Source organism: Hylobates moloch, unplaced genomic scaffold, assembly GCF_009828535.3.
Source record: "Hylobates moloch isolate HMO894 unplaced genomic scaffold, HMol_V3 SCAFFOLD_2, whole genome shotgun sequence".
Lineage (NCBI taxonomy): Eukaryota > Metazoa > Chordata > Mammalia > Primates > Hylobatidae > Hylobates > Hylobates moloch.
Genome location: NW_026652277.1, coordinates 133,636,424 through 133,880,216, shown reverse-complemented (window position 1 = coordinate 133,880,216; position 243,793 = coordinate 133,636,424). Strand labels below are relative to the sequence as shown.

The 243,793-nt window shown below is 37.5% G+C and overlaps 1 protein-coding gene and 1 pseudogene across 2 annotated transcripts; one reads left to right on the top strand and one right to left on the bottom strand.

Moving 5' to 3' along the window:
- Window positions 1–16,871: 16,871 nt before the first annotated feature.
- FRK (fyn related Src family tyrosine kinase) lies at window positions 16,872–131,140 on the top strand. 2 transcript variants are annotated; one of them, XM_032157180.2, is made up of 8 exons: window positions 16,872–17,215; window positions 74,437–74,558; window positions 110,220–110,383; window positions 111,221–111,389; window positions 116,136–116,294; window positions 128,989–129,170; window positions 130,224–130,389; window positions 130,783–131,140. In XM_032157180.2, the coding sequence occupies exons 1-8, from the start codon at window positions 16,872–16,874 to the stop codon at window positions 130,992–130,994; spliced, it is 1,518 nt and encodes a 505-aa protein (XP_032013071.1). In that variant the 3' UTR covers window positions 130,995–131,140. The 2 variants fall into 2 exon arrangements, with proteins under 2 accessions (XP_032013071.1, XP_058286482.1); XM_058430499.1 differs by lacking the exon at window positions 16,872–17,215 and adding an exon at window positions 72,847–73,288.
- Window positions 38,460–38,859, bottom strand: LOC116471173 (triosephosphate isomerase-like; annotated as a pseudogene).
- Window positions 131,141–243,793: the final 112,653 nt, after the last annotated feature.

Genomic DNA, 243,793 nt, shown 5'->3' with positions numbered 1-243,793 from the left:
CAGGTAAAAATATGTAAAATGGAGTTTGTAATATACCTCTATTTCTATATGAATTACTTCATTAATCTAAATGTGGTAGGAACTTACAACTTTTTGATTTTCATTTCTTTCATCTTTTGGATAGTCAATCTGATATATGAATACTTTGGAATTATCTGGGTAAATGAAAATGTTTATGAATTGGGAGATGGATTTTTCAAGCTAGTGCAGATAGAGTACAATAAAAATAATCTGTAACATTATCACCCTTCTTTCCTTGATCTGGTAAACACCCTTCTTAGACAAGTTCGGATTCAAACTGATAGCAAAGTGAAAGGCATTGTTACTGTTATTATTTTAACTTAGAGAATCAGTGCATAGGGCACTCATGGAACAACAGAAGTATAAACACCACCTGGGTCTGCATGGCCATTTGTGCAGCCAGCTCACTGCACCACCTTAGTCAAAGAAAAACACAAGAGAATTGGTTGGAAATGTGTGACCTTTGAGCAGTTAAGCTCACTTATCAGCTTTCATCCTCAAAACAAGTGCAACAAATATTAGACATGTCTGTCATTGACCAATCAGGAACGATTCAGCATGGTGTTTACAAGCTATTTCATAAACTTTGCTTCCTTTTCATTGCTATACTTTCACAAGGGCTGAAATGGATGAAAAAAATAATAATTTCTCATTTGTTATAAAAAGATAGCAAAAATCTAATGGTGAAATCATTTTTAAAATCAAGAAAATGACACAATAGTTGAAATTAAAATATGTGAAATACAAAAGGAAGTGTGGTCCAATAGAACAGGATACTTTCAAATAATTTAAAGAAAATAAATCATTTTGAACTTTGCTGTTTAGTATTTTATATTTGCATAAATAAATTTGACATACAACGTTGCATATATGTGACATCCATCATAACATACTGAAGAAAAAAGTGAATAATTTCCTTTAAATAATTTCAGAAAAATCTTTTATCATCTGGCAATCATCATATAAACTTTTGGTGAGAGTTTTCGTAACAGAAACAGATATGCAAGACACTTAGAAAATGGACATTTATAAATGAAGTGACTCAATTTAAAATACTTAAAACAAGAAGAGCACTAAGAAAACAATAATGAGAAATTCTGTGTTGCAGAAGGAATTTCCAGGAAGAAGTCAATGTCAAGGAATGTCAAGGAATCAATGTTAAGGAAGAGTTGATATGTGCCAAAATTTTACATTTATTATCTCATTAAATTTTTGCATTCTACAGTCTACAGGCCCTGCAGATCTCATTCCTCTATCTTTCATTGTCACCTCTTGTCACTCTCCTCACTTTGTTCAGTCCAGCCTTAACAGCCTTCTTTGAGCACCTGTAAAGTGTAGGGCTCAGAATTTATGCCACTTGCCAAGGTCACAGAGCTAGCAAAGAACAGTAATATCATCCTGGTATTATTTCATCCCTTTACTCCTTAATTGTGGGTGGTGGGGGAGCACTTTTTTATTGTTAAAAACAGAGCCAAAGACTGAGGTCTAGGTCTCTGGGGAAAGGAGGACACAAAAGAACCCCAATGAAGAGCGTTAATTTCTCACCTGATTTTCAAAGTGGGCCTTTGAGGCTTTGACTGAAACAATCATCTTAAAAAGAAAAGTCTTTATACCAACTTCTGGGAGGAAAAAAGTTCCAGGTTTTTTTTTTTTTTCCAGCTCTAAAGCTTACATTTGAATAATCACACCAAAATCAAAAATACTATTAGCTTTTTTGGGGGCTTACTTTGTGTCAAAATTTTCGTAAGCCTTTTATACCTATTAAGTCATATAATCTTCACAATGATCCATATGGTGTACATACTATAATTATCCCTATTTTTGCAGATGAGGACTTGGGCATAAGAAGATTAAAAAGAAATACTTACTCACAGTCACATAAATAGAAAGTAATTATAGAGAAGCCAAAGCCTGGGACCTAGCATAGAATCTGTTCATGATTCACCATGGAGAAAGAGTGGATGGTGACATGTAAGAACTGGTTTCTCTTCCAAAAGGAGAGAAGAGTTCAACAAGCAAGTGGGAAAAAGAGAATCAGAGGGGCCTTGGTGAGAGCTGAAAACCCCCTTGGATGATCGAAATGACCCTAATCTCTGCCCTTCTCCTTCTCTCTGAGCACTCACAAGGTAGGGGGAATCGGGTAGGTCCCAGAGCAGTATATATTGCTGCCTGGCTTCCCAGATTGTACCTTAGGAGGCCACAATGTCAAGGCGTAAAGTCAAAGGGAACACAGCATGGCACAACAGAGGGACAGGCGTGACATAGAAAACTAAGGGCAGCCCCTCAGATTCTCTTGTGCCCTGGTATGGCACTGGAGAGCATTAGGAAGTTTTTCACATCCCTTCATAGGGCTGTGATGTAGGTTGGCTGAGGGCCACAGATGAGAAGTGGACCTGGGATGGTACAAAGGGAATTAGACTCCTCCCGTCTGACTTCTATGCAAGGAAATAACCTCAAAACAAGTTTTTGGTATAGGCTTTGATATATATGGATGGTCCTACCTCATGGCAGTTTCAATATTGTTAGTGAAATCTTGCTATCTATGAAAATGTGGCCATAACTCACTAAAATATATTTTAAATAAATAATTTAAAAGTGTTCGCTCAAATTTAATTTTGCCCCATGTATATCTGATTACTCGAAGAAATAAGACAACTGATTACATTAGTTTCATCAGTTACATAAAATGAAGAAGCATGGCATATTTCATTACCCAGAAGAAGGGTGACCAACCATTTGGGTTTGCCTGGGACTTCCTCAGTTTTGAAACTGAAAGTCCAGCAGAGCTGGAGACTCTCAGTCCCTGGTAACCAGTATGTCATGTACAAATCTCAAGCTTCCTAACATTAAAAGCATGTAAACAAACGTGTTAGTCATTATGAAGACAGATGAGTCACCCCCAGTCTCCTGGTTTTAGCTTTAGGATATAACAGTATTATTTCTTAAGCTCTAAGTCAGACCTGTGGAGGACTTCTTGACCCAGGTCACTGAATTGTGGATTTGAAGATTTTCTTAATCTTTTCTAAGTGAAATACCTAACTCTGCGAGACCCCAAGAGCTAAGATAGAAAGAGCATCTGCAGTAGCTTTGCTGATCATGCAGGAGTAATCTAGAAGCAGGTGCTCTTGGCTCCTTTGTGTCAATGTGGTGGGCAGAGGACAGGATAAGTTAACTTGCTGACAGCTTCCTTCACCCTGGCAGCAGCCAGGAGCCAGAATTTGGAACTGTCATGTCAGCTCTTATTAATTCCCCCAGCAGTCTTTGGCATTATAGTCAAACATCATTTCAAGCTCTCAGTCTGTCAACTCTGGATAATTCTTAGCTATCTCCGTACTGTTATGGGAATTGATTAATACTTATGAGCACATGTTAATGGAAAAATGGAGTATAAGTATTATTGCATGAACTGAAAAATAGTTTCCTACATAATATGTACAAGAAAAATAAGTCATGGGCTGTAGTGGCTTCTTGGGAGAGTTTTAAGTGGTGATCACTTATCTGCTGCTTCCCTATTCATTTTTAATACGTTTAGTGCTTTTGTTATTTAATGTTCTCAACAATAATTTCTGCTAAATTAATTTTATTATTGTTGTTACATATTGATGCATTTTATTTGCTGTTAAGTTCAAAACATTTCTTTGTTTCCAGTTAGAATTTGTAAATCACTGACTATGATTTTCCTCCACTGAAATTTTTCTGGTGTACTGGGGAGATGTTTCATTACTTAATAATTGCTGAAACTCATCACTTACGAAAATAAATATTTTTCCAGTCAAGGTCATTGCACGTCAAATTTCTGTTACATGAATTAGTGCTCCATTCTTGAATTTCTAAGTATAAAATTGGAAGAATACTTGGCAGAGCTGATAAGACACATTTCAAAGTCCAAGACAGAGAAAATAAAGTTACTTACAGCATATAGAATCTGAATAAAGAAATTGGGTGTACCAAGCAGATGATCTCCTCACCTTGATATACCAGTGTGACCCTTTCTTCTTCTTATCAAAATTCTGCAATACTAACTCATAATTAAATCAGGGTACAGTGGAGACATATTGATACATTCTTCTGGTGCCAGTCTTCTCTTTCAATATTTTAAATGTCACACATACACATAAAAAATTTTTAAAATTACATAACAAACTTCCTCATGGCAAACACATTACATTTTCTAGCATCCATTTCAGAGGGGTATTTTATTTTCCAGGGAGCACCCCAAGCCTTTTGCTAATCTTACCAGCAGTTTACTTACTATTTCTTTGGATGTTTTTCTTCCGTTATACTTTCCACAGATATCTCACCTTATCTAGGTTATCAGTTAGAATGGGTTAGGTTAAATTCCTACAAGATAACAACCCTTAACTCTCTGAGGCCTAAAACAACAAAGGTTATTTTTCAATTAGGTTATATGTACCTATCAGGTCAGTGGAAGCTCTTCCATGTTTTGCTTAGCCAGCAATGCGGGCTAATAGATCACCCCTCATCTGGAACACTGTCATCATGGTAGGGGAAGGAAACACGTATAACTGCACATTTGCTCTGAAAGGTATCTTTTGTGTGTGTGTGTGTGTGTGTGTGTGTGTGTGTGTGTGTGTGTGTGTGTTTAACCTGGAAGTGATGTAATCAGTTCTAACATTTCATCAGTCAAAGCAAATCATATGTCTTTGCTTATCTTCAAAGGGATAGGAAAGTACAATTCTGCCATATTTTAGAAGATGAGAACTGGAAATATCTTTGAACAGCAACAATGAATACCATATCAAGTCATTTTTATTAATATTTTTATTTATAAAGAGTGACATTTTTTACCCTATCCTCAGATTCAGGACTCAATCACTCAACATATATTTATTTAAGCATCAATTTTTTCAGTGTTCTTTTCCAAGCTCTGTGGGTAATACAAAGATGAAACAAGTATAGATCTAAAGACTGTTGTGTATAATAGAGTGCAATAGTCCTCTTATAGTACCTGATACTTCTGCTACATAGCTCTTAGGATGGTTATAATTATTTCTACAACTATTTGTCTAATGCTATCTAATGCTCTACTAGTTTTACAAATTCTATTTAGGTTACAGGCTGTACCTCTTTTCATGACTACATCCTCAACAGCAAATACCCTGCCTGATACCTAGCAGGAGATGTTCAACAATTATGTGTTGAATAAATTATAAAAGAAGAAAACTACTGTGGTAGTCAGAGAGGGAGACAATCTTTCCAAACAAATGTATGTTTCTTTAGATTTGTACCTCCTTTTGCACTGACAATATTTATCTGGTCACATTTTTGTTTGCAGTGTGAGAGACTCTCCTTGTGTAGGAGAGACTATGCTTATTTTATTTAATTTTATATCCCCAAGCACTAGCCTAGTGCCTGACACATAGTAGGAGCTCAATAAATATTTGTTGAATCAGTGAAGCAAAGGAGGTAAGCCTCAAGGACTACTGAAATAAATAATTTTTAATAGGCAGGCACACCAGAATGTGCTTCCTTTAATTGGTCTATTAATGACATGTGGTTTAATCTTTTTTTAAAGCACTGACAGACTAGCCGATAAGTGTTTTTGTCATCAAACAAATTCTGATTGCATCTGATATGAACTGGGCAATGAAGTTTCAGCAGATGACTCCAGTGGCTGAAGATGGCACATTTGCTGGAGGCAAAAGTGGAGAATGATGAGGTTTTTCACATTCTATAAATGTAGGGCTAGGTTTGTTGAGTGGATTTGTAACTCAATTCATGTATTTTCTTTTAAAGTTGATATTCTGAAATTTCTATTGACCGTGAAGGTGTGAAAATGTGTACAGTCAACCAGTAGCGAATACCTTTCTTTGTGAAGATGAGTAGAGCACATATTACAGACTTTCTGTGCTAAAGTGAACCAAATGCATACATATCATTATGTACATAGTCGACAAGGTATGACTTGTGGTTTAACTTTGAGGAAAAGCAAACTGCCTTGTAATAGGCTTTTACTATACTGACCATGTTTACTTTGATGATTCACCAAGAAATAATAAGCCCCTAAGACTCAGTTACTTTTCCAAAATGAGCTACTCTTATCTTCCAAGGCCCAGGACACCAATTACTTGTGTGCCATAGATGACAATATGCGTTATAAGTTTAACAGATTTTCAATAAAAACATCGTTAAAACATCATTATTATGAACTTAATTATTAAAATACCAGGTATTAAAAATGTCCAATATCAAAATAAAAAATGCCAAGTATACTTCTTATGTATCAAGAGACAAAAAAAGGCCTGGCTGCACAAGAAATTCTTGAAGCTCTGTCCAATTACTTGGCATGGACATAGGAAAAATCTGAATCTGGAAACTTTGGCATAAGAATTTTTTTCTTTGTTTCTATAAAAAAAACCATGTATATATAAGTAAGAAAAGGTACATTTGTTGTTGCTGTTGTTGCTAATGACTAAAAGTTTTACAACATGGGTGATAGAAATTAACCTATTACATATCTCTTTTAACTGGAAAATACTGATTGGATGTATGATTTTTTTTCTTCTTCTTGCATTAGGATTTTGTTAATACTATTCAGATTTTGCAAAAGCTCCATCATAAATGCAGCATTCTGAGAAAGGAAAGCCCATGGTTCAGGTTATATGATTCGTGGACATCATAATTCAAAGGATGCAAAATAAATTGTTGTTAGCACAAGATAAACCTAGACTGAGAATCAGGAGCCTGGAGTCCCAGTCCTGGAATCTTGTATGGGACACATTCTATGTAAAAATGTTCTTTGGCCACATACTTTTCTTCTTCCATTCCCTGAGTTCTTTACCCATGCAGCCCCCCAACCCTGCCACCTATGCTAGCCAAGAATTGTCCAGAATCTGCTTTTGACTGGAGTTTTTGAGAAGCAGCAGCTGTGTGGTAAAGAGAAGATTCTCTTGTACAGGGTTGGTTATTTCTGATTTTATCTTCACTAATAGCTGTGACCTAAAGCAAGTCACTTTAGCAGGTTTTTTTTTTTTTTTTTTTTAATAATGGGCTGTTTCCTTCATTCTAAAATGAGATAATTAGATAAATTGGTCTTTAAAATATTTTTTCAGACTGAAAAATCCAAGAGATTAGATGATCATGCTTTCAAAGGTGGGTGATAGTGAGGATTTGCTGATGTCTCTCACTCAGAGAACCAAGCTATAAATTGAGTCACTAAATTCCTGCCACACAAACTGTGGTCCTAAGATCAGCAGTATGGACATCACCTGGGAGCTTGTTAAAAAGGCAGACTGTCAGACTTCACTCCAGATCTACTGAATTAGAATCCAAGTTTTTACAGGATCCCTGGGTGGTTTGTGATGCTTTGTGTCAAAGGTGAGAGAGACAGGAGGACGCTCAAATCCCCAAGGAATTTCCCCTGACCATCTGCAGGTCTCACCAGTATGAATCATTTTTGTTTTCCCCTGCTCTAGTGCAGAATGACATTCATATTCATCCTTTTTTGTTTGATCTATGAAACTAAGCAGAATTAATCCACTTTTATAACTGGATAAGACCTTCTAGGAAAACCAAGTGAGATTGATTTTTAGTTTTTAAACTGGTTAGAAATCTTGGCCTCAAGTGATCCTCCCACCTCAGCTTCCCCAAGTATTGGGATTACAGGTGTGAGCCACCATGCCTGGCCAAATGCAAGTTTTAAAAATATTTTTTTCACGGTAATATTGAATAATATAAATCTTTTAATAGGAGTTAACTGCAAGAGAGGCATGACTCTGCTCATCTTACTTTGCACAAGAGTTTGGAATTAGCCAAGAAACTTGAAGATGAACAGTAAGAACTATGCCATCATACTACATATCCTCATGTTCAGTCAGCCCAGCCACAAATTTTGTATCCCAAACTTGGTGAAATATCAAAAGAGAAGTTCTTGAGAAAAAAATCCCCAGAGACTTCAGGTGCTTCTATTTTCTATTATTTTGGGGAACTTTGATAGTGTCTAACAGATTAGAGAGGCTCTGTGGCATTGCTAAAATAACGTTGCTGCTAGGTAGATGTGAATCTTGATTGATGAATTATCTGCTTAATAGGCAAGAACAAATCAGCTGGGTAAACCATGGATAACTATATTTTAGGAAAGGCTTATCAGCTGCTTCTGGGAGATTGTATACACAAGAATATTCAGTCTTTTTGGAAAGCAAGTTCTCTAATCCCATGTGCAGATATTGCTAGATCTTTTTTTCAGTATCTTACTGAAATCTAGATATACTATGCCTATTTTGTGTCTTTGACAGTGCCAAAGAATGAAACAAAAAGCTTTAAAAAGTTTTTTTTTTTTAAAACCTGAATTGATATACTTGCAAGTAAGGGAACTCAGATCAGTAAAGAAATTCACTGAGTATCTGTAGTTTATTGAGGGTAAAATTCATGGGTTTTCAAATATAGAAATAGGGTTTCATGATTATGCTCATTAAGTATTGAAAACACACCTTCTGTGTAGGAGAGAATGAGTCCAGCATCCCATGTTGGCTGGATGTTTAATGTAGTCCGTCATCATTGGTCTGGAAAACTGCTACAGTTATGGATATTAAGGACATGGCATGCCAACATACCTCAAAATTCATGTTCTTCAATGGTTTCAGCTGGTTGGATAGAACCAGTTGTAAAATACAGCATTTGGTTTTGATGTCTTCTAAGTTCTGAAGTAATTAAATAATTTTTTATTTACAATAGTAATTCTATATGAAAAAGGAAATCGAGGTTAATTCGGCATCTTTTTTTTCTTTTTAAGCCCATATTGGTTTCTAATAGTCATTGCTTTTCTTTAAATTCCAAGAGTCACTCACATATGTCTGGTCTTCTTTTTCCAGTGTGAGGATTATACTCTTTGGCCAAGAAAACTAGAATAAATTCAGAATTAAGTTGTTACCATCTGCTGCAAATATTGAAGGCCATCTTTTCATCATCATCATGATCATCATCATTGTTTTCCTCTGATTATAACTTAAGAGCTCCATATTTCATTTCCTTTCATTTTAACAGATTCTTATCATTTCCCCTAGTGTCAGGCTAGTGTTTGGTCCTACAAGAGATGACTAAAAGAGGAATTGGTGAAGGTTAAGATGAAAGAGATGGAGGATCCCAAGGTACCAAGCTGTATTATAGCCAAAGGAAGTATCTAAATTTTGTCTGGAAGAGAAAAAAAGATTAAGCTGATGCCACGACTCAAGTCCAAGGGTTAAGATGAAATTGTTTGGGGTCTGCTTATTTAATGGCATCATGGAAGATAGCTGAAGCCTGAAAAAGTTTCCATTAAACCTCAGAATAACATAAATTCCATCATCAGCCTCTCAGCAGTAGTAGCCAGACATTATCATTCAGCCTTTGGTATAGAATAACCTTTAGAGATATTTCACTTTGTTCTATTATAGAAAACAACAACAACAAGACTCTTACAATTAGTATAAGTGGCCCCAACTTTCCTTCTAGAAATAGGAATTTTCCACTGAAATAGCAGTGTCTTTGTATCTACTGCATTTGTAGTGATATTACTTTATCAATAAAAATATGTTTTTTGGTATTTTTACCATTATATAATGATTATTAGTTGATTGCCTATAACAGGTTAAGCTCTAGGGACATAGCAGTGAAGAGGGTAGATGAAGCCCCCATCTCACTGGAACATTTTCTAGTAGAGGAGACTGTACTCAGTAGGCAAATAAATAGAAGATGTAAGTACAGGGTGTGATGAGTGCTGCAAAAATAAATAAATAAATAAATAAAAATAAAAATAGTGACATGCTGTAATAATTCCTTTGGGCTGCTGTAATAAAGTACCAAAGACTGAGTGGCCTAAAACAACAGTACTCTATTGTTCCATAGTTCTGGAGGCTAGAAGTCTGAAATCAAGCTGTCAGCAGTGCCATGCTCTATAGCTAGCATCTTCTAGCTGCTAGTGTTTGCTGGTATTCCTTGGCCTGCAGATGCATTACTGTGTTCACATGGCTGGCTTCTCTCTGTGTATCTTTGCATGGTGTTGTTTCTGTGCCTGTCTGTGTCCAAATTTTCCCTTTTTATGAGGACCCCTGTCATACTGGATTAGGGCTCACCCTGATGAATTCATTTTAACTTGATTACCTCTGTAAAGACCGTATTTCCAAATAAGGTCACGTTCTGAAGTGCTGAGGGTTAGGATTTCAACATATCCTTTTGGAGGACACAATTCAACCCATGAGACATGCTAAGAGAGAAGCTAGGTTGGGCAGTTTTGCTACTTTAGACAGAGTGGTTGGGGTAACCTTTTTAATGATACATTATTTAGGTTGAGAACAGAAAGATCCATCCAAATGAAGAATCTGGACAAGAATGTTGTTGATTAGAAGAATAGTGAGAAAGAATCCATGGTCAGAAAAACGGGCTTGGCTGTTGCCTTGGTGAACAGAAAGGTGGCCACTGTGGCTGGACCACAGAGAGCCAGAAGAGTGGTGCCAGATGGAGGGAAGGGACAGGCTGGAGACAGCCCCAGTAGAGCCTTGTTCCCGAAGATAAGAAATTTGGAATTCATAAGTGCGATGGGAAGCTATTGAAAAACACAGATCTGATTGATATTTTACAAAGATTATTTTGGCTGCCATTTAGAGAATAGGTTGCTGTATTATTCAGGGTTCTCTAGAGGGACAGAACTAATAGGATACACACACACACACACACACACACACACACACACACACACACATATATAAAGGGGAGTTTATTATTAACTTACATGATCAGAAGTTCCCACAATAGGCTGCCTGCAAGCTTGAGGAACAAGGAGAGCCAGTCCGAGTCTCAAAACTGAAGAAGCTGGAGTCCAATGTTTGAGGCAGGAAGCATCCAGCACAGGAGAAAGATGTAGGTTGGGAGGTGGGGCCAGTCTCGCTTTTTCACATTTTTCTCCCTGCTTTTTACTTGCTGGCAGCCGATTAGGTGATGCCCAACAGATTCAGGGTGGGTCTGCCTTCCCCAGCCCACTGATTCAAATGTTAATCTTTGGCAACACCCTCATAGACATACCCAGGATCAATACTTTGCATCCTTCAATCCAATCAAGTTGACACTCAGTATTAAACATCACAATTGCATCGAACAAGAGTGAAAGTAGGGAGACTTCCTATGCATAGGACAGATTCTAGATTTTCCTTGTGATACAGAGAAATATAAGACATAAACGTCTTCAAAGACAGGGCAATATGCTTGGGGAAACAATTACATATAAGCAGATATTAGACTACATAAGATATAATAAACTGTGTTCTAGGTGAATGATATTCATTAGATTTCACTCAACATATATTTATTGAGTGTCCATTAAGTGTTAGGCATTGTGTCAATATAGGAACAAAATAACACTACATTAAGTACATAAAGAGATTAGAATCAATTGGTAAGACACACATGGAATAAACGACAAAAATGGGTATAGGTTATGCTGGGAGGGCACAAATGAGAGAGTGGTCAATTCTGTCTAATGAAGTGGTTGGGAAAGAATTAATAAAGACAGAGACATTTTATTCAATTCTTAAAAGATAGACAAGAACTCATATTTATCTGGCAAATAAGTTGGAAGATGGTTAATGTAGGAAAAGGGAGAGAAGTTGGGGTTATCACATCAGGCAAAAGAAGGGGATTGAGCAAAGGTCAACAGGTATGCAGAAGTGAACGTTTGCAGATTATATGGGTTCACAGCAAGAGTTTGGAGGAAGACTGTGTGGTGGAGAGTTTTGTTTTTATTTTTTATGGCTCCCTAGGATATAATCCTCTTTTCTATGTGTGGGGGAATATGTCACTGTGTGAGCTGGGGAGACAGAGTCCAATTTTCCCTTATGATAGCTCTCTCCAAGCCCTAGTGCTGAGGCCTAGCAGGGGTTGGGGATCATTAATTTGTCCTAGTATAAAACTGAATAGCTGTTGGATTTTCTGTAGCAGTATTCGGCATACCAGGTATAGTAGCATGGTTCAATTCATTTAATATTGTGTATATTAGGAGTGGGGATTGTGGGAGCTAGAAAATTCAAGGAAGACAGAAGTGATTTTTTTGGCTGGAATGGTTAAAGAAGGTCTAAGGAGGTGACGGATTTTTATTCAGACCTTGAAATGCAGGCAGGAGTAAGTAGACTTACTGGGAGGGGAAGTTAGCAGTGGAAGGAATATTGAGTAAAAGAATGGCAAAGGATACAGGATCAGATGTGGGAACAGATGAGGCATATGGGAGATCTAATAAACCAGCCTGGCTATCATAAAGCCATAATGGAGGGGGTGTTGAAAGGGTACATCTGATAAAGTTTGGATAAAGTACAAATTCCTTAGCCTTGAATTCCAAGTCATATCTTCCAGGCAATGAGGATCTGTTGAAGGTTATTGCATAGGAGAGTGATTAAGATTAATGTGGTGGCAATTTGCTATAAGGATGAGAAGAAAATTGACTCCAGGCAGGAAAACTGGTTTAGGAGGCTGGCAAAGGAATCTAACATTCAGGGAACAATAAGAGAGGAAAGGAAGGGACTGAGAAGCAATAGACAGAATGTATTCTCTCCTCTGTGCTCCTGGCTCTTTTCACACTATGGAACTTTCACTCTCAATCATGAAAATTCACATAAATGTTTATCTCTCCCCAATGGCTTCTTCCTGCCTTCCTCTATTTCCTCCCCGTTGTCTCTCTCACGCGGTTTCTTTTTTATTTCTGTGTTAATTATTTAATTCATTAAATACTTATTATTTACATAATGGACATTGTACAAGACACTAAAGGTTCAGAGAAGGGAATTCTATTCTCCTTGGAAAACCAAAGAGGGGCTCAACCATAAACCAAGTAGAAGTTTCTGCCAGAATTTAGGGGTGCATAGACGCCTTTCATCTATTATGGCAGAGAAGGCGATGCATGAACCCAACCTAGAAAAATGACAAGGAAGTCATCAGGGGAGCAGGTAGAGGAGGATGCAGAGGTGCAGCAGGGAAGAGGGCCTCAGGAACTGCTGGTCATTTGGCGAACTATGTCACAGGACCTGCGTGCAGGAGTGATGAACCGTGATTGGAGAAGTTAGGGCCTTGTGTATCATGCTGAAGAACTAAGGTTTATTCCAAATGTGTTGGAGGTTCTTCCAGAATTTTACATAGAAGAATAATATCAGATATTTTTAGAGTCAGCGAAACTGAGGATTTATACTCTCAGGCTCTGGAGTCAGATTGAGAACAGAGTGTTACTCATGGTTAGCCACTTGGTGGCCGTGTGACCTTGGACAAATTACCTAGCCTCTTAGCCTCAGTTTCTTCTCTAAAATACTTTTTTTTTTTTTTTAAAATACTACCTTCTTTGTAGGCATTGTTTTTTATTTGGTGAGAATTAAATGATCTATTATTTGTAACATTCTCTTATTTTTACCTGATATTGACAAATTATTATTGTATATTTTAGGGGGTACAAAGTAATGCTGTGATACATGTATACAGTGTAGAATGATTGACTCAAGCTAATTAACATATCCATGGTCTCGAATGGAATACTTATCATTTATTCCTCCTGTCTAACTGAAACATTGTACCCCTCAACCAACATCTCCCCATTCCCCTGATTCCCCAGCTTCCGGTAACCACCATTCTGCTCTCTGCTTCTATGTGTTGGATTTTTTTTTTTAGCTTCCACATATAAGTCAGAACATGCAGTATTTGCCTCCATGTCTGGTTTATTTCATCAGCATAAAGTCCTTCAGGTTCATTCATGTTGTCACAAATGACAGGATTTCCTTCTTCTTTGAGGCTGAATAGGATTCTAATGTGAATATATACCGTATTTTCTTGTCCATTCATCAATTGATGAACACTTAGATTGATTCCATAACTTGACTATTGTGAATAGTGCTGCAATAAACATAGGAGTTCAATGTCTCTCAGACTTCCTGATTTCAAATCTTTTGGATACATACCCTGGAGTAGAATTCCTGGATCTTATTTCTAACATTCTTAGTACAGTGCCCGGCACATAGAAAGCTTTCCAAACAGATAGCTACTCTTACTAGTAATGACTAGGAATGGCTTATCACCTCAGTCATTGTTACTATTATAAAAACTCCTCTAGAAACTATTATGAACACCACTCATCTTGGTGTGCAAGAGCAGCCAGAGATGGGAATAAGCTGGAGGAAGGGAGATCAGTTAGGAGGCCTCTGGAATAATCTAGGAAAGAGTATTCTGTTTTCTGTCTGGTGCCCAGCTGTCACTCAGAAGGAGCTTAAAAAAAAGTTTGTGGAATAAATGAAAAGGAAGACTGAGCAGAATTCAGTGATTGATTAGCTCAAAGAAACCAGGGAGCAAATAAAAGATGACTGCAAGACTTTGAGATTGGGTGACTGGAGAATTCTGGTACTATCGACGCAAAGAAACCTTCTCTCTTTCCACCCCTCGGCTCTGCGTTCTGAGGCCATTGCTCACCTGACATCTTTGGATGGTTGGCTGCTTTTTGAATTTCACTCACTTGCTCAATGACTGTGGTGTGCAGGTCTGCTGCTTTGTCTTTTTCCAGAATGCCTTGTCATAACTATAGTAAAGACATATCTGAATTTAGAACCCCAACAATTCAAAAATCTAAAACCCCACTTACAAATTGGGTTTAAATACATCTCTCAGGTTGCTTCCAAATCTTTCTATTTTTTTTTTTTTTTTCATTTTTAGATCATGTAGATGTCTCAGGGAAGACTTCAGCACTGGTGCCTTTGTTACGGGCATTATTGTATTTGGAACAAAATATCCTTTATGGTCATTTGATATTATATTTGATATTATATATTATATATGTATATAATATGAAATTACATATACATTCTATTTTAGGTCTCATATCATTAAAAAACAAAACAACAACAGCAACAACAAAAATTTGGCTCAGCTTTTGGCTTTTCTACTTCTGTCAACTTGTTATTGGTACTCTGACTCCAAAGACAATTGGAGAAACTTGGGAGCATAACACAAGATTTTATTTTAACCAATTGATCTGTCCACTGCTGTGGACTGATTTTTGCCCAAAGTAATAGCAGGTTGGGCTGATGCCATGGTTCTCTGATTTTCTTTCTTTTCTTTTCTTTCTCTTCCTTCCTTCCTTCCTTCCTTCCTTCCTTCCTTCCTTCCTTCCTTCTTCCTTCCTTCCTTCCTTCCTTCCTTCCTTCCTTCCTTCCTTCCTTCCTTTTCTTTCTTTTTCTTTCTTTCTTTCTTTTCTTTTTTCTTTCTTTCTTTCTTCCTTTTTCTTGAGTTTGATTATTCTGATTACTAAATGCCTTGCAATTTGACAAAGAATAGAAGTTATGAGCTTGTACTAGGAATAGGTTAGCCAGGTTCAAGGGTCTCACAACATTTAGAAAGATTGTTTTTAAGAAAGAAAGAAAAAAGTCTTATAGAGATATCAGTGACACATCATAAACAATTTTGCAATGCTGTCTACTAGTATAAATGACAGTATGTTGATCTGCCAGACTCATTGTCCAGCTGTTTTTGTGATCCAGGGCACATATTTGTGAGACAGCTGCTCTGAACTAGGGAAGGTCAAGCAAAAACCACTGCCTGTCTAGAGATGGCTGTCCTGATGTCAGTCTCATTAGTTCCTGAGTTCTTGCCAAGTAAGTTAGTAAGAACTAGCATAGATCTGAAGGTCAAAGTTTAGCAGAAAGAGCCCACAAAGCAGTGTGCAAAGAGTTCTTTTCTATTCTACTGTTTTTTTCTCTACTGGTCACCTAGTTGGTGTGTAACGTGTGTGTGTGTGTGTGTGTGTGTGTGTATGTTTCCAAAATAGTACTTGAAGGACAGGAAATTAAATGTCTGTGGGAAAAAGCAACATTTTGGGTTCTCAGCGTTTTAGTCAGCTGCTTTCTTACTTTTCCAGACTGTGACTATTCTTTGAAGCTATTAAAATCTATTCTTGGTAATGAGAAAAGGGAATGACTTGATGGTTCTTTTCCAATTGCTCTGTTTCTGACAAGAAATACCTAAATAATTTGCCTTTTTAAATTTCCCCTAGTGGTGGCAAAACAATTCTACTCCTATTTGTGGGGGAAAGAAATCTCTGCTGTGAATTTCAGTGTTGGGAACATAGCAAGACAAAAAGCTACCCGGGGTAGCCTGTTTCTCCAGGATGAGACAAAAGGAATATAGATTTTAGCGGCTGCTTTAACAGTTTGGTAAAGGATCTGGTCTATCTTGGGTGTGGGAGATGGGAGGGGTAAAGAGGTCAGAATCCCATTTAGATCGTAGACAGAAAGAAACCAGGAAGTAAGGGGAAATTATTACAGTCTGTTCATAGCTCAGAATGTTAAAGGCAACAGCCTCTGCTGGTTGGTTATTCATTAGCAAAAAGGAGAGAGCCGTCCAGATCCGGACTGGTCGAAAGACAGGAATAGACTTGAAACAGGGGGAGAGCTCCTGGTGAAAGCAAGGCGTGGAGGTTTTACCAGGGGTTAGTAGCTTCCTCTTGCTAACTTTTTATTGGGACAAAAGGCAAGATAGCACCATTCTGTTCTCAGATATTTGTCTAAATAAAGCCCTTTTAATTTTATTTTATTTTTGTTGTGGGATTCTTAAGCAGATAAGAAGAAAAGACACCTTCCTAGTGAGCAGCTGCCCAGCTCCTGCTCAGTTTTGCTTCGGGGTAGCACCTCCAGCCACAGAAAGCAAGCCGGTAAGTCTCTCCAGGTAGGACTTGCTGCAACCCAACTGCTGGACTGATCTGAAACGGGACTTTGCATATTCTCCGAAGTATGGTGAGTTGGTGCTGACTTCAGAGTTGCCTGGTGAAGAAAGAGAAGGTGGATCGCAGAGACTAAGGGGAGAGGGAGAAGCCCTGCTCCTCTTCTCCCCACCGAGGCACAATGAGCAACATCTGTCAGAGGCTCTGGGATTACCTAGAACACTATCTCCCCTGTTTGTCCACGGAGGCAGACAAGTCAACCGTGATTGAAAATCCAGGGGCCCATTGCTCTCCCCAGTCACAGAGGCATGGCCGCTACTTTGTGGCTTTGTTTGATTACCAGGCTCGGACTGCTGAGGACTTGAGCTTCCGGGCAGGTGACAAACTTCAAGTTCTGGACACTTCGCATGAGGGCTGGTGGTTTGCCAGACACTTGGAGAAAAGACGAGATGGCTCCAGTCAGCAACTACAGGGCTATATTCCTTCTAACTACGTGGCTGAGGACAGAAGCCTACAGGCAGAGCCGTGAGTAGTACAAACTTATACTTAATTTCTGAACTCTCTGAGGGCTGGGTAATGAGTTTTCCTTTCTACTTCTCTACAACCCCCTAATGTCCAAAGAGTTGCCTAAAAAGTATGAGGAAGTACTGGCAAGAAACCACTAATTGAAACACACCTCCCCCGCTAAATGAGAGTGAAACTGGCCAGTAATTGTTATTGAGATGACTTCAATTACAGTATGTACACCCACAGGCCCAGGGTGTATTTTCAACATAAACAAATGATGTGTTTAATACTCTACCTTCTCTTTGGCTGTAAAATAACTCATGCGTCACTTTAACAACAAAATTGCATTTTGTTTGAAGGTAAATTATAGGACTTCCCTTAATGATACCCTCAAATCTAAACTTTAGATCCTTTTTTTTTAAAAAAACTTTTGAAACATTCCAGGGTAATATATCAACTGTATCCTTAGCTCTAACCCTAATCCCTTTCATTCTGATGGGAATATACAGGGCTAACATAGAAGACAACACTTAGAAGATACCAATGTTCTCAGTGAAATCATGATATAGGCTTTTTTTTTTTAATTCCCAGATCCTGAGATATGCTACCCAAATTATCATATCTTTTGGTTTTTATTATGATTAGAAACTGGCCAGCTACAGACATTTAGTAAGTTTTGATAGGAAAAATGACAACATCTCCTTGAAGAGGAGATAAAGACTTTATCCTGGTATTTGAATGAAATATGAATTATAGTGGAACAAAAGAGGAAAGTTTTTATGTACTTATTCAGCCATCCATCCATCCATCCGACCATCCATCCATCCATCCATCCATCCACCTACCACCCCTCCAAGTGCCAGGCATAGACAGTAGTGGGCCTGGTGAGTTGGGGAGGGTAAAGGAGATTATTCTAGTGGTGACTGAATACAGAGTGGATAAAGCATAGTCTTGACAATGGATACTTGGGGTCTGGTGGGTTGGGAAGCAAATGGAGACTGTCATTGGCCCTGATCTCATTGCTGCCTGAATCCAGTAAAACCTTAGACTGGGAATGTCTCTCAGAAAATAGACTCATTTTATAGAATGGTTTCTTAATAGGGAAACCATTGGAGATTCTCTTATGTTCTCATGTAAGTGTTTCTTATTTTTATGTGAGCATCCCTTACTGGTCCAGGGAATAAAATAATAATAAATAGCCATAGAGCATTGTTTCTGCTTTCCAAACTCATACATAACATATGAAGGGAGGTTTGATGATTTTTGACTTTTGAGATTCTTTTCAACACCAAGAACCTATAAATGTTTAGAAGGGTCTTAATTTATGCTTAAATAGAAATGAATTGAAATATACTTTTGATGAATGGAATTATCAGTTATCAAGTGGGAAAATCACCTGTGTGAACATTTGCTTTCTGTGATAATCTACAGGAAATATCTTTATATATTGGATACACTTATGTGCATTTATCTGTTTTCACTACTATATGATTTCTATGTCCTGTATGGCATTATGTATATTTTATATTTGGCATAACATGTATATTATAATAATAATATATTAATGTTTCATGCCTTGAATTCATAATCTGTTAGTTTTAAATATATTCAACTCATATAACTACTTAGGACCTCAATTTCCTCATCTGCAACTCTCTGGGGTTGCCATGACCAATGGATTTCCTGACTATCTGGGAACAGGAGCTCTTATGTTCATATGTAGTGGTCTGGTTACATTCATGCTTGACTGTATTAGAAATGCTGAAGAAAGCAAATTGACTGAAACAAGTCAAGCAATCCGAAGGTATCATATTCTGGGTAAAAGGCTTGAGAGCAGTGTTCTTATTAATTTAGATTTTTTTTTTGCCTACAAACACAAAATAAGGCAACTAAATTATTATGGCTATTTTTGATTCTCAGGGCCATTTGTAGCCAATAATATTTTTTCCCTCTGCACATTACCTTGACCTTTCTTCTTGGAATTGGTTCGCAGCATCATTCCTACCTGTCAGTACCATTCTAGATCTCTGTAGTTAGCTTTCCTTGGGATCTTCACATCCACTGGAATAAAAAACATGATGCCCAGAAGATGCTGACACTCTGCCTCCTGGCTGGAACAGGCTACTTATTTTCTTTTAAGTGCACACCATGATCTTCACCTGTGAACCCAGCTTACTTCTGAAGTTTCTTGTCACCGTAAGACAAAATTGCTTCAATACTCTTAGTGCAAGTAGCTGTAGCTTCTAGAATTCCCCTCCATCTCAAATAGAAGCAATTTTTACTGAACAGCCTTCTGCGTGAGTGTGTCCAAGTGGCTCACACAGCACTTTAACACTTGAAGAATTATACAAAAACAACTTATTTTAATATTTTTTCTTCAGTGAGTTTTTTCAAAAGTCTATTTTTTTCTCATAAATGCTGTGAAAATTAATGTAATTTTTAAAAATCGTGAGCTCAGTAAATAGACTTCAGGAAAGATTATTGTTTATATCCACATGTATGGGATGAGTAGGCAATGGGAAACCAATGAAAGCTGTCATCTAATTCCTAATTAGACCAGTTTAATGCAACATATGTTAGGATTTGTGTTTTTATGTCTTTACTCTTGACTTGCATCTGTAAGAAAAAACTGCAAATACTTCTGGAGTTATTGGTACCAGGGAAAATTAGTTTAGGGCTTTAGTTTGCAGTTTGTTTGTTTTCTTTTATACTTGGAAGTAGAGATGTTGAAAAACAAACTATTGTTTAAGAAGCCCAATTTACTAATTCTTATTCCACTTAGAAATGCTTTTCACCTTTACTGAATATCTTACACTAAGTGATATAATAAACCAATTCTTGAAGATTTATTTTGTCTTTATGAAGAATCATTAGATTTATCTTATCTTCGACTTGAATTTATTCCTAGCTCATTTCAGAGATGAGTCTTTTTCTTCAACATCTTCAATGTGAAATCCCTCGAAAACCTTACCCTTAGGGTCTTATTAATCAGAACTTTCTTTAATATTTTATTTATGGTGTTTTTAAAGATATAAAGTTCACATAAAAAATAATGATGTAGAAATAACATATAAATATTAGAACCAAAAGTAATGGCTTTAAATTTCATTGCTTTAATTGTAAAAAATTCAAGTATTGCAAAATATTGATAAAAAGCAAAATGATCAGCAATAATATTACACGCAGCATCATTTATCTGCAAAGAGTTTAAAAAGTTTTTTTGCCTAGGGAGGATCACCTGTGTCCAGGAGTTCAAGACCAGGCTAAGCAACATAGTGAGACCCAGTCTGTACAAAAAATTAAAAAATTAGCTAGGCATGGTTGCACAAACCTGTAGTCCCAGCTACTCGAGAGAGTGAGGCTGGGGCAGGAAGACTGCTTGAACCTGGGAGGTTGAGGCTGCAGTGAGCTATGGTTGTGCCACTGCACTCCAGGCTGGGTGACAGAGCCAGACCCTATCTCGAATCCCCACCAACCAAAAAAAAAAAGAACAATTGTTTGCTTAATTATTAAAGTGTACCTTAGGTGTTGTCTAACATACTTTTGTGTTAAATTGGACTAGGATCAGAGATGAGATCAGTTTAATCTCCCAGAAAGGGGATTGGTAGGAGGGGAATGGGTTGGACATAATCACATAAGCCAGCCACTGATGATTTCTGCTTCGCCAACTTGACCACGCAAGCCAAGGGCAGCTGTTGAGATAACTGATTTGACTCCCCTTTGCATGTCAAGTTTAAGTTCTGATAACAACAATGAAATGTGCTGCTGAACTTCTGACTCTATGTGCTTCTCCAAGACATAAATGTGAAGGTTCTATTAAGAAAATTAGATGACTAGAATCATCTCTAAAGTTTATTGTTTATTAAGCTCCACATTTTTCTAGGTCATATTCTTGTGTATATTCTTACTTGTGAATCAATAATAATTTTTTCTTAAGTCCATTCTATAGGCCTGGTATGGTGCTAAGTGAATGACTCAGCAAAGTCAGAGGAATTAGTATTTGCTTTGTTTTACATATATATAATTTGGCTTTATGTTAAGAAATATTTCCACACTTATGTGTGAAACAATAAAGGCCATAAAATTTATTTCTGTCTCCTAAATTTGAGCATGGCACACCTTTGTGGGTAGGAGGGCTAGAGGAGCCACCCATACTGACCTACAACGGTGTCTTTGTATCTCTTGTTAGCACTTTAGCAGGGGAAGAAGCAAAGTACTGGATTTTGTAGGAAGTTTTTCTTCTCCTCTTATTACTGCGAAAGGTAGATAATTTCCAATTCCTCATCTATTCATCATTTCAGTGGCTTCCTTGAAAAAGAAAGCAAGAATAAATATTTGTAACTTGTAGTTTTGTTGGTAGTTTATGATTATGGGATGAAAATGTTAGAATATTCTGAAGTATAAAAGTAATGGGATTTTTCTCCATGTATTTAGGCCATATTTTCCTACTTGTGCCCCTCTTTAGTGTGTCAGACTAGAGTTCTGTGAAGATTTTATCTAACCTATGATGATTGCCATTGCTGGGCTTGAAGAAAGCAGCATGGCGAAATAAAGTGGTATATTCTTGGAAAGATTCTTATATCACCATTTTAAAATAGAGTGAGGCTTTGCTATTTTGTCATTTGAATACTGTAGAATTTAATAATTATTGACTACAAATTGTACATAGTGTGCCTAATCATTTTCAACTTAAATGTCAGCAGATTTCTTTCTTAGCTGGGATATGAGACCAGCTTTTGAATCTTAATTATAGGTATAGAAACAACGCGGTTTAAAAATTAACATTACCCTTAATACATTTGAAAAGTCATCAGAATATTCATAATCCACTCTGACATAATAGATGTTATCTACTTTGAGAAGTTTGAATCATTAAAAATCACCTGTGTGCAGTCAGTTCCACAATTGTTCTTTATCTAGATCATTTATTTTGTTCCCTTTGTGCAAGTTTTCAAGGAAGACTAAATGCCCATGTGTCAGAATGAAAATAATACCTAGTAATAAATGCCTGAAAATAATGCCTGGCATTTCTGGGTTCTCTCCTCTAAGACAAAGTATACTTACTATAATTTTAGAAACTAAATAAGAAGAGATTTATATATATAAAAAGTAAAATACGTTATAAATATACATATGGTTGTCTATCAAGTGTTTTGGATTAATCAAGATAAAAATTTTAGCACAAATCATTTAAGTCAACCAAAAGCATATTTAAATGCCATCAGATTAATTAGCATTACTGTCCCCATCTTTTGAGTTATTTTTCATCATATGTTATTTATGATGATGTAAAATAAGAATATGACAAATATGTTTTTAAAATAATTTATCAAAAAATTTCATCTCAGGTATAATATTATATGACTTTTCATGTTAATATAATTGTACTGTTTATGTTAATATAACTCTAACTCAATTTGTTATATAATAAATTTTTACATAAATTGCCACTATTTTTAAGAAAAATAATTAACTACTAAATTAGAATATATTTTATAAAAATAATAGCAAAATCATAGATGTGAAGGAAAGAGCAAACAATTCAACTATGTTAAAATCCCAGCTGAAGTTTAATTAATAGCTGTGTAAAGTAATTAATAGCAGTAAAGCTTGATTACATGCATCTCAAAGTATCTTTGAGAACCAATAAAGTGACATAGTATGGCATCATTAAAATGAGTTAGGAGTCTTTTCTAGGAAAAGTAGCAACATTGATAATACTTTAAAATTTCCAATTGCAGTATGTCATTCAGAATCACTCTTTAGTAAAAGTATTGATTATTTTCGCTTTTCAGGTTTTCTACAAATTACTAACAATGGAAAAAATCTTATGTGAGTGAAATAAATCATTAACTACTGAGCTCCAGTCTTAAAGATTAGAACCCAAATTTTAACTTGATCAAATTTATTCTTTGAAAAGAAAATGTTCTATTGGATTCAAATTGGTTTACTTTTGTTCAAACAAATTAATTTAAATCCATGGTTTGTCTCTGCAGATACATCCTAGTGTTGCTTTTTGATGAATAGAAGTCAAGAATCTCACCAAACTGAGATTGTCAAAGTAGACACAACCTTCTATACAGTAAAGCAGGACTAAATTCTGTTAGCAGCTACTATGTGCTGTGCACGTTCATTGCTCTTGAGGTTACCAAAAGAGGAAAAACAAACAAAACTTTGCCTCAATTAATTCTTGTTGCAGCTCAGAAAATTCCCTTCAGATTTTCTAACTACCAATACAATAGTGAGAATCTATATGGACAATATAAATAAGAGCAGCCTTTGGGTTTTTCTGGTGAATGTTTCCACTAGATCCAAACATTAGTGGTATAGAGTTTTACTGAAATATAATGCTGGTTACCCTTTTTGACCTAGCCTATGGTATGCCTAAGAACATAAAATATAGGCTCAGATGATCTAGATTTGAATTTGACTCTGTAATGTCTTAGCTGTGTGAGCCTGAGCAAATTACTTGACCCCTCTGCCTCAGTTTCTCATCTGTTAAATAGGAATCACAGTGATACCTATCTTATAGGACCATTATGTGACATAAATGAGACTGTGCAGAAAGGGTGCACTGTAGAGAACCTGACACATAGTAAGGTTTAATAAATATTATGTTTCGTTTAGTTGGCAGCTCCTCTTTTACTTCTGTTTAAATGGATCATACTTTACACCCCCACTCTAGCCTGAGCTCACAATATTCTTTCCCTGTAACAGGTGTCCTGCACATTGAGTGTCTTTCAGTCTTCGACCGTTCTGCACTCTCCCTCACCTGCAGCCTTGGTCTTCAGATGGGCTATTCTCTCTGCCTATAACCCTCTCCTTCCTCTTTTTTTCCTGACCAGCTTAACTTATCCTTCAAGTCTCACCCGATTTGTTCCTCCTTCCCCAAGCCTTTCCTGACATACTAGACTACATTAGGTGTTCCTGCCTAGAGTTGTTAGCACCCTTTGTCTTTACTGCTAATTTATTTTCTGCAGTGCTATAAACTATGGATGTGGCTAGTGGAAAGGTGAGCCATTGCTCCTCCCAGAGCTTAGTGTGATACCTATGAATAACAAGCACTGATTGGGTAGATGAATAACTAAACGAATGATTGCTTATCTACAAATCTCAGGTCTTTTAAAGAGCAGCCCACAGAGCCACCTCTTCTTTAACTGTTCCTCTCCGAATTGCATTTTTACCTACCAGAAAATTCTACATTAAAGGCATAAGCTATTTTTTACTCATTTCTCAATGAAATTGCTCACGCCTTAATTTTTGGTTAGACTCACAGTCATAAAAGCGTAATTCCCAGGTTCTCAGAAATTAGTTGCTCTAATCCACCCCGGGGAGAAAACACTTAAGAGTCGTAGACCAATTCAAATATTCTTTGTAATGTAGACTGAATATCAAGTCAGGAACAGACTGTAAATCTCATTGAAATGGTGTCTAAAAATCACATATACACATATTAAACCATACTATGGTTATATTTAAAGTAGTGGATTTACTGGCCAGAGCTTTTAAATGGACAGCAAATCTAAATCCAATTTACAAAATTAATGTTGTGGGGCCAGACTTGTAATTTCAGTTTTTATGCTCAATATACATAATTTCTAATTATTATGTGTATGAAATATTTTTCAGCTTACATAAGCTGAAAGTCTGACTCTTTACTGAATATTAATAGATTTTTATTGTACATTCTAACATTACCAAAAAATAATTTTATCTTCTTTTTTACTAGTTTTCTCACTAATTAACTACTAATTTCTCTGCAGCATTCTCTGACTCCCATTTTAAATATGGGTTCTTAGCTCTTCTTAGCATTGAAAGGATTAAGCCAGTTTCCCTAGGGAAGGTAGTTATATAGATTAATAGCAGTTTTAACGATATTGCAGGGTTCCTTACAGCTATTTTCCGAAAGCCTGCAACTTTAGTATTAGTTTATATGGCTGTTCCCTTGAAGATTAATGTAACAGAAGAAATTTGCTAAAATGCATAGATGCAAATGTAGATCATATATTCTGGATCACCTACTTTATTGCTTATTTGGCTAAATTCAGATACTGTCGTAGACTGTCCCTTGTGTAATATCTTTCTGTCATGATGCCATTTTTTTCTACAAAGTTTTTTAGTTGAATATTTTTCTATTTACCAATTGAGTCAATTGAATGTCAGATTCTTTAATGTTTTTATTAGTGTCTTTTTAATATTCAGATGGTACATTTTATAGTGTCTTTAAATTCAGACTAAATTCTCAATCAAATACTTTTTTCATGATTTCTGTGCCTTTTTATGGGTAAAATAAAAATGCAATTCAGTAAATTAATAGGAACTTTTGAACTTTATACTAGGTATCTTACTTGAAAGACATTTAGAATACTATTTCACAGTAAATATTCCTGTTAACACAAATGTTGCATACCACATTGGCAGCAGGATTTGGATGATTCAGAGGATCCCACTTTAAGGTTCCTCTGAAAGGCCAGTATTGTTGATAGCTATAAGATAACTGTAACGCTATTTTGATCTCATATATATCTTTTTACCATTTCTGAATAATAAGTAATTCTGACATACCAAGACACCACCCTGCAACTTCCAGCATTGTGCTGCCTGCAAAGTCACTGCTAGAGAATAATTTCTGGATACTCCCAGTTGCACTTCTGAGAAGCAGGATTCAGGACACTTTCTCCAATGTCTTTTCACCATTTCTGGTCATTGAAGAAAATAGTTTCTATGAGATTCAGTTATCCATTCAACAAACTTTTTGTATGTATTTACTCTATTAAAGACACCGTTTTTGTATAGTGGGAGATATGAAAATTAATAAGGCAATGCTCTTCTCTAGAGAATTTTACAGTTTCAGGAGGTAAGATTAGTAAACCAAGAATGTTGTGACAATGCCCTTTGTCAAAAGTACACCAGGAACACATCTGTAGTGTTTTATTATTCATTGCAGGGAAAGAGAACACACATGGTGAAGAGTAGAGCACTTCAGTAAGAGGGTGTTAGGTAGGGCCCACTATTAGATCTAGGGATGTGACTTTGGGGAGATTTTAAGGAAGCAGGCATTGCTCTGTTTTGGATACTGTTAAGAAATGGGAATAACTATATAATTAGGTATTTAATAAATCTTATTGAGAAAGATGGAAGACTAGTTTGGGAATAAAGCTAGAATTGGTTAAGAAACATCAGTCACTCAGGTTAGCCAAGATAAGTAGATGTTTGGTCATTTTTAAGGATGGATAATATCCATGTTTTTGTGGGTGTTGAGACTTGATTATGGAGTGATCTGATCTTGTTTTTGTCTTGATCCATCATAGTCACAGTGTGGCCTTGTCTGAAGTTGATGTTTTGTGAGATTGTTTATGTTCAACAGAAGACAGCAAGGTCTAGCCATAAGTGCCAGTCAGGTCCAGGATGTCAAGAGTTAATTTTCATTTCCTCAGTTAGCATAGACAGATGCTGATAAATGCCATAAGAGAATCACAAACTGTCTGCCATGTAGTGTGCATGTAAAAAACAATGTTCAACTCATGAATGAAGACACAAATAGTTAGAAGAATGAGTGCAGAGATAGAAGAGATCAGTCCTGATTTAGGGGAAATCATACCTTCCTTTCAGGGTTCAGCTCATATGACCCTTTTCCTAAAAGTTTTCTAACCTTCATAGAAAGAATTCTTAATTTATTTTGTTTTCCCATGATTTTGTATTTATTGTTAGTAGAGCAATGGTCAGTGATAACTGACATTTACTGAGAGCATACCATTATGTTACTTACCATACAAATAACTTCACTTGTCTTATATTATTATCCTGTGAGACAGATGCTTTTATTACCCCCATTTGCAGATGAGGAGACTGAAGCTGAAAGAGTTTCAGTAAACTGCTTACATCCACACAACTAGTAAATGATGGAAGTGAGATTTATCTGCCTCCAGCTTGCTCTCAGAGCCTGTACTTTTATCATATAACAGCTGGCTATAAAACTTTTGTCTTATGAGGCTGTAAAGTCTTTGATTGCCTGGAAAACTGTGCAAGACTGTTTCTGCCCCAGAGAATTTATAATCTCAGAAAGTGAGACTATCTATTTTCTCCTAAGATTGTAAATTTCCTGGACCAGAAAGACTGTCTTATTTAGTTTCACTCAATGCTTACCGAGCTGAATTTCTAAAAGCCTAGAGAGATGAACAATTCAGTACAATTCCTTGAATAATATACAGGAGGGAAAGTAAAAGTGTATTCAGGGAATGGCAAGTTGTAGAGTTTAGCTGAAGCATTCATGGAGAAGAGCAATGGGAAATAAATCTGGAAAAGTAGCCAGGAACAAGTTTTGGAAAAGAGCATGTATGATAGTTTAAAGAGTGGGTTTTATCTAATGGGAAATAGAAATAGATAGAAAGCAGGTCTTTGAAAAGACAATGAGGAGGTAGGAATGGATTAGAGAAGAGATCAGCTAGTTACAGAGAAGTATAATGAAATTATATTTCAAAGGTCCGTGGCTTGAGGTTATAAGGACTTAATTTTAATTTGTGGTACTGTTAAAAAAAAAAAAAAAAAGAAGTGCAGGGATGTGAACAATCCCAAGAATAAGAATCAAGAAAACTTAAGGGGAAGGAAAATAACATTTTTGAATACATTCAATGCGCTAAGCATACAAAACTAATTTAATCCTTCTAATAGCTCTGCAAGGCAAATTTTCTTATCACTATTTTTAGGGTAAGGAAATTAAAGCTAAAATTTAAGTAAATTCATATATTCTTATTTGGTAAATGGTAGAAGTAAAACTGCAAATTAGATGTAGAAGAGGAGAGGAGAAAGAGACTGACACAAAAAATATGTAATCTGGGGGCTCAGCACAGTGGCTCATGCTTGTGATCCCAGTACTTTTGGAGGTTGAGGTGGGAAGATCACTTGAGCCCAGGAGTTGGAGACCAGCCTGGGCGACATGGCGAGACCCCATCTCTACAAAAAATACAAAAATTACCTGGGCCTGGTGGCGCTCGCCTGTAATCCCAGCTACTCAGGAGGCTGAGGTGGGAGGATTGCTTTAGCTAGGAGGTCAAGGTTACCGTGAGCTGGCATCTCACCACTGCACTACAGCCTAGGCGAAAGAGCAAGACCCTGTCTCAAAACAACAAAAAATGTAACTTGGGACCAGATGAAACATTAAGATAAATACATGTGTCATATGGTAATTTTTATTGAAGCAGACAAGGAAGGAATGGTTGAAACAGAGAGGAAGATAGTGCATTCAATTTTAGTTCATGTTGAATTTGAAGCCCTAGTAGAACATCTCAGTGAAAATGTCCAAAGGAAATTTAGAAACACAAAAGTCAAGGCAAAGAGCCAACTCTATTCTGTAAAAATGGATTTTGAAGCATTCACACCAAGGTATTATAGATGTCACAGTAATATAAGAACTGCAGAATATTTTAAACTTCACAAGGATTTTAAGAACCAAACAGTGAGAGTCTAACAGGAGCAATGAGGCAAAGATGAAGTCTTTAGATTTAAATAGCTGTAGTTTAGGTGAATAAATGGTGTGTAAGTTGTAGTAACTGTCCCATCTTTTTGTGCTTCCTTGCATCTGCATTCTTGGGGTAGTCTCCTCCCACACTCCTTCTTGGCTTTGCCAAATCACTTGCTTTGGCCAATGGGACAGTTGCAAATATGACAAAAGTGGAGACTTAAAAAGCACTTGCACATTGGAGTTTTCTTTCTTAGTTCTCTTGGAGTCCTGCAACTGCCATAAAAATCCTAAGCTAACCTCCAGGAGGATGTGAGACTATGTGAAGAGATGTCCTACTGGCCCAGCTGACTCACCAGCTAACTGAGCAAACCCAGCTAAGATCAGTAGATACTATCCCAAAGTGGTAACCTTTAGACTCATGAGCTAATTAAATAGTTGTGACGGAACAAAGCCTAACTAATAGAGGGAAGAAAAAGGGCCACTGAAGAAAACAATGATGAAAAATTCATCAAAGTGGAAGCAAATCAAAGCATCTTTTTGAAAGCAAGGAGATAGAATGTCAATAAAGAAATTTTGAGTTAAATGCTAAAGAAAGGTCTAGGTACTGAGGAAGAGGGAAAGACCATTAGGTTTGCTGGATAATTATTTAGTGACACTAAAAGCAGTTTCATAAAGTAATGATGGGTGATAGCCTGTAGAAAAGAGAGTTATAAAGGGCAACTGCCTGCTCTGTCTGGAACTCTTCAGTGACACGTTTAGGCTGGGTTGAACCATAGGAAAAGAATTGTATGGGAGAGCTTCACATGTGGAACTTAGGTCCATTCTGATAATCAAAGCTGAGAGAAAACAAAAGCAAAAGAGGCAGTGGATCCCGGCACTTTGGGAGGCTGAGGTGGGTGAATCACTTGAGGTCAGGAGTTCGAGACCAGCCTGGTCAACATGTTGAAACCGCATCTCTACTAAAAATTAGCTACAAAATTAGCCAGGCATGGTGGCACATGCTTGTAATCCCAGCTACTTGGGAGACTGAGGCAGGAGAATCACTTGAATCCGGAAGGTGGATTAGCCAGGCATGGTGGCATGTGGTTGTAATCCCAGCTACTTGGGAGACTGAGGAAGGAGAATCACTTGAATCTGGAAGGTGGCGATGGAGCCACTGCACTCCAGCCTGAGCAACAGAACGAGACTCCATCTCAATTAAAAAAAAAAAAAAAAAAAGAGGAAGTGGAACACAGCTGCTTCCATCTCTGGGTAGAGTCTGCAGGTTCCTAAAAAAGCTACAGATGTCTGGTTGTGATTTATCAAAGGCTTGACCCTTTCTACAGCATCAGATTTGGTAGGTATTCAGTATCCCCTGGTGGGTTAGATATTTGGAGGCTGGAGTAGAGTGAGGCTAGTTTGAAGGTTCATCTTTAGCTCCATGGATTTGGCCTCCCCAAATTTATTAGAAAAATTCATCAGTTTTTGTCATGGGTGACCTCTCACATTTTGAGGTCATGTTGTGGGAAGAATGAGTTCAGTCCTAGGTCTTAAAGTAGAGGCAGCAAATATATATATATATATATATATATTATATATGTTTATATATATATGTTTTTATATATATATATACACACACACACACATATATATGTAACTCATGAAGAAGTTTGTGAAGGAAACTTCACAATACAGATACAGGCAGTAGATTATGGGGGCATCAGGACCACAACTTGGAAATACTGAGTCAGGGGTACTTGAATATTTAATTATAAACCTTGAATCTACATTTTTAATACCTTTCCCTCCCTCTGGTATACTAGTACTATTTTATAAAAGAAAAAGAATGTACTCAGATCTATCTATTCAAGGAATGTTTATTATTATTATTATTATTATTATTATTATTATTTAAGTTCTGGGATACATGTGCAGAACGTGCAGGTTTGTTTCACAGGTATACACGTGCCATGGTTGTTTGCTGCACCCATCAACCCATCACCTACCTTAGGTATTTCTCTTAATGCTATCCCTCCCCTAGTCTCCTACCCCCCTACAGGCCCTGGTGTGTGATGTTCCCCTCACTGTGTCCACGTGTTCTCATTGTTCAATTCCCACTTACGAGTGAGAACATGCAGTGTTTGGTTTTCTGCTCTTGTGTTAGTTTGCTGAGAAAGATGGTTTCCAGCTTCATCCATGTCCCTGCAAAGGACATGAACTCATCCTTTTTTATGGCTGCATAGTATTCCATGGTGTATATGTGCCACGTTTTCTTTATCCAGTCTATCACTGATGGGCATTTGGGCTGGTTCCAAGTCTTTGCTATTGTGAACACTGCTGCAATAAACAAACGTGTGCATGTGTCTTTATAGTAGAATGATTTATAATCCTTTGGGGATATACCCAGTAATGGGATTGCTGGGTCAAATGGTATTTCTGGATCTAGATCCTTGAGGAATCACCACATTGTCTTCCACAATGGTTGAACTAATGTAGACTCCCACCAACAGTGTAAAGCATTCCTATTTCTCCATATCCTCTCCAGCATCTGTTGTTTCCTGACTTTTTAATGATCGCCATTCTAACTGGCATGAGATGGTATCTCATCGTGGTTTTGATTTGCATTTCTCTAATGACCAGTGATGATGAGCTTTTCTTCATATGTTTGTTGGTCGCATAAATGTCTTCTTTTGAGAAGTGTCTGTTCATATCCTTCACCCACTTTTTGATGGGGTTGTTTGTTTTTTTCTTGTAAATTTGTTTAAGTTCCTTGTAGATTCTGGATATTAGCCCTTTGTCAGATGGATAGATTGCAAACATTTTCTCCCATTCTCTAGGTTGCCTGTTAATTCTGATGATAGTTTCTTTTGCTGTGCAGAAGCTCTTTAGTTTAATTAGATCCCATTTGTCAATTTTGACTTTTGTTGCCATTGCTTTTGGTGTTTTAGTTATGAAGTCTTTGCCCATGCCTATGTCCTGAATGGTATTGCCTAGGTTTTCTTTTAGTCTTGAAGTCTTTGCCCATGCCTATGTCCTGAATGGTATTGCGTAGGTTTTCTTCTAGGGTTTTTATGGTTTTAGGTCTTACATTTAAGTCTTTAATGCACCTTGAGTTAATTTTTGTATAAGGTGTAAGAAGGGGTCCATTTCAGTTTTCTGCATATGGCTAGCCAGTTTTCCCAACACCATTTATTCAATAGGGAATCCTTTCCCCCATTTCTTGTTTTTGTCAAGTTTGTCAAAGATCAGTTGGTTGTAGATGTGTGGCATTATTTTTGAGGCCTCTGTTCTGTTCCATTGGTCTATATATCTGTTTTGGTACCAGTACCATGCTGTTTTGGTTACTGTTGCCTTGTAGTATAGTTTGAAGTCAGGTGGCATGATGCCTCCAGCTTTGTTCTTTTTGCTTAGGATTGTCTTCGCTATGCGGGCTTTTTTTTTGTTCCATATGAAATTTCAAGTAGTTTTTTTCTAATTCTGAGAAGAAAGTCAATGGTAGCTTGATGTGGATAGCACTGAATCTATAAATTACTTTGGGCAGTATGGCCATTTTCACAATATTGATTCTTTCTATCCATGAGCATGGAATGTTTTTCCATTTGTTTGTGTCCTCTCTTATTTCCTTGAGCAGTGGTTTGTATTTCTCCTTGAAGAGGTCCTTCACATCCCTTGTAAGTTTTATTCCTAGATATTTTATTCTCTTTGTAGCAATTGTGAATGAGAGTTCACTCATGATTTGGCTCTCTGTTATTTGTGTATAGGAATGCTTGTGAATTTTGCACATTGATTTTGTATTGACACTTTGCTGAAGTTGCTTATCAGCTTAAGGAAATTTTGGGCTGAGACAATGGGGTTTTCTAAATACTCAATCATGTCATCTGCAAACAGAGACAATTTGACTTCCTCTCTTCCTATTTGAATACTCTTTATTTCTTTCTCTTGCCTGATTGCCCTGGCCAGAACTTTCAATACCATGTTGAATAGGATTGGTGAGAGAGGGCATCCTTGTCTTGTGCCAATTTTCAAAGAGAATGCTTCCAACTTTTGCCCATTCAGTATGATATTGGCTGTGGGTTTGTCATGAATCTCTCTTATTATTTTGAGATACATTCCATCAATACCTAGTTTATTGAGATTTTTTAACATGAAGGGGTGTTGAATTTTATTGAAGGCCTTTTCTGCATATATTGAGATAATCATGTAGTTTTTGTCATTGGTTCTATTTATGTGATGGATTATGTTTATTGTTTTGCATATGTTGAGTCAGCCTTGCATCCCAAGGATGAAACCGACTTGATTATGTTGGATAACTTTTTATATGTTGCTGGATTCAGTTTGCCAGTATTTTATTGAGGATTTTCGCATCAATGTTAATCAGGGATATTGGCCTGAAATTTTCTTTTTTTATTGTGTCTTTGCCAGGTTTTGGTCTCAGGATGATGCTGGCCTCATAAAATGAGTTAGGGAGCAGTGCCTCTTTTTCCATTGTTTGGAATAGTTTCAGAAGGAATGGTACCAGCTTCTCTTTGTACCTCTGGTAGAATTCAGCTGTGAATCCGTCTCCTGGGTGTTTTTTGGTTGGAAGGCTGTTAATTACTGCCTCAATTTCGGAACTTGTTATTGGTCTATTTAGGGATTCAACTTCTTTCTGGATTAGACTTGGGAGGGTGTATGTTTCCAGGAATTTATCCATTTCTTCTGGATTTTCTAGTTTATTTGTGTAAAGTTGTCTATAGTATTGTCTGAGGGCATTTTGTATTTCTGTGGGATCAGTGGTGATATCCCCTTTATCACTTTTTGTGTCTATTTGATTCTTCTCTCTTTTCTTTGTTAGTCTGTCTAGCGGTCTATCTATTTTGTTAATCTTTTCAATAAACCAGTTCCTGAATTCATTGATTTTTTGAAGGGTTTTTCATGTCTCTATCTCCTTCAGTTCTACTCTGATCTCAGTTATTTCTTGTCTTCTGCTAGCTTTTGAATTTGTTTGCTCTTGCTTCTCTAGTACTTTTAATTGTGATGTTAGGGTGTCGATTTTAGATCTTTCCCGCTTCCTTCTGTGGGCATTTAGTGCTATAAATTTCCCTCTAAACACTGTTTTAGCTGTGTCCCAGAGATTCTGGTACGTTATGTCTTTGTTCTCATTGGTTTCAAAGAACTTATTTATTTCTGCCTTAATTTCATTATTTACTCAGTAGTCATTCAGGAGCAGGTTGTTCAGTTTCCATGTAGTTGTGAGGTTTTGAGTAAGCTTCTTAATCCTGAGTTCTAATTTGATTGCACTTTGGTCTGATAGACTGTTTGTTATGATTTCCATTCTTTTGTATTTGTTAAGGAGTGTTTTACTTCCAATTATGTGATCACTTTTAGAATAAGTGCAATGTGGTGCTGAGAAGAATGTATATTCTATTGATTCAGGGTGGAGAGTTGTGTAGATGTTTATTAGGTCCACTTGGTCAAGAGATGAGTTCAAGTCCTGAATAACCTTATTAATTTTCTGTCTCATTTTGGTCTGTCTAATATTAACAGTGGGTGTTAAAGTCTCCCACTATTATTGTGTGAAAGTCTAAGTCTGTTTGTAGGTCTCTAAGAACTTGCTTTATGAATCTGGGTGCTCTTATATTGGGTGCATACATATTTAGGATTGTTAACTTTTCTTGTTGTATTGATCCCTTTACCATTATGTAATGCCCTTCTTTGTCTTATTTGATTTTTATTGGTTTAAAGTCTGTCTTATCAGAGACTAGGATTGCAACCCTGCTTTTTTTTGCTTTCCATTTGCTTGGTAAATATTCCTCCATTCCTTTGTTTTGAGCCTATATGTGTCTTTGCACATGAGATGGATCTCCTGAATACAGCACATCTATGAGTCTACTCTTTATCCAATTTGCCAGTCTGTGTCTTTTAGTTGCAGCATTTAGCCCATTTACTTTTAAGGTTAATATTGTTGTGTGTGAATTTAATCCTGTCATTATGATGCTAGCTGGTTATTTTGCCCGTTAGTTGATGTAATTTCTTCACAGTGTCGATGGTCTTTACAATTTGGTATGTTTTTGCAGTGTCTGAAACCTGTTTTTCCTGTCCATATTTAGTACTTCCTTCAGGAGCTCTTGTAAGGCAGGCCTGGTGGTGACAAAATCTCTCAGCATTTGCTTGTCTGTAAAGGATTTTATTTCTCCTTTGTGTATGAAGCTTAGTTTGTCTGGATATAAAATTTTGGGTTGAAAATTATTTTCTTTAGGGATGTTGAATATTGGCCCCCACTCTATTCTGGCCTGTGGGGTTTTTGCAGAGAGATCTGCTGCTAGTCTATTGGGCTTCCCTTTGCTGGCAGGCAGGAATGTATAAGTCTGCCCAAGCTGCACCCATAGCTGCCCCTTCCCCCAGGTGTTCTGTCCCAGGGAGATGGGAGTTTTATCTATAAGCCCCTGATTGGGGCTGCTGCCTTTGTTTCAGAGATGCCCTGCCCAGAGAGGAGGAAGCTACAGAGGTCGTCTGGCTACAGCAGCTTTGCAGAGCTGTGGTGGGCTCTGCCCAGTTCGAACTTCCTGGTGGCTTTGTTTACACTGTGAGGGAAAAACCGCCTACTCAAGCCTCAGTAATGGTGGATGCCCCTTCCCTGACCAAGCTCTAGTGTCTCAGGTAGACTTCAGACTGCTGTGCTGGCAGTAAGAATTTCAAGCCAGTGGATCTTAGCTTGCTGGGCTCCGTGGGGGTGCGATTCACTGAGCTAGACCACTGGGATTCCTGGCGTTCAGCCCCCTTTCCAGGGGAGTGAACGGTTCTGTCTCGCTGGTGATCCAGGCACCACTGGGGTATGAAAAAGACTCCTACAGCTAGCTTGGTGTCTGCCCAAACGGCTGCCCAGTTTTGTGCTTGAAACCCAGGGCCCTGGTGGCATTGGCACCCAAGGGAATCTCCTCATCTGTGGGTTGCAAAGACTGTGGGAAAAGAGTCGTGTCTGGGCTGGAGTGCACCGTTCCTCACGGCATAGTCCCTTACAGCTTCCCTTGGCTAGGGTAAGGAGTTCCCTGACCCCTTGAGCTTCCTGGGTGAGGCGACGCCTCATGCTTCTGCTTGCCCTCTGTGGGCTGCACCGACTGTCTAAACAGTCCCAGTGAGATGATCTGGATACCTCAGTTGGAAATGCAGAAATCACCCACCTTCTGTGTTGATCTTGCTGGGAGCTGCAGACCGGAGCTGTTCCTATTCAGCCATCTTGCGCACGACTTAATCCAAGATGCTTCAAGGAATCTTTTATACACAAGAACAACACATGATCCTCTTTGCACTTTCCTAGAAGACAGATAGGGAATGAATTAAGAAGCCCAGGTTTTCTTTTCTGGTATACAGTGGTTATACAGTATTCCTCTGTTTAGCCTTAGGCTGTTATAATCCAGAGAATACAGTGACATTTCAGATAAAAACAATAAAAAAGCAACTCAATACCTTGCATTTGTGTTATGCAATAGTTTATAGCAAAACAGACAGGTACTGGTTTTGATGCTGAATCACTTTGAACTCTGTGCTATCTCTTATCAAAGTCTAACTCAGGGAAGTGGTAGTTGAGGAAAATGGAAAGACATGCTATTGATTTAGTAGGTCCTGGGAAAATGATAGAAAACAAAATTATTACATAGTAATTAGTGGAGACCAAAGAATCCCAATAGATAATTTTTCACTTTTGAAAATTTTGGTGCTTAAAGAAATTTCTACCATCTTTTAAAGCGTGAATCTCCATTATCCAAAATTTTTAGTATTATAAAATATTCTAGTTTATCAATTTTATCTTAAAATATATTTTATAAATACAAAATAATATATGTAACTTTCAGGTAGTTTCTAAAGCCATAATAATTAATGAACATCCATATAACCAGCTAGCCCAAGACTTAGACAATTACTAGTAATGAGCCTATGAGTTCTTCCCCTGTTTCCATTGTCAGAGTAAATCTTTTTTCCCAGAAGATGTTGATACCACCTAAATTTCTAATAGCAAATGCTGGAATCAATTCAAACGTCTATTAATGGGTGAGGAATAATTTATGGCTTATTTATTGAATAAAATATAGAAGATTAAAATAATGAACTGAGTAATGTATAATAATGGGTGCAATTTGGTAGCATAATATTGCGTGAAAAAAGTTTCAAGAGACTACATGTAACATAGTTCTATTTTTATAAAGCCCACAAATAAGGACAACCAAATAATATATTGTTTGCAAATGTATGTTAGTAAACTATAAAATATAGTAAGAGAATTATAAATGGATTGCTATTAGATTTACTTGAGTATTATAGATTCTATACTTCCATAGGGTATTATTAGAAGAAATTATTAGAAGTCATTTATGCCATGAAAAATAAAGGTAGCTAGTATACTGGCCATAAGGTCAAATATAGACATTGTGATTGCACATATGTAGTTTACCTTTTATACATAAAGTCATTTACATATGACTTTACCTTCTTTACACAATTATTTTCACTAAATTATCTCTTAATATTATGCTCTTAAATAAGAAAGACATTAAAACAGATTTTGCAGTTTCTGCTGTCATTATTCACTATGACTTTTAAGACTTCCCCCATGTCCATTCTAATGACAAGAATCCTTAATACATAGATCATGGACTCCTAGAGGTTCCAAGGATAGGCTTGAAACAGTTCATGAATCTCTGAAAATGTCTATAAAATTTCTTTGATTTTCTTTTTCCTTTTTTTTTTTTTTTTAGTGCCAGGTGTTTATTCCCTCACATGTGGGTGGTTCACATACACAGCACACACAGGCACGGGCACCGTGGGAGAGGGCAGCACTCATGGCTTCTGAGAGGAGGATCTTGGCCTTAGGGTGTAAGAAGGAAAAGGATGGTTTCTCTCCTGCCCTCACTAGGGCCTAGGGGACCCAGCAGCAAATTCCACCCCTTCCACCTCTCAGCCAAGGAGAAGCCACCTTGGTGAGGTCTAGTTCCAACGATTATACTAAGTGGAGAAGGGAGTGGCCTGATCCCAACCATTACAGGGTGAAGATATAAACAGTAAAGGAAGGTACAGTTTGGATGAGGCCACAAGAGGGGGCAGATGACATCATCAGAAACATGCGCAGGGGAGGGGCAGTTACTGGGCTTCTGGGCTGCTTAGTCCCTGGCTTGGCAGGAAGGGTAGGGAAGATGGATGGGGCTCATTGTTTGGCATTGATGATGTCCACGAATTCGGGCTTGAGGGAAGCATCACCCACGAGGAAGCCATCCACTTCAGGCTGGCTGGCCAGCTCTTTGCATGTTGCCCCCGTCACAGAGCCTCCATAAATGATACGGATGCTCTGAGCCACCACATCAGAGACGTTGGACTTAAGCCATTCTCAGAGCTTCTTGTGTACTTCCTGGGCCTTCTGGGGTGTTGCAGTCTTGCTGGTACCAATGGCCCACACAGGCTCACAGGCCAGCATGACCTTGCTTCAGTCCTTCATGTTATCTGCGATGACTTCTTTTTTTTTTTTTTTTGAGACGGAGTCTCGCTCTGTCGCCCAGGCTGGAGTGCAGTAGCGCAATCTCGGCTCACTGCAAGCTCCGCCTCCTGGGTTCATGCCATTCTCCTGCCTCAGCCTCTCCGAGTAGCTGGGACTACAGGCACCCGCCATCACGCCCGGCTAATTTTTTTGTATTTTTAGTAGAGACGGGGTTTCACCGTGGTCTCGATCTCCTGACCTCGTGATCCGCCCACCTCGGCCTCCCAAAGTGCTGGGATTACAAGCGTGAGCCACCGCGCCCGGCCGCGATGACCTCTTTCTTCTCGAAAACAAACTTCTCAGTGATGCCACTTCCCTTTCAGCTAGCTTCTCCCCAATGCAAGCGATTACTCTGAATCCCTCTGCCAGAGCATGGGCCACTTTCTGCCCCATCAGCTTATCTGACTCCCCAAAGACATGCCTACTCTCTGAGTGCCCCAGGACCCTTGACTGGCTTCGCAGTCTTTGATCATGCCAGGGCTGATCTCCCCAGTAAAGGCCCCGTTAGTTACTTTGTAGCAGTTCTGCGCAGCCACAGCAATCTTGGGCTCTAGTTTCTGGGGCAAAGTTGATATAGGCAGGGGGGAGAGCGCAAACCACCTCAGTGTCGGCCGGCACCTTGGCCGCGTTCAGAGTGCGGATGAGCTTCCCCAGACTCTTCTTCCGTACGTTCATCTTCCAGTTCCCCCCAACGAAGAACTTCCTGGAGGTCGCCATGGCGCTGGAGCTGAGGCGCTGAAGGTCAGTGTCAGCCTTCTGTGATTTTCTAGTTTGGGGATTATAGGTTTTATGATATTCTAAAAGGTATCATGTTAAAAAAATGTAAGAACCTGTGTTGTAAGATTAATATGGGCAAAAGCTTAAGGTTCATTTCTCTTGAAAAATTGAATTGCTTCCTCAAAGCAGATACTAAAAATTTATTACACATCATGGTTTTCTTTATTCTTAGCCACTAGGAAGCTCAGAGTCCAGCTAATGCTTATTCATAATAACCATATTTGTCTTTAAGTATGGCTTATTTCCTTCCTTCTCACACTCTCTTTTTTTGAATTCTTTTAAATTGTTATTCTATAGAACATATGTGGGGTTTTATAGGCATCTGCTATTTTAACCTACTCTAATACATGAATAATAATGATCAGTCTTGACATGTTTTACATTTTAGAACCTTAAATTGTAAAGAAAAAAATTTTTATATCTTAATCTATATACTAATTAAAAAATATATTTTTAAATTGCCTTTCTGAGCTTGGTTGGAAGACTCATTGTAAACCAAATATGATAGGCTGTTTGATAAATTGTAATTAGTGAATGTTGGCCAGAAACCTCCTCTAGCTACTTCCTTACCTGGCTCCCATTTTGCTTCTCTGGCTCTCATGCTGGTTGGTACTGTCTCCCCTGCCTCTTACCTTGTTTATCTCATTGCTTTTCAATTCTAACTGTGCACATCTTTGCTGGATAATTTGACACAAGCTCCCTGTGCTTTCCCCTCATTTGCGGGTTTGTACACATGTGTAGGATTCATTCTGTTTTCCTCCAAATCTGCAAAGCGAGGCAGGAAAGTACCTTCAGTTGGGCCTTTCTTCACTCTACCTGAATGAGACCCAGGTGCAGTAGAGGAGAAATATGAGGTGTAGAGAAAACAATCAAGACAAAGAAAAAGAGGAGACACATTAGTTTAAAATGTGGGTAAAAAAGGCAGGTGAATTTTTAATACACATCAGAAAAGAAGATGTTTATTAAACAAATGAACCCAAAGGCAAAAATAAAAGAAATAAGCTAATGTTTAAGGAAAACAAGTGAGAATGTGTGAGAAACTATAGAGAATAAGAAGAGATTTACGAGTAGACAGATAATAGTATGCAGTAGCTGAGGGAAGACTGGATGTGGGTATTGTGCTCAGTATGGAAATAAGTCAGACAAATATGGGCATGCCAGAAAGTTCATGATTCTGTGCTTATATTATTTTAATTATATTTTTAAAATCCCTGGACCTTTTGCTCCTTTACCATTGGGTCTGTAGTGTAGAAAATGAAATTCTAATAATTGTCATTGAAAGTGAATTAAGCCCATTTCTTCCCTCATTCTACTTTCTTTATATCAACCAAATTATCTATTACACTTTGGTGTTGTTTATCTTAATGTAAAAAGAAAGCAATGCACAAAAATACGAACACCTGTTGTACAGGCAGCGGAACCAAGTAAGAGACTTCAGGGACCTAAAATTGAATTTGCTAAAGCAACTTAATAGTAATATAAAAAATCTTTTATATTTGCTAATGGGAAATTGGCTGTACAGGCATTTTGGTAAAACCAAAGGCTTCTGTAGAGTATTAGAGTAAGTTAATAGCTTTTCTTGGCTGATCGATTCAGAAAGTCTACAAAGAAAGCACTGATACATTTGGGTGTGCCTGACATTCTCCATTAGGACAAACCTGAAATATGTGTTATTTGCTGACTTAATATTCAAAGAAATACTATGTTAATAATACTAAAAGTAACTTTTTTTCTCTTGGCATGCTCACATGTAGAATATGAAATTGCTTTTTGAGGAGTTAAAGGAATACATAATTGAACTTGGATTAGGGAAGGTTCATATGTTTCTGCACAGCTCCAATGTTGACATAGGACAGTGCTCATTTAATTCGCTCAACATATCTGTACATTTAATTTACAGTTAAGTACATTGATATCTATGTTGTAACGTTATTTTACTTATTTAATGAATAAAGTATTATTTTTTTCCTTTTCAAAAGAATATTACCGCCTTGTTTGACTTTGAAAATCACTTCCCAGAAACTAATTTTCTCAAAAGCAAGGGAAGTCTATCTCAGGAATCTTTGCTCAACAGTTTTGGGATGATATAAAGGATTTTGTTTTACCATTTCTATTGCATCATTGTACACTGACAGGTCATTGAGCACACTTGGGTGATTCAATTTTATACAGAGAGTATTATGAGAAAAATGATCCCAAATTATTTTTCAAACTGATGTTTTTTGTTATCAATGTAACATTATATTTTACCAACTTTTGTTTGCTGTAATTTTGTACGATGGTACAGAAATAGGGGTATAAATAATGAATGTTTTAGTCTGATCCAGCAGTAAGTAAGTATATTTGCTGAGGGCAACCCAAGTAATTGGCTCACTGCATTCCTGAAGCTTATCTTATCAAACAGATATCAGACACTGCTGAAAGATGGAGGTGGAGGGAACTATCCCTGTTACTCGAAGATTTGTCATAGAAAGAGGCTTTGTCTAAGCAAAGAAGGAAACTCTGTCATGTCTTCTTAAGTTGCTGATCTAGTTTAAGAAACAAAGTGTATTTGCTCAAACTTATTATTAAAAAAAGTGCAGGCAGCTCTCCCACTGCTTGTTCCTTTTCTGTCCAGACATTTTTCCTAGAATGGAAAACTGAAATTAAATCACTTTTAATGGAACTTAGAGGTAATGGTGATTGAGAAAGAGAGCCAGATGAAGAGAAAGAAAATAGATAGCATTACAGGATGGAGGAGAAGAAGGATAAGAATAGAGAGAAGGCAATACTTAAATTTCGATTATAAAAGGAAAGTATCAAGTGTCAAACAATCTCTCTCTACTGTAAATAGAAACCATAGAAACAGACATTCACCTGCTCTCTATTTATTTATGGGTAGTTGTTGCAACAACTGAGTACTTGTTAGTCAGCAATATTGAAAAAAAAAGTGAGTACAGTAGTGATTAAGGAAAACGTTTAAGAATTAATTCTACTAATAAGCCAATGAGTTGATAGTTTGATTTTAAGGAATAGCTACATGAAGTGTTTGAAAATTTTCCTTGCTTCTTCATTTTTTGATTTGGGCAGTGGTTATATTTAATCCAAAGTTACTAGCTGTCATGTGCTAATACTTTGCTAGTGAGTTATATTAGCAGATTATAACTTTGAAACAGAATTTTCGTTCAATGTTATTATGTAGAGAGTTTCTGAATGTGTGTTTTTGGTGGATATGTGGATGTGAGTAATGGTTGTAGTTATATTGGAAAAGAATAAGACTGTTAGAAATGTTATGATGTGGATGATCCTTAAGCATCCTGTGAGGTCAACTGAAATTGGATATTTGTATATTGATTTCTTAAAACAATTTTTGACTTCTCTTGAGGTCACCACTATAACTTAAATTCTGATTAGTAAAGAATTAAATTATTTGTCAGAACTAAGTTCTTCTTGGAAGGCCAAGCAGCAGCAAACAAAATCAGTATTCTTAACTCTTAAAAACAATGCTCGACTCTGCTTCCTCTCTGATTACTGCACACGAATCTCTACTATATAGCAAAACTCTGAAAAAGTTGCCTATACTCAGGGTCCTATTTTTTTCTTCTCTCTCTGATCTCCCACACTACAATTTTAAACTTTTTATTATAAAAAAGTTCAAACATATAAAAAGGATAGAGAATAGTACCACTAGGTACCATTACTCAACTTCAACAATTCTCAACATATGGCAATCTTATCTCATCCTTATATTAATATTTCTTCTTCCCACCCAATTTCCATCCACTATCGTGTTATTTTGAAGCAAATCCTAGGCATCATATAATTCTATCTGTAAATAATTTTGTAAGTATATCTAAAATACATGAAATACTCTTAATAAACAAACATAATTATAAAATAATCTCCCCTAAAAAATAAAATAGCCCTAATATTACCAAGTATCCAGGGTAAAACTTCTCACAGTTTTATAGTTTGTTTTTTATGATTTATTTGAATCCAAATTTTTGTGGGTATGTCTTGTGGTTGCTTGTGAGAACACATAAAGTCCATTTTTTATAATTGATTTGTCTCTTTTAATCTCGTTTAAAATGGATCTTCTCTCTGCGTTAATTTCCTTGCAATTTACTTCCTTTGCCTGTGGAATTTCCCACAATCTGAATTTTGCTGACTCATTCTCTCTTGAACACACTGCAGTTAGATTATTCTTCTTACTACTCTGGGAAGCTGCTCTTATCAAAAGTCACCAAGGAAATTCCACATCGTAATACTTGTTGGTCAGCTCTTAGTCCTCATTTTAGTTATCTACATTATTTTTGATACATAATAATTATACATATTTATGGTGTACCTGTGATATTTTGATTCATGCATACAATATATAATGATCAAGTCAGGGTAATTGGGATATCCATCACCTCAAACACTGATCAATTCTCTGTGTTGGGAGCATTCCAAATTCTCTCTTCTAGGTATTTTGAGATTGGGAGCATTCCAAATTCTCTCTTCTAGATATTTTGAAATATGCAATTACTGTTAAGTATAGACATCATGCTGTACTATTAAATATTATAACTTATTCCTTCTGTCTAACTGTATGTTTTTACCCAATAAACAACCTCTGTTCATCCCCTTCCCCACTACTCTTCCCAGTCTCTGGTAACCACTGCCAATATTATTTAACACTTGATAACTCATCGTCTTTAATAAACTTTCTTTAATTGATCTTCAGTACAGCTGATCTCCAGGTTTCCTTCTATACCACTGGCTGAGACATTTTTTGCTGATTCTTTCTGTTTTACTACAAAATGTCAGAGTGCCCCAGAGCTCTAACTCTGGTTCTCCCCTCTCTGTCCTCACTTTCTTGGTCATCTCGTTCAATTTGAGACGTGTATACTCAATGATCTACTTGACATTGCCATTTGCAAATGGAAGTTTTCAAATTCCAGACATTTCCAATAGCTCTCAAACCGAGCTCCTGCATTCATCCCATGATCAGGCCCCACAAAGTTTCCCCCAGCTCTGTCAACAGCAAGTATCCTCCATTTGCTCAAGCCAAATACCTTGGAATCACTCTGATTTCCATTTTCTTTTCATACCTCATTCCCAGACACATTGCTTTGCCTCTTCCTTCAGCAGTATCCACAAATGAACCATCTCTCATCAGCTCCTGTTCCCATCTGGTCCAACCCACCTTGAACTTTCAATCTGGCTTAGAGTGATAGTTTCCTAACTGGCCTCTGTGATGTAACCCTTACCTTAAATACCATCTATGCTCAACCCAGCAGGCAGAGTGACCCCATTAAAATGCCAAAAAATTAAAATTACGTCTCTGTTCAAAATCCTCCAGCGGTTTTCTGTCTGACTTAAAGTTGACTTCTGAGTCTCCTTGCAGGGACTTTCAAGGCCCTAATTATCTCTCATTTACACCATCACTTCCCTGACTTAATTCCTCATTTCTTTTTCCTTGGCTTCTTCCACTTCTGCCACAGGACTTTTATGGGGCAGAAAACTAGACATCTAGTTGAAAAATGATTTTATAAAATTTGTTTAGAGCCTAGATTTTAAACTTTATTGTTCAATAAATTTGTACAAAATAAAGAGAAAAGTAACTGGCTCAATTAGGATTTAAAAGCTGAAGAACCGGTCTCATAGATGTAATACCTTGCTCTATCCTGAACCACTGATCTATGGGCTTAGGCCAAATTATCCCTAAGTAATTTATTTTTATATTAAAGGGAAAGTGTCTTTCTTGGTCCATGGATATGTACATTTATCCTGAGGATATTGGTGAACATAGCCAGTTTCAAAGTCTATTGATATTGTGGGAATGACTATTATTCTTACTTAGATATTTTAATTGAAATGTAACCTTTTAATTAGCTTGTGCTGATGTTTCATCTCTGCCTGGCAGTTCAAATTGATCTTATTAATAACTGGCTGCCTGTGTTCCATCATACAGTCTGGAGAACACAGTCTTTCTTGCTCAAGGATGCTGAGTGCAAGAAGGGACAATCTGAGAGGTGAAAATAGTCTCTAGTGTTTCTAAAAATGACAACAAAAGGCTATGTTATTAATGAACAGATTTCTAGATTTCAGTCCTAGGCATTTCACAACCCTTGATTGCATTTGCTTTTCTGTTATTTCCATAATTTAAAAATTTTTATTTTTATTTTTTGCTTGTCACAGGCATGAATTCCATTATTTATGTCTGCAAAGAAGAATTTTTTCAATGAATTGAATGAAATATATACACACCCCAAAAAAGCTGTAAACAATGGAAAAACAATGTGAATCAATTCTGTGGTGCTATTACATAAAATTACTCTCTGCATCTCAAAGATGTTTCTCCCTCCCTCAAGAAATTAAACATGGCCATGAAATATAAATGAATATGTGTTTGCAGTAATGCTACTTGACATTTTAGTTGTAATTAACAGAAATTCCAATATTAACCAACATTAATTAACAATGTAAAATGTTTAAACATGGATCCTAAGAACAATGCTGAGTGGATTATGCACATTCATCAATACACCACGTTTATTAAAGATTTCTCTTCAAATTCTGTATTATTAAGCAAACCTATTAAACCTGCCATGTGAATCCTGATTTTTTTTTCTATACTTACTCTGTAATGATCACTCCTTCCTCAGGATATCGTGGTGTTGGGGAAAGGCTGCATGTTTGCCCGTTTTTCTCTTAAATGTCAATCTTTTCTCATTTACATGTAAGAGAACATTGTAAGAAAAGTATCTCTTTTTTCTCATGTGTTGCAGATGTTTTTCAGTTTTAGCTTGACTTTTGACTTTTATTATGTTTTTTTGCTACACAAAATTTTAAAAATATTTCTATAATATTGTCTGTTAGTCTTTCACTTTATGATTTTTACTTGTGTTGATTTTCTCAGAAAAAATTTATTGTCTTCCATGTGCTTCATATGTGGATGAATCTGAGAAATGATACACAGTTCCTGACCCTGTAGGCCTTAAAATACAATGAGGGATTCATTTTATTAGGAAGGAACCTTATGTTGGAAATTTTTCTACAGCTTCCTCTTGTGTATATTTTGAATATGAATTTAGTTATAATGTCAGAATTATGGTGACGGTCTGTTAGAATGAAGTAATGAGAAATAATTGTAAGTCTGAGAAAATCTTTTAGGAATTTAAAAATATCTGAGAGTTTGGGACAGTTTTCATGTGAATGATCATATTGTTTCTCAAAATAAATTTTATTCCTAATCTGTTGTTTCATATTTCATAGATAAATTGGTTAAAGATAACCAAGTCATGGTGTATTTTTATAACACTTTCATCTTTTAAGAAACAAATTGAAAGAAACCTAACCGAATCTATTTCTAGCTGATCTTGATGTAATTTTGACGTCAGACTTGGAGGTCACACGGCTTTGTGGGAGTCCATGGACTCTAATTCTGATTGGCTTAGACGTACACAGATCCATTGAGTTGATTTCTTACTCCAAATTGGGGTGATGTGGAGTTTGGAACATAAATTAAAAGTATTGTTGTGAATGTGTACTCATTTCTCTGCCATCCAAATTGTTCAATATCCACTTTAAATCTAACTTCCTGCATTACATCTCTTCTCAACCATTGGAGCTAAGTGTGATTTTCCTCCTCTCTGAAATTCACTGAAGTATTTTTGGCACAAAGTAATATGTTGTGTTATAATGACATTTTTGAATGTTACTAAAATATATTTTTCAGGTGATATATGTATAACAAATTTATTATACAAAAGTAAAATATCTTAGTTTTCACGTGCATATGTTTTCTGCACGAAAGTAATCAGTGTACATATTCCACTTTTTTACTTCTGTACATTTTAAGGTGCTACCCAGTCTTCAGCTTAGTTTTTCTAATTTTCATATTTCTGTCAGTGAATTAATCATAATTTAACCCTCATCTTAACAGTTAGCATTTGGACTTTCTTACACTTTTTATTTTTCTAATGTTTTGAATAGCATAGCAACAAATTTCTTTCCATATAAAGATTTTTCCATGTTTTGCACGATTTTTTTAAGGATAGAGTCCAAGAATCTGAATTACTGAGCCGAACAATGAATGATTTAAGGCTCTTACTGCTTATTGCCAAATATGTTTGTAAAGGATCCTACTGACTGCACAGCTTAAGGGCTTAGTCCCACAAGAGTGTCCCCTACTGCAGATACCAGCTACAATCCCCAGGTTGTGACCTATGCTTCTGACCAACTAGCTATAAATTGGGTGCTTCCCATGACCCACTCTTGGGGTTTGATTAGTTTGCTCGAGTGGCTCACAGAACTCAGGGAAACACGTTTACCAATGTATTCCAAAGGACATTGTAAAGGATACAGATGAACAGCCTGATCAAAGAGATTCACAGGGTGAGGTATGGGGAAAGCAATGAAGGGTTTCCACACCCTCCCCAAATGCACTACCCTCCAGACACATCCACATGTTCAGGGCTTTTTTTATGGAGGGTTTATCACGTGGGTATGATCAATTATTAGATCTCCAGCTCTTCCTTCCTCATGGCTTTTTCTTTCTGGTGACCAGCCCCGATTCAGAAGCCCACCGTGTGTTACCCCATTAGAACAAAAGATGCTCCTATCACCCAGGAAATTCCAAAGGATTAGGAGCTTTGTGTCAGGAGTTGGGGTCAAAGACCAAATATTAAAACAAAATATACACCTAGCGCTCCTATCACTCAGAAAATGATAAGAGTTTTAGGAGCTCTCTGCCAGGAACTGGGCCAGAGACCAAAGATGTATTTCTTATTACGTCACAATATCACAGTTTCCAAGGCAGGGACTATGCAACATAATATGAGAAGATTGTCTGCTAAGGTACAAAGACATTCAAGCCACAAGTTACTTGAATACAAATTAATGGTACAGATATTGTGAGTGAACAGAATCCATAAACAGCACCACTTGGGAAATGATTTGGGCTGAGTTCTCGAATTCCCCAAAGTAAGTTCGCAAAACCATGAGTGGTCAGGCACACTGGACCAAGGGAAATAGCATTTTATGGGACACCTGAGGGATCATCCTCTCTCCCTTACCCCTGTCCCTGACTAAGGATCAAAAAGAAATTGAGAGGGTCTGAACTGTGGAGTGGCTGGCTCATTATAATCTCAAACTCTGTTCTACTATGAGGCCAGGAAAACACCTGTTTCAGATACCAACTCTATACCACACAAATATGAATTATACCTTCTTCCGAGGGGTCTGTGGTTCATAAATAAAAACTGATTATTGTAGGCCATGACGAAATTCAATTTCAAAGAGTAAGAATTTATACAGTACTTTCTGAGATGGCTAGAAAATAAATAGGATCTGGAATTAATAAAGTTAAACTAAAACAAACAAAAATACAAAATAATTGGAAAAAAATTTTCCTTAAAAATCAGATTACAAAAGGAATTAAGGGCACAATATCAGAGTATTTTGATTTTTAGATAGATGATGATGAATGAAAGAACCTTCAGATGGAAAAGGGGTGACTGATAAATCTGGATTTGCATTCTAGCCCTCTGGCTTGCTACTTTGACCTCAGAAAAGGCTTAAAACATCTCAGTTTCCTTGTGTAGGAAGTGATTGTAAGAGTGCTTCCCTTATAGGGTTGTTTTGTAGAATAGATGAATAATTAATATAAATAATTTGCACAGTGCCTGGCCCTTACTTTATGCAATAAAACAATACTGAATTAAATTGATGATTTAGGAAGCTTTTATTCTGAAGAGCAAAGAGAGAATAAAAAAAAGAAAGTGGGCTGGGCGCGGTGGCTCACGCCTGTAATCCCAGCACTTTGGGAGGCAGAGGTGGGCGGATCACGAGGTTAGGAGATCAAGACCATCCTGGCTAACACGGTGAAACCCCGTCTCTACTAAAAATACAAAAAATTAGCCCGGCGTGGTGGTGGGCGCCTGTAGTCCCAGCTACTTAGGAGGCTGAGGCAGGAGAATGGCGTGAACCCAGGAGGCGGAGCTTGCAGTGAGCCGAGATTGCGCCACGGCACTCCAGCCTGGGCGACTGAGCGAGACTCCGTCTCAAAAAAAAAAAAAAAAAAAAAAGAAAGTGAATTTGGTATGACTCACTACTACACAAGCAGTACCTAAATAGGTGCTCAATAAATGTGTATAAAATAAATAAGAGAATATTGAACTTCAACCTTAAGGCTGTAGTATCTCTCATAGCACTTAATCCATTGCATCATCATTATCTGAGCATGATTTTAGGCCCTGGGGTTACAGCAGTGTACAAAACAGACAAAAATCCCTGTTCTCAAGTTGTTTAATTCTAGTGGGGAGGCAGACAATAAACAAAACAAAGAAGTAAGTTATAGACTATGTTAGAAGATGAGAAGCATTTTTGAGAAAATTAGAAGGAGAAATAAGCAGTGTGAGATGAGTGGTGTCACTATTTTAAATGGGATAGTTAGGGAAGATCTCACAGAGGTGGTGAATTGAAGGATCTAGTGAAGAGCGTTCCAGGCAGAGGAAAGAGAAGGTGCAAAGTCCCTGAGGAAGGAGCTTGCTAACTGTGCCCAGGAACATGGAGGAGCTTGGTGTGGCTGGAGCAGAGTGAGCAAAACAGAGTGGCAGGTCCCACATCTCAACTGTCTGTTCTTTCCTTCCAATGACAGCATAAGGCTAAGCATTGTAGGATTTATGACATAAATGTTCTCTGCCTAAATATATTGATAAGTGAATTACTGAATGCTATGAGTTGAAGTATGTCCCCCCAAAGTCTTTATGTGGAAGTCCCCAACCGCCTTTACCCTCAGAATGTGACCTGATTTGGAATAGAGACATTGCAGATCTAGTTAGTTAGGAGGAGACCATACGGGCATAGGATGGAGCCCTAATATGTACTTATATAAAGGGGAAATTTGGAGACTCAGACATACACAAAGGAAGAATGCCATGTGAATGTGAGGCAGAGACTGGAGTGATGCATCTACAAATTAAGGGATGCCAAAGACTGCCAACAAAACACCAGAAGCTAGGAGAGAGCCGTGGAACAGATTTTCCCTCACTGACCGCAGAAGGAGCTAACATGCTGACATGTTGGCCTCAGACTTGTAAACTTGAGAGCTGTAGGAAGAAGATACATTCCTGATAAGCTAACCCATTTGTAGTGCTTTGTTACAGCAGTGCTAACTAACTACCACATTGAATGAATGTTTTCTTTTGATGGAGTCCACACCTTATGATAAGAAAAAAAAATCCAGTTTTTAAATAATCAAGACTGAAATTTTATTAGATAAAAATGCAATTAGTCAAGGAACATATGTAGAAAATTTAAATTTGTTAGTATAGGAAATTTAAAAAAATAAATCGTGATTTCCTGTCAGAAAAAATAATGATGGTACTGAGTAGTGACAAGGGTTTTGTGACAATATAACCAGTTAACATCAAAACTGTGTTAAATTGTAGAAAACGCAGCTGATGTCTGCTGGTGAATTGCTTGGTGTATGGGGAAAACCTCCTACACATCTGGTATCAGAAGTGGTGTATTTTATTGAGTGTTGACTGTGCAGTAAAAGGAGTCAGATTCTACCTACCATATAGGCACTTATTATGAGCATTTTAATGACTCAGTTTTCTTTTCCTGTAGATACTGGATAGCTTCTCCTCTGAACCCTGACTTTGTCTCTGAACAGTTCCTCACTTCCCTTTGGCTAGCATCTCTAACTGTCCTGTCCACTCCTATAAATCAGCTTTTTTTTTTTTTAACTCAAAGCTCATGTTTCATTTTGCATTTTTCTTTTAATGTCTTTTATCATAATTTTTCTAGTCATATTATTTTTTCTTCTTTAAGCCCTTTTATAATTTTTGTTTATTGAATCTGTTGTAGACCTATAGGACTGGATTACAAATGTTCTGCTTTCCCTTTTACTTTCGAATAGTTCTTACTTTATGCTATTTTTATTTATCCTATTTTGCATATATTAACATATTTGTGAATTATGAATTATCAATTATAATGACCTTTTATAATCTGATGCTTTTAGAAAAACTCCAAACTCCAATTTTTCTAAATTTACATTGTTGTGCCTAGTTTTTAAAAAGTTAAATCGATAAAAATTTATCTGACACTGTACTTTGATAATTTCTGTATCTTTTCACCTTTGGTGACTTGATAAGAAATATACACTCAGATTCGATTTTCTAAACCAATCTTAAATTCTATGACTTGATGGGAGCATTTAGGCCACTTATATTCACTATTATAAGTATTTTCATCTGTCAACCTATTTGACAGTTTAAAAAATTATGCTGTCTTGTCTCTTTTCTGTTAAGGCTGTTTATTTGCGACTGTCTTTTTGTTTTGTTCTAGTAGTATGATGGGAGGAAGTTATTTTATGTTAAAGAATAGCAGTTTGAACATTGTTGGATGATTTAAATATGCTCTCTCATTAGCCCTCAAAATCACTTTGTGAAGTAATTAGTAACAATTACTTTCAACTCATCTAACAGTTTTCCAACACATCTAACACACCTTTCCTAATGCATTGAACAGTTTAGGATGGCCCACAGGCAACTCTTTAAGACCTGATTCTATTCCTGCGAGAACATGACAAGTTATACATAAAGCAATAGCCAATACTTCAGAGATTTATTATAAATTCCTTATCATCTCTTCCCTACTTTATACCTTATTCCATGCCCAATTTTGACACATATTTCTCCACTCTTCAGTTTGCCCCGTTTTGGTATTCAGCTGATGATTTCTTCAGGTGCTGGTTACTGGCATTATTCACTGATGCTACATTTCCTTCCTTCTGGTAAATTCTTTGTAGAATTAATAAGTCACCTTTTGGCTTCTCAAAGCCTTTCCTTGTGGACAAAGCAACCAGCTCTCTCTAACTTGGATCCCAAAGAATTTGGCTCCTTGAAAGACATCTTATCCACATCCCTGACATTTTATCATCAGTTAAAAAAACCAAAACCTAATGGTGGGTGGGCGGGTGGGTGTGTTACACGTGTCTTTCCTTCCTTCCTTCCTTCCTTCCTTCCTTCCTTCCTTCCTTCCTTCCTTCCTTCCTTCCTTCCTCCTTTCCTTCCTTCCTTCCTCCTTTCCTTCCTTCCTTCCTCCTTTCCTTCCTTCCTTCCTCCTTTCCTTCCTTCCTTCCTCCCTCCCCCCCTCCCCCCCCCCCCCCTCCCTCCCCCCCTCCCCCTCCCTCCCTCCCTCCCTCCTTCCTTCCTTCCTTCCTTCCTTCCTTCCTTCCTGGTTTAACTTATGTTTTTCTATTATGAATCATACTTTTGGTGTCACGTCTAGGAACTCTTTGCCTAGCCGGAGATCCTGAAGGGTTTTGCCTTGCGTTTTACATTAGTACAATTTGATTAGAGAATTATTTGCTGCACATTTCTCAACTGAAATCAGAAGTCTTGATTCTAAAGTTCAAAACTATGTAAATGAATAAATGGATGACAGACTTAGCCATAGTCTATACAGCTAGAGTCTTTCCTTTTAAAAAATATTTTTATGGCTTTTAGCATTATAGAAACACAAAGTTCCTCTTCTGTGGGTACTGTCATGAAGGAGGAAGGAGCATGGAAAGATAAGTCCCCTGTACTCTGTGCTTTATTGAGTTATTGGTAGATTACTCTAGAGTTATTGGTAGATTACTTTTATAGAGTTATTGGTAGAATCCAATTGAAATGTCAAGGAGATATTAAGGTGCTGAATTTTTTTCCATTCAATTCTACTTTACTCTTTGCAATAACCCTGTGAAGAATGTACTATTATTACCCCCTTTTTAACAGATGAGGAAACTGAGGCCAGAGGCTATGCAACATATGGAATATACTCCTTTACAGTGAGTAAATGGCAAACTTTGGATTCAACATAAACAGATAACAATAGCTTGTTTTCCTAACAGTATTTATCATTCTGTATTATGGAACCAATGACAGATAACTCATATTATTAACAGAGGATTATAACACACAAATATTAGTAATAGGAAGGACATTGGTAAGAAATAGGCTATAACAAATAAAGATATAACCACATATGTTGGGTGCTTTTAGGTCTTCTAATAAGTCTAGTTTTGTAAAAAGTCAAAATGACAAGAGTGTGGTTTCAAGCTTTATCGTATCTAGAAAAGAGTTGTTTAATTTGAAAACATATTTATGGTCTAGGTATAAGTTCATGATGATTTCACCATCAGTGGCAGGAATTTCCTTTTACTGCTGAAATTCAATAGAATATTTCATAGTCAAATACAGAGTAGATTCCATGTATAGATTTTAAGATAAAGTTTTAGTCATTTTTTGAATACAGTGAAAGCAAATGATACATTTTTGTTTACTTTTCAATCTGAATATATCTTTTCCAAAAACCTCAGCTAATTGGGAGCATAACTTTTCCTAACAAATATTGCCAATTAGATATTTACTTTCTTGATTCCAGAATTAGAGCTTCATCCAGCTGGTCCTCTGCAATGTGTGGCTATGTCTACACCTTTCTAAACAAAGAAGCAATGGCAGTCTATGTTATCTCTTTTGACAGATCTTCTGGGGCCTCACTAATTCTAATTTCTTCCTTTCATGGGGCCTGCAATTCTTTCTATTCTTTGCTTTAAAGCCTTCTTTCCAGAGCTCATTTTTTTAAAAAGGTAAGTATCTTATCAGGAAAGCAGATATTCTCCCCAAGCAACTCACGTCATTTCCATACCCTCCTTGATGGTAAGGAAGCAGGAGCCAGGAAAGTTATATTCACATGGGTCAGTCTAATATGTGTGTGTGTGTGTGTGTGTGTGTGTGTGTGTGTGTGTGTGTGTAGGTTCTCAGGATTCTATAGCAGCAGACACAAACTTTTTGAAAAGATTTCTGTGATCAAACTTTTCAGTGGAATATTTTTGTCTCAAAAGCCAACCTAGTTACTTTCAAGTGTAACTAAGAAAATGTTAGGGCTATAAAATTAAATGTAGCTTTGAAAAATTATTCTTTCTTTTTTTTTTTTTTTTTTTTTTTTTTGAGACGGAGTCTCGCTCTGTCGCCCAGGCTGGAGTGCAGTGGTGCAATCTCGGCTCACTGCAAGCTCCGCCTCCCAGGTTCACGCCATTCTCCTGCCTCAGCCTCTCCGAGTAGCTGGGACTACAGGCGCCCGCCACCACGCCCGGCTAATTTTTTGTATTTTTAGTAGAGACGGGGTTTCACCGTGGTCTCGATCTCCTGACCTCGTGATCCGCCCGCCTCGGCCTCCCAAAGTGCTGGGATTACAAGCGTGAGCCACCGTGCCCGGCTGGAAAATTATTCTTAAGTACAGTTTACACACAGTAAAATAACAGATTTTAAGCTTACATTTCAATGGAATTTGATAAATGTATATCAAATAACACAACAATAACGATGTAGAACATTTCTTGGTTATATAGATGAGAGGTTTCTATGTTGCCCAGGCTGGCTTCGAACGCCTAAGCCTCGCCTCCTTATGCACTAGGACAACAGGTCTGAGTCACCGCGGCTCCCAATGTAGAACATTTCTATTACCTCAGGAAATTCCATATCCCTTTCCAGATACTCTCCCTTTCCCTGCCCCTGTGATTCCATCACCACAGCTTAGTTTTGCCTATGCTGGCACTTCATATAAATGCAATCATATATCTACTTTTCTGTGTCTTGCTTCTTTGGCTTGACATAATGGTTTTGAGGCTCAATCATATTGTATGTATCATTAGTTTGCTGATTTTTTATTCTGAGTACGAGTTGACTATATTGTAATTTGTTTCTTCATTCTCCTGTTGATGAACATTTTGGCTGCTTCTCATTTTTGTCTATTACAAATAAAACTCATATTAACATTTTTGTGCAAGTCTACTTGTGGACATATGCTTTCATTTTTCTTAAGTAAATACCCAAGAGTGGAATTGCTGCATCATAGGGTCAATGTATGTTTAACTTTATAAGATATTGCCAAATATTTCTCCAAAGGCCTTGTACTATTTTGACTTTACATATGAGAGATGCTCCACATCTTTGCCAATATTTGGTATTGTTAGTCTTTTTGTTAGCTATTCTATTTGTTATGAAATGCCATCTCACGTTGGTTTTAATTTGCATTTCCTTGATGACTAATGATGTTGAGCACATTTTCCTGTGCTTATTGGCCAACTTCATATTTCCTTTTATGAAGTTGACTATATTGTAATTTGTTTCTTCATTCTCCCATTTAAATTCATCCCAGTTAAGTCTTCTGCCCATTTAAAAATTCAACATCTGGACATACTTGGAGTTCGTTTTTGTTGACTGGTTTTTTGCCTGAGTATGGGTTACTCTTCAGTTTCTTTGCTATGCTGCTATTTTTGTGATTGGATATAGGACATTGTTGTAGCTACTCTAGATTCTGTCACATTCTTTGAAAATTATTGTCTTTTTTGTTTTATTAGATAATTAAGTTGCCTGAATCTAACTGCAGACTTTGTCTGCATCAGTGTATATAAAACTGCTTGTAGCTCTTGTCTGTTCTTAGTTTACCACTGAGTATGATGTTAGGTGAAGGGTTTATATTGTTGCCCCTTTTCAGAATGAGGAAGTTTTCTTCTATTTCAACTTTGCTAAGTGTTTTTGTTTTTAAATCATGAATAGATGTTGAATTTTTCAAAAAGATTTTTCTGCATCTATTGAGTGGCTGATTATATAGTTTTTCTTTTTTAATTCATCAATATGGTCAATTACAACTGATTTTCAAATAACCTTCTAAATGGGATAAATCCCATTTGGTTGTGATATATTTTTGATGAATTTGATTTACCAGTATATTCTAAGGAGTTTCAAATCAGTGTTCATAAGAGATATTCATCTGTAGTTTCATTTTCTTGGAAAAAGATGATTGTCTATGATTTTGCTATCAGGGTAACTCTGTGTCATAAAACAAACTGGAAAACATTTTTTATTTCTGTATTTTCTGAAAGAGTTTATGTGTAAAACTGATATTATTTCTTCCTTAAATTTTGGTAGAATTCACTTGTGAAGCCCTGAGGGCATGGAGTTTTCTCTGTGCGAAGGTTTTAAATTATGAATGTAATTTCTTTAAAAAATATAGGGTTATTAATATTTTCTGTTTCTTCTTGTGTTATTTTGGGTACTTTATATTTATTGAGGAACCTGTCGATTTCATCTTAGTTGTCAAATTTATTTTCATATAGTTAACAGTATTTCTTTATTATTAATTTAATGTATGTGAGAATCCGTGATGGTCTCCTCTTTAATTGCTGATATTGATAAATTATTTTTGATTTTTTTCTTGAACAATCTTGTTAGAGCCTTATGACTTTTATTAATCTTCCCAAAAATATCAATTTTTGTCTTTGTGCATTCTTCCCATTGTTTGGTTTTCCTTTGACCATTTTTTACTGTTGTCTTTACTATTTCCTTCCTTCTATGTCTTCTAGGTTTAATTTGTTCTTTTTTCAAAACATGAATTGAAAGGGAATATATGGCTTTGAAAAAGCAATAGAAAGATTTGCATTAGGGCATGCTAAGAAAATTTATGTTGAACAGATTTCTTAATCATCTTATTTTTGTTATCAAGAGATTTTAAAGTGACATGACCTTTGCTGTAAATTTAATTTTAGTTAATTACATACAATGGGTATGAAGACTGCAGGCAGCATAAAGAAATCATAAGGCAGAAAATTCTTGTTCTCTACTTGTCAAGTCAAACTCCTACTAATAGCACTGTAATTTGAAGGTGGAAGTATAGTTATGTATTCCAGGCAATTATACTGTATCGCTCTTTTTACTCATAACCTTTGAATGATCAGCCATTATAGGTGAAATTTTGTCTGCACCATTTGACATATTGATCATATATGTCAATTATGAAACATTTCCTCATGATACATTTCTCTTAAAATATATTTCTCCAATTATCTGACATCAAAATGATGTATGGCATGCTTAGGAAGCTTGTATTTTGTGACTCTCCTTTTCTTTTTATACTGGTCTACGTTTGTGTTTTTCCAACTGCAATGTAAACTTGTAAGCAAGCATGGTCTTTTTTTTTTATTCCTTCAGCGCATAATAGGCCTCCATAAATATTTATTTTTTAATATATTTTTAAAATGTTTCTCAGCATTTAAAACATTTATAATTCATCTTTTTAGTTTCTAAAGAACAGAAAGAATTTGATTTTAAATGCTAATGGATCATAAAAATATTACATTTAAAAACAAACATGAAACCACTGAAATTTTATTAGTCCTTTTTTTCACTTCAATTTCCCCACTAAGGTTTAGAAACCAACCACAGTTTAGAAATCTGTATTCATTTCAAAAGTAAACCACAAGAAATACAATTAGAAAAATTATAATTGTTGCAGCTGGATGTTGGGTAAAGTGGTTATACTATTGTCTCCACTTTGGAATATATTTGAAAAGTTTTATGGGGCAAAGTTAAAAAATACCTATTATGAGCACATATGTGGAAACTCAAGGAGTTGGAAAAATTGTGTCTTGTCATTGCGATTTCCTGTTTACAAAAATATTTCTGAACACAGGTGAATCTAGAGGGCCTACAGAATATTTAATTTGGAGAGGTAGCTCTCTTAAGGAAAAATGATACAAAATGATGTTTGCAGAATTTGTTGAGAAAAGGAATATTGGCCCAGTGCAGTGGCTCACGTCCGTAATCCCAACACTTTGGGAAGCTGAGGTGGGTGGGTCATCTGAGGTCAGGAGTTCCAACCAGCCTGGCCAACATGGTGAAACCCCATCTCTACTAAAAATACAAAATTAGCTGGATGTAGTGGTGTGTGCCTGTAATCCTAGCTATTTGGGAGGCTGAGGCGGGAGAATCACTTGAACCCAGGAGGTGGAGGTTGCAGTGAGCCGAGATCGTGCTATTGCACTCCAGCCTGGGTGTCCGAGCAAAACTCCAAAAAAAAAAAAAAAAAAAACCATAAAAAAGGAATATTGATCTAGGACCAAAGAAGAGATCACTTTAAATTATTTAGAGAATAATAAAATATTAATGAGCTGTCTTTTATAAATTTTTTTATGGTGGTCTTTGACTTCATTCTCTTTGGCTCTTCATGTCACAATGATTTTGTAATACTATTTTCTATAGATGGAATAAATAATAATTTGGTTTTACTTTTGAAATGTTTGATCAATTTTTTTGTTGTTGATAGTTTAGAAAAGTTTCTTTAAGATCATAATTTATTATTGGTAATATCTGCACATTTAGGATTGCTTTACTTATTTAAATATTTATTTGAATCTCATTTTGCTTTCTGTTTTCAAATTTTAATCCTTATGCAACCAAGCCTACCTCTAAACAACAAATAGGAGTTAATGTTTAACTTCATAAACAGATATTTTGTTATTCTATGGGAACATTTTTAGAACCTGAAGTTTGGGTCTTAATAAGTCATAACTATTGGCTACTTCTGACCCACTCTGTAGAGTGGTATTATTATTTGAGGACAAGTCCATACTCCCCACTTTCTATTCTGCACAATTTTAGTGAAGTCACATGTAACTGCTTTGCACATCTGCCAACACACTGGCTCTGCTTATTATTTCTGCATGACAAATCATGTAATTTCTGTCATTTCTAGTTCCTTTCTCCACAAAGTGGGGATTTTGAAGCACTTGCTCTGACTATCCCCAGGAGTTACATGAGAATAAGTGCCATATTCTAGGTGATGGCACTTAATTATAAAGTGGAATCCAAATGTTATTCTTTTCATGATTGTTATAATTGTCATCGTCCTCATTGGATTGTGATCATCTGATTGGCTATGAGGTTATTCATTACTGGTAAAAGTGGACTAGTTCTTTTGCTCTCTGTACCAAACCTTCAATATATTCTTTCTATATTCTTGTCCCACATTTTGAAATTATTTGGTCAGCTTTTTAACTTTCAAGTGGAAGACTCACATCCTCAAATAATCATCTGTTTATTCATTCAACTGTATGAATGCAAGTTTATTTAATACCAGGTGTTGTGCTAGGCTCTTGGAATTTCAGTGATAAGTAAAAGATAAGGTTTCCACTCTCTTGAGCTTACATGTATAACGGGGAGTAGGAATTAATCGAATAATACCAAAAACAAAGTAAGCTAAGGAAAGAGCTATGAAGGAAAGAAACAAGGTGCTCAGACTCATTTGATCTGGAGAGGAAGGCTTTCCTACCACAAGCCCCTTGCCTTGCCATCCAAAGAATGCACTGGAGATAAGTCGGAGAGGAGCTGGCTTGTGTAATGAATCTATTATCACTCACCTTCAGAGAAATATGCTCCTCAAGCTTACTTGAGGCTCTAATTCTAAGGCTTTAGGATGTTCCTTTACTGTGCCCTCTTTCCAACAGCAGGTCTCTTCAAATCTATGAGATTTTAAAATCCTTTCCTGGGTCACAGTGAACAGGTCAGAGTTTATTATGCTCTGAGTATTTCAATGATTAAAAAAAAATTATCCCAGGCAAAGAGCATGGTGGAAATGTCTTTGTATCACTAAAATTCTGAAATAAAATTTTATTTAATTGCAATATGCCTACTAGTAAGGCAGTCATTGAGACAGGGAATATTTCAGTTTCTCAAAACACATATTTGTATATAAATAGTTTACATGCTATTTACAAATAATATTTCCATTGTGTATTACTAGAGTATATCCTCTTATGAAAACACTTTGTAAGAGAACAAACATTTTAGTCTAGTTCAAGACACTTATAATTTTAATAAACTGAATTATTTAAAACACAAATTTAACTGGAAGGACTCTGCCTTTCACCCTCACCCCAGGGTATAGGCTTGTTCTGGACAACGAGAGGATGCATAATTCTGTTGCTACCATCTGTTATGGATAATGGTGTGAGAGGAGCTTTGCCTAAGGATTTGATGTGCTAAAGAATATTCTATTTTCAAAGCTCTGGCTGTTTGTGCTGCTGAGAATAAAGGCATGGAATAGATGGGCCTTAATTGAGCAGAACAATTTAACAAGTGCTGGGGTATACAGAGGGAGATCCAGAATCTAGTTTGGAGTAAGGGTTGGGTAGGAAATCAAACTGCTTTGCATACAGAAACATGGAGAATTTTGTTGTAAAATCCCTGGCACAGAGGAAGAAGGAAGAGGAGTGGTTCTTCAGCAACCTATTAGGGGGCCCTAGACATAAGGGAAAAAGTTTTGGGAAATTCCCTCTTCAGAGGAAAGGACATTAAATTTCAATGGACAGAAATTTTTGGTATCTGTTTGAACTTGTTTTCTGCTCTGTATTGTACTTAAAGCTTTGCTCTTCACAAATTTTATACAGCATTTGGATTGAATTTGTAATGTTTTGTAAGAGTTGAAATAAAGGAGTGGGGTCCAGTGTGAGGCAGTGTGAGGCAGAGTGGACTGGAGAGAAAAAGGTGCAAGATGGGCTATGGCAGGATGACTCAGGATTTAGGAGAAGATGTTAAGAGAAAGTCGCCCTCTTCCAAAAACAGCTGTGTTTTTCAAATTGTAGTACCTTGGTTACCTGCCTCTGAATTGCCTGTGGCACTTGGGAATCTACAGCATCGTGAGCTGTACCTCCGACCTTCTCAGACTATTTGCCTTGTACACACTTCCTGGGACAGTCTTCAGAAACTGGAGTTTGAGAACTGAGAACCTAGAGAAGGTTAATCCTTAGGTAGTGATAAAAGAAAAACCTCGACAAATTAAACTTAGCAGAGTTTAACTGGGCAAAGAACTATTGGCAAATCAGGCAGTCTCCTGAGCCAGAGTGTGCTCAGACAGAATCCAGCTGGTGGAAAGGGACTTATGGAGAGAAAAAGAAAAGCGATGTAGAAAAATTGAAGAGAGGTACAGAAACAGCTGGCTTGGTTACAGCTCAGTGTTTGCCTTATTTTGAACAGGGTTTGAACAGTTGGCCACCTTTGATTGCTCAAAACTTGGTGATTGGCACAAGAGTAGGTTACAGTCTGTTTGCACATCCATTTAGGTTGCAGTTCACTGTGTACAGAGAAACCTTTAGGCTGAACTTAAAACGTGTAAGGAGACAGCTTTCTGCTTGATTTAACAGTAACACTGGTGTGTGTTGGGAGGTAGGGAGGTGGGGGCTCTTTCTTCTCTCAGTCTGCCTTTTTCCACAACAGTTCTGAGGAGTAAGCTTGTAATGTATTTGTGCAACTGCTTCTTCCTATAATTCTAAGCAGGAGCAAACAGTAAACTACTTTTCAGATTTCAGAAAAGTCCGTCAGTGCAGGCAGAGCCGTCCTTTTGTTTCCTGACAAATAGTTTGTTGACACTAAAAACAAAAGATGTGTTTTCTGGCACTGTTTCGGGCTTTCTTTTTGAGAACAAGCTGCTCTGTGGATGTGTTCAGTTTCTACTATTTCAAAGTCCAGTGGGTGGCATTTACATGGGCTTTAAACAATCTTTAGTTATTAACGTTGGTGTTATTATTGGTAATTATTCATGATAGTAATGCTTAGTGAGTATTTGGGTATACAGGGCTAAATTATTAAAAAGAAAGAAAGAAAGAAAGAGAAAGAAAGAAGAAAGGAAGGAAGGAAGGAAGAAAGAAAGAGAACGTGTGTGCTTGTTCTGACCTTTAGCAGACCAGGTCTCACATCTTGACTCCCTGGGGGCACCTGCTTCATTTTAATCCCCCCAAAGCAGTAAAACTAGTACATATCTGTACATCCATGTTGGTATCTGCAGCTACACACACACACAAACACACACACACATCCATCCACTCATTCACGTATATGTGGGTGTGTCTCTGTGTCATGTATGGATTAAGATTAGACAGTATAGTTTTTAAAATTATTTTTTATTGGTACATAAAAGATGTACATATTCTCTGGGTACGTGTGATAATTTGATACATTAATATAATCTGAAATGGAATTGGAATATCCATTACCTTAAATATTTCTCTTTTCTTCATGCTAGGAACATTCAAATTATTCTCTTCTAGCTATTTTGAAAGGAACAGTAGATTAATGTTAACTATAGTCAACCTACTATAGAGATTGTGCTTTGCTGTACTTTGGCCTCCTTTAGACACAGCTGGAGCTAGAGCAGCTGAGACATAGGGCACCAAGTCCAGAAGCTGCACAGAGCAGCAGGACCCTGGACCCAGCTCATGAGACCATTTTTCTCTTTTAGGCCTCTGGGCCTGTGAAGAGAGGGGCTGCCATGAGGATCTCTGGCATGCCTTGGAGACATTTTCTTCATCGTCTTGGCTATTAACATTTGGGCCCTGGTTACTTGAGCAAATTTCTGCAGCTGGGTTGAATTCCTCCACAGAAAATGGGCTTTTCTTTTCTACCACATGATCAGGCTGCAAATTTTCCAAACTTTTATGCTCTGCTTCCCTGATAAATAAAAGTTCCAGTTTCAGATAATCTCTTGGTGAATGCATATGACTGACTGCTTTCAGAATCAGCCAGGTTAAATCTTGGATGCTTTACTGCTTAGAAATCTCTTCTGCTAGATACCCTGAATCATCTCTGTCGAGTTCACAATTCCACCAATCACTAGGGCAGGGACGAAATGCCACCAATCTCTTTGCCAAAGCATAGCATGAGTGACCTTTACTCCAGTTCCCAATAACTTCCTCATTTCCATCTGAGACCAACTTAGCCTGGAATTCATTGTCCATATTACTATCAGCATTTTGATCAAAACTGTTCAACAAGTGTCTAGGAAGTTCCAAACTTTCCTACATATTCCTGTCTTCTTCTGAGCCCTCCAAATTGTCCAACATCTGCCTGTTACCTAGTTCCAAAGTTGCTTCCACATTTTCAGTTTTTCTTTATAGCAGTGCCCCACTCTACTGGTATCAATTTTCTGTATTAGTCCATTCTCACACAGCTATAAAGATATTACCTGAGACTGGATAATTTATGAAGAAAAGAGATTTAACTGTCTCAAAGTTCTGGATGGCTGGGGAAGACTCAGGAAACTTACAATCATGGTGGAAGGGGAAGCAAGGCACATCTTACATGGTGGCAGGAGAGAGAGTTCGGGGAAACTGCCACTTTTAAACCATCAGCTCTTGTGGGAACTCACTACCATGAGAACGGCATGGGAGGAACCACCCTCACGATCCAGTCATCTCCCAGCATGTCCCTTCCCCAACACATGGGGATTATAATTAGAGAGGGATTTGGGTGGGGACACAGAGCCAAACCATATCAATAAGTAAATGTTGAATAAAAAATGAATGATAAATGATTTTCAAGGTGGTAGGTTGTGGTTATGGCCTTGGCACCAGCTCGTGTAAATACAGAAGAAACACTTGGCCTTATTGAAGGAGTTGGTTAGTTTCTTTCACAGGCATTTCTGAGAATTTAATAAAACAATGGATTATCTCCCCAGAAAAAAATGCATGTACTCATTAAAACACCTTTGCCTGTAGATCCTTATGAAAATTTCTTTTCACCTCTAAAGTTTGGACCAAGTCTCTTTTTTGTTTCTAGTCATGGAAGAATTCCTCTTTGCTTTCACCCTCCACATCTCCATCTCATATTTGTTTGTGAAACAATTTTTAAAGAACAAGTCACATTTTTTCCCTCATATTGCTGGTGAGCTCAGGGCTTAAAACTCCTTTTTGTATTAAATATTAAATGGAGTATCTTAAAACCCTCCCTTGTAGTTTTCAAATTCACCAAAGATCTACTTCTTGCATGGAGTTAGTTTCCACATGGAATTATCTGTAAACATCAAAGGCCCATATTTCTCGTTTTTTTTTTTTTTTTTTTTTTTTTTTCCCTGACCACTGCTGTTCATTAAGCCAATCTGCTCACAAATACCTTTTTGGTTTCTTCACTTGTGCACATACCCTTGTCTTTCATTTTTTTAGATTTCTGTATTTCTTTCAAATCCTTTCAAAGTATATTTTTTAAAAGAACACTTCCATCCTCCCTATAGCCTACGGTTAATTTCCTACTACACAGAGTTGATGATTAAATGATTTTTAAATTTCTGTTTCATCACTTTCTTTTTTGATTTGTTACTTAGTTAAAGTGGTCTTTTATCTCTCCCTTGATACTCTAAGGTTTTCAAAGGAAAAGTTATATACCCTTCTTTTGCTTTATCTTTTCTCCATATTGTTAGTATAAAATTAATGTTTCTAATGTATTTCAGCACATAGAAAATGATATAATTATTACCTTGTAGGTAATGAGGTTAAGATACCTTCAAGATGTTTACAATATTTTATTTGAGATAAGAGATTTAATGAAGCTCAGTGACATCATAGTGCATCATTGAGTGTTAAAATGATAAGCCCCAGGGCTGAAGCTTAGACATAAGCCTCTAGTTTTGCTGCTGTCTTTTCTGATGGTGGGTGTGTGTGCTATATCAGTCATAAAATATTTTGAATATCACCTCTAGTATAGGAAAAGGGAAGAAAGATGCTCTCTCTTTTTTACTTTTTGCAAGAGAAACCTGGATCCAGGGAATACAGAGCAGGCAGCACTTGACATTATTGACCCTTCTTGAATGGTTTACACACAATGACTACTAGCTGACTAAACTCAAATTTGGTATTTGAGTTGGGACTTGAGTTTGGTCTTTGGTCTTTGGGACTGTCATTTCCGAAATTAGTGTCCTGTATAACCATATAGTGTCCCATGTAAGAAGTATAGTACTGCCCCAAAGCTTATTCGTATAGAGAATAGGAATGAACATTTGTGGTATTTTATAAAATAAGGCATTTTCCTAGGCATCATAAGATCAATTGCATTTAATTTCTTTGGATGTGACAAAGATAGAAATTAATAATTAATGCTTTCAATTCTAACCCATCCATATTCTTCTAATTTCTGGGACAAACATTATCACAAATGTTGTACAAAATCAAAGCAGATGCATTAAAATTTACATTTTTATTTCAGGCTTGATGATAGGAAATGTCATTATATAGGCACACATTTTGTTTTTTATTTTAAAAGAGAAATCAATATTAGCTGTCTTTTCCTCTTCCCCAAATAGAGGATAGTTTTGAAACAAAAAAAGTGCCCTGAGATTGAATATTTATATGAACTTTGTTGTATTCTTTGTAAACTTCTTCTGAGGAATTGCATACTTTTGATTACCACACTCAGGGAAATGGATTCAGACTATAACAAGATTCTTTTATAAATAGTCACCTCCCCCAGTGAAGAAAGCACAAATGAGTTCACCTTACTTCCCCTCTAAAGAAATTCCTTCAAAATTTCCCATTTATGATGACTATAAAGGTGAACAACAGCAACAAAAAAGCTTTATCAAATGACCCAAGCAAAGGATTTCTATGTGACTGCAAGTCCTACCTCTGATACTTAATTTGACATTGTCACTTTATCGCAAATTTTTTACCTGTGTACAGCCCTGATATGCTTGTATTTTAAAGGACAGAAAAGTCAATTTCATTTTTGATCTTTACATTCATATGAAAGTGTTCTCTTTGGGGGAAAAGAGAGAGGTCAGATTGAAATCTGTGATCTAAGGCCAATTAACATTAGAAACTGTGCTGCAACTGGTCCATAGCAGATAAGCCTTCTCCCGTAAACGCTTTATACTGCAAGCTATGTGGCAAGCTCAAATAAAAGATTACACAAAAACACAGGCATTATCTAAAGTTCAATGTTCAGTATAAACCAGAAGACTATATAAAATGTCCACATTGAAGTACAATGTATTAATGTTTCATCAACAAGTATTTATTTAACAGCTCCACAGGGCATGTGGCCAGTGCTTCATGCCACAGATATGTGAAGTTATCAGACTCTTTCCTTATGCTGGGGAGGTCTGTAGCTTCAAGTGTACACAAAGAATAATCTAAAAAAGAATTTAAAATGCATCACTAGCTTTTGTGTGCTACATATCAAAACAGAGGAGTAGTCACTGAATACTGTAGGACTTCTGAGCAGGCAAGTTTTAGTATTGCCAGTATAAGTAGTGATAGGAGTGTGAATTTAGCTCGAACACAGAGCTGATACAGGGAGGATAAAGTTGAAGAGGTGGCTTGTGTCCTGATGGTGGAAGGCCTGAATTTCCAGGTTAATAGGGGTTTTACTCCATAAGCAAAATACCCCTTATTTATGTGTATGTGGGGAGATGATAAATCTAGTGGTGATGGTATGAGCAAGGGGGAGAGTCTGAGATAAATGCATGTAAAGCTTGTAGCAACAGTGCCTGCCTCCTTTTATGTGATCAGTAAATATAAATTGTTAATGTTAAAGAGAACAGGCAGTAAAATATTTCCATAATCCAAGAGGCGATGTTGAATTAGACAAGGGTTATGGTGAGGGAAATGGAAAGGAAGGAATGAATAACAAAATAAGTGCGAGCATTATTTTTTTTCTTTGTCCTTATCATTCCATGTGAGTGGGAAAGAGTGGCAGGGCTAACTTCCTGGGAGCCAAGGGGGATATTGAGCCGAAGAAGGTTTTGTGGAAAAGAAGGGAAATGATTACCTTGACAGGAAGAACTCTCATAGAGATTTTCTTAATAGTGTTGTGGAAACACAGGTAGATGCAGGTGAGTCAGACAGAGCCATAATAGTTCAAGGGGCATGAATCAAGCCTTTCATTTAGATACCATAAATGACTAAATGTGGTCATGAGTGTGCCCTGCAAATTGAAGGTGTTTTGCCAATGTGGGTGACACCAATGCCTGCCAAGTCACATTCATGACAGTAGGTGGTTTTACCCATTATAACATGTGTAACTGTGATGAAAACATGAAAGACACTGCTAACCCTGAGCTCCCACAGGAAAATCATCCTAGCTTACTTTCCCCATGACTAGTTAGGCCAAGTTGATCGACCCAGTTTCCTTTCTACATTTTCTGGAAGGATTTTTTTTTTTTTTTCCTGGAACTAGTCTTAAGAGTTTATTTTTTCAGGAGCTGTCTCTAGTACTTGAAGGCTGACTGCCTTGGTCTTAAGGAGACATTATAAAAAGAAGTCATATGTTAACTTTTGTAAATCCTAGCCAGCAGTTGCTGGGCATGAGTTCTCTCTTTAAAAAGTGTAAGAGACAATTATCTTCATCTGATAAGAATTATGAGTTACCTAGGAACCTAGTTTGTACACGTCACTGAGGCACAATAAGATTCTATTAGATAAAATGAAAAAACCTTAATTGAAGTAACACATCTATTTACATGTTGATTTCCCTAAATTTTGATCAATATTTAAGATATTTATCTTATGTAAATGTTGATATTCATTTATACTGCAATTTTTTTTTTTAAGGCTCACTGCCTTTTTCATAAAATAAAGCGCGTCCAGTAAATCACAGGACAGCTCTCCTTTCCGTTTTTGGATTAGTAAAATGGCCTACTGCCACCTGGTGGCAGCATGTCCTAGTCAAGAACAGCAGGCAGGACAGAAGAGTCGCTTGGGATGAAACTGTTAATACAAATAAAGAAATAAGGTCATGCTCACGTATTCACTCGTGTCCCAGCATGACCTCAAATCCAACATGCCTAAAACAAAATTGATAATATCTGCCTTCAATTAATTATCTTAAAATCTCTACTATTTATTGAGCATGAATGTGTCGAGACATAAAGTACTTTACATGCAGCATTCTTCTTGATCTTGAAACAAGGCTATAAGGAAATTATTATTATTCTCACTTACAAATGAGGAGATTGAGGCATAGAGAGGTTAAATAACTTCCTAATGAGATGCTGTCACTCTTAACTGTTATTATACTCTGCCTTCTGACATGTTGCAGGACATATTGTCCTTTAGTCATTCAGATTTGAAATCCTGGCGTCACATCGTCTCTTCCATCTGTTTCACTGCTCATTCATAATCACTTGTTTCATATTCCTTTGGGATTTTTTCTGTATCTATCAATTCTAAGTGCCAAAGTTTCTAGTCCAGACCTTTACAACATGTAAATTTTTGTAGCATGTTCCTGATTGACCTTTTTAATTTTTTATATTTAAATACATTTTAAAGTAATCTACAACTACATGTTATGATAAACATCCAAATTATAGAGAAGAATGCAGAGTAAAAAGTGAAACTCCTCTGTCATTACTTTCATACTCTCTCACTAATCTCCAGGAAAGTAAGCACATGGAATTTTTACTTTGTGAATTTTTTTTTTCGAGACAGAGTCTCTCTCTGTTGCTCAGGCAATGGCGCGATCTTGGCTCACTGCAACCTCCGCCTCCTTGGTTCAAGCGATTCTCCTGCCTCAGCCTCCCGAGTAGCTGGGACTACAGGTGCCCACCATGCCTGGCTATTTTTGTATTTTTAGTAGAGATGGGGTTTCACCGTGTTAGCCAGGATGGTCTTGATCTCCTGACCTTGTGATCCACCCACCTCGGCCTCCCAAAGTGCTGGGATTACAGGAGTGAGTCACCATGCCCGGCAAGTTTGTTGATTTTTTAAAATATAAATAAACCTATAACACTCCTAATATTTGTAATTTACCCTTTTTTATACAACAATGTCCTACAGATCTTTCTGTGTTAATGTTACAGAATTTACATACAGTAGACACTTGATAATTTACATAATTAATTTTAGACTTAAATTACATACTCTTTTCATCTAAAACAGAAATTATATTTTTTGTTTGTTTTTATCGAATTGAAGCATTTGTTTCTTCCAGGATTTCTTTTCATATCATGAGTTTAATCTTCTTCTTGGTTATTGTTAATAAAGACATCTTTCACGGCATGGTATGTCAATAAAGATTTTTTTTTAAATATCAGTAAACTGTGTGTGTATGAGTATTTGTGGTATTATATTACTGGATACTTTTTTGCATGTAAGTGCCAAACTCAAACATTCTCAGCTGCCTTGTACAAATTTCTAATTGGTTTACTATTTTTATACATCAGTAGTTGTCAAAGTTTAATGTGCATTAGATTCAGCTGGGGGACTTAATAAACCCCAGATTGCTGGGCCCACCCCTAGAGTTTATGATTTGGTAGGTATGAAGTGAAACCCAAGAATTTCCGTTTCTAACAAGTATTAGCCTAAAGCTGTCTCCTTGCATATTTTAAGTTCAGCTTAAAGGTTTCTCTGTGCATAGTAAACTATAACCTTACTGGATGTATGAACAGACAGTAACCTACTCTTGTGCCAATCATTGAGTTTGGCCAATCAAAGGGGGCCAACTCTTCAAACCTTGTTCAAAATAAGGCAAGCATCAAGCTGTAACCAATCTGGCTGTTTCTGTCTCTCACTTCTGTTTTTTTTTGCTAGTCACTTTCCTTTTGCTGTCCATAAATCTTCCACCAAGTGGCTGCACTGGACTCTGAGCATACTCTGGCTTGGGAGGCTGCCTAATTCGTGAATCATTCTTTGCTCAATTAAATTCTGTTACGTTTAATTTGTCTAAGGTTTTTCTTTTAACACAAGTTTTCATGTGATGCGATGCTCCTGATCTAGGCACCACACTTGGAGGATCACTGATCCATATGACTCTCTTGTGATGCTTTATGCTCCTGGGATATCTTGATCCCTTCTCAGCACTCTCTGTTTACTGCACATAAGAATTGTAGCTTAAAGAGAGAGCTGAAAATGGCTGTGGTGGACATCCAGGCCTGGGGTGTGTGCCCTTCCAGAATGGGGCCAGCAGAGGCTCTAACAGGCAGACTTGACCAGAATGTCAGTCCTGCCAATGGTTCAAACCTCAAATTAAGAAACAGTTTTCATACATGCAAAGGGTGGAACAAGCTATTGTTTATCCATCAGTCTCCACAGCAGCACTTGCCCTAGAGACTGCAGTCCACAGCAATTGCATCACCTTTGAGTATGAAGGATGATGTTATAAATGCCACTACATGCAGAAAACATTTTTAAACTTGTATTCTTCACTTCCTGATCAGAGCTCAACTAAGTAAAATTCTAGGAATTAAGTGAATTGATGCATTCAGTCAAATATTATATTTATTTCATTGTTACTATGGATTCAATTCTAGTGTGATTTGCCTTGTAAAGTAATTGTACCAATCTATTATACAAAAGTCCAAAATTGTTGAAACAAAGAAGGATTAAAAAAATTTGCTATAGGGTTTTTCTACAAATATAGTAAAATTGCTTTATCTTTAACCATTTGATTTATAAAAACTGCCTGCTTATATATACATTGGACAGAGGAAACATATCATTTATAGACTTGATTAGCCAAAATACAAATGTAACATATGTACATAAAACTTACGTAATGGAGTATTTAGTTTTGAGAATGATATATAGGAGACATAATAATAATTCTGGAGAAATTAATCTGCTAGATACTTTGTAATTCTTGTAAAGGCTTACATATTTATATTTTGTTTAAACATTTTATTTTTATTTTTGCACCATCATCCCTTCATTTTTTTCAAATAAAAACATACTTAGAAGTAAATTATATATTTTCTAAATACACGCATTAAAATTTATGTACCCCAACTTTCAAATGCTGTATTATGTTTCTGAACATATATGCATTACTATCACCTCTAGAAACTTATCGAAACCAGGCCGGGCGCGGTGGCTCACGCTTGTAATCCCAGCACTTTGGGAGGCCGAGGCGGGCGGATCACGAGGTCAGGAGATCGAGACCACGGTGAAACCCCGTCTGTACTAAAAATACAAAAAAATTAGCCAGGCGTGGTGGCGGGCGCCTGTAGTCCCAGCTACTCGGAGAGGCTGAGGCAGGAGAATGGCGTGAACCCGGGGGGCGGAGCTTGCAGTGAGCCGAGATTGCACCACTGCACTCCAGCCTGGGCGACAGAGAAAAAAAAAAAAAAAAAAAAAAGAAAGTTATCGAAACCATTAAATTGCCTGGATGGTTGAAGATTAGAAACATTATAGTGTATTAATAGGACAATGCCATTTTGAGTGATCTTTGGAGTATGATACTTTATATACTAATTCAGCTTTACAACCTGAAGGTAGAAACCAATTATATGGGACAAAAACCGCTTTGATGTATTATTTCTTATCTAAGACACTGTTAAAATGCTCAAATCTTACTAGTTTAAAATAAGAAATGAGGACCAAAATACATGGTGTTCTTTATCCTAAATTCCCTTTGCCTGGTGCAAAAATAATGGTTCATATTTTATCTGAGTGTTCCCAACCCATCCTCTTCACATTACACTTCAAGGTACTGTGGCGTGCGAAAAAGAAGTTTGGCTCAATTTCAGACTCAACCATCACCTCTCCATGCGGTCTCAAGTTAATAAACTTCCCTGGGCCTGAGTTTCTTCATCTGTAAACTAAGAGCATGTGAGAGTGCTCGTAAAACATTATTTGAAAAGACTGGAGAGCAAGCATAAGTGAGTAGTGTCCGTTGAAGGGTTTGTCCCAATAACTCACTGGAGAGTGTTCATGCCTTTCAGTCTGTGAGCTAGCAAAGATGGAGGGCAATGAACTAATGAAAAAGATGTTTAGATGCATATGTTGTTTAAACATTTTAGTGTTGATGCATAATCAATGCACTTTGAATCAGGAAAATGCATTGAGTTGATTAAGATATTTCATCCATATGGCTTCTTTGCTTGAAATATTTCTGTGAAAAAGTATTGCCAGCTCTGGAAATAGAGTTAAAAGAATGCTTGAGTACTTTATTAGCTTTCACTAAACATGCATGTATTCATAAAAATTATGTGCAGTTTTCTAACGTGTTTTCTTAAACTTTATACAAATGCTATTACAATGGTATGTATCATTCTTTTCATTCTTTAACTTACTCTCATCCTTGAACAATTTATTTTTAAAAATTTAATTTATTTTATGAGAGATGGAATCTCTCTATGTCACCCAGGCTGAAGTGCAGTGGCTATTCACAGGTGCGATCATAGTGCACTAGAGCCTTGAACTTCTGGGCTCAAGTGATCCTCCTGCCTCAGTCTCCTGAGTTGCTGTGTCTATAGGTGCATACCACCATGCCCAGTTATTATTTTAATTTCTATATAGTATTCCATTTTATATCTATAACTGTTTGTTTATCTTTTCTCCTGTGATGGACATTTAGGTAGTTTCCAAATTTTCAATGCTAGGATTCTTTAGTGGATGTTCTTGTAGTGTATCTTCTTGAGCTCATACAGCATGTAGTCTAGAAGTGAAATTGAGTAGTACACAAATATTCAGCTTTACCAGATACTGCCAAATTGCTCTTAAATTAGTTGTACCAAATTGTACTACCACTAGTACTGTATAAAAGCTCAATTCACATTTTCCTCAATATCTAATAATGTGAGCATTTTAAATTGTAATGTGAAAGTATAAAATATTATTTCATTGTGGTTTTATATATAATATTCCTAATACCAGCACATATAGAGGCCATGTTCCTGTCATTTTTATTAATTATTTGGGGTTTCTTTTTATGTGAACTGCCCAATTATATCCAGGCATCATTATATCCTATGCCCATTTTTCTACTGTGTTGTCCTTCTCTTATCGATTATAGGTCTCAACATAATGTGAATACTAATCCTATTTTGGGTTATATACTTTGCAAATATTTTCTCCAGGTTTTTGGCTTATATTCAAATTTTATTTCATGGTGACCTTGTTGGTGTAGAAGATTTTAACTGTGGTGTAATAAATATTATCAGTCTTTTCCCTAAGATTTGTATGTCTTTTTGTTTTTGTCTTGCTAAAGAAAACTTCCCTAGTCCAATGTCCTCAGGAAGTTTTGAAGTTTGCCTTTTACAGTAGGCCTTTAAACTATGTGAAATTATTGTGTATGCTGTAGGTAGCATCAGTTTTTTTCCTGTATGGATTATTAGTGATTACAGTGTTATTTATTGAACTATCCATCCTTTCATCACTAATTTGTATATTTAGATCTCAGTTTTTTACTATGTTCAAGTATTCTATTGACTTGTTTCTGCAATAATCAAAAACATGCATTTCTGTTTTTCTGTGAATTCATTACATGGCCACTTTGGAATGTTTCCATGACTTCCATGGTTTCAGTTACATAAACAATAGTCCATGGACATCAATTTGCTCCTGATACTAACTCAATGCAGCAGTCATTAGTGTAGTCTACCAAATGTTTCCAATTTTCTACCTTCTGGGAAATGATGGGATTGGCTCTTTCTACTCTCTTTACGTTTAGACTTGACTATGAGACTTACTGCCAGTGGGTTCATTCCTGAGTAGAACCTTTAAATAGAAGCTCTAGGAACCAGCCTGTGATTCACCACATTTTCCAATCCTGGCTCAGTAATCATGGAAGCATGGAGATAGAAACTCCCTGAGTGAGATTGACATCGAGCAGAGCTCCAGATGACCTTGAGTACCTTAATAGACCTGGAGCTGAGTGAAACCAGTTGTCTTAAACCACTGAGATTTTTGGAGTTGTTCATTACTCCAAGATGACCTGGCATATCCTGACAGATACAGTTAATGTGCTGTAATTTACAATTTGATAATTGGGGAAATGATAAACGAACACCCTGCATTTGTTAGAAGGTAATATTTATATGTTAATGTCTCTCTTTTCAATTCCTTCCCCCAACTGCCTTTCAATTGTGTCATTGTTAGGGCACTCACATTCTCTAATACCCATTACCTGTCAATCAAATTCAAGTTAAATTTTGATAGCATACATTACTTTTTTTCTCCCAGCCTGTATTTCTTCCCTCAAGCCTGCATTTCTTCTCTTGGAGTGTTTACATTTTTAAAGAAGTTACCTGAAAAGATCAATGTTTTACCTAAAATCTTTAATGATGATGATCATCTTTATGGCCCTACAGTGAGGGGTCATTTGTGAAAAGCAGGTAATTCTCAGCTTCCTGTTATTAGAACACATTGGTTTCTACTAATGTGATATACATTTGACAGTGGCTTTGATATTAATGATCCATAATTCCTTGTTGATGATGATTGCATTCATGAACTTGTGTGTTCAGTATCTGACTCTTATATTTCTGGAATGGTAAAGATAAGAGGGGAAAAGATAAGAAGTGGAGGTATTACTAAAAGGATATTTCCTGGGCAGATGTATCTTTTTCAAATAATCTCTCCACTGCTTAAATGTTCCCTTATATTAATAAATTCCTCCTAGATATGCAAAATCATCTCATCTTATGGCAGGGTTGGACAGTGGTGGAGGTGGGAAAAGAAAGGAACTAATATCCAGAGAACTATATTTTTAATCCTTCATACTTTAACATAAAGTACATGGATCCTTTGATTAGAATATTTGCCTCCTAACAGCTAGGAGGTGTTAGGGGAAGCAGTGGACGGTTGGATGGAGACGATGAGTCATTTTAGAGCCTGGGACGTGGCAGACATACATGGCAGGCAGACACTGGGGCTTTGGCTTTGATAGAGGGAAGGCTCAGGACCTCTCAGACAGAACACAGCTGTGAAAAGGGATGTGATAATGGGCATAATCAAATTCCTGCTTTGTAGATTAAAAAAAATAAATGTTGGTGTAGGTTACAGGCATTCTGAAAAATCATCTCAAGTGTCAGAAGCTACCATTTATACTTGTAATAGTTTCACTAAAGAATACCAAACATTTTTGATATTAGAATACTATCTTGCCAGGCTTTTTCCTCCTTAAAAAATGAATGTTAATTGGTTAATTAACATTTACATATCTCTCTTTTTAGGTGGTTCTTTGGAGCAATTGGAAGATCAGATGCAGAGAAACAACTGTTATTTTCAGAAAACAAGACTGGTGCCTTTCTAATCAGAGAAAGTGAAAGCCAAAAAGGAGAATTCTCTCTTTCAGGTATGGGTGTTGTTTTGTGTCACTCAATATGAGCTTGAGGGTCTGCAGTCATGAGCTTTCTGTGTGAACATGGACATGATCATTTAAAATTTGCCTTATTTCCTATCTTTACAGTAGCACCAAAATTAATACTAAACTACTCAAGAGTAATATAAAAATTAGCCAAAAAGATACTGTCTATGGCTAGAAGTCTCTATAATCAGTTTCAAATATATATGCTCTAGATAGGAAATGGAGAACTTGGATCTGCTGACATTTTCTAACTTTTGCATTATCTAGGATTCTTTTAGGGAAATGATATGGAAGAAACAAAAACTATACTGTTGTCAAAATTATCTTGCTACAATATAATTTTTTTCTTCTTCTGGCATTTCAATTCTCTTTGCTGGTTAAACACAAAATGAATTGAAATGATTAATGCAAATATATGTGATTAACCCCATAATATGTAAAATTTGGTCAAATGTAGTTTTTCACTTAAGGATCAAGTACGTGTTTACACTGTCCCAGGAAAAAAGAAGCACAGGGGACCTGAAAATGTACTTAGTAGTTACAGGTACCTAAATATATGTCTTTGCTTTGAAAAAGCTATATTTTTAGGTATATTACCAGGTTGCAGAATATCTTTTCTTTAAGACCCTACACTAAGTCATCTCTAAATATGAGGCTTTCTCTCTTCTTGCCCCGTTCTGTTCTCTGTATTGTCAAGGCCTGTCATTTGTGTTATTATCCCCTGTAAATACGTATTATTCTGTTTCTCAAATTAGATGTGAACCTTGTGGAGGGAGAGGCTTTGCTTCCCTATATTCCTGTTGCCCTGCAATAAATGCTGATTAAACATGATGCCCATTTGCCTCATTGTGTCTGCCTGACTCACTGAGCTGGAAATCAGGGCAGCCGTCATGATGCCGCATGAAAGCAGGCCATAATTCCACGTATATTGGGAACTTTGATCTGACCTGAACTCCGGCCAGGCTGTGTGTATTTGGTACACATTATCCTTCTCCACACTTGGTAGTCCCAAATATCAGGGCAAATGTGTTGGAGCTGGAGAGAATCAAGGGCAGTGGTTTTGAGGCAGGTGTTGCCGAGGATCCATACTTCAGGTCCTGACTATGCTGACACTGAGTCATGTGGTACTCCAGAACCACCTGGGTTCAACTTCACTACTACCTAATCCATGGATAAGAGGTTAGAGAATGCTAGTTCTGACAGTTACTCTTGAAATGTGATTGTGTGTGATGTGTCAATTACCGTTTTTTTTTGGTTTTTTTGAGACGGAGTGTTGCTCTGTCGCCAGGCTGGAGTGCAGTGGCTCACTGCAACTTCCGCCTCCCGGGTTTAAGCGATTCTCCTGCATCAGGCTCCCAAGTAGCTGGGACTACAGACACACGCCACTACGCCCAGCTAGTTTTTATATTTTTGGTTGGGACGGGGTTTCACCATGTTAGCCAGGATGGTCTCGATCTCCTGACCTCGTGATCCACCCCCCTTGGCCTCCCAAAGTGCTGGGATTACAGGCATGAGTCACCATGCCTGGCCTGTCACTTACCTTAAATGTTGTTTATACCCAAGGTGATAATCAAAATATCTAATGACTGATATGGGATGGACATTGGCCACTCAGAACAGATGCTCCACCAGGCTGGGACTTCACACCAGTCCACATCTGTATATCCAAGTGATATAAGTGAATATTTCATATAGCAATGTTTTTTTCTCATTGTGAAAGAAACATGAAAAACTTTTCTACAAGCAAACAGCTTAAAGAAGAATAATCTAGAATAAGACTTTCTAAAGATTCATTTTAAATATCGAAATACTTTTCCCATCAGGATTTTTAAAAATTCTTGACCTATAAGTATAGTTTTTATGCACATATACATATACATATATACTCATACCCCCATACACAGAAAACACAATTTTTGTTTTGAAAAATTGTGTTCTGAAAATGAATTTTCAGAAGAGATTCTGCATCAAACATTAGCTTGTAAATAATGAAATACTTGTGTGTGTGTGTTTTGTAAACAAAATTCTCCAAAAAGGAATTCAAAAGAAAGAGACTTTATTCCAGTGAAGTTTGCAGACCCAGGAGATGCAGCCTTCTGTGTAAAACAAAGATACATTCCAGAGAACAAAGGGAGGGTTATGATTTCATAGAAAAATTACTACCCATGTTCCCAGTCAGTTTCATTTATGCAAATGAGGGATTCAAACTTGCTTAGTTCTGAGTGGTCAATACAGCTGAACCTTGATTGATTGTTAAAGTTGAGTCCTGATTGGTTGATACAGCTGAGTCCTGATTGGCCAAGGCAAGTAAGTTCTGAAAGTCCCGAAGTTAAAGAGGTGTGGATTTTCAGGAAACTCAGAGTATGTGCGTGACCTCTATCAGCAAATGTATCCTTGGTTCTATTTTAAATTTAGGACCAGTTAGCCACTTGGGATCCATCTTGAAGGACTGGCTCTTTCAGGTTAACTTTTGTTAATAGTGTATATATCTATAAATCTATCTCTATCTAGATAAATATACACAAATATGTGTACAGACATATGTATATACATATGTGTGTGCATGCATGTGTGCATGTATGTGTATAACATGGATCCAAGCTCCATTTTTCTTTTCTTTTTTTTTTTTTTCAGACAGAGTCTCACTCTGTTGACCAGGCTGGAGTGCAGTGGTGCCATGTCGGCTCACTGCAACCTCTGCCTCCTGGGTTCAAGCAATTCTCTTGCCTCAGCCTCCCCAGTAGCTGGGAATACAGGCACGTGCCACCACATCTGGCTAATTTTTGTATTTTTCGTAGGGATGGGGTTTCACCATGTTAGCCTGGATGGTCTCAATTTCCTGACCTCGTGATCCACCCTCCCTGGCCTCCCAAAGTGCTGGGATTACAGGCGTGAACCACTACGCCTGGCCCAAGCTCCGTATTTCTTATTTCTGTCTTGCAGTATCTTGTGAACATTTTTGCACGCCCTTTAATGTTCTTCTATTACTTTTAGAAGTTGCATGGGTATATCATCATTTATTTGACTTATTGTATATTTTGTACATTTTAATTATTTTGCTGCTATAAAATATGATACAGTGGACATCCTTACAGATAAACAGTTGAATATTTGAATATTTTCATGGTAATATATTCAGAGGAAGAAAAATCTTTTTGAAATCTTTATGCTTAGTAAGAAGAGTTATAAGATAATTCCTTGTTTAAATACATCCCTGTTTGTTTATTTGTCTTTGGCAATACGTATCAAATTAGGTGGCAGTTATTTAGTCAAAAGCTAGATCAAATGTTTTTAGATTAGCATTAAAAATATAGAAGAATGAGGCTGGGTGTGGTGGCTCATGCCTGTAAGTAATCCCAGCACTTTGGGAGGCCGAGGTGGGTGGATCACTTGGGGCCAGAAGTTCGAGACTAGCCTAGCTAACATGGTGAAACCCTGTCTCTACTAAAAATATAAAAATTAATGGGGCACGGTGGTGCACACTTGTAATCCCAGCTACTAGGGAGGCTGAGGCACGAGAATTGCTTGAACCTGGGAGGTGGAGATTGCAGTGAGCAGAGGTCATGCCATTGTACTCCATCCTGGGTGACAGAGTGAGATACTGTCAAAAAAAAAAAAAGAAGGAATTATATTTTCATGAGGAAAACAAACTTAAAGTGGAATTACCTGAATTATACCTTTGAATAATGGCCAGGCTACAGTGACTGTTCAGAATACTCTCTAAGTAGAATATTATGGAACAAAACAGCTTTACAGGCTTAGAACAAAATTACAAGGATATTGGCTGTTATGTGCTGTGAATACTCTAGAGCTTGCTTATGGATTTAGGAAGCTCTGCAGGCCTTGCTTAGAGACCAGCATATCATTATAGATTTCTTTTCAATGAAGTCAAACAATTTAGTCTTTTAAACAAATTATCTGATTGCTATGTATTCACTGGGGGACAAAGTAAATGCATACCATTATGTTCTACTGAAAGAAAATTTTTCTTATTAGCTAGAGGGAAGGCTATACAGGAGAAAAATGGAAAGAAAAAGGGCTTTCAATATATCCACATTAAAACAAACAACCCAATTGCTGACTGTTGATTATTGCTAAGGATCTTCAGATATACCACTCATAGATTTATTTCTTAGTGCAGTTGTCTTCTTAATCAGTCTGAATTGATGGTCTTCAGTTTTGCTGACTGCTGTGCTGCTAAAGGAAGGCAAAAAATATCCCTTTTCTATCTCTTTCTTTCCCACATGAGTTTCCTTAGAAGTATTATCTTTATTCCTTGAGCAACAATGGCTTGGAGCTGTCAGAGAAGAGCTTCATGAGGGTGCATGATTTATTGATGCTGAGTGGGCTGAGAAGTAGCAGCCCAAGGTTGGGTGGGTGCTAATTGGGTTGTTGTAATCTCTGCATGGCTGTCTGCTCTTGTGAGGTCTGAGTAGATCTGAAAAGAGAGTTAGGGCCACGACACCTCTCATAACGGCAAGACACTAATTAGCTGTGAATTACAGCAGCGCTTTTGGATATTACATATTATATGTGGTAGCCAGAGAATCTGTCTTCATTAGATGCATGACAGATAGTTTTAGTGACCTTACTCTTATTTGTCATTGGTAGTGAATTGTTTTTCTGATGAAAAATACCAAATTCTAACTGCATGTCAACTGGTTTGGGTATTTCTTGAGTTCAATCAATTACTTTAAAGGAAACTATTATTGTTATTACCATTAATATTAATTTGCTGGTTGGTGTTCTATAAGCATTAGTATTATTTATTGTTTAAAGTACACTTTAAAGAAAATGCACTTTAGGGTCTAAAATTGAGCTGCAGCTGAGTTTTTCAGAGGAGATTCTGCATTGAATACTGTGATTTTACTTGAGGCAACTCTGCACGTAAAAGCCTACAGAGTAGTAGAGCTTTCAGATTTTTCGTCATTGAAACCCGTTCAGCACCAAGCAATAATATATTGAAGATAATTGAAAAATGACTACATTGAGGCCATAAGGCAAAAGAGCTCATCAATAATATTCAGGGTGATGCATCTAGGAGTTGACATTTACTTATACGTTTGTTTATTTCTTCAACGGCATTCAGTATGCCCACTGTGTGCCAGACCCTCTAGTAGGTGAAAGGCAGCCAAGACCAGCAAGGCATAGTCCCTGAACTCCGTCTAGCGAAGAATTACAATACGGTTATTTTGTTGTGAGACAAGAGAGGGCAGGAGCCAAGTCTCTGAGGAGAGTCAGGGAAGGTATCAATTTGTGTTTTAAGGCGGCCGAAGGCGGCTGTGTGTAAATGATTATTTCTGGCAAAGACAAATGCACAGAGTTGTGAGTTTTTCTGGTGTTTTGTGGAGCGGTTGGAAGGGTGGAGGATAGTGCAGGTGTGTGGGTGCATGTGGGGAGTGGATGAAGGTGAGGAGGGTTGGTAGAAAATAAGTGTGGAAAGGAAAGTTGGAGCTAGACTATTCACGACCTTGTATATAACACTGAGGAATTTGGACCTTATTCTACAGAGCAAAGTTTCAGGCAGAAAGTAATTGGTGTAATCTGTCTGTTAGATGTTACCTTTGATGTTGAGAATGGATGAGAGATTTGTAGGCAACAGTCTGGGGGGAAATGAGAGGAACACACACGGTGGAATCACTAGTTGCTGTTTGAAATTATAGGTGCAAGATGAGCAGAGTCCGTCAGCATTCTGCAGAGAGAAGCAACGGATCCCAAGCTCAGCTGGCTGCACTGTCTCTGCTCTAGCAGAGGGCATCCCCGGAAGCAAAGGGCCCCTCTGTTTCTCGCTCTTTTTTATGAGCAAGTATGGGAGTCGCCCAAGGACTGGGGATAAAGACTGCTTTGGTGCCAAGCAGTCTGAGTTTAGTTATCAGTTATTTGCAAGGTTCTTTGGAAAGCCCAGCACCTGTGAGCTTCAAGTGCTGTGGGAAATGGCAGCTCCTTTTGCTCAGAAGAGGAAATCACTTGGCCTGTGGGAAGCTGAGTTCAGGTGCAGTCCCTATGGGGTGACAGTGGGACAGGCCTAGTGAACCCTTTGCTTTGCAATCCAGAAAGAGTTCCCAGGATTCTTTTCTACAGTCTCCTTTCTCCATAAATGAGAGCTTGAACCAGGACAGAGTTATGAGGAACGAAGAGAAAAGAATAGAGGTGAGAAATATCTAGAAGATAAAACTGACAGGAACTGGTGACTAATGAGAAATGGGGCAAAATAAGGGAGAATGAGATTCTAGGATGGATGTCAGATCTCTGACATGAGGGACTGGGGGATAGTGGTGGCTTTGGCTAAATGAGGTATTAAGGAGGAGATGATTTACAGAGAGATAGGAGGGAACCAAGGGAAATAATCTCAGAGGTGCTTGAGACACATATGAGTGAATATACAAGTAGCCATTCTCCTTTTTTTTTTTTGGTCAGGGAGACTTGTTTGTACTGATTTTGAGCAGAGTACTTTCTATGATAAAATTTCCTCACAGTGAATTTGGAGTTCCCATGGAGTATGCAGGACTTTTATAATAGTAGTTTGTGGTCACTGTGAAGTCACTTCTTGAGAATATAATAGGCCTCTCTAGTGGCATAATTTAATTGAAAAATAAGCATGTTAGAATTTTTAGAACCAAATAAATGTTTTGCTCTTCAAAGTAATTGACTACCATTGTACAAAGTATTGCACATATGGTAGAACTGCCTTTTTAGAAAGAATACTACTTTATGTGATAATTATTTTATGTCCCTCAGCTGGGGTAATTATGTGTTCATTAAGGGCAGCTTTGATACTTGGAAGTAGGCAGAATTATCCAAAGCAACTTTCTGAATAATATGGATGATTAACTTGAATGATACTCTGGACTTGTAACTTTGTAAATATTTCTGCATGCCTTGTAATTAATTCTAAAGGCCATTCAAAAAGTAATGAGAACAGTAACAGCTTCCTTAGGAAAGTTGTGTCTCCTTTCTTGTTGACCTTGTGTGTATCCTTCATGTTGAACTTAGAAATTAAAAGACTCATTTAAATTTGAGTGGCTTTTTCACTGTAGGTAAAAATATGCATCTCAAACTAGATTTTTAACTCCTTGAGTAGAAGAACATGTTTTTATTGCTTCTATTTCATGCTTCTTCTCTATCTTCATAGTTTACAGTAGAGTTTTGTAAAATTAGTAGCCACACAAACACCTCTTTACATTGTAGTCTACAAGGCACAGAGATAATCAAGGCCATTGTCACTGCCTTAAACCTTAGAAGTCTGGGCCATGTAGGATCACAAATAATCCTCCTATCTGCTGTGTTTCAGACTTATTTTAGAAAGACGATTTCACACCTTGACAGGTCAGTTTTTTCCAGGTAATAAGACTTTTGTAGAGGAAACACAATCAGAAAGACATATCACTTGTTAGTGTGACCCTCTATGTCTCTGTCAGGCACAGAGTTCAGTCCCAAACTCACTTTATACAGACCCTTCAGCTACCACGATTCTGTTGAAACTTTTGAGATCTTCAGAGTCATTCTAATGTGACTCAGTCCAATCACAAAATGTTCTAAGTTTTTTTTTTATTATTATTATACTTTAGGGTTTTAGGGTACATGTGCACAATGTGCAGGTTTGTTACATATGTATCCATGTGCCATGTTGGTTTGCTGCACCCATTAACTCGTCATTTAGCATTAGGTATATCTCCTAATGCTGTCCCTCCAATGTTCTAAGTTTCATCATCAGTCCCTTGAGCCATTCATTCATTCTTCATTTAAAATTAATGTGAACATTGTGGCCACTAGTGTTTGTCAGTAATTCTATTACCATTAACTACAGATGTAAAGACAATTGTATGTCCCAAGAAGAGACACATATTAAATGACTGGAAAAACAAAAAATATTGCTGCTTGAATTTATTATGTAATGAAACTTCTATGGATTCTGGGAGCATTTTGATATCGGTTAAAGATGTTTTGCTTTTTAAAAAGTGCACACGCTGCAAAAAGAGAATGTTATGTTAATAACTCCAGTATCTCATATAAAATGTATTAAATTTTAAACATGTTGGTGCCATCTTAGAAAATGCTTTTTAATTAAAGTCATAATTTAGTTGTGTTCAGCTTAATTGCAAATATCATTGCCTATAATTGCAAGTGACTTTTTCTGTGAGTTATGGTATGTACTGCCTTTTCTAAACATTACCAGTGATAAGTTATATTTCAAATGTTTTAAATACTCTATAAAGTTAAATTAACATTTTATTATGCGCACACATATCTGTGTTTGCATCGGTACACACACATATACACGCAGATGCACAGGCAAAGAACCTTTTCCTCCAGGGCACTGGTTCATGAAGAAATCTTGTATCTTACTGAAAATTCATAAGTAACATTTCTAGAAATATTCTTTACAAGGCTTGTTTTCTTTTTTTTTCCCTCTTTTGCTTGTCTGTGAACCCCTCATATTGACTTGTCTTAATTTTCTTTACTTCTTTTGCTTACCTTGTTTTTTTAAAAAGATTTTTTGTATTGATATTTTGAGCAATTTGGAGGAAAACATAACAAAGAAATAATGCCTATTATTACCCTTTGGATGCTGCTTTATAATAATCAATTTCAGATATTAAATAAATAAGTAGGAAGTTGATAAGTCATGTGAGAAATTGCTGTATTTTTGTAATTCATGATATATTCTACCCCCTTGATTTTTTCATTTTATTAACAGCTGAAGTGAATTGATGCTTTATTTACATTTTGCACTTTCAGATTAAGATAGTGGCTGGAGTTAGCATCCTCCTACTTCCTATTCAACTATTCAAAACATACATAAGAGATGCAGAATCATAGTAGCTCTATAAACTAAGTCTATCAACCAATGATTTCTTAGAATCTGGGTAGATATTCTCACACCTTCAGTGTGAATGTAGGTTGAGATGTTGTTAAGTGGCTGGAATAGACTTTGACCTATGCAACAGATCAGTGCTAGCCAAGTTGAAGATAGGAGGATGCTTTCACTCATGCTCAGTGTGTGCCCCTGTTTTAGAGAGGCAAGATGTGCAGTTAGTGGAAAACCAGGCAGCTTCTGCCCTCCTAAGTGGAACGAACTCAATGATCTGGCCCTTCCCTAGGCACCACATAGCTCCCTTCATTTCTATTTACAGGTTTGTTGTCTGGTGTGGGCTTTCTTCCTGGTTTGCACATGGCCACCTTGTTATTGTATCCTCACATGGCAGAGACAGAGAGAGGGCTTTGGTCTCTTTTTCTTCTTATAAGGGCATTAATCCCATTATGGAGGCTCCACTCCTCATGATCTAATTTAAATTTAATCACCTCCCAAACGCTTCACCTCCAAGCACCATCACATTGAGATTTAAAGCTTCAATATATAAATTTTGAGAAAGGGACACAATTGCAATTGCAGGTCATAACAATTGCAAAGTATTAAATTCTGTTTCTTATTGTCAGTGGCCATGCCAGTAAAGTAGGGGAAGATGCACTCCTTTTCTGGCAAAATCATAGGGATTGAATATTTGTTAGACATTGCTAATATGTTTAGAGACTTAATGCATTTGCAGCCCTGCTGTGTATGAGTTAACAGAAGAAAGTGTAGACTCATCCAAATGCATAGCGAGGAGGACAGGCACATGTTTTTCTAAGTACCAGGTTTCTTTTCATTCAAAGATGAGTATAATGACAAAAAAAAAAAAAAAGGGGGTTGTGAGATTCTGGATACCCAATAACAAAATTTCCCAACTTATCTTCTAGGACCCCAATTCTTTGATAAGCCAATAGTGTTTCACTGGAAAGAGGGTTCAGCAGTTAAGTGCACTTGAAAGTACCCCATGTTACATTATCTCTGCCTTGACTTGACAAAGCATATTAAAGTCTCTGATAAGTCTTATGGCAAAGAAATAGAACTTTTTCAACCCCGAATATCTCAAACTACTTGGTCAGAGAACCATTAAGTTTTCTATAAAACATGGTTTGGGAAAAAGAATACTGTAAGAGATGACAATAACGTGAAGATAGAAAACTCCTACATTTGAGACATAATTCGCTGAAAGGAACAGTAGATAAATTTTGAAATCACTTGATTTGAAATCTCAGAATACAAGAAAGCACAAATTCTATGAAATTAAGCATAAAAAGCAGCATGAAAAGGCAATTGATGAGAGACATCACTTAGTGATATAAAGAGCATACTTGAGATGCCCTTTGGGGAAAAAGAATAATAGATGAAAGTTTTTGAGGACAGATGATGCACGAAGAGGAGAAATTTCTTTGAAATTTATTAGAATAATTAAATGCAAGCAATAGCTAAATACGTAGCATAAGAAAGCTTTCCTGAGTTCTTTTTTATTTTTCGAGAAAGCATGCTTACATTTGCCCTTAATTTTTTTCATTTGTATAAATTTATGGGGTATAAGTATAGTTTTGTTATACGAATATACTGTGTAGTGGTGAAGTCAGGCTAAGCCCTTTTTTATATTAATGTTTAAATTCATGTTGGTAGATTGAAAATACAGTATTTCAAGCAAAATAAGTGAAAATATTTATACCTAGGGTATCTTTTCAAGATATTATAATATCAAGGAAAAATGAAAAAAATTCTGTGAACATCCAGGGAAAAAAATAAATTAATCCTCAAAGAATGAGAATTGAGTTGGCTTCAGAATTCTTCACAGCATTAAATATCAAAACTCAATAAAAACATATAAAATCTTTCTTATTTTTCTCATAACTTATTTAAAAAGTTAAGTATACATTTTGCCTGACTGTTGATAAAGTTGATAACTGCATACTTCCACCTAAAATTACTAAATGTTAACACCTTGTGACATTTACTTTCTCCCTCTCTCTCTCATTTGTATATCTACATACATCTGTGTATAGGTTGTAGATATTATGTCACCTCAACTTTAAAAACTTTAGCATTAGTATTTATGTTTTATAAATAAGGGCACTCTCCTACATTATTACATTACCATTATTAAATCTAGAAAATTGCAGGTGAATACAACAATATCATCTATTACAGAATTCATACTTGAATCTCTCCAAATGTCCTTTCTGGTTCTGTATTTATTTGCTTTTTGATATAATAGATAGAAGTTTATGCATTGCTTTGGTTATTGTATCTCATTCTCTTTTATTTAGAGGAGTCCAAAGCCTTCAATAGCTCTCCTTTACAAACCTCATACATTCCTATTTACCTTGACATTTAAGCCCTTCATAGCCTTGCTAAAAGCCATTTCTTGCCTAATTGTTTGTATTACTTTAAGTCAAACTATGCTATACTATGACATAAGCTATTGCATGATTAAGACTTGCACTTCCCATCTTCTAAACCTCTCTTTACTTTCTTTGAGCAAGGTACTCAAGACATAGCATGGTGTTTTGCATGTTGAAGTGTTTTTTTGATAACTGTTTTCTTATAAAGTTTGAATTGTTTTAATAAGAATGGTACTGTTTTTTTTTTCCTGGCCTCAATTTGTCTTTATATAGAAAAGAAATTTTCAAAAATATTTGGAGAAACACTTTGAACTATTTTTAACCATTCATTTAATCACTGATTCATACATTTACTCATTTATCATAGAACTTTCATTTGTGTTTCTATGTGATATAATTATGTAAGCAAATAAATAGGTCACACTATGACAAGCATAATAATCAAGTTATATGCAAAGTGATTTAAGACCCAGAAAAGAGAGCAATTACTTCTTTTGAAGGGATTTATAAGGGCGGGCATTACAGGAGATGAGACAACAAACACCACTCTACTTAGTAGAGAGTAAAAGCAAATGGAAAATAGTGGCACAGAATTTGTTTTCCTGTTAAGACAATGTTTATTATTAGGAACCTTTCTTACTTTGAAAGAGCAAAGGATGAATGAAATGAAAAAGCTATTTCTTTGAAAGGATAAAAACAAAATAGACTATTAGCTAGGTTAACTAAAAGAAAGAAACAAAAAGAGAGAGAGAGAAGATTCAAAGAAGCACAGTCAGAAATGATAAAGTGACATTACGACTGGGAAATAAAATTTTTGGGAAATAAAATTCCCAAAATAGACTAATAATGAATACTGAAACTGAATCAGTAATAAAAAAAATCTACCACCAACAACAAAAATCCCAGGACCAGACAGATTCACAGCTAAATTATACTAGACATACAAAGAAGAGCTAGCATCAATCTTACTGCAACTATTCAAAATAATTGAGGAGGAGGGATTCCTCTCTAACTCATTCTACAAAATCATTATCATCCTGATACCAAAATCTGGCAAGGATAACAAAAAAAGAAAACTGTAGGCTAATATCCCTGATGAACATGGATACAAAAATCCTCAAGAAAATACTAGCAAACTGAATTCAACAGTATACCAAAAAGATAATTCACCATGATCAAGTGGGTTTTATTTCAGGAATAAATGGAGGATGATTCAACATATGCAAATTGATCAATGCAACTCACCACATAAACAGAATTAAAAACAAAAATTATGCAACCATCTCAATAGATGCAGGAAAAACATTCAATAAAATCCAACATCCCTTCATAATAAAAACTCTGAACAAACTATGCATCAAAGGAACATAACTCAAAATAATTAGAACCTTAGATGATAAACCCACAGCCAACATCATACTGAATGGGAAAAAGTTGAAAGCATTCTTTCTAAGAACTGGAACAAAACAAGGATGTCCACTCTCACCACTCCTATTCAATATAGTACTGGAAATTGTAGCCAGAGCAATCAGACAAGAAAAAAATAAAAGTCATTTAAATTGGAAAAGTGGAATTCAAATTGTCTCTCTTCACCGATGACGTGATCTGACACCTAGAAAACCTGAAAGATTTCTCCAAAAGACTCCTAGACTTGATAAATAACTTCAGTACAGTTTCCAGATACAAAATTAACATATAAAAATCAGTCGCATTTTTATACACAAACAGCAGTCAACCTGAGAACCAATCAAGAACTCAATCTTATTTTCAATAGCCACAACAAAGGTAAAATAGTTAGGAATGCATTTAGCCAAGAGAGTGAAAGACCTCTACAAGGACAACTATAAAACACTGATGAAAGAAACTGTAGATGACACAAACAAATGGAAAAACATCCCATGCTCATGGATAGGAATAATAATATCATTAAAATGACTATACTGCCCAAGGCAATCTACAAATTCAATGCAGTTTCTATCAAATTACCAATGTCATATTTCACAGAATTAGAAAAAAAATTCTAAAATTCACATGGCACCAAAAAAGAGCACAAATAGCCAAAGCAATCCTAAGCAAAAGGAACAAAGTTGGAGGCATCACATTACCCAACTTCACGCTATATAACAAGGCTATAATAAGTACAACAGAAAGGTAATGGTACAAAAGTAGGCACATGGATCAATAGAACAGAATAGATAACCCAAGAATAAAGCCACATAGCCAAAACCAACTGAGCTTCAACAAAAGTTGACAAATTCAACAATAACGAAAGGACACCCTATGCAATATATTGTGCTGGGAAAATTGTGTGGCCATATGCAGAAGAATAAAACTGGACCCCTCTCTCTACTTACAAAAATTAATCCAAGATGGATTAAAGACTTAAATGTGATACTTGAACCTGTAAAAGTCCTAGAGGAAAACCTAGGAAAAACTCTTTCAGACATGACCTAGGTAAATAATTTATGATTAAGATCTCAAAAGCAAATGCAACAGAAACAAAAATAGACAAATGGGACTTAATTAAACTAAAGAGCTTCTGCACAGCAAAAGAAGCAATCAACAGAGTAAACAGGCAACCTACAGAATGGGAGAAAATATTTGCAAATTATGCATTCAACAAAGGACTAATGTCCAGAGTCTATAAAGAACTCAAAACAATCAACAAGAAAATAACAACTCCATTAAAAAGTAAGTCGAGGACAGGAACAGACATTCCTCAAAAGACACAGAAACAACCAACAAACATGAAAAAATACTCAACATTGCTAATCCTCAGAGAAATGAAAATTAAAACCATAATGAGATACCATCCCACACCATTCAGAATGGCTACTATTAAAATATCAAGAAATAACAGATATTGGTGAGGATGTGGAGAAAAGGGAACGCTAGTGCACTGGTAGTGGGAATGTAAATTAGTACAACTCCTATGGAAAACAGTGTGGACATTTCTCAAAGAACTTAAAATAGACCTACCATTTGACTGAGCAATCCCACTACTGGGTATTTACACAAAGTGAAAGAAATGGTTATCCCAAAAAGACACCTGCACCTGTATGTTTATTTGCAGCAGTATGCACAATAGCAATGTCATGTGGTATCAACATAAGTGTCAATCAATGGTTGATTGAATAAAGAAAATGTGGTATGTATATACCATGGAATACTATACTAAGAAAGAATGAAATCATGTTCTCTGCAGCAACATGGATGGAACTGGAGGGCATTATCCTTAGTGAAATAACTCAAAAACAGAAAACCGATTATCACATGTTCTCACAAGTGGAAGTCAAACAATGGGTATGTGAACATAAAAATGGACATAATAGACACTGGGGACTCAACAAAGGGGTAGCATGAGAAGGGAGTGAGAGTTTAAAAATGTATCTATTAGGTACAAAGCTTACTATCTGAGTGATGGGTTCGCTAGGAGCCCAAACTTCACCATTATGCAATATATCAACATAACAAACCTGCGTATGTACCCCCTGAATCTAAAATAAAATAGATAAATAAAAGAATTGGGAACTGTTTTCTGTGATGCACTTTTGAACTACTTAGGAAATAAAATGGAGATCTGTAAATTGTTAGTCTATTACCACCATTATGCTTGAATAACTAACAAAGGTACTGGATTGTATATATTATCAATGTGGCTATGATAAATCCAATATGGATAATATTTTTGGATAGCTAGAAAGTGCCAGAACTGAGATTGACTTGTCTCTCTGCTTCTCAGGTCTAGATATCATGTAGACATAATGATCTCAAACTGAAAAAAGGGGAAGAATTTTAAAAATTGAGCAGTGGAAGGCAGAGGGAGATGAAGAGATTCTTTGCCTCCTTCTGTCTGAAGAACATTTGAAAAGACCTGGTGCCGGGTTTTGGATTGAACAGGAAATTAAAGCTCTTTGGCCCTGGTGATGAAAGTCAGTCAGAAAGAGGGCATCCAGTTCCACTTTCTTTCCACTGGGCTTGAGAAATTAAGTCCAGTTTGTATTTCAGGTAAATAACAACTAAATAAATGTTTGAATCTTAAGGCTGCCAGATTCTTAAATCAAATAAGGTATGTAAGAAATTTATTTTTGTTATTCCAAGTGGCAAAAATGTGTTATTGAAAAAAGAATGTGAAATGAAGTCCAAGTAGTGTATTGCATATACAAACAGGGACACTGTGATGTTGAGTGCTGCTCAACTCTTCCTTCCATACTCTTAATTTACATCTGTGGGCCAACGGAGGGCTTTCACTCAAACATGTGCTCCCTCTTGTGGCATGTCAGAAATAACATGCCATCATGTACACAAAACATAGAAGGTTTTTGTAAACTTTGTTTGTTTTTAGTTTTTATGACCCATTAATTCATAAAAATAAGAATATCTGATTTTAGTTGAAAATAAATGTACAGTTTAAAAGCATTTTTAGTAATTTATGCTATAAATGAAACCACTTCCATACAGTAGCAGTTTTGCTTCATGAACGTCTAAAAATTGACCAAAGCTTAATTTTTCTTAATGGTTTAGGCATCTAGTTTTTATATGGTGATAGTTATACAAAATATGTTCATGATATAAAAATGAATGAAATAAACACAATCCAATTTAATAAGTTATTTCTAATTTTAAACCATGTATCTAAAATGATACATGCACATTAGCTGCTTCATAACTATTTATCAGCATCCTGTCAATCATGAAGTCATTTCTAATGCATTTTAGAAACATGCCTTGCATTATATTATTAGAAAATTTGGCACAAGAACTGCAATCTGAGAAACTATTTTGTTGTCTTAAAAGCCTATGCATTGCCGGAATTTTATTTTCCTATTTGTTTCAGCAGAGCAGGGACTTTCTTTCAATCCCCTTTCTCTGCAGAGCTATCTCTTTACCACCTGCAGATGTTTGTAAAAAAGGTTTTGTGAAAAGTAAAGTAAGTAGGAAGCATAAGCATAAAAGAAGGAAAAATAAGCAAAAATTATACTTTCATTTTTATGTAATTGTAGTGAACAGCACTTTCTATATATCTGTTGTGTGTATAGTCCCGAACAAAGAGATGATCTATGCCTTAAAGAACTTGTGATTCATTCACAAACCTACCCATTCATTCATCAAATATTTATTTAATGCCTACTAAGTGCCAGTAAGTATTCAGAGGGCTGGACTAAATGGCAAGCGATACAGTTCCTGTGTTGTGAAGCATATGTTCTAATTGGCAGTGGAGGGGAAATGCCAACTAAATGAAAAGAGACAATCATATAGGAAAGATATTAATTTGTTGCGTTACTCTGGTTTTTATAAGTTAAGCAAATGGTCAAAATCAAGGAAAACACTTAATTTTATGTATATAATAATAATGAGTTAGAATAGAAATGAGGATTGCTTTCTTATGTCTTCAATTTGTAAGAAATCTGAAAGCAGAATTTCATGCTAGGATTATCTTGGTTGGAAGGATAAGGTCATCAGAGCTCCAAATGGATTCTCCCATTAAGAGTGTTGCAGTTTATGATAATAAACTGCAGCCAAGGTGCTTGGGTTTGGATTCTTTCTATTACTAGAACTGTGGCTTTAGGCAAGTCACTTAGCCTCTCCATGCCTCAGTTTCCTTTTCAGTAAAATGGAGATAAAAAATAGTACCTACCTCTTAGTGGTGGTGTTTGGATTAAATGAGTTAATGCATGAAAACTGCTTAGAACATAGCCTGGCACATAGCGAGCAACATCAGTATTTGCTATTGTCCTTAGAACTCAAGCCTGAGCAATAAAGAGCCTTCATAGAGCTTGTCCCATGATTGTAGCTTGGCATCCATGGCCTATGAAGAGATTGAGATGATATGATAATTGCCTGTGGGAAGGAAGGAAGAAGATACTGTGTTTGTTCTTTTCTCTCTGAAATTTGTGATGTAGCTTCAGCATTTTGTTTTGTTTGTTTGGATAATTTAGTTTGCAAAAAAGTGAGAATTAGGCAAATTAATGGAGCTGCTATCAGGGGTAGAAGGGATGCCCACAGAGCAGAATCCCAGTGTCAACACACATTACTCCATGTATAATCCACCACATTTCCCTGGATGTGCCTTGTCACAATGATGAGTCTCTAGAATTTTCAGATTTCATCTAAATGTTTGTGGTTCAGTTTCTCTTTCAGAAAGTGGAGATCATAATTTTTCTCCACCACGTTTGAATGTTATGATAACTATTTCTGTAAACCTTCTTGCTAGAATCTTAGAAGTAGAGAACTTGAACTGGAGAGATCACCTCATTAAAACACTGTTTTCATAACTGAAGGAATTAAAGGCTAGAGTGTTACTCATCCATGCTAACATGACTAGATGTGAGCAGATAGCTCTAAAACAGGATCTGTTGATATTTTTTGAACATTATTCAGAAGTCACAGTGCTTTCTTTGAAATGTCCTGTATTAATCACTTTTGCCCATAAATCTCAGTGGTTTAATCAAGCTATATGATGGCTGCCAGTTTGGTCATGGCTCGACTGGGCTCTGTCTAAGGTAGACAGGCCTAGGGTAATCTCCATGTATCTTTCATTCTGGAACTCAGGCTAAAGGAGCTGCTGCTATGTGAGTCATGGGTTTCTCATGGCGGAGAGCAGAAGACTAAGAAGAAACAAACCAAATTATTTAAAGCTTCTGTGAAGACAGCCGTTTGTCACGGTTGCCCTTACTCAATTCACCAAAGCAAGTCATTTAGCCACATCCTGAGTAAGTGGGATGGAGAAGAATGTTGCATCTAATTGAGAGTCATGGCAAAGGCTAGGAGAGAATGAATGATTAACCCCATGTTTCACATAAGTAGTCCCAGACATAAATTTGTACACATATTAATGGTATAAAAATAGCCTCAAATAACTGTTCCCCCCCACCAAAATGCAACATCACTGTATTGAAAAGTTGTCTACTATAAAATATATGTATAATATAAGCACTTAGCATTCTAATCATAATGATTTTGCTGCTTGTTGGGAGAAAGTATTGATACTTTCCTCTTTATCTTTTTTCTTTATCTCAAAATCACTCCAGATTGGAAATCAGAAGCTCTGGGCATCCACTGTGTGAGCCTCAGATTCACCATCTATAAAATAGTTGTAGCATCAGTCCTGTCTACATTATTGGTTGATGACAATAATATCTACAGAGTGCTTCCCTTGTGCTAGACACTGTCCTGAACATTTCTACATGTCTTAGCATATTTATGTGAAGTAGGTACTATTATTACCACCAATTTACAGTGGAAGAAACTGCATCATGGAGTAGCTGTCCAAGGTCACACAGCTAGAAAGTAAAGAATCTGAGGTTTATAGCCAGGTTATCTGACTCAGAACTTATGTGGACATCCACCCCATTGTACAATAAAAAAGAGTATGTGAAAATTCTTTGCAAACTCTAGTAAAGAAATATAAGATTGTGATCTCATTCATCATTCTTTTAAAAAATAAACGTAGCATTTAAATATTTAAACACATTACTAAAAATTGTAGTTGCAGTGTTTTGCCCTCACCGTTGTCTCTATCCTTGTCTTATATCCTAGTCCCTGAAGGGAAAAGTAACCACCCAAAGAGAGCTCATGAAAGAGCTGGGCTTAGTAATGCCATTTGTGTGGGGTTTTGGAAACAAGTAATTGTAGTTACTATGCATTGAACGCTCACCGTGATTTAAGTGTATTTATTATAATCTTCACCATGATCCTGCAGGGAGTGTTCTTTTTGGCTTTACAGTGAGGAAACTGAGACTTAGAGAAGATGAATTAATTGATTTGCATGTAAGTAGCAGATCTCATTTCCAATCCAGCTCTCTGTGAGACCACACTCAGGCTCTTCCCCATCATGCTGCCTTTCAAGTACAAGGCTCAGGATGATGTCATTGTAATCGTCAGATGGTATTCCACCCACAAGGATGTGCTTATTGAAGCTTTCTTGAATTGTGATAGAAAAATGCTCTGTGAGGTCTCTAAATTAAGATCTCCAAATGAAGATCTCTAAATTATCACTGAATCGACACATCAAAACAAATTTGTTTCAAAAAGTAGATCAACTTCATTCATTGGGCTTTAGTAAGTTCACAACAGAAGTGGATACTGATCATGCGATTCAAAGTCTAATTCAGAAGCTATTGGAGTTTTTTTTTTTTTTAATCTCCCCTTAGACTTTGTGTGAATGGGAGAGGGAAACAGGTATAGGATATTTCAACTGAGATTTCAGGAAAAACAAAAACAAAAACAAAAAACAAGAGGAATAAACATCAAAACTCATGGAACAGGCCATGTTCTGCTTGGGACTTACTTCTGTAGATTCATTATTAGTGCATCCATTTGTCTATCTACCTATCCATCAAACATGTGCTGAGAACTCTTATTGAGCCAATAGGTTGCAGAGTACAGACATCAAACTATTTGGATTTCAGTCTCAGCTCCATCACTTAATAGTTAAGTGGTCTAGAACAAACTGTTTAAGCCATCTCAGCTCCACTTTCCCATATCAGGACTGATGTGAGAATTCACTGAGATAATGTGTGTGAAGGTCTTGGCACCATGTTTGACATACAATAAGAGCTCAATAAATATTAGTCATGATGATGATGAGAATGATAATGCTGATTTGAAAATTTCGTGCTAAGTACTAGGATAATAAAGAAGACGTGGCATCTACAATCAAAGGGCTCAAAGTCCAGTAGGAGAAGTACAGGGTAAATATATAAGCAATGATGTGGAATGAATTCAATAACAGAGGTAGATACACAATGGATGCTAAGGACAAAGTGAGCTACTCTGCTCGCTTACACCGGGCGGTTTAATAAAGGAGGAGATGCCTGAGCTGGGCCTTGAAAAATGAATTACCCTGTAATATGTAAATAGAATTATATTCTACTTTAACAGTTTGTGAAAATGCACAGAGATAGAAAACACCATAGTACATTCAGGGAGCAACAAATAAGCATTTAAACCTTGAGGATAAGATGCAGTGGAGAATTCTGTTACGGGGTGTGAACTTTAGGCAGTAGGGAAACACTTGCAGAGCTTTAAACGGGACAGTAACAAGGTCAGATTTGCATTTTAGAAAGATGATGTTGGTGACTGGAAGATGGACAGTGAGGCTGGAGACATGGAAAACAGACCATGAATTACTGAAACACTCTAGGCAGAGAAACAGCAAGGTGGTGGTAGTGCAGAGGACAGATTGATAGAGTATAATGCCCAGCCAGAGGTAAGAAGGCAGGAAGACAGGAATCCAGCTTTCATGTCTGGGTTTCAGAATAGCAGTGCCATTCATTGAGAGAGAGGAGTCAAGATGGGGAGGACACTTGGGGAATGAGATAATGTGAACTGAAATTTTGTTTTGTATCTGTAAGACTAAGGAAAATGGAGTCATGGTATTAGATGGAGAAAAATACTATAAGAAGGTAATGCGCAACCTAGTATTTCCCTTTAAGAGGTGTCAGTTGTAGAATAGACCTTATCCAAAGCATTATCATCATCTTGTTAAATAGTAGCTCCAAGTTTACTTGCTTTTGGAGCTGTGAGCAGTGCCTTATGATAGCTGCCTAAAAGTACTTGCTGGTTGACAATAGAGGGAGATATGTAGGGATTAAGAATGTGGGCTTCAGAATCTCATTTCCTGGTTTTGAACAATAGCACTCATAGTTATTTGCTCTGTATCCTGGGACAAATTACTTGATCTCTTCATAAACTAGTTTTCTCCACTGTAAACCCCATCAGATTGTTATGAGGATTAGACAAAATATTACATAAAAAAGCACTTAGCACAGTGCTGGCTTAGGTCGGGTGCTCAATACAAATTCAATAGATTTTTTTTTTTTTTGAGATAGAGTCTCACTCTATTGCCCAGGCTGGAGTGCAGTGGTGCAATCCTGGCTCATTGCAACCTTCCCCTCCGATGTTCAAGCAATTCTTGTGCCTCAGCCTCCCTAATAGCTGGGATTAGAGGTGCATGTCACCATGCCTGGCTAAATTTTGTATTTTTAGTAGAGATGGGGTTTCACCATATTGGCTAGACTGGTCTCAAACTCCTGACCTCAAGTGATCCACCCGCTTCAGCCTCCCAAAGTGCTGGGATTACAGGCATGAACCACCCCACCAAGCCTCAATAGCTTTTATTATTACTCATAAAGAATGCTATGTTTTGCACTGAAAGATGGAGCTGTTGGCCCACCTTTCATTGGAATGTGTACTTTGAGTTGTTTTTCTAGGAATAGTGATGGATAGGACTGAGTAATTCACAGTTGTTCACCCGGTTCACCCCTGAATGAGTAAGGGTCATTAGGAAGATGATTAGCCAGCCTTCAAAGTGCAGGCTGCAACTAAGGGGTGGTTTGTCTTTATGTGAAGTGTTTACTTGTATGTGACCTGACCTACATTTTCACCAAACAATGACAAATAAAAGTAAACAGAGTCTACCCTCTTTAATTGTATTACTCAGGGTTCTCTAGAGAAACAGAACTAGTAAAGTATATATATGTGGAAATTTATTTCCACAAAATTGTGGAGGCTGAGAGTTCCCATGATCTGCCATCTACAAGGTGGAAACCCAGGAAGCCTGGCAGTGGTGTAATTATTCAGTCAGAGGCCTCTGAAGGCCTGAGAACTGGGAGAGCCAGTGGTGTGAGTCTTAGAACTCAAAGGCTTGAGAACCAGGAGCTCTGATGTACAAGTGCAGGAAAAGATGGACGTCCAGGAGAGAGAGTGAAGTTGCCCATCCTACCTTTTTTGTTCTATTCAGGGCCTCAATGGATTGTAGGATGCTGGCCCACATTGATGAGGGAAGATCTTCTTTACTAATTCAAATGCTAATCTCTTCTGGAGACATCTTCACAGATACTCCCAGAAATAACACTTTACCAGCTATCAAGGCATTTCTTAGCTCAGTCAATTTGACACATAAAAGTAACCATCACAGTAACCTTTGTCTAATCCTTGTCTGAAATAAACAGCATGGGTCCTCATTAAATATGATGAAATTTCCAAGAAAGAGAGCTATCTGCTTGTAGAAATGAGAATTAATAATTATCAAATTACCAATAGTTTTCTTGCATATGTAGAAACAAGGTGAAAAAATGAAATACAATAATCTGCTATGAAAATAAATTAGCTAATACAAAAAATACTCCTTTGTATTTCCAAAGGAGATAAAAATTGATTTCAAGGTATTTTAATTACCGTTTGTTACCTTCCTATATGACTTTCATGTTTACCCTGTTCAACATGTCTACTAATTACTGAAATTGGGTGGGGAAAAAGAGAAGAGGAATTGTGCCCCGAGATTTTCCCTCATTATGGGGAAGGCTTTTTGAGAGTTTTTGGAGAGTTTTGAGAGAGAAGGGAAAGATTTCCCTCAGAAAGCTTTGGAACATATAACATACTATGAGAAAATAATAAGTTCTTACCTTTTTTTCTTTGATCAAGAAATAGGAAATTAGTGGTTAAAGGTTTCTATTGTTTCTACTATCACTCATATGGCTAGACTTAGATTCCAGCTCTGAAAACAACTAACAGTGTACTTCAGACCTCTAGACTTTGTTTTTCTCATCAGTAAAAGAAAAAAAATTAAACCATCTTTAAAATTTCTGATAGTTCACATATCATATTCTCTTTTCTCCATTTCTTTTCGTTAATAGAATAAGAGAAGTTGTGAAGAATGTCTAGTCTACTACTGTATTGTCTTTGCTGAGGAATCTCTGATAATTCGAAGCTTCAAACCTCCCATAAACAAAAATCCCGGAGAATCAGCCTATTTTATTATTGGCCAGTTCAGTTCATTAGAAATTCTTTCTTATGTTTAGTAAGTGCGCCGTGTCATTTGATTATCTTTTCATTTGTGCATGTATTTCCATATATCTCCAAAAGGTTTTAAGTCAGCATATAATGCTGAAACATAATATAAAATATAGCTAAACATAAAAAAGACAAAATCAATGAAAAAGAACAGAGAAATAGATCATGCTGAGTCTCTAATAGAAGATAATTATCACAGTTTAGAAATCAGTTTAGCCAGGGGTTCTCTGGCAGATAAGGCAAAAAGGGAAACACATCGTGCTTCTCACTGGCTTATATATAAGAGGAGACACATTATAATTTTAAGCATTAAGTTCAAAGAGAAATGAGTTCATGAGGTCTTTGTGGAAAGAATATCAAGTATCATACCAGACAATGTCTTCAGCAAAATGTGCAGACATTGTCTTTAAGTTGTTAATTCTCATACTGCTTTTCTAAAAAAGCTGGAAGCATTATGTGTATGTTTTTATTTTAAAGGCAGTATAACTTTATTACAGTTGGTTTGGAAAGCAGAGGGAGTAAAACATCCACAAATCTGCCAATCTAACACAATTATTTTCATGTTGGCAAATTTAATCATCTTTGCCCATATGCAATTATGGTTTACACAAGGAACCTCAGCTGGATTCCTTTAGCAGTAAAGGGCTCTAGGACATGTGAGCTGCCGGATGTATCCTCGTGTTTCCGTATGATATTCTCTTAATTTTGTATCCCACCATTTCACTTAATACATTTTACATGTTTTTCTTGCTGCTAGATAATTTTTACAATTATATAATTTTTAAAAACAACTCTGAATTTTCAGATTTACTACAATTTAACAGTCATTTAATCCTAGAAAAATGCTGCAGTGAACATTCTTGTGCAAATTGCTTTTCCTTTTCTGGGTGGTGAACTGTGTTGTTGTAGTTTCCCCTACAAATGCCTTTATTGAATTCCCTGTTGGTAACTGGTCCATATTAAGGGACATTATAAGAGTCAGTTCTTGGCAATTTATTGGTGTATTTACTATTAAGAATGTTAATGATGATATTGCTCATTGTATTTTCTGTGTTTTCCTTATGAAGACATAATGTGAGAAATTTCTCTCTCATTTTAATATCAGAAATATAGTCATGCATGACTTAACAACCAGGATATGTACTGAGAAATGTGTCATTAGGTGAGTCCATTGTGTGGACATCACCAAGTGTACTCACACAAACCTAGATGCTGTAGCCTACTACACACTTAAGCTCTGTGGTATAGCCTATTGCTCCTAGGCTACAAACCTGTACAGCATGTCCCTAAACTGAATACTGTAGGCAACTGTAACACAATAGTATTTATACCTAAACATATAAGAGACACAGTAACAACATGTTTTAAAATATTAGAAATGTTACACCTGTATAAGCAACTTACCATGAATGTAACTTGCAGGACTCAAGTTGCAGGACTCTGGGTGGGTCAGTGAAGGCCTGTGATGTCAGTGTGAAGGCCTGTGATGTTATTGTACTTTATGATAAATATTGCACAGTTAGACTACATTAGATTTATAAAAAATATTTTTCTTTTTTCAATGGTAAATGAACTTTAGCTTACTATAACTTTTTACGTTATACATTTTTTAATTTTAAAAAATATTTTGACTTGTAGTAGCAGAGTAAAACATAAACACATTTTACAGCTGTACAAAAATATTCTCTTTTGTTGTGTCTTTATAAGCTTTTTTCTATTTTAAAGTTCTTCTATCTTTTACTTTTTAAACTTTTTTGTCAAAAACAAAGGCATAAACACACACATGACCCTTGGACTAGACAGGGTCAGGATCATCAATATCACTATCTCCCATATCCACACCTTGTTCTACTGGGAGGTCTTTAGGGGCAATAACACCCATGGAGCTGTCATCTCCTATGATAACAGTGCTTTCTTCTGGAATGCTCCTGAAGAACCTGCCTGAGGCTGTTTTACAGTTAAATTTTTTTTTTAAGTAGAAAGAGTATACTCACTGTTTGTTTGTTTTGGGTGTATTTTTTTTTTTTTTCTGAGACAGAGTCTCGCTTTGTTGTCCAGGCTAGAGTACAGTGGTGTGATCATGGCTCACTGCAGTCTTGACCTCCCTGGGCTCAGAGGATCCTTCCACTTCATCCTCCCGAGTAGCTGGGACTACAGGCATGTGCCACCACACTCAGCTAATTTTATTCATTTTTTGTAAAGATAAGGTCTCACTGTGTTGCCCAGGCTGGTAGAGTACACTCTCAAATAATAACAAAAAATATAGCACAGTAAATTTATAAACCAGTAACATAGTTGTTAATTATCATTATCATATATTATGTACTGTACACAACAAACATGTAATAATGCATTGTGCTACAAGTGGTAGCACAACGAGGTCACTAAGCAATAGCATTTTTCAGCTCCACTATAATCTTACGGAACCACCGTCATTTATGCAGGCTGTTGTTGACTGAAACATCTTTATTTGGCACATGACTGTAGTTGTGTGTGTGTGTATGTGTTTTGATTAATAGTTTATTAATATTTTCTTCATGGAATTAGGTAACTGAATGTGTTTACTTCTTTACTGTGGGCACTAGGAAGGCACAGTGCCAAATCTGGCCCACATTGCTTGAACATGGATTGGCATCTGAAGATATCTATGTAAAGCATAATAGGCAAGTTCCTGGAGTCATCGTCCTTTTCTTTACCTTTTGTCTTATTTCCTTCATCTACTTATTTTAAATTTTATTATACTTTGAGGCATTTTATAATTTATGCAAACCTTCAGACATTTTTAGAACAAGGTAGGGTTATAACTAAATAAATGCATGTAAATATTTAGATTATTTCCTTAGAGTAAGTTTTGAAAAGTAGATACACTGAGTCTCATGTCTCATTATATCTTTACCCAGTGAAAGATTTTCTGTAGGAAACTGAGATAATATAATCCAAGTATGTTAATTCCTGGTGATTTATTGCAGATATAATACCAAGGGAGGAATTAGAGTCCCGAGAGGAATAAAGAATCAAGTTATTTCTTCGAGCATTTCTTTGCAATATCAGATGCTGTAAATGCTGTTTTCATGGGAAATTGTACTTTTCACGGGAAATTGTAATTTTCAATTAAATTAGCTGGCAAAATATTGAATGTTACAATTATATATTGTTAATTAAAGAGATGCTCATTTGCTTTACATACCGGATATATAAACAATAAAATTGACATTCTGTACTGAACACCTAATACCCAGTTTTGATAAGGAGTTGGTTTATTTTCATAAGGGATTGGATTATTGGGGTCTTTAGAATAAGACTAATTTTTCTCAAAAATGTGATCAGCATTTGATCCAATATATAGTTCAGGCTCACAATTTCTATGCTATGCCATATGGAAGAGATAGTGAATTTTTGCCTACAAAAGTTGTTGATTATTGTCTCTAACTATAAAGTAACCTCAGCTGGGCTTCTTGACCAGTAACAACCCTGACAGACCCTAGGACCTGGCAGCTATTAGATGTATCTTCCAAAAGCTTTTTTGGTAAGCTTTCTTGAGTCAACTAATATAGACACTTCCTTAATGGATCATGATCTAATTCAATCTACAGTTTAACAGTAAAACTTACTGACCAATGTCCGCAGCACACAGAATTTTCATGGTTGGGAGCCAAGTGCCCTTTGAGACCCACAGGTTGAGTTGTATGCATAAAATGAATCAGCTCTGTTTGTTCTTTTAGTCTTAGTGGATGTTTTTCCCCAGGAAAGGAGAGAACAACTCTTCTACATGATGCCACTTTAATAATTTAGACAGATGTACTTTCTTCTCTCAAAATAATTCATGCTGGAATCCTACTCTATTTGCTGTAGAAGAGAATTCAGTGTAAAATTAGCATGTGTCTTGAACTGTGTTTTAATGGGAGATACAACATAACAAATCAATTAATGTTATTCACTTATTGGTGTAGAGCTATCTTAGCATGATTTCTGACGCAGTGGTATAGGGAGAATCATCATGGTTGTCTTTGTAATGGTTTTGAAAAGTATAAACAAATCTTCAAAAAACAAACCAAATAAACAGGAGTTTACAAGTGCAGGAGTTTTTGCACACAGAATTAATAGCAATTTCTTAGCTTAATATGCTTGGTAGCCACTGTGTTAAGTTGCCGTTACTCTGTAAGGAGTAGAAAATGTTACTTTGGAACTGCCTTCTTTTGTTGACAATGCTATTTGACAATACTGATATTGTGATACAGTATTCACACATTGTACATTAGAAATATCTATCATCCTCTGTGAACAATGACACTCAAACTATCCCTGTGGGAGTATATAGATAAGATCATTATTCTCATTTTCTAGATAAGGAAAATGAAATGAAATTCCTTGCCTAAGGTCAGAGAACAAATCACTGGCAGAATAAGATTAGGGGAGTGAGTTCTTGATTTTCATTCCTTTGCTCAATCAACGAAGTCATATTGTTTTACTGAGTATGGAAAGAGATTATTATCAGTCAGTAGAAATAAGGTTATGCCCAGATGGTGCCAGAAGACCAGCTGAAAAACAAAAATCTGCACAATCAGCCATTTGTTTTTCTGTAAAACACCAAATTAATTGTTATACCAATGTTTTTCACTAAGCCGACTTGATGTCTTTGTGTCTTGCAGACACAGCCTCTGACTTTATGTTTATGTTTATGTTTATGTTATATTCCAAAGTTAGTTTCCGGAATTTCTGTCTTTTAAAAATCTAATTTTGGAATATCCCGAATTTCATAATTGTTTAATATGTTCTGAATAATATGTTACCCGTGTGGGGTAGAATTGGGGCAGAGTTCTTTGAAAGTGCTTTATGATAAAATCTCACAGTATTCTTTTATATAGTGGCAGAGAAACCCTTTTCTACCTTAAAAGATCCAAGGTGAGAATTACTTAAGTTTTGTGAAAGGACTGCAAAATAAGGCCTTACCATGTTAGAAGAAAGCTGGGCTTCTATATCTGTCACCAACTATATATTATATAAATGCACTTGGGTTTGGCAAATAGGACAGAAATCATCAGACCCCAGCTAGATCTCATAGATCCTCTCCCAAATCAGTTACTCTGGATGTGAGGGTTGCCAAATAATCAGGTGACCTGTGGTATAGTCCATATAGAAGTTAATGTGCAGAATAGCTGAGTTCTTTCAACGTGCAACCAACATTTATTGTACTCCTCATACATACTTACCTACGTCTCCGCAATATATCCTAATTCTTTGACATGTTCTGCTAGATTAATCAGTTGACAGGTGACACATTTCTCCCTAGGTCAAACAGCATGTAAACTCAGGATCTTTGATCTTTTAGCTAAGTTCAATCATAATGCCAGCAACTTTATTGATGGATGATTCCAGTTTATTTTAGTTAATCTTATATATTTTTTGCAGCTGAACTACTAAAATACTTAACTAGTATGAACTCATAGTATTTCACAAAAAGAATGGCACAAGCATTCACTTATAGTCTGTAGGAATTGGAATAGGCTCAGTTCAATAATAAAGATCACAAGCCAGAAAAGGAATAGAAAATTCATTTCTCTCTAGTTCTGAGACACCTGAATTCAACCTTCATTAAGAACGACAATTTGCAAGCATATGAACTCACCACTAAGAAATGAAAATACTTTTAAAAAACAGTTTGCATTCTGTATTCGATTATTTATGAATATATGCAATATTAAAAGTGCCTTCATCCTGACTACAATGTATTGAATTTCCCTGATGTAGCTTTTGTGGTCTTATTTTTAAATAATACATATCTTCCAGTTTTGTTCAGATTGAGACCTTGAAGGAACCATGTATAAATGCTCATGATGCCAGTAAGAGATGAAAAAAAAATTTCTGCATTGTATTTTAAAAATCAAGAAATTAGATATTGACTCGAATGACTATTCTCTAGTAGTGTTTATATCCTGAGGTTTTTTTTTTTTTGCCATTTTAAAATAAGATTGCAGGGAAGTCTTGTAAGTCCCGAAAGTATTGCTATAATTACCTATTTAATATTGCAGCAGACATCTCAGAAATTTATATTTCACTTAAAATACAAGAGTTAGTGATATCATTCATTCATTTAGTAGATGTTTATATTAGTGATTACTCTGAGCCAAGCTCTATTTATTGGATGAAGACAGCAGAGCCCCTGCCCTCACAGAGATAATTCTACTGTGATAAATACTATCACAATTAAGCAGGTTTATGTGATAGAAAGGAGGAGCTCGAGGGGATAGAGAAGGCTGGCTCTGAGGATTTAAATTGAGAGGAAAGGAAGGGGCCAGATTCTAGAAGATTCACAGGAAAAGCATTCAAATGGGGTTCAAAAGCTCCAAGGTAAGAATTACTAAAGTTTTATGAAAGGACTACACAAAGAGATCAGAATTTAGGGAGAGAAAGCAATGGTCATCAGAAATCTTTGAATGCTAAGATGGAAACATTTGGAAATTTGGAGATTTTTTAAAAAGCCTACTCTTTTATTTTAATAATAAATCAAGGCCCATGAGACTGACATGTTTTTGGTTATATACTAATTAAATTGTAACCTGGGTCTGCCATTTCTCAGTCTGTTGCTTTTTCTGTTAAACAAAATACCTCTCTTTGTGCTTGAAAACTCTAGGTGCTATTGCCAAACATTGGGTTTTACAGTTTAGAATTTAAATCTGCATCATAAAGATCTGGCAAATATTTATTTAGGCTTTCTTTATATAATTAGTAGCAATCTCCAAAGCCATATTTATCACTGTGATTTGCATCCCTTATTAAGAAAACCACAAAGCGCACTTTAACCCCTCTGCCATCTATTTACTTTAGTCTCTAGCTTGGAGACTATTAGATCTTTTGTGGTGCACTATGAAGGAATTTGTAAGTTTGTGTTTAATTTCCACGTAGTCCATTTCAATTTGGAGCTAGTAGATAGTTCATCTTGTTTATAAAAGGGGAATTCTTTTTATTGCTTCCCATCATTTCCAATTACAGACCTATTGGCTTGCTAGACATCTCAGCTTTAATTTATGGACTTCTCTTTTTGATAGATGTCAAGGCTTGAACATGTAGGCCAAGAATTTATATAAATAGCAAGTATATTTTATATTTAGATATCCTTCTACTTCTTATATTTTTATAACTTTGTGGAGAAATGAATTGGGACTAACATGATATTGTTTGACTTTTTATTGGCTTTTTATTTTTATTTTTTTCCTGAGACTGTGTCTCGCTCTGTTGCTCAGGCTGAATTGCAGTGGCACAATCTTGGCTCACTGCGACCTCTGCCTCCCGGTTTCAAGCAATCCTCCTGCTTCAGCCTCCCGAGTAGCTGGAATTACAGACACATGCCAACATACCCGGCTAATTTTTTGTGTTTTTAGTAGAGACAGGGTTTCGCCATATTGGCCAGGCTGGTCTTGAACTCCTGTCCTCAAGTGATCTGCCCGCCTTGGCCTCCCAAAGTGCTGGAATTACAGGCATGAGCCACGATGCCCGCTCCTTTGTTGGCTTTTTTTTAAAAAAATTTTTTAAAAATTATACTTTAAGTTCTGGGATACGTGTGCAGAATGTGCATATTTGTTACATAAGTATACGCGTGCCATGGTGGTTTGCTGCACCCATCAATCCATCATCTACATTTGGTATTTCTCCTAATGCTATCCCAGCCTTAATCCCCCATCCCCCAACAGGCTCCAGTGTGTGATGTTCCCCTCCCTGTGTCCATGTGTTCTCATTGTTCAACTCCCATTTATGAGTGAGAACATGCGGTGTTTGGTTTTCTGTTCTTGTGTTAATTTGCTGAGAATGATGGTTTCCAGCTTCAGGAATATATTATGAGCTAAGCTCTATATCCTGATAGAAGTCCTCTATTTGATGATTATTATATAGGGCAATTAACACTGGCCTAAGAGTCATAGCCAGTAGGAATGGTAGCTTGACATATCAGAGTGCAAGGATGTGTTCCAGAAACACAAAAAAGTTTAAGAAAATGATATTGCTCTTGAAGGAATTAAATGGATGCTTGGCTTTTGTATTTTAATGTAAAGGAAAACATTAAAATGAATGAATGATATTACTGCTGAAAGTAAAACATTTTCCTGAACACAGATGACATAATATTATTGTCATGAACTGGAGGTGTGTCTTATTAGACATTTAGATCTGCTATGTGAAATCTGCTAATCTGCTGGTTATAGAGCATCTTAGAGTCACAAGGCCCCAAGTTGAATCCTGGCAGTGCCATCTACTCACTTTTATGAATAATAAAATGGACCTAATAACTACCTTATGTAACTGTTATAAGATTACAATAAAATAATGTAAAACAGTGCTTAGCATGGTGTTTGGGTCAATACGTGTGAATATAACAATGTTAAAATGGAGTTTTTGATTGAGGTCATTAAGACACAATAGAAGTAAAATTTCAAAGTCAGATCTCCATACTCACAGTTGACGAAGGAATCGGTCAAAGATAGGTATGGCTGCTCTTGGATCTCTCAGCTTAGAGAAAGGATACAAGGAGTGGAATGGAGGAATAATTTGCTGATGGCATTTTGCCTTTGAAGAAAGTTGTTGGCACACTATGGGACCCCCTTTATTCCTGGGCTAATGAATGGGACCCCAAACCTAGTGAGAGGGCACTTCAGGAAGGCCACTCTGAGAGCTAACTTTCCACCCTCTGCAGTTGGGAGGATAGAACACAGGTGCCTGACTCAGGTTGAGAAGGCGAAAGAATCCTGTGGAAGTAGAATAGAGGTGACTTAGGGCACCAGCCTCTGTCTCCTCCTAATAATTGTCAGGGCAAGGGATGTGTAAATATTATCTCAGGACCATAAGTGGGTCTCCTAATAAGCAAAAGTGCCATGGCACTGTAGATGGACAGTCTGGAGGAGTTTTGGGTTTTGCCCAAGAAAGCTTCTGCTGGAGGATAAGAGGAGACCTATAAGGGAGAATGTGGTGGGAGAACTGCCCAGGAAACAGAAGCTGAGAGGAGATTGGGTGCAGGCATCGTAGAAATGTCTGCATCTTAGCAACTGCAGTGAGGGTTCCTTTAGAGATGGGGAAGCCCCAAAGGGCCTGCATGAGTGTCCCAGAGAGGAGTCGGCTTGAGTTTCTGCCCGCAGGCTCGGAGTGGGAAGTCGACTGAGTGTGGCCTTCTCATCGTTTACTCCCTCTTCTCTCTGCTCTTAGTCAAGATGCTCAGAACCCAGCTGGGACGGAAAAGTAGGGGAGCAGCTATAGTAGAGAAACAGAGAGGAAGCTGCCCATACCGTGTTTCCACTGCTGCCTTTTGCCTGAAGCGGGCCAGAGCTGGGGAAGGAGAGAAGATTTGACATCTGATCACGTAGCAGTAGAGTGTTTTGGTTATCATTTGGGACTGGGCATCTAGGCTTGAATTGAGACTGTGTTTGTGATTTTAATTGGAAGTCAGACTGTCTAATACCTAAAAGTGGGCAAGAAATCTTTGCTGGAGCTTTCATCTAGGGACAGGGGAGTGTTATTCTCACAGACTACAAATTAAAGACCACTGGGAAGAACATGAAAGGTGTATGCTTTAATTATTAGTTGTGCTTGTCTGCTGTATTGTTTGCATTATTGTGGTTGGTGCTGTGTTAGAAAGGTTACCTTCAAATTCAGTGTTGTACACCTAAAGTCTTGATTTTTGTTTGGTATTTCCCTGCACTTTTCTGGCTTATAGCAAATACTCCTATACTGCAAGTCAGCTCAGTTATTTAGGAGGGCATTTTGTAGCCAGGTTTCTCACAGTGCTTACTAGAAAACTTATTTGCTTAAAGTTAATATTCTACGTGTATGTTACTGAGAATTTTTATATCCAAGGTGAAAATTAGGTAACATTTACTTTAATAACCTTCTATACTGAAATAATACAGCATGAACCATAATATAGCAGTTTGGAGACTCCATGTCCCATTCGTTCATAAACAGAAGCAAAACACTGACATTTTAAAAGTATTCTTTTAAATTGAAGTGTGATACACATAATAAAAGTACACAATTCATAAGAGTTTAGTTTTGTGAGTACAAAGTGAATTCACCCAGGTAACCAGCACCAAGTTAAGAAAGAGAATTAGGTTAACATCCCAGTCACTGACCCCTCATATCAATAGTTTTGCTTGTTTTTGTTATTTATTTATTTATTTTAGAGACAGTCTTGTTCTGTTGCCCAGGCTGGACTGGAGTATGGTGGCACAATCGATCATAACTCTCTGCAGCCTTGACCTTCTGGGCTGAAGTGATCCTCCTGCCTCAGCCTCCCAACTAGCTGCGACTACAGGTGTGTGCCACCAATCCTGGCTAATTTAAAAACAATTATTATTAGTAGTATTATTTTTTGTTGAGACAGGGTCTACCACCATTGCCTAGACTGGCTTGCAGACCTGGCCTCAAGCAATTCTTCCATCTCACCTCCTAAAATGCTGTGACTAAAGGCGTGAGCCAACACGCCCAGCTCAGCCTTGCTTTTTAATAATGAGACTATATATTTGAATTTGCGAGATTCATTCACATTGTTATGTGTAGCTGCAGTTTTTGTTTATTTACAAATCTGCATTCCCCTAGATGACAGTTTTTTAGCTAGTTCAATTGTTTTTTAGTTGATAGACATTTGGATAGTTCTGTTTATTGGTTGATGAACATTTGGATTATTTCCAGGTTTAGACCCTTACAAATCAGGCAACTAAAAACTTTCTTTTTTTTTTTTTTTTGAGACGGAGTCTCGCTCTGTCACCCAGGCTGGAGTGCAGTGGCGCAATCTCGGCTCACTGCAAGCTCCGCCTCCCGGGTTCACGCCATTCTCCTGCCTCAGCCTCTCTGAGTAGCTGGGACTACAGGCGCCCGCCACCACGCCCGGCTAATTTTTTGTATTTTTAGTAGAGACGGGGTTTCACCGTGGTCTCGATCTCCTGACCTCGTGATCCGCCCGCCTCGGCCTCCCAAAGTGCTGGGATTACAAGCGTGAGCCACCGCGCCCGGCCTAAAAACATTCTTAAACACATGTTTTGGTGAATATATTTTGCACTTTTATTGATTTTATGCTTAGGAGTGGAATTACTGTATGACATGTATGACTATGTTCAACTCTAGTAGATAAGGAAAAACAGTTTTCCAGAGTGGTGGTAAAAATTACTCTTCCATCAACTGTGTGTAGGAAGTCACTCCACTTCCTTGTTAATACTGTCTTTTTTCATTTTAGCTTTTCTGGTGTGTGCCAATTCCTGTTTTTGAAAAAAAAAATTTGTCCTAGCTATTGGCATGCCCTCAGTAAACCTCCATATGGGAAGTGGGATGTCTTCTTTCCTTTCATAAGAGCATTGCACCAGCCTGACTAATCACTGAAGCATAAAGTTATATATTTAGCAAGGAATGCAGAATAGCATTCTGGTGGTAAATTCTGCCCAATACTTATCAATAACTTTGCTAAGTGAAAGCATAGGTATAAAGTGCATTAGTCAATATTTTGAATGTAAGTGCAGAAATCCCTATTCAAAATAGTTTAACCAAAAAGGTAATTAATTGACTCTTGTAGCTGAAAAGCCAGGCTTGGCTGGCTCCTGGGATTAAGCTTCACTTTCCAAATCAAGACTGCCTCCCACTGGGCTGCTTCTCTTCTCAGGCAAGCTTGCTTCCTGCCTGGAGGCCGGGATTGTGCCAATAGCTCCAAACTCCCATAAGTAAACCAAAACCAAAACAACAGCCACAGCAACAAAACTCTTCCTGTCTTTCTGGAACTATCAAGTCCCGGAATTGGGGTTCCTTGGCTCTTATTGCCCTAATTATGTCTTCTTCGGCTCCAGGTGGCTGCCAGGTCCCTCTGGACCACATGCTTTTAGAGAAGCAACAATTCTCTGAGGAAAATTGGGGGTGCTGTTACCAGAAGAAGGGTCAATGGTAGGTGGGCGGCAACAGTAACAAAATAGCCACTGCAAGCCAGACTAGGTAAAAATAACACAGTCTAGTTATTCCTGTAGGTCCTACAGGACTTACCCTTGCATGAAGCAATACTGCTGGAACGTTGCATATGTGGACTGCATCATTTTAGGCTCTGTGGAATTGCTTTTATTGAACTGTATTAGGACATTCTGTTACCAGCCTGCATTGAGGTACAATATAATGAACAGTCCTGTGGAATTCTATGCATTATTGTAAGACGGTATTGAGCACACCGTTTATTTCCAACGCCACATTATAGGATTTCATGGGAGAAATTTCTCCCTGGTCTCTGCACCAGGAAGAGTCAAACTGTTTCTAAAAACCTTTCATGATTTTATCTTATGGATACTGTGATTCCTCAAAATGGTAAGGTTTCCTTCTTTGCATTGCTAGAGTGATAGAGTCAATTTTATGGCTTGCTTTAATCAAGTATACTAGGCTTGGAAGCATGGATTCTTTTAGTGCTAGCCTCACCCCTTTATTTTTATATTTCTTTCAGTATTATTTCCCAGTTCTCACACTCTCTCTTTTGTTCTATATCCTTTGTAAACTTTCTTAAATCTTTTCTGAGACAAAGTTGAGAAATACGTATAATTTTATATAGATTTCATTTTATGCATTGAAAATGTCACCACAAAGTAAATAAATCTGCTTGGTTTTGGCAAGAAGTTTATTAACAGGAATTATTTTGGGTTCCAGTTTTAGATGGAGGAGTTGTAAAACACTACAGAATTAAAAGACTGGATGAAGGGGGCTTTTTTCTCACGCGGAGAAGAACCTTTTCAACACTGAACGAATTTGTGAGCCACTACACCAAGACAAGTGATGGCCTGTGTGTCAAGCTGGGGAAACCATGCTTAAAGGTGAAAATGCTTTCAAGCCGTATTTTTTTTTATTGAAGTTAACTTTTTTCCTTCAGATATCAGTTCAGGAAAAAAAATTGTCATTTTATTACCTGAGGCGGGTATAGGCAAACCATGACCCATGAACTCACACTGACGTATGCTTGTTTTGTAAATAAGTTTTATTTGCACAGATGCTCATTCATATGCGAGTTATCTTTGGATTCTTTGGTGCCATAACAGCAGAGTTTAGAAGCTGCAACAGAGACCATAGGGCAGGTGGTAAACTAGAATATGAGTTCTAGGAGGGCAGGGGTCTTGCTTGTTTTGTTTATAGAAAAGCACCTAGTCAATTCTTAAAACAATTTTACTTACCAAATGAATGAGTAAATAAATGAATGAACAGATAAAGAAATGAAAAAAATGAGTTTGAAAAATATAAAACATTTAATTATGCAAAAATAGATGATACATATAAAAAAACTATAGCCAAAGAGTTTGGGAAGGATTTGTGGGTGAGACAGAACTTCAGCTGGGCCTTGAAAATGAGAGGATTTAGCTAGGCGAAGAGGTAGACAGAAGTCATTCCAGACCTGAGTGAGGATGGCGTCAGGTATGGGATCAGACAGGTGGACAACGAGGTGCCTGACTTCCCAAGATCTGGAAGATCAATTTGAAGAGTTAACAAATGCAGATTCTCCCACCATACTTTTTGTTTTTGAAGTAATTATAATATGGTTTACAATATTTTGTTTTAAAAAGTTTTATTTAAAAGTACCTAGACTATTATTTTCAACAAAATAATATTAAATCTACTTTTTTTTTTTTAACAATTGCTTTTATTATTCTATGAAACAGATCCAGGTCCCAGCTCCATTTGATTTGTCGTATAAAACCGTGGACCAATGGGAGATAGACCGCAACTCCATACAGCTTCTGAAGCGATTGGGATCTGGTCAGTTTGGCGAAGTATGGGAAGGTCTGTGGAACAATACCACTCCAGTAGCAGTGAAAACATTAAAACCAGGTGCGAAAACAATAAAGGTTAAATGGCATATGTGGATTTTTATGAGCTCAATTTAACACTGTGAATATCTAAGAGGTCATAGGGTGGCTAATACTGGCAGCAAGCAGGTGTTGTGGTAATTCTCTCTAGCCCAGGTGACCCCAACCTATGGATAAGTCATTAAAATATAAAAACAAGAACACACTTCCTGGTTCAGCTGAGTCTTAAAATATCGCTGATTCTGAAGAGTCTGACAACTCATCTCTTATCTGGAGTTAGGATTCAGTCTTCCAATGTCCTTCTTCCCATTTTGTTCCTAACCTTAGTTAGCAGATACTGACTTAGCTGAAAATATTTAAAAAATCAGAAGGAATCTTGATACTATTCAGGGAACAACTATTTTTAAAAGTATTAATTTTTATGGTTAAAAGGCAAACTGGTCCATCTAAAGAAACTTGTATTTGAAAATGTAGGAACTTTTTTTCCCTTCCATCTTCCTTTTTCCTGTGATGGCAAGTAAAATCATACTGAAATCAGTATTTATTCAGCCAGGCTTTATTCCCTCCATTTTAAAGAGGGACTAAGTACCTTTCCAAATACTTTCTAGTCATATGATCTTGAGCAAATTTTTGAACTCTGTGCTTCAGTTTTGTCATTTGTAAAATAGAGATAATAATAAGGCCAACCAAGAAGATAAATTAGGTCATTAGTGGAAATGCTTTGTATAGTGCCTGGTTCATAGTAAGTGATGGATAAAAACTATTATTATAATAATGAAAATGTCAGCAAATGGCATAGCTGGGATTTGAACCCACATTTATTACTATTGCATCACGCCCCATGGAAGTGACAGTCTATAAAAGTGCAACATTGCTATAGTAGCCTCATGTATACCTTTATAACAGAGGTAAGAATAAGCAACATAGGCTAGATTGTAGTTTTCTGGGAGACCTGCATTATTTACCTAGCCCAGAATTCTTAGAGGTTTGGTAAACCTCCTGGTGGCAGAACCTGAGCACTTGGGATTTGTTGGCTAGCAGCATAGGGTAACACTGTGGTTCCCAAACTGTGTGGCAAGGCTCATGGGGACACCACGGTGAATTCACAAGAGTGCTGTGGAATACTTAAAAGTTTTGAAGTCAACATTCTGAATATTGTACAAACTGCTACCTTGAAGTAGTTCATGGTTTCAACTTTAGAACAGCATTCCTTTTGTTGACATCATATCTTTGTGAAGCTGGGTTTTTGATAGTTGCTATGGTCAAATGCAAAATCTACACAAAAATCAATATGGACCAGAAAATGGGGGTAGCAGTGCTTCATCTAATTCTAAGATTGGAGAAGTTGTGCAGTGTCCCAGGGATGCATATATCACTTTAGTAAGCACTTGTAGTTAAGAATTAAGTGAAGAATTATCTTTTCCTTTCAATTTACATGTGTTACTTTTTCAAATGGCTATTAAATTGTTAAGATAAATACTTCTTAACTTATTTGGATCTAACCCAGTAATCAAAATAACTGTTAGTTTTTTTTTTTATTTTCACTTAGAGTCATCATGAAAAAAGTTATGGAGACACTAAAGGTTCCATGAACTGAAAACGTTGGGATCCTCTGGTGTAACAAGAGAATAGTGTCAAATTTGATATAAGATAAATCTGTGTTTAAACCTGGCCCTGCCCTCTGTGACTTTGGACAACTTTTTAACCTTTTGGAATCTTCTCATCTGGAAGTGGGAATCATAATAGTTCCTAATTTATAGGGTTTTATGAGGACAAATGGAGTCAATGTACGTAAAGTATATGCAGCAAGTTCTTAATAAATGTTAGCCTCCATGGGGCTGCTGACAGATGTGTCCACTGAAGTGCAAATTTACTAGTGCAGGAATTCAGTTTCAGCATTTTCATCTGCCAGATGAAACAAGAGACAGGCATTTTAAAGTGGCCAGATGCTATATAAGTGCTCCAGGTGAGGACATTCTATTCTAGCACCTGAGATTTTCACAATCACTGTGTATATGCTTTTAAGCCCTAATCTTGTTAATTAATGGTGGCTAAACTTTATTGTCCAATCTAATAATTCTTTTCTAAGAAAAGGCAGCTAGCTAGCCTTCCTAACATTGTTCTCTAAGGAAGCCCTTTGGGAAGTCAAAAGACAACAAAAAAGTCAGATTTCTCATGTTAAAAAAAGAAACACGATAGCTTTCTCTCCAACAGGAATAATTATTATTGACTTACAGTGTAATAGCCACAAACAGCTTTAGTGATTGGTTAAATGTCTTCACTTCACTGGGGCCATTAATCAATCTTAGCAGCTATTTATTGCTGAGCAGGCTACTGCGAAATAAAGACGAGCCTGAAATGAACTCCCACAGTAGCTTTGACAGGCAAAAATTAATATTTAATGTTACATTACTAGCTGAGTTGAGATTGGGTCTCCTTTACTCTGCAGCTGGTGAGCTATAACCAGCATGGCCATGAAGGAGTGCTCTGAAACAGTCTTCACCTGCAGAGGCTTCTGACCTACTGTGATTTCAGTTCTTGTGCATAGTCTGATTTGGGAATGAGTTTGAGTGTCCTGCATTGCTTGAATCTGATGGCCACACAACACAGAAATTTCATTAACATAAATATATATTGTATATATAATTTTCTTTTTCTTTTCTCCTTCCTTCCTTCCTTCCTTCCTTCCTTCCTTCCTTCCTTCCTTCCTTCCTTCCTTCCTTCCTTCCTTTCTCTCTCTCTTTCTTTCTTTCTGACAGAGTCTCACTCTGTTTCCCAGGCTGGAGTGCAGTGGTGTCATCTCGGCTCACTGTAACCTCCACCTCCTGGGTTCAAGTGATTCTCCTGCCTCAGCCTCCTGAGTAGCTGGGATTACAGGCACCTGACACCACGCCCAGCTAATTTTTATATTTTTAGTAGAGACATGGTTTCACCATGTTGGCCAGGCTGGTCTCTTAACTCCTGACCTGAAGTGATCCACCTGCCTTGGCCTCCCAAAGTTCTGGGATCACAGGCATGAGCCACCATGCCCAGCCTAATTTTCTGTATGGTTATCATAATTACTGCTACCACTGGAAGCTTCTTTTTTGGGGGGTGGTAGTGGGGGGAGTCCCTACTATATTATATTTGACCATAGGCCAAACTAGTTGTAACAATTAAGAACAAAGTCCCTTATTATGGTTTAGGTGTCTCTTATTCTCAGCTCCATTTCGTGACTATGATTCCAAATTTTAATCCTGTTTGACTGTGTGGAGTAAACTAATGGTAGAGATGGAATTGATGGAGCTCAGAAACATGTAAGGGAAAAGAGAATCAGCCATTTTCGCCTATTCTCTCTCTTTAAGTCCTTGTCCCTTTTCTTCCTTAGCCTATGAAATATACCTATGGCTGGTCTGTTTGGTTTTTCCAAGACTGTGCATATCAATGATAATATAAATAATGATCAACAGTCACTGAATACATACGTGCAGGCATTGCTATTATCTTGGTAATGATCTTACAATGTCAGTAAAATTATTAGCCATGTTTTACAGATGAAGAAACTGAAGTTTAGAGAGGTTTGATAACTTGCTCAAGATCACACAGGGCACTAGTGGCAGAGAGTTGAGATTTGTCTAGAATGCAGAGTCTGATCAGTCTAGTTCTGAACTTCTGGGTTCTCAAAGGGGAGACTGCTCAAATGTTTTATGTGAAATGATGTGCAGGTCACATGTAACTAACTCAACTTCACATTAATAAACAAGTCACAGTGTTGCCTTAGAATGTCAAAGCTTATCCATGTCTGGGTTTAAATATCAGTTGTAAAGTCTTCAACATCGAGAGGATGATGAATGTAGTAGTCTTGCTGAGCATCAATGGAAACCATATTTGCATTATTCATAGTGAATACTAAGATGTGAAATGACAGTATTGCTTTAATTACAGTAATGCCTCTGAAACATCATATTCTAAAAGAAAATATTTAAAAATTACTGATGAAATGTAAACTCCAGATAATCTTCCTCCTCTTAAATTTTATTTGATGTCAACTACTTGACACCTTGCATGGTGAGTCAGAGTGGATCCATTAAAATACAATTTAATTGCAGACAAGTCTTCTAAATAGGCCTTAATATTGTCTCTCCTCCATTTGGCCACGCTATTAAGGCTCTGACTGTGGAAGCAGATAGTACAGGAGAAAATATTAAATATCAGTTTCGAGTTGAACACACAAAACGTGTGAAAAAAAAACCATTAACTTTTGAGGATGGTCTTGGATGTTTTCCACTTGGTCTACACACTATGTTCCTACAGAATTAAAGACAAAACTATGGCAGAATGTCACTGTTTTAGGACTTTTGTCCAGCTGTTCCCACAGTGGGCACCAAGGACAGGGCAGCTATCAGTCTCTGGTTGCAGTAATTAAATATTCAGTGACCTTCAGTGCTCATGTTCATAGAATGTTTTCCTTTTGTGTTAAGGTGCCTTGTTTTATCAGTTAGATTGTCAGTCTCTCCTTTTTCCTTCATTTTTCATGTAGACCTGAATCAACCTCTCTTCACCTACAGGTCATAACATATAAACCGTATACTCCTGATGCACCAACACATCCAGTTATTAGGTTGCTCTGGCTGAACTGATTCTCTTCTTGATAACTCTGAAGATTTGTGATACTGATGCTCTTGCTCCACTGAGAAGCAGGAGGCAATCTTGATGATTCCCACCAGGCTGCTGTGAGGATAGGAATGCCTCAATAACATAAAGTGATTTCTCCCTCTTCTTGTTTCAGGTTCGATGGATCCAGATGACTTCCTGAGGGAGGCACAGATAATGAAGAACCTAAGACATCCAAAGCTTATCCAGCTTTATGCTGTTTGCACTTTAGAAGATCCAATTTATATTATTACAGAGTTGATGAGACATGGAAGTCTGCAAGAATATCTCCAAAGTAAGCTAAAGACTTAATACAAGGAAAAAAAAAGAGGAATTTAGTTTAGCTAGTCCTAGAAATGTCAATTTAGCAAGCTTTCTGTAACCAAAAGGATATTTACTACGTGTATGTCTGTGAGAATTAATGTCTTAACATTGAATGGCTCAACTACTATTTAATAGGTTTTATATTGTATACTCAAAAGGTGGAAAATATTTATGCAGTGGAAGAGAAAATTATTCACAACAGATATATTAGGGTAATTGAATGTAACGTGGGAAATTAAAGAATGGATGTTTAGCATGATGCTTTGCATGATGCTTTATTTCCTACACTAATTGAACATTATCAGTTATGGACCAATATTTTCTATGGCATAGAATTCGGGGATATGGAATACATTCGGGGAAAAAGGGAGGGAAGTATCCTATGCTTATTTTATTTGCCGGTATTTGGCAGTATTATACTTGTTGCTGTTTAAAATACTTCCACTGCTAGACAACATAAGAATTGTCAGGCAAAAAGGCAGAAATATACTATTGCTTTATTTCTCTGTTTGCTTCCTGTAGTCAGAGAAGACTGAAGGGCATTGTGAAATTTTGATGTTTATTACAAATGGCTAATTTAGTAAACAACAATACAGTATAATGAGCATTAAAATGAGATGTTCAAAGAAGGTGAGATCAAGTACTGACAATAATTCGAGCTTGAAAAGGAGACTTCCATAATTTCTTGAAATGTCAGGGTGGGAATGATAGAATGTTTAGAGGTAAAGGGAGGTGAGAATGATGAAACAAAGATTTCAGAAAGATAAGAATATCCTCTGATTTCAGGATGACTTGTGAAGGTGGTAACATTAAACTACAAAACAAGATAAGAAGAACAAAGAACATAATAAGGCCTGTTGAATGCTGTTAAAAACAGAAATATACTCAGCTTCCTTCCAGAAAAATATTGAATTTAACAGCATCAGAATATGTTACCCACCATAGAAAGATTAAACTCAGCTATTAAATAACCCCTTTTGCCTTATTCCCAGGACAAAGTGCAAAATTGGTCTTGGATCATAGCTAACAAAAAATGCTTTATAAAGGTCTCTAATAATATTCACGTAATTACATCTAATGGCCTATTCCCCATCTTCAGATCTATCGACAGCATTTAATTCAATAGATGCTTTCTCCTCCTGGAAACATTTCCTTCATTTGGCTTTCTGGACACTTCACTCAGTGGCATTTCCTTCTTCCTTTCTTGGTGGTTCTTTTCAACCTATGGGATTTCCTTCATTCCCAGACCTCTCAATATCTTGGAGTTCTCCAAGACCCTCCACAACATCACTAGTTCCCTTATTAATTTCATCTAATCTCATTGTTTAATTTTTTATGTCCTGACAATTCTCCAAATTTTATTCCCCCTTTACTTGAGAATCATACCCAACTGTCTTCTTAACTTCTCCACTTGAATCTTGTATCAGTCTGCATAATGTAAATATGCTGCAATAACTAACAGTCTCCAAATCCCCGAGGGCTTAACACACGTTTATTTCTTATCCATGCTACATTGCAAAATAGATTGGTTGGTGGCTCAGTTCTTTTGATCACCCTGGCAGTGAAAGGGGATGAGACTAATCTCACCCTGATTCTTAAAGCTTCTGACCAGAAGTGACAGAGGTAATTCTGTTCCCTTTCCATTTGGACAAATCAAGTCAAAGAGGGTAGGGAAGTACAATTCTCTAAAGTGCTTGAAAGGAGGAAAAAAATCATTGTTTGTGAACAGCCCTAATTTCTACTATAGTAGAAATGTCTATTAGACATCTCAAGATGACATGCCCCAAACTGATCTCCCTGTATTCTCCCCAGTAATCTGCTACTCTTGCAGTCTTTCCTTCTTTGACCATATCAACTCAGGCCTAATACCTTGGCATCATCTCTACTTTTCATGTCCCATCTCTAACCTGCTAGCAAAATCTCATTGGCTGGCCTTCAAAATATATAGAGGATTTTACCTCTCCTCAATGCTCCTACCCTGATCCAGGCTGCCACCTGAATTCTGCAGTAGCTCCCAGCTGGTCTTCATCTTCTGGTTCTTGTCTCCTTCAGTTTCTTCTTAACATAACAGCTAGAGAGATACAGTTAAAATGTAAATGAGAGCATGTGTAACTCATAAAGTCCTGCATGGCCGGGCTGTCTATTCCCTCTCTGATCTCATCTTCTACAACTTCTCCTTGCTCAGTCTTCATCAGCCACACTAGCCCTCTTTGCTCTTCCTACCATCCGGGCATGCTTTTGCCTCACTCATTATTTCCTCTGCTTGAATTTTTTTTTGTTCTGATATTTATCCACATGCTCACTTCTCATTTCCTCAAAATCTCTACTTAGATGTTTCCATCTTGGTGAGTGCTTCACTGGTCACTCTCTGAATTTTAAAATTTAATCTCTTTCTACTGACTCTTAAAGTATTCCTCTTCCCTTTCTTTTTATTTTATCTTCTTGGCTGTTAAGCATCTTATACTGTGTATCTTATTTATTTGGCTTATTTTTAGTATCCTCTGAATATAACTCCACACAGGCAGATAGTGTTTTCTTTGTTTCAGAGTTAGAACAGTGTCTGGCACATAAGAAAGTATGTGCTAATTAGGTATTGAATAAATAGATTAAGTTGGGACAATCGTGAACCTAACAAGATTGGGACTTGGAGTCAAGCTTGTTTTGAGACTCTTGGTATCAGCTTGAAAAGATCTCCTTGGTACATGGCAACACCTTTGACACTAAGGATTTTTGTGGCTTGGTAATGTGGTTTACTCAGGGCTAAGTATGAACCCTATCAGCTTCAGGGTTAGGCCATTAGGGTCAAGTTTACCAGTGCCTTCATTTGTGAGGATGATGCTTAGCAGCCAGGAGGAGTAATAAACAAATGCTCACTGCAGACAGCTGCTTCCCTGATCAACAGGGTTCACATTCAATAAGGTGGCCTTAAAATGGATGTGCCACTCTTAAGCAGCCCATCATGATGAATATTATTAAGCTGAAAGATTCTCTAGTAATGGAATATAATTGAAAATATTTTCTTGCTGCAAATGTAAATCGTCATAGGTTTGTGAACTTTTACATCAGTTTTGACCTCTGTTGGTTGTATTAAAAGTATATGTTGATGTTTACTTAGGCAGTACTGAGGCTACTGCACCCTTCAAAGTAGGAAATGTATGTCACTCAGTTTCCTCCAGAATTATGCCTGTCAGTGCAAACCATCTTCTATCCACTGTAATAGGATTAGATGTCATATGTGATAGTTGAAATAACATACATATTTTTTCTGTATAACCATTTTGTAGTTTCTTAGCTTGGCTGGATAATTTTTGTAATACATTTCTCCAAAATGAGAGAGATCTGTAAAAAAACTTTAGTATTGAGGGTAATTAATGACAGATACATCTTATTACAATTTAAAGAGGATAAATATCTCCCTTTTTAAAAAGTTTAGTTTGGCTTGTTTTATCCCCAGTAAATACTTACAGAACATCTATTATAGGTCAGACAACTTGTTACCTATTCCTTTGAGTAACAGGAATTCCTATGAAATGGGGGAGAATAATTTCAATACTTACTTCATATAGTTGTTCAGAGTATTAAATTAGGTGATTGACTGGAAATGAACTATATGAGATAGCGATAGGAGAGGATCATATATATACTTTTTTCTTTAAAAAACACTGTAGTATCTTGTGACAGGCAATTTCTAAGTCTTTTATAAATATTAACTTCATTCATTTTTCTTTGTTTTCAATTTTTTTATTTTTTAAAATTATACTTAAATTCCGGGAAACAGGTGTAGAACATGCAGTTCTGTTACATAGGTATACATGTGCCATGGTGGTTTGCTGCTCCCATCAACCCGTCATCTACATTAGGTATTTCTCCTAATGCTATCTCTCCCTTTGCTCACCACCCACCGACGGGCCCTGGTGTGTGATGTTCCCCTCCCTGTGCCCATGTGTTCTTACTGTTCAACTCTCACTTATGAGTGAGAACATGCGGTGTTTGGTTTTCTGTTCTTGTGTTAGTTTGCTGAGAATGATGGTTTCCAGTTTCATCCATGTTCCTGCAAAGGAGATGAACTCATTCTTTTTTATGGCTCCATAGTATTCCACGGTGTATATGTGCCACATTTTCTTTATCCAGTCTAACATTGATGGGCATTTGGGTTGGTTCGAAGTCTTTGCTATTGTGAATAGTGCCGCAATAAACATGCGTGTGCATGTGTCTTTATAGTAGAATGATTTATAATCCTTTGAGTATATACCCAGCAATGGGATTGCTGGGTCAAATGGTATTTTCTAGTTCTAGATCCTCGAGGAATCACCACACTGTCCTCCACAATGGTCGAACTAATTTACACCCCCACCAACAGTGTAAAAGCATTCCTCTTTCTCCACATCCTCTCCGGCATCTGTTGTTTCCTGACTTTTTAATGATCCCATTCTAACTGATGTGACATGCTATCTCATTGTGGTTTTGATTTGGGTTTCTCTAGTGATGATGAGCTTTTTTTCATATATTTGTTGGCTGCATAAATGTCTTCTTTTGAAAAGTGTCTGTTCATATCCTTTGCCCACTTTTTGATGTTTTTTTTTCTTGTAAATTTGTTTAAATTCCCTGTAGATTCTTGGTATTAGCCTTTTGTCAGATGGATAGATTGCAAAAATTTTCTCCCATTCTGAAGGTTCCCTGTTCACTCTGATGATAGTTTCTTTTGCTGTGCAGAAGCTCTTTTGTTTAATCAGATCCCATTTCTCAATTTGGGCTTTTGTTCCTACTGCTTTTGGTGTTTTAGTCATGAAGTCTTTGCCCATGCCTATGTCCTGAATGGTATTGCCTAGGTTTTCTTCTAGGGTTTTTATGGTTTTAGGTCTTATGTTTTAATCTTTAATCCATCTTGAGTTAATTTTTGTATAAGATATAAGGAAGGGGTCCTATTTCAGTTTTCTGCATATGGCTAGCCAGTTTTCCTAACACCATTTATTAAATAGGGAATCCTTTCCCCGTTGGTTGTTTTTGTAAGGTTTGTCAAAGATCAGACGGTTGTAGATGTGTGGTGTTATTTCTGAGGCCTCTGTTCTGTTCCATTGGTCTAGATATCTGTTTTGGTACCACTACCATGCTGTTTTGTTTACTGTAGCGTTGTAGTATAGTTTGAAGTCAGGTAGCATGATACCTCCAGCTTTGTTCTTTTTGCTTAGGATTGTCTTGGCTATATGGGCTCTTTTTTGGTTCCATATGATATTTAAAGAAGTTTTTTCTAAATCATGAAGAAAGTCAATGGTAGCTTGATGAGAATAGCATTGAATCTTTAAATTACTTTGGGCAGTATGGCCATTTTCACAATATTGATTCTTTCTATCTGTGAGCATGGAATATTTTTCCATTTGTTTATGTCCCCTCTTATTTCCTTGAGCAGTGGTTTGTAGTTCTCTTTAAAGAGGTCCTTAACACTCAATAAACTAGGTATGGACAGAACACATGTCAAACTAAAAAGAGCTATTTATGACAAACCCACAGCCAATATCATACTGACTGGGCAAAAGCTGGAAGCATTCCCTTTGAAAACTGGCACAAGACAAGGATGCCCTCTCTCACCACTCCTATTCAACATAGTATTGGAAGTTCTGGCCAGGACAATCAGGCAAGAGAAAGAAATAAAGGGTATTCAAATAGGAAGAGAGGAAGTCATATTATCTCTATTTGTAGATGACATGATTGTATATTTAGAAAACCCCATTGTCTCAGCCCAAAAACTCCTTAAGTTGATAAACAACTTCAGCAAAGTTTCAGGATACAAAATCAATGTGCAAAAATCACAAGCATTCCTATACACCAATAATAGACAAACAGAGAGCCAAATCATGAGCAAACTCCCTTTCACAATTGCTACAAAGTGAATAAAATACCTAGGAATACAACACACAAGGAAACTTCCTTCATTTTTCTAACCACATTATGAGGTAAGTATTATTTGTCCCACTTCACAGTTGAAGAAACAGGTATGTAGAGATTAGGTAACTCATCCAAGGCAGAAGTTTGGCTTCATAGTTCATGTTTTTAACTATATTCATAGCACTGATATAACATCAATCTGTATTAGTTGTCTATTGCTGCACAAAAGATTACCGCAAAACTTAGTGGCTTAAAGCAGCAAATGTTTATTATCTCACAGTTTCTTTTTTTAATTTTTATTTATTTTATTTTATTTTATTATCAGGTTTTAGGGTACATGTGCACAATGTGCAGGTTTGTTACATATGTATCCATGTGCCATGTTGGCTTGCTGCACCCATTAACTCGTCATTTAGCATTAGGTATATCTCCTAATGCTGTCCCTCCCCCTTCCCCCCACCCCACAACAGTCTCCAGAGTGTGATGTTCCCCTTCCTGTGTCCATGAGTTCTCATTGTTCAATTCCCACCTATGAGTGAGAACATGCGGTGTTTGGTTTTTTGTCCTTGCGATAGTTTACTGAGAATGATGTTTTCCAGTTTCATCCATGTCCCTACAAAGGACATGAACTCATCATTTTTTATGGCTGCATAGTATTCCATGGTGTATATGTGCCACATTTTCTTAATCCAGTCTATCATTGTTGGACATTTGGGTTGGTTCCAAGTCTTTGCTATTGTGAATAGTGCCACAATAAACATACATGTGCATGTGTCTTTATAGCAGCATGATTTATAGTCCTTTGGGTATATACTCAGTAATGGGATGGCTGGGTCAAATGGTATTTCTAGTTCTAGATCCCTGAGGAATCGCCACACTGACTTCCACAATGGTTGAACTAGTTTACAGTCCCACCAACAGTGTAAAAGTGTTCCTATTTCTCCACATCCTCTCCAGCACCTGTTGTTTCCTGACTTTTTAATGATGGTCATTCTAACTGGTGTGAGATGGTATCTCACTGTGGTTTTGATTTGCACTTCTCTGATGGCCAGTGATGATGAGCATTTTTCCACGTGTTTTTTGGCTGCATAAATGTCTTCTTTTGAGAAGTGTCTGTTCATGTCCTTTGCCCACTTTTTGATGGGATTGTTTGTTTTTTTCTTGTAAATTTGTTTGAGTTCATTGTAGATTCTGGATATTAGCCCTTTGTCAGATGAGTAGGTTGCCAAAATTTTCTCCCATTTTGTAGGTTGCCTGTTCACTCTGATGGTAGTTTCTTTTGCTGTGCAGAAGCTCTTTAGTTTAATTAGATCCCATTTGTCAATTTTGGCTTTTGTTGCCATTGCTTTTGGTGTTTTAGACATGAAGTCCTTGCCCACGCCTATGTCCTGAATGGTATTGCCTAGGTTTTCTTCTAGGGTTTTTATGGTTTTAGGTCTAACATGTAAGTCTTCAATCCATCTTGAATTAATTTTTGTATAAGGTGTAAGGAAGGGATCCATTTTCAGCTTTCTACATATGGCTAGCCAGTTTTCCCAGTACCATTTATTAAATAGGGAATCGTTTCCCCATTGCTTGTTTTTGTCAGGTTTGTCAAAGATCAGATAGTTGTAGATATGCAGCGTTATTTCTGAGGGCTCTGTTCTGTTCCATTGATCTATGTCTCTGTTGTGGTACCAGTACCATGCTGTTTTGGTTACTATAGCCTTGTAGTATAGTTTGAAGTCAGGTAGCGTGATGCCTCCAGCTTTGTTCTTTTGGCTTAGGATTGACTTGGCGATATGGGCTCTTTTTTGGTTCCATATGAACTTTAAAGTAGTTTTTTCCAATTCTGTGAAGAAAGTCATTGGTAGCTTGATGGGGATGGCATTGAATCTATAAATTACCTTGGGCAGTATGGCCATTTTCACGATATTGATTCTTCCAACCCATGAGCATGGAATGTTCTTCCATTTGTTTGTATCCTCTTTGATTTCATTGAGCAGTGGTTTGTAGTTCTCCTTGAAGAGGTCCTTCACATCCCTTGTAAGTTGGATTCCTAGGTATTTTATTCTCTTTGAAACAATTGTGAATGGGAGTTCACTCATGATTTGGCTCTCTGTCTGTGATTGGTGTACAAGAATGCTTGTGATTTTTGTACATTGATTTTGTATCCTGAGACTTTGCTGAAGTTGCTAATCAGCTTAAGGAGATTTTGGGCTGAGACAGTGGGGTTTTCTAGATATACAATCATGTCATCTGCAAACAGGGACAATTTGACTTCCTCTTTTCCTAATTGAATACCCTTTATTTCCTTCTCCTGCCTGATTACCCTGGCCAGAACTTCCAACACTATGTTGAATAGGAGTGGTGAGAGAGGGCATCCCTGTCTTGTGCCCGTTTTCAAAGGGAATGCTTCCAGTTTTTGCCCATTCAGTATGATATTGGCTGTGGGTTTGTCATAGACAGCTCTTATGATTTTGAGATACGTCCCATCAATACCTAATTTATTGAGAGTTTTTAGCATGAAGGGTTGTTGAATTTTGTCAAAGGCCTTTTCTGCATCTATTGAGATAATCATGTGGTTTTTGTCTTTGGTTCTGTTTATATGCTGGATTACATTTATTGATTTGCATATGTTGAACCAGCCTTGCATCCCAGGGATGAAGCCCACTTGATCATGGTGTGCTGCTGGATTCGGTTTGCCAGTATTTTATTGAGGAATTTTGCATCAATGTTCATCAAGGATATTGGTCTGAAATTCTCTTTTTTGGTTATGTCTCTGCCAGGCTTTGGTATCAGGATGATGCTGGCCTCATAAAATGTGTTAGGGAGGTGTAGCTTAGCTGGGTCTCCTAGTTCAGGGCCTCTTATAAGGCTGCAGTCAGGGTGTTGGCAAGTACCCAGTCATCTGAAGGCTCTGATGGAGGTAGATCCACTTTTAAACTCATTCGTTTGACTCTTGGCAGGTGTGGCTTCCTCCTGGGCTGTTGGACTGAGGAACTCAGTTCCTTTATGGTTGTTGGCTGCAAGATGCCCTTTGCTCCTTGCTACAGGGACTTTTCCACTGGGCAGCTTGCAACATAGCAGCTTGCTTTATTAGAGTGAGCAAGCGAGAGAACAACAGGGTGGAGATTATCTGTAAGGCAAAGTCACAGCCTCTTATAATTTAATCTTGGAAGTGATATCCCACCTACTTCTGCCATATTCTGTTGTTAAACATGAGTCACTAGGTCCAGGCCACAATTAGTAGAAGAAGCTTTCACAAGAACTTGAATATGAGAAGGTACTGGTAACTGGGAGCCATTTTAGAAGATACCACATAGCTCACGGTTAGTAACCAGCTTGTCTTAATTTCCATACATTTCTTTTCTTTTTGAGTGAATTTGATATCAAAAGCCCTAGCTATTTTGGCTGTCATAGCAGCAATGTTTTGCCATTATGCTGCATACTATTTGTTTTCATGCTCACATCTTGTTTTAGACTGAATAATGTCAGCTGCTATAATATAGAATTCAAAACTCTTTATGACTTAATACAAAACAATAGACATTTTTTTTGATATGGGCCAGACTGCTCTGCTAGGTGGCTTTCTCTAAAGGGTAATACAGGGATTTAGACTCATGTGGCTCTACCATTTTGAAATGCATCCCTCTAGCCATAAAGATGTGGGAGATTTTAAGAGCCAGGCTTGTAAGTGATGTTCATCATTTCTGCACACATTCCATTGCCCAGAACTAGTGACAGGGCTCAACTTAACTCTAAGGGAAGATGGGAAATGTAATCTTCTGTGTGTGCTCAGGGAAAAAAGAAAGGACCAAAGGATTGGTAAGGAGTTAATTTCACCTCACATCTTATTGAGATATGCTACTTGCCTTAAAAAAGTAAATATATATGTACACACACACACACACACACACTGCTTAAGTCTTTCCCTTAAAAAATTCTTTTGACTCTGTTTATTTCATTTTTTATTGAAAACATCATGTATGTAGAAAACACATAATCATGCAATATCATTTAACATGTAATTATAAAGCAAACAAATAAGCAGCCATTCAGTCACTGCCCAGATCAAGCATTAGAATGTGGCCAGCACCCTAGAAACACCCTGAATACTTTATCAATTACAACCTCTCACTATCCCAAATTTTATGATAATTGCTTTCCCATTACTTTATGTTTACCTCTACCAGAACCTTCTTGTCTTCCTTCTTGATTAGGATTTTGGAATTTGCCACCTCCTCCTTCTGTCTCCATGTCCTCCACTCGTATTTAGCCCTCAAATCCTTATACCTGATCTGATCTCCAGTCAAACTTGCTCTTTCTATCCCCAAGATCACCAGAGACTCCCTTATTATATTCGACAAATGTCTTAGTCCTTTTCTTCATGGACTTACTTGTAGAATTTGACTATGATGGCATTTTCTCTTTCTCAAAACCTTTGACTTGTTACAAGTTTCTCCAGTGGTTTTTCTCATATTATTCTGGCTGATTCTTCACAGTTTTCTTGTAGGTTTATCTTCCTCTGCCCACCCTCAATATTGGTGTTTATCATTTCCTAGCAATCTCACCCACTTTTACTGTTTTAACTCCCACTTATAACTTATGATTGTTAAATCTATATCTCTTGCTGCATATTCTCTCCTGAGTTCCAGACCCATAGCTTTTCTTCCTTCAGTCATTTCCACATAGGTGATTCACATGTGTCTCTAACTTAGCAAGTTCCATGTTTATCTTGATTAGATAGGAGCAATGATAATAATAGATAGGGTCTGTTGAGTTCTTTCTAGGTGCCAGGCACTGCTTTAAGTGCTTTACATGAATTAATTCATTTTAATTCTCATTTTAACAACAAATACCATAAAGTAGTTAATATTATCATTGTACGGATGAGGAAACTGAGGCATAGGAATCTTAAGCTGCTTGCCCAAGGTCATAAAGAAATATCAGGCATATCCTTGATTTAAAGTCTGGCCCTCTAGCTTCAAACCAGGTTTCCTGACCCCTGTCGTGTATATAGCTGCCTCTGAAGTCAGGGCTTGTGTCTAAGCTTTTGACCATGAGTCTAATGGACTTTATGTAGTATTTAGCTTATTGAGACAGGGATATATGAGTAATATTAGTTTGAGTTGATGTGAGATTCTTTTAATTCTCCAGACATCTAAAAACATCTGTCAACAGTATGGCAGCTAAATCCTATCCAGGGATGACTCACCCCATTTCAAAGTAGAAGGAGTCAGTATTATTTTGTGTACAAATACAAAATAGGTAAGTCAAATACAAATACAAATGAGTCAGTCACCACAAAATAATGCTGACCCCCCTCTACTAATAACAATCAAACTGATTGTACTATATAAATTTTTTATACTTAGTTATAAAGAATTAGCAGTAGGAGAAACTTTGCCTATCGAAGGTATGTGCATGTCTGGAGAGATAGCAACCTATTCTAAGAATAACAGACTAAGGCAGAGAAATAAAATAATGTATCAAGCTTGGTGGTACAAATTTAATATACATACTTTATAACTATGGATAGACCTTTCATTTGTGTTAGTGAGCTAGTTTTTAAAAACAACATGATGGAAGAATGAGAATTTTTCATTGGCTCAGCCATAAAAGTTAGTATTGTTTTATAGGCTCAGTGACTAAAACAAATTATGCAGTGCTTGAAAGAAATTCAGTAGCAGTTGAGTAATAATTTCCATGAAGAAATTAGTCAGTGACATGTGGTATTGAAATCATGTGAAAAAAAAGCTCGACAGCACTTATCATTAGACAAATGCAAATCAAAACCACAACAAGATACCATCTCTCACCAGCCAGAATGGCCATTATTAAAAAGTCAAAAAATAACAGATGCTGGCAAGGTTGTGGAAAGAAAGGAACGCTTGTACACTGTTGGTAGGAGTGTACATTAGTTCAACCATTGTGGAAGACAGTGCAGCCATTCCTCAAATATCTCAAAGCAGACCTACCATTTGACCAGCAATCCCATTACTGGATATATAACCAAAGGAATATAAATTATTTTATTATAAAGACACATGCACATGTATGTTTCTTGCAGTACCATTCACAATAGCAAAGACATGGAATTAACCTAAATGCCCATCAATGGTAGAATGGATAAAGAAAATGTGGTATGTATACACCATGGAATACCATGCAGCCATAAAAAATGAAATCATGTCCTTTGCAGCAACGTGGATGGAGCTGGAGGCCATTATCCTTAGCAAACTAATGCAGGAACAGAAAAGCAAATACCACATGTTCTCACTTATAAGTGGGAGATATGTTCACCCACATAGAGGGGAACAACACATACTGGGTCCTATGAGAGGGTGAAGGTAGGGAGGAAGGAAAGGATCAGGAAAAATAACTAATGGGTACTAGGCTTAATACCTAGGAGATGAAATAATCTGTGCAATAACTCCCCCATGACACAAGTTTACCTATATAACAAACCTGGAAATGTACCCCTGAACTTAAAATAAAAGATAAATAATTTTTTTTAAAAAGAAAAAAGGCAAAATAGCCAGACTCTCAGATAATTGTAGCCACATTTGGATCATGTGATGACTTGTTACTTGTAATACTAATTCAAGGAAGAGAGGGCCTTGCCTTATTAATCTTTCACAGCAAATTGTGTTAATGATAAATATATACATTTTGCTCAACAGATCAGTGCCATTTTACTTAATCTCACTGATAGCTCATTCATTCAAAATTCTCAGAATTCACTTTAATAGTTCAAATGTTCTCTAAGTTAACTTTCTTACTTTTCTCTTATTGCTTAGATGACGCTGGATCAAAAATCCATCTGACTCAACAGGTAGACATGGCAGCACAGGTTGCCTCTGGAATGGCCTATCTGGAGTCTCGGAACTACATTCACAGAGATCTGGCTGCCAGAAATGTCCTCGTTGGTGAACATAATATCTACAAAGTAGCAGATTTTGGACTTGCCAGAGTTTTTAAGGTGGATTTAGTTTTGTTTTAATTAGTTTTTTAATAGGTCAAAAGTATAACAGTTAGTAGACCAATAGATATACTGTTATTCTTTAAAACAATGTTTCTCCAAGTTCTGTAGTCCATAAACTACTTTAGTAGTCCAAAACTTTACAGACAAACTACCTGCACATTCCTATTTCTTAATCAAGGAGAAACAAAATAGAGAAAACAATGACCAACCAGATTGGAAAGTATGTACTTAAGTTTATAGTTGAATTAATGATCAATTTTTCAGTTAGTATCAGTCACTTGTGTTTGCCTCTATTTCCTTTACAAAAGCAGTACACTTTGTGCAGTGTTAACCTAACCACCATTACTCACTGTATGCCAGATTAATTTGCATGCTGCCAGAATTCTTCAGCAATCATTGGCTTTTTGATTTCCCCATTTTTACCTCAGTCTGAAAGATACTATATAGGAGATATAATGTTAGGTGTTTTTCTCTTAAATTAATTTTAAATTTCCACATTGTACCCTAAAAATATGGATATAGGGCATAAAACAACAAATAAATTATTCCCTTTTAATCTTCATGAATTCATCATTTTTTCTTTTTGTAAATTGATTAGTATCCCAGTGAGTTTATATATTAATTTAAAACACTTGGATCCTACTTTTCATTATTAGCAAGTGGTTACATAGTAATTATCAAATTCAGTGGCTTTTCAATATCATCAGTAAATCAAACAACAGACTTTGCTTCCTTTTTTTTTTTTTTTGCTCAAGACCAGATGTGAAGGCAGAATCATCGTGTATTAATTCTCCAAATGCAGTAGAATGTTTCTTTCAGTGCTATTCTTGGCACATAGTAGGCTCTTAAATAATATTTTATTAATGACTTCCCACGTATTTTTCAGTCTTGTATGCAAGATTCAGAATTTGCTACTGTAATTGTCAATTGAACTAAGCTCATTTTGAATCTTTTCTCTCTAAATTTTGAAGTGAAGCAGATTAGAGATGAATAAGGGTAGCAAAAAAAAAAATTGCTTTAACTTGGCCTGATTCCTTAATGCATTAACAGGTAGATAATGAAGACATCTATGAATCTAAACACGAAATAAAGCTGCCGGTGAAGTGGACTGCGCCCGAAGCCATTCGTGCTAATAAATTCAGCATTAAGTCCGATGTGTGGTCATTTGGAATCCTTCTTTATGAAATCATTACTTATGGCAAAATGCCTTACAGTGGTGAGTAATTAATTCTGAAGTGGATCTTTCTGCTGCAGGTCACTTACTTAGGTGTGATTTTAACTGCTTCGCCCAGACTTAGAGGGCAGTTATGAGGCTGACCATACCATGTACCTGCGGGAGCTTGATAGATAAAATTTGATGATGATAATTTGCATTAATGAGGTGGTTTATTGCTTCCCTCTCCTTTGCTAGTGAATTACAGTCTTATAGACATCACCTGCTGTAGGATTTAGTTTAATCTGTGTAACCTGAGAAGGGGAAGGCAGACCTTAAAGCTTTGCCAAGGAAATTGACTTACTTAGTAACCTAGAGTATAAATGGCTGTAAGTTTAAGACTCTGACCTTTAACTTGTCTTTTTTTTGTTGTTGGTTCCGTTCTGTATTTTCTAGGTATGACAGGTGCCCAGGTAATCCAGATGTTGGCTCAAAACTATAGACTTCCGCAACCATCCAACTGTCCACAGCAGTTTTACAACATCATGTTGGAGTGCTGGAATGCAGAGCCTAAGGAACGACCTACATTTGAGACACTGCATTGGAAACTTGAAGACTATTTTGAAACAGACTCTTCATATTCAGATGCAAATAACTTCATAAGATGAACACTGGAGAAGAATATCAAATAATGAAGTAGCAAAACAAATTCAAATAATCCATTCCAAAGTACAATGTTATCAACCAACTGCACAATCAGTTTAACCTGACATATTCAAGTGATAGGATAAAGTTGGCCATGTATTATGAAAAAGATTATTTGTACATTTTATTGACTGGGCAACACTGCAGGACAGTCAAGGTGATATATAATTTCCTCACTGTCTGGTAAAATTAAGCACACTAAACGAAGTTATTTTTCCTTTTAAGAGATACTTACATTTCCATTTATTGTTTGAAATGCCGATCAAGACAATCAACAGATGATAGTCAATTTTGACTCAGTGACTGTTGTAGCATTTTCCCGTTTACTGATTAGAGTGGTTATTCATTATTCCTCAGATTGCTGAATCCCATCAGGCTGTTATTATGAAGGAATTTGATTGCTTTGCTGCACAGCAGGACCTGTGCTTTGAGATTTTTTTTTCTCTTTTAAAATATCCTGTAACTACAATGATGGTAAAGCCGTGTTAAATGACTTGATTGTACTTGGAGTAATTGCACATTTTTTTCTATGCATAAAAAAATGATGCAGCTGTTGAGAAAACGAATTAAAATCTTTTCCATTTTGCAGAAGGAAATGATGGAATTTTTCTATACCTCAGTATGTGTCAACTGAGAGTCATATACATTAGTTTTAATCTCTTAATATTGAGAATCAGGTTGCAAAATGGATGAGTTATTATCTATGGAAATGTGAGAAATGCCTGATAGCCCATAAAGTCTGAGAAATAGGTATCAAAATAGTTTAGGAAAATGAGAGGAGAACAGTAGGATTGCTGTGGCCTAGACTTCTGAGTAATTAATAAAGAAAAAGAAGTACCCTTTGGCCTACAGATCAGAGTTTTATTTTTATTTTTTTACTTTTTACTTTTTATTATAGTTTAAGTTCTGGGGTGCATGTGCAGAATGTGCAGTTTTGTTATATAGGTGTACAAGTGCCATGGTGGTTTGCTGCACCCATCAACCCGTCATCTACATTAGGTATTTCTCCTAGTGCTGTTCCTCCCCTAGCCCTCCATCCCCTGACACGCCCCAGTGTGTGATGTTCCCCTCCTTGTGTCCATGTGTTCTCATTGTGCAGCTCCCACTTATGAGTGAGAACATGCTGTGTTTGGTTTTTTGTTCTTGTGTTAGTTTGTTGAGAATGATGGTTTCCAGCTTTATCCATGTCCCTGCAAAGGACATGAACTCATCCTTTTTTATGGCTGCATAGTATTCCATAGTGTATATGTGCCACATTTTCTTTATCCAGTCTATTGTTGACGGGCATTTGGGTTGGTTCCAAGTCTTTGCTATTGTGAATAGTGCCACAATAAACATACATGTGCATGTGACTTTATAGCAGAATGATTTATAATCCTTTAGGTATATACCCAGTAATGGGATCACTGAGTCAAATGGTATTTCTAGTTCTAGATCCTTGAGGAATTGCTACACTGTCCTCCACGATGGTTGAACTAATTTATACTCCCACCAACAGAGTAAAAGTGTAAAAGTGTTCCTATTTCTCCACATCCTCTTCGGCATCCAAGACAGCATCCTGTTTTTTCCTGACTTTTTAATGATCGCCATTCTAACTGGTGTGAGATGGTATCTCATTGTGGTTTTGATTTGGATTTCTCTAATGATCAGATGATGAGCTTTTTTTCATATGTCTGTTGGCTGCATAGATGTCTTCTTTTGAAATGTGTCTGTTCAAATCCTTCACCCACTTTTTGATGGGGTTGTTTTTTTTCTTTTAAATTTGTTTATGTTCCTTGTAGATTCTTGGTATTAGCCCTTTGTCAGATGGATAGCGTGCAAAAATTTTCTCCCATTCTGTAGGTTGCCTGTTCACTCTGATGATAGTTTCTTTTGCTGTCTAGAAGCTCTTTAGTCTAATTAGATCCCATTTATCAATTTTGGCTTTTGTTGCCATTGGTTTTTGTGTTTTAGTCATGATGTCCCCATGCCTACGTCCTGAATGGTGTTGTCTAGGTTTTCTTCTAGGGTTTTTATGGTTTTAGGTCTTACATTTAAGTCTTTAATCCATCTTGAGTTAATTTTTGTATAAGGTATAAGGAAGGAGTCCAGTTTCAGTTTTCTGCATATGGCTAGCCAGTTTTCCCATTTATTAAATAGGGGTCCTTTCTCCATTGGTTGTTTTTGTAAGGTTTGTCAAAGATCAGATGGTTGTAGATGTGTGGTGTTATTTCTGAGGCCTCTGTTCTGTTCCATTGGTCTGGATATCTGTTTTGGTACCACTACCATGCTGTTTTGTTTACTGTAGCCTTGTAGCATAGTTTGAAGTCAGGTAGCGTGATGCCTACAACTTTGTTCTTTTTGCTTAGAATTGTCTTGGCTATGAGGGCTCTTTTTTGGTTCCATATGAAGTTTCAAGTAGTTTTTTCCAATTCTGTGAAGAAAGTCAATGGTAGTTTGATGGAGATAGCACTGAATATATAAATTGCCTTGGGCAGTATGGCCATTTTCACGATATTGATTCTTCCTGTCCATGAGCATGGAATGTTTTTCCATTTATTTGTGTCCTCTCTTATTTCTTTCAGCAGTGGTTTGTAGTTCTCTTTGAAGAGGTCCTTTGCATCCCTTGTAAGTTTTAATCCTAGATACTTCATTCTCTTTGTAGCAATTGTGAATGGGAGTTCACTCATGATTTGGCTGTTTGTTATTGGTGTATAGGAATGCGTGTGATTTTTGCACATTGATTTTGTATCCTGAGACTTTGCTGAAGTTGCTTATCAGCTTAAAGAGATTTTGGGCTGAGATGGTGGGGTTCCCTATATATACAATCATATCATCTGCAAACAGAGACAATTTTACTTCCTGTTTTCCTATTTGAATACCCTTTATTTCTTTCTCTTGCCTGATTGCCCTGGCCAGAACTTTCAATACTATTTTGAACAGGAGTGGTGAGAGGGGGCATCCTTGTCTTGTGCTAGCTTTCAAAGGGAATGCTTCCAGCTTTTACCCATTCAGTATGATATTGGCTGTGGTTTTGTCTTAAATCTGTCATATTATTTTGAGATACATTCCATCAATACCTAGTTTATTGAGTTTTTAATATGAAGGGATGTTGAATTTTATCAAAGGCCTTTTCTGCATCTATTGAGATCATCTTGTGGTTTTTGTCATTGGTTCTGTTTATGTGATGGATTGTGTTTATTGATTTGCGTATGTTGAACCAGCCTTGCATCCCAGGGATGAAGCCAACTTGATCATGGTGGATAAGCTTTTTGATGTGCTGCTGCATTCGGCTTGCCAGTATTTTATGGAGGATTTTTGCATGGATGTTCATCATGGATATTGGCCTGAAATTTTCTCTCTCTCTTTTTTTTTTTTTTGTGTCTCTGCCAGGTTTTGGTCTCAGGATGATGCTGGCCTCATAAAATGAGTTAGGGAGGAGTCCCTCTTTTCCTATTGTTTGGAACGGTTTCAGAAAGAATAGTACTAGCTTTGTACCTCTTTGTACCTCTGGTAGAATTCGGCTGTGAATCTATCTGGTCCTGGACTTTTTTTGGTTGGTAGGCTATTAATTACTGCCTCAATTTCAGAACTTGTTATTGGTCTTTTTAGGGATTCATCTTCTTCCTGGTTTAGACTTGGGAGGGTGTATGTTTGCAGGAATTTATCCATTTCTTCTAGATTTTCTAGTTTATTTGCTTAGAGGTATTTATAGTAATCTCTGATGGTATTTTGTATTTCTGTGGGATCAGTGGTGATCTCCCCTTTATCATTTTTTATTGTGTCTATTTGATTCTGCTCTCTTTTCTTCTTTATTAGTCTGGCTAGCATTCTATCTATTTTGTTGATCTTTTAAAAAAATCAGATCCTGGATTCATTGATTTTTTGAAGGGTTTTTCATGTCTCTATCACCTTCAGTTCTGCTCTGATCTTAGTTATTTCTTGTCTTCTGCTAGCTTTTGAATTTGTTTGCTCTTGCTTCTCTAGTACTTTTAATTGTGATATTAGGGTGTCGATTTTAGATCTTTCCTGATTCCTCTTGTGGGCAGTTAGTGCTGTAAATTTCCCTCTACACACTGCTTTAAATGTGTCCCAGAGATTCTAGTACATTGTGTCTTTGTTCTCATTGGTTTCAATGAACGTCTTTATTTCTGCTTTAATTTTGTTATTTACCCAGTAGTCATTCAGGAGCAGATTGTTCAGTTTCCAAGTAGTTGTTAGGTTTTGTGTCAGTTTTAATCCTGGGTTCTAATTTAATTGCACTGTGGTCTTAGAGACTGTTTGTTATGACTTCCATTCTTTTGCATTTGCTGAGGAGTGTTTTACTTCCAATTATGTGATCACTTTTAGAATAAGTGTGATGAGGTGCTGAGAAGAATGTATATTCTGTTGATTTGGGGTGGAGAATTCTGTAGATGTCTGTTAGGTCCACTTGGTCCAGAGCTGAGTTGAAGTCCTGAATATCTTTGTTAATTTTCTGTCTCGTTTATCTGTCTAATGTTGACAGCGGGCTGTTAAAATTTCCCACTATTATTGTGTGGGAGTCTAAGTCTCTTTGTAGTTCTCTAAGAACTTGCTTTATGAATCTGGGTGCTCCTGTATTGGGTATATATATATTTAGGATAGTTAGCTATTCTTGTTGCATTGATCCGTTTACCATTATGTAATGCCCTTCTTTGTCTCTTTTGATCTTTGTTGATTTAAAGTCTGTTTTATCAGAGACTAGGATTGCAACCCCTGCTTTTTTTTTTCTGCTTTCCATTTGCTTTGTAAATATTCCTCCATCCCTTTATCTTGAGCCTATGTGTCTCTTTGCATGTGAGATGGGTCTCCTGAATACAGCACACTGATGGGTCTTGAGTCTTTATCCAATTTGCCATTCTGTCTTTTACTTGGGGCATTCAGCCTGTTTACATTTAAGGTTAGTATTGTTATGTGTGAATTTGATCCTGTCATATGATGCTAGCTGGTTATTTTGCCCAAAAGTTGATGCAGTTTCTTCCTAGCCTCGATGATCTTTACAATTTGGTATATTTTTGCAGTGGCTGGTATTGATTGTTCCTTTCTATATTTAGTGCTTCCTTCAGGAGCTCTTTTAGGGCCGGCCTGGTGGTGACAAAATCTCTCAACATTTACTTGTCTGTAAAGGATTTTATTTCTCCTTCGCTTATGAAACTGAGTTTGGTTGGATATGAAATTCTGGTTTGAAAATTCTTTTCTTTAAGAACGTTGACTATTGGCCCCCACTCTCTTCTGGCTTGTAAGGTGTCTGCAGAGAGATCCTCTGTTAGTTTGATGGGCTTCCCTTTGTGGGTAACTCGACCTTTCTCTCTGGCTGCCCTTAACATTTTTTCCTTCATTTCAACCTTGGTGAATGTGACGATTATGTGTCTTGGGGTTGCTCTGCTCGAGGAGTATCTTTGTGGTGTTCTCTGTATTTCCTTAATTTGAATGTTGGCCTGTCTTGCTAGGTTGGGGATGTTCTCCTGGATAATATCCTGAGGAGTGTTTTCCAACTTGGTTCCATTCTCCCCGTCACTTTCAGGTACACCAATCAGACATAGACTTGGTGTTTTCACATAATCCCATATTTCTTGGAGGCTTTGTTCATTCCTTCTCATTCTTTTTTCTCTAATCTTGTCTTCTCCTTTATTTCATTAAGTTGATCTTCAATCTCTGATATCCTTTCTTGTGCTTTATTGATTTGGCTATTGATTATTGTGTATGCTTCATGAAGTTCTCATGCTGTGTTTTTCAGCTCCATCAGGTCATTTATGTGCTTCTCTATACTGGTTATTCTAGTTAGCAATTCCTTTAATCTTTTTACAATGTTCTTAGCTCCTTGCATTGGGTTAGAACATGCTCCTTTAGCTTGGAGGAGTTTGTTATTACCCACCTTCTGAGGCCTATTTCTGTCCATCTGTCAAATTCATTCTCCGTCCAGTTTTATTCCCTTGCTGGCGAGGAGTTGTGATCCTTTGGAAGAGAAGAGCCATTCTGTTTTTTTGAATTTTCAGCCTTTTTGCACTGGTTTCTCCTCATCTTCCTGGATTTATCTACTTTTGGTCTTTGATCCTGCTGACGTTCAGATGGGGTCTCTGAGTGGACATACTATTCCTTTCTGTTTGTTAGTTTTCCTTCTAAGAGTTAGTCCCCTCTGCTGCAGGTCTGCTGGAGTTTGCTGGAGGTCCACTCCAGACACTGTTTGCCTTGGTATCACCAACGGAGGCTGCAGAACAGCAAAGATTGCTGCCTGTTCTTTCCTCTGGAAGCTTCGTCCCAGAGGGGCACCCACCGGATGCCAGCCAGAGCTCTCCTGTATGAGGTGTCTGTTGGCCCCCACTGGGAGATATCTCCCAATCAGGATACACAGGGGTCAGGGACCCACTTGACGAAGCAGTCTGACCCTTACCAGAGCTCGAGCACTGTGCTGGGAAATCCACTGTTCTCTTCAGAGCTATCTGGCAGGGATGTTTAAGTCTGCTGAAGCTGCTCCCATAGTCACACCTTCCCCCAGGTGCTCTGTCCCTGGGAGATGGGGTTTTATCTATTAGCCCCTGACTGCCTTTTTTTCAGAGATGCCCTGCGCAGAGAGGAGGAATCTAGAGAGGCAGTCTGGCCACAGTGGCCTTGCTGAGCTGAGGTGGTGGGCTCTACCCAGTTCGACCTCCCAGGCAGCTTTGTTTAGACTGTGAGGGTAAAATGCCTACTCAAGCTTCAGCAATGGCAGACAGCCCTCCTTCCTCCAAGCTCGAGTGTCCCAGGTCAACCTCAGACAGTTGTGCTTGCAGTGAGGATTTCGAGCCAGCGAATCTTAGCTTGCTGGGCTCCGTGGGGGTGGGACCCGCCAAGCCAGACCACTTGGCTCCCTGGCTTCAGCCCCCCTTCCAGGGGAGTGAATGGTTCTGCCTTGCTGGCATTCCAGGCACCATTGGGGTATAGAAAATAAAACTCCTGCAGCTAGTTCAGTGTCTGCCCAAACAGCTGCCCAGTTTTGTGCTTGACACCCAGGGCCCCAGTGGCGTAGGCACCAGAGGGAATCTCCTGGTCTCCGGGATTTGAAGACCATGGGAAAAGTGCAGCATCTGGGCCAGAGTGCACCGTTCCTCAGGTATGGCTTCCCTTGGGTAGAGGAGGTAGTTCCCTGACCCCTTGTGCTTCCTGGGTGAGGTGACACCCCACCCTGCTTCGGCTGGCCCTCCATGGGCTGCTCCCACTGTCCAACCAGTCCCACTGAGATGAACTGGGTACCTCAGTTGGAAATGCAGAAACCACCCGCCTTCTGCGTCGATCTCGCTGGGAGCTGCAGACCAGAGCTGTTCCTATTCGGCCATCTTGCCAGCAATCAGACCAGAGTTTTAAATGGACTACAAAATAGGTCAAACTCTATTTCAGAACTAGAGGCTAGGAATAATGTCTAAACTTGGTTATGAAAGTTTTTTTTTTTTTTTTTGGTCTGGTAGGATAAGAGGGTTTTTACTCATCTTGAGTTTGAATTAACCTTTGTAACAAAGTTATTGTTTTTTTAAACAATGAATGTATCAAATTATCTGTCTCATTAGATAACTAGGTAGACTTTTCCAAGGTGGTTTCAAAATCAAATATATATTCAAAGATCTTCCAGTGTAAAGCAATAGGAATGAAACAAGCCATGAGAAAGCAGGATATTTTGAGTATATTCTCATGCCTTTCTTTAAAGGACAAGCGCCTATCTAAACAGTTACAGAAACCCAAATTCAAAGTAGATTAAATAAGAAGTAAATTTGTAAACTCTTAACTGGGAGACAGGAAGTAGGGAGGGCTCCAGGCACAAAATCATTAGCAGTTCAATGTGAATGAAGACCCATGTCCTTTCCAAGCCTCCCTCTGCCATCAGCATTGCTCTCCTTCCCAGGGTCACAGATGGCTATCAATGGCAAAACTGGGGTTCCACATTCTCTTCTCCTCATCTGGCAAGGGAAAATGGGAAATCTCCATCCCAAGCTTGGATTAAAAAATATTTTCATTTTTGTGTTCCAGCAAACTTGGGTCCTATGCCCAGCCATGGACCAAAAATAGGCTTAATGTGAATGTTATGTGCTGATTGGATTAAAATAAGTTCTGACTCTGAATCTGGGAATGTGGTCACCTTCCTCAGAGACAAGTTGAGAAGTTGGCTTATCTGAATAAAAGTAGAGAATATGAGATGCTGGAGAGGTGTTCATTAAGGAGAACATTCCCTGAGATGAATTAATGGTTAGAATTATCTATCTCTGTATCTATCCACCCATCTGTCATCATCACCTAATCTCCTTCCTTTCTCTCTCTCTAAATATATACATGTGGGTATGTGAGTGTGTATATATTTATTTTTTGTGTGTTTATGTGGTGTGTGTGTGTGTATTCCAGGCAGATGTGTGCATATATACCCAAACTTTCCTGAAGACCTTGGAATTAAATGGGTCATGTGAAGCTAAAGATTATAGAACCCCTTGATTCCTTTATAAACAGAAACTATTTCTAAGATAAGATCAACACTAATCTTTCAAATTAGTTGACTGTGTATAGAACAACTTGTTTACTTAAAGTCTTCTAGTCTAATGCAATCAAGGAGTAAATTATAAATAACCAGTTAGCATAAATGGAAAGAAAATAGTTCCTTTTCTTTGAATTTATTTCTTCATGTTTAATTTTTCTTGCACACATATAGAAATGAATAGAAATATTCCCATTTCAATGTGAAAATTCAGCTACTATATAGTTTGTTTCTTTTAGTAGCTAATAATAATAAAGTTTTAAGTAAGATCTGATTTTGAAATATGAAAAGAAGTTTATCCTTTCCTGTTTTAATACCAACTGAAACCCGTTTAACTTACTGTGTATGATTCTTGGGGACATTTATGTTCAAGGTTCTGCCAAAGCAATCTATTATTCTTGTTTTTACCTGATGGATCACGGAGAAAAATAATGGATTCAGTTATGAGAAACAGTAATAGATTTTTTTTTAACTGCCATAAATTTCTCTCCCTGTATTAAATAAAAGGATCAGGAAAAGATAAGTTGAATTTTCCTACAATGAGCCAGCTCTTCTTAAATTTACCTCCCATAAATTGTAGCAAAGCACTTTTCATATAATGTTTTATTTATGTAATTCAGTTATTTGGAGATGGTGGTGAGGGATGTGAGTACATCATTTCATGTTGTATTTCAAATCTCTTTTGACAGAAACCCTAAGAATTTGCAATAAAGAAAATTCAATGTTCCATTAAGTTTTTCTTTTTCTTTTTTTTAAAAAGAAGGTAAGGAAAGAAATAAGGGAATAGATTTAAGTTACCTAAGGTCAAAAGAGGCACAGGGTAGACTATGAATAGTTGTGGAACCTGAATATTTTGTCATCAAAAACAAAGTTAAAGTCAGAGTGACCAGGAATCTGCAAACTGGCTGTGGGAATGGGTTGACTTAAAAGACTAACAAAGAACTAGCCTGTGGGGTAACATCAGGCTAGGCTCACCCTCAGTTTCTATAGACCCACAATATCTGTCTGTATGATGACCGTGTGGATCTAATGAACCAGGAGGGGCCCAAACTCTTCTGACCCTGTGGAGGCCTAAAGGAAACTGTTGCCATTGGAAGGATGCCATACCACTACCCAGCTGGAGCTTCCTGAAGGAAGCAGAGCCCAGCTGGTGTTCCATGGCTTGTTAAGCATATGCCATACCTACAATCACTTTTTTCATGGTCTGGTTGAGCATATGATTTCTGAACGAAACAGCCTTTCTGGTATTGTGTCATTGGTGACTCATTATGATTCTTTACAAAGACACATTATGTGAGCTAGAATGGTGATGATTTGGGTACCTTATTCAAATTGCATCATTATTTAATTCAAGAGAAAGGCCATTCTTAAAGTAAATGAGGTTTGTACACCTGGGTATTGGAACTGCCAGTGGGCTGATCTGACAGTGTTTGATTCTTGTTTTTTCTGGAATTATTATGTAGATGATTCAGTCTATAATCTTCAACATGATGCAAATATTCAGTGTCATAGGATCAAAAAAAATGCTGGAAAGTATCTAAAATCTTTTAAATTCATATCTTAATTTTCAGTGTTATCCTTTTACTGCCTACGTTCCCCCACTAAACTCTTGTAGATTTTTCTCTGCTTTTGTGAAGAAAGTGATGTTAGTAGGCCTCCCAAGTTATTTATGAAATTTAGAAATATAATGGAGAACAAAATAGTATATAAACCCTTAATTTCAGAACTCTTAACAAGTTTAGCTTCAATCTGCATTCAGATGACACTATCTACAGAGATGTTATAAGATTAAATTACAAGAAAAGAGATGCCCAATTATTTCCATTTATTCTTCTTGCCTAGGTAGTTATCTATTATTCATTTGAAGCAACAGACGTCAATGTAACATCTTTTTCATTTTCATGGAGACTAATCAGCTCTTTCAGAAAAGGGTACTATATCACAAACACACCTCAAGTGTCCAGGTAGAAGTATTACCATGCAGAGGATTCAAGTCATATTACCTAATAACCATGAAATTCTATGTTGGGAAAAAGTGGTTAAAAGCAACTAAAACTGCCCTGTTTGGAAGAAACTAAATATTGCTTTATAATGATTTTCTGATATTTTAGAATAGAGGCTTCAATTACACTATTTGTGAAAAGGAAAACTGCTTGGTATTAACCAAGTTACATTTAATTTTTATGGTCCACAAAATTTCAGAGTAAATATTACATATGACTAATTTATATGTAGCAAAAGGGATTAAAGAAGACCTTTTTGAATTGTACCACTTGTTATAATGCTATTATTTACCCTGATTCAAATGTAACTACTTACAATTTTTAAACATTTTTATTTCTGTATTCTTTAAAATATTAAGGCAATGAATGGGTTTTTCTTTTTTTTTTTTTTTTTTTGAGACGGAGTCTCGCTCTGTCGCCCAGGCTGGAGTGCAGTGGCGCAATCTCGGCTCACTGCAAGCTCCGCCTCCTGGGTTCACGCCATTCTCCTGTCTCAGCCTCTCCGAGTAGCTGGGACTACAGGCACCTGCCACCACGCCCGGCTAATTTTTTGTATTTTTTAGTAGAGACTGGGTTTCACCGTGTTCTCGATCTTCTGACCTCGTGATCCGCCTGCCTCGGCCTCCCAAAATGCTGGGATTAGAAGCGTGAGCCACCGTGCCAGGCTGGTTTTTCTTGAAATTATATGTTGCCCTATGAATTCTATTTTTATTCACACTGGATTTATTATGATAGTTATATCAAAGTGATTATTTTTACCTTGACTTTTAAAAGTCCACTGTTTCAGAAGTCAAGTTTGTTGTGGATCTAAAATATAAATTCTATGTGTTCATAGCAAGTGAAATGTCTCCTCAGTTGACTATGTTAAGAGTTCGCATTTGTATGATGAAGAAAGGAAGTCTGTGAATCCAGAGGATATGATCTTGCTGATGCCATTTACTGCAGATCATCTGCTTCATGTCACCTTTCTCAGAGTCCCAGGCTAATGGAGAAACCTCCAGCTTAGACGTTGTTGGTTGCTGTGGCAGTAGGAATGAAAGCTCTAGCAGATCTCATGTTGGCAGTTCCATCCTTGGGCCCAAAAGATACACATGTCACTTTGGCTCCCACTCATTGGCCACAATTATGTGGCTTCACCCAGACACAAGGAATGATGGATATACAATCTTACCATGTACCCAGACATAGAGCTATCCAGAAATACTCACTAAGTAGCACTAAAGCCTGTTGCACTGTGATAAAACATCAAGTAAACTCTAAGTGAGGCTGAGTGGTGGAAGGTCACAAGTACTCAGTTATCCATTCTTTCTTTATTAATTATTATATTTATTCATTCAGCATATATTGATTGCTTACTAAGTAGAAGAATTGAACTAAATGTTTGGATATAATTGTTAACAGAGAAATACACCTTGTTTTTCTCTAAGCTTACTATCAGGGGAGACCGACTGGGCATGTGAATCTTAGCTCACAAACCTACATGCACACTTTTACCTTCTTGTTTTCCTCCTAAGAATTAAATTATCGTCTAAGGATCCATTCTCACTTTCCTCCTTAGTAGCAGAACCAGCTGAAAGATCACACTGCCCTCCCTCTTTTGCAGCTAGAGATTGTGAAAGATATGTAAGAGAAAGTTGGTTTGCAGGACTTCTAGGAAGACTTTGTATGGTAAACAGAGAGCTGGCATGGGTCGTTCTTTGTCTTTTTCTCCTTTGTTAAGTCTTAAGCCTTAACCCTGGCAGCCATCTTAGATCATGAGGAACACTTAGAGATGGAAGTCACTTCTTTTTTTTTTTTGAGATGAAGTCTCTCTCTGTCTCCCAGGCTGGAGTGCAATAGCAGGATCTTGGCTCGCTGCAACCTCCGCCTCCTGATTTCAAGCTATTCTCCTGCCTCAGCCTCCCAAGTAGTTGGGATTACAGGCGCACGCCGCCACACCTGGCTAATTTTTTTGTATTTTAGTAGAGACGGGGTTTCACCGTGTTGCCCAGGCTGATCTTGAACGCCTGAGCTCAGGCAATCCACCCGCCTCGGCCTCCCAAAGTGCTGGGATTACATGCATGAGACACTGCGCCCGACCCGGAAGTCACTTCTAAGTAGGGTGTGGGTCATTGATGAAACGGAAGTTGCCATGCCATCTTTGGATTGCTGACCTCAGGGATTCTAGTATAGTAGGGCTGAAATGCTATGCTATTTAAGCAACTGTGATGTCTAATCTCTATTTCTAGAGACTGGAACACCCAATTTCTGAATAACACATTATCTACTTAAAATCTTAATTCTGCCAGGTATTGGAAAATAAATGTTATTTCTAGGATTTTTCCCTAAGTGCTATGTGCCTTTAGCATGTTAGCATGTGCCTTTAGCTTTGGGGCAGGAGGAATTGTCTGGTGCCAGTATCAGGTCATTACCTGTCTATGTGGCTATCTGCTGAGATGTCTTCTCTCCCAGTTGAAGTGAATGTGGCCTCAACTCTTTCTAATTCATTTCTATATCCTTACGTGGTCGAAAGGAAGAATTCAACCCCTCTGCCTAAATGCTCCCACAACCAGGAGCTCTTCTCCCCTCTACCATGCCATATATGAGAAAGTACTTGGAAGCTTTCCTCCTCTCAGTCTCTACTTGGGAATGAACGTAGGTACCCTCTGTTTTCAGATTCCCCCAGCTCACCCGGAAGTCCTCCCATTCTTCCTCTTCACATTGTAGAGCAGGGCTTATCAAACTGTGAATGTTCCTATAACTCCGTTCTTCCCTTTGCACTTGAATCTTTAGTCTTTTATGTTGCTGAGCTTAGGGGGGTGGACCAGAAGACTGATAAATTCATTTCAAAAGCCTTGGATTTTAAAACTCTAACGACAAGAATTTGACTTGTGTTTTCCTATTTTTCAATTGTAATAATCCTCCCTTTAGATGATAGAGCCTCATAGTCTAGTAGTCCAAAGTGGGAGGACTAAAGCATAACAGAAAATACCTGGGAAAGATATTAGCTAATATCTTAAAATAGTATCCTGCAATATATGGAAGTTAAACAAAAGTCACACAAAAAGTGCTTAAGTAGGTTATGCTGAGTATTATAGAGGAGAAATGTGGGATGCTGTGGGAGTGAATAACAAATACTCCTAACTCGTCTTGGGGGTTGGGGAAAAATGAAGAAAGTGGTGTTTACCCGTGGTCTTAAGGATGAAAAGCTTATTAAGTACTTCTAGTCCAAAGATGGGCATGGCAAAGACATAGACCCAGTTTGATGGGAGTGTGGGAGTGAGGGGGAAAGGACTCACATTAAGGCTGGCCAGGCATGTGCAGTCCCAATCATAGAGGTTCGTACAGTTGATGTTAATAATCACAATCTTAATCCCCCTGGGCAGTCACTAAAAACCTTGAAGTTGTTAATATTGAGAGGTGACAGCAGGCTGGCAGCCCTCACAGCCCTCGCTTGCTCTCGGCGCCTCCTTGGCCTTGGTGCCCACTCTGGCCATGCTTGAGGAGCCCTTCAGCCCACCGCTGCCCTGTGGGAGCCCCTTCCTGGGCTGGCTGAGGCCAGAGCCCGCTCCCTCAGCTTGCGGGAAGGTGTGGAGGGAGAGGCATGGGCGGGAACTGGGGCTGTGAGCAGGGCTTGCGGGCCAATGCGAGTTCCGGGTGGGCGTGGGCTTGGCGGGCCCTGAACAGGGAGTGGCCAGCTGGCTCCCCGGCCCCGGGCAGTGAGGGGCTTAGCACCTGGGCCAGAAGCTGCTGTGCTCCACTTCTCACGGGGCCTTAGCTGCCTACCGGTGGGACAGGGCTGGGGACCTGCAGCCAGCCATGCCTGAGCCTCCCCACCCCTGCCGACGTGGGCTCCTGCGGCCCGAGCCTCCCCGAGGAGTGCCGCCCCATGTTCCATGGCGCCCAGTCCCATTGACCACCCAAGGGCTGAAGAGTGTGGGTGCAGGGCGTGGGACTGGCAGGCAGCTCCACCTGTGGCCCTGGTTTGGGATCCACTGGGTGAAGCCAGCTGGGCTGCTGAGTCTGGTGGGGACTTGGAAAACCTTTATGTCTAGCTAAGGGATTGTAAATACACCAATCAGCACTCTGTATCTAGCTCAAGGTTTGTAAACACACCAATCAGCACCCTGTGTCTAGCTCAGGGTTTGTGAATGCACCAATCCACACTCTGTATCTAGCTACTCTGGTGGGGACTTGGAAAACCTTTGTGTGGACACTCTGTATCTAGCTAATCTAGTGGGGATGTGGAGAACTTTTGTGTCTAGCTCAGGGATTGTAAACACACCAATCAGCACCCTGTCAAAACGGACCAATCAGCTCTCTGTAAAACAGACCAATTGGCTCTCTGTAAAATGGACCAATCGGCAGGATGTGGGTGGGGCCAGATAAGAGAATAAAAGCAGGCTGCTCCAACCCGTAGTGGCAACCTACTCTGGTCCCCTTCCACGCTGTGGAAGGTTTGTTCTTTTGCTATTTGCAGTAAATCTTGCTGCTGCTCACTCTTTGGGTCCGCACTGCGTTTACGAGCTGTAACACTCACCGTGAAAGTCTGCAGCTTCAGTTTTGAAGCCAGCCAGACCACAAATCCACCGGGAGAAAAAAACAACTCCAGACGCGCCACCTTAAGAGCTGTAACACTCACCGCGAAGGTCGGCAGCTTCACTCCTGAGCCAGCGAGACCACAAACCCACCAGAAGGAAGAAACTCCGAACACATCTGAACATCAGAAGGAACAAATCCCGGACATGCCGGCTTTAAGAACTGTAACACTCACCGCGGGGGTCCGCGGCTTCATTCTTGAAGTCAGATCAAGAACCTACCAAATCCGGACACAATATGACCTAATTTGGACCTTAAAATATTATTTTAAATAAAGTATGGTTTCGATGAGGATAAGAAAGGTTACGGAGAGATAATTTAGCAGGATGGATTGTCTGGGTGAGAGGTAATAGTGGGTCAGCTTAGTGGAAGACAGGAGATAATGAAAACAATGATGCACGTGAGACATTTGGAGGTGGAAATAGCAGAACTTGCCAACTGTTTGGCTATGTGGGCCAGAAAGAATTACGTATCAAGGATGTCTTCCAGGAGTAATTAAAATATGTGACTACGGAAAGGAAGCTGGTGGATAGCAGTGATCATAGGAGCTTGTTAGTTAATCAGTTTAAGATGTCATGAAACATTTAATTTGAGATGTTAACTAAAAACTGCTGTTGGCTTTTGGCAACGTGGAGGCCCTAAAGAAGAGCATTTTCACCTGAGAAGTGGGATCAACAGTAGACTGCAGTGGGTTGAGGCACAAGTGAGAGATACGAGGTTGGGGGGCAACATTTATTGGACTGACAGCTTTTTCCAACATGGAGCTGTGAAGGTGAGAGGAGACATAACAACTAACTGTGGATGTGAAATTCAGAGAATGTGTGTGTGGGTGTGTGCGTGTGTGTGTGTTTCTAAAAACGGGAGAGACTAGGTCTCGTTTGAATGCTCTATAAATGATTGCCAGAGGTTATTTCGGCCAAAGTAGAATACATAGAATAATGTAGAAACGTTTGGTGACTCAAATCTGAACGAATAACCAACTGCTATCTTGCTTATTGAATTTGTATGGATTGCATAATATAGGCCTTCTTTGTTAAAATTTCTTTGCCTTAGGGGAATTTAAGCCTGGAATATAGTAAAAACGTATTTTGAACGAATACATCTTCTATTCCAGGACTAACCATATACTGTTTTAATAAGAGTTTCATGGTGACATTTTCTTACCTGTTTCCCAAACATTGATCTAGTTTGTTAATATTCTGAGAGTAAGAAGTTTGCTTTTCTTATTTCTAGAGAAACAGGTAAAAAAAGAAAAATTTCAACTAAATCCAAGTAAAATATCTTTTCATTTTTCTTGAATATGGATGTTAGGTCTAAGTGAGACAATATGGCTTATTGCAGATGAAGTATGAAATCAATTTAAGACTATGTTAAAACAGTGTCAAAGAGGTAACAAGAAGCTGAAGTTTTAATGTGTCAAAGAGAAGATATCTGAATCATCCCAAATAATATAATTATAAGAAAAAATAAAAGGGAAAAGGAAGGAAAAAGAAAACAAAAGCAAGGCTATTTTAAGAAAACATATCATCAAAGTCTTTGGAGAAATGTTTCTTCTTTTATCTGGTTAATTGGCTTATGAATAATGCAGAAGTGTTCTTATTTGGCTTTAAAATATCTTTAGTTCAAACCCTGAGTTTTAGGGGCTGAGTCAGACAGAAGTGATTTTGCAATAAAATCTTCCTTGGGCATTATCTTCATCAATCTATTTTCATAGAACTGCAGAATTTTAGAACTGATAGGAACCTTGGAGATCATGTAGTCAGGCTATCAGAAGCTCTTTCCTCTTTTGGAATGAAACTCGGAAACAAAAATAATAACAAGCAAGGGATATTTAGTAATTCAAGAGACATTTTTCTTCAAATGAGTCTGCTTCATAGACTCTCTAAATCCTAAAGAAATGGCATAAATAAGGTTGTCTCGAGTTGTTTTTTCCCTGTATTTTAGAGATACTTATGGGGTCTAATTTAGAGAATTGCAAAGATAAAATTCAAGATTTGATTTTGTGGCTGCACATTACAAATATTATTGTAAAACATGTATGATGTGCAATGTTGTGCAAATGGGGGTGGGTACCAACATCAAGTAATAGCAAAAATTAAAGCAACAGATAAATTAATTTCAGGAGTTCTCAAGCTGACCAGCAGATGGGGGCCCAGTTTGCTGCCAAACACTTCATGATTAGAAGAAAAAAGAAAAGGACCTTAGAAATAATCTAAAATTCTGATATAATATTCAGTGCATAAAAAAATACTGAAAATGTGCTTCCTCAATTTTAAGTACCTATGCTCAGATCTGCAGTGAAGGCATTGATTATGGATTACAACACAGTGCTCTACATTTTAGAAAAAATGCAAAATTACACGGTTCATGACTCACCAAACTCTAATTATCAAAATAACTGAGTATTCCTCACCAAAACAGAGTTAATAGCATATAGCCCTCACGGATTTTCCTTTTTTACTATATAGATTCTAATATTTCAGTTCTTATTTTTATATGTGTTTTTATGATGCACATTGAATATCTTCCCACATGCCCAATTATATTTCAAATGTATCGAAATGCTCTTTATAGATCTTTGCTCTCTTTCTTTGCTTATTCACTCTTTTAACAAAGAAATATGAATAGACCTATGTGAAATTAATTTTTCAAAATTACAGGCATTTGAATTATTAACACAAAAAGTAAAACATTTTTAATACTAACTCAAAACTGACAACTGATCATAGTTCATTTTTTCAATCATAGGAGTCTTAAATTATTATTATACCAGTGAAAAACTGTACAATTTTTTTTCCCCACTGTGCTTTAGAACTTTTACATCAGGAAACAGTGAAAATGATACGTCGTTTGTGGCATTAATTCTACTTAATTTGGAACCTTAGAATAATTTTATTTTCTTCCATTAAACCCTTAATGCATTTCAGCATAAAATTTAAGCATATTAATATGTCAAATATTGATTTTGTGTTAACACTTTAAGGCTGTCTAAATTCCATAAATACTTTTTGGTGGATCTGAAAACTAGTTGATCTGTACTTTATTATCTGCTCAATATTAGGATTATAAGTCAATGTGTCCAATAAAGAAGAATTATGTCCTTCAGGTTCATTCTATCCTGATAAACAAATTTCTAATGAGATGAAGATGTATAAAGATTTCTTTACTTTTTCTGCACAAATGGTACAATTATATTTTCTCACATGTTTGACATTGCTTGGTTAAATTCTGGCAGTCTCATGTCCATGTGTCCTGATAGCAAGAAGATTTTAAGAAAGAAAAGTACTACTTGGTTAATGCTGGAGAACATGTCACTGGAAGGTTGACTTCATATCTTGTTTGTCTTATTTGTTCTGGGGGTAAAAATAGATACAAATATGTGGAATGTGAGAATCCCAATATGGTTCTGAGACACTGCTGGGCAAAGAAAGTTTTGGTTTGGGGCCTATTTAGGAGAACATTTGATTTACCTACAGAGTAAGCTTTCAGTAACACTTTTATAACTACTAAGTAGTTGGAGAGAAAATGAAGGTAGCAGAAAAGGAAAGGGTGAATGTTCTGTGAGGAATTGAGGAATTTTCTGCTTTCTGACTTCTGCAGGGATCGTTCCATTTTCTCTACTTCATTCTGTCCTAATGTTTGGCAGAGGGTAGAAATGGGATCTCTTGAAAAAAGAGAAGAAAGGGAACCTGGAAGAAGAAAAAAACATAGCTAAGCAGAGATGCTGAGGTCGTGGGAGAAAACTCATTCTTCCCTCTTGAGACTGCATAGTTAGATTTACAGCATCTATTTCAGTCTTAGCCAGAGATTTACTGACAGGCCTTTGTCAAATCATATCACTTAATTTTATAAGCATTTTTTTCTCTTGGTAAAATATTGTTGTTAGTATTTATGAATTGCAGTGAAGATTTCATGAACATAAAACTATGAATATTTCATGAAGGTCTTGAGATATTTGGATCTAAGTATGTGTTATCAAATATAGCCAACTCTCAAATACCACTTAGTGGGTTATGTGTGAGGAACTTAGTTCTGCACTGATATTCCCTTGCCACATAGCATATTTTTGAGCTGTCTCCTTTCACAAGTTCGTCAGTGTGTAGTTAAGAAAAGCAATGTAATTTAATTTTAGTCTGGGCAGTAAATCTCCTGCTGTGAAGGTTGAGATATAAGGAGGTGGGTGAGTGCTGGTGGTGGAAATGCTTTGGGCTTTCATTCACTCTTCAATCCAACACTTATTGAGCATCTGCTCTGTGCTAGGGACTGGGTAGCATTGGGAATAAAAATACGAATAACAGAGGAAGACAGTGTGGTTAAGTGGTTAAGCTTTGGAGCTAGATTTATTGGATTTAAATTCTAAGTTTGAATTAGGAGTTGTTGGTTTTGGTCATGTTACCTGATCTTGTTTACTTGTTTTTGTTTTGTTTTAACCTGCAAAATGGGGATATTACCTAGACCACAGAACTGTTTTGAGAATTCAGTAAGAAACGCACTTTGAGCAATGTCTGGCACAGGGTTATGTACTCAAAACATGTTAGCTCTAAACATTCAGTTTCTGTCCTCCAACACTATCATCTATGGGAACATGGATGAATAACCAATGACTATAATATAGTGTAAGTGCTATTACCCAGACATACGTGGACCACTATGAGGGCTCAGGAGACACAGTGAAATCAGATTGGAGGGTTGGTCCAAGTTGGAAGAAGAAATCACCACCAGATTTTGAAGGGAATTGAATTTTAAGCCGAGGACCTGTATTCTATCTAGCCTGAAAAATAATTGGCACACACATATAGGCTTCCAGTTTGAGTTTCAAGTTTATGGGACTTATCCTAGAAACTTTAATTAGGGTTTTCAACTGGACCCCTCCTTTAGGACGTGGAATAACTTGACCCTTTAAGTTCATCGGAGATTCTGTTTAGTTTGTAGGCATCTCTTTAAATTTAAAAAGTTAGTTTTCAATTAAGTCTATTTTTAATCTACCTTCATTTGCCATATTTCTCAAAATACTGTAACTATTCTTTGCATTTTATTCCTATTTTAAAATTTTAGTCTCTAGAGAATTTTGAAATGTCTTGGTTCTCATAAAATGCATTTATTTGCCTCACATTTTTCTTCAAGTTTGGCGTATATAACGGAAGAGAAAACACCAGTGTAGGGAAGACAACTCCGAGGTAGTAAACGTAGCACATAAAAGTGAGTTTTGGTAGAGAGAACTCAGTGTGTGAAGAAGGAGGCTTACTCCGTGACTCTGTTATCTGGAGGTGACTAATCAGGCTGTCTCATTTTTAAAAATTTATAAAATATTGGTATCGCAGGGAATAATTAATATAGGAATGCCCAGCACACAGAAGGTTTCGGAACAATCTGAGTTGAATTCCAGTTCATGCTCATACACAGAACTCACTTGTAGTTTAAAATGATCTCTTTCTCCTAGAGGTAGTTGGCCTCACATCACATAAGATCAACTCTTAGCAGAGTGTCTGGCATGATGTAGGCAACCAGTACATATTATTTTCTTGAATAAATAAAAAAGAGGACAGTGCAAACCTTCACAACTAAAAACACAGTTTCTGGCTTCTTGGCAGATGGCAAGAGAAACATTTTCTTAAAGGGATACTGGAAGTGGTGTGGTTTGCCTATATCCAGATCAGCTGGTGGCCAAGCGGCGAAACTTTCTGTCTCTGGACAAGACATCCATAGAGCTGGTGCCATGAATGAATGTGACGAATGCAACTTGAGAGCCAAGTCAAAAGACATTCTCCATTAGTCGTCTATTCACAACTCTGGTTCCATAGATAATCAAGTGGTGCTGAATCTTTCCTTGAAAGCTTTCTGCAGAGAAGCACATGAGAGAGCTCCCAATTCATTAATTAGAATACCCGTTTCCAGAATAAATAAAAACAAGTGGATTAAATTCATTTTCCTTTAGGGCTAAAGTTTATAAGGATTCTTTATCTTCACTTCTCTCTCTCAATGTGAAATCAAAGAAAAAATTATCTAGGGTCGGGATCATAAGAGACTGAATTTAGGATGAAGATGGGATCATCTCACTTACCTAACTAGATAAGAGAAGAACATTGTTGTCTCAATTTCCAATCATGTGAAGAACAAAAATTCACAAATTTTCCTAAAATACGCATGAAGCCTGATATAGTTAGTATCAGTTTTTAAGGCTTGTGACTTAAAAATGTGAGGAGGCTTGGATGTCAGGAGAGAATTGCTCTGTTAAATCTTAAACTGAGCAGGTTCCATGTTATAGGAAGGTTCTATAAGGAGGGCTTCCTGAACCATAAAGGAAAATTTTAGGTCAAACAAATTTATTATTATAATCGAAATTCAGCTATACTCAGGCTGTCTTCACTTAAGGTTCCAGGATGATTTGCTATTTACTAATTTTCTCCATTCTCGAGATGAGTGAGATCAAGTTAAAGTGATGATTCATTCATTCATTCATTCATTCATTCATTCATTTTTATTCAGCAGCTATTTATTGAGTGCATATTATGTGCCAGATATTACCTAGCCCCTGGGGTAATGGGACTAGAAAGATGGACTAAGTCTCGGCCCCACATTCTAAGGATGATTCACTCTGACCAAGTATTTCTGCCTGAATGCTGCAGTTTTTGTAACCAAAAGGGCAATATTATGGGGATATAAAGGTAAAATGGTGCTAAAGTTCTTCTCATTATGTGATTAATCTTCAGAGCACTAAAATACTCTCTAATTGTCTGCCAGCACTGCTGTATGGTTGAGGTTTTTCGTAAACCAAATTCCAAGGGCTTGATGATTCTTTGAAATCAGTCTCAATTTCCCTGGAACTGGAAAATAGAGAACTGACAAGCCTATTTCCTTGTTAAATAAAAATTATCAGATTTATTTTCATTCCAGAAAATTTCTAGAGACGTTTCAAATATAACTCATATGAAATAATCTGAGTGCCTAAGTTTAGATAGTTTTATAAAAAATGAAATGTTTTAGGCTTTAGTTATCACAGTTTATATTAGAGAGCTATGATGGGGCACTGTTGGCAATGTTAGGTCTTATAAAAGAGAAACTGTGAAAATATAAATCCTAGTAATGCCTGGACAAGCATTTCACTCAGTTCTGTGAGAGTCCACCTGATTTTTGTCAATTGCAGTGTTTCTGTATGTGTATCACCACCACCACCACCATTACCACCGCCACTAACAACAAAAACAACACAGTCTCTGTCCTCTTTGAAACATCTCATCAACAGACCACAGCTTCAAAGAGCCTAATGAGACCTGTTGTTTACCAAGAAACTTAGATTTTATCTTGGGTTGTAGATCGCCAAAGGTTTGCAAACATTCTGAGTAACTCTATATAGATATTATAGTTTCTGTAGGAAATGTACTCTATAAGTAAAATTTGCTTAGAATGGCTCAGTGTGTAGCCTACTCCATCTCCAAATATGGAAACTATCTCCTTAAAATCTGCAAGTTTGAAACTGACCTCCCTTTTTCATCTGTTACATTTTTCACTCTTCTGCTTTTCTGACTTATCTGTGAAGGCAGGACATTTTGGCATCTGCTTAGTTCACCTTTTCTAAATCTTATCTACTTCATCTTTTCTAAATTTGTCTTAAAGTTCCTGAGAGTAATTTGCTTAGAGATATGGTGACTGTAATCAATTGACAAATTTTATTTTAATTTTTTAAAGACAGTAGTAGAAATCAATTGACTTTTTCCTCTTTTTTATTAATCTTTTTTTTTCCTACCAATAGACTATCAAAGGCAGAACTCCACATTTTAAATAGGTCAAATGAACACCATAAGCCTCAAAAGGAATGGGAAATTTGTCTCAGTCAAAATGTGGGAAAGGACAATTGCTTATTAAAAATATTTACTATTAAAATTTTAGCCCATGGAAAATAGTGATGGAAAAGTGTAGTGACCCTCAAGAAATGTCATATTTTTCTCTTAAACTTCCATTTGTGCTCATTCCCTAGATAAGGGCATTTTAAAAATAGTTCTTGATTTCTTGTTCATATCTAATCACACTTTGGCTAGAGTTCTTGTCTATTCCTTCAGTGTTAACTCTCATGTATACATAGATTTAACAACCACAAGTATTCATTGAGTGCTGTGCTGGTCATTCTCTGCTTGCTACAAATCCTTCTTTGCCCTGCTTTGTGCCATGGGAGGATGACTTCTACAGCTGTATCACTCATCTCCCTTGTTCTCTGGTATTGGGTTAGACTTGGACAATAGAAGGATGGGAGGAAAGTGAGTTGGGGTAATTATTTCTCCTCACATCTCCTCATTGTTGAACTGAGATCCTGGTTTCAGCTCTTGTCGTTGGCCCCTTTTCTCCCACTCGAGAGCTCAGGTAACATCACTTCCTCCTCCTGCTATTTTTACCTACAGTCAATGACACCTTCCATCTGTCGCTTCTGTGTGTGGCTTTCTATCCCTTTTAAGTCCCTTATTCCTGCACACCCTTCTGATTTTAACAGAGGCAACTTCTCATTGGGTATCAGGAACCATATTAAGTGCCAGAGATTCAGTAGTGAACAAACTAGAGAAACTGTGAAAATATAAATCCTAGTAATGCCTGGGCAAGCATTTCACTCAGTTCTGTGAGGTTCTACCCGGGTTTTTGTCAATTGTAGTGTTTCTGTACGTGTATCACCACCACCACCACCATTAACACCACCACTAACAACAAAAGCTTTTTGTTGTTTTGGTGCTCACATCCTAGTATGGTATCCTAGTTTGTGGGAATAGTAAACTAATAAACTAAAAACAACAATTACCATTGGGGTAAGATTTCTAATAACAATCGGGTGGTATAAAGACAAACCGATGTGGGAATTTTGAATCTGAGCTAATTTAGACATGGAAATATTTCTGTTGGTGTAACAAGGGAGATAAGGCCTGAATAATGAAAAATAATCTAGCCATTTGAAGAACAGGAGAAAAAAATTAGCAAATACAAAGGGCTTGATCCAGGGAAGAGGTTGATGATACCCAAATCTATATTGGAGTTGAAAACCTCGTATTTAAATTATCTTCTTACACCTGAAACTGTCTATGATAATGTGTTTACACATTGGCAAGACTTAGGTGATGCTTAGGACATCCCAGATACTGTTCTTAGTAGTTTATATTATCTCATTTAATCTTCATTAAAATTTGAAAAACAGGTGCTATTTTCTCCACTCTATGAAGAAGGAAGCTACGTACAAAGAAGATATGTCCTTCTGCCATCTAAGACTAGGCAGATCCAGGGACAATTTGTTTCTAATATTTCTATCAATGGAATCTTCATTATCTCAATCATACAAAGTAGAAACTTTGATACTGCACTTGATCATTTTTCTTTCATTCTGTCAGGCATGAATCCTTATTACTTGCTTCTTCAGAACATCTATGTATGTGTCACTGTCTCCATTCTCACCAGTAATGCCCTAATGTAAACCCATTACCTCCCACCTGGATCATTGGATTACATAAGGTAGCACTGGTATGGTTTGGCTGTGTTACCACCCAAATCTCATCTTGAATTTCCACGTGTTGTGGGAGGGACTTGGTGGGAGATAATTGAATCATGGGGGCAAGTCTTTCCCTACTGTTTTCGTGTTAGTGAATAAGTCTCATGAGATCTAATAGTTTTAAAAAGAGGCATTCCCCTGCACAAGCTCTCATTTTTTGCCTGCTGCCATCCACGTAAGATGTGACTTGCTCCTCCTTGCCTTCTGCCATGATTGTGAGGTTTCCCCAGTCAACATGGAACTGTAAGTCCAATTAAACCTCTTTCTTTTGTAAATTGCTCAGTCTCAGATGTATCTTTATCAGCAGTGTGAAAATGGACTAATATAATTACTAAGGTAGCACCCTCTCATCAGCTCTTGTGCTTCAGAAGGGGAGAGTCTGAAGAAGCTGCCAAATTATTTTTATCTAGAAAACGAATTCATCACATTATTTCTCTTTGCAAAAATCACCAAAGTTTCACAGTTCCAACAAAAGGAAGCATCATAAGAATGCTTTGTAATTTAGCTTTGGGTTCTCTTTATCCTTTATCTCTTGTTTTTTCAATGTGAGTCTTCTGTCCCTGATTTCTGATTACTCTACAATTTTCTGCACATGGATGAGTTAGAAATTCTGTGTGTATCTTTGCCTTCAAGTATGAATTAGGTGAACACAATTGTGGAGGGAAAACATGCTAACTTAGGAGTCTATTAATACTTGGAAGATGTAATTAATATGCTTTGCAAAGTAATTATTCACCTGTGACTGAGAACACGTTAAGTTTGAGAATTGACTCCCTCTTCTCACCTTTGCCATGCTGATTAAATAACAGCAAGGTAGAGTGGTGTTTTAACCGGTGTGTGTGTGTGTGTGTGTGTGTGTGTGTGTGTGTGTGTGTGTGTGTAATTGCCCATCAAAATTTTATTTTCTTTACTCAGTGGCCCCTCAGCTAACATGACTGTTGAATTTAACTATGAGAAACATATTTAAGGAAATTAAATTCATTCATTTAGTGTATATTTGTTGAGCCATTGTTATGTGAAAATCCTACTTAAGAGCCATGGGGAGTAGAAGAATATGATATGCTTTTTTTCCCTAATGGTACTTTAGAACTTTGTTTTCCACCAGAGGGCAAAATGAAGCTTATATAAGTTTACCTGGGAGGTTACTGGTGAGTACTGGAAGGAAGTATTAGAGGATCCCAGGCATCTAGGTGGGTAGAAACCACTTGTTAATTTATACAGTACTTGGATTTCACTACTTTTGTAATGGAATTTGAATTTCTTTCTCTTTAGCCCAAAGTTGCTCTCTGGCTCAGCGTTTAATCTTCACTTATGCCTCTTAGCATTAAGGAACAGTCAATATTTGTCTGAAATTAATGATTGAGAAATCAATGTTTTTAAAAGTACATAGTAACCAGTGTCCTTGGGTATTTACTCACTTTCAGAATCACTTCTATTCCAATAATGCAAAAGCTGTAGAATTTATTGTTCTGCCTCAAGATCAAGCCCTCTTTCCCCAACACTACATGTTCCTGTGTCTGCATAATTCAGTCTAGAATAATGCCACAGGAGTTCCAGTAAGACAGTCTGTAGTGTCCTTTTGCCACTCTCTGCATCTCAGGGTAGCCAAGGTATAGGAAGAAGGGATCTTGGTATTTCAGATCCTTTAAAACTCATTAAGGTGGCTATGTGCACTTCGATTTCAGTTCCCCTTGAAGGACTCCCCATTATATAAGTTGTGTATATGTCTCTTTGTTTTTCTCATTGTCTCAAAGATAATAACTATAGGAACACACACACATTTACACATGCACAAACCTCTCAAAGACCAACATCAACTCTAATTAACAATACAGCTGCAACTGGGAGATGCCGGATTCAGATGTGTGCAGAGGCCAGTCAAGAAACTCAAGTGAGTGCAGGGCACAGTATCATAGAGCGGGGTGAGGACAGTGGCAACCTCTACCTTCTCCACCTTTTGGTTACTACATAGCAATGAGTCTCCCCTGCTGTAATATTTCAATTATGTCAAGAGGATCCAGAAATCCATATTTTAAAAATGAAAATAAATGAATTTTAAAAGCCTTAATGGTTAATTTCATGTGTCAACTTGACTGGGCCATGGAGTGCCCAGACATTTGGTCAAATATTATTCTGGGTGTGTCTTTGAGGGTATTTTTGGATGAGATTAGCATTTAAGTCAATAGATTGAGAAAAGCAGATCATCCACCTAATGTGGGTGGGCCTCATCCAATCAATTGAAGACTTGAACAAATAGGCTGAGTAAAAGGGAACTCCTCCTGCCTACTTGAGCTGGAACATTAATCTTCTTTTATTATATATATGTATGTAATAAAAAATATATACAACTATATATAGTTTTAATGTTCTTTGTTTTGGAACATTAATCTTTTTCTGCCTTTGAAATTAAAAAAAAAAATCCACTTTTGGGTTTTGAGCCTACTGGTTTTCAGACCGGAACTTATACCATCAGCTATTCTGACTCTCAGGCCTTCAGACCCATACTGAAACTATACCATTGGCTTTCCAGGGTCTCCTTCTTGCTGACTGCAGATGTTGGAACTTTTTAATCTTCCTAATTGAGCAAGGAAATTCCTTATAATAAGTATATGGTTCATTACTAGATCATATACTTGTCAGTGACTTCTCTCCTCACAACATGAAGGCTTACTGGAGCTAGTAAATTCTTAGACCAGGGGCCTCTTCCTCCCTGGCCCCCATTGAAGGTGGTATTGAGGAAACTGGGAATGGTGGGGATGGTAGTCTCATTATTCCAGTTAGGTAAGTAAAGAGACTCTATTTTTAAACAAACCAAATCAAATACATTCAAAGGGATGTTCACTTTTAAGGTAGTCTCCTTAAAAAAACTATACTTATTTTAATAAACATGCTGACATTATTCAGATAATATTTTTAATTTCTTTTTGCAGAATTGCCTTAAAACAGTTTCACAGGAAAATTAATCTACACTGCAAATTGCTCTCTGTTTTGTACTAAAAACATGATTAGTCAAATTAAACTTTTACTTTTTCAAATAACTTTTGGCTTAAATGTGAATTTAAATATACTCTTTAGCGAAAAAATATTTTCTACCACTAAGATTACATAAAAGGATGCATTAGAGACAGATTTTTTAAATATTTTGAGCAATGGCCATACTCTGGAATAAATGCATATTATGCAAAGACAATTGCTTTGAAGGGGTCATGTGGAGGTGGTTTTGGAGAATTTGTTTGGAACTCAGTCTTGTTTACCTTAAAGCAGGGGTCACAAAATCAAAAGCTCTCATTGAGTGTATTGGTTTGGGAGGAAGGCAACAGGAAGTATGCTAAGTCTTTCAAGATCAGGCATCCACTACTTAGCAACTATCAGAGGTTGTCTGCGAGGCATCTGGGCCTTGTGTTTCAAAATTGTTGATGTTTCAACATCCGTGGAGGAGCAGGGGAGACTTGGGAGTTGAGGGTGATTGGTACCATTGGTGGTCATGTGGTATCCAGAACAGGAGGGAAGGAAGTGGAAACCTTGAGTACAGACCTGCATTTGAGAAATTTTCCTGTGAAAGAAAGAAAATAAATTACGAAGTTAGCAGAGTCCAGTGGAATTTAAGGTGGATGTAAAAGGAAAGAGAAGTATTCTGAGCATAGCATATGAGTGATATGAATAGAGAGGGAAAGTGGAGGTATTGTGGAAAGCAGGACCAACTGAGGGAACATGCAACCAACAAACTTTGAAGGGATGAAATCAAGGGTATAAGAAGAAGGATCTCCTCCTCTGGGAAAGAAATTTATTCTGGCAGAAAAAGAAGATCAGTTATTTGGATAAAAATGGAAAACATACTTATCAAATTTGTATATGCCACCAATCTGTGAGGAGCAGCTAATATGATTGATAATAGAGTCAAGATTCAAGAAGTCATGTTAGAATGTGAGAATGATGAATTGGAACAAACAAAAATGAAGTTTAGTGGTGATACGTGCAAAATTTCTCCTTTATACCAAAATCAATCATTTAAAGTAAAAAATGGAGGAGAAATAACTTCATACTATTTCATGTGGAAAAGGGTAGCATTTTCTTATAAAAGCTTGCATATTAATGATGCCAGCAGGGTAACGCAATTGCTTTAAAGCTAATGCAACCCTACGTTTAATTGGGAGACTATAGGGCTGCAGCAATAGCCGAAAATTGGGATACTAATTTAATAAACTATGATACAACCTTATAATGAAATAACCTGCTGTTATTAAAAAATGAATGAGAAAGCTCTTTATGTACTAACTGGGAAAGATTTTCAAGCTATATTGTTAAGCACACAAAAAATGACGGTGCACAATAGTATATACAGAAAGTTACTTTTCATTTATTTAAAATGGGGGAAATAAAATATATACATTTGTTAATTATTTGCATAAAGAAATCCCAAAATAATAAAAATGAGTTTAAAATATTAGGTTACCCATAGCAGGCAGAGTGGAAATAATGTAGACAGGGTCAGGGAATGGAATAAGTTTTCTCAGTACATCCTGTTTAATTTTATTTTGACTATTTGAATGTATTATCAAATTTAATATTTGTTTAAATGGGATGGATGAGGTGAGGGGTTGGAATTTATAAGTGAGAAGGGAAAACCGAGGAAAACTATCCAAAATTATAAAATTTTGAATGGCAAGGTTTATTCTTTTCTATAGTATCTACAATTACACTTTTCATGTAGGAGACTATTAATCAAATATTTGCTGATCAAATGACAAATGAATGAATTACTACATGAGATATTTGTCCTCAAATGCATGAATGACTTGCCAAAGAGGAAGAGCCTTGTTTTTAGTTCTATGTGATCAAAGTTGTACCAATGAATGATAGTTACAGGTGGAAAAAAGTGAGTTTGTTCTTTCAGCAAGCATTTTTGAGGGACTGTTTTGTAGCAGGCACTGCGAATGTCAAGTGGAATAAGACATGGCTTACGCTTTCAAGAAGGTTACAGTTTAGAATCAGGGTGTCAGGTGCATAGATGATCACAACAAACTGAAATGGGAGAGTAAAACACTAGGGATAGGCACAGAAAGTTTGGGGAGTGCTGAGCAAACCTTAGATAAGGGTGTAGGAGTGGGTTTGGGGTGATGGGTTTGCTGGCTAATCTTTGATTACGCTTCTGAACTTTCACCTATGCTTACCTGTGGACTTCCTTGTAAAATGCAGGTTTGGCAAGGAACTCTGCTAAAGTAGTTTAGCAAGAACCTCCAACCCTTAATATCTGATCACCATCCATATCTGATTGAGTTCCTCATCCTCTACCATCCACCAGGTGATGTCTGAGCACCCTGTCTTAGTTTTAGAATGTGATTAAGTTGATTTAGCCAGAATCCCCCTTACCCTTGGTGTTTCCTCTTAGTAATTTTCTATTACTGACCCCATCCTGTTCCTTGGCTATGAATTCCCACTTACCCATGCTGTATTCGAAGTTGAGCCCAATCGCTCCCTCACTGCAAGACCCCTTTGCAGTGGTCTCTATACCTATAGCAGCGGCCCTGAGTAAAATCTTCCTTACTGTACTTTAACAAATACTGTTGAACAATTTTTTTTGGGGTGGTCATGGTTGGCTTCCTGGAGAGTCCCATGCCTGAGATCAATCTTAAAATAAGCAAGGAAGGAAAGGGGAGACAGGAGGGATAAGCCAGAGGGAGGGACAGCAAGAGCACAGTCTTGGGGAGAAAAGAGGAGAGTGGGTTGTGAGGGGCATCAGGAAATTTGTCTTGGTGGAGCATTAGCGGGATATGTGACAAGAAAGGCACAAAACCAACCTTGAGCTCAGTATAAGGAAGAGGTTTATAGCTGTCTGCCTGAGCTAAAGAGGGAATGGTGCTTAGTAGAAGTTTGCATGTTCAAGCCCAGGCGGGCTACATGACCACTTGTTAGTGAAAAAGAGAGCATGCCCTCAGAATTTTAAACAGAAATCGTCTTTTATAAGAACCATATTGTGGAAAAGAGAGCATGCCCTCAGAATTTTAAACAGAAACTGTCTTTTATAAGAACCATATTGCAGGAAGGAAGGAGGATGAGACCCTTACACCAGAGTTGTCTGACAGATGGAAATTGCAGGTTTTCTCTCTTGCAAGTGCTACTTGAGATGACCTCCCCTATTGCCTAGTGGTTGGCAGGGGAGGAGAGGCATTGTGACATTCAGGGAAAGGACAGGAGACCTCATGGTACTGAGCAGTGGTGGAAGCACTGAATTGAATAAACTTGAAAAAGACTATTTGAAAAGGGTGCTGATAACATATATTTGAAAAGGGCCTTGTAACCAGTAATGCATTAAGCAGTAATCCTTTTGTGGAAGCTTGAAGTTTCTCTAAGGATGGTCATTTTGAGCTATCTTACTATAGAGGGGGTTGATATTTTTTTCCTTTGGTAAGGGCAGTAAAGAGAAGGAACCTAAACAGTATAAAGAATTGCACCAGATGGTCATTTATGATACTCTGTAGCCCTACACTTAGTAATTGTGAAAGATTGTTGTCAAAACCTGCCTTAGGACTGTATAGTTTCATATCACCCCTAGAGAAAGAATTTCTTTGGGAAGAAGAAAGTTTTTTGTTTACCTTTTCTCCCTAGGATTAATACAGGGGCTTACTATCTAGTAGGCACATTCAATAAGTTCTTTTTATGAATGAATGTGGCAGAGGAGCACTCAGTTCTCCGGTGTGTGATCTGTGCACTCAGAGTTCTATGATTCAAGTACCTTCTATGAATCTTAATACACAACACACACACACACACACACACACACACACACACACACACACACACTTTTACAAATGCAAAAGCAGAGGAACAGCAAAGTTAGGTAACTTGCCTGAGATCACAGAGCTAGTCAGTGGTGAAACACACAAGTCTTTCTAACTCACAAATTCATGGTTTTAGACTACTGCATTGAGGGATTTGTATGGCTTGTTTTATTATTTGGTCTCTTTCTATGTAAAATATAAAGAGATATATAAATGAATTTAAAAATTTTCGTATGTCTATTATATGTGTATATATAACATAGATATATATATATTCATATATATATTCATATATATATTCATATTTATATGAATTAAAAAATTTCCAAAAGCTACCCAGAGAAAATAAGGTGGCATTTGTTTCTCTCCTTAAATTTAGCCACTAGGTCCTGATGCTTGTTAAGAAGAAATTTTAGGGTAGCAGCCTACATTTCCCATGGGAAGCCCATGTCTGCTTTAGAGATTTGTTCTATAATTTGGAGAACCAGTAGAGGCTGACAGTGTAGCGAGAAGGGTACAATCAGCTTCCTGACATGGGAAGAAAGCCCGTGAAGGGGTCATCTCCCTGGAGGCCCTGGGAGCCAACTATGACACAGAGCTAACAACTTCCGGAGGGAGTTGGGCCAGCCTTTCTTCTCCAGATGGCTCATTGCAGGATGGAAGGCCCCACAGTGGGGGGCCTGTGGAAGGGGCTGTCCTGGAGGCAGGAACAAGCGATAACAATGAGGAAGTCTTCTGATACCAACTGGGGCACGCTATCCCTGAAAAAGAAGGATCCAAACTACTGTCGCCTCACCATAGGGAGCTGCCTCTCACACTGCTCAGCTGGGCTCACCCTGGCACTCCTTTTGATGTGAATAATTATAAACACACTATGTACGATCTTGCATATGTTCCATTCTTTGGCAAAAGCCATTATACTAATTACCAGCATTTTGAGGGTGTGTCAAACACTTGAAGTGAATTTTTTTTTTTTTATCTCATAAGAGAAGCTGCAACACTGTACATATGGTTCTGTATTAATGAGTTACCAAGAATATAATTTAAAGTTTTTGGCTGTTTTCCTCTTATGTATGATATTTCCTCCCTACTTACCTGAGCATTTATGCTTGCAAATTCTGCAGTAAATGTAACCTCGTACCCATGATTTCTTCAACTTCTCTTGCAGACAAGCAAAAGCAAAGAACCACAAAGTTGATTTGCCATCACATAGCTATGATTTTCTTTTAAAATAATTATTTATCTATTTCAAATCAGTGTACTTGGGATATCCATCACCTTATATATTTGTCTTTATGCTAGAAACATTTGAACTACTCTCTTTTAGCTATTGAGATACACAATAAATTATTGTGAACTATGGTCACCCTATTGGTCTTCAAACACTAGGTCTTATTTTTTCTATCAAACTGTATATTTGTACCCATTAATCAACCTTTCCACACAATTTTCTGTTTTTCTCTCATGTATCTTCCTTATACCAAGAAAATGTACGAGAACATTACTTTTCAAGAACACTTATTGTAGTTTTTCTAAAATTGTGATATGACCGCATTCAGGTTTGTGTGTGTGTGTATGCCACTAACCTCAAAGGCCGTATGCAATTGCTAAGGCATTAAAGTTAACCACATTTGGAAACCGCTGTTTGACTCATCATTTCATTATTGCTAATTTGTTAAATTGCTATAACATTGCATACTTTTGAAACAGCTTTTAACACAGAAGTTATTTGTTCATTAAAATAATTAGTCCCCTTTTATAGCTAAATTTTACTTGAGGAGGTTAAGTGACTTGCAAGTGGGCAGGTGGTGGGTTAAGGATTATTAGCTGGCCTCTGATGTTTAGTCGAGGGTTTTGGCCGTTGTGTTAATTTGCCTCTCTAAAGGAAAAAAAAATTATCTCAGTTACTAGGCATCCCAACACAAGCCACCTTCCTCTCTCTCTACAGCTGCTTCATGTACTGCTGTTTAAAACAGCCAGGAGAAGAGCAATAGGTGCATCCAGTGGGGAGGAGGGGTACATGGGTACCTGGAGAGGTCAGTCCTTGACCAATATCTTTGCCCCCTAGTGTTTGGTCACTGCTGTTCAGTTGGAAGCATAATTTCCTTCAAATATTGTTCATTTGGTTATTGTAGAAGAAGTGACAAGGATAAAGGGAAGCTGAAAGTTCAAACAACCTACCTCCTAGATGAATTGGGGATGTGTCAAGACAAGTTTACTCAACTGTTCCGGAATTTTCTGGGCCTCATATACCATCTTTTACAATCTCTGCCTCCTCTCCACATTCTCTTCTCTTTTTCTCTTTCCCTTTAGTTCTATATACATTTCTCTCCTTCACCTGTTCAGTGAGTCTCACTTTTTCCCTTTCTTTTCAGTCTTTCTATGGTACTCAAGGTATATGTCATTTGTTCTTGGTAGAACAAAGAATCTGGGTCCTTGTTTAAAATGTAGTGAAGTAGCCAATAGCTTAGTGGCCACAATATGTCATATCATATTTGTCTGTGTCAAATCACGATGGCCATTAGTACCTCTTCCTTTTACCAACAGCCTGTTTAACTAGACTGGGCAATGTAGTCAACACTTATCTTATTTCTGTCTGCACTGGCCTCTCCACTTCTATTTCTGTATCTTCATCTCTGTGTCCGTATACCCATGTTTCTCTCTTTTTTTCTCCTTCAAAATGGAAAAGATAAAATTATCAGTTATATTTTGATTATACATATCCAAATAAAAGTTATTTTCTTAATTCTCCTAAGAGCTTGTAAAATAAGAGTCACACATAATGACACCAATAAGCAATACGTAAAAATTCAAAACATAATTTTAATAAGAAAATTGGAAACTGTTACAGCCAGGCTGGGGAGGCTGAGAGATGTCTGATTCGCATTAAAGAAAATTCATCTCAGGAGATCCTAATTACAAATGTCCAGATACCTGGTAGTCACTGAACTGGAAACTTTGCCCCCTTTTAACAAATTTCCTGTTCAAGTTTCTAGAAATTTTTCATAAAATATAAGTGATACTTGTTATTAAAATCAGTTATAAATTCTATAGATAGTAATATGACTTTTTCTTTTTTCCTGTAACACTGCTATGAACTAAATGTTTGTGTCCCCCCAAATTCATATGTAGAAGTTTAATCCCCAATGTGATGGTCCCACCTCCCATTAAGAGGTAATTAGGTCATGATGGTGGAGCATAAGTGGATTGAGTAAGGACTTGAAAAGTGCAGCTAAAGTGTGAGAGAGCTGGATGGCAAGGAGAACCTTGAAAAAATTAGAGTTGCTTAGTTTTGTCAGCCAAGCTGGAGGAGAAATAGTTAAAGGAAACATAAAGGAAAGAAATAAGCGTCATTCATGAAATTCCAATCCCAAGTACAAGGGACTGTCTATTTTAACCTGTTAGAGGTAAGTTTCATGTAAATGTAAGGATGTAATATAAAGATGTCAGTGGTATCTATTTAGAACTTATTGCCCCAATAAGCACATGGGTGCTAACACCAAATCTGAGAAGGCTAGGACTGAACAGAGGAATCCTCTTGGCACAGCATTAGGGTGGGGTTCAGCAGGAGCTACGAGGTGAAATTATGTTATAGATGAATGAGTCTCGCGTTACTTCAAGGAACTACTGGCAGAGACAATACAGAAAGAATGATGAGAACTAAGGTTGAGAAACAAGACTGTAGCACCAAGACAGAACTGGGAAGGAGTGAGGGGAAAAATGGAGAGACAGGGAGGCAAGGAAAGGATGCTGGGAGGCCTATCCCAGGACCTTGGGCCTAAGGCAGTTACTTAACTGCTGCTAGAATATGATGTAAGAATAAAAGGATTAGCTGTCGATTCAAATATTGGTTTAATAGATGATCATATTATTCCTGCACTGGAGTCAAATTATTCTTAAGGCTTGGACAAGGCTGAACACATAGGTATGCAGTATATGGCCCCAACTCTAGTTCTTGGAGTGCCATTGTGTCAGGAAACCAAATCCTGGAAATGACATAGAAAACTGACTCCAGCGTGAAACACATAGCCTATCTGCATCTATAATTTGTGAACACTTCTGGTTACTTATGCTTATTAAAGCAGTGAGAAGATATGAAATATAAATAACTCCACAGAAAGTCTAAATAAGTCATTTTTTGAACCATAATAAGTAATTTAAGGAAGCTTAGGCTATTTGAAGTATATCAGTTACATTTTTTTAGTTGATTTCTATGGAAAATCACATCTCCCATGAACCTATCTTGGTGTCACTCTCAGAAAAAGGTACAAAAATAGAGGAACCATGAATCTAATCTAGTTTATCAATTTTAGTTACACGCGCTTATAAAAATTGCAAGAAAAAATTTCACTGTAGGGTGTTAGCATTTAGAATCATAATAATTTCTAACCTACTTATTTGTAATTTGACTTTCTCCTTTGGCTTACTTTTTATATAAGGAGAATTTGAAGAACCGCATTGCCCTGCTGCCGATTTTTATACCAGTGTGGCAGAACATTTGTCTACAAAATTATCTCACCACATTTTGATGTTTATTTCTATGAATGCCCTGATTTTGCAAATTTTGTAGACAATATTCTAAAGAAAGATATTTTGACGTTAATAAAACTTTTCTTTGAGAAAGTATAACACGGCTGAGCTATATTTTAAAAATCCCAAATGCTGTGTATATATGTATAGATTGTGTGTATAGAAATGGGCCTAGGGGCCAATGGATTCACACTCAGAGCATTATGGTATGTTTACTGCAACAAATGTGTTCTCATTAAAGATGGGGACTTCTTGGAACTTCAGTGCCTACATCCAAAAAATGATTCCGGTTTCTGAATCTGGTGATTATTTGGTGGAGGACACATTCTGTGGCAGGTGGTCTTTTGTCAATATCTTTCATGATGGTCTACATGAAATTAAGGCTGGCCCTGCCTATAAACCAGTACTGAGAGAATTTTTTTTTTTTTTTTTTTTTTGCTAGCTAAGGAAACGAACACTTTTTATCCTGTATCCTCTCTAGTCACAATGAATAAACACATTAATTCATTGTGTACAAAGGACATGCAGCTCAATTATTTTCTAGGGGCATAAATTAAATGCTGAGCGCAGTTTAGGCGGCGGGGCATCTTTCTTGAAAGAATAAAGTAGAGAAAAGCCGTGGATGCTTCTCATCCTGCCTGTTCATAGTATAGTGAACAAATCAAGTTTAAACCATTTCAGTGTTGGGCTTTAAATTTTCATGTTTTCTTCCTGTTTTTCAGTGGAATCTGGCATGCAGACCAGCCATAGTGCTTGTTTGTTTTTATCTGAACAAATGTCTCCATTCCCACCAAAGGGCTTGTATATTTTTTACCCTTTCTTTTCCGAACGACCTGTCAAAACTCAGAAATGTCATGTTAATGTTTTATGGACAGGCCATCCCAGCTGCTTCAGGGAACGGCAGCACTACTTCAATAATTTACATTGCATTTCTGCTTCCCTTTTTCTGGTATCTGTAAAGTTTCAGCAGTGAGAAACCAAACAGCAATAGGGTTTCTAGGCAGCGTATCTGTCTCTAGAGCTTTGTCCACTGCTAATCCTGTTCCCTGCCCTCCTCCTTAAATGAAAGAGTCAAACAATTTCCATCTTCCAGTGCTAGTGGGAGCCATCAATCTATTCTCACACGGGACCTGTGTTTCATGTTGTGGTTGAACTTTCACATTTGTTTTTACCTGTTGTATTTATTGACTGTACTCCATAATTAGCAATCTATTTTATGTTTATTTGTTCACTAAGAATTCTGCTTATAAATGTCTTGGCTTCTTACCTCAATGAAAATATTCTGGCTAAGAATTGAATTCATACTTCTTTTGTGTCACTTTGATATATGAAATCTGGCATAGACTTTATAAAATCTGACAAGACTCTTAAGTTCTTGTCAAGTTTTAAAAATGTTATAATGAACAAAGTTTGCCTTTTGTTTAATATATGGTGTGGCGGAAAGAGAGGCTTGGCAGTCAGAAGGCCTAGAATTGAGGCTCAGTTTTCCCTTGGCCTTTTTTGGAATTATAGTCAAGGAATTCTTTTTTCTCATCTTGAGGCAGGATCTCTAGTACTTGTCTAGTACTTTATCTCACAGGGCCATTGTGAAGACAAAATGAGATATTGTATGCAGATGTTTCATCAACAGACAATCTTTAGCCTGATCCTCTCAGTCTTTTAAATGACTTCAACACATTTTGTTTGAGTTTTAACACATTTCACCTGTACATCAATGTTTTGAGGCTTTCGTGCTCTGAATCAGCAAAGGTCCAAGTGGCAGTGCCTACTCGAAGCAACCTCTTGTCTTCTGGAAGTGTTAAACAAAGGTGTTCAGCCAGGAAAAGTGCAGATTGGTGCAATTCTATGTCAGAGAATGTGAAAGGGGTTTGTGTAACAGAAAATCATTTCTGGGCCGGGCATAGTGGCTCACGCATATAATCCTAGCAGATTGGGAGGCCAAGGCAGGTGGATTGCCTGAGCTCAAGAGTTCGAGACCAGCCTGGGCAACTTGGTGAAACGCCATCTCTACTAAAATACAAAAGATTAGCTGGGCGTGGCAGTGTGCGCATGTAGTCCCAGCTACTCTGAGACGAATCACACCACTGCACTCCAGCCTGGGTAACAGAGCGAGACTCCATCTCAAAAAAAAAAAAAAGATTATTTCTGTACTTTGGTTGGTTCTCATCTAATAAAAAGATGCCCTAAACAAAGTCCTGGTGTTTTTCTAAACTCTCATTGTGAGAATGTAAAATATACATAATTTATCAAAGACCCTTAAGCTTACAGATATTTTCATAAAAATGTTTTAAATAAAAGAGCATTTACTTCCTTTAGGGATCAATTTCTAGGACAAGTCCACGTTATGCATAATCTAGCACCTTGGAATTTATAAAACAATTATCCAGCACTCATCAAGAGGGGTATATTTTTCACCTTGAAAGTGAATATTTAGAATGTATGTGTAAATTATTTTTAGATACTGTACTAAGTCCCTGTAACGGAAATTGTTGAAGAATTTGAATACAATATAATATCTTGAGTCATGTTTAATTGACCTGAATCTAAATGGCTTGTATATAATAGAATCTCAGAGATTTCCCAAATTTATATCCCATATTCTATTGTTTCCTTTATCAGATGGGTTATTGCCTTGATATAAGAATGCTAAGTAGTGAGTTTTAACTTACATACGTCTTGGGTTTATTGTCTGCCTTATATTATAGTTGTTTCCAGGCTTATCTCTCTTTTGATGCAAGGGACTCAATCATGTTTTCATAAGCAACATAATTACTTGAACATACTAGTTGCTCAAGAGATGCTAATAGAAGGAGTGAATAAGTATATTATATATTGTCTTGAGAGAACAATTTTTCCCAAATGATTTCATAAAGTTTTCATTTCAGCGATTGACTGTGACATAACTTAATGATCCAAACTCTTTGGCCTGTTCAGTGTGACTTCATGGAGCAACTGATGTTATGTCTGTGGGCATCAGTTTATCACCTGTGGAAAGTGAAGATGCTGACATGAACAACTCCCAAATTATCATAAGCTGATCTTTGTCCTTCTCATCACTCAACTCAATCCAAGCTCTCTGATTCTATATGCTTTTATTCCCACCTGGAATTTCTCATGTGCATCATCACACACACGCAATCATATGAAATTAATGACATTCTTATTCTGTGTCTAATTTCCCTAGAATTTCCTCTTTCTTTTGAAGCAGAAATTAGGTGGAAGCAAGTGTGTGTGTGTGTAAGTAGAAATGGAAAAAACATTTGTAAAAATAGACATTCTTTATCTGTATGTGGACTGATTTCTTCTTCTTTAACCAGAGAAAAGGAAATTTAGTTTATAGAACCAGAAATGGATGATTTGCAGAGCTCAGGACAATTCTCCTACTGTTTGCAAATTGGGACATTGGGAGAGGGAGACTCAAAGCATCTGAGAGAAGAGAATAGAAGGGAAACTATATACAATTTCGGGGAGGATATTCTTAAATACCACATTCTTTATTCCAAGAAAATGACTTTTATCAGCCTAACCTAAATAATGTTAGTAAGTAGAAGCAAGTGCCTTGACTTGACTTAACATGTTTGTGTGGAAACTGTAATTATATATGAAGTTTATTATTTTTCACTGATGGTTATTCTTTACCCATATAGCCATGGTGATGTTTTACAGCACCACCCTCCTTCCCACATTATGGTGGAGAGGGACGCATCCCTGGCAGGCAACACAAGGATGTTTACCCTACAGTGTGTGGGTGTCAAGCCTCTTGTGCTGCAGAGTTCCAACTGTTCACTATCAATTTTGATCTTGGCTTAAAGAAGGACCACCCTCCGTCTGCTACTTGCAGACAAAAATGAACCGCTTACCACTGCTGCACGTCATCAGCCGGCAGATGCTAACACTCTCTGTAACAGGATAACAGGAATGCATCATCAAAATAATTTAATGTATTAAGTAGCTTTAGAAAATAGCCGATTATTTGATTTTCTATATTGTAATTTATTAAAGAAACAAGCAAACAAGACAATTCTCCTTTCCAGAGGGAAGTAAAATGGATAGTTACCACATTGAGTATCTGTTATACTTAAAAAAATCAAATCTGAAAGAATAATATTAAAGGTCACAATTACATACAGTTGGACATAAATCTTAGGTATTGAGGGCTTCTTGAATGCTAAAATATGTGGTATGACATCCCTCTTTTGGAGGAAGCTGGGCACTAAGAAATGTGCTATGTTTTTGGCAGGAAGTCACTGGCTCCATCAATGAGTGGTTCTTTGGTCCCAGCTGCAGGTTGATTGATGGCATCACATCGAAGAGCACTCTGGGGGGAGCTGTTTATCCCCATCTTCCATCTGGAGCTGCTGGGATATAGTTCACTGTGATGATGGCTACTGAATGAGCTGCACTGGCAGGACCTCTGTGACAAGGAAGGATGTGGCTAGGGAGCCAGGCCCGAATCAAAGGATGTCAAGGAAATGAATGGAGCTAAGCAGAAAACAGCCAACTCTTCTCAAACATGATGGGGCAGCAATTCAAAAAGAAAGATTGTGCAGAGCTTTTAAAAGTAAAAATGGGAGAATATTATGTTCCTTTGTTCTTTCACTTACAGAGGTTACTTTATAGATATGTGTTTCAGATCAAATAAACATGCTACTAACAACTGAACTATAGTGACTCTGTTGACTGCTATGTATGGTTTAAAATATGTTTAACCACATTAGATTATAAGCCTCTTTTAGGGAAGGTATCCAATATTTATCTGGGCACATCAATAACCAGTACCAGAGAAGCATTCTTGATCCACAGGTCCTCTAGGAATCTGCAGTTACTATGTGTTTAGAAAGTGGCAGAACAGAAAAGTCACGCATACACGTGCAGACACACACACACACACACACACACACACACTCTCCCTTTTAATGGGGGATAGTACAGAAAAGTCCATAAACATAACACAGAAAAGCACCTGCAAAGAATGGACAAATGTAAGCACGCATCCCACCAACCACAGACATAGCTGGAATAAGTGCCAAGTACTGCAGGGGTGGGAGGCTTCAAGAGAAGTGAGGGCATGTCTGGGAACACAGCCAGTGAGAGAGTGTCTAGAAAACCTCTGTGGAAGAGAGCTGTAGGCAGATCTTGAAGGGAGACATGTAATTTTCTGGTATTTTTTTTTTTTTTTTTTTGGTTTTTACTCTGCTGCTTATGGTGACGAATTACCACTTTGGCAGTGTAGTTTTGTGCAATGTTATTGTAAAGCTTTTATTCTTTATAATAAAATCCATTTCAAAAACTATGCTAATAGTTACAGAGCATGAGATGCAAAATATCCCAGAGATACAAATGGAAGAGTTCTAAGAAGGGTGACTACTCAGGCTAGTTTCTGAGTTGGGTTAGAACTGGGGCCGTTCTGGCTGGTGGGTTAAAATTTGTGAGCATTATTTGTAATTTGACAGAAAGGATAACTGCAGTGATGAGATAAAAGGACCATTGAGGAAGGTGAAATTAGCTGTTTTATTGCTTCAGGAGGTTTGACGGAGGGAAAAGTGAAATAGAGAGAACACACATCAGGCATCTACACACCTTGTTTCTAACATAAGCAAGGAAAAGACCAACCTGAGAGAATATATTTATTAGTCAACATAATTCTTTCATGAACGTCTTGTTTATTTTGCTATGTGGAGTTCACAGATTGATTCTGTGACTCTCACTTTTCTGGTTATGGGTAGGTATTATTACTACGCTACCCTGTTTTTACACACAATGTAATGTTTTTATTTTTTGCAATTAAATCTATTTATTCAACTATGCTGACTAGATTAAAAGGGTGCTTTTTGGAATCAGAATTGCATTGTATATTCTTTTGCTTTATAGACAATATTTAAGGTCTGAGCTGATAGACACTGAGATTCTTATTAACTGAGGCAAGTACAAAAGGCTTGGAATGATTAACACTTGGATTCAGGAGAAAGCACTAACTAGGCACCTAATTTGTGCCCATTGCTTTATATTTGCTTTTTCTTTAATGTCCCCACAACAATAGGGATTAAAATGATATAAGGATAGAGGGACTAAAAAAGATTAAACAGCTTGCTCAAAGTTATATAGTTAATGAAAGAATGAACAGGGATTTGAACTCAGCTCTAAGTGGGATCCCACTGTCTTAGTTCATTTAGCATTGCTATAAATAAATATCTGAGGCTGAGTAATTTATAAAGAAAAGTGGTTTTTGTGGCTCATGGTTCTGCAGGCTATACATGAAGCATGGTGCTGACATCTGCTCAGCTTCTGGTGAGAACCTCAGGCTTCTTCTCCTCTTGGGGGAAAGCAAAGGGTGTGTGAAGATCACATGGCAAAAGAGGAATCAAGAGAGAGAGGTGAGGTGCCAGGCTTTTTTTTCACCAACTAGCTCTTGCAGCAACTAATAGAATGAAAGTCACTCTCCCGCCACACCTAGGGAGGACATTAATCTATTAATGAAGGATCTGCTTCCATGACCCAAACACCACCTATTAGGCCCCACCTCCAACATTAGGGATCCAATTTCAACATGAGATTTTGAACCGAAACAGTATCACTCATTCTTTCTTCATTACTCAGTTTTGCTTGGATTTTCATGGAGCTTGATGATCTAGATGTCAAGTTGCTCAATTTTTTGACATCCTATCAGCTTTGTGTTAGCAACACATCCCAGGGAAAATAAAAAAAATGTGAAGTATAAAATTTATCAATCTTGTTACTTAGTATAGCTCTTATAAAAAGTTTTTCTGAAGAGGAAATTGAATCAAATGCCAAAAATGAGAAGTCTCATTAATAAATATGATTTTATTTTATTTTATTTTATTTTTATTATTATTATACTTTAAGTTTTAGGGTACATGTGCACAATGTGCAGGTTTGTTACATATGTATCCATGTGCCATGTTGTTGTGCTGCACCCATTAACTTGTCATTTAGCATTAGGTATATCTCTTAATGCTGTCCCTCCCCCCTCCCCCCACCCCACAACAGTCCCTGGAGTGTGATGTTCCCCTTCCTGTGTCCATGAGTTCTCATTGTTCAGTTCCCACCTATGAGAACATGCGGTGTTTGGTTTTTTTGTCCTTGCAATAGTTTACTGAGAATGATAGTTTCCAGTTTCATCCATGTCCCTACAAAGGACATGAACCCATCATTTTTTATGGTTGCATAGTATTCCATGGTGTATATGTGCCACATTTTCTTAATCCAGTCTATCATTGTTGGACATTTGGGTTGGTTCCAAGTCTTTGCTATTGTGAATAGTGCCACAATAAGCATACGTGTGCATGTGTCTTTATAGCAGCATGATTTATAGTCCTTTGGGTATATACCCAGTAATGGGATGGCTGGGTCAAATGGTATTTCTAGTTCTAGATCCCTGAGGAATCGCCACACTGACTTCCACAATGGTTGAACTAGTTTACAGTCCCACCAACAGTGTAAAAGTGTTGCTATTTCTCCACATCCTCTCCAGCACCTGTTGTTTCCTGACTTTTTAATGATCGCCATTCTAACTGGTGTGAGATGGTATCTCATTGTGGTTTTGATTTGCATTTCTCTGATGGCCAGTGATGATGAGCATTTTTTCATGTGTTTTTTGGCTGCATAAATGTCTTCTTTTGAGAAGTGTCTGTTCATGTCCTTTGCCCACTTTTTGATGGGATTGTTTGTTTTTTTCTTGTAAATTTGTTTGAGTTCACTGTAGATTCTGGATATTAGCCCTTTGTCAGATGAGTAGGTTGCAAAAATTTTCTCCCATTTTGTAGGTTGCCTGTTCACTCTGATGGTAGTTTCTTTTGCTGTGCAGAAGCTGTTTAGTTTAATTAGATCCCATTTGTCAATTTTGGCTTTTGTTGCCATTGCTTTTGGTGTTTTAGACATGAAGTCCTTGCCCACGCCTATGTCCTGAATGGTATTGCCTAGGTTTTCTTCTAGGGTTTTTATGGTTTTAGGTCTAACATTTAAGTCTTTAATCCATCTTGAATTAATTTTTGTATAAGGTGTAAGGAAGGGATCCGGTTTCAGCTTTCTACATATGGCTAGCGAGTTTTCCCAGCACCATTTATTAAATAGGGAATCGTTTCCCCATTTCTTGTTTTTGTCAGATTTGTCAAAGATCAGATAGTTGTAGATATGTGGCATTATTTCTGAGGGCTCTGTTCTGTTCCATTGATCTATGTCTCTGTTGTGGTACCAGTACCATGCTGTTTTGTTTACTGTAGCCTTGTAGTATAGTTTGAAGTCAGGTAGCGTGATGCCTCCAGCTTTGTTCTTTTGGCTTAGGATTGACTTGGCAATGTGGCTCTTTTTTTGGTTCCATATGAACTTTAAAGTAGTTTTTTCCAATTCTGTGAAGAAAGTCATTGGTAGCTTGATAGGGATGGCATTGAATCTATAAATTACCTTGGGCAGTATGGCCATTTTCACGATATTGATTCTTCCAACCCATAAGCATGGAATGTTCTTCCATTTGTTTGTATCCTCTTTTATTTCACTGAGTAGTGGTTTGTAGTTCTCCTTGAAGAGGTCCTTCACGTCCCTTGTAAGCTGGATTCCTAGGTATTTTATTCTCTTTGCAGTAATTGTGAATGGGAGTTCACTCATGATTTGGCCCTCTGTTTGTCTGTTATTGGTGTACAAGAATGCTTGTGATTTTTGTACATTGATTTTGTATCCTGAGACTTTGCTGAAGTTGCTTTTCAGCTTGAGGAGATTTTGGGCTGAGCCAATGGGGTTTTCTAGATATACAATCATGTCATCTGCAAACAGGGACAATTTGCCTTCCTCTTTTCCTAATTGAATACCCTTTATTTCCGTCTCCTGCCTGATTGCCTTGGCCAGAACTTCCAGCACTATGTTGAATAGGAGCGGTGAGAGAGGGCATCCCTGTCTTGTGCCAGTTTTCAAATGAAATGCTTCCAGTTTTCGCCCATTCAGTATGATATTGGCTGTGGGTTTGTCATAGATAGCTCTTATTATTTTGAGATACGTCCCATCAATACCTAATTTATTGAGAGTTTTTAGCATGAAGCATTGTTGAGTTTTGTCAAAGGCCTTTTCTGCATCTATTGAGATAATCATGTGGTTTTTGTCTTTGGTTCTGTTTATATGCTGGATTATGTTTATTGATTTGCATATGTTGAACCAGCCTTGCATCCCAGGGATGAAGCCCACTTGATCATGGTGTATAAACTTTTTGATGTGCTGCTGGTTTCGGTTTGCTGTATTTTATTGAGGATTTTTGCATCAATGTTCATCAAGGATATTGGTCTGAGATTCTCTTTTTTGGTTGTGTCTCTGCCAGGCTTTGGTATCAGGATGATGCTGGCCTCATAAAATGTGTTAGGGAGGATTCCCTCTTTTTCTTTTGATTGGAATAGTTTCAGAAGGAATGGTACCAGTTCCTCCTTATACCTCTGATAGAATTCGGTTTTAAAATTATCTCTGATGTAGAGCATTGTGACTCAAAAGCAGGTGTCATTGTGTAAAACCTATGCATCAAAAGTCAACATATTAAGGGAATGGCATTTTAAAAATTATTTCTTATACCATTGTAAACTGTGATTGGCACAGTTTTATAAACTACTTATATTAATTTATTAAACATTCTAAAGTAGTTCACATTACAATGTTTTTTTAAAAAGAAATTTTCTTTATTAAATGAGCTGCTGTCTCAGTTAATGATTAACTTCTGGAAAATATTTTAAAATATCATTTTAAGTTGAGAAGACCACTGCCGTTAATGGATAAGTTTAATTTGGGGTCTGTGTAGTCTTGGGGGTCAGGAATTTTGGGCTGAATTGTCACACCTCAAAATACATGTTCATGTTCTCAGCCCTGGCACCTGCTCATGCCTTTATTTGGAAATAGGGTTTCTACACGTGTAATCAAATTAAGATGAGGCCACACTGGATCAGGGTGGGCCTTAATCTAATGACTGATGTTCTTATCAGGAAAGGGTAATTTGGACAAAGACACACGTAGAGGAGAATGCCATATGAAGATGATGACAGAAATTAGACGATGGGTCTACAGGCCAAGGGACGTCAAGAATTGACAGCAACCACCACAAGCTATAAGAGAAGCATGGAACAGATTCTTCCTGAAAGCTTCAAGTAGAAACCAATCCTGTTGATATCATGATTTAAGACTTCTAGCCCCAGAAATGTGAGACAATACATTTCTGTTATTTCATGCCACCTAGCATGTGATACTTTGTTCTGGCAGCCCTAGGAAGCAAATACTGATACAAAAAATAATCAACCACCGAAAGCGCATCCTTCTCTTCTAGTGGGAATTTCTTTTCTTCCAGGTTACAAGTTTTCCCTGTGGATACTGATAGACTCCTAATAGACAACAACTGAACAATATATGTATATTCCTTAAAAATTTTTTTTGAAGATAAAACATTTTCAAGTATAAAGTCACATCTAATTTCATGGTTCTGAGTCTAACTGGAATACATTTTTATTTAGTAATGGCAAAGAAAGATTTCTGGTTCAAGATCAAAGGATTTGAACAATTCCTATAGATTCTTGGGCTTCCAATGACATCTTCACAATAATATGCAGCAGATGCGCTGCTGTTATGAACCAATGTGTCATCATCCTATCTCTGAAAAAAAGAAAAAGAAAAACCACAGGACTGTGTTTGGGAAAGGGGGGATCGGCAAGGACTAGCAAGGAGACACACTCATTTTGAAAAGTTTCTGGGTGCCTGCACTAAACTAGCTTCACTCTCATTTTGTCACTAATAACTGGGAAAAAAACCCTTTCACTTTAATATTTGTTAAAGAAAAAACTACTAGATAAAACTCAAGATACCTATTAAAAAGGAGAAACTCATCAAACATTAAAAAAATACTAATTGGGTACTATATACTTGGCGCTTTTGCATAAGTAAGTGATCTTGTAAATCCTTTAGTACACTGAGGTATAACAATCATGGATTATTTCCCCTATATTTTTCAGCCAAGGAAACAGCATCAGGGATGATTTTTTTTACTCCATCAAGGCCCCACAACTTGTCATTTGCGGAGTTATGATCCAAACCTCTAAATCAAGTCTGACTCAAGAGGAATAACCAGTTGCCTCTCATGCTAAACTGCACTAACAGAACCTCTGCCCACTTATCTGGAATATGAAATATATTATGAAACACATCCAGGTTAAAATAAAACTCACTAAAAGAGATGCAAAAATTGTTTCTTTCTTGGGAACCAGAAAATTGATATTGAAGAGTCAAATCCGGTTTTTGTAATTCAGACATCTATTTGTATTAAGTTGACCAATTTACAAAAAAAGTTTTTGAAAGCCTGAACCTATATTCGCTAAGAAAAGTAGAAATGATAACAGACATTTAAAATGAACGGACATGCAGTGGGTTTTGATATTAATCTGCAGTTTTTACTTGAGAAGGGGTTGCCGATAATGCTGCATTCATGCTGACAGCTTTGTCTGTAGCTGGTCCTGTGGGATCCTGCACAGTGTGCCCCAGAGAAATCTCGTTCTGAGAGTGTGGTCTGCGCTGCTCCAGAATGCTTTGCTAAATCTCTGCGTTAAGTTTTTCAATGGCCCCGACTATAGACAATTAAGTTCTGGGTCTTAACCCATTGACTCCCACAATGGTGGCATAATATTGGACTTGCTCATGGATCATGTCCCAAATTGTATAGGAACATGTTCACAAATGGCCTTCAATCCTCTATCTGAGATAGAACTATTTATAGACCCTTATTTCTTTTTAGCTTGTTGGTGCATTCTCTAATCTACTGACCAAAGAAAACTCATCTGGAATTTTTGCTGCAGCAAAGATGTATTGACAAAGGAGAGATATCTTCCTTTTATTCTTTCTCTTTCTTATGCAGCCTTTTTGATTTAGTGGTGTTTATAACAAACTTTTCCTTGCTTTTACTTTAAATGTGTCTCTGCAGGAGGGATCCTTCTGGTCACAGCAGTCAAGTTGTATTGTCAAAACCATCTCTGGGGACTCTGAGTGGGTCATTAACAGCTGAGGAGGAGTCTTCTTTTGCCATTCTGAGGTCAGTTTGCTTTTGTATACTTTTTATGATTCTAAGTTCATCTTAGATACTCAATTTCTGTTTTTTAATTCAGTCTTCATTGAGAACATATTAACCATTAAGTCATGTTTTTCTTATGAAATGTGCAAATTCTCAAAATGCCATATATTATAACTGAGGATAAAGCGGAAACTAAGAGCAATTTTTTCCTCCTCAAAATTATAGCATGGAGACTACCCACTAGAGGGTGTCATTGAGCTATTATGGTATGAAATGACCTGCTCCCACAGAGGGTTTGTTTCCTGGCAATTTTGCATCTTGAGTGGATGATGTGGATTGTCTAGTGGGTAAGGAAGAAAGCAGTGATGCTTCACAGATTCCTAAGGTTCTATGTGTCCAAGTGGATAAAAAGAAAGAATATATATGTATATAAATTTGATAAACACAACATAAATCATTTCTCACAAACAGGCACACGCAAGTACACCTTAAAACAAAACTCCATAATGACCTAAAGATTACTGCCATTAGTAGAAATATTATTTTTTTCCAGCATTCAATAAACTGAAGACCTATAGTGCTGCTTTTGGTCACACAGATTAATGTGTTTTTTTAACTGGAAGATTAATGGGACAAAACATTTCCCTTAGCTTTACTGGGTTTTACTTGCCATTACCCCTGAATATGAGATTGGGCTAAACATTCCAATCTAGATGAACCACAGTGTAAAATCGGATCAATACCCACAGGACTCCAAGATACCTACAAGCATTACCATTTGCTCTTTAAATGTTCACATTTAAGTTGCTGGTTTGTTATTCTTTTGATCTCTGGGGGTTGTTAACTTTATAATATTTCAGCGTGTCAATACAATTTCGTAGTTGCTAGCCTGAGCCCTTTAAAATATTTTAGCATGCTTCCTTTCATTAGGTTTTCAAATAAAATCAAATCAGTGGTGTCCTTCTTAATGTTGAAAGACTGTCATTAAAAAATAATCCAAGTTCTTTTACCTTTGTTTATAAAGGTTATTTTCAAATTCTTTATCAATTAAATTTTCTAATGTTCCATTTCCATATTGTCCATTTCTTGGCTTGAGTTGTCATAGCAAATTAATTAATACCACAGTCTTTCTGATTGGTTATTGTACATTTTATTTAAGAAACTCAGAAGTATTTAATTGGCCTGGAATGTGGCCATTTGGATCAAGCCGTTCAGGTGCATGCCTTTGCTTGTTCCTACTTTGACCATGAAGAGACACCTATTAAATACCAAGTTTGACCTTAGAGAAAATAGTGAAATTGATGTCCCTCAATTATCCCTTCAGTTAGTTTCAAGTGTTTAGAATTTTCCTATCTTCCCTGGCTTTCAAGGAACTCTCTTTTATAATTCCTTTCTCTTAAATCCTCTTAACTATTACCACTCACAGGTTAGTAATAGTTTTAATTATCTTCTTATTGAAGATTACTTAAAATAATGTTATCTCTTGTCTATGGCTTTAGTTACCATATGTATTCTGATTAGTCTTATATATACCAGTTCGATATACCAGTTCAGTGGTTCTCAAATATTTTTTTCTTAGTAACTCTTTACACTTCTAGAAACTATTGAGAACACATCAAGAGTTTTTAATTATGTGGTCATATCTATTGATACTTATTGCATTAAATATAGAAAGGTTCTAGAACATTTACTAATTAATTTAAAAGATCCACTACTTCTCCATTAAAGTAATAGATCCATTACTTACCAATGTAAAAGTATTAATATTACCTACTAACATAAGTAATATATTTTTAATGAAAAATAACTATGTTCTCAAACTAAAAGAATTAGTGACAAAAATGACACTGTTTTGCATTTTTGCAACTCTCTTATGCCTGGCTTTATAGAAGACAGCTAGATTCTCATCTGCCTCTGCATTCAATCTGTTGTGATATTCTGTTTTGGTTGAAGTATATAAAGACAATTTGGCCTCACACAGATATATAGTTGGTAAAAGAGATGTATTAGTCTTTTCATGTGACTATGAATGTTCTTCTTTGATACTATACCAAATATCAATGAGGTAGTTTCAAAAAAAGCAATTGCAAGGTAGAATCCAAAACTGTAGTAAATAACTTCTCATACTTTATTGCATTAAAATCCACTGGTCTACCTTGCACTTTGAATGGATCTTTTGCCCAGGCATGATATTACAACATCATGTATTTGTTATTTGGAAAAATATTGATTTCTTGGGTTACACATTTTCCAAATGTTGACGGCTTTTATTATATAACATCAAAACAAACCGACCAATCACATTTGAAACATCATCGCCTATCTTCTCAGAAAAGCTGCCAGGCTCCCAGTGGTAGATGCTACTGCCTATACGTGTGCTAAGGCACCAGTATTATTATCCACCATTGTTTTCACATTATCAGTGCAAATACCAACACAAGGAAAAAGGCAAATATGTTCACATTTTAGTGATGTTATTTAAGTAGTTTTGACCTCATGAGTTTCTCAAAAGGGTATCAGGGAATATCCCCGGTCTGTGCACCACACTTTAAAAAGTCTGTACTAATTAAAAACCTTTCTTGAACCCTAGATCAATATATTCAGTGGTCTACTAGGTGTGCTGTAGGCACTGTCAACTCAAGAATCTTGACTGGATAATAGTCACATTTCTTCCCTTCCTCCAAGCTGCTTCTCTTTCGTATTTCATCTCAGACACCTTCATTTTCTAAGCCACTCAAGTCAGAAACCTGTGAGTCACTCTTGAGTTTTATTTACACTTGACCTCTTTTGACTAATTACTCACTAAGTTCAATCTCTTAAATACACTTCTTCCTGCCCAGCTTTGTCAAGATTGAGTTCAAGTTCAGTATCTCCAACAACTGCCTGTAACTAGTCTTTCCCATCACTCCCTTGCCCAAATCTCTCTCTTTTATTCACAATGCACATGCCTTCTAGATTTAGTTTATAAAGAGCAATTCTAGATAATGCAAAAGTAGAATTAGAGTCTCTATGTCATACAGCCCTGGCCTCATTTCCTTCCTCTGTCACTTCTCCAGCTGAGTGATCTTGGCAAGTCGCTCAGGCTGTCTGTGCTAGAGTATCTTCATTGTAAAATAATTTTTAATTAAAAAATATTTACTGCATTTGGCTGTAAATATAGATGGATCACGCAGCCTGGCATTTAGCAAGTTCTTAATATATGTTTATCATTGTTTTTGGTCAATTATCTCCCTGCAAACCCTCACCATTTTATTATAAGCATTAGCTGATGTGTTAGAATTATTGTCTTTAACTTATTCCTCATTTTATTCTCAGGGCATAGCACAATATCTGAAACATAGTTGATACTTAATGAAACATAGTTGAATACAGAAAAGATATAAATTATCTATAAATGCAGACTTTCTTAGTTTTATTACTGTTCACATTTCTAAGTCATGTGTCTTAATTCTTGAAGATTCCACTAATTATCAGGCAAAACTATGCTATAATAGTTTAACATATATTACCTTAAAAGAATTAGTTTGTGAACATGTTGCCCTCAGTTGGCAAAATATCTAAGACATTAGAAAAAAACACGTTTCTTCTGACGTCCTAAAAGAGCAGCACTTTTAACTTGCCTATGGGTAAAATGGATGAACAGTGAGGAAATTCCCCAAAATTCCTAAAAGTATTCACAATATTCTGTGAATGTCACCTGTGAATTTTTTTGGTGGTGGGCTTATGGAGAGGATCTATTTCTCTTATCAGATTCTCAAAAGAGGTCTGTGACCCAGACAGGCAATAACCACCGTTATAGAAGATGTCAGCGAACATAGGACAAGGTTCCAGATTGCCTAGGGAACATAGTACCATAATACCAGATTGTCAGGTTCCATGACAGACTCAGTCAGATGTATTTTCCAGTGGGGAAGATTTTTAGAACATGCCAAATCACACAATAAAGGCAATTGTCCCAGACTTAGGATTGAACTTTCAAAATAAATTATCTAAAGTCCATGACCTTAAACCCAAGTATCTGACCCCTGCACAAAAGCCAATAAATAACATCATTAACTCACAGTGCTGACTATATTCCTGTTTCTTCCATGTCCCTTGGGCCTGTTGCCTGCACTGCTGTGGCTTACACAGAGCCCGTGATGATCACAGCCCTGGGTTTAGTTTCTTTGGTGTAAATCTCCTGAATTTTTCTTTCATTTTTTACATGTTCTCAATGTGGTGTCTTTTATTTTTTATTTTTAGAATAGAAATCCAAATAGCTCTAAAAAGAGAACATCGTGGCTTCTCCTTTATACAAAGCCCGAGCAGAGAAAAAAGCCATTCTTTGACCTTATGACATCTTTTGAAAACATATTTGTTACTAGAATTTTTTATCATGCTCCCTTTGAACTTTAAATTGACTATACGGAGATTTTAACTAAAACTCAGTAAAATATTGGAAGATTCACTTGGATGAAATATAGTGTCTAAATATAAGATCATAGCCAGATAGTACAGGAATAGGTAAAGGAACAGGTAAAGAAAGGAAGTGAGGGGAATACCAGACCTATCCAGAAGAGAAGTTTTAACTGGCTTTTTTTGATCTGAAATTCCGCATGTTATTTTTGTAAGTATGAGACAATGTTAGGGTCTGGGATCCAGTCCCCTCTTTACAGGCCACCATACATCCCCAACTGTCCAGGAAAATCTCATTTTACACCCATTGCCCAAGAATCTTACTAGTTCCTCTTTCATTCTCAGAAGTATCTCAGTTTGGGCAACAAATTATATGGACCTGCTCTTTGCCACTAACAATGTTATACGTTGAGTCCATTAATGCCTCTAGAATTAGGTAAATACGCAGTACTGATTAAAATCAAAGAAGCAAAGTGAGCTATTCAGATGGCCAGGCATTATGCTCTTTTTTATAGAAGGATAAACTCATAGCCTATGGGAAAAGGCCACATACTGTGTTGCCGGAAAGATTCAATATTATATCCACAACATGAAGCATGCCTGTGTAGAATAATCTGACCTCATCATTCAGTGTATTCTTGGTGGACAGCCCTTAGCTCAGTGGTCTGTGCAAAGGATAATGATCAAGATTTTATCGGTAGAATATGGAGAAATGCCTCAAAGGATACTATGGTCATTTTTTCACCCTGTGGTATTTTTTTATTACTGCATGTGTGCAAGTTTGCCTAATTAACCCACAAGGGCTGAACCTGTGATAAGTGCGTGGGACCACAGATGACACCTGATGCTTGGGGCCATCTGATTGATAAGAAATGTGTTTTAATCTGAATTCCTGACTAACCATTTTTTCCATTTTTAGCTTTTGCAATACAAAGTAGAACTCTCTTTTTAAATATATCAAAATGGAAGTATAGCCAAACACTTTAAAGACAATGTGGCTTTGAATAATGCTGTGAGAGAGGTTAATGAAAACAGCAGTCTTTGTATAGTTTGATACCTTCTCTCCAACCCTTACTGGTCCTTAATGAATTCTGGTCCTCTCCCTCTTCTCCATTTACGGTTTCAAAGAGACACATGTTGGGCTTTTCTCTCCCTCAATTGCTTACTTACTAAAATCTTCTGGTGTATGCGTGACCTATATTTGTGAATGTCCTTAGATCATGTCTCACTCTGATGACACTCATCCTTCAGCCACATGAATCAGGCATATGGGTGGGTAAGAAGGTTGTGGTTACTGCTTTGCTGGAAACACTTTCTTAGACTCACTTTATTTTTTTGCCATGAAACTAGAAACAAAATTGATGCTTCATTTCAAAGAAACTCTACCTACCTCTCAGAAGTTTCACTGCAAGTTTTGTTTCTTTCTTCCTTTTTTGAAGAGAGAAATATCTTCCCACTCTTTATGTTTTCTTTTTTTCCTTCACTGTCTGTCGCTGGAGTTCACGTACATTGAAATTTAAGTTCTTTGCAATAATCTTAGTCACTGACTGTTTTCAGAAACAAACTGCTTTTTGACACAGAGCTTCTGGTTATAAGAACAAGATTTTTAAAATAAATAACTTTAAAAATTGCTTGACCTAAATGTGTGTTTTAAACAGATTTCATACTGTTTTCATGATAGATACTTTGTTTTCTTGAGTTATTCTGTCCATACTTCACATCTATGAATAGCTAGAATATATTCCTTTCCTTTCTTCTGCTTTTGTTCCACTTATTCATCTTAGTCCATAATGGCTATAAAACCTGTGATTTAGCATTTTTCACATATCCAAAAGTGTTTCAGGAATAGAAGGAGTAGAAGAAAAGAATAAATAAACGTGGGAAATATGGAGTGATACTAATTAACATGTGTTGCTTTAATGAAGGGCTGGCTAATGCACACTGAGAAACTCTAAGAAGTGGGGATTATTGCACAGTATTCTCTAGTATATTTGCTCGTGGGAATAGTATCCATTGGACATTTCTTTGGCTTTAAATATTTCATGGGAGCAGTGGCCCATGGAACAGATTTGGGGAAGTGCTATTCTTGTCCTATTGAATGAAGACAGGTGTGGTTGCACATGTATGAATACCTCTGCAAGTATCAATATGCAGCAATGTGTATCCATGAATGTGTATGTCTATCTGCGATTAAGGCCTGCCTGCGGGAGGCACTGTTCTATCAACACTCTATCTGTATGTATGGATTGATGCCTGCATGGGGGATGTGCTGTGTCCAGAATTGATGGGTTCTTGGTCTCACTGACTTCAAGAATGAAGCCGCGGACCCTCGCAGTGAGTGTTACAGTTCTTAAAGGCGACGTGTCCGGAGTTTGTTCCTTTTGATGCTCCGACGTGTTGGGATTTTCTTCCTTCTGGTGGGTTCATGGTCTTGCTGGCTCAGGAGTGAAGCTCCAGAGCTTCGCGGTGAGTGTTACAGCTCTTAAGGCGGTGTGTCTGGAGTTGTTTCTTCCTCCCCGTGGGTTCGTGGTCTCGCTGGCTTCAGGAGTGAAGCTGCAGACCTTCGCGGTGAGTGTTACTGAGAGGTGATAGCGTGCTGGCAGTCCTCACAGCCCTCGCTCGCTCTCTGCGCCTCCTCTGCCTGGGCTCCCACTTTGGTGGCACTTGAGGAGCCCTTCAGCCCACTGCTGCACTGTGGGAGCCCCTTTCTGGGCTGGCCAAGGCGGGAGCCGGCTCCTTCAGCTTGCAGGGAGGTATGGAGGGAGAGGTGCCAGTGGGAACCGGGCTGTGCCTGGTGCTTGCGGGCCAGCTGGAGTTCCGGGTGGGCGTGGGCTTGGTAGGCCCTGCACTCGGAGCAGCCGGCCGGCCCTGCCGGCCTGGGGCAATGAGGGACTTAGCACCTGGGCCAGCAGTTGCAGAGGGTATACTGGGTCCCCCAGCAGTGCCAGCCCACTGGCGCTGCGCTCGATTTCTCACTGCACCTTACCTGCCTTCCCGAGGGGCAGGGCTCGGGACCTGCAGCCCACCATGCCTGAGCCTCCCACCCCCTCCGTGGGCTCCCGTGCGGCCCGAGCCTCCCCGACGAGTGCCACCCCCTGCTCCATGGCACCCAGTCCCATCGACCACCCAAGGGCTGAGGAGTGTGAGCGCATGGCGCGGGATTGGCAGGCAGCTCCACCTGCAGCCCCGGTGCAAGATCCACTGGGTGAAGCCAGCTGGGCTTCTGAGTCTGGTGGAGATGTGGAGAACCTTTATGTCTAGCTCAGGGATTGTAAACACACCAATCGGCACTCTGTATCTAGCTCAAGGTTTGTAAACACACCAGTCAGCACCCTGTGTCTAGCTCGAGGTTTGTGAATGCACCAATTGACACTCTGTATCTAGCTGCTCTGGTGGGGCCTTGGAGAACCTTTATGTCCATACTCTGTATCTAACTGATCTGATGGGGACATGGAGAACCTTTATGTCTAGCTCAGGGATTCCAAACGCACCAATCAGCACCCTGTCAAAACAGACCACTCCGCTCTACCAATCAGCAGGACGTGGGTGGGGCCAGATAAGAGAATAAAAGGCTGCCCCAGCCAGCAGTGGCAACCCGCTCGGGTCCCCTTCCACACTGTGGAAGCTTTGTTCTTTTGCTCTTTGCAATAAATCTTGCTACTGCTCACTCTTTGGGTCCATGCTGCTTTTATGAGCTGTAACACTCACCGTGAAGGTCTGCAGCTTCACTCCTGAAGCCAGAGAGACCACGAGCCCACCGGGAGGAACGAACAACTCCAGATGCACCGCCTTAAGAGCTGTAACACTCACCGCGAAGGTCTGCAGCTTCACTCCTGAGCCAGCGAGACCACGAACCCACCAGAAGGAAGAAACTCCGAACACAACTGAACATCAGAAGGAACGAACAACTCCAGATGCGCCACCTTAAGAGCTGTAACATTCACCACGAGGGTCCGCGGCTTCATTCTTGAAGTTAGTGAGACCAAGAACCCACCAATTCCAGACACATTTCAGCTCATAAAGGCAGTGTGGACCCAAAGAGTGACCAGCAGCAAGATTTATTGCAAAGAGTGAAAGAACGAAGCTCCCACAGTGTGGAAGGGGAGGGGAGCAGGTTGCCACTGCTGGCTGGGGCAGCCTGCTTTTATTTTCTTATCTGGCGCACCCACATTCTGCTGATTGGTCCATTTTACAGAGAGCCGAGTGGTCTGTTTTGACAGGGCGCTGATTGGTGCATTTACAATCCCTGAGCTAAACACAAAAGTTCTTCACCTCCCCACTAGATTAGCTAGATGCAAAGAGTGTGGACACAAAGGTTCTCCAAGTCCCCACCAGAGTAGCTAGATACAGAGTGTCCATTGGTGCATTCATAAACCCTGAGCTAGACACAGGGTGCTGATTGGTGTGTTTACAAACCTTGAGCTAGATACAGAGTGCAGATTGGTGTATTTACAATCCCCTAGCTAGACATAAAGGTTCTCCAAGTCCCCACCAGAGTCAGGAACCCAGCTGGCTTCACTCAGTGGATCCCACACTGCGGCGGCAGGTGGAGCTGCCTGCCAGTCCGGCGCCGTGCGCCCGCAATCCTCAGCCCTTGGGTGGTCGATGGGACTGGGAGCAGAGGGCAGCGCTAGTTGGGGAGGCTCCGGCCACACAGGAGCCCACCCGGGGGAGGCTCAGGCATGGTGGGCTGCAGGTCCGGAGCCCTGCCCTGCGGGAAGGCAGCTAAGGCCCGGCGAGAAATTGAGCACAGCAGCTGCTGGCCCAGGTGCTAAGCCCCTCACTGCCTGGGCAGCGGGGCCTGCAGGCCGCTCGGAGTGCCGGCTGACCAAGCCCATGCCAACCCGGAACTCCAGCTGGCCCGCAAGCGCTGCGTGCATCCCCGGTTCCCAGTCGTGCCTCTCCCTCCACACCTCCCTGCAAGCTGAGGGAGCCAGCTCCGGCCTTGGCCAGCCCAGAAAGGGGCTACCACAGTGCAGCGGTGGGCTGAAGGGCTCCTCAAGTGCCGCCAAAGTGGGAGCCGAGGCAGAGGAGGTGCCGAGAGCGAGTGAGGGCTATGAGGACGGCCAGCACGCTGTCACCTCTCAGGGCCACTCCATGGATGAGTGTGCGGGTAGGTGTATATGAATATACTTTATGTCAGTAGTTCCTGTGTAAGACAAGGTGAGAATCAGTTTTCAGCATGATTGGTTTCAGGCCAGCACAAGATAGTGATTGGCTTTAAGCCAAGATTACTATATCCTTACCAAATTACATACACAGATCTGCTGGTATAAAGAACTTACATTTTAAAAATTGTGAAAAAGTTAACTGTGAGCTTGAAGTAAAAATTGGAGCCGCTGATGAATGAACCATGAGTAATTGAGGTGCCAGGGGCTCCAGTATCATGGGTAATTGTAGCTTCATTGCTTAATGTATGCGAAATTTGTGTAGAGTAGGACAGAATTATTTCTGTTTGTGTATTCTCTTTTGCTTGTATTGGGCAATGACACACCAATTATCATCGTTCAAATCACTTAGTGCTCCAATTACCATTTACTCCAAAGTGTGTGCTTTTGATTTCAGCACCTAAGATCAGAGGGGATAACTCGGAAAATTGTGTTTGGCTAATGGCTAAGAGCTCCCCTACTCTCTTTTGATAACAATGCCGCCCTCATGGTATGCTTTTGTCCATGAATAAAAATACAGAATTTCTTTTAATAGAGAAGCAAGGAAGTTATTTGACATAAGGGCTTCCAATGCCTTATCCCTGGTGAAATCTCAGTGTCCGCCTGTATTTATAACTCCTTCGGGTCTGTGACAGATTATATAATCACAACTGAATCTCAAGAGGACTGCTTCTTAGATTATCACCGTTTTAAAAGCAGATTCGTGTCACAAAGGAAGCAGAGTTAAAGTGACCTGAGTGGAAGCTGACAGGTCGTGAAGGTGAATTAGCCACTCCGGTGTCAGTGGGTGCAAATCACTGCAGGGGGCGGTGACCGTTGGCAGGAAAGGTCTCTTCTGGGTTAGCTCCTGGGCCAATTAGATATTAATGGCGGCAGAGAACTATTCTTTTGGTGGCCTAAGAGGCCCGCTGAGAACAGTGTCAGTAGAACTGCAAAGATGAGCATTTTGTCATGATATGGAAACAATAGTTACTTTATAAGCTTCTCCTTATACAGTACACTACAAAAGCACACATAAGCTAGCCCATTAGTGAAAGTTTTAGTTTCCTAAAGACTTTTGCCTTCATTAAATACAAAATGTTTCAGCTTTTTGTTGTATCTTTGTTTTCCTTCTTTTACCATTAGTGTATTCTGTAACATGCAATTCAGATATGCCCGTGAAAGAATGGCTTTATGGTAAGATTCTGGTTTTGAACTATATTTGTCCACTGAGCCACTCAGAAAATTGAAAATGCCTTCTTTTAGAAAATGAAGTGTGCTCAAACCATAAAGAAATAACGTAAATGTGATTGAAATGTACCTAATCCACTTAAAAATCATACATTTTAAAGGGAATAGCAATTATTTTATTTTAGTAAATTAATGTCTTATAGTATTATCCAACTAAAATAATAATTATGATAGCATAAACAAATTCCACAACAAAATACTATATTTAAATTAAAACTTGTGATATTTGCCATTCAGTAACATCAGTTAGAAACCCTTGGAAGTTTATTTGCAGGGACAGCAAGGGAGTAAATATTTTGATCTCTGATTTCCGTTGAGTATCTTTTACTTTCGCATCATCTTGGCACTAAGTGTCCCACAAAAGGAATATGACAAGCACATTAATCTGACAAGGAGTAAGTAGATCAATGTATAAAACTGAGATTATTTTGAATGTTAAATGGAACCAAAAAGAGGACGATGCTTAGGCCAGGGGAATGAGTCAACACAAACACTATTGGGTAAATATATTCAATCTTTTTAGTAAGCTTTGGATATATTGTTTAAAAGGCATCTCTAAATCTTTGAAATTAACTATCCATCAATATAGGCACTGTTTTCTAATACAACTCAATTGTAGTAGTCCCAGGAAAGCTCAAGTTATTAAAAACTGCATTATAAAAAATAATTATTTCAATGAGTAAAAGAGGAAAAAGGCTATGTTCTATAATGTGATAATATGAAGGTATTGTTTTCTGTTAGAAATGTCAATAAATTTCTGAAGCGTCTTTAAATAGTTGTAAGTGCAAAGCTTTGAGACTTAAACATCAAGGAGCAAATCCAGCTTTTGATCACATCAATTTCTGCTCAAGAGTTATAGTTAACTGCTATTCATTTTTAGTTCCTGTATCACTCATTGATGGGAGAAACAAAACATGTCACCTTAAATTCAGCAGCCCCATTGCAGCAGAACAATTTTTTAACTAGCCCCATTCTTAGTGGAATTGCATTCTAATATGTTCTGGTTAGTATAATGCAAAACATCCCTCATTAATATCTTCTGTTATAGTCAGTTCTTGTTAAGAAAATTTAAGCTGACAGAGACATTATTAATTTTTTTTTTTTTTGAGGGAGAAGCATTCATGATAGACAACATGTGGTAAGTCAGATCATTCCAGAAGGTACATCAGGACTTGGCAAAGACCATCAAAGAAATTCCCAGTTTGGGCTCAGAAAACTGAAAATTTATGTGTCCTGGAAGTGGGGTCACGATTTGTGTAAATTATACGATTATACTTCCTTTCACCTAGAAGCAGGAAAGGGAACAACAAAACTCCTTTTGTGTCTTCTAGCAAATGTTCTCATTGTGTTTTGTGCACTCATCTTATTCATTTCTGCTCTGGTTTGGTCTTTACCTTTGAGGGGAGGGCATGTGAACAGTCTACAGCTTGGTAAGAGGCATCCACAGACCATGAAGAGAAACATGAAAGCAAATACAGGAGAACTAAGACATTGAGAAGAGAAATAGAGAAGAATAGGTCTGGAAAGAGAGGAAACAAAAACAAAACACAACCAAGTTGTCATTTCCTTTACATATTGTGGTGAAGAAACTGGGGAACTCTTGTGTTGAATTCATTACTTGCTATGTATGAGTAACTATTCCTTTTTTTGTATGTTTGTCAATTTTATCCCGATCTTTCTGACTTATTTGTTGCTGGAGGCTGCCCAGCTCACTCTGTACTGGTCAGCACACAGCCTGCTGCTGCTGTCACTTGCTTGTCATCTTCATACACAGTGCCATGAGCATTCACATCTTGTCAGTCATGTCATTACTCTATACCTGTCAGCATTAAAGGTGTCACCTTCTTGGTAGACACTTTTAGAAACTGGTTAACATTTCACTTTTGCTTTAAACCAAATAAAAGCATCCCTTTGGACCAAGTAGAAAAAAATTAGTTAAGAGGAAACTGGGAACATGAAGATGGCTGGAAACAAAATTTTGCTATTACATGTTGAGAGTTATTGAAACCAAACTGGATAGATAAAAAGTGACTCCGACATAATGGACCCAAATTAAGTCTCTGAAAAGTATTCAAATATATTTCCATAAACATTACCATCTTGTGTATCTATATTCTACTCCATACAATCAGGTCATATGTTCCCTTAAAAAGCATTTATATTTTTTATTTATCCAGAATAAAAAGAATTAAGTATTAACAACCATTGCCTTGGGTTTGTAAAATTATGGGTAATTTTGTTGTTACTTTTATTTTCTTAAGTTTCTAATTTTCTACTCTATAAGTATTAAAAAAGTACTGTTCTATGATTATAGAAGTAATCTTTGTAGTCATAGGAAATTTTACTAAGAAATGAAAGTGACATAGCAGCATATATACAGTCCACTGTCAATGTCACATTCTTGTCATCCGCACATGCAGTACCATGGGCATTCATGTCTCCTCAGCAATGTCACTATCACTACTCTATGCTTTTGGCTGGGGTAGAGGGTGGCAGCAGTAAACTGTTTTGCAAATGGCTTGAATCTCTTGAATCTTTTTGTGAAAGATCGTGCATTATCCATCTCCATGATATTTGTAGAAGACTATCAGTTTTTCCACCTACATAATTTGCTATTCACTGGACTGTGATCTTCAGGCAATAATTATTTTATTTATCTTTATTTTCAATACCCTCAGCATCTAAGATATATGGAAAAATAGTTGTTAAATTATTGAATGAATGAGTTTAACGTGCTTGAATTACTTTGTAATTACAGTATAGGATTTTGGCAGTCTGGTGTACTTTTACAGAAAGAATCTGTACTCTTGAACTAATAGAATTCACAGATTTTATAATATTGCCACAAAATTTATCACCACCTGGATATTATATGTTTTTCTTACATATTTGTTATCTGTCTCTTTCTCTTCAACCCTCACTAGAAGTCAGCTTCTAAGAAGGCAGAAACATAATCTGTTTATGTGATAATTCTGTAGTTCCTATGCCTCAAATGACACCTAGCCCAGTGTAGGTACTTACTCACTATATATATATATATATATATATATATATATTTTTTTTTTTTTTTTTTTTTTTTGAGACAGTCTTTCTCTGTCACCCAGGCTGGAGTGCAGTGGCACGATCCTGGCTCACTGCAACCTCCGCCTCCTGGGCCCAAGCAATTTTCATGCCTCAGCCTCCTGAGTAGCTGGGACTACAGGTGCACGCTACCATGCCCAGCTAATTTTTTTTATATTTTAGTAGAGATGGGGTTTCACCGTGTTGCCCAGGCTGGTCGTGAACTCCTGAGCTCAGACAATCCGCCTGCCTCAGCCTCCCAAAGTGCTGGGATTACAGGCATGAGCCTAAATAATTGTTAGATGAATGAATACAATATCTTTTTATAAATTTATAAATGTAAGGAATGTTTATGTGAAAATAATTAGCATATACAAATCACCTACAATTATTCAGAGATAATCATTGTTAAACATTTATTATATTTTCTTCCAAGATGTTTCTATGCGTGCAATACAAAAATGCAATTATATGTATTTTAATGTAAGCTGATTTTCCCCATTTTTGGTGTGAGAAGAACATCATCAGTTGTAATGGCTTCTTAATATTTTTCTATTTTTTTTTCAAAATTTGTGACATAAGCTTGTACTTTGTGGAAAGAGCAGAGACTTTGGAATCAGCCTAGGTTTGAATTCTGGCTCTTCTATTTATCACCTGTGTAATCTTGGATATGTCCCCAATATGTCTGTGCTTTTGAAGCAGTGTAGGAGAAGAGATGAGAAAAGAATAGCAAAGAAACCAAGAAGGGAAAGAAGACAGAGTCCTAAAAAGGAGGCGGAAGGAACCCGCATGCCACCCGCTGGGTTCTGATGCTACATTCAGCTCTCTCAGTGCAGAATGTCTTCCTCCTTTGAATTGAGCTGCCAAAGGTACCACACCATCACAAGGGAGATGGGAATGTTTTATCCTGTCTGAAAACCTTTTCTGCCCCCAGCTCTCATGGCCAATAATAAACACATCACAGATAAAAATTTAAACACAATAATCTTTCTTGATGGAGTGGTGTGTGCAGAGGCTTCAGCATCAATATCTCACTACACGAGCCTCGTGCTGAGATGAAGAAGTGTCAGTGTCAGCCAAGAGTGATTTACAGTATCCGCCAAAATGCCATTTCATTTTATACCAGTTCGTTTTTTGTCTTAATTATTTAGGTTTTTAAAGTACTTTATAAGGTTATTATAAGTTATTTCATTTGTCAAGGGCTTAATCGCTTCCTACATATCTTCTCTTTTTCTCCTTTCTTTTATCATTTAGGACCCCTTATGTTTTTAGAATCTATTTTTCTGGGGCATTTTTAGTAGGTCATTTATTAAGAAACTTGTGCAAACTTCCTGGTAGGCATAGTTATAGTGGTGACCTTCATGGTGAAATTTTTCTTTTTTTAGAAGTTCAACCCTTCGCCCCTGCCCAATTCCCAAAATATCATTCTCCTACCTTTGCCATTCTGATTTATAGTCCTCTCTGAATTTTCATTCTTTGGGATAAACATTTTATTAATCAAATAAATAGTTGCTATTACCTACTTGGTGCCAGTATATATTTTAAGGCTAATATGTGCATGATTCATCAGGAAACAGGTTATTAAATTGGGGCCTCACTGAGGTTCTTTTGTGATTAAGGTGTTAGCTGATGACAGGTTCTCAAAATATTTTGTACAGAGGATCTTAGAGTAAAATCTCACTTGCCAATGTTTCGGAGAGATTCAAAGTTTTTTCCTTGAGAGAACCCTGGCTTTTCCCGGAGAGGCCAGGTGCTTAGGCCCAAAGAGATCACTATTTTATTTGAGAGAAAAAAGATCCAACTCTCAGACTTTCACAATGGAAACTTTCTCTCTCAGCCTCTTTGTTTTGGTTTTATTCTCAGGAAGGAAAGCTTCTTCCCAAGAGATGGCCAAATGGCAAATGGCCACCAGTAGCTCCTGGTTTATATCCTACCAGCTTGGTAATCTCAGTGGAAAGAAGACTTTTTCTCCAAAAGCTCTGAAAACAGTTTTGAACTTGAGTCCTTTTGGTCCAGCCTGAGTTACATTTCTATGGCATGAGTGGTGTGATACACACACACATATACACGTGCACATGCACACTCCTTACACACACACACACACACACACACACACACACACACACACACAGATTTTCCCTGGTCAAAGAGAAGGCTCATGACTCAAACTGGGCCAACCAGTTTCTTTCCTGGGAATTTATATCTTCTGTGGGGACACACAACACAAATGTGCAAAATGATTGGGGATGATTCATTCTGGATAACGGTACCCTAAAAATGGCCCTTTTGTTTCTGTGCTGCTAAGAGCCAAGGGCTGCTTGGTTACAGCCTTCTGCTATCCTCTGTGCAATTATACTAAGAGAAAACAGAGCATTTTCATATTTAGATACCTGGCAGCCTTCCTTCACAACAAAATAATTTGGAAAAATCAAACCATAGTACTTAAAGTGAGAGAGAAAAAGAGCTTCCTAAATTTCAGTAGACATGCTGACAGAATTTTTTCAAGCCTGATCGCTTTTAGGACTTCGGACCTAGACAGGATGGCCAGTATTACGTTTCAGGGTTGGATTTAGAACATTTGTTATCAAATTCAAACCAATATTTATTTGATTGAAAATTATGTAATTATTAAGAATTGTGAGAAAAAGCCCTATATTGATAAACTTAAAACATTTTCTCTGAAACTGAATTAAACCAATTATGTAAAAATAATGTGATAATGGGATATAGTATAATTCATTGCAATGTAATTGTATTTCTGAATCTCTCATTTCAAACCGACTGATATGGAAGATAAATACCAACTCAGTTTGCTATCATAATATTAACATACAACCAAACCCATCTGAGAGGTTTCTACAAAAAAGATGATGCATAAGAGAAAAATAGCCCTGAATGGGAGGTTGTTATATTCCTTGTTGCAGAAGAACAGTATGACACAAAATACAAAGTAAAGTCAAGACAACCAGTTCTCTTGCAAAGGAAATACCAAATTATTCTATGGCATTTCTAAATTTATTTTTCAGTTTGATTGCTTCTTTCTGGGTTATTCATGAACCATCAAACAGAGCACAGAAATCACTACATATACTAATTCAGGTATCTTATATTCTATTGTCAGCTAAGGAAGAGGGTTTGATATGCTTTCTCCAATGGCACTGGAAAAGGTGAAGCCAATCCCATGATCTTTTTGTAGTCTCTTATGTTTGACACACACAGATCTATTCAAACACTTTTATAAATTATTTCAATAACATAGCAAAAGTTACACATATAATAATATATTTATTATTCTGCATATAAAGCAGGACTGTGTTTTATTTTTAGTTTAGTTTAACATTATTTGAGCATCTTCTATGGGCTAGGCATTGTGCTAAAAGCTGGGATGGCAAGATATAGATGTCCCTGTATTTTGGTTCATAGTCTGGCAAGGAAGATAGACAAAGTAGGAGATAAATCTGGTGTAGTGGGATGAGGGTGGTAATGATAGTGGCAAAGTTTTTGAGTGCCTAGTGCCACAAAGCTGGTAGGTAATATGGCCAGGAGTCAAACGCAGTGTGACCAATTCTGCAGTCCATTCTCTTAGCTACTGTGATAATCAAGCAGGGAAGGTGCTATGGATATGTATGGGAGAACAGAGGAGTGGCATCTACCCAGCCTATGGGGTCAGGGAAGACTTTTTTGTACAGTTCCCCAAACTTAGGATAATTAGGAATTAGCCAAGCACAAGTGAGAGAAAGGCTTTTTAAGGCAGGTGAAAGAGCCTAAGGAGATAAAAAATATATGATGTGTCTGGTGTGAAGCACCAGCAAAAATTTAGTAAATTAGAAACCTAATATGTAATGGCCCTAATTTCTGCAAAAACAAAAAGCAATGCCCCCAAAACAAACCAAAGCCAAAACTTAAAATTTGTGGGAAACACTGTTATAGGTTAAGAGGAGTATTGATAGTTTTAGAGCAAGGGGGTAATGCTTTCAGATGCCTATTTTAGAAGGTGTAGTGAGACAAATGGGTTTGAGGTAAATTTGAGGCAAATAAACCATTTAGAAAATTCCTGCAGTAGTCTAGATAGGAAGTGATGGTATAAAAATGTTGATGAGGGAATGGAAGAAGGAATCAAGAGGTATTTCAGAGTTAGAACTGATAAGCTTTATAAAGGTGTCATATAATAGAGTCAGACAGGCCAGGTTTAAAAACTGATTCTGCCACTTGTTAGTAGGTGACCTTGGTCCAGTTGCTTAACCTCCCTGGTTTTCAGTATCTTAATCTGTCAAATGGGTGTAATAACAGACCCTACCTCATTGGGTTGCTGTGAGGATTAAATGCAAATGTGTGGAAAATATTTAGAAGAATGTCTGCCATGTATTATTATTTCTGATTAGATGTGAGTGATAGAGAGGTACTCATTGGAGATTTGGTGTATGGTGCTACAACCATTTGAGATAGAGAATACAGAAAAAGGAGCTGGCTGGGGAGGAAAATTTATGATTTTAGTATTATATTTATTGGACTTGATGCGCTTGACTTGCATTCTCAGGTTAAGATGTGTAGTAGGCAGTTGCAGGTATTGGTTGAGAACTCAGAAGTGGCTTGTGAGAAGCAGATGCAGATCTGGGAGTGGTTACTATTTCTACATAGATGCCACTGGAAGCCATAGATATTGATGAGATTGTCCATAGAGAGCACTGAAGTCAGAAGGAAGGAGAACGAAGAGAAAGACCTAAGAAAATCAGCAATTAAACTGTAGGAAGAAAAGCTGGTGGAAGAATGGAGGCAGGGCCAGGAGAGATTGGTGTCTTCGTGTAGAACTAGAGACACCTGATGACCCTTAGATCACCTAAATCTCACTTTTCCTCTAGAGGGAATGAGGGGAAAAAAGCGTATCTCTGAGCAGATGTGGCTGATAGGACAGAAACGTTTCATTTTCAGCAAGTTCTACAGACACGAGGGTGAGCAAAATTCCCATTTTTTTCATCTACCCCATGATTTAACCCCACTTTCTGTTTTCCATTCTCTGCCTTGCTTCTCTTCTTTCTGGTAGTTAGTCTCTAGTTTCACCATGTACTTTTTTCATAGCGGCATTAAGAACTAACAAAACTGTTTAGATATAGATGAATCGCAGCTTTGTGTGAAGAAAGATAATATTTTCTGTTTATTTCCAATGTTCAAGACTTTATCAACCTCATTTAATGCAAAGACACATGGTCATTCTGATTCTGTAAGAATCTAGCTTTCTGCAGTGACTCATGATTCCTTTACTAGGTGGTAAAAAAGCTCCCAACTCTTTATTTTATATGCCCTTTGCAGCATAGATAAAAAGCGAAAACAACAAACTTCTCCACTGCCTCTCAGGATAAATTCTTTCTCTTGCAGATCTTCCCTCCATGGTTTAGGATTGCAAACTTTCTTATCTATTTGAAAAGTTAGAACAATGACCAGTTTATCTCATCTTGATTTTTCATGTCTTGTGGATTACTTAGATAAAAGAACAAATGAAAGTGGTTTGCTCATGTACTCAAAATTATACATAAAACATATAATGGAATGGGACATATTCCTATTAGTAAATATTCTCTCTTCGATAGAGTTTGAGTTCATTGTTTTATTTGTGTCACTAAACTGAATCTTTTGACTTCAACTCAGAAACGTTTGATTTAGTTTTCATGTTGATTGAAATGCTATGAAAGCTGTCTGCAATCTCTGTGAAAAGAGCATTTTAATATAAGGTAAATGTCGTCTTTGAGTCTAAACTGTTTTTCTTCTTTGTGCGGTTTTATTTTTGAAAAGGAATAAGCCATAAAACAAGAAAATATCTGGGAAAAACTGTAACAGCACTTTCAGAAAAAGGATTCTTTTCACAATATAAAAACATTTTTCTTTTGTGAGAACTATTGAATCTCTGTGCTTTTCTCTTGATTATATATGCTTTCAACCTGTGATGTAAACTTCAAACTATAAGATTGTCAGATGATCTTTCTTGTTTACCATCACTGAGCAACTACCACAAATACTGCTTGTCATCTTTGAGAGACTAGTGTGTGTACTTACACTATAATTACTAAGAATTTGGCTCCTGCAGTTTTTCTAAAATGATGGTTTGTTTTTCCACAGTGAGAAAAATGAGCCCATAACAAAAGATTAAAGACTGAGCAATATTAAAAGTAGCTTCAACTTGTAAAATGCTGAAGTTGTCTATAACTTCAGATTCCTAAATGTTATGAAAAATCCATTATCTCAGATATCTATTTTTACTTTATTTCTTTCACTTAATATAGTTCAATTATATGCTTTATTTGATATTATAAATAAATGTTTAAAAATATAAATAAGAGCTTTTCCCCCGTAGCTTTTTAAAATTCAGAGTTTAGATTTTTTGGGGCTTATTTGGATAATTTCTTTCTTTGATGAAACAAATTTTTTGAGTTAGATAAATAATTATAATACTGCTAAAGAAACCAGTTGGTAATCATGGTATCATTATAGTCAAATTATCAATAAAAAAGAACCATTTATATGTTCACATATAAATAGAGAAAATTATTAAAAATTACATGCTTATTTCTAGTTCAGTGGTAAAAGCAGGCAGGGAGAGTGGAATACGTTTTATTCAAAGACAATAAATATCTTGCTACATCTTCTTTACATAAAGGAAAAGACAAGAGCAGCTTATTAACCAAGTGCTAATTTAATTCTTTTGATAAATAAGATTCTTAAAATTTTTTGAGAAACGAAGTTTCTAAAAAAGAACGTTTTGTGGTCTGTTGAGTTTAAAGTAACTGGTGATACTTGTAAGTACAGTGAGTGCAAAAGGGCAAATGAAAGAGTTTCTGTCATTTTAAATCTTATTCTATCTGAATATGCTGTTTATTGCAAAGAAAGAGTTTTGGTACTGCCATGTTTCGCCTGTAACAGTGAGTAAATAGATCATGCTGTAAATAAATTACCCATAGGACCCTTGGTCCAGGAACTAATCAAGATGCTAAGATATTGTGAAAGCTAGGCACGCAGAAGACTTTGGCTGCCTTAACAACAATCAAAGGCACCAACAATTCCAAACATGAGTTCAATTGTATTATGCAAGTCTCATTAACAGCAACTGTAGTCCGATATTTCATCCAGGTTTCATCCTCAAGTGTACTACTATTAACTGTGGCATATTTCACTTTAGTATTACCATTACCTACTGTCACTATAGATGAAAAGTTATTCTTTCTTGAACATTCATTTAATACTATGATTTACCAGTTTTACTATTCTCAATCCATCTTTAAATGGTTATTTCACAAATATTTCTGTTGATTAAGGTCACTTTCCCCATGGATACATACTATACATCATAACTTGATAAGATCTGTATTATGAAGTTCCCTCCACTTAACAGCTCTTCAAATTTATTGGCTAAATGTAATGACCATTTTTAGGGCTATAAAGTAATTTCAATTTAATGTTCCCCATCTTTGTGCACTATTTTTAGGGTTAGATATTATAGAGTTGCTCAGGAAAGAGCACAAGTTTAGAAAATGTAAAAGAAATATATTTACCAATTCCTTCATCTGAATAGCTTGGCATTAAGATTTTTCCAAAATCTCACTGGTAACAGCTCAATAATCATCACTGATGAATTGGGCAGTAATTCCACCCCAGGATCTAGTCTCATCAGCTGTCATAGGTTAAACAGAATGGAACTGGCCACAGTCAATAAGGCCGGCAAACACCCTCAAGGTCCTAACTAAAATGCTGTTATTGATTCTGTAGGTGGCTCATCTTTCTACAGTTCAATATCTTTAACTAGCATTCCAGTCTAATAGTTTAAGATAACACATCTTCTCTTGGCTATTTTACTCAAGGTAAAAAGACAACCTATTAACATTGTAATTTAATGTGGCTGCATTGGTACAATCCTGTAACAATTAGATGTAAAAGGAAATATCCTAACGGTTTATGTGCCGGTATGCTTGTTTGATTCCTTTCCTCTTTTTTATTCCCTTATAGTGTGACTATAACTGGCATGATCGTTTTCTTTTTGTTGACTTGACCATTTGATGGGATTCTCCTTCTCTTTGAATTTTGGCTGTACTTATGATCTCTAACATAAATGGAATTCTAGAGAAGGTAGGAAATTTTTAGTTCACTTAGTCTGCAACTCCACACCCTAAGCAAGAATTCCCTCTATAACATTTTGGAAAATGTTATTTAGACTCTATTTAATCCTTTCAGTAAGATGGTCTTCATTTCTTCACAGGGCAGCCAATTTGTATGTATGCATTCTTTCTTATTATGAGCCAAGTTCCTCTCCTGTATTCTCCCCCTCTCCTACTGCCAGCCCATTGCTCCTTGTTTGGTGCTCTACCACACATGTGAAATGTGTTTACTTCTTCTCCCATGTGACAGCTGTTTCAGTGATTTGGGATTAGCTTTATTGAAGACTCTTTTATAATCAAGACATCAACAAATCTTTTAACCATTCTTCTCACCTTCTGGTTATCAGTATTTAAGAATCCAGGTTATTTTCAAAATGACTACAGGGTAGCTCTCATACTTATTAATCTTGTTCATAAATAGTTTAAAAACACTCTACTTTTTAGTAAAGTTCTCAAGGGCAGTCTCCATGTCTTGTCTTTCTTGAAATTCGCCTGAGGGTCAGCACAGTTTATCTTTTACACAGAAGTAAGTTCAAAATAAATATTTTTTTTAAAAAAAGAAATGATGTAAACAATATTACTAAAATAGAACTGATAACTTTTAAAATCAATGAGTTGTCTAAAGCAGGGGTCCACACCTCCCAGGCCATGGACCGGTTAAGAACCAGGCTGCACCAGCAGAAGGTGAGCAGCAGGCAAGAGAGCAAAGCTTCATCTGTATTTACAGCTACTCCCCATCACTCACCTTACAGCCTGAGTTCCACCTCCTGTCAGATTAGCGACAGCATTAGATTCTCACTGGAGTACAAACCCTATTGTGAACTGTGCATGCAAGGGATCTAGGTTGCATGCTTCTTATGAGAATCTAATGCCTGATCATCTTTCACTGTTTCCCATCACCCCAGATGGGACCATCTAGTTGCAGGAAAACAAGGTCAGGGCTCCCACTGATTCTACATTGTGGTGAGTTGTATAATAATTTCATTACATGTTACAATGTAATAATATTGGAAATAAAGTGCACAATAAATGTAATACACTTGAACCATCCCAAAACCACCACCACCACCCCAAGGAAAAATTGTCTTTCACGAAATCAGTCCCTGATGCTAGAAAGGATGGGGATGGCTGGTCTAAAGCAACTGGTTGTTTTGACATCTACTCTAATGTATCCTCACGGTATATTCATAGCCTTAGAGAGTTGGAAGAGAACTTGGAAATGTATCTAGTCCAGGTCTGTTATAACTGGAACCTGACATTCACTGGAAGCCTTGTTTTCATAGAGGACCATTGAATCCCTATGGATTTAAGTGGATCTTTCTCTTTGCCCTTCTTCACTGGGTTTATAATTTTAGAAGAACAAGGATCAAACTGCATTGAAGTTGTTAAGATTCTGTATCTTCTTACTGTTATTTTTATAGCTTGAAGTAATTTGTTTATATTATCGTGCCTTATCCTCCTTTTCTGATGCAGAAACTGAGGCACATGCAGGGTTATACTAAGTACCCAAGTTCAAACAACTATTAAGGGGCAAAGATGGGTCACTCAGGATTTATTATCTTTGCATTCCTAGCATGACATAGCACTTGTCTCTCAATATATGTTTGTTATCTCATAAGGTAGTCTCCCAATAATTGAAGAAAAAATATATTTGTTTGTTTTTAAAATGAATTAAAGTTGTAGTTATATTACAGTTATTTATGTACTGAGCTTAAAGGCCAAATAGTTCTATAAAATATATAATGTAAAAGTAGTTTCTCACCCATTCTTCTGTATCCTTAATCTATAATTTACAAGGACAACATGCTTATTTTGTTATATTTGAATTTTTGGTTTGACTTCTTATGGAAGATAAGGATTTAGCTTTCTCACTTTCTTTTCACCACATATGTGTATTCACTTCCCCTACCTCATCTCCCTTGTATAGGTGTATCTCAACTTTTATTAAGTCATACTCAGTGGAATTACATAATAAATTCATTACTGTATTGTGGCAATGTAAACTTTTTTTTTTTTTTTTTTTACAATTGAGCCACATATTACCCTAGGGTTATATTTACTATCCTACACAACATTTTTGTTTTTCCAGAAGTCGGTAATTTCCTTCCACATAAAAAATGCTCAGCTTGGTTTTCTATGTACCACCATTTCATCCTCAAACTCTATGGTAGAACTGAAGGTCCCTACAAATACCACCAATTATCCAGATGATCATTTCTTTTTTTTCTAAGAAATATTCTGTCAGAGTCTTGTTTACTCTTGTTCCAGTTTGGACTGGTTTCTGTCGAGGCTTGCAACACAGATGCCATGTAGCAATGTCCGTCTGTCATCATGTGGGACTCTCATATCTTCTCTCTTGTGTTGAAACTCCTGATTCTTGCATCCCATGTTTTTTTTTTTTTTTTTTTTTTTTTTATTAGTTTACTCTTTCTTTTTGTTGGAGCAGTTCTTCCAGTAGATTCCTTAGAAAGGATGCATGGGAAGTACATTTTTCAAATTGATTATTTGAAAATTTTGTTCTCCCCTTTTCTACTTGATTATAGGTTATATATTACATTTTAAATTGGAAGAAATTTTAGAAATTAGATTTTTGAAGATATTCCTCTATTGCTTATTAGCTTCTACAGTTGTCATTGAGAAACAGTATCCTTGTCTTGTAAACTCATTTCCTTCTCTCTGGAAGTATTTAGAAGCTTCTTTTTGTCCCCATTGCTATGAAATTTTATGAAAATGTATTTTAGTGTTATCCCATTTCATCCATTATACTGGGAATTTGATAGGCATAGTACTCAATTCAGTAAAGTTAATTATTTGGATAATTTTCTTTATTAAGTTTTCTTTCATCTTTGTTTCTTGAACTCCTATTAATTGCGTGTTTGATTTCTTAACTTAATTCTCCAGTTTCTTATTTTTGTTCTTTCTTCTTTCTGTGAGATTTCCTTATCTTTAATTTATATAATTCATTTTAAAAAAATTGTTGTATTTTTAATTTTTAAGAGTTCTTTTGTGTCCTTTGAATGTTTATCTTTGATATACTTATGTTTTTGTTTTATGAATGAAATATTTTCTATTATCTCTGTGAGGATATTCTTATAGTTTTAAAAATAGTTTTATTTTCTTCCTTGGAATTTCTCCTATTTCTTTGAATTTTTTTCCTATTTTATTTATTTATTTTTTGAGATGGAGTCTTTCTCTTGTTGCCCGGGCTCTGTAGTGCAATGGCATGATCTCGTGATCACCGCAACCTCTGCCTCCCGCGTTCAAGCTATTCTCCTGCCTCAGCCTCCAGAATAGCTGGGATTACAGGCATGCTCCACCACACCCGGCTAATTCTGTACTTTTAGTAGAGAGGGGGTTTCTCCATGTTGGTCAGGCTGGTCTCGAACTCCCGACCTCAGGTGATCCACCCAACTTGGCCTCCCAAACTGCCACCACACTCAGCCCTTATGTGTTTTTTTTTTTTAAACTTGTTCAACCTTAAGTTTCTCCAAATTGCTGATGATCTTGGCTATCGCTTTATTTTGAAGATTATAGTGCTGAGAAGCTGATTTGTACAATTATGTGGGTAGGACTGCCCATTGGTAGACTTTCCTGTAAGATGAGTGATCCAAATGAGACTTTTTTGTGTGGTTTCCTAGAGGATCAGAATTTGTGTGACTTTTCTCCTGGGTTTGTTCTTTTCCTTAGAGAGAAATCCTCCATTCATCTGACAGGGTGTATGAGGCTTCTCACTGTTTGATGTCTCACTTTCCTTAATCCACCTGTGTTTAGTATAATATCTTCAGTATAGCTGAGGATGGTACCTTTAACACAAAAATCTCTCTCCAGAGAGAAAATGCAAATCATCAGGGAGGGTAGAAAGAGAGGCAGTCATGTAAACATGAAAAGTGGAGGATTCTTGTGGTCTAATTGCTTCTTATTGTCGACTTCCAGTCAATTTGGTCTAGAACCCATTTTACAACCACTGTCTGAGGTAACTGCTGCTTTTCACTTTATCCGTTCTGGAGCTCTGTGCTGTGAATCAAGTGGCCAGGTCACAATGCTTTGAGTGAGGAAAAATGGGGAGGAGTCTGTCTGAAGAATGTTCTAGGCCCAGAGAATTGCTTCTGTAATACAACGTCAAATATTCTTTTTATATATTTTATTGGCCTCATAATATTCTCTATTATATCATTTAAGCAGATACTTGTTATTGAGTATTTACTTGGCTTCAAGTTTTTCTTCATTATAAACAGTACTGTAATAAACATCTTTTTACATATAACTTTGAGCATTGTTTGATGATTTTTTGAGCATAAGTTCCTAGAAGTGGAAAATCTAGGTTAATGGCTACAAAACATTTTAAAGCCTGTGGTAATGAAATGAATGGGATGAAGTGAGTTTTTCTTCCTTCTAGGTGCCCTTTCACTTCTTATCTTGAACAGGGATCTGAGTTGTTCAGAGAGGAGAGAGAAAGTGAAGTAGGTAAAATTATATTCATAAATATTTTAAAGGGGACTTTTGGAAAATGGGAGTCTTCTTGCTGCGTCATTTCTTATGTTCCTCTAGAGAAGCTTTCAGGTGAGGCAAGAGTGAATTCTACTGAGGAATTTTGATACAACTAATGGTATCCTATTTTTTAATTGAAGTCTTTATTTGGAATTAGAAGCTCCGATAAATTTCTTTCAAATAACACAGATGAACCAGCACCAAAGTTTTTATTTCTTTAAAATTACTTGCTGATTTCAACCGAAAGTAGTGATAATTGTTGTTTATTGCCACAAGTGGTATTCTCAACTAAACTGACTTTTATGAAGTAAAATGTTATTTGAACAAGTTTAGTTTTAAAAACTGTATGGAAAAATTTTCCCTAATTTAAAAATATTTTTTAGGTATAAGTACCTGGACAATAACTGTACCTGGCCAAGTAGTCTTTGTACTGTTTGTGGAGGTATGTTCGAGTGATCAAGTCTTTGATATACAGCATACCTGGAGCTTCTGCCTAGATTCAGAAATCACTTACTTTCATGAAGGAATATTTTAAAAATTCCCTAGGGTCAAAAGGCTTAGATTTAAACTTGTGGTGAAAAAGAAAAAAAAATGAGTAGTTGCTGAGTTGGTAGAGATGGAGGTGTTTCATGTACATGAAAATATCATAACTGACTTCCTTGGTGAGGTTGAATTCTTGGAGACCTCTGGAAATTTACACCAAAAAAGATAACATGTGATAAAAAATACAATTAAATAAAACAATAAATGTGGATTGAGTGTGTGTTGTATCATATCATGAAGTAATGCTGCAACTTAAGCAAAGTGACTGTAGCAGCATCATTTACTTAGAATAAACTTGTTTAAAAGTGCATGTAGAGAATATGCTGGCATTTGTGATGCATAAATAGAATGTTCCCTACAACATCATAATATCACATATAAAAAATATTCTTTATCAGATGGCCTTCACTATTATAGACTTTGCCTGTATTTTTCCCCCTTTTTATTCTAAATTAGTTTTGACATTCTGCCTCTCAGGGACAACTCTGGGTAGCTGTCAAAGTAGACAGTTCCTTCTATGATAACCAAATCTAAATAGAGACAAAAACAAACCCTTCAATATCCTGATGGATTAATGCTTCTTGGAGATGGTTCCTTCAATAATTGATTATTTGCTACAGTTTGACCATATGTGTTGGGGACAGCATGTCTGTTGCCATAACAAACTAATTGAGCAATTCAGTTGACGTGGCTTCTGGTTCCTGCAGCGTGGTGAACTTCAGGCATGTCGGCTGAGCACAACTGTCCTCTTAGAACAATACATCTGGGAATTTTGAGACTTTTCCAATTCCCTTCACCTGTGACCCACTTTATGGATTTTAGACGTGGGTGAATCTAATCCCAGAAGGGACAGCTCACTTCAGTACCCTGTCCCGTAGGCAAAGGGAGTAGACCATCAATTACCCTCTCCTTCTCATTCTTAGGTTAATGACTACATTAAATATTAAACGGGTTTCCGTCTCCAGAGTGCCCATGTAAGTGATTTTACATTAGCTCATCCACTTTTGGCACTGTCCTTTCTTTGATTTCTGATAAAGCATGTTGCTTCTGTGTAACATAACTCAGAGGAAATCATGATTGATTTGACAACCATTAATGTGATGCTTAATATTAACCTTCATCTTTAGAAATGGAGTAGGATGGTGAAGGAGGAGCAGAGGGAAAAGAAAGAAGAGTCAGGGAGGAAAATGTGTCTTAGACGTTTTTAAGGTGACAGGGACCAAATTATCTCAATGACCTACTACAAAAAATTTAACACTTTTCCTCTCTTTTTTTCCCTTTTATTTTCTTTGAATCATCTCAGGATTTCTGATTGCTTAGATACTGGTTCTAACCTCCGTACCACAGCTCACAGAGCTGCACTGAGAGGAAAAGTTTCATTTCGAAGCAAAAATATCTTGGGAATAAAATCTGCTACAACTTTTCAAAAAGGGTTAGAGTTTCACCTTTAACTAGTTTATAGTTTAACATTTAAGGAGAACAGGTAATGCAGTGGAGGCTGCAAGAAGAGCAGAATTTAGATATAATCTCTAGCTATTGAGATTGTTACCACAGTAGACAAACAGACAAGACCCACAGAAGGCAGGGAGCGGAGGTGGAGGAAGCATCAAGGCAGGTGGTTCCCAATGCGACTGTAGCTGACGGAGTTTGAGGCATCTGTCAGCAGCTGTTTTCAGAGGCTTCAGCCAGTAAAAGAAAGGTTTCTCTGAGACTTTTATTCCAAGAGAAAGCTAATCTTAAAAAAAAATCTAGTTTCTTTTTTATATGTATGCAAGCATAGTCACCCATACTTCTTTTGGCTATTCTTTTAGGAATAGGACTAGATTTATATATATTTTTTATTTCCTCTGGTGGACAGAGAAGAAATCCCTGTGTTTTTTTGCAGCTCATTCTCTGCAATGAGGCAGAAGTCCATTCTCACTCTAAGTTGTTAAAAAGAGAGTAACAGTGATTTGGTTCTTTATGACAAATTTATCCTTTCTCATTTCTCAGAGACAGTCTGATACATCTTTTAACAGGGTTGGGAAGATGCAGCAGGGGTCCAACAACATTCCATGCTATCCTTTTCTTTATTAGGGCTTGATTATTCAATGAACTAGGTGTGGATATAAACTTTTCTTGCATTTGTATAAATATTACTCCCTAAAGAGACAATATATTAAAAATGTTACTTAAGTATTGTATATATATATGTAATATACATATATACGGACATATCACATATATGTATATTACATACATATATACATATTACATATGTATATATGTAATATACATATACATGTGATATATCCATATATTTGTATATATGTAATATACATATACATGTGATATATCCATATATATGTATATATGTAATATACATATACATGTGATACATACATATATGTATAGTACATAGCTTTTAACTAACTCAACTTCCCCCATTTGGCCCATGAGGAAAGTGATATCTTTATTGGTAAAGTGATCATCAAAGGCTTCCCAGCTGGTAGTAGACAATTGAGGAGGATCCAACCTCAAGACCCCAGTTATTGCAACACAGTCCTGGAGATGAACACAGGTGATTTAACATAGCAGGGAAGAGAAAATGCAGTCAAGGACCAGCTAGCCAACTTCCAGCTTGTTAAGGAAAATGTTATAGATATTCTAGTAGAACATATAGAACCAGACTGCATTTTGTAAAAAACTATATTATGAAAAATCTAGCATTTGGTGCACAGGCTGGGAAAATCAAGCAATAGGATTTAAAAAGAAAACATTTAACACACAGATCCCTAGCTGAAAATTCAAGGTATCTAATTTACTTCCTTCTCTTCCCAGGAGTTTTAATTGTTTGCATATCAACAAATAAGTCTGTAGTGAAACTCAAGTTTATCTGAATGAATTAATTAGAATTGTGTACAGAAATTAATGACTATGGGCAAGACCTTAACAATGTGATCACCATCAACAGCTTTAAATCTTAAGAAATCTTTCTGTGACCTGTAGTAGTTCAAAAGCTACAGAAAGCATCCAGCAGTGTGAAAATGTTGGGTTTTATATCATTAGATCAGTTTCTCCAAAACAGTATTATTGACACTCTGGGCTGGATAATTCTTTTTTTGTAGGAGGACTATCTTATTCATTTGTAGGGTGTTTAGCAGCAACCCTGGCCTCTACTCACTAGATGCCAGTAACACCTCCATCCCTCTTGTAACAATAAAAAATATCCCCACATATTGCCCCTAGAAGCAGGAGTGAGAAAAAATATTCCCCAGTTGAGAACAAACACATTGGATAATAAGTTCATTTCAGAATCAAACCACATGATCTATTTATTCTAGACCATAGGAATCTGAGTCTGTTTCTTTCAAACGGGAGATAGCACCTGAAGTGAATGAGTATGTACGTATGCATGAAATAAGGCAAGCTAATCAGGCACTTTCTAAATCAATCAAATGAAAGACAAGAAGATAAAGGGATAAAGAAGATCACTGGGCCAGTCAGGATCTGATTAGGAAATTAGAAACCACAGAGGAATAAGTGCAGTGAATTGCTACACTGGTGATGTGTTAAGCTGAGTTATATAAGAAACTTCAAGTAATCCCAGAAATTAGCAACAACTATTACTTATGCTAGAGTGACAAAGGAGGGGACATTATTACCTGGTATCCCAAGGCCAAGATCACTCCAAAAGAGGCTGGGAGTAGGATGGACCTCTCTGGTGGGAATTAGAACCATGTAGGAGGCATAAACATGCCCCAGGCAGAAGGAAGGGAAGAAATACCCTCGCTTTTCCCTTCAATTTGTTGCAGCATCTCTCCATTTCAAGAGCTAGTCTTCTACTTCCATGCCCCATGTTACATAGAGTTCTGCAAGGAAATTTGGAAATGGATCTATGTGCAAACAGTCCCAGGACTGGTAGTAGATGTGTTCTAACCTGTTCAGAAGAGTGTCCTATTTCCTAGAGAACTAGAACCTGGGGGCATAAAGTTATCTGGCTTTATGTCTAAAATGTGACACATTTTCTAGTTCTTCAATGATTTTCTCCTGTACACTCACAGTAAATGAAGCACAAATGCCTCAAGTGTCAGCTGGGTGACAGTGCTTATCTTAGGGCAATACCTAAGGACTTTTATACTGATACTGATTTAAGATCAAAAACCACAGTAGTGAATTGCTTACCACTCTGGAGCCCTTATCATGTGCCAGATTCTATGTTAATGTGTTAAAGCATAATTTAATTGTAACATTTCAAATAGTTTTATGATGCAAGCACCATTATTATTTCTATTATAGAGACAAGAAAACCAAAGTGGAGAAAAGTTAAGCAAACTGCTTAAGGTCATATAATTAGTAAGTGGAGGAGCATGATTTGAATTCAGGTCTCTCCAAATCTTGGCCCTGTGCTACACTGCCATTTTATGGGAAGAAGAATAAGAAGAAAAAGATGATGATGATAAATGACAATGACTATATCTACCCTTTGTTAGAAATCTACAGCATGCCTAGATATGTTTTTAGTGCCTTTACGTTTATTATTGTTAACTCATTGAATTCATTCAATGGCCCATTTTACAGATAAGGAAACACAGGCACAGAGGTTCACTAGTCCAGGATCACAGAGCTGTTAGGTGATAGAGCTGGGTTTTAAACCTAAGAAGTTTTGGCTTTAGTCCTGTGCTTTTGACCACCAAATGATACGTGGTATTGTGTGCACATGATTTATCTATCCATTATTCCATTTCGATCAGCTCCATTCAATGCCAGGCACTTTCCTAGGCCTTGAACCATGAAGATGACAATGACACAAATGGGAAACTTATCATTCAGTGGAACTTATGATTTAGTGGAATGCTTACAAATGCATAAACAACGGATGATGATTTCATGTGACAGGTACTGTAAGATAAGGTCACCCTTGAAAAAAATGAAGACAGAAAGGAAGATTGTGAATATTTCTCTGCATGAGATGGAAAATGGAAGCTCCATAAACAAGAGCTCCATAAGAAAGCCAACTCATAAGATATATTTTCACTGCAGAAACTGTACAGTTGTAAAGTAGGAGACAAGAAAGAAAGTGGAAATGGAAAGAATATTCATTGGCTAGAGGATGGGGGTCTAGCATACAGAGGAAGGAGGGCAGAATAGACAAGATCCAGATCAAGAAAGGTCTTACATGATCTGGTAGGGAGCTGGGAGACTTTCCTTTTATAGTGCCTTTAAAATTCTTTAGGGAATGTGCTGATTTATTCTACGTTCCCATCTTCTACCAGCTATTAAATTACATTCTCTGGAGTCTCTAAGTGCACTGCACATTGTTGGAGAAAATGAGTGAAGTCTTTCTCTGACCATACTTTGTTGTAGCTGTTTTGGAAGTGACATATGAAAGCTCAGAGCACAGTCCAGCTGGCACTTAGGAGGCTCTGGTGACCTGAATTTGGAGCAGGCCTGACCTACGGCAGTAAAAGCCCTTATGGAGAGATTGCCGCGAGTGAGCTGCTGAAATGTCACTCTAGCCTCACTCCCTACTTCATCGCTGTCCAGTTATTTCCCAAATGGCTTTCTTCGGTGATTGGTTTCAGATTGAATATTCAGGCCCAATAGACAAAGTGGAACCCTAAAATTTGTGATTGAAATGCATTGTTGGAATTTTAGCCTGAAGATGTCACAGTTTTCATTTTTAGAATATGCATAACATAGAAAGGTAATTAAATTCCCCCATCAGGAATGCTGCGCTTGGCTCAGCATTTGAGGAGGAGCTGCCCTGGGCAGTGTAGCCTCTGCTTCGTCCACTGGGCATTTGTGTGACTTCTCTAGCTTTCCAAGCCCTGTGGGGACTTGGATAGATGGGAAAGTGGGGGAGGCAACCTCTGCTTGAATGAGATTTTAACTGGATGTCATTGGCTCATTTTTGACAAGTAGAACAATCTAATGAGCACTATTACTTCTTTTGCAAACTGTAATCCTTTTGTTCCTTGGTGACCGGTAATAATATCATGAATTAGAGGGAAATATTATTATTAAAACAGTAGGGAGTACCAGCGGAAGTCAGTCAGAATAACGTGTATTTGAGTGTCTCAGCTCTCCTGCTTTTCTGTTGTATTACCACTGGAAAATCATTTAATCTGTAAAATCTGTACTTTTAGTTTTCTAATCTGCACAATAATTCCTGTTTCTTGCCATTGGTTTGAGGAGTAAATGATTTTATGCATATGACAATGATTTGTGAACTATGAAACGTGTGTTTCTATTAACAAATTGGCAAGATCAATAGTCCATTAGCAGTATTTTCATCACATTGTGACTTGTAAGCATAATATTTTGAAAGTAGCAAATGCATTCATTAGCAGTGGGTCCTTTTTCGTAAGAAAAATTTTTCTATTAGCCTGCCCTTTGTTCTTTTGTTTGTAACCATGATCCAGAGTTGGCCAAATCACAGAGAGTATAGAAACTGTTATTGAACTCCATTAATCTCACCCTGTCAGACAAATGATGTGGGAGTACCTTGTAAGACTCTGCATCTGAAAACGGATAATATCTACTGCAGGGTAGTTTTCAAAATTAAGGAAATTAATTCTTGCAAAACCTTTAGCATAATATATGAAACAAAGTATTCAATGAATGTTAGCATCTATTTTTATTATCATTATTACAATGCCCACAATCTGCAGGCTAATATAAGAAATGTTTAATTTCTTCCTGGGCATAGTGGTAAACCACTAAGGGATTTTAAGGCACTTTTGAGTGAGTAGTTTGTATCTTGAAAAATCACCTTTATTTTGCGCAGCACGGGGTACAATTACTATCTGAACACCATGTCTCAAAAAACTGCTATACTTCATTTTTTGTAGAAAATAATGTGACTTTGTAAATCTAGTGTAAAAAATAACTTCATGAAGATAATTCATATGTTAAATAATGAATAGAAGCTGACAATTTATAAAAGTCCTATGAGCAATTTTTAGAAGCTGTTCATAAATTTTTTGATAAATAATCTTCTGCCAACTTATTTGAGCATGTTGAGCTTTTTATTGCAAAATCAATCCATATTTAATATAGAAAGATTAGAAAGAAAAATTAGCAAAGAGAAGGAAATTTAAAATCTCTATCTCACCACTCAGAGACAATCATTGCTGATATTTCAGCGAATAAAATTTTTTGGTTCAAATTTTCAAAATTGCACTTACATGAATTGGGCATATGTCCTTAGCATTTAACTATGAGAAGATAAAAGGCATGCCATGAGAACTTTATTTCAATATCAAAAGAAATATGATTAGAATTTAAAAAATCTGAATTGAATCCAGAATTTCTTTTGTAGCCCTATTTAAGTATGTAATTCAGATAAGAATGTTAGAAATCTTTTTTGGATTGCTTTTCAAACCTGGAATAACAACTTTTCTGTTTTACCTTCTTTGCATCATAAGCAATAAATCTCAAATTGCCACCTCTGTATATAGGGCTTTCTAAATTATCCTGAAGGGAGAGCTATTCAAAGAGTGATTTAAAAGAGGATAGTGTATACGAGTTAAATACATTTCATAAAGTGATCCACAGAACACATATTTGGGAATTCTTGAATATTATTTTGAATATATTTTGTCTCTATCTTGTTTGTTGGTTTTGTACCTGAACTCTTCCAAATTGCTGAGCATTAGTATTAACATGCCTGGTCTCATAACTTACTCTTTACTCTTTGTTTGATACTATAGACATTGGAAGAAAATGGGCTAGAGTATCTTAATGTAATGGTTGGGGAAATACATTTTAGGAACTATGGAAAGTCACACAACTATGCTGTCTTGTAAATTAATGGTGCCATTCTCTTCCCCTAAACTGTAAAACCCAGTTAAAAGTAAATCAAACATGCTTTCATCAAGCACCCAGATACAATCAATTATTACAGCATTAGTGTAAGAAAGAGATAGTTATATTTATATACAGATTCTATGAAAAATTAGAGGAGAGAAGTGGAATACAACTAATTCCTTCAGCACAAATTACCATTAGTATTTTTGAAACTATTTTTTCAATTGAATTTAATCCCCAGAAACAATAAGGTAGGATTCCTTTTTTTCCCACTTATCCTTTGCATATGGTCATAGGATCATAGGATCTTAGAGGGGATGAACATTAACAACCTGTCATTCCAGTTTAACTCTTATCAAAGGATAATAGAGGGTGACACATTAAAACTCTTCTCACTTAACTGGGCAGCAGCAGAGCACTGGCTTGCTCAGCTTGTCATGTCAGAGAAAAATTGCACTGGACAAGTGAAACAAGCATGGAGGACTTTGTTTAAGACTATTACAATAGGGTTCAAGACTTCCAAGAGGAAAGAGATTGAACTGAACTCCACTGAAACAAAAGTTCTGAGAGTTTCTAAGTGCTGGGGTGAGCCAGTGAAAAACCACTGGAGGATACTACCAGAGAGGTTGGTCCATGTATTAGGCCATCTGTTTGCTAATTGGTGCTTATTGAAGTTAGGTTCCTACCCTTTTATCGAGATTAGGAGATAGGAATACTATGTTTCTTGATGATTACATTTCAAAGGATAGGCTGCCCGGTCCTTGAGAAAGACCTTTCTGGGTTGTAAACTGGCAAGAGGCTGGGAGATTTCATCTCAAAGGAGCAGAAAAATAATTTACAATAGCAAGTTTTCTCAAGTACATGCTCTAAAAGGGAGGTCAGGGACATGCAGTTAGGAAGAAACCTGTATAAAGTTTAGTCAAGCTGAGGGAAAAATTTTAAGACCCCCTTGGCCATCATCAGAGCCACATATTCAGGAAGGTTGCCTAACAGTCACGTAATGTTCTTCCCATGCTCCTAGCTCTTGTTGGATTTCATTGATAAGTATGACATGAGGTGGGTGTAGGTTTTCCAGAGATGATGACTTACGTGTCTTGGATCTGTATACATATACATATATGTTAATATGTATTTTATATATAAATAAATATACATATAGATTTTGTGCTTGTATATGTGTGTCTCTATTTCTGTCTTTGTCTGTGAGGGGTATGCCTGGACTAAAAGTCTGTCTTAGGAGGAGAGCTTCCTGCCCTGGTATAAGAGCAACTCTGTGTAAATTAAATGCTAATTCTTATCTGAAACATTTAGTGTTGAAACATTTAATTTTCTGTTTTATTATAATTATTGCAAAGTCTACTTTTTAAAACTTTTAGGATGATAAATGATCTTACTCACAATAAATTTATTTTAAAAATAATGTTATTGAACACAAGACTTAACTGGAAAGAAGCTGGTGGTATAGCATGTAGACATTTTAAATTTTATTTATCAAGTAATGTAATACAAGGCCTGGAACATACATTTGAGAAGAGAAAGTGACAAACCATTAGGAGCACACAGAAGGAGGAATGCTTAATTCTGATTGTGGTTGAAGAGAAAGGCATTAAGGAGTTAAAGAGGAGGGATGGGGTAGTGTTTGGGGTAGAAGGTCTTGAAGAATGACAAGATTTTGAGTGTGAAAAAGAAAAAATGGCCATCCAGGTAGAACTTGCTTATAGGCAAAAGTAAATGGAATGAATTTGAGTAATAGGGTATTCAAGGGATGGATTAAAACTGAGTTCGGCAGTGATACTTTTCAAGGCCTATTATAGACTGAATATTTTTGTCTCCCAAAATTAATATGGGGAAACCTAGTCTCTGATGTAATGGTATTTGTATGGGGAGCTTTTGTGAGGGGGAGGTTATTAGGTCATGAGCACAGAGTTCTCATGAATGGGATTAGTATCTGTCCATTATCATGCTGCTATAAAGAACTGCCTGAGACTGAGTGATTTATAAAGGAAAGAGGTTTAATTGACTCACAGTTCAGCGTGGCTGGGGAGGACTCAGGAAACTTACAATCATGGCAGAAGTCAAAGGAGGAGCAGGCACCTCATTCACAGGGTGGCAGGCTGGAGTAAGTAAAAGCAGGGGAAATGCCAGACACTTACAAAACCATCAGATCTGGTGAGACTCACTCAGTATCACGAGGACAGCTTGGGGGAAACTGCCCCTATGATCTGATTACCTCCACCTGGTCCCTCCCTTGAAAATGGGGATTATGGGGATCACAATTCAAGATGAGATTTCGGGTGGGAACACAGCCAAGCCATATCAGAATCTTTGTAAAAGAGGCTCCAAAGAGGCCCCTTTCTTCTTCTACCATATGAGTCCACAGCTAGAAAGCACCATCTATGAATTAGGAAACAGGCTCTCACCAGACACTGAATCAGCTGGCAACTTGATGTTGGATTTTCCAGCCTGTAGGACATTGAGAAATAAATTTATGTTGCTTATAAGCCAGGTAACTTATGGTATTCTGTTATAGGAGCTTAAATACAATAAGACAGGGTCAGATCAGAAATAGCCTTCTACGCTATGTTAAGTAATTCTAATTTCATCTCTTTAAAGAATAAGAAATAATTAAATTTTTTTGAGACAGTTTTGCTTTTGTCCAGGCTGCAGTGCAATGGTGCAATCTTGGCTCACTGCAACCTCTGCCTCCCGGTTTCAAGTGATTCTCCTGCCTCAGCTGCCTGAATAGCTGGGCTTACAGGCATGTGCCACGACGCCCGGCTAATTTTGTATTTTTAGTAGAGATGGGGTATTTTCATGTTGGTCAGGCTGGTCTCAAAATACCGACCTCGGGTGATCCACCCGCCTCAGCCTCCCAAAGTGCTGGGATTACAGACTTGAGCCACTGTACCTGGCTTAAATTTTTTAAAAACTGAAAATAACAGCAGTCCATTTTCAAAAAGTGATGGCTGGACTTGTGGATTCCTGGAAAGTGAGTGGAGAGTTTTGACAGTGGGGGCAACGAGGAAACTATGAGTGTATTCACTGTAAGAGGTGTGGTCTAACCTAGGGAAAAGGACAGCACAGATCTTGGAAGATCTAGACATGATAGTCAACAAGTATTGACCTAATGTAGGAATGCAAGAAAAATTAAATTGGGTATAGGAAATTAATAAAACAGACAAGTGAGAAAAAAATAGCTCAGGTGTGTTTTGCCAGAACTACTGAGATGATGGTGATATGATCATTACACAAATTTAACCAACAGTTTGTAACATGCTATGGAACCTTGGAGGAAGTAGCAACTCCCTCTGCCTGAGGGAATCAAGGAGGATTCAGTATGGAAGAGGGCCCATGTGGCCAAGGCAAGTGAAGGAGTGGGCGCAAAGGTGATAAAGCAGAATGAGAAGACAGGCGATAGGAGTACCGGGTTTGTTGTCAGAAGTGGTCAAAGATAGCCTGGAGCAGAGCTGTATTTCCATGCAAAAGAGCTTTGTTTTAATTCTTTAACAAGTTGTTATTATTATTTACTATTTGCTTAACTGGATTAAGCCTATTAATTTACTAAATGTCCTTAATAAAATCTCATAGTGAGGGAGAAATTCTCCAAATAGCTATGTTAGCACATAATAATCAACATTGCTACCTACTCCGCTACCCTATAACTCTAGTTGACAAGAAAGTAATTGACTTTTTTTTCTTTTTTTTTAAAATTATACTTTAAGTTCTGGGATACACATGCAGAACGTGCATGTTTGTTACATAGGTATACACGTGCCATGGTGGTTTGCTGCACCCATCAAGCCATCATCTACATCAGGTATTTCTCCTAATGCTATCCCTACCCTAGCCTCCCACCTACCAACAAGCCCCGATGTGTGATGTTCCCCTCCGGGTGTCCATGTGTTCTCATTGTTCAACCCCTACTTGTGGTTTTCTGTTCCTGTGTTAGTTTGCTGAGAATGGTGGTTTCCACCTTCATCCAAATCCGTGCAAAGGACATGAACTCATCATTTTTCATGGCTGTATAGTATTCCATCGTGTATATGTGCCACATTTTCTTTATCCAGTCTATCATTGATGGGCATTTGGGTTGGTTCCAAGTGTTTGCTATTGTGAACGGTGGCGCAGTAAACATACTTGTGCATGTACCTTTATAGCAGAATGATTTCTGATCCTTTGGGTATATACCCAATAGTGGGATTGCTGGGTCAAATGGTATTTCTGGTTCTAGATCCTTGAGGAATTACCACACTGTCTTCCATGGTGGTTGAACTAATTTACACTTCCATCAACGTGTAAAAGCATTCCTATTTCTTCACATCCTCTCCAGCACCTGTTGTTTCCTGACTTTTTAATGATTGCCATTCTAACTGGTGTGAGATGGTATCTCATTGTCGTTTTGATTTGCATTTCTCTAATGACCAGTGATGATGAGCTTTTTTTCATATGTTTTTTGGCTGCATAAATGTCTTCTTTTGCTAAGTGTCTGTTCATATACTTCACCCACTTTTCGATGGGGTTGTTTTTTTTCTTGTAAATTTGTTTAAGTTCTTTGTTGATTCTGCATATTAGTCCTTTGTCAGATGGATAGATTGCAAAAATTTTCTCCCGTTCTTTAGGTTGCCTGTTCACTCAGATGATAGTTTCTTTTGCTGTGCAGAAGTTCTTTAGTTTAATTAGTTCCCATTTGTCAATCTTGGCTTTTGTTGCAATTGCTTTTGGTGTTTTAGTCATGAAGTCTTTGCCCATGCCTATGTCCTGAATCGTATTGCCTAGGTTTTCTTCTAGGGTTTTTATGGTTTTAGGTCTTATGTTTAAATCTTTAATCAATCTTAAGTTAATATTTGTAGAAGGTATAAGGAAGGGGTCCAGTTTCAGTTTTCTGCATATGGCTAGCCAGTTTTTCCAACACCATTTATTAAATAGGGAATCCTTTTCCCATTGCTTGTTTTTGTCAGGTTTGTCAAAGATCAGATGGCTGTAGATGTGTGGCATTATTTCTGAGGCCTCTGTTCTGTTCCATTGATCTATATATCTGTTTTGTTACCAGTACCATGCTATTTTGGTTACTGAAGCCTTGTAGTATAGTTTGAAGTCAGGTAGCGTGATGCCTCCAGCTTTGTTCTTTTTGCTTAGGGTTGTCTTGGCTATATGGGCTCTTTTTTGGTTCCATATGAAATTTAAAGTAGTTTTTTCTGATTCTGTGAAGAAAGTCAATGGTAGCTTAATGGGGATAGCATTGAAGCTATAAATTACTTTGGGCAGTATGGCCATTTTCACGATATTGATTCTTCCTATCCATGAGCATGGAATGTTTTTCCATTTGTTCATGTCCTCTCTTATTTCCTTGAGCAGTGGTTTGTAGTTCTCCTTGAAGAGATCCTTCACATCCCTTGTAGGGTGTATTCCCAGGCATTTTATTTTCTTTGTAGCAATTGTGAATGGGAGTTCACTCATTATTTGGCTCACTATTTGTCTATTATTGTTGTATAGGAATGCTTGTGAGGTTTGCCCATTGATTTTTTATCCTGAGACTTTGCTGAAGTGGCTTATCAGATAAGGAGATTTTGGGTTGAGATGAGGGGGTTTCCTAAGTATACAATCATGTCATCTGCAAACAGAGACAATTTGACTTCCTCTCTTCCTATTTGAATACGCTTTATTTCTTTTTGTTGCCTGATTGCCCTGGCAGGAACTTCCAATACTATTTTGAATAGGAGTGGTGAGAGAGGTCATCTTTGTCTCGTGCCAGTTTTCAAAGGGAATGCTTCCAGCTTTTGCCCATTCAGTATGATTTTGGCTGTGGGTTTGTCATAAATAGCTCTGATTATTTTGAGATACATTCTATCAATACCTAGTTTGTTGAGAGTTTTTAGCAGCACGAAGGGGTATTGAATTGTATCGAAGGACTTTGCAGCATCTACTGAGATAATCATGTGATTTTTGTCATTGGTTCTGTTTATGTGAAGTATTATGTTTATTGATTTGCATATGTTGAACCAGCCTTGCATACCAGGGATGAAGCCAGCTTGATCGTGGTGGATAAGCTTTTTGATATGCTGCTGGACTCGGTTTGGCAATATTTTACTGAGGATTTTTGCTTCGGTGTTCATCAGGGATATGGGCCTGAAATTTTCTTTTCTTGTTGTGTCTCTGCCAGGTTTTGGTCTCAGGATGATGCTGGCCTCATAAAATGAGTTAGGGGGGAATCCCTCTTTTTCTATGTTTGGAATAGTTTCAGATAGAATGGTACCAGCTCCTCTTTGTACATCTGGTAGAATTCAGCTGTGAATGTGTCTGGTGCTAGGGTTTTTTTTGGATTGGTAGGCTATTAATTACTGTCTCAATTTCAGAACTTGTTATTGGTCTATTCTCAGGGATTTGACTTCTTCCTGATTTCGTCTTGGTGTGTATGTATCCAGGGATTTGTCCATTTCTTCTAGATTTCCTAGTTTATTTGCATAGAGGTGTTTATAGTATTCTCTGATGGTAGTTCATATTTCTGTGGGATCAGTTGTGATATCCCCTTTATCATTTTTTACTGTGTCTATTTGATTCTTCTCTCTTTTCTTCTTTATTAGTCTGGCTAGCAGTCTATTTTGTTAATCTTTTCAAAAAACCAGCTCCTGGATTCATTGATATTTTGAAGGGTTTTTTTGTGTCTCTATCTCCTTCAGTTATGCTCTGATCTTGGTTATTTCTTATCTTCTGCTAGCTTTTGAATTTGTTTGCTCTTAGTCCTCTAGTTCTTTTAATTGTGATGTTACTGTGTTGATTTTAGATCATTCCTGCTTTCTCCTGTGGGCATTCAGTTGTATAAATTTCCCTCTAAACACTGTTTTAGCTGTGTCCCAGAGATTCTGGTACACTGTGTCTTTGTTCTCATTGAATTCAAATAACTTATTTATTTCTGGCTTCATTTCGTTATTTACCCAGTAGTCATTCAGGAGCAGGTTGTTCAGTTTCCATGTAGTGGTGTGGTTTTGAGTGAGTTTCTTAATCCTGAGTTCTAATTTGATTACACTGTGGTCTGAGAGACTGTTTGTTATGATTTCTGTTCTTTTGCATTTGCTGAGGAGTGTTTTACTTCCAATTATGTGGTCACTTATAGAAAAAGTGTTATGAGGTGCTGAGAAGAATGTATATTCTGTTGATTTGGTGTGGAGAGTTCTGTAGATGTCTATTAGTGTGTCTGAAATTGGTGGGTTCTTGGTCTCACTGACTTCAATAATGAAGCCGTGGACCCTTGTGGTGAGTGTTACAGTTCTTAAAGATGGTGTGTCCAGAGTTGGTTCCTTCTGATGTTTGGACATGTTCGGAGTTTCTTCCTTCTGGTGGGTTCATGGTCTCGCTGGCTTTAGGAGTGAAGTTGTAGACCTTCGCAGTGAGTGTTACAGCTCTTAAGGCAGTGCATCTGGAGTTGTTCGTTCCTCCCATCTGGAGTTGTTCATTCCTCTCAGTGCGTTTGTGGTCTCGCTGGCCTCATGAGTGAAGCTGCAGCCCTTGGCAGTGAGTGTTACAGCTCATAAAGGTGGTGCGGACCCAAAGAGTGAGCAGCAGCAAGATTTATTGCAAAGAGCAAAAGAACAAAACTTCCACAGTGTGGAAGGGGACCCGAGTGGGCTGCCGCTGCTGGCTTGGGCAGCCTGCTTTTATTCTCTTATCTGACCACACCCACATCCTGCTGATTGGTCCATTTTAGAGAGAGCTGATTGGTCCATTTTACAGAGAGCTGATTGGTCTGTTTTGACAGGGTGCTGATTTGTGCATTTACAAACCTTGAGCTAGACACAGAGTGCTGATTGGTGCATTTACAATCCTTTAGACACAAAATTCTTCAAGTCCCCACTAGTTAGCTAGACACAGAGCAGTGATTGGTGCATTTACAAACCTTGAGCTAGACACAGGGTGCTGATTGGTGTGTTTACAAACCTTGAGCTAGACACAGAGTGCTGATTGGTGCATTTACAATCCTCCAGCTAGACATAAAAGTTCTCCACGTCCCCACTAGATTAGCTAGACACAGAGCACTGATTGGTGCATTTACAAATCTTGAGCTAGACACAGGGTGCTGATTGGTGCATTTACAATCCTTTTGCAACATACAAGTTCTCCAAGTCACCACCCAATTCTGGAGCCCGGCTGGCTTCACCTAGCAGATCCCGCGCCAGAGCCACAGGTGGAGCTGCCCGCCAGTCCTGTGCCTGCATTCCTCAGTCCTTGGGAGGTCAGTGGGACTGGGCACCGCAGAGCAGTGGGCGGTGCCAGTCAGGGAGGTTCGGGCCACGTGGGAGCCCACGGCAGGGGTGAAGGGGAGGCTCAGGCATGGTGGGCTGCAGGTCCTGAGCCCTGCCCCGTGGGGAGGCAGCTAAGGCCTGGCAAGAATTTTAGCACTGTGCCGGCGGGTTGGCACTGCTGGGGGACCTGGTGCACCCTCTGCAGCTGCTGGCCCAGGTGATAAGCCCCTCACTGCCCAGGGTGGCAGCGCCGGCCGGTCACTCTGACGGCAGGGCCCACCAAGCCCGTGCCCACCCAGAACTTGCGCTGGCCCGTGAACCTGCACACAGCCTGGGTTCCTACCTGCGCCTCTCCCTCCACACCTCCCCACAAGCAGAGGGAGCCGACTCCAGCCTCGGCCAGCCCAGAGAGGGGCTCCTGCAGTGCAGCGGTAGGCTGAAGGGCTCCTCAAGTGCAGCCAGAGTGGACGCTGAGGCCAAGGAGGTGCCGAGAGTGAGAAAGGGCTGCTAGCACATTGTCACCTCTCATTACATCTACTTGGTCCACAGCTGAGTTCAAGTCCTGAGTATCCTTGTAAATTTTCTTTGTCATTGATCTGTCTAATGTTGACAGTGGGGTGTTAAAGTCCCCTGCTATTATTATGTGAGAGTCTAAGTCTCTTTGTAGTCTCTATGCACTTGCTTTATGAATCTTGGTGCTCCTGTATTGGGTACACATATATTTAGGACAGTTAGCTCTTCTTGTTGCATTGATCCCTTTACCATTACGTAATTCCCTTCTTTGTTTTTTTGATCTTTGTTGATTTAAAGTCTGTTTTATCAGAGACTAGGATTGCAACCATTGCTTTTATTTGCTTTCCATTTGCTTGGTAAATATTCCTCCATCCCTTTATTTTGAACCTATGTGTGTCTTTGCAAGTGAGATGGTCTCTTGAATAGAGCACACTGATGGGTCTTGACTCTTTATCCAATTTATCAGTCTGTGACTTTTATTTAGGGTATTTAGCCTGTTTACATTTAAGGTTAATGTTATGTGTGAATTTGATCCTGTCATTATGATGCTAGCTGGTTATTCTGCCCATTAGTTGATGCAGTTTCTTCAGAGTGTCAATGGTCTTTACAAGTTGGTGTGCTTTTGCAGTGACTGGTACCCTTTATTCCTTTCCATATTTAGTGCTTCCTTCAGGAGCTTTTATTAGGCAGGTCTGGTCGTGACAAAATCTCTCGGCATTTGCTTGTCTGTAAAGGATTTTATTTCTCCTTTGCTTATGAATCTTAGTTTGGCTGGAGATGAAATTCTGGGTTGAAAATTCTTTTCTTTAAGAATGTTGAATATTGGACCTCACTCTCTTCTGGCTTGTACGGTTCCTGCAGAGAGATCCACTGTTAGTCTGATGGGCTTCTCTTTGTGGGTAACCCAACCTTTCTCTCTGGCTGCCCTTAACATTTTTTCCTTCATTTCAACCTTTGTGACTCTGACAATTATGTGTCTTGAGGTTGCTCTTCTTGAGGAGTATCTTTCTGGTGTTCTTTGTATTTCCTGAATTTGAATGCTGGCCTGTCTTCCTAGGTTGGGGAAGTCCTCTTGGATAAACACTCTGAAGAGTGTTTTCCAATATGGTTCCATTCTCCTCATCACTTTCAGATTTACCAATCAAATGTAGGTTTTGTCTTTTCACATAGTCCCATATTTCTTGGAGGCTTTGTTCCTTCCTTTTCATCCTTTTTTCTCTAATCTTGTCTTCATGCTGTATTTCATTAAGTTGATCTTTAGTCTCTGATAGCCTTTCTTCCCATTGACTGTTTCAGCTATTGATAATTGTGTGTGCTTCATGAAGTTCTCATGCTGTGTTTTTCAGCTCCATCAGGTCATTTATGTGCTTCTCTATACTGATTATTCTAGTTAGCAATTCCTCTAACCTTTTTACAAGGTTCTTAGCTTCCTTGCATCAGGTTAGAACATGCTCCTTTAGCTCAAAGGAGTTTGTTATTACCCACCTTCTGAAGCCTATGTCTGTCAATTCATCAAACTCATTTTTCTTCCAGTTTTGTTTCCTTGTTGGTGAAGAGTTGTGATCCTTTGGAGGAGAAGAGGTGTTCTGGTTTTTGGAATTTTTGGCCTTTTTGTGCTGGTTTTTCCTCATCTATGTAGATTTATCCACCTTGGTCTTTGGTCTTTGATGTTGGTGACCTTCAGATGGAGTTTCTGTGTTGACGACCTTTTTGTTGATGCTGATGCTATTCCTTTTTGTTTGTTAGTTTTCCTTCTAACTGTCATGGCCCTCTGCTGGAGGTCTGCTGGAGTTTGCTGAAGGTCCACTCCAGACCTCATTGCCTAGGTATCACCAGCAGAAACTGCAGAACAGCAAAGACTACTGCCTGTTCCTTCCTCTGGAAGCTTCGTCCCAGAGGAGCACCCACCAGATGCCAGCTGAAGCTCTCCTGTATGAGGTGTCTGTCAACCCCTGCTGAGAGGTGTCTACCAGTCAGGAGGCACAGGGGTCAGGGACCCACTTGAGGAGGCAGTTTGTCCCTTAGCAGAGCTCGAGCGCTGTCCTGGGAGATCTGCTGCTCTCTTCAGAGCCTGCAGGCAGGAACGTTTAAGTCTGCCGAAGCTGTGCCCACAGCTGCCCCTTCCCCCAGGTGCTCTGTCCCAGGGAGATGGGAGTTTTATCTATAAGCCCCTGACTGGGGCTGCTGCCTTTCTTTCAGAGATACCCTGCCCAGAGAGGAGGAATCTAGAGAGGCAGTCTGGCTACAGTGGTTCTGTGGAGCTGCGGCGGGTTCCACCCAGTCTGAACTTCCTGGAGGCTTTGTTTGCATTGTGAGGGGAAAACTGCCTACTTGAGCCTCAGTAATGGTGGACGCCCCTCCCCAAGCTAAGCTTGAGCATCCCAGGTCGACTTCAGACTCCTTTGCTGGCAGCGAGAATTTCAAGCCAGTGAATCTTAGCTCGCTGGGCTCCTTGGGGGTGGGATCCATTGAGCTAGACCACTTGGCTCCCTCACTTCAGCCCCCTTTCCAGGGGAGTGAATGGTTCTGTCTCGCTGGCATTCCAGATGCCACTGGGGTATTAAAAAAAAGTCTTGCAGGTAGCTTGGTGTCTCCCCAAATGGCTGCCCAGTTTTGTGCTTGAAACCCAGGGCCCTGGTGGTGTAGGGACCTGAGGGAATCCCCTGTTCTGCAGGTTGTGAAGACCATGGGAAAAGCGTACTATCTGGGACGGAAGGCACAGTCCCTCCTGGTAAGGTCCTTCAAGGCTTCCCTTGGCTGGGGGGACGTTTCCTGACCTTTTGTGCTTCCCTGTTGAGGCAACGCCTCACCCTGCTTTGGCTCACCCTCTGTGGGCTGCACCTAATTTCTAACCAGTCCCAGTAAGATGCGCTGTGTACCTCAGTTGGAAATGCAGAAATCACCCGCCTTCTGCATTGATCTCTCTGGGAGCTACAGACCAGAGTTGTTCCTGTTTGGCTATCTTGCCAGCCTCTGTTGAAACTTTCTGACTTCTTCTTTTTTTTTTTTTTAAGGCATCATTGTGCATAGTTTTCATTGTAGAGTTATTGGTCTCTCAATCATTTGTGAACCTTATGATGCTGTCTCATCTGACATATGAATAATAACACTTTTTACTACTTTGGTTTCTCTAAACCACTTTCTTCTACCTTCTTTCTAGAAACAAATGTCACGACTCTGAAGACAGCTTTGCAAAATTACTATACTGATACTCTTACCCTATTTCTAGTATTACTTATGCAAGAAATGAGCACACTGAACTTCTCAATCTCCATAGAATCTTTTGGCATTGGCCAAATATCTCACATTATGAATTTAGAAGAAACAGGTGGGAACTTTTACTCAAAAAGTGCTCTTCCAGATTGATTTTTTGGGGTGTGTGAATGAACAGTTACTTTTGTTCAGGTAAAACTTCTTAAAGGGCCACATGGTAGGGGATTCACCATGAGGCTGTTAAAAGTATTTTGTGTTAGCCTGCCTCTAGAGTAAAACTAATCAAATTGATTTACATTGCTCTACTAATTCAAAACTTGACTGTATTTGTTTTTGGGTGTTCTCCTCTCCTTAGTCATTTGTTTCTCAAGAAAAATAGAAAAAATGTCTAAAGTTTAAATTATGCCCAACATGTTATTTTGGACGGAGGTAAATGTAAAAAGGCAGACCACATGAACCACAAGGAATCCTTATGGTTGCAGGGTTGGTATCCCATCTGGACATAACCTGGCTCCTTGGCAGGAGTCTTATGAGTATGTGGACTCTGAAGGGGAAGCCCTCCTCTAGTTGTATGCACACTTTCCTAAGGAAGAATAAGAGGCTTTCACATGCGGTTAACATCTGCAAGTTAATTTTAACATGACTTCTTGCAACTTCAGGGCATCTTCACTAACCAATATTATTAAATAATCTGTTTCTAAATCTAATGTTCAATCCAGGACTTACACCTTTGAAAACACTGAGACATTTCTGCCACTGCAACTGCTTGATACTGCTGTGTACCATCTAGCTTTTCAGTGTTACTGCTTCCTCATCCCTCCTCCAATTGCCTACGCTCTTCTCTCTTCTCTGATGTTCCAGACCTTCAAGATGATTTTGATAATCTTCACCCCATCTAGTCTTATTCTCTACAGCCACTAGTTCTTGTGATTCTTTGTCATGGACTGACTCCTCATGTAATCCATTCTTTCATCAGATAGCCTGATATAGAAATCCCGTATGTTCTGTAAGAATAACTTGTTTAGATAAATTACTTTTGTTCAACAATGATAGTATTGAAAGCCAGCAATTATGAAATGATTTAACCTGGAGTCCTTGAAATCATATGATTGTATTTAACTGGATGCTGAGAATATTCTGGGACATACCTCCTAATGACTAATTCTTTTTCTTGGATGAGGGATTTAAAATCACCCATTTGCTATAGCTCTGACTTTTAAAAAAGAAATTTTGTTACTTCCAAAACTTCTAATTACTTCTGATTCTTAGGAAAATTTAGTCTCACAAGAAACAAACGTGGATATGCTTTTCTGATTGCAGATAATATAGGAGAAATAAGTTCTAAACTATACATCATATGTGATAAAATGTTTTTCTCCTGATCTGAATCTTGCTTCATAATTAATTCACACACACAGATGGAGAAATGTCTAGATATCTACTTTCATGACACACATATGGACACATTTTTTTCTTCTTAAATTCTTATTTTAAGTTCAGGGTACCTGTGCAGGATGTGGAAGTTTGTTACATAGGTAAATGTGTGCCATGGTGGTTTGCTGCGCAGATCATCCCATCACCTAGGTATTAAGCCCAGAATCCATTAGCTATTCTTCCTGACACTCTCCCTCCCCCTGTCCCACCCCACAATAGGACCCGGTGTGTGCTGTTTCCTCCAGTGGGTCCGTGTGTTCTCATAATTCGGCTCTTAGTTATAAATGAGAACATGCAATGTTTAGCTTTCTGTTTCTGTATTAGTTTGCTGAGGATAATGTCTTCCAGCTTCATTCATGTCCCTGCAAAGACATTACCTCATTCCTTTTGGACACTTTTAAAGTAGCTTAGTTGAATTTTTTCTGTAATTTCTATATGAGATGTTCTATGGTTTTTCTGGACACTCAGACTTTGCAGACTTCTATTGAAATAAAAGATTTAATATTAATTCACTTTTATTTGGCAATATCTTCTTAGTAACCTGTCTTCTTCTATTGCTTTAGGTACAGTCATTGAAAATGGTTTATGCTAGTTTACATAGTTAAATGGTTTCAGAGTATGTAGACAAGCGCTTATTCTCTGGGAATACATGCAAATACTCTATGCAAAGCAGCATTATTATCTAGTGTCAAAATTATGGCTTCATGAATTTTTAAGACTTTTAAACATCTTTTCACTATCCTATGTTTGTTCTCTTTTATTTTGTTCCATTAGTTTCCTTGAAGCAATTATTAATAACTCCTAGAAAGAGAATATGTGTTCTTAGAACACAAGAAGGAAAAACAGGCTTGGAAGACAGTCTCCCTCTTCCCAGGTAGTCTATGAATGGGACAAAAAGAACTCTGAAACTCTGACAGTGGATTTGGTGTGCATAGCTTTAAAAGGTGCAGAGAAGCAGCTTGGGCTCATAAGTGTGTCTTTTCACAGTGGCTGAACTAATTGACATTCCCATCACCAACAAGTGTCCCCTTTTCTCTGCAAACTCATCAGCATCTGTTATTTTTTGACTTTTTTTTTCTTTTGATGGCGTCTCGCTCTGTCACCCAGGCTGGAGTGCAGTGGCACGATCTTGGCTGCAACCTTTGCCTCCCGGGTTCACACCATTCTCCTGCCTCAGCCTCCCAAGTAGCTGGGACTACAGGCACCTGCCACCATGCCCAGCTAATTTCTTTCCTTTTTTTTTGTATTTTTTAGTAGAGACTGGATTTCACCGTGTTGCCCAGGCTGGTCTTGAACTCCCAACATCAGGTGATCCACCCACCTTGGCCTCCCAAAGTGCTGGGATTACAGGCATGAGCCACTGCGTGTGGCTTTTTTTTTTTTTTTTAACTTTTTAATAGTAGCCATTCTGACTGGTGTGAGATGGTATCTTCATTGTGGTTTTGATTTGCATTTTCCCAATGATTAATTATATTGAGCATTTTTTTGTATGCTTATTGACTGCATGTATGTCTTCTTTTGAGAAGTGTCTGATCATGTACTTTGCCCACTTTGGGTGTTGTTGGTTTTTTGCTTGTTGATTTATTTATGTTCCTTATAGACGCTGGATATTAGACCTTTGTCTGATGGATAGATTGCAAACATTTTTCCCCTTTCTGTCGGTTGTGTCTTCACCCTGATGAAAGTTTCTTTTGTTGTATGGAAGTTGTTTAGTTTAATTAGGTCTCACTTGTCAATTTCTGGGTTTGTTGCAATTGCTTTTAGAGTCTTTGTTATGAAGTCTTTGCCAGAATGGTATTTCCTAGGAGATGGTATTTCCTAGGCTTTCCTTTAGGGTTTTTATAGTTTTATATTTTACATTTCAGTCTTTAATTAATCTTGAGTTGATTTTTGTATGTGGTGAAAGTTAGGGGTCACATTTCAGTCTTCTGCATATGGCTAGCCAGTTTTCCCAGCACCATTTATTGAATAGGGAGTCCTTTCCTCACTGCTTGTTATTGTTACTTTAGACACCATTTTTTTTTTTTGTGCATCAGGGAGACCCACAGGTAGCAAATAGAATATCATCCAAACATGAAACAGTACAAAACAAGAGTCTCCATGCAAATGGGAACTAAACATCTACCCAGGCCGGTAGAGATGTCCATGTGCAGGTGTCAGGTATTAGCAGACTCTAGAGCAGAATTTGGATAGAAAAGACTGAGGAAGGCAGCACCATTACAAACACATTTAAATCTTCTTAAGATACAAGGAAGGTCACTATTACAGGTTTAGAGGCACAAAGGATGAAATATGGTTTAAATCCCTAAATTTGGCTTATGATGGTTCACTTCTCAGAGTTAGGGAGAAGGTGCAGTTAATCTGTGAGGGTTATCAGAGCAGAACGAAAGTAGCTCTAGGTGGAACTGAAAGTGAATTTTAGATCTTTTCACATTCTCACACAAAGTGGTATTTCTTAGTTGTAAAATCTTAAGTTTTCCTAGGAGCCAAGAATGAATGTAAACTTGAAATTAGGGAAACATAATTTATTTTGATGAACATATGAGTCATTTCTTAGACATAATAGATGTTGGTTTTTTCTCATTACACCTGTAAACCTCTAATTCCTTATAAGGTTTTCCACTTTGGAGTGTCTTGTCCACCTCCTCCCAGCTCTCTGCCTTCGTTAGGCTGACTCAGAGGCAGGTCCTCCTCTGTTTTTCTCCTGTTTGCTCTCATGAAATTTTCTGCTTTATGGGACTTTTTAATGCTATTTGACCACTTTCTAAAGTATACTTGCTGAAGCTATATATTAATAGGTGCTATACAAAGAACTTTTTTCATCAAATACACTTGGGGATTTGTAGGTTAATGATAGTTCCTTGCTGCATATTGTTTCAGAAACTTTAATTTGCTATTGTCATTGTGAATCTCTAAGATACAGTATTGCCCATTTTCAACTTTCATTCTCAGGATGGGATCACATTTTGTGAGTGGGAGTAATATCTGAAACACTGGTGTTCTCTAGAACAAACATTAAAAAATGTTCCATATTGCAAGCATCTTTTATTTCCCTTAGTAGTTCATGTGAGTTATTTTGAAGATGAAGAGCATCTCTACTCATTTTTTTCCCCAAACTGAATACAAGTACTTAATTATAGAACAACTTAGTATTTTTTGATTGAATTATTGAAAATTAATTCACAGTGAAAGAGGATACCTGAGAGGAACTTTGGGGATGAAAAATATTAACACTTTAATTTGAAAAATAAATATTTATACATATGGTATAGTTACCTTCACTTCACTTTCTTTATTTATGGACTCAGTGAACATTCATTAAGCCCTTCATAAGTTCCATGTATCTAGATCAACCCTGACTTTTAAAGATAAATAAGATAAAACATCTGTTTCTGAGGAATAGTTGCAAAAAATAGCTTATTACTTTTCTAGAAAGGATATTTTCTTGCCAAAAGTTAATAACAAAAATTTTATTATTTGTTTAGAGTTTTTTTTTTAGTTTGCAAAAATGAGTCTCTCAATCTCATATCTTTCATGAAGAGTAAGAAAGTTTTAAATACGTCAGTTCTCCTGTTGATCGTTGTTATATCACTTTATCGTTCTGTGAAGTCAATTAAAATCAAAGGAAGACTTTTTCTCCATTGATCTGATATGTACTGCTGATTCCACAGAAAGTATCTATGCTCTAAATCCTATACTCTTGTATGGAATAATTTATAAATTTATTTCAACTCCTGTTCTCAATTATTGATAGAATCTGTATGGATGGGAATAGTCTTCAATTTTAAGTGCAGCAAATGATTACTTTATTCCAGTTTGTTACATTTTAAACACATATATAAATGACTTGGTTGCATTTTAGATGAATTGGATCCATGCCCTTCTGCTAGGCAAAGTTGAAGAAAATAAGTTTGTTTTATAATGATGATATTATTTATGTGTTTATTTTACAAGTGTTTATTTTTTATTTTTATTTTTTGAAATCAGTCTCACTCTGGAGAGTACATTTATTGTTATTGCACTTTACTACTCTACTTGCTTTCTCTACTCTGATATCCCACAAATAACTCCATATGATGATGTGACAATTGAACCATCCCCAAAACTGAATTATTCCCAAAATGTGCTTCTCTAGTATTTTTAGCAGAACGTATGAAAATTCTGAAAATTATACAAAATTTTCCATCTCCCTCTCCTTCCCCAAACAGTAAGTCCTAGCAATCCCCTACTCTGCCTATCTATCTCATGCTCCATCTCTGTTCTCCTACTACCATTTTTTTCTCTTTTTTTAAATTATTATTATTATACTTTAGGTTTTAGGGTACATGTGCACAATGTGCAGGTTTGTTACATATTTATCCATGTGCCATGTTGGTGTGCTGCACGCATTAACTCGTCATTTAGCATTAGGTATTATCTCCTAATGCTGTCCCTCCCCGCTCCCCCCACCCCACAACAGTCCCTGGAGTGTGATGTTCCCCTTCCTGTGTCCATGAGTTCTCATTGTTCAATTCCCACCTATGAGTGAGAACATGTGGTGTTTGGTTTTTTGTCCTTGCGATAGTTTACTGAGAATGATGTTTTCCAGTTTCATCTATGTCCCTACAGAGGACATGAACTCATCATTTTTTATGGCTGCATAGTATTCTATGGTTTATATGTGCCACATTTTCTTAATCCAGTCTATCTTTGTTGGACATTTGGGTTGTTTCCAAGTCTTTGCTATTATGAACAGTGCCGCAATAAACATACGTGTGCATGTGTCTTTATAGCAGCATGATTTATAGTCCTTTGGGTATATACCCAGTAATGGGATGGCTGGGTCAAATGGTATTTCTGGTTCCAGATCCCTGAGGAATCGCCACACTGACTTCCACAATGGTTGAACTAGTTTACAGTCCCACCAACAGTGTAAAAGTGTTCCTATTTCTCCACATCCTCTCCAGCACCTATTGTCTCCTGAGTTTTTAATGATGGCCATTCTAACTGGTGGGAGATGGTATCTCATTGTGGTTTTGATTTGCATTTCTCTGATGGCCAGTGATGATGAGCATAAACTGTCATCAGAGTGAACAGGCAACCTACAAAATTGGAGAAAATTTTTGCAACCTACTCATCTGACAAAGGGCTAATATCCAGAATCTACAATGAACTCAAACAAACTTACAAGAAAAAACAACAACCCCATCAAAAAGTGGGCGAAGGACATGAACAGACACTTCTCAAAAGAAGACATTTATGCAGCCAAAAAACACATGAAAAAATACAAGTGTTTATTGAGTAAGTAATATTACAAGGTACTGCAGAAAAATTCATGGTTAAAAAATATATAACTTTCAAGCACCTCACATTTTATTGGGAGATAGCAATCAGTAAAATAAAATGACATTACTTTGAAATACAAAGCAATAAAGGAGGTGTGGGCAGAGTGTGGTGAAAACACAAAGGAGGAATAATGAAGACTTTGTAAGGAAAAAAAGACTTCATAGAGTTGTTAGCTTTTAGTATTTTTAAAGATATGAAAACTTACTACATGGCCTATGGTGGTCTTGAACTCCTGGCCTTATGTAATCCTCTTGCCTCAGCCTTTAGAATTGTTGGGATTACAGGTGTGAGCCACCGTGCCAGCTTAGGTTTTAAACTAAAAGTAGAAATTTTCAGTGACAACGAAGTGTATGAAAAGGTGCTCAACCTTACTGAGCATCAGAAACATGCAAATTAAAACTACAATGAGATATCATCTTACCCTAGTTAAAGTGGCTTTTATCCAAAAATACAGGCAATAACAAATGCTAGTGAGAATGTGGAGAGAACGGAACCCTTGTAAACTGTTGGTGGGAATGTAAATGAGTACAACCCTACTATGGAGAACGGTTTCCTTAAAAAACTAAAAATAGTACTACCATGTGATCCAGCAATCCCACTGCAAGGTATTTGCACAAAGAAAGGAAATCAGTATATTGGAGAGATATTTGCACTCCCATGTATACTGCAGCAGTATTCACAATAGCCAAGGATTTTTCTTTTATTATTATACTTTAAGTTTTAGGGTACATGTGCCCAAAGTGCAGGTTTGTTAGATATGTATACATGTGCCATGTTGGTGTGCTGTACCCATTAACTCATCATTTAGCATTAGGTATATCTCCTAATGCTATCCTTCCCCCCCCGCCCCACCCCACAACAGTCCCTGGTGTGTGATGTTCCCCTTCCTGTGTCCATGTGTTCTCATTGTTCAATTCCCACCTATGAGTGAGAACATGCAGTGTTTGTTTTTTTGTCCTTGTGATAGTGTGCTGAGAATGATGGTTTCCAGTCTCATCCGTGTCCCGACAAAGGACATGAACTCATCATTTTTTATGGCTGCATAGTATTCCATGGTGTATATGTGCCACATTTTCTTAATCCAGTCTATCGTTGTTGGACATTTAGGTTGGTTCCAAGTCTTTGCTATTGTGAATAGTGCTGCTGTAAACACATGTGTTCATGTGTCTTTATAGGAGCATGATTTATAATCCTTTGGGTATATACCCAGTAATGGGATGACTGGGTCAAATGGTATTTCTAGTTCTAGATCCCTGAGGAATCGCCACACCGACTTCCACAATGATTGAACTAGTTTACAGTCCCACCAACAGTGTAAAAGTGTTCCTGTTTCTCCACATCCTCTCCAGCACCTGTTATTTCCTGACTTTTTAATGATCGCCATTCTAACTGGTGTGAGATGGTATCTCATTGTGGTTTTGATTTGCATTTCTCTGATGGCCAGTGATGATGAGCATTTTTTTCATATGTTTTTTGGCTGCGTAAATGTCTTCTTTTGAGAAGTGTCTGTTCATATCCTTTGCCCACTTTTTGATGGGGTTGTTTTTTTCTTGTAAGTTTGTTTGAGTTCATTGTAGATTCTGGATATTAGCCCTTTGTCAGATGAGTAGGTTGCAAAAATTTTCTCCAATTTTGTAGGTTGCCTGTTCACTCTGATGGTAGTTTCTTTTGCTGTGCAGAAGCTCTTTAGTTTATTTAGATCCCATTTGTCAATTTTGGCTTTTGTTGCCATTGCTTTTGGTGTTTTAGACATGAAGTCCTTGCCCATGCCTATGTCCTGAATGGTATTGCCTAGGTTTTCTTCTAGGGTTTTTATGGTTTTAGGTCTAACATGTAAGTCTTTAATCCATCTTGAATTAATTTTTGTATAAGGTGTAAGGAAGGGATCCAGTTTCAGCTTTCTACATATGGCTAGCCAGTTTTCCCAGCACCATTTATTAAATAGGGAATCCTTTCCCCATTTCTTGTTTTTGTCAGGTTTGTCAAAGATCAGATAGTTGTAGCTATGCGGCATCATTTCTGAGGGCTCTGTTCTGTTCCATTGATCTATGTCTCTGTTGTGGTACCAGTACCATGCTGTTTTGGTTACTGTAGCCTTGTAATATAGTTTGAAGTCAGGTAGCGTGATGCCTCCAGGTTTGTTCTTTTGGCTTAGGATTGACTTGGCGATGCAGGCTCTTTTTTGGTTCCATATGAACTTTAAAGTAGTTTTTTCCAATTCTGTGAAGAAAGTCATTGGTAGCTTGATGGGGATGGCATTGAATCTATAAATTACCTTGGGCAGTATGGCCATTTTCATGATATTGATTATTCCAACCCATGAGCATGGAATGTTCTTCCATTTGTTTGTATCCTCTTTTATTTCATTGAGCAGTGGTTTGTAGTTCTCCTTGAAGAGGTCCTTCACATCCCTTGTAAGTTGGATTCCTAGATATTTTATTCTCTTTGAAGCAATTGTGAATGGGAGTTCACTCATGATTTGGCTCCCTGTCTGTTATTGGTGTATAAGAATGCTTGTGATTTTTGTACATTGATTTTGTATCCTGAGACTTTGCTGAAGTTGCTTATCAGCTTAAGGAGATTTTGGGCTGAGACAATGGGGTTTTCTAGATATACAATCATGTTATCTGCAAACAGGGACAATTTGACTTCCCCTTTTCCTAATTGAATACCCTTTATTTCCTTCTCCTCCCTGATTGCCCTGGCCAAAACTTCCAACACTATGTTGAATAGGAGTGGTGAGAGAGGGCATCCCTGTCTTGTGCCAGTTTTCAAAGGGAATGCTTCCAGTTTTTGCCCATTCAGTATGATATTGGCTGTGGGTTTGTCATAGATAGCTCTTCTTATTTTGAGATACGTCCCATCAATACCTAATTTATTGAGAGTTTTTAGCATGAAGGGTTGTTGAATTTTGTCAAAGGCCTTTTCTGCATCTATTGAGATAATCATGTGGTGTTTGTCTTTGGTTATTGATTTGTGTATGTTGAACCAGCTTTGCATCCCAGGGATGAAGCCCACCTGATCATGGTGGATAAGCTTTTTGGTGTGCTGCCGGGTTCGGTTTGCCTGTATTTTATTGAGGATTTTTGCATCGATGTTCATCAAGGATATTAGTCTAAAATTCTCTTTTTTGGTTGTGTCTCTCCCAGGCTTTCGTATCAGGATGATGCTGGCCTCATAAAATGAGTTAGGGAGGATTCCCTCTTTTTCTGCTGATTGGAATAGTTTCAGAAGGAATGGTACCAGTTCCTCCTTGTACCTCTGGTAGAATTCAGCTGTGAATCCATCTGGTCTTGGACGTTTTTTGGTTGGTAAGCTATTGATTATTGCCTCAATTTCAGAACCTATTACTGGTCTATTCAGAGATTCAACTTCTTCCTGGTTTAGTCTTGGGAGGATGTATGTGTCGAGGAATTTATCCATTTCTTCTAGATTTTGTAGTTTATTTGCGTAGAGGTGTTTGTAGTATTCTCTGATGGTAGTTTGTATTTCTGTGGGATTGGTGGTGATATCCCCTTTATCATTTTTCATTGCATCTATTTGATTCTTCTCTCTTTTCTTCTTTATTAGTCTTGCTAGTGGTCTACTAATTTTGTTGATCTTTTCAAAAAACCAGCTCCTGGATTCATTAATTTTTTGAAGGGTTTTTTGTGTCTCTATCTCCTTAAGTTCCACTCTGATCTTAGGTATTTCTTGCCTTCTGCTAGCTTTTGAATGTGTTTGCTCTTGCTTTTCTAGTACTTTTAGTTGTGATGTTAGGGTGTCAATTTTGGATCTTTCCTGCTTTCTCTTGTGGGCATTTAGTGCTATAAATTTCCCTCTACACACTGCTTTGAATATGTCCCAGAGATTCTGGTATGTTATGTCTTTGTTGTCATTGGTTTCAAAGAACATCTTTATTTCTGCCTTCATTTCATTATGTACCCAATAGTCATTCAGGAGCAGGTTGTTCAGTTTCCATGTAGTTGAGTGGTTCTGAGTGAGTTTCTTAATCCTGAGTTCTAGTTTGATTGCACTGTGGTCTGAGAGACAGTTTGTTATAATATCTGTTCTTTTGCAAAGGAGTGCTTTCCTTCCAACTATGTGGTCAATTTTGGAGTAGGTGTGGTGTGGTGCTGAAAAGAATGTATATTCTGTTGATTTGGGGTGGAGAGTTGTGTAGATGTCTATTAGGTCTGCTTGATGCAGAGCTGAGTTCAATTCCTGGGTATCCTTGTTAACTTTCTGTCTCGTTGATCTGTGTGATGTTGACAGTGGGGTGTTAAAGTCTCCCATTATTATTGTGTGGGAGTCTGTCTCTTTGTAGGTCACTAAGGACTTGCTTTATGAATCTGGGTGTTCCTGTATTGGGTGCATATATATTTAGGATAGTTAGCTCTTCTTGTTGAATCGATCCCTTTACCATTATGTGATGGCCTTCTTTGTCTCTTTTGATCTCTGTTGGTTTAAAGTCTGTTTTATCAGAGACTAGGATTGCAACCCCTGCCTTTTTTTGTTTTCCATTTGCTTGGTAGATCTTCCTCCCTCCCTTTATTTTGAGCCTATGTGTGTCTCTGCATGTGAGATGGGTCTCCTGAATACAGCACACTGATGGGTCTTGACTCTTTATCCAATTTGCCAGTCTGTGTCTTTTAATTGGAGCATTTAGTCCATTTACATTTAAAGTTAATATTGTTATGTGTGAATTTGATCTTGTCATTATGATGTTAGCTGGTTATTTTGCTCGTTAGGTGATGCAGTTTCTTCCTAGCATCGATAGTCTTTACAATTTGGCATGTTTCTGCAGGGGCTGGTACTGGTTGTTCCTTTCCGTGTTTAGTGCTTCCTTCAGGAGCTCTTGTAGGGCAGGCTTGGTGGTGACAATATCTCTCAGCATTTGCTTGTCTGTAAAGTATTTTATTTCTCCTTCACTTATGAAGCTTAGTTTGGCTGGATATGAAATTCTGGGTTGAAAATTCTTTTCTTTAAGAATGTTGAATATTGGTCCCCACTCTCTTCTGTCTTGTAGAGTTTCTGCCAAGAGATCAGCTGTTAGTCTGATGGGCTTCCCTTTGTGGGTAACCTGACTTTTCTCTCTGGCTGCCCTTAACATTTTTTCCTTCATTTCAACTTTGGTGAATCTGACAATTATGTGTCTTGGAGTTGCTCTTCTTGAGGAGTATCTTTGTGGCATTCCCTGTATTTCCTGAATTTGAATGTTGGCCTGCCTTACTAGATTGGGGTAGTTCTCCTGGACAATATCCTGCAGAGTGTTTTCCAACTTGGTTCCATTCTCCCCGTCACTTTCAGTTACACCAATCAGACGTAGATCTTGTCCTTTCACATAGTCCCATATTTCTTGGAGGCTTTGTTTGTTTCTTTTTTCTGCAAACTTCTCTTCTTGCTTCATTTCATTCATTTCATCTTCCATCACTGATACCCTGTCTTCCAGTTGATTGCATCAGCTACTGAGGCTTCTGCATTCATCATGTAGCTCTCGTGCCTTGGTTTTCAGCTCCATCAGGTCCTTTAAGGACTTCCCTGCGTTTGTTATTCTAGTTATCCATTCGTCTAATTTTTTTTCAAAGCTTTTAACTTCTTTGCCATTGGTTCGAATTTCCTTCTGTAGCTCAGAGTAGTTTGATTGTCTGAAGCCTTCTTCTCTCAACTCGTCAAAGTCATTCTCTGTCTAGCTTTGTTCCCTTGCTGGTAAGGAGCTGTGTTCCTTTAGAGGAGGAGAGGCGCTCTGACTTTTAGAGTTTCTAGTTTTTCTGCTCTGTTTTTTTCCCATCTTTGTGGTTTTATCTACCTTTGGTCTTTGATGATGGTGACGTACAGATGGGTTTTTGGTGTGGATGTCCTTTCTGTTTGTTAGTTTTTCCTTCTAACAGACAGGACCCTCAGCTGCAGGTCTGTTGGAGTTTGCTAGAGGTCCACTCCAGACCCTGTTTGCCTGGGTTTCAGCAGCGGTGGCTGCAGAAGAGCGTATATTGGTGAACTGCAAATGCTGCTGCCTGATTGTTCCTCTGTAAGTTTTGTCTCAGAGGAGTACCCAGCCGTGTGAGGTGTCAGTCTACCCCTACTGAGGGGTGCCTCCCAGTTTGGCTACTTGGGGGTCAGGGACCCACTTGAGGAGGCAGTCTGCCTGTTCTCAGATCTCAAGCTGCGTGCTGGGAGAACCACTACTCTCTTCAAAGCTCAGTTGGAAATGCAGAAATCACCCGTCTTCTGCGTTGCTCACATTGGGAGCTGTAGACTGGAGCTGTTCCTATTCGGCCATCTTGGCTCCTCTAGCCAAGGATTTTAACCAATCTCACTGTCCATCAACAAATACATGGATAAAGAAAATGTGGCACATATACACAATGGAGTATCATTCAGCCATAAAAAAGAATGAGATCCTTTCATTTGCAACAATATGTATGGAACTAGGGGTCATTATGTTAAGTGAACTAAGCCTGGAACAGAAGTACAAACTTCACATGTTCTCTCTCTCTCTTTTTTTTTTTTTTCTTTGAGCCATAGTGTCACTCTGTCACCTAGGCTGGAGTACAGTGGTGCTATCTCGGCTCACTGCAAGCTCGGCCTCCTGGGTTCACACCATTCTCCTGCCTCAGCCTCCCGAGTAGCTGGGACTACAGGTGCCCACCACCACTCCCAGCTAATTTTTTGTATTTTTAGTAGAGACGGGGTTTCATCGTGTTAGCCAGGATGTTCTCGATCTCCTGACCTCGTGATCTGCCAGCCTCGGCCTCCCAAAATGCTGGGATTACAGGCGTGAGCCACCACGTCTGGCCCACATGTTTTCATTTATTTATGGGAGCTAAAAAATTAAAACAGTTGAGCTCATGGATATAGAGACTAGAATGATGATTATCAGAAGCTGAGATGGGTAGGTGGGGTGAACTGGTGGGGCAAAATGGGGATGATTAATGGATACAAAAATAGAATGAATAATATCTAGTATTTGATAGCACAACAGGGTGACTACAGCCAACAATAATTTATATTTAAAAATAACTAAAAGAGTATATATAATTGGATTGTTTGTAACCTAAAGATAAATGCTTCAAGTGATGCATACCCCACTTACCCTTATGTGATTGTTGTGTATTGCATGCCTGTATCAAAATATCTCATGTACCTTATAAATATATACACCTACTATGCACCCACAAAAATTTTTAATAAAAAGTAGAAATTTTCCTACAAAGGAAAGAAAAGGAAAGACATTTGAAATAGAGGGACTGGAATATGACCAAAACCTGAGTTATATGGCAGGGAAAACTGTGCTATGAGATTGAAGAGGCATGTCAAAAACTGATTGTGAAAACCCATATGTAGCATGATAATGCATTTTGGACAGAGTAAAAGGAAGTCAAAGGAGGATGATATGCAGGAAATTAACAAGATCATATTTATATTTAGAAAGATCTTCTGATGGTTGAGTCACAGTATTGTTACCACAGTAAGAGATAGTAGAGATCTGAGTCAAGGCAATGAAAGTGAAAAGGAAAGAATAAGAAATTTTGAGATAGGATCTAAAGGTTGATTGAGTGTGATGGTTGTGGAAAGGTAAGAATAAAAGAAAACTAATGCATTTCCACTTTGGGCAAAGGTGATAACATTAACCCACATTGTAAATGCAGAAATGAGAAGATGGAACAGAGATTTCTTTTCTTTGTGTATTCATTAATTGGTTTTGAAGGTGGGTGGAATGAATAAACTTGATGTTGGTCAAGTGTATGAGATAACCGGAATGATCATGTAAATTAAAAGCAAAGCAACAAAGTGTGGAAAACTGATGGTCAGAGTTTAAGACATGTGCAGAGAAATAGGAATCAAAGAAGGAACTGAAACATGAATATTTGTGGAAATAGGAAAAAGAAGACAATAGTATTCCAGAAGCTGAAAAAAGGAGAAAGTTTCAAAGATAACAGGAAGATGTAGTAGCAGATGTTGAGTAGTGTGAAGTCTGAAAATACGTCATTGTAGTTTTTAGTCAAGTGATCATTGGGGATATTTGTGGGGCAATTTCAGTGAATTGGAGGAAATGAAAGATAAAATGGGATGGGTCATAAATGGAATTGAGAAGGTAGACACACTGAAGTAGCCTACTTCTTCAAGAGGGGTTTTAGTAAATAAAAGGGAAAGAAAGAAAAATAAAAACAGGGTTCTCAACTGATGCTGATTTTGCCCAATAAGGGAAGTTTGGCAATGTCTGGAGACAGTTCCAGTTGTCACACCTTGAGTAGGAGGCTGCTCCTGGTATCAAGTTGGTAGAGGATAGGGATACTGCTAAATACACACGGGACAGCCTCTTTCACCCTGCTCCAAACAATGAATTATTAGGCCCAAAATGTCAATAGTGCTGAATTGATCATCGGTATTGTTCTTCTAGGTTCTGTAACTTTTTTTCTTGTATCAAGTTAGATTATGATAAAGTACTTACTCTAAGTAAGCTTAGCCATTAATGAGTTTTTAAAAATTAGTATACTTTTTTAGGTTTACAGAAAAATTGAGTGGAAAGTACAGAGATTCTCATATCTCTCCTCAGTCCCCTCTACCTCTCACCCCCAACTAATTTCCCCTACGATCAACATTTGGCATTACTGTGGTCTATTTGTTACAATTGATGAACTACAAACAATACACTATTATTAACTAAAGTCTATAGTTTATATTATAGTTCACTCTTTGTGTTGTACATTGTATTGGTTTTGACAAATGTATAATGACTTGCATTCACTATTAGGGTATCATACACAATAGTTTCACTGGCTTTAAAATCCTCTGTGCTCTACCTATTTATTCCTCCTCTCTCCCACTCCCCTTGTGAAACCCTGATCTTTTTATTGTTTCCATAGTTTTGCTTTTTGCAGAAGTCATGTAGTTGAAACCATAAACTAGCTTTTTAAGATGGGCTTCCTTCACTTTATACTATACATATAAGGTTCTTTGGTGTCTTTTTGTGGCTTGATAGCTATTTTATTTTTATTGATAAACAATATTCCTTTATATGAATGCACTACAGTTTATTCATTCACACAGGTATATTGAAGGACATTTTGGTTGCTTCCAAGTCTTGGCAGTCATAAATAAAGCTGTTACAGATATTTGTGTTCATGCTCTTGTGTGGAAGTTCTCAGCTTATGTGGGTAAATATCAAAGAACATGATTGCTGGATCATACGGTAATAGTATGTTTAGTTTTGTAAGAAACTACCAAACTGTTTTCCAAAGTGGGCATACCATTTTGCATTCCCACCAGCAATGAATGAGAGTTCCTATTGCTTTCCATCCTAATCAGCATTTGGTGATATCAGTGTTTTGAATTTTAGCCATTCTAACAGATGTGTAGTGGTATCACATTATTTTAATTTGCAGTTTCCTGGTGTCATATGATGTTGAGTATCTTTTGAAATGCTTATTTCCTTTCCTATTCTGTCCTATCCTATCCTACCTTATTTCCTATATCTTCTTTGATGAGCTGTCTATTCAGATCTTTTGCCTATTTTAAAAACTGAGTTGTTCATTTCCTTATTCAGTTTTAAGAGTTCTTTCTATATTTTAGATCCTAGGTTTTTTTTTTTAATAAATTAGTTGGTGTTTTGGAAATATTTTCTCTTCAGTGTGTGGCTTGTTTTTTCATTCTTTTAATAGAAGTTTGTAATTTTAATGAAGTCAAACTTTTTTTTCTTCCCTGGGCAGAGCAGAAGTTTGTAATTTTTTTCTTTCATGGATAGAGCAGAAGTTTGTAATTTTAATGAAGTCAAACATTTTTTTATTTCATGGGTTGTGCTTTTGGTTTTTACCTAAGAAGTCATTGCCAAACCTGAGGTTTTTAATCTAGTGGATTTTGTTGTCTTTTGTCAAAAGCCAATACATAGAATTACTGTTTGAAGTATGTTTCTTCAACTTCTGCAAGCCAGGTGTTGAAACAATGTCTTAATATTTTATTCATTTTTAAAAATAAGAAATCACCCTGTAGATTCCTCTTATAATTTGATTCTGGGGAAATATTTGCTTCTCAGGTGTCTGTTTAGGCTTTCCTTTATTTATTAATATAATTTAGGTTATCCGTTACTGAGAAATTCTAAATCTATAACTTTTTGTTTTGACTTCCCAATGACAGTAATTATTTCATTCTTATTTTCATATACAACCTTTTCTTCATTTCTCTATATTTACTCTTGGCTCCTTTTTTTCATTGTTTTAATGTCGCCATCTATAAGAAATGTTTTTAAGTTATTTAAATTATTTCTGGAAGAATGGGAGCATAATATTACTTACACATAAATAGAATAGTATTAATAGCATAGCATCCCCAAATATAAAACTTACTATTTTTCTCTAACTGTATGATACCCTGGAAATGACTGCATAAGTCAGTTTAATTGTTTTAACCAGAATACCCAATTTTAGGTCAGAAAAAATGGTTGAACAATAGATTTTAAAACAGTGTAGCTCTATTTTAATCAATAGCTTCTTGCAAATGCCTGACTGGAGACCTAGGTCATATTTGCCTGTCAGACTGTGTGATAGATGAGTGCTGTTGTGATGGATCTGAAGCCGAGAAATCCTACCCTGTGATGAAGGGATTTGAGACTCCTTTTGAGGACTCACTAAAGGAAGCAATTTATGTTATTCATCTGTTATATATGCTACAAATAGAAAGTATTCTCTAAGAGCTTCAAACTATGTATGTTTTTGGTTAAATATACTTATTTCTTTCCCTTGCTCGGACAGCTCTGAATGGGGAAGATAGACAGAAAATAAGTAAGGAATTTTAACCAATATCCTAAGTTCTGTAATAGGGCTAAGCAAGGGTGCTAGCACACCTTTTGCTAGAAGCTTGAGATGTAAGAAAAGATCTGTGAAAAGATCTAATTCCTATACAGAACTAACAATCTGCTAAGGAGATGGAAAATTATAATAAAATGTGAAGATTACTATTATGTAAGAAAAAGAGAGAAGAGGAAATGCTGAAAACCATAAAATAAAAGAGTACATGTGATTTCATAACAATGTGCTGAAAAGGAAGCATCAAGGCTTTAGGTTAAAGGCAAAAGAAAATTTCCTGAGAGTGAAAGCTGTTAACATTTCACGTGCATGGAGGGAATTTGTTAAAGCATCCTGGCTGTAAAATCTTCTAAAATCAGAAGGATTGTCACATGTCTGAGAGGGTAAGTGTAGACCTGCCTGCAAGCTGAGGGATGGATTGCATGACCTCTTAAGAGCCCTGCAGGGCCGAGAGTCTCTGATTCTATTAGAGAATTTAAAAGTGGAAGATTCATCTTGTGTA

What these genes read in the sequence shown, in the direction of transcription:
- FRK (XM_032157180.2), top strand. Translation starts at nt 16,872, where the DNA reads ATGAGCAACATCTGTCAGAGGCTCTGGGATTACCTAGAACACTATCTC. An exon ending in AGGAGAATTCTCTCTTTCAG is followed by an intron (nt 74,559 to 110,219) that starts GTATGGGTGTTG and finishes TTTGGGTTCCAG; the next exon opens with TTTTAGATGGAGGAGTTGTA. An exon ending in TCTGCAAGAATATCTCCAAA is followed by an intron (nt 116,295 to 128,988) that starts GTAAGCTAAAGA and finishes CTTATTGCTTAG; the next exon opens with ATGACGCTGGATCAAAAATC.